The sequence below is a fragment of the Paroedura picta genome, chromosome 8 (genome assembly GCF_049243985.1).
Source record: "Paroedura picta isolate Pp20150507F chromosome 8, Ppicta_v3.0, whole genome shotgun sequence".
Classification (NCBI taxonomy): domain Eukaryota; kingdom Metazoa; phylum Chordata; class Lepidosauria; order Squamata; family Gekkonidae; genus Paroedura; species Paroedura picta.
Window position 1 is genome coordinate 16,610,405 of NC_135376.1, and position 287,917 is coordinate 16,898,321.

Genomic DNA, 287,917 nt, shown 5'->3' on the forward strand with positions numbered 1-287,917 from the left:
GGTTCTGGAGGCAAGCAAAGGGGAAGTAAGTTCAAAGGAGCAGGAAGTTTCCAAATGAGCCAACCAGGAGACAGGAGGAAACTATTTGGGGGAAAAATATCAGGAAGTTCCTAATCTAATTATGTATAACCCCATGCCCAATTAAAATAACTAGATAATAATATACACAGTAAAAATTCCATATTATACCATTCAGAGACATGGCTTCCCTTTGGGATGGGCACATGGTGCACCATTAATCCAACTGCCAATATAACCCAACTGACCATATGATGGTGTGTACAAAAGGAAATTGGTCTGCTCCACCAATGGCCAAGGTTGCAGAAACGTCTTTGAATATGTGTGTGATTGGAGGACTTAATGCACCGCCTCCCATCCGATTAAGAAATACTATCGTAACTTCCAAGGGAGAAAAAAGCTTAAGTCTTAAATTGGCTTCCTGCAGCCCAGCCCATTCCTGCTCAGTTTATTTATGCTTAAGGCCATTCATTTCCTTGTTCTTTGGATTAGACAGAATGGCAGAGGAGCTGTGGATCAGGGGTGTGATACAGTAGTTAACCCGGAGGTTAGGATAAGGAGCTTAAGCATGCTGGTATCATTCTTCACTCTTTTCTTCTACACTGTCGGACCTCTGAGAAATACCACTAGAGAAAGAAAGTGAAATATTGGGGGAGGGGGAATAACTGCCCAGTCAATATTACAGCTTCACAGTAACCCGCGACACTGTCACAGTGAATAATGCATTACATGACACTGCAGGAGACCGATAGGCAAGAAACGGGAATGCACAGTCAACAAGATGAGGGCCTAGATATGACCTTTCTTGAACACATAATACTCAGCAAAAGAGTTTTCCCCTGGACTCAGAAGTCTCAATTTATTTTATAATCTATCACCGTCAGTGAGACATTGTACTACAGCAACAGCTACCACTAGCTGCCTGACCCCGTCTACAGTATGTTTTATTTCTGCTCAGGCATACGTCCAGCTCACTGAAACTCACAAATATATATATGCCTTGCTTTTAAAGCTCTATTAACATCGGAGCATGTCCAGCCAAGAATGCAGGGTACTGCAGAAAACAGTACGGGCAGAATGGGACCAGAGACCTGGGGGAAATTTACTTGCAAGAAACATTTGTACTGTAGGTTTACCTTTCTCCCAGGCAACTCGTACTCAAGACGGCAGGAAGCAGATTTTTATTTTGTAGCATATAAATCACAGAGTATTTAAAAGATGATACCTGTTCTCTGTGTCCCTTTAAAGCTTGAATGGCCATCCGAAACAGCTGAATCGCACCGAATCACAATTCGGCAATTTTGTCCATGATTCAGCCATGATTCGGCCATGATTCGGCCAGAGAAATCTATGGTATTTACCTATTCTGACTGTTTTCAGCTGATCTGTGCCTGAATCAAGCCCGATTTGGGTACTTTTCAGCTGCAATGGTCTGAAATGGACACTCCTATATGATATTGTCAATACTGCTAACCGAAACCTTGCAAATGACAGCCGTAAAGTCATCCTGTCTCTAAGAACCAGACCGCAAAAGCCACCAAGAGACTCAAAAGGGGTTTTTGTAAGGTTTCTCTTACAGCCCTCATGAAATTACAGGAGATATGGGGATCTTTCTGTTTTGTGCTTGAAGGCTCTTCCACAGGGCTTAGAGTTGCTGCAGAGAGAAAGCCCACAAGCATACAGCACCAGAAGAAGCCCTCATGGGTATGGGAATAGCCAACTGGTACAGCTGTGTTGACATTCAGCTGCTTATGGGAGACCGCAGTGGTTTATAAGACTAATAAAAAGAAAATTGAGCCAATGGCCTTTTTCTTATGACACATTGACCCATTATGCATGGCAGCAGCCACACTGAGCTGCTGCCAGGCATTGCATTGGGGCAGCATGCCCTGGCACTTCCCACATAAGCACGCAGAAGGGAATCCCCCAGCATATGTGGACTGCCCCGGCGTAGCATGCACACACGCAAAACACCAGGGCTGGAAAGCCCGATATGCTGCCCAAAGGTGTCAGCAGCAGGGGGGAGGGGGACATAGGGCCACCACTGTATGATGGCATTGAGTGGCATGTCGCTCTCCCACCAAGGTTGGGGGTAGGGGGACTCTCTGGCCAGCTCCATGGCTCCACAGAGCTGACAGGGGTGTGTCAATTATGCACGGCGCCAGCCCGACCTAGCCCCTGCTGGCACCCGCAGCATCCCAGGGAACATGGAAGATTCTGCATTCCATTACTGTGGGCCTTTCAGGGCACTGTACTGGGCTAAGGCTGGGATGGCAGCAGCGTTGTGCACATTCGGGGCTGCTGTGCTGCCACCACCCCGGATTACCTTTCCCGTGCATAATCGGTCATTAAGAGCTTTCAGCATTAGAGGCCATGAAGTGAAATGATACAAACATAAACCATTAAATATATTTTCATTCTCCTTTTAAAGTTGGTTCTTTAAAAAAAAGTAGATAAATACAATAAATCATGAAAGGTGGAAAGAATTTGGAGGGCAAGGATTGGTTCCTGTTGGACGCAGAGGATAAGACCCACAATTATGGGTTTAAACTACATGTCGAATGGTATAAACTAGATATCGGGCGGGGGGGGGGAGAGATTTCAGAGACATTCAGCAGCGGAATCAGCTGCCTAAGAAAGTAGTAGAAGAAGAAGTTGGTTTTTATACCCCACTTTTCACTGCCCAAAGGAGATGCCTTCCCTATCTCTCCCCACAACAGAAGCCCTGTGAGGTAGGAGAGACTGAGAGAGCTTGTGTCAGGACTGCTCGGTCAGAACAACACTATCAGGACTATGACTAGCCCAAGGTCACTCAGTTGGCTGCATGTGGAGGAGCAGGTAATCAAACCTGGCTCACCAGATTAGAAGTCACCACTACTAAACACTATACCACGCTTCCCCTCAGTTGCAGTCTTTAAACAGTGTCTGGACAGATACTTAACATGGATGCTTTAAACTGATCTTGCATTGAGCAGAGGGTTGGACTGGATAGCTATGTGGCCTCTTCTAACTCTATGATTCCAGGATTATATTCTGTGATTCTTCAATTCTAAATGTCACTCCATCCTCAAAGAATAGTACCTCTCCAGAATTATTTAAGCTCCCTGGAGACTGAGCAGACTGATTCTTCTGTCCCCTTCCCTTTTTGTTCTAAAACTAACTGTTGCCCTCTGTATCATTCTTTTGTTTCTTCTTAAGTACATTTACTCCTATTTAAGTCATCTTGAAGGGGGTGAGGGCCTTTTAATTTGATTAATATACAAAATTATGCTTTTTTCTGTATGTCTCTCATGATGCAGGGATGCTAACCTGATGCTAGCCCAGCTTCTTTGGACCTGGTCCCCCAGAAGCAGCATTTTGTAGAGTTCAGGGGGCTGCAGTGAGAGGAAGCATCATGAATGCCCTGTTCTGCTTTTAGAAAGTTTAGCCTGGATCCAAGCGAAGGAATCCAACCTTTGCACCTTGGGCTACAATTCAGTCACCCTAACATACCAGATTTTTTTAGACAAAAATTCTTTATAACTGGAAAGGAGTCAACATCTATCCAGAAAACTTCTATAACATATGTCATATCTCTGGGTCTACAGACTACCAGCTTGAAGAATGGCTTTAGAACAGTGATTCTCAAGCTGGGGGTCAGGACCCCTTTGTAGGTCAAATGACCCTTTCACAGGGGTCACAGCAGGGCGAGTAGCTTGGCCGGTGTGGGCCCTGCCTTTGTTGACACTCCTCCTGAAGGCACTTGCCAATTTATAACCAATTTATAACCAATTTATAACCAATCATGAACAATGGATCTTCACGCCATTGGTCAGTTTCGGTGTAATTTCTGTGAAAGAACATTTGCATCATTTTTCGGTTGGGGGTCACCATAACATGAGGAACTGTCTTAAGGGGTCACGGCGTTAGGAAGGTTGAGAACCACTGCTTTAGAACAATCATAATACAAAGAGGAGCTAAAGTATCTTATACAGCATCCCCTAAGCTTTCTCCTAGAACAGACTAAAGCTGAGGGGTTCTTAAGGCTTGCCCGCAAAGTTCTGTAACACTGCCTAGCTGTATTTGCCAATTAATTTCATTGGGTTTAATCCTCAATCAATATGACCATTTAGGAAACACACTAGGGTGGTTGTGGGTTTTTTTGAGCACCTGGGCATTGATTAACTGCATGGAAGAACCCAAGCTTGCAATCGTAATGTAAATAAGTAGCGCATCTATTTTGCACTCTGAATCCAAGCATCCTCTTTGAACGGCGGTCCTCTTTCTCCCTCAGTAACAATGATAATCAACTCTCATTTCCATTTCCAAAATAAAAACCGGTGTGTGCAATAATGCATGGAGTTACAGTGGTGGGCAAAGAATGTGTGCATCTGTCTTCCTAGCCACTCGTCAACTCTATTTCTTCTTTACTGTACATCTGCTGCCCATGACAAAGTCCCATAAAAATTCCCAGTCATTGCCAAGTGTTTCAGGAAGGGTGGCCATCAGCACATCTGAAGCACATTTGCCATCTGCTCGTTCTTTGTGTACTGAAGAGCTACCCGAGGAAGTGATCCAGAAATTTACTACCCAGTACTTGATGTTAAGACTATCTAACACTCACTGGGTAAACTTTCGGCATGCCAAACAAAGGGAATGGACAATGAATGGTCTGAAGTTGAAAACAAATCACTTAGGTCACCGGACTCATCCACAAACTTCCAGCTGGCACCTGCTGTCTTGAATCCCTTCTAGCCATTTGATAGGGAATGAAATGGAAACTGTGAACGTTCATTGTGAAAACATTGTCAAATCAGGTCAATTTCAGCAGCACCATGACTTGAGCTTAGCTGAAACTATGGACCATTTTTACTGAAAGTTTTCTTGGATTTTTTTTTTGTCATTCCTTTGCAAAAATACTTTTAGATTTGCTAAATTCCCTGCATTTGTGGTTACTATTAATTGCCTTGAATTTCCTTGTTTGATACTAGACTGGATCCAATATTTGTCAATATAGTTGTGAGTTCCTGCATTGTGCAGGGGGTAGGACTAGATGACCCTGGCGGTCCCTTCCAACTCTATGATTCTATATTGTTGACATCTCCCAGTGGGAGATCCAAACAGATCAAAAGGAGGCATGCCTCAGCGAGGCCTCTAATTATTTCATTAATTTATTTCTTGCCCCACTTGTCTCAAGTCCCATTAATGTACTCTGGAATACAGTTGGAAAAATCACTTTTGAGACCAGACTAAAAAACTCCTCTTCTTCTACATTGGCAAGAAGAACACAAATGGGGTCATGTGAGGACAAATTCTCCTAAGTAGCAGATACTTCCAATACCTTATAGATATGTTCAAAACCCCAAGGTATCATTTATGATCTGATGCTTGAACATAAATATGCTGGCAATCAGTTAATAATGCATAAACCGTTCTGCTGAGACTACATATACTGTTAAGAAAGGCAGATGTTTGTTGTTCCTTTGCAAAAAAGAAATGTAATAGGAGAGCACTGCTTCTCCATCAAGACAAATTTATTCCCAAAACTGTGGATGGCTTCTTTTTGTTTAACCATCTTGTAACTGGATGACCCAAGCTAGCCTGGTGCCATCAGATCTTGGAAGCTAAGCAGGGCTGGCTCTGGTTAGTATTTCAATGGGAGACCATGAAGGCTCTCCAGGGTCTTTGCACAGAGGCAGACAACGCAAACCTTCTCAGTTGTTCTCCTGCCCTGAGAACCCTTCAGGTCCCCATCAGTCAGCTACACACACATACAAAGACTGAAATTGATGTAACCCACCTTCATCTTGTCTTGATGACCATTAAAAGGTGACCTGATGGGGTGTTGTCCACTTCAGGATTTCAAAGGCTAGCCCAATCTCATCAGATCTGGGAAGCTAAACAAGGTTGGTTCTAGTTAGTACTTGGATGGGAGACCAGGGCAGAGTCTGCACTTACTTTTTTTATTCCATTGTCAATCCTGTTGAATTCAGATCACTTTGAACTCAGGTCTTCCTCTTCCCCCCCTCCCCATTGAAACAGGAAAGTCTTCTGCACGTGGTTAGGGAGGCTCAGAAGATGGGGGGGAGGCAAATGGAGACTCTTTCTCTGTTTTCTTGAAGGGGGGAGAGGATCCAAGAAGTCAGAGGAGGGAGGAAAAAATCCTTTCTTTTCTTGAAGGGGGGGGGGGGGGAACGAAGAAGGCACAAAAAAAAATCCAAGGCTGACAGAAGTTGAGAGAAATTAGGGACTTCTCCTTTGAGGCAGGCTTGTCACATGACCACCTGTAGCCAATCACGGGTCCTCTACCACGGAGGAGAGCCCAGATTCAAAACAATGCGATTTTCTGAATACAGGATTTTCAGCACTCCAAGATAAAGCACAATAAAGGTAGGGTCACTCTGGATCAATCCTTCTTGCTGCAGAAGGAAAATTTAAATCGCCCCAAATCCAAACACAAATCGCATTCTGTGTAGAGCAGTGGTCCCCAACCTTTATTAGGCTGGGGACCGGAAGGGCATTGGGCCGCGCCCGCAGGGACCGCACAGGCCACGCCCACGCTTCCGGCCGCGCCTGCAAGCCGCGCCCGGCCGCGCCCGCGGGCCGCACCCGCGGATCGGGCCGCGCCCACGAGCCGCGCCCGGCCGCGCCCGTGGGCCGCACCCGTGGATCGGGCTGCACCTGCGGGCCGTGCGGGCGCGGCCCGGCCCTGATTCCCTCTCCCCGCCCTCCCACAGTAAGTAGCTTCCCGGGCTGCAAGCTTGCGGCCTGGGAAGTTTTTTACTGCGGGGGGAGGGGCGGGGAAGGGGAGCCGCGGCCCGGCGCCATGGCCTTTGCGGCCTGGCGCCGGGCCGCGGCCCGCAGGTTGGGGACCAGTGGTGTAGAGGGCAGGGACTGAATCAATCTGGGGTTGGAATAAAAGCTCCGTGCAGTTTTCACCCAGGATTGCTACACAGAGGCAGACAATGGCAAACTACCTTGATAGCACTAAACTGAGATGGGTCAGTGCTGCTCGTGTTGCTAGATTTCATGGGGGAGTGCAGAATTGAACCCGGATCGCCAGATTAGAATTCTGCACTCCTAACCACTACACCAAACTCGCTCTCATCTTTATGCTCCATCATCCCCAGTTAGTCTGGAGTTTTGGGCTTGGCTGCAACCTGTATGCTGATGACATCCAGCTCTATTTCCTGATGATTGTGCATGCCGTTCCAATCCCACATTCCAGCAGAACAAAACACCTCCTGCTGCCCCCCATGCAGCAGAATCTTCTGCCACAACTGTGTTTCCTGGGGGGACACCTTTCAGCGGGACACCTGGGTGTAAACTGCACGGAGCTTTTATTCCAACCCCAGATCGATTCAGTCCCTGCCCTCTACACACAATGCGATTTCCGATTAGATTTTGGGCGATTTAAATTTTCATTCTGCAGCAAGAAGGATTGATCCGGAGTGACCCTACCTTTATTGTGCGATATCTTAGAGTGCTTTGCAAACTTGCCTTAAAGGAGAAGCCCCTAATTTCTCTCAACTTCTGTCGGTCCTGGATTTTTCCTCCCTCCTCTGCCTTTTTCGATCCTCTCCCCCTCCCCTCCAAGAAAAGAAAGAGGCTCCCCGCCTGGCTCCTCTCCCCCCCCTTCAAGAAAAGAAAGAGGCTTGGCTCCCCCCTCCCCACCTTCTGAGCCTCCCTAACCACGTGCAGAAGACTTTCCTGTTTCAATGGGGAGGGGGGAGGGAGAGAGGAAGACCCAAGTTCAAAGCGATCTGAATTCGATTGACAATGGAATACAGAAAGTAAGTGCAGACTCTGCCCAGGTGTCCTGCTGTTAGGTGTCCCCCACAGGACACATTTCAGCACTGGAGACAATCCAGCACTGAAATGTGTCCCTCATGGGAGTTGTTCCTCCTTTAGGAAAGAGAAAAAAATGTTTCACCAGTGAGTAAAGTTGGTAAAGATCTGGATTTACATTTGCCATTGTCACTTGAAGCGACATAAACTGAATTTGGTATTCCCTAATTCTCTAAGTATTTCCTAATTCTCTAAGGAAGTTGGATATCATTCTCATCAAAATATTTCAGGACTGCTGACATCTCTTGCAGTGCATAAGAACTTTCCCAGAGTTGGTTCTTCAGGAGTTCCCATTAATGTCAACGTGTCTTGTTCTTGAGAACTTTGGGATGGATTGTGCCATATAAATGCACAAATCAAGAAAAAGGCATCTATGCGTGTTGTTTGTTCCAGTTGACGGATATAAACCGACTGCTGGTCTGATTTATGATGCGTAAAGCCAACTCAAATAAAACAAAAGTCCAGTGGCACCTTAAAAGACTAACCACATTTATTTCACTAGGAACTTTTATGAGTCACAGCTCACTTCCTCAGTTATGTGTGCAAATCAAACTGGGAGGCTGGAAACAGGAAGGATTCTCAGTCTGAGCTGAACACAGACTGAAGAAGTGAGCTGTTATGCAGTAAAGCTCATAGCAAAATAAGTGCTATTTTTTAAGATGTCACTGGAATTTTGTTCCATTTTGCAACAACAGACTAACACGGCTAACCCTTTACAATAAACCCTATTGCATTTCTTCAGCATTTGCTTTCTCGGCCATCTCTGCAGTTTTCTCTTCTTTGCTTGTATCATGAGCAAAACTAAACTCCTGGATTCTCCAGTCAGAGAAGATGACTATCAAAGTCAGAGAGATCAATATGATTCTCAGCCAGAGACATAAAGGCTGAATCTTACCACTGAAGCCGTCCATCGTGGCATCATGAAAAAGGTATCACGGTCTGAAGATTTTAGTAGACAGAGTTGGCAGAACCAAAACTGTCTTGTAAAGACCTCTTGGATCTACACTGGACTATCAATTAGAAGAAGAGGACGACAGAGAATGAAGTGGCTGGATGGAGTCATTGAAGCAATCGGTTCGAGCTTAAATGGACTAAGAAGAATGGTAGAGGACAGGAAGGCCTGGAGGATCATTGTCCATTGGGGTCGCGATGGGTCAGACATGACTTCGCAACTAACAACAACAACAACAAGTGGTCTACATCGGATGGCAACATAATTCATTTGCCGCAGGATGGGGAGAAGGAATAAGTACTACCACAAGTGAAAGAAGAAGCCTGCTGCATTGAAGGGCACCACCAAGAAGCCGATTTTAACCTGCTGATTTTAACAAAGACAAAGGCTGTACCCATGGATTGGGTATTCTAAATCCAAAAATTAGTAATCCTTTCCTGCTTGATTTCTGGTGTACTGGTCTGGAGAGCTATACCTCCATAAGGGTATTGACTCGGATGGACCTCATTTCCTTGTGGTCATGGGAGCCCCAAATGAAATGCATAGCACCCCTTTGCTTGAAAAGGGCATACGGAGTCTCTTCAGTGAAAGAGAACTCTGTATTTAAAAATAAATAAATACTTTAAGAACAGCTTGACAAGATAAATAAGGACTTTAATATCTGTATTTAATATGTTCCCAGTGACAACGGCATTAATCCCACAAATTCTAAGGTATTAGTAATGATTATAAGTGTTGGCATTTTTCAGCATGACAGCCTTTGAAAAAATATATATCCTATATCTGTAGTCTATGAAAAATATTCTGATGCCTAAAATAGTCACAAATGATATATAATATTTTAAGCCAGTTGATTAAAATGGAATATTCAGTAGATTCATGATGACAAAGATATAATTCTGCCAAAAATGTCATTAATTTTTTTTATCTCCCTTGGAAATCTTGACAGGTGCCAATTAAAGATTATTTTAAATTTATCTGTAAAAGCAAAGAATGGAAATAGCCAAGTAGGACTCCCCCATCCCCATTTCCAGAGGCTATAGGTACATTTTCCCATAAGGATTAGCCCTGGTTAAGCATTTTAAAGTCCCACATTGTTTTAATGTGGGGAAGTTAAAGAGAAGTTAAGAATTTTTCTTTTGGGGGATAGCATAAGAAGCACTTCTGAAAACTTGCCAGAGATTTAAACATTTTTCCTGTTCCTATTTGTGTGTGAGAGAGAGATTCTCTGTGTGTATTTCTTTCTGCTCAGGTCTGTATTTCACTTCTTCTTACTTTCAATTTAATTAGGAGATTCTAAAATTTGGAGTTGAAGCACTTGTAGCTTGCCTGTTTCAGCCTCCCTCATATGCACCTCCTTGACAGTTTTGCCCATCTGAGGCCTTCTGAAGATACCAACCTGCAAATGGGCAGTTTCAACCACATTGTGTGCCTTCTGGCTCTCCCTCTTTGTGGAACAGCCAGCCTGAGGAGGTCAAGAAGACTTCCACTTTTCTGGCTTTCCACAAACTCTTCAGGAGGGTTTTCCTATGTAGGCAAGAGAGCAACATTGTACAAATGATTCACAAAATTCCTTGAGGACATTGGTAAGGACTTGGGTCTGTACGACAAGGTTTAGTTTGCTGAAAACTAGGATCCTGCTATGTAATTTCCACATAATTTCATGCGCCATGTTAATACTTTAAAAATTTGCTTCAGTTTTGTTTTTAGATTTCTGAACCCTAATCCCGTTGTATCATTTCCGGAATGTCCCAAACCACTGATTGTATTGACTCCTGCTGGGTAATTCACCTTGAGTCCAAGTAAGAAAGGAAGACTATAGATAACATAAGTAAATAAAATAAATGTCGAGCCCTGTATCCTTCATCTTCTCCACCTGTATATTCTTGGGGTACATGCCAAGAACTGACCCAAAGTCTATGGCATTAAGTAAAAAGAGGCATTCATTTGTTTATAGCCTGCTTTTCTCAATGGGACTCAAAGGGGATTACATCATGTAAATCAGAATGATAAATCCGATTAGGAAGTACTGAACAAATATTGCGACAGTCCTAAGATAAACCGACACCTAAAACAAGCATAAGCAAGAAAAAGTATTACAGAAGTGGAAATATAATGCAGTGAGAGCAGGATGAGAACCAAGCTGAACCCTGTACATAATGAACAGCCGTGTGTGTGTGTGTGTTCTAAGCCACATGGCTTGATGAAACACAACTGATCTGGAAGATAAGGATGGATATTCAAGACCTGGAGGTTGCTATTTAAGAAAATATCCCTGAACATTGCAGAAGTGGGTTTCTGCATGACTGCGCAGTGACATTTGCAGAAGATGCAATTGCTTTCCATGAATGGGAACACTCAGTAATGAAAACAATATTGTCTTACACTTATAATGTTTTATGTGTTTAAACCCCTGTGCTTTGTGCACATAAACTAGTTAGCAGATGTACTGCATGCTAAACAAGCTCCAGAAATTAGCCGTGCCATGACTTGCAATTATGTATTCAATTTATTAGTCCATTTTGATCCCAGGAGAAGCTGGACTTTCTGTTGCTGTTAGGACTAAGCAGATCACTTTGGTTTGGTCCCTGAACTTTCCATTAATGCAAAAATTCAATGGCTATTTGGTACTTATGATGAAACCGGGTTGTGTAATCCCATCAAAAGTGTGCAGCATGTTATCTGAGCTTATCATTATCAAGTATTGAGATTTTTGCTCCAGCTAAGCAGTTAGATGTAATTGTATCCTATTTTAAAAATCGTTATCCAACATTTAGAAAGTAGTCACTAATTTTTAACATTCCTGGAACATGTTTTCTGTAGTCGAAAACGTGTGATGTTGACTCAACACTAGCAAGAGCCAACTTGGTGTAGTGATTTGGAGTGTGGACTTCTAATCTGGTGAGCCAGGTTTGATCCCCCGCTCCTCCTCCACAGGCAGCCAGCTGGGTGACCTTGGGCTCGCCCCAGCACTAATAAAGCTGTTCTGACCGGGCAGTAATATCAGGGCTTTCTCATCCTCAACTCCCTCACAGGGTGTCTGTTGTGGGGAAAGTAAAAGAAGGCGATTGTAAGCCGCTTTGAGCCTCCTTCGGGTAGAGAAAAGCAGCATATAAGAACCAACTCTTCTCCTTCTCCTTCTCCTTCTCCTTCTCCTTCTCCTTCTCCTTCTCCTTCTCCTTCTCCTTCTCCTTCTCCTTCTAATTCTAATTCTAATTCTAATTCTAATTCTAATTCTAATTCTAATTCTAATTCTAATTCTAATTCTAATTCTTCCTCAATGAAGCAAACAATTCTCTCTTTGTAACCAGATTTAATCACTGAATGTGAACAGTACCCAAGAATTCTTGAAAAGTAATCACTCTTTTTCCCAAATGCCCCAAATTCCTCTAAATAGTAATGCAGCTCTTTTAGACCTGCAAGTCTTTGAGTTGTTTTCCTGACCACTCCTGCCCATTCCTTTCCCCACTACTAGCTGTAATTTCCATGGTTGCTCAAACTTTGCTTGGATGCGGGGGTGTGAAGGGGGAAACCACTCTTTTGTGTTCCTTGGGGAGGAGTTGTAGTTCTGTGATAGGACAACTTCTCTGAATAGAGGAGGTCACAGGGCACTTTCCCGGCATCTCCAGTATTAAAAAGGAGCTGGTAGTAGCCCTGACCAGGATGGCCCAGGCCATCCTGTCATCTCAGGAACTAAGCAGGGTTAGCTCTTGGGTGGAAGATCACCAAGGAATTGTTATGCAGAGCAGGCAATGGCAAACCACCTCTGAACTTCTCTTGCTTCGAAAACCGATGAGGGGTTGCCGTAAGTTGGCTGAAACTTGACGACATTTTATACACTGAAAGAGTAGGTGAGATAGCTACGAAGGTATTTTCTCACTACATGGAAAAAATCCTCTATAAGCCTTTAAGAAATACTCAAAATCCAGGAAAAAAAAGAAATTAGGGAGTTGAGGGATCAAGAATGCATGCAGTGGAGCTGGAGAATTAGACAACTCAAGCAGTCAAAAGAATACAAAGGATTCGGCAATAATACCCAACCTGGCAAGGTTTACATTAAGAACCACATATTCCAAGAACACACAATCTCTACCAGACCCTGCAAAGTTGCTTCTTGAAGTGAGGCCTCCAGAACGGCACACAATACTCCATGTGTCTGGTTATAAAGACGTGCACTCTAGATATGTGCCAATGTAAATATGGGACACTTTCTAATTCAGCCCGCCTCCACAGTAAAGTTGTAAGTGCCATCTGCCACCACTAACTGCCATAGGAACTCTTCCCAGCCACAAAGCTGCAGGATTCCAATCCCAGGTTTAAAAATATATCCTCACACTGGACAATGGCGACACAAATGGCTAAAAGGTATTTTCTGACTCTATGAAAAAGATCCTCTCTAAGCCTGGAAGGAATACTGAAAATCCAGATAAAATGAAACTGGGAAGTTTCTTGAGGGATCAAGAATGCATGCAGCTGAGCTGGAGAATTAGCCAACTCAAGCATTCGCCAACAACTCAAGCATTCAGCAACAATATCCAACCTGAGAATGTTCATATAAAGAACCAAATATTCCAAGAACACACACACACACAGTGTACAGTATACTGTTTTGCATCCACAAGAAAAAAAGGCAGAGTACATGTCAGCATCTGGGCAGCCAGAATTCTAGAAGCAACCCAAAGGCAAGATCCACATGATGTGGCAGAAGAAGACATAGCAGGGATATAACCACGTGCCACTTTTGTGGGCTCCAGGGAACCAGGGTGCAGTAAAGGGTGGCCAGGTGTCTGTTGGTCTTCAGGCTGCATGGGTGGGCTGGAGGTGGGCTTTGATGTGAGCAATTGTATGTCTCCTCATTTCAGGCATGTGTCATGCTAGGTGGGCCAAGAGCATCTTTGCAGTCTGAGAAGGGGGAAAGAGAGTGGCTGCCAAACAGCTAACAATGACAGGTGCACCAAGCCCTTTAGAGTACTCCCCACTGGTTTGGCCCATTTAAATGCAAGGATGGGCCAGGTCTGGTATATCCATGTAGCACAAACAGCACATGCTATGGGCCCTGTGTTTCCAGGGGCCCCATGCAGTACCTCCCCACTCATAGATCTGGGCGGTAACCTCTCTCCTCCCCCCTTTTTAAGGACACTCGGAGTGACACCTCTTTTCACTGTGGGGGTCCCCTCCAACCACTGTCTGGCTGCTCCTACCACAATTGTACTCTCCTAGGGTCCCCTCAAACTGGCTCTGCTGCTATGGGTTCCATGAATCCTTAAACCATTCATGAGATGGTCAATTCAGCTTGGATTGGTCCAAAAAGTACCTTAATCAGCATTGATTCAAGAACTTTTCAGCTTATCTGAACCAAATCACCCATGCTCAATCCAGACTACTTCCCAGAGGAACTGCGGATCATTGGCAACACCTAATCTCTCAGGAAGTTTGGTGGTTCATTGTCACCTCTACTTGCTGTACTTATTGGCATGCAGCTTAAAAGTATTTATCAGGCCATGGTCTGTCTCAGAGGTTCTGGTCTTGCACTATTTAGGACATTTGAGAGAATGGGGCCTATCAATTAGAACCACAAGGATTTCCCACATCTTCTGGACAGAATTTACAAATTATTGCTTAAATATGAAACTGAGATGGAACAAGTAAAAACTTGTATGATAAGGTGAATGAAAAAAATTTGTGTGACTATTACAATAGAAGAATGGGAACATTTATGGTATAAAAATGCAAAATTGACAAAATGTCAAGCATTACATGAAAATTGCTATAAGATGTTTTATAGATGGTATTGGACACCTGAAGTTATTAGTAAAATCTCTAAGCAAACTGGTATAAATGTCGGAAACTGGTAGAAAATGTCGGAAATAGTGTCCTACTATTGGATCTTTCTTTCATAAGTGGTGGAATTGTAATCTGATTTTAAATGTTTCGTATTAAAGTGCATGATAAATGGGAGACTATGTTTAAATGTAATTTTGCATTGGACCCACAAAATATGTTGCTGAACATTCTACCTGTAGGCATACTTAAACAAGGTGCTGAACTTTGTTTTCGTGCAACAGCAGCAGCAAGATTTATCATCGCTTCAGGTTGGGAGCCACAATAGGCTCTTAATATGGACTCTTAAGAGCCTCTTGTGGTGCAGAGTGCAGTCTGAAAGCTCTGCCCATGAGGCTGGGAGTTCGATCCCAGCAGCTGGCTCAAGGTCGATTCAGCCTTCCATCCTTCCGAGGTCGGTAAAATGAGTACCCAGCTTGCTGGAGGGTAAAATGGTACTGACTGGGGAAGGCACTGGCAAACCACCCCGTATTGAGTCTGCCATGAAAACATTAGAGGGCATCACCCCATGGGTCAGACATGACCCAGTGCTTGCACAGGGGATACCTTTACCTTTATGGACTCATAGTGTACGAAATTCATTGAATGAGCAGTAACGGCCAAACTAACAGACTTGGTCAATCATAGAGGGCCAGACGAATTCCAAAAATATTGGGACGACTAACTGAAGTATCTGTGAAACCTGTCTTTGTAATTTTCTGTAACTTTCTGAAATATTATTAATTTTAATATATATATAAAATGTATATATTTAATTTCGTTAATTAATAGGGTCGCCAAGTGTTGGAAGCATCTTGACAGCACTTCTCATGGACACACATTAGTGTTATGTAAGGATGTAAATATTCCAAATAAATATGGTAAATATTCCAAATAAATATGGTCAAAGAAAGAAATGGGGTCATTAAGGCTACTGCCTTGCCCCTGGAACAAGGAGAACTGGAAATGCCACATGATGTCATCAAGAGAGAGAAATGCCACTTTATCCAATGTTGTGTCAGGGTGATAATTGGGTGCTTGGAGCTGAAGTTTGATGCTTTAAACCCTCCTCTGTATGACAGATGGATGCAGGCTGGGCTGTAATGATATTGAGAAATGTTGTGGGAAGTGCTGTGATGGAGGAATCCCTTGGGGACGATCAGAAACACATGCAAAACTGCACAATCTAAAATGTGGCTGGCCTGATCAAGCCTTTGTCCTGATCAAATGATTTTAACAGAATTAAAACAGAAGTTACAAGCATTTATCATCCCAGGGCCTTTACAAGCATTGATGTGATCTCTGGAAAGTGAAAATAAGTTTCCATGGTTTGCACCATTTTTTTTTACAGCTGCCAGCTCTAGGTTGGGAAATTTGTGGAGTTCTGGGGTAACGACTGGGAAGGGTGGGGTGTGGGAGGGGGCATCCATGGAAGACAATATCAATGGAGTCCATCTTCTAGAACAGCTATGTTTTCCAAAGGACATGATCTCTGTAGGCTGGAGATCATTTCTAAATCCAGATCTCCAAGCCCTGTCTGGTATGGTTTTCCTGATAGCTCTATGAAAGCAGTTATACTCTTCTAAACCTATTGATTTTAATGGGCATGGAAGGATGCAACTCTGCTTTAGTTAGCATTGTGAGCTTCTCAAATAAATCAAATAAGTATTACAGAGCTGAAAAAAATCAGGGAAAGGGCCAATATAGTCTAAAAATTTACTAATGATTTGGATTGGATTGGAAGAGGCAACAGAGGGTACATTGATCAAATTTGCAGATGATACTAAATTGGGTGGGGTGGCTAATACCCCAGAGGAAAGGACTACTATTCAAGGAGATCTGGATAGATTGGGAAATTGGGCCCTAGCCAACAAAATGAATTATAATGGGGAGAAGTGTAAAGTATTACATTTGGGTAATAATAATTAGGAATGGGCAATTCGGTTTGGATAAGCTGAAAATTATGTAAATCAATGCTGATGCAGGTACTTTTGGGCTGTATCTGAGCCAAATCACCCCTACCTGCAGTTTAAACTGGCCAAACCAGCTATTCGATTGGCAGTTCGCTGATTCGCTTGGGATTTGGCACAATTAAAACCTATGTGCCATTAAAGTCACACCATTAAAGTCAATGGGAGTTACTTTTGACTTTTCATCTATTCTGTGAATTTGTGGTGAGGGTTTCAATTAGACACATGAAACTGCAGTATGGCTACAGTATGCTCTCCTCAAAAAGAGAGGCACCCAAGATGGTGTCCCATCCAATCTCCATTGTTTCTTTTGATGAGAAATAAAGACAAGACCAGAGATTCTCTAGGAATTGCTCTATGGTTTAACTGTAGAATTAATAGAGCTATAGTGATTGATAGAGCTATAGTGATTAACTATAGCTATTCATAGAGCTATCCTATAGGACATCTTTTTTTTTTAAGTGACATGATGCCACAACTGGTGTCACGGTTTCTTTTGTAAGCTCCACCCATTTCTGCTCAAAGTAGTGGCAAGCAATGAGAGCAGGGGGTAGTCCCTACACTACCCAGGGCCCAGGTAGTCCTAGGATGAATGGATGATTACTAATCCTGCTTACAGACAGGGGGAGTAGTTCTGTAGAAGAACATCTGTTTTTCAGTGTTTGGATCCCTAGTATCTTCCATGAAAAGGCTTCAAGTATGCATTACTGGGAAAGCTCTTTCTCTGTCTGACACTCTGGAGAGGTCTTGCTACTGAGCCAGAATGACCAATAACACCTGATGTTTTTAATGATAGAAAAATAGCCTGCAAATGAATATCATTTTTCCTCACTGGTTTAAGAGTCTTCCCCCAATCCTGTATCGTTAAATGGCTGAGAATCCTGTCAGCGATCCACAGCCTCTTCCTGACAAAGAAAACTCTCAGGATTCACTGGAGGAAGTGTAGAACCATTCCACACATTTATGTGACTGGGTCCTGTGAGTGCCCTGTTGCAGATTCGCAGTGTTTGCTACACACGCAAACTAAAGCCAAGCTGTCAAAAATTACAATTTCCAGCTGGATGCGAGAAGGATAAAAATAGAAGAAGGGTGTCTGTATTAAAGGTTCTATTGATTCATAGACGCAGCAGCGGAATTACGGTCACACAGAGAGGAAGCCTGTTCATGTTATAATTGAGAAACTGGATAGATTTGAGCACTCTGGGTGATTGGGTCCCCCCCCCCCCGTTTTCTTTCCTGACCTATTAATAGTCTTCCTTTCATTCAAGGGTCACGTCTTCTCTTCATCGCACCAGCAGCCAGCCTGTAAAATGGCAGAGAGCTGATTGTTTCAAACGCTGAGCCGAGAGGGGATGGCAAGGACTTCTGCAAACCCCAGACCAGCTGCAAGCTGCACCAGGCGCGAGACATGAGTATTTCAAAACTTTTACTGAATGGATGGTTGCAACCCCATCCTGCCAGTTACGATCAAGGGAAATGGGGTTGTTCACTTTTGAAGGATCAGAATATGACCCTTTGTGCTACTGGCTTTTTGGGGGGGCAACTGTTTTGTTGTTGTTGTTGTTTATCGTCACCGCTGACTCACAGGAACCCCATAAGGTTTTCACTGCAAGAGATATTGAGAGGGGGTTGCAATTGTCTGTCTCTGTGTAGTAACCCTGGCAGTTCTTGGTGATTTCCCAGCCAGATACTGACCAAGGCTGACCCTGCTTAGTTCCTGAGATTTGATGACATCAGGCTAGCTTGGCCCAGCCAGGTCAGAGCTCAGTGACAACACCCATATTCAATTGATAGAGATAGATAAAGACAAATGCCTCGGGGAAGCCGGACTCACTCGGGGGCCATGACGCTGGGTGGCCTGAAGGTGGTCGTGGGCCAGAGTATACGAGAGGTATGATTGGGTGAGCATTCAGGAAGCGTTGGTCTAGGTCTACCATGAAGATGTTCGCTTATTGAGGTGCCACGTGGGTGCCCATGGCTGTGCCATTGATCTGAAGGAACAAGTCATCCCCAAATCTGAAGGGGTTACGGTTCATAGTCTGAGGAAGCGTGCTCGAAAGTTCACACCTGGAATAAACCTTTGTTGGTCTTAAAGGGGCTACTGGACTCTGATTTGATTGTGCCACTTCAGACCAACACGGCTACCCATTTGATTCTATAAAGTATGTTTAATTCAGGTTTTGTTTTTGTTTTTTTCCACAAAACTCTTATGTTCACTAATGTGGAAGAGAACTATGCCTTTCACCAAGACAGAGGAAATGGCCAGTGGCCAGACTACATGTGTCTTCCCAAGCATTAAATGCTTCCATTGATAACTTTGCCTTCTTCCTCCTACACCATGAAACTGTGGGTCTTTTGGGGGCATCAAATCTCTCTTTCTCTCTCTCTCAACCTGCCAGCTCTGCAAGCAAGAAATTTGACTATAAAACGGCTGTCTTTTGTCCCATCTCCTTAAAATTCAGCAGGAAAGTTCTGCTTGGGTGCAGGGTGCAATACTTCAAAAGGTTATCTCAATTGGGTTTGAAAACAAAGATGTTACAACCAGAAATATTTCACCTTTAGTTGCCAAATAAATCTATGGCTCTTTATCTTAGATGCCTTAAATTTGTCATAAAGAGCTGAAAATTGCACCCCAGTTGCGTAGTAAACAAAGATATTTCTTCTCTTTCCCACAGATTTTTGTTGGGGCAGGGACTGACGTCAAGTCACAGCCAAATTATGCCAACCTTGGCTTTCAAGTCAAGAGATAAACAGAGGTGATTTGCCATTGCCTTCCTCTGTGCAAAGATCCTGGTGTTCCTTGGTGGTCTCCCATCCAGCTACTAATCAGGGCTAACTCTGCTTAGCTTCTGAGATTTGATGAGATCAGTCTAAACTGGACTATCACCACTGATCTCTCTCTCATAAAAAAATGAATACAATGAATAAATTGATTTTTTAAACAACAGTGAAATTGGAACTTATTTTTAATGTGCAGTACACATTCCAGTTGGCTGAAACTCAGCTTTTCCTAATCCACTTTAATCTAAAATTGTTCTCCATCGGTTTATCTCTATATAAATAGTAATTTTCTTAATTTGAATGGCATAGTATCCCGTGCTATAATCCTGCACTCCGTTAAGCTTCTTAACCACATGCGATGGAATGGAATTTAAGCAAAGTGAAGTGTTTTGTAGGAACGAAACCAAAACACATTGTATGCCTTCCAGACCATTTGTTTAAAAAAGCATTTTTTGCTGCTTTTACATACACACAAAAACACACAGAGACACATGCACAAACGTTCATTTAATTTGAAACATGGCATGTATTTTCACTCTAACAGTATCAATATATGCTGATTTTGTTTTGGATTTGCTCACAATGTAGTCACTTCGTGTTAGCTTGAGGAACTCTTGAATTTTAAAACGACTGGGTATCTCCCTAAAGTCCTTAGAGCAAATGAAGCTCTAATGCTTGGAAATTCTTAAATATTTATGGATTGATTTATGAATGTGTAGGCATTTGCAAATTTCCCGTGAATGCATGCATTCCTATATTAAAACTCATTGGCTAACTGCAAGTGTCAAAATTGTTTCTCTTCTGCTGAATCAGCTTAAGCTTGGCATGCCCTCTCAGAGGGCTTTGAAATTGGAAATGTAAAAAAAATGAGACTCTACTTAAAGATAGATTTGAGAGGCAGGATGAGATCTCAAACTGAATCCTTCGAGTCATCTCCCAACTTCACAAAAATTATCCTCGAGTGCTCTTAGAATTGCCACCAAACTTTGCACAGGGAAAAATCAGATGTGACTTTGATGACTCCCACAGAGATGAAACAGCTGTAGAAATTTTAGTGGAAGCAATTTTGGGGAAAACAATAATTAATAAGAACATAAGAGAAGCCATGTTGAATTAATCCAATGGCCCATACAACCCAGCCTTCTGTGCCGCGAAGTAGTCAAAATCCAGATGCCATCAGGAGGTCCATCAGTCGGGTCAGAACTCCAGAAGCCCTCCCAGGTCCATTATGCACGGAGTGGAAGGTCCGCATTCAGGATGGAATGGTGGCGGCTAAAATCACCAATTATGCATGCTGCAGGCGACAGCCAGGCACAGAGTCAACGTATGCCGCCGAAAAAGCTGCATTAGCGAGATGCGGAAGAAAGTGGAGCTTCCTGGGACCAGGGCACAACCAGAAGTGGCTACGGAGTAGCTGCGTGCATAATCGGATACTCTGGGTTTTGCCGCCGTTGCGTTCCGTCCCGTGCGTAAGTGGATTGCTTCGCTTCCTCCTCCTCCGCGTTCTCCATGTTGCCGTTTCAGCGGCCATGCATAATAGGCCCCACTGTTGACCCCCAAATACCAAGATTACAGAGCATCACTATCTCTGACATACTATTCCATCTATGCTTTGTCACTGATGGTCCTTATTTTCATCCAGTCCCCTCTTCAAGCTGTCTATGCTTGTAGCCACCATGACGTCCTGCAGCAGAATTCAATGGATGAAGAAGTACGTCAGATGAGAAATACTTCCTTTTATCTGTTCTAAGCTTACTGCTTTTTAAATTCATTGTTTATGAGTCCTTGTATTGTGAGAAAGGGAGAGAACTGCTTCTTTCTCTAACTTCTCTATACTCTACGTAATTTTGTAAACTTCTAACTTGACATACTTCAGTCATCATTTCTCCAAGCTATAAAGTCCTAATCCCTTTAACCTTTCTTCTCAGGAAATGTTAAAAATGCTCCAGTCAGCTCTGTGCCACTGGAAAGCCAACTGGGGCATTTTTGTCCCCTCCAGGACACCATTGGCAGCGGAGGAGTCGGGCCTTGAAGGCCCAATTCTTCCCTATCCCACACTGAAATAAGCCCCGATGGTGCCCACAGCAGGGTAGCGAAGACCAGAAGAATCCATGTTCCCTTGACACAGGGAATGCAGGGCAAATGGGATTGATTTGGGCCAGGCTGGAGCCAATGTCATCTGAAAGCAGGGATTAGCCCCACTAACAAATGAATCCATTGAGATTCTAGGGAAATCTTAATAGCAACAAGGGTTGATGTGAAAAGAGAAGAATTATTCCCAAATCAATCAAGGAAGTCAATCTACAGTGCAATTTTAATCCAAGTTACACCTTTCTAAGCCTTAAGAGGGTCCAGGTGCACTAAGGATTGCATGGTGAGTCTTGCTTAAAATGTGTATTCAGGTTCATATTGTTGTGAGGCATGTTGTTCTTTGGGACTCAGTAAACACCATATCCTTGGGCCTCAGGCACTCATGAAAAGTGCCTCAAGATTGTCTTTCCAATAGCAGAGCAATAACATAAGTGAGGCAGACTCACTGAGACCGATTATTTATGGTGCAGGAAATCCAGGGGGCCAGCAGCAGGGCAGCCCTGATTCTGCATGATGCTGCCCCCATCCCAGCCCTAGCCTGGCACAGAGCCGCGGAAGGCCCACAGTAAGGGAACATGGAATCTTCCGCGTTCCCTGGAATACTGCGGGTGCCAGCGGGGGCTAGGTTTGACTGGCACTGTGCAAAATCTTCCCCTGACATAAGGTGTCCCTGTAGGGACACCACACATCCCTGTCAGCTCCGCAGAGCTGTGGAGCTGGCCAGGGAGTCCCCCACTCCCACTTGGTGGGAGAGTGGCATGCTGCTCCCCACCATCTGTTGGTGAGGCCCCATGCCCCGTGGTCCCCCCCCCCCATTGCTGCTGACTTCAGGCAGCATACCAGGCTTTCCAGCCCCAGCGTTTTGTGCGCATGGATGCGCTATGCTGGGGCAGCCTGCATATGCTGGGGGATTCCCTCCCACGTGCATATGCAGGGAAGCGGTGGGGCATGCTGCCCTGATGCAATGCCCGGCAGCAGCCCAGCATGGCTGCTGTCCTGCATAATGGGTCTGAGAGTGCAAAAAAGCCTGGGAAATTCCTTTCAATTAGCTAGTAATTGTGGGTGTTTCTGCTCTGTTCTTCAAATCCACAGTGGATGAAGAAAAAGATATTAATGCAAATTTCATTAATACATTCAGTCATTCAAAAAGTCAACCCCCTAAGAGTATGTTGAAGAGATCACAAACCTTGAAACAGGGTTTTGTTCTTTCTTTTTCTTCTTCTTTTTTTTGGTATGAAATATTCAATTATTTGTGATTGGATTTTAAAAAAGAAAGAAAAGAAAGCTGGGAATATTTCACCTTTCATAACATTTTCTACGTGCTTTTTCATCATATCAGTGGAAGTGTGCTTAAAAGATACCGGATTTTAAAGGTTGCTTTTAGAGTTAGGCCTCTTCCTGTCAACCTGTAATTTTAGGAAAGAGAGAAAAATGAACATTCTTAAGCATTAAATCCTATTTCATTGTGTCCTTTATCTCGTTCTTCCTTTTATTCCTGTCACAAGAAGAAATAACAGAGTAGAAGAAATGAAGGCTCTTGTTCTCTGAACTACCTTAATACTGACTGAAAAATTTACAACATATCCAGTTTACTTAAGACCCAACTAGAGTCCCCGCTCCCCATTGTGACTTACTTGTTAAGAACATGGCTACCCATTTGAATCTATCCTTGTGAAGAAGAAGAAGAAGAAGAAGAAGAAGAAGAAGAAGAAGAAGATTATATGTGCTGCTTTTCTCTGCCAGAAGGTATCTTAAAGCAGCTTATGAATGACTTTCCTATTGTCTTCCTTTTGCTTGGTTGTTATATGCTGCTTTGCTCTATCCGCAGGAGTCTCAGTGGCTTACAATCACCTTCCCTTTCCTCTCCCCACAACAGACACCCTGTGAGGTGGGTGAGGCTGAGAGAGCCCTGATATTACTGCTCGGTCAGAAGAGCTTTATCAGTGCTGTAGTGAGCCCAAGGTCACCCAGCCGGTTGCATGTGGGGGAGCATGGAATCAAACCCAGCTCACCAGATTAGAAGTCTGCACTCCTAACCACTACACCATACTACTTAGGGAGCAAGCCCAAAGTTCTACTCAGTAGTGAGCTCTTTATTATCCACTGGGGCCTGCTTCTAGGAAAATGTTCATAATATTGCAACTTTAGTTGTCAGCCACCCATTCCAAGTTTTGAACCTCTGACAGAAGGCTAAGGTTGTCTTTGATTTTAGACATTTTATTTATTTGGGTAGGTTACAAAATCATTTTCTCCACCTGGGTTTTCTCCTCAAATTCCATTGGGAAATCAGGACTTGATTAGGTAGGACTGGTTAACATTCAAATATGCATCAGGTGGGTGTAAGTAGGTTTTCATAAATGGGTACTTAATATGGACTAAATTCATAATGAGATTTTAAAAGCATTAAGTAAGTTATCCTAAATGGGACCGGTATATAGTTGATAGATGTAGACATCAGGCTATTTACTTCAATGTTTAAATAGAGATTGAGGGGATCTGACTGTTGGAATTCATTTATGATAATCTTGACATACAATAAATTGCCAGCGGGGACATAACATTTCCTAAGAATTCTTTTTCATGTATTTCTGTGCACCAATTTTAAGATCAATGTTGTGTATATAAGACTATGAAAAGGTCTGTTCAGAAAATCAGTATGGTGTGTTGTGGTTACCATGTCCCTCTGGGACCTGGATAGGGTCCAAATTTGTAATCTAGTATGCTGAGAGTTATTGAGCCTACTAGGGGTAAAGTCTGTTGTACACAGGAATACAGTGGGCACTAGCACACATGCCTGTCCTGACCCTTCTGCCGTGCATATTGAGATCCAGCATGCTGGAGGTAATTAAACAATTGGAGACTCTAATCTCAAGAGCCCAGCTTGATCCCCCACTCCTCCTCCATGTGCAGCCAGATGGTTTGCCAACTTCTAGGTGGGGGCTTGGAGATCCTCAGGAATAACAACTGATCTCCAGGCACCAGTTCTTCTGGAGAAGACATGTAAGAGGAAGGTAGTGAGAGCAGAGGTCACACTGGGTTCCATGGTTGGCAGCCTCTACTCTTTCTCCCACCCACCCCACCCAGACTCTTGAGTCCCCACCTCCAAACATTCCTAAACCAGGGATCACCAACTTCCAGGTGTGGACTGGAGACCAACTGGAATTGGAGTTCATCTGCAGACTATAGAAACCAGCTTCCAAAGGGAAAATGGCTGTTTTTGAGGGGGGATTTTGCTATGAAAGCTCATCTCCAGACAACAGTCCACCTGGAGAAAAGGACTGCTTGGAAGGGAGAACTATGGCCTTGTTCCCTACAGAGGTCCAGGGATGCTGGCCTCCATAGGGGACCTGGGAATCCCCCAGAATGGCAGTTCTTCATCAGACTGCAGATATCAGTTCCCGTGGAGAAAAGGGCTGCTTGGGAGGGAGGACTGCAGGCTTGTACCCCATGGATGCCATTCTCCAGGGCTGTTTGGGAGGGGCTTCCCCCAACCCCACCTCACTTCTACACCAGGGCATCTCACTGAGGCCAGCTCTCCTCTCCCTCCATGGCTGAACTATTCAGTGGGGCTAGCTCCATTTCCACCCAGCATGTTCCGAGTGCAGCAGGAAGTTGTGGTGGAGAGCTGACTCCTTATAAGCCTGTCTGAGGCCTCCCTCCCAATACGGTCTCAGCTTAAGGGGAGGGCTATCACTGGGAGAGGGTCAATCAGGTTGCAAGTGACCCATTGTTTCTGAAAATATATAGTTTACTGATTGCTATCTTGCAGCCTAACTAAACTTACAGGTTTATTGTGAGAAATAAAGGTTTGCAGATGACACAATGTAAGCCACCATTAGCTCCTTAAAGGGACTTTGGAAAGCCAAGTATGAAGGAATTCAAAGAGTAGGCAAAGCTAACTAGCATTCCAAAGTAAGTACCCAGGACAATGGATATATACAAATATCTAATGGCAAAAAGAGATCTTTACATAAGGAACCCAGTGTAGGTAGAACTTGATTTCTGCAAGATAATGGGAAACTTTTATGGGTTATTAGTTATTATTAGTTATACCGTCATCTTGTATTTGTATTTCTATTTTACATTGTTTTACTGTTCTATTAAAGGTAAAGGTATCCCCTGTGCAAGCACTGGGTCATGTCTGACCCTTGGGGTGACACCCTCTAGCGTTTTCATGGCAGACTCAATACGGGGTGGTTTGCCAGTGCCTTCCCCAGTCATTACCGTTTACCCCCCAGCAAGCTGGGTACTCATTTTACCAACCTCGGAAGGATGGAAGGCTGAGTCAACCTTGAGCCGGCTGCTGGGATTGAACTCCCAGCCTCATGGGCAGAGCTTCAGACTGCATGTCTGCTGCCTTACCATTCTGCGCCACAAAAGGCTCTATACTATTGGGAGTACTTTTAATTGATTCTGTTTTTTTGTTTTGTGAACCTCCGCGAGCCTGTTTCTGGGAGTGGCGGTATAGAAATACAATGATAAATAAACAAATAAACATGTTGTTTATGTTTATATTTTGAAATGTTAAAGACAGCCCAATAGATGGATGGACCATTTAAAATGCTTTCAAATACCCCAAATGGTTTAATGTTAAGTTTGACTATTTGGATCAGGGGTAGTCAAACTGCAGCCCTCCAGATGTCCATGGCATTCGCTGGCAGGGGCTCCTGGGAATTGTAATCCATGGACATCTGGAGGGCCGCAGTTTGACTACCCCTGTTTTGGATGGTTGGAAAGGTGGCATAGAAATGGTTCAAATAAACAAAGCAAAATATGCAGCCTCGATAGACTTTTCTTTGTTTGTGAAAACGAGTGTTAGATTTCTGTTATGGGATATAGTCCATGCTTTTTTTTAATATATTATTCTTTTCAAATCCCTCATGAGCTAATTAAAGCCATTACGAAGGCACCATGGCATGAACTATAACATGCTCAAGGGATGGTTTGAGGCAGACAGATGACTGTAGCAGAAGCAATTCGTATCCTTCTCATTTTAGGTCAAGAATCTGAGTTTATTCCAGAAGTGCCAGAATCTGTTCCAGGAATTATTTTTTTTAAATTTCATAGCCGAAGTAATCGTTATCAAATTCAGCCAAAACAACCATAGCATCGCAATTATTTGTCAATTAAGCCAAAGCTAGAGCCAGACTGGGTTTTTTTTAAAGTAAATTTAAAGGGAAAAAAACAAAGACAGACTATGTTCAAAATATGATTCATCCTCAGACAATTAGATGTTTTTTAAAAAAATAATAATAATCTAATTAGATTTCTAGGCTTCAGATGAGGTGCTAATAAAAATATTAATAATGTATGTTTACCTGCCAGCGAATAATAACGGCACTTGCGGGCTGCAGATCTTTCCTGCAGTTAAGTGGCGCGTTTGTTATTATGAAAACTGTTCATGAATTTCAGTTCAGCCCTTTGTAATCAGCAGATACTTCAGCTGTCTCTTGAGTCACACTCGACCAGAAGAAGATGAAGGGTTTGTTTTTACGCCCCGCTTTTCACTGCCTGAAGGAGTCTCAAAGTGGCTTACAATGGCCTTCCCTTCCTCTTCCCACAACAGACCCCCTGAGAGGTAGGTGAGGCTGAGAGAGCTCTGACAGGACTGCTCTGTGAGAACAGCACTATCAGGGCTGTGAGGAGCCCAGGGTCACCCAGCTGGTTGCAGTGGAGGAGTGGGGAATCAAACCTGGCTTGCCAGATGAGAAGCTGCTGCTATTCACCACTACAGCACACTGACACAACATGTCATACCATCCTTTTCAGACATCTCCAACATACTTGATTCTGTTTAGTCCACTCAACCTTTCAAGTTTCTCAACACACTCCCATCCTCTTCTAGGGTTGAAACTCTAGAGTTAAAGCAAAATAATGTTTCTGTTCACAAGTACAAAATGCTTAGGCAAGGCCGGTGCTCCTGCCCTTTGGATCTTAGCCTGAGAGATTGTAGCCTAGATCTGTCAAATCAGGTGTCCTGCTCTGGTGGGAGAAATCCCACCATGCTCCTTTCTGCCTGCCACCACTCAGCTGGACAGTGGGGAAAATCCATGGGGGGGAATGGGACAATCAACATCACCAGTGATGCAGTGCAACCCAGAAGTCATTTCACCATATTGGACTACAGTCAAGCATTTGCCAACAAATGGTATGTTCAGATCATACAGTTTATGGCCAATGCTAGATCATTGTCAGCATGTCACTTCCTGGTCATGCCCCCGGGTGAATGATGTCACTTCCTGGTCATGCCCCCGGGTGAACGTCAGAATGGCAGCTCTAGCTGTCAGGAAGGTATGCTTGCAGTGTGAGAAAGGAGAAGACCTCCCTGTATTTAGAAGCTTTCTGTTCTTCAGTTTTTGTTGTGTTTAGGCATGTTATTATTTTATTTTAAACCACTTTGGGTTCTTAGTGGGGAGTCAAGTAGAGCAGGTGTAGTCAACCTGTGGTCTTCCAGATGTCCATGAACTATAATTCCCACGAGCGTTAGCTGACAGGGGCTCGTGGGAATTGTAGTCCATGCACATCTGGAGGACCACAGGTTGACTACCCCTGGAGTAGAGTATAAGAATCAGAGGAGTGGAATAGGAAACGGTTAACTATTTCTGGCACCCCCTTCTTCATATAATCCTCCTCCAAGTGCTACTTTTGTGGGGGAGAAATGGTTTTTATTAGTTAATTACAGGCATTTACATGTAATATCTGGTAAGACCCTTACTATCTAATACTAAAACCACTTTCCTAGGATTAAGCTCACCTGAATAGAGCTGAATATGATTCTGAGTAGAGAGCCAGCTTGGTGTAGTAGTTAGGAGTGCGGACTTCTAATCTGGTATGTTGGGTTCGATTCTGCATTCCCCCACATGCAACCAGCTGGGTGACCTTGGGCTCGCCAGAGCACTGATAAAACTGCTCTGACCGGGCAGTAATATCAGGGCTCTCTCAGCCTCACCTCCCTCACAGGGTGTCTGTTGTGGGGAGAGGAAAGGGAAGGCGACTGTAAGCCACTTGGAGTCTCCTGCAGGTAGAGAAAAGCATCATATAAGAACCAACTCTTCTTCTTCTTCTTCTTCTTCTTCTTCTTCTTCTTCTTCTTCTTCTTCTTCTTCTTCTTCTTCTTCTTCTTCTTCTAGACTTGCTTAGGATTCCTATTTTATCCTCACAGTGAGTCTTGATGAACGGGGGGGGGGGGAGTTTGATCAAAAGTTTCTTTCGAGAGTTCATCAATGACAGAAATTCACTGAATTCACCTCAGCCCCTCTGCAAACTGTCCCTTGCTGTCTCTGCTGTTCTCCAAACGTGGTGTGCTTTCAAACCTTCTGTTTACAGATTGTCTGGGCTGTTCTGAGCTTTAAATACTCTATACATGTCTCGGTTTAATTTGATTAAATGCATGCAACTTTCCCGTACGAGCTGCCCTTTCGGTGCTGAGCAGACCGGGCTGCCCAAAGTCAACGGGGAGCAATCGCCGTGTTTGTGCATTATGTAGGGCAATAGATCATCAATCAAGTTCAGGAGGGTCTTGTTGGCTGTGAGGAAACTTTAATCAACGTTGAGAGCTGAACGTTTCACCTCCCCACAATTTCAGTGTCTTTGGGATCATCTGACTTCCACCTTTTGATTTAACTTGTTCTTGCCTTTGGTAGAATAGAATCCATATGATGGGTATGCCCTGTGTCAGGTGTGACTGTCAGACCAAAGTCAGATGTTCTTCTTCATTCTGGTGTATGTGCTTATGAATTTTTAGAAGCTGAAACACGGGTGCAACTTTATTAGTGAGGGGGGTACAAACATTGAGCAGCATGACGATTTGCCACTTAATAGCAGTGTGAGAGATCCTCAGGGAAATGGTGCCATGAAATCGTATTGCCAATCAGTTCACATTAAAAACAAACAAACAGAGGAGCCATACCTCCTCTAATGTCAGTGAGCTGGGAAGAGGGACAGAATCATGATCAGAACAGAGGCACATCTTGTTGGATGGGACAAGCCAGGCCATGTACCACTGCAGTTCTATTCCAGTAGCACTATATGAAGTGAATGCTGAATTGGTTTCTATACCCCACTTTTCATTACCCTTACAAACACATTTCCCTTCTGCGCCCCACAACAGACAACTTGTGAGGTAGGTGAGGCTTAGAGAGCTCTGGGAGAACTGCTCTGGGAGAACAGCTTTAACTGTGATTGGCCCAAGGTCACCCAGCTTTCTGCTTATGGAGGAGTGAGGGATCAAGCCCCCCACTGTGCCATGCTGGCTCTTGTTTACTCCTGTGCCATGAAAAGCTGGCTTATAATCACCTTCCCTTCCTCTCCCCACAACAGGCACCCTGAGAGGTAGGTGAGGCTGAGAGACCTTCTGTCAGGACTGCTCTGTGAGAATAGCACTATCATAGGCACAGGTTCTTTGGAAAATGCCTCAAAATCAGTAAAATGAATTTACATGACTATGGCCTCATATTTATATTCCATCCAATTTCCATCCTTTTGATCATAGAAGAAGAAGAAGAGTTGGTTCTTATATGCCGCTTTTCTCTACCCAAAGGAGTCTCCAAGCGGCTTACAATCTCCTTCCCTTTCTTCTCCCCACAACAGACATCCTGTGAGGTAGGTGAGGCTGAGATAGCCCCGATATTACTACTTGGTCAGAACAGCTTTATCAGTGCTGTGGTGAGCCCAAGGTCACCCAGCCGGCTGCATGTGGGGGAGTCCAGATTCAAACCCAGTTTACCAGATTAGAAGTCTGCACTCCTAACCACTACACCACCTGGAGGTGACTCCTGGTCTGGTATTGCTGTCTGCGTGTTACTTGTCCTTGTGTTATGCAAAGCAGAGAATCTACCTTTGTACCACAGCCATTTCCCTGCATGCATGTTTTCAGTATATTTTCAGTTTCGGAATCTCCAAATGCACACCCCTATTCAGAGGTAAGTCCAAAGGAGCTAGATAGTAGCAGAAATATGGGCTGAGTACTACTCTAATCTGGCTCTGACACAAAGCGAAAAAAGAAAAGTGTCACATTTATAACTTCAATTATTCCACACAGTGTATGAATATTGTGAGTAATGGCTCCAGGAACTGCTCTTAGGGTAGTAAATGTGATATAAGAACATTCTGAAAACTTTTTGCAGTGCCTTTCCGTCTCAGGCTTCCAAAACTTGAAAGGTCATAGACTGTAACGGCTTAAACGGGGAGTAGCCATTACAAGTGAGCCGCTGAGGTTACAGCTCAATTAAAAATGAGTAACTAGGTCTTAAAATGTCATCTGAAGGCACTAGCTGGTCCATTGTGCCATTGACAAAGGACAAGCCTTAGATGGCAGTGACTGTTTTATTGAACTCCAGAAACATTCTGAGAATCATTAGAACCAACAATGCTTTTTTGGGGTGGAGAATTTGGCGCAGAATCTCCCGCCTGATCATTCCATTAAGACTATATTTCAAGCTTCTTCTTCTCTTATTGGCTCATAAATGTGTGAGATATTCCTCAGGAAGAATTAAGACTGGTAAAATTAGAGAATCTTGCCAAATTGGTGAAGTTTAAGTAAAACAAAAACATCATCCTTTCACAGTTCCCAGTAAATTTGCCCTGAATAGTGGCTGATACAACATGTCCTACATAATGTGTTGTCATGCAGTATGCTTGTTTAATTGGCTACAAAACTTAAAACACAGGGATGCCTTGAGGCAAAGAAATTCCCAGTTTTACCGTGTGCCCTAATGTGAATCACTACTCCTACATCAACAAAGTGTTCAACACTGCTTTCCTCGGTACCAGCATTATAACCGAGTATATGCGGGGGAGGCTGTTTCCAGAGAAGAGTCAAAAGCAACATGAGTATTCACTACTGGCAATGAATTCCATCCAGTGCATGAAGTCTAAGAGAAACCAGCCTAAGGTTTGAAACAAAAAATGGATCCACACAGCACAGATATTGCATTGTGGACATATATCTCCTGGGCTCGTTACATAATACTCAACAGTGTTAGGATCCTGTCCAGGTATTCTCATGCCTTAAGTAGTAGATTTCTATCACTGGCAGTGCTATTAGAGCTCAAAAGGTAAAAGAGAAACAAGAGGAACGTTAAGTTATGGATCATGCCCTTGACTTGGTAGGTTTCATTATTATTATTATTATTATTATTATTATTATTATTATTATTATTATTATTATTATTATTATTATTATTCGATTTATTCCCCGCCACTCCCTTGTGGCTCGTGGCGGGTTACAACATCTTAAAACCCCATTAAAATCCATTAAAACAACAACTACAGTTTTAACATTGTTAGTTAACTAACTAGCATGGCAAGATCGGCTAATCAACTCCCCCCCCCTCCCACTACTGGCAGGTGGAGAGGGGATCCTGATGGTTCCTAGTCCCAGATCCCAATCCCAGATCCCGGGGGGGCATAGGTGTTAGCCTTGGCCTCAACCATAAACCTGGAGGAAGAGCTCCGTCTTGCAGGCCCTGCGGAACGATGGAAGATCCCGCAGGGCCCACAGCTCTCCCAGGAGCTCATTCCACCAGGCAGGGGCCAGGACCGAAAAGGCCCTGGCCCTGGTCGAGGCCAGGCGTGCTTCCCTAGGGCCGGGAATGACCAACAGATTTTCACCCGCAGAACGTAAGGGTCTGCGGGGTCTCTGCGGGGGGCATAAAACCATATCCTGAAAAATCTTGGAATTTCCTAAAAGATCACACTGGAAAGTTGAGGAGTAAAGTTGCTTTTTTAAATATCAGACAATTTATTCACCTAGCTCAGTTTCATTCACTTTGACTTCCAGCAGATGTCCGAAGCAAAAGAATGGGAAAGTATTTCTCTTTCAACCTTCCGATAGGGGGCCCCCGTCTACGAAACATGGGACTTTCTACAGGCAAAGTGTACATTTGATTATGGAAGTCCAGCCTCTCCTTCTAATGATGCAAAACCTTCTTGACAGTTTGCCTACCACAATCAATCTTCCTTGCGATGGATAATTAGGGATGTTCTAGGCCAGCAAGGATCATGGGCAAGGCCAGACACAGGTCTAGCTAGAGCATGTATGAATTGTGTATCCTAGGACGCATCTCAGTATCTTCTGCAATACACCACCATTCTAAGTCAGGTGTGAAGGCTTTCTTGGGAGGGGAATTGATGTAGAAAGGATTTTCCTGGAACAAAAGCCACTTTGCAGTTTGTTTGTTTGTTTTAAAATTAATTAGCACAGTAGAACATAATCTCCATGCTGAGTGTATGTGGCTACTTAACTTCATTCATGAATTCCAGTCATGATTTTCCCCAGACTAAATCAGCAACTATAAGCTCACTTAATCATTATATTTAGGACTTTCAACAACCAGTTTTATCCATGGATTTTTCATATCTTGTTATATAAATTACTCTAAATAACAAAGTGTATAGGAAGCTGGAGAGCAAATAAAATAATTTAAATGAGATTTTATCAATACTAACGCGTGCGCCGTAAATGCAGCTGTATTGGTGTCATTAGCATAAACTGGGTACAATATCTCGTTCTTACTGTAATTGCTTACCAGCTATTAGTTGTCCTAGTTTGTGCTTTCCTTTAAATACTGTTCAAAGTCACGGAGAACTGTGGATAGTTCAAAACACATGGAGGAGGTTATCAAGGGGAGAGACCCAAAGAATGGCTAGCAAGGTCTCCATGAGATGACTTGAAAAGCAACCCTGATATTTCTAAAGGAACCCATAACATTCATATTCATAACAAATCAATTTGCTTCAAGTGTTATTACAGCAATGAATATAAATTGTCCTCCTTTATAGGGTGCGTTAAAGCTATTAGAAGGAAAGGTAAGTACAGAGGGTAGTAAAATAATGGCAAGTTTGCTGCTTTGTAATAATGGTGGCTTTGTCATTAGTTAATAGCAGGGATTAAGGAAACCTGGGCCTAGTCTGCACACAAAGGATAATGCACTTTCAATGTGCTTTGGCAGCTGGATTTTCCAGTGCAGAACAGGAAAATCTACTTGTAAAGTGCATTGAAAGTGCATTATCTATTGTGTGCAGACTAGGCCCTGGAGGACACTTGACAATGAATGTGGATTCCACTGAAAACAGTTGATCTCAAAAACAAAATGGTCGCCTACCTCCGACTGAATTGAATAATGTGCTTCCATTCACAGGGGAAAATTTTGTGAACAAGAGTCTCCTTCTACAAGCCTTTGGATTTGACTAACATTACAAGTATAGATATATATATGAGAACAGTTTTTTTGTACATTATGGTGGCTGAAGAAAGGTAGGAGATTCGTCTGGCTTGGCTCTGTTCTCCTGCTAGAAGACTAGACACCTTGGCTGTACTATTTAGTTGACCTTCAGAGAGGGCACTAAGGTGGGACATTGTCCCTTTATGCACGGCGCCAGATTCCGCGCGCTGGCGCCATGCTGTTGCAGCGGGGCACAATGCCCTGCCATTTCCCGTGAATGCATGGGAGCGGGGCATGCTGGGTTGCCCCGGCGTAGCGTGCGCATGCACTTTACACCAGGGCTAGGAGGCCCGTCCGAGGTAAGTGCAGCAGTGTGGGTGGGGGAGGTGCGGAGGGGCTGGGGGAGTGGGGGGTGGCCGGGGGTCGCCCCTGCCAGCTCCGTGCCACTATGGAGCCTGCAGGGGCAAGCAGTGTCCCTTAAAGGACACCACAGGTCGAGGCTGGGCGGCCTGACAAGCTTACCCAGGAAGCTCCGGAAGATCCCGTGTTGGCTTAACACAGGTCTTCTGGAGCCTGGAGCTGGGAGGCACCCACACTCGTGGTGGCAGCATGCGTTCTCTGTGATTTTAACCGAAGCGCTGCTGCCGCGAGTGCGGGCCGTATGGCCCGTGCATAATGGGCCATTGTTGGAATAGGAAGCAAAACAAACCCATCCATATTTCATTGTATTATTGGACTCTAGACTTTTTGAAGCATTCATTAACCTTCCACCCCAGTGTCTGCCACCTTTAGCTCTCTAAGAAGGATGGACAGCAAAACTGTCCTTGTGATTATTTGTACCAGTAATGCACTTCTAAAAAACACAGCACGCAGCGTCAAAAGGAGCTGAATTACCAGAAGTGGTGTGATGGAATATGAAATGACACAGTTGCGTAAACAGAGTTACATACTTCTAAGCCTATTGACTTAAATACTTTGGTGCAATTCCGTTTAGGATGGGTACGGAAGTATGGAAACTTCTGCATAACTTTTTTTTTTCCTGTGGAGGCATTTCCATGACAGTGGAAACTATGGCCTATTATGCATGGGTGTTTTTCATTTTGCATTGTCCTTTGGGCTTACTATGCACATTCATCGGGTTTTCCTTTTCATTCTGCATTGATTCTCCTTCTTTCAGTGCTTAATTCCCTTTCGAGTCACCATTTTTCCAAGTGTTGCCTAATAAGATTATTGATAGATTCTGGTTGCTTTAAAAAAAAAGCAAAGATTTAAAAGACACAAAAAATGAGTTTCTCTGGCAGTTTTCTGAGAAGCCTCTTTACAAACTCTGAAAGGAGAAGGGAGGGAGGGGAAGGTACTCTGGAGGGTGGTGCATTTCTTGCAGTTTCCGATAATGCAGTAGAGAAACCCCTAGTGTCCATGGACATCTGGAGGGCCACAGTTGCCCACCCCTGCACTAGAGCTTGGCCATCAGGAAATGGGAACTTTGCAGTTGCTTTAGTCGGTTCCAAAAAGAAAAAAAGGCTTGTCAGTTTCAAGATGATTTTTTTTTGGGGGGGGGGGAGAAGTTCCTTTGTGTTCCTTTCTATTTAAGGAACTGAACCATGAGGATTAAAATGGAAGGTACTTACCTGACATTCCTACACAGCTACGATAGTGCAATTATATAATTTTTTTTAGAAGACCACAACTTTGGATGCCACTCCCCCCCACATGTCACTAGTCACATTCCCACCTGAATTAAGAAAACCACAGATTTTGATTGTAGCTGAAAAATAAATACATCGAAGGGAGAGGGGGGGGGGAGGACTTGTGCACAAAGGCAGGCAAAGAACCAGACGTCTAGCTTAAAGGCTTGACTGCTCAGAAAATGTGCAGTTAGCGGTGTGTACACAATAGGCCTATTCCTATTATATCACACTCCATGGTTTTCAAGCAAATGAGAAATTCCAAGGTGTGTGTGCTTACCTGGGATGGTTCCCTTTGACAGAAAAAAAAGAATCGTCATGCGAGGACTCCATTCGGAAACGTGCTGCTTTCATTAATTTAAATGCTATTCTTTCCGTGTCTCTGTTCTCTGCTTCGTTGGCCTTCATTTGAGTGTCTCGAATTCATGAATAAAATCATAGAACACTAGAACCCTTCACTCCTTCTGGCACAAATGAGAAATGAAGAAACGAGAGGGTATTTTGTCTTGCCAAAGACTCTCAAACCGCAAGGAGCAGGGGGAACCCCCCAGTCGTAGCGGCAACCCGGTTTGGAGAGAAATGCCTTAATCACATTATCTACATTTATTCATTGTAAACATGCCTGGAGTCTAGATGAGAAAACGGAGGATTTATTATTAAAAAAAAAAAAGATAAATAAACAAACAAAAAAGCGTTGGCAAATTTGTCACTGTAAACCAGAGAAGGAAAACACTGTTATATGAATCACAGTCCCTCTGTTAGTGCACGGACTAATTAAAATGGTACTAAAGGCTCATTACTTAGAGAAGCATCTTAAAACTCTGTGCTGGCTATGTAAAATAATGGCACCGAAAGAAATAATTTCCTGTTCCTCTGGTCAGAAAAGCCATCACGGATCCAATTTCATATATCTGGGCTGGTAATTGAAGGCTGCAGGAAGGTTTTCAGCACATTGCAGATTATGGCTTAGCAACTGTGCGCACGTCAGCATGTGACAGTATCTCCGCTCATCTCTTCTTAAATCCTGGGAAGGAAGTACATAATACAAGTCACGCAGACCTGGCTACTATGACCAGAATTCAGCCCAGGAAACCTACTTAAAAGAATCCAAACAAACAAAACGAAGCTAGAATATCCCTAAATATTGGCACAGGTTCTTTGGAAAACACTTCAAAATCAGTAAAATGAAGTTACTCTACCTGACTATGGCTCTGTATTTATTTCCCATCCAATTTTCATCATTTTCATCATGGAGGAGTCCTGGAAATATTTTTCCAGCTTTGATGAGGCCCAGAAAGGGCTGGAAGTGATGTCACCTGGCCACGCTTCCCAGCCATACCTGAGATGGGGAGAAAGGAGGTGATCTGAGGCAGGAGTAGGTATCTAGGCTTCACCCCCTTTCCCAGGTAGGGTAAATAGATCAACGGAAGCAGCCCATTCCCTGCTTTCATGGCAATGCCAGAAATAGCTTATGGCCAAGTCCGATCGTGATCATAGTTTAATTCTCTTTGATGTTGTGGAGCCCAGGAGGACATGACTGGTTTGGAGAAGAAACTCAACCAACTCTTCCACCTTTGACCTTCCAAGGTTGCCAACCTCCAGGTGGTACCTGGAGATGTCCCACTATTATAATTGATCTTTCCACAATCAAGATCAGCTCCCTGGAGAAAAATGGCTGCTTTGGAGGATGGACTCTATGTCATTGTACCCTTCCTTCACCAGGCTTCATTCCCAGGATCTCCAGATACTTCCCAACCAAGTCTGGTAGCCCTACCAATGGACTTTCTCCCTGTTATCCTTATTGTAGAATAAATTGTACTGAAGATACGGAACCAGAACTAGCTTCAGCCTGTGCTTGAACTGTGACACCTGTGATGATCATCCATGTAGTGGCTCTTGTCCTGTCTCTTGTTCCCCAGGCTGCCACCAGTGTAGGGGCTAGGCAAAAAGGTTAAAACTTTCCATTGACTTCTACCCATCTATGCATGCATTGCTCCATAGTAACAGTTGTGATCACACCATTACATCTCCAAGAGCCACTAGGATATTACCTGTGACTCAGAATCCATAAAATTCACTTGTGTGAAACAATGGGATTCTATGATCAGATGAGACAATGAGGCAAGCACATTTTGAAAGATGTGCCTGCCATAAGGAAACAAGTTATAGGAATTGGTCAACTTGGACCTTTCGGAACAGCTGTTAATACAGCTTCTAAAGCTGACCTATCCAAACTGTGGAAACATATTGGGGTAGAGAGAAGCTACATAAAATCTAAGCTTAATCCTCCCCAGTCTCTAACTGGAAGGCCTCTTATATTTTGCACTCAGCAAAATATAAAAGTTCTTTAGCTTTCCCCCCCCCCCTCTCTTCCCAATTTCATGTGCATAATTGGATGAACTCACTTCCCTTTTCTGAATACAAATTGTCTCCAAACAGGTGAAGAACGGAGAGCTGTTCAGAAAATCTCCCGGCGCCTTCTCACATTGCTAACCATTTCTAGATGTGCTCAACGGATCAGTGTCAATCCACCTCTTACCTATGCATTTCTCAGGTGTGTCACTGATAATTAAGACAAACACGCTCTGCATGTCAAGCCTGACTTGCCAGAAATAATCTGTGCTTTGCATTCTCGACACTCACAAATGGCGCTCGCTGGGTGACAATGCAGCACATCATTTACACATTGGTGTGGCGTTTGTACCAGTAGGTTACCACTGCGTCATGTGGCTGGTTTCTTTATTCAAAGTGTACAAATGTTCCCAATGTTGTTTCATCATCTATTCTTTTTTACTTTTGTTGATGGCTCCAATTCTCCTTTCTGTCCAGGGTGTAAACTGCACGGAGCTTTTATTCCAACCCCAGATCGATTCAGTCCCTGCCCTTTACACAGAATGCAATTTCCGTTTGGATTTGGGGTGATTTAAATTTTCCTTCTGCAGCAAGAAGGATTGATCCAGAGTGACCCTACCTTTATTATGCGATATCTCAGACTGCTGCTAATCCTGAATATATTCAGAAAATCGCATTGTTTTGAATCTGGGCTCTCCTCCGTGGTAGAGGACCCGTGATTGGCTACAGGTGGTCATGTGACAAGCCTGCCTCAAAGGAGAAGCCCCTAATTTCTCTCAACTTCTGTCGGCCTTGGATTTTTTTTTGTGCCTTCTTCGTTCCCCCCCCCCCTTCAAGAAAAGAAAGGATTTTTTCTCTCTCCTCTGACTTCTTGGATCCTCTCCCCCCTTCAAGAAAACAGAGAAAGAGTCTCCATTTGCCTCCCCCCCTCTTCTGAGCCTCCCTAACCACATGCAGAAGACTTTCCTGTTTCAATAGCGAGGGGGGGAAGAGGAAGACCCGAGTTCAAAGCGATCTGAATTCAACAGGATTGACAATGGAATAAAAAATGTAAGTGCAGACTCTGCCCAGGTTGGTTTTGAAGAAGAGTTGGTTTTTACACCCTGATTTTTACTACCCAGAGGAGTCTCAAAAGCTGCTTACAATTGCCTTCCCCATCTCTCCCCACAACAGACACCCTGTGAGGTAGGTCAGGCTGAGAAAGCTCTGAAATAACTGCTCTTTGAGAACAGCTCTAAGAGGACTGTGACTGGCCTCAGCTGGCTGCGCATGGAGGAGGGGGGAATCAAACCTGATTCTCTTAACAACTACACCAAGCTGATTTTTGTAGATTCATTTGAACTACAGGTATAAGTCATACAGGTCTTGTGCACAGTTCTATGGTAATAGTGGTATCATTTTGGAGGTAGACCACCAGGCCAGGCAGAGGACTTGGGGGAGGTGCTCCTAGATCAGATTACAAAGTTCTCAAAGTGGTGGGAGATAGTGTACTATTACCCCCAAGGTCTCTCTCCATCCCAGTCTCCACAAGTTTAGGACCCGTTAGCATCCACTTCTTCCGGTTGGAATATTTTGTTGCACTGTGTATCACCTTAAACATATCCATACTGAAATATATTCAATGAAGATAGGGACCCTGTCTCTTTTCCCTTCCGCAGCTTCCCTTTGTAGCTATTTGTCTCATCCAGTGGGGTTAGAACCCAGCTCTCTGCTGACCCCTGTGCTTCTCACCAACAGGCAGCTGCAGACTTGTTTAGACAGTACAGTGGGAAAGAAGACTATGCCCCACAATCTGGGTAGTGTAAGGGGGGGCCATCTCTTTGATGAGAAAGCCAACCGCAGTTCCTATTGAATCCGGGTCCAAGAGGATCAAATCAGCATAAGAACTCCAGCTCAGCAACTTCTCCATGCATCCTCCCTTTGGAATTCTTCTCCTAAGCTCTTACATAGGCGACTGAATCTCTGCAGGATTTGAAATTGCCATGAACCCCTTTTCCTGACCTATAGTTTTCATCCCTTTTGATGTTTGGCTTTTTCCTTTGTGCTCCTGGATCTCCCGTAAAGCTGTGCCACATTCCTTAGCCTGATTGAATGTGCCCCTCCCATCCCCCTGTTGCATTTCAAAGCATCCTCCCGGGTTCCCTCCCTTATCGCCTCTCACAAGGATGGCCTTGCTGGGAGCTCAGACTAAATACCAGATGGCTGGATGGGCTGTTTTTGACACCTAGTAGATCAGAAGAAACTATATTGCCTTTTCTAAGCTACGTAACCCCCAGTTTGGTGTAGTGGTTAGGAGTGCGGACTTCTAATCTGGAGATGCAGGTTTTATTCCGTGCTCCCCCACATTCAACCAGCTGGGTAACCTTGGGCTCACCACAGCACTGAGAAAAACTGCTCTGATTGAGCAGTAATATCAGGGCTCACTTACCTCACAGGGTGTCTGTTGTGGGGAGAGGAAAGGGAAGGTAATTGTAAGCCGCTTTGAGACTCCTTCAGATAGAGAAAAGCGCCATATAAGAACCAACTCTTCTTCTTCTTCTTCTTATTCTTCTTCTTCTTCTTCTTCTACCTCGACTTCTACTTCTTCTTCTTCTCTTCTTCTTCTTCCCTAACATCTCTGTCAAGCTTCCTGTCTGTGAGCTGTTTGTGAAGTGCTGACCTCTCCTGATTCTCCAAATAAAGCTTTAGCCGGAAGCCTGAGAATGATGTCTGTTGTGGGTATCTGCTGGGTCTCAAATGCTTGGTTCCTGACAGGAATGCCCACACACTCGTTTCTGAACTTTTCCATGCCAAGATTGAATTCATTTATTTGGGAGGGGGGGGCAACTGGGGGGGGGTGAACCTACAGTATACAGCAATAAATCTGTAGCAAAGAAACAAAGAAAAAGGAGCAAAAATGAGGCATCCGGTGTTTAATTCATGCTAGAGAGTAGCAGCCCTATTTATGGGATAGAAGTCTCTGGCTAAAAAATAAATAAATCTCAGCCCTGAGCTCAGATTGGCCTGGACGAGGATGGAGGGCAATGATTCTGAGCCCATTGTAAGGCAATAAATATTACGGTGTTGGTGTGTGACAGATGTGCATTTGTTTCCAAATAAATAAAAACGGTGTTGTTGTTTTTTTGCCAGATCTGAAAAATCAAAGGGGAAAGCCTTGCCTTTGAATGCCTCCTCCTCCTCCTCCTCTCCCTTCTCCTTGTCTTCTTTCCCATTGGTTGGACCGTGCCCCATTGGGAACACTAACCAAATGAAACAAATACACTTTCTGCTGCTTGTAACGCTGTGCCCAGAAAGGGGTTGGCCAGCTTGCTTGCCAGCTAATGGGCAGATGGGAGAATCTCCGCCCACCCCTGGTGTACATTTCCAACAATCCATCAAGTCACGACATCTCGGAAATGCTGGGATATTTGCGGAGCCAGAGAAGGCAGAGGAACAGGGAGAAAAATTCCTCTGCCCACCCATCGGCTGCGTGGCCAGCTGCCCCCCCCCCCCCGGAGACAGCCCCATAAGATGAAACAACAGCCCCAGCAGCTTCAGTTTGCATCACATGCAGTGGAGGTGGGAGATAAAAGGGATGGGGGAAGAAGGCATTGTCCTGAATGCATGCAAACCAAAATGAATTAATGAATTAATTGAAAAATGATGATGATCAAGTGTGAAAAGATCGTCAAACATTATTTTAAAAAACACCATAAAACACAAGGTTTGTGTGCTTCTGTGTGAAACAGCTATGGCTGCTTGTAGCATACATGATTTGCAATTAAAGGGCCTTTGAATCTTACAGAAGAAGATTTGAAAATCCATCTCCAAGGGCTTTGGAAAGTCACTGCCAGTTGGAGGTCATGTTATTAGGGTCGAGGGGCTACTAACATCACCTCCAGTGTAATGCATGGCAGATTTCCCAGTTCATCTGATGAAAATCCCAAATTTCGATAAATGCAAATATTGACGGAAAAGTGGGGGAAAGAAAACCTGAAAGATCTGGTGCATCTTTCATTTTGTTCGATGTACTTGTTGTGGATTGTTTTGAATAATGCATCTTAGAGAATCAGGGCTGACATTTTCTCTTGCCTGCAGGCTTAAAACTTGGGCAAGACCAGAACAGGGAGCCTCTGAGCATGAGCCAAAGGACAAGACCCAAAGGGATTTGGGATTTTGGATGAACGTATTGATCTGCCTTATATGGAATCAGACCAATGGTTCATCAAGGTCTGTATTATCTCCTCATACTGGCAGTGGCTCTCCAGGCAGAGGGCTTTCACCTTACCTTCTTCTTGTATCACAAATGGATCAGAGCAGTGGTCACAGTAGGGAAATTAAACGACAAATTGCTCTGGGTCATTCAACAATGATCAGCTTGAACCAAGCATGGAAGAACCAGGACATAATTCTGACTATCAAATGTAGATTACTTTGATCTACCATATTTCCAGCATGTTTTTATGGCTGTGAAAGTTGAATGATGAAGAAATCAGACAGGAGGAGAGTTGATTCGTATGAACTCTGGTGCTGGAGAAGGCCTCGGCAGATTCCATGGACAGCAAATGTCACAAACAAGGAAATATTATCCAGACATTTTAGGGATAGTGCCTCAGGGGGTCCTTTCCCCAAGCTTATCTGAGAAGAAGCCCCCAAACACAAACTATTTCTGCATGGATGACCAGCAATCCCCAGTGGACAAAAAGGGACAGATGGGCAAAAGATTGCCAACAGCAAGAAGCATGACCTGGGAGGGAGGGGTGGGCTTCAACAAAGTCATAAAACTACCAGGTTTATACCACAAAAGGCTCCCCATTCCAAGAAGACTGGATTTACAGCTAATCCCTGTACTTTTCCCCATGAAATTCTTCACTGTTAAGGAGTGTTCCAAGTATTTTTTTCCCCTCAAGTGCTGTCTCAATCTCCCTCCAAGTCTAAACCTAGAAGCCAAGTTGGAACATAAGATTCAACAATAGCTCCCTCCCCTCTCCAACACACACACAGACACAGGGGGATATTTATTAGACCCTGAATGTTTTAACATAATATTAAAACTGCTCTGATGTTTACCTGAGAAATATTTATTATGAAAGACATTTATGGTGAATTTTAATGTAACTAAATGTAACTTGCAAATTCCAAAGGTATCAATCTGCAAAGGCAGTCATTTATAAATTTCTTCTCCTGCATATTCATATGTTATATTTTACACTTTATGAATTACATAGCGATGCCTTTCATCATTTGGTGTGAAATGTCCTGCATATTCCCCATAATACCTTTCTTCGTAGGGTTTTTCCCCCTCAGGAATTTACATACACAACTTTACTGTAACAAGTTAGGCCAAGAATGTTATTTTGAAAGCAGTCCCGGGATCAAGGGACAATTTCAAATTCCTTAAAAGAGGCAATCCAAAGATTCCTGTTGCCATTTGACTTCTCCCTTGTGTGAACTGGACCTGCGATCCATTATTATTACCCTATTATATTTCCTCATAGAATGTACATATTTTGAACATTATTCATGGACCTTCAAAAACTGACTTCTATGGGCTTAGCTCTGCTTAAGACTGCAGTGTAAGTGTGGTCAAAATGGTGTGAGCACACATTAGCACATATGAAAACAGATATCTTTGGAATGCAAATATGTGCTCAAGTCACATTTACCAGACTCAAGAGTTCACACATGTTTTCACATCTAAAATCTGGAGCATAATAGATTATATAATGTATGTGTGTGTGTGTGTGTGTGTGTGTGTGTGTGTATTGGTCTTCTACTTCCATAAGGACAGTTCTGGATTTTAGTTTGTCAAAAAAAAAAACCCTTCTCCCCAAAACCCGTAAATATCTTCTTGTTGTTGCGTTTTAAATTACAGCAATCTTTTCATATTCTGGTAGTGAAACCCTTTTTATTTATTTTTCATCTTGCGTGGCTCTGGTTTACAGGATAAATTTTGCATTGAGCAATTGAGCAATGCCGCCTCGGTTTCATGAAGGACTGTGACAACATGTGCATGAAGTTCATGCAAACAAATATATATGCCTCAAATATAACTTTGTTGGACTGAAAGTTGCCTTGGAATTCAAACTTTTTAATGTCTTCTACAGTTCTTGTGGGAGAAACACACAAATAAATGCGAGGAACAGTTTCCTTGATTCATCTGAGCCTTGACAAGAATATGGACATTCCAAAACCTTCCCATTGTTGGAAACTAGATTTGGAGCTATAGTATTTATACCTGTTCTTATCTCCTTATGTCCTTCTAACTAGCTGCTGCCATATATTAAAATGGGGAGAAGTGCAATGCAAGGACAAGGACAATAGCAGTCCTGAAATGTTGAAGCTATAGACATGGTTCATGGAGCCAAGTAGGAAAAAAACGGTACAACTTCTCAAGTGTTGACAAAAGGTCATCTTGTGATGAGAAGGGCAAGTAACACTGATTAGTCACATTCACGTAGCATGATATGCAACACTTCTTGCCTCCCAGGCTTCTGAAGAAATTAAAAGATAAAAGCACGAGTGAATTTGGGTTTGTACGAAATGCACCGAAATGCAAGGAGCCACCGGGAAAGCAAATGAAGCCAAGGACAATATATTATCCATTAATGAAGAAACGGTCTCACAAGACAGCTACTGGAAATTACTTTCTCTTCTGCCATGTTTACATTTTTTTAAAATATGTCTTGGAAAAAAATGCGGAAAGGTAATCAAGAAGTTTAAAATAACCTTGTGTTTCCAGGGCAAACTGGCTCAAATGAAGTAGTAACTTTATTGGGTGAAAACAGAATGGTTTAGATAATGTTCCATGTTCATAAAACAGAAAACATGGCAGTGGTTGGGGGTTACTTTAAATAATCTCTCACAGCCTTTGTGGCATTTCTTCCTTGCCAGATACAGGAACTAAGACAGCCAAAGCTATGTGTATAGTGTATAATGTATAATGTATAATGGTACAAAAACTGAGCTTGGTTTATGGTCTTCTACTGGAAATTCCTTTCCCCCCAAGTTTTTGTATACCCGTTTCTGAGTTAAATTACAATGAGGTTTCATAAATGATCATAAGGAATACATTTGCTGTCTAGCTAATGTTAAAATGCCTTAACCTGGGGTGTTAGCCCATAAACATATGATGAGGGTTACATATTATGAGATTCCAGTTGTCTAGCTAAATGAAAAAAATAATGTCATTAACTATTTTGGATTTTGCTTCAATGAGGGCCAGTTGTAACAGTGTCTCTTTTTCAGGCTGTCAAGTATTCAGGGCATTTAGACTATGTTTGCAACATAGTTCATAGGAGTCAGTTTGGTGTAGTGGTTAAGAGCCGTGGCTTCTAACCTGGCTTGCCAGGTTTGATTCCTCACTCTTCCTCCACATGCAGCCAGGTGGGTGATCTTGGGCTCATCACAACCCTGATAGTGCTGCTCTCACAGAGCATACATATCAGGGCTCTCTCGGCCCCACCTACCTCATAGAGTGCCTGTTGTAGGGAGAGGAAGTGGCAATTGTAAGCCGCTTTGTAACTCCTTCTAGTAGAAAAAAGTGGGGTATAAAAACCAACTCTTCTTCTTCATGGCTTATAGCATTAGCTCGTAAGAAAGCACCCTAAGCATTTTGGTCCTCAAATCAAAAAAGTTCATGATTCAGTCTGTCCCCAAACACTTTGAATGGAATCTGAAGACTTTTGAATAGGATTGCGTATATAATATAGCTCTGTTCACGAGTCACACTGAATACACAAACAATCCATGTACAGAGTACTTGATTTTTTGTGGATTGCGCATTGAGTAGCAATCATGTTACAATCTGATGGAATCAGCTTGTTTATTTTTATTATTTATTAATTATATTTATCAGCCGCCACTCCTGGTCTGCCATCTCACAGCGGCTAACAACAACAGTATCCAGGTACTGGCGAATTCATATGAATGTATACTGGCCCTGGTCATGTGTCACAGTGAAAGGACGTATATGTATGTCCTGCATATTTGCTTGTATATATATCTAGGAAAACCAAGACTTATCTGCTTTTTGAATGCATCTGGGGATCTGCACCTGGAGAAATGTGGGGCTTGTATCGCATGCTCAGCTGTACATCTGTTGACTGCAGCATCAGAATTACTCAATCCACATACAAAGAACAATCAAGTGTACATTGTATAAGGATTGCACAGGCTTTCTAGTTTATGAAGAGGGCTATACATGCAGGATGCCAGAGTGTCATTGTCTTTGTCCTGCCCCTCCACTGGTTTGACTCCAGGTTGCCTTGGCCCTGCCCATGAGGTCTCAGAATAGGGATGTGTTCAGAGTCACAGTGTGCCTCCTCCTCTTCTCCTCTTACTGTGTTGTCACCAGTGAACACAAGCCAGACAAATGCCCAGCTTTCTTCCTGGGCCCTTTAGAGGTGGCATGACAAGCCATGTATGTACTCTTGCCATCACATCCTGAACTTTTGTTTTGGCAACTGGTCAGAAATAGCTCAATGAACAAATCCCGGTCCCCTCTTTCATGCAGGCTCCCCGGAAATCCACCAATCAATGCTTCATCCTCTCCTCCATGTAAGAATTAGGGACCAGGGGATCCCCCAGAATTACAGGTCATTTCCAGACTACAAAGAACAGTTCCCCCAGAGAAAATAGATTCTTGGAAGGGTGGACTCTGCCCCACTGAGGCAAATCTCCTCCCCAGCTTCCATCCCTAGATCTCCAGGGGTTTCCCAAACAGGATCTGGCAACCTTGTCGAGAGTAAGAAAATATGAGTCCAAAGGCACCTTTAAGACCAACCAAGTTTAATTCAAGGTATGAGCTTGAATAATAAAATTTGTTAATCATTTGTCAGGTGATATGACCATATATGGTAATGTTGACCTGCCCCCTCCCAATGACCAATTATGGGCCTGGAGGGGGTGGGGAGGGCAGGGGCCCCAGGTGGGCATATACACAGCTCTGGTTCCCAACCATATTCTTCATGATCACACCACTTCTGAGATTTCCCAAAGCCTGAAGACTGTTTCAGGGGTCTCTCAATGGTAAAACAAACAAAAAACTTACGAAGGGCTGTTTCAGAGGCATAACAGAAAGCTAATTCAAGCCTGGCATTCTTCATTCATTAGACCAGGGGTAGTCAAACTGCGGCCCTCCAGATGTCCATGGACTACAATTCCCAGGAGCCCCTGCCAGCAAATGCTGGCAGGGGCTCATGGGAACTGTAGACCATGGACATCTGGAGGGCCGCAGTTTGACTACCCCTGCATTAGACAATCGCCTCACTCTGCCATGTTGTCTGAGAGAGCCTCTTAGGCAGCACTAACAGCCAGCGTTATGTGCATATGGTTGCTGAACTCTTCTCTTGGGCAACTGAAGAGAACGAAACACCTTGTTACGTTATATGATATTTTGAAAAGAAAAGGGGTCTCTGTGTGTATGGGGGGGGGTCCCTTCTCTGTATGTAAACGGCATGTGTGTGAAAGGAAGCTAAGCCTTTTAGAGGTGGTTTTACATATATATGCTAGAGACCAGCTGCCTTGATCTGCTCAGCTTTGCAGATTGGATGACTGAGCCACACCTGCAAGATATAAATATCCTCTTATCCTCCTTTCTCCCAGCCTCTAGGGCAGCAGATTTGGTTGATGAACGATTTTGTTGAAGCAAGCACTGTTATAACTAGCGGAGTGGGAAAAGTCATTTGCAGGTAGGCACGGAAACCGCCTGCGTTATGTTTTCCCACTTGAAGAGGGATGAAGAAAATTGGTCTTTGGAGGCAAAACAGCCTTTCCCAGGGCTTCGATACAGATTACTGATGGGGAGCTGAACATTGCTTTATATATGTCTTAACCTATGCTGCCTACTTCGTGTATATAAATATGGGCCAAGCTGAAACCCTTCCTTAAGCTAAGGACCGCATCCAGGGATACTTGAGTCAGGATATTTACAGACGATGAGTAGGATTCTTAGAGCTTGAAAAAATTGATTTTTAAAGAATCTTTTGTTGTAGTTGTTATTTTTCATCTTGCGGGGGGGGGGTGCATGCCCGTTCTCCCATTATTCTCTCTATCCCTGACTCTCATTCATCATCTTTGATATTTGACTTTTTTAAAGATCTATTTTTAAAAGGAGGTTTTTCAGACTTTCTGCTGGGAACTTCCCTGGCAAATGAAAGGGCCAATTGGTTCCTTCTTTCAGAACAGCTAAGAAATCCTGGTTTGAGATCCAACATGGTGTACTGGATGGAGAGTTGGAATAGGATCTGGAAGACCCACATTCAGTTCCTAGCTCTGCCATCAGTTGCTTTGAGCCAGTCACTCTCTGCTGGCCTGTCCATCTTCACAACGTTATGAAGATAAAATAGATGTTTTATGTCACTTCAGGCCTAACTGGGAGGGGATAACTAATGAGCTAAACATGTGAAATACTTTTGCGTTCTCAAGTATCTGTTCTGACATTAGCTTTTTAGTTGCTATATGAGATGGGTATGCTAACAGAGATAAACCCATTTCCATCATATTTTGGTACCTTCTTGACTGGGTTATTGTCATGTTTTCTGTTGGGGCTTGCCCTGGAAGTCTGTTAAAAAAATTCACCTAGGGCTCATTCTGCACATGTAAGATAAAGCACTTTTAATGCACTTTAGATTTTCCTGTTCCGCACAGGAATATCCAGTTGTAAAAGTACCTTGAAAGTGCATTATCCAATGTGTGCAGAATGGGCCCAGTGGTCCTGGGTGGTAGGGATGATGTGGGACATTCTTACCTCATTAGTTCTGAAATCTTAGCTTCCAGAAGAAGACTCCCCTAGAAACACTGACTTTTCTGTTATTTTACCCAAAGTCATGGAATGTGCTTGCAGTTAAAATAAAGGGCCAGTCTGTTTCCGCCTCTAAGACAGCTCACACATACACTAGTTGGTTCAAACTTATTAGCTTAGCATTTTATATCCAGTTTTCTTTTAGAAGGCAACTAAAAATGTTAATCTTCCAGTATGTCTTTTGTTACTAGTTTTTTAATGTCCTGTTTTATTTTGTTGTTACTTTGTTATTCTCATTTGTTGCTATTTGATTGAGTTCTTTGCCTGGAATTTAAATTTTATAAACTGGTTTATTGTTTATGGAAAATATACTCCCTCTCTCATTTGTTGGCTCAGATCTCTTAGATTAGTGTTTTATATCCAGTTTTCTTTTTGAAGGCAAATATATCTGTGTGTATATATACATATAAAAGCCTCTTGTGGTGCAGAGTGGTAAGGCAGCAGACATGCAGTCTGAAAGCTCCGCCCATGAGGCTGGGAGTTCAATCCCAACAGCCGGCTCAAGGTTGACTCAGCCTTCCATCCTTCCAAGGTCGGTAAAATGAGTATGCAGCTTGCTGGGGGGTAAACGGTAATGACTGGGGAAGGCACTGGCAAACCACCCCATATTGAGTCTGCCATGAAAACGCTAGAGAGCATCACCCCAAGGGTCAGACATGACCCAGTGCTTGCACAGGGGATACCTTTATCTTTTTATATACATATACACATACAGAGAGAGAGAGAGAGAGAGAGAATTATACCAACCAAAATGAAGCTGCTTTATTCACAATATTAGACTGTCAAAGACAGTATAGTCCAGAGGTAGTCAACCTGTGGTCCTCCAGATGTCCATGGACTACAATTCCCATGAGCCCCTGCCAGCATTTGCTGTCAGGGGCTCATGGGAATTGTAGTCCATGGACATCTGGAGGACCACAGGTTGACTACCCCTGGTATAGTCTACTCCGATTGAAGATAGTTGTCCAGGGCCTCAGGCAGAGGTTTTTCGTATCACCTACTGCATGATCCTTTCAAGTGCAGATGCTGGGGATTGAACCTGGGACCTTCTACTATTCTGACCCTGAACATCGTAGGACCCAGAAGATGTCTGTCAGGGCTTAATGTGCTGTGATGGCAATCAACAGAGAAATTTGGGCTGCATATTTATGTGTCTGCTTCATTTTAAAATGCATTTGTTTTCATCATTCAACAGGAGTTTTCACCTATATCTGTGTTTGCATATACTCTGGTGAACAGCATATTATTATTAACCAACCTGGCCAGTCCAACTTAGTCTAGACTCATTTTGGAAAACTCTTAACTTTAAAACAGCCCTTTGGAACTCTTTGAGCAATGTTTCCTCAAAGTAAATGTTATAAGTATAGCTAAAACCTACCACCTGTTAGGTAGAATATGCACTATTTTTTGTTTAATCTCCACTGTCTGTTTTATAACCAGATGTAATTGCTGAGCTAGATTTTACTAGAACTGTTGTTAAAACTGTCCATTGATTTCAGAGCTGGAAAACATACAGACTGCCCTTGTAAAAACATCACTGTTTTCTGTCACAATAATCGGCACTTGGGCCAAGTTATAGCTTAATAGCGAAATTCCAAGGCAGATCCACTCTGTGTGGATGAGTAGAGAGATATTAAAGTGTGAGATTCTGAGAGCAGAAGATTCTAGAGGAAGGGCTACATTCTGGATTAAGGCTGCCCTAAATAAGAGCTCAGCTACCATAACTGATTTGAATGTTTGCATTCCAAACCCCTGAGTTATCCAAAGAATTCCAGGCCATATACAGAAGGGACGTCTCTGTTTTATCCTCACAACAATCCTCTAGGGCAGGGGTAGTCAACCTGTGGTCCTCCAGATGTTCATGGACTACAATTCCCATAAGCCCCTGCCAGCGTTTGTTGGCAGGGGCTTATGGGAACTGTAGTCCATGAACATCTGGAGGACCACAGGTTGACTACCCCTGCTCTAGGGCAGTGGTCCCCAACCTTTTTATCACCGGGGACCACTCAACGCTTGACAATTTTACTCAGGCCCAGTGTGTGTGTGGGGTAGTTTACTCCTCTACTCTCAACCACTGCCCTAACGCTCTCTGATCGCTATGGTAATGTTTAAACATCCCTTCAAAATAAGATACAGACACGCCACAACAATGAACACAAGGAACATTTTATTTTCATGGAAATTTTAACTCATGACAATGACAAATCAATGGGAACCCTGAGCTTGTTTCTCTCCAACGAGACAGTCCCATCTGGGAGTGATGGGAGACAATGACACCTGAAGTGTGTTGTAAAGGGCCGGGGGGGGGGGGGAGAAGGCGTCCTTCGCGGCCTACCTCCAGTTAGTCGACAGACCACATGTGGTCAGCGGCCCACAGGTTGGGGATCGCTACTCTAGGGTACACAATAACCTGATTTCAATGTGAGGCAAAGAACTTTCCTGTGTAATTCTGAAGGCCTCATTTAAACTGCACTGCAACTAGGGATGCCAGCCTGCAAGTGGGATCTGGGGATCCCTCGGAATTGCACCTCATCTCCACACTAGAGAGCAGTTCCCCTGGAGAAAATGGCTGCTTTGGAAGGGTGGAATCCATAGAATTTTACTCCACTGAGATTCCTCCCCGTTCCAAATCCTGCCAACTTCCTGCTCCCGCCCCAAAGTCTCCACGTATTTCCCAACCCAGAGCTGGCAACCCTAATTTTATCCCCATGGAGTGTTAGAATATCCAAGATATGTAGTGTGCATGACTGTTGGATGGTCCCCTTGACAGTCTTGGCTACCCTGACCTGGCAATGGGCAGTTTTATTCCTTCCCCATGGAGAATGGCACAGTTCCCTGCCATAACGTGCATGGAACTGAACTTGCATTTATCTAAGAATTTTGGCCCTTTCTTCCCCAGCTTAGCACGTTCTTCTGAGCTGCAAGTGGAAGAAGAAAGCCCTGGATGGAAACTGTTCCGTTCTTAGTCTGTGGCACACAAAGGGTCATTCTAAATGGCTGAATGAAGACCTGGTACACCTTTTTCTCGCTGCAGTTTCTGAAATCAGGGAGTGTGTGCACATTGCAAATAACCATCCATTCCAAACACTGTGTTGCCCAGTTAGGTAATTGACAATTTCAATGAAGGCAGAAAATAGCATTGTAAAGAGGAAAAGAATTTTCATCTGCCATGTCAAAAAAATATATATATATAATCCCAAAGGGGTTACATCCAGCTTTTACTGATTGTCAGAGAAGTAGGTCTCCGTAATAAATTAGCTGCCTGTTTCTCTGATCCCAAAATGTCGTCTTCTTTCACACTCGTATTTTCAGCTTGTTAGACTCGCAACATGACAGTACAAAGGGATGAGATCGAGCTGCTCATGCATACTGAGGAGATCATTTCTCAGGATCCTGAGTCGGGGTTTTGAAACCAAAGGGGAACATAAAGTAGGAAAGTCCTATTCTCTGTCGATCGAAACAAGGTTGTAGATTGATAGCCGATAGAGAGATGATCAATTGAAGTTGATAGATACTATCTAACAAACAATAGGTTGTGGCATGGAAGCAAATTTCAGAAGATAAATTATTTAAATCAGGGGAAATTAACCTGTGGTCCTCCAAATGTTCATGGACTACAATTCCCATGAGCCTTTGGGGAGGGCGGTATATAAATCTAAATAAATAAATAAATAGATAGATAGATAAATGAGCCCCTGCCAGCAAATGCTGGCAGGGGCTCATGGGAATTGTAGTCCATGAACATCTGGAGGACCACAGGTTGACTACCCCTGATTTAAAGAACATACTCATGGTGCCTGTAGCCATAACAGTGCCCGCTGACCCCTTTCCTGGTGACTACCAAGGGTTAGGGTCAAGTAGGGCTTTTGTCCAGCAAAGGACAAAATTGACTGCAATTGTTTTTTTGTTTTTTTTAATACTGCTTTGGCAGCACCTGCCACCACGGCACAGGGCCCTTCACTGCATGACTGAAGGTAACCAGCTGTCACCATTGTATGACTCACCCCACCTCCTGTGGTAGCCATCTTGTGGCTCAACAAAAAATTGCATGGACCGTATCAGTGCAAACTGATACCAAACCAATTCAGGTATTCCTTTTGAAAAAGAAGAAGAAGAGTTGGTTCTTATATGCCACTTTTCTCTACCCGAAGGAGGCTCAAAGTGGCTTACAGTCGCCTTCCCTTTCCTCTCCGCACAACAGACACCCAGTGAGGTAGGTGAGGCTGAGAGAGCCCTAATATCACTGCTCGGTCAGAACAGCTTTATCAACAATTATTGAATATCATGTTATCCAGGATCTGGCTGTACATGTAATCTCTTTGACTGCCTTGCTCAACAATATTGTTTGGATTTCATCCCACTTGAAATTGCCTCTGGGAATGGAGAGACGCTTCTGAAGAGGAGGTGGTGAAAGACTTCGAATGCATATTTGGTAGCTTTCCTTGCTGCATTGAAACTGTCACTAGACCAATGCTGCAGGTTGCATGGGATGAGGACTCTTAGAAAGCAATGAATATCTAATTGCGCTGAAACCTGGGTGGAGAGTGTCATAAATCAAATAAAGGAAACACATTATCTTCTGCTCTCTTCACAAACTGATCTTGCTCTGTCATGATTAATTCAATAAAATTCTGGAGAAACGATGTCTTTGCAAAGGGAATTGCTAAAAAGTGGAATAAATGCATTTACATAGATTATACTTTCCTAAGCTATTGAGTGTGATCTTCTTTGTGTATATGCAGTTTTGTTCTTTAAAAAGAAATCTAAGCATCTGGGCTCTTCAGAAGCACTTTTTAAAAAGCATGCAATTTAGCTTCTATCTTCATTACCAAGGCAGCATGCAATGCATTCAAATATAACAATAAACTGCGGCTTGTTTAAACCACAGTTTGTGGCACAATTCCTGGGCAGCCTACGTGATTGATGAGCGACAGTCTGTTAGGAAATTTCGGTAGTCTGACGTTATCGCCTCTTGCACCTCCAAGCATATTCTCCAGCTGATACTCTGGGAATGGGAAGACATCATCATCATCATCATCAGAAGAAGAAGAAGAAGAAGAAGAGTTGGATCTTATATGCCTTCCCTTTCCTCTCCACACAACAGACACCCTGTGAGGCGTGTGAGGTTGAGAGAGCCCTGATATCACTGCCTGGTCAGAACAGCTTTATCAGTGCTCTGGTGAGCTCAAGGTCACCCAGCTGGCTGCATGTGGGGAGTGCAGAATTGAACGTGGCTTGCCAGATTAGAAGTCCACACTCCAAACCACTACACTAAACTGGCTCTCTAGAACTACACCAAACTGGCTCTCTAGAACATGATGATGCTGTAGCAAAATCTCACAACTTCTGTTTTTTTTGTTTGTTTGTTTTAAAAGCAGACAACGAGGGCAGAAGAATGCAGAGAGAAAAACACACAGAACTGCTTCCCCTCTGCCATACCTTTGCAATAAGAGCTACACAGCTAAACATCCCCATGGGGAACCAGCTATAGGGCCGAAGCCAGTGCAATGCTACTGCTTTTGCTAGAGTTCTTGTGCAAGTGGAAACTCTAAAAAAAAAGACCACGATCATTGCTTGCACTGAGCCATGCTTATCGTTTTCCCACTTGCTTTCCCACTTGTGCAAGATCTTGTCCAACCAGATTATGGGCAGTGTGGTGTTTTGCTAAGACAATGTTTTGTGAGGGATTTTGTATGCGTGTGGCTTGCAGTCTGTTCATATCACTTATTGCCTGGTTATTTTTAACTGGAGATGGCAGGAATTGAACCTGTGACCTTCTGCATGTGAGGTAGATGCTCTACTACTGAGCCATAGCCCCTTCTCTCTTCTTCCCCAGCAATCTCTTCTTATGCCCTGAAAACCAATTTCTAGGTTACAGGATGTATAGTATAAAAATAATGTGGGTCAGTGGACTGCCATGTGTAGAGGGAAGGCAAAACTGCTGCATCCATCCTTCTACTCATTGTCATCTCAGGAGTGAAAAGAGGGGAAGAGGGCTTACTGTCAGCAACCTCTACTGAAGGACTGCTGGATCTGATCCAAGTTGTAACGTTTTCTCTGTCTCAAGTCCAGCTGCAATGAAAAAAGTTGGACAGTTGTGAAGCCTGGTTGACTCTCACAAGAATGAGCCAGGAGGAAGGATCCAGAATCTCTTGCCCTTCTTGTGCCCATCTGAATTAATTAATTAATTAATTAATTCACTCACTCACTCACTTACTCATTCATTCATTCACTCACTCACTCACTCCATTAATTCATTAATTCATCCATCCATCCATCCATCCATCCATCCATCCATCCATTCATTCATTCATTCATTCATTCATTCATTCATTCAAATATATAAAACCCTCGCAGCTCTGGGCAGTTTACATCTTGTTTTGAAACGCATAACAACATTTTTAAAAGTAATAACGTGCACAACTTTCATAATACAGTCATATAGAATGATTTGTTTCATCCCTCCAGTTTGATGTTCAACAATGGGACTTGGTTTCCCCGCATTGCTGATTCAGATTTGTTCTATGAGGGCAGCAGGTAGTGAAAGGGGCCTCTGGGCTCTGGTTGGTGGTGGCTCACTCACCTGGACTGAAAGCCGTGTGGAAGAGCTCCCATTTTCAGGCCCTGTTTTAGCTCTGATAGGGTTCTGATGTTGTCTGGGAGCTCATTCCATCAGGTGAGGTCTAGGACAGAGAAAGGCCTGACACTGGTCACGGTCAGGCAAGCTTCCCTGGGACCAAGGATCACTAGTTTGTTGATGTTGGTGGGGCATAATGCTCTCTGTGGGGCATAGATGGAAAGGCAGTTTCTCTGGTACTCAGGGCCCAGACCGCATTCGGCCTTGAAGGTGATTACCCAGAATCTTAAATGTGATCCAGTAGTCAACAAGTCAAATTTCAATTTCAGTTTTACTTCTCCTTTGCTTCTTTGAATCTGTGGGTTTAATGTCATTGATCTATTCTACTACTGCTGGTATTTTCCTATGGGGCAAGCCCAGCGATAAAAACCAGGGAACCCAGCCTAGTGAGAAAAATATAAATATATTTCTAAAATCATGTAACAGGGGAAACCAGCTCATCCATCCCAACTAGCCATGGAGTATTGTTCCCTGCATGAAATCGAGAGAGCTCATTCTCACTCGGTGGGTCTGAGAACATGTCACTTTTCCCCCTTCCTCTTCTTACACAGCAATGCATGTGCCTGGCTCCAAGCAAGATCTGTGAACTGCTTAACACTTCCTGGAATTCTGATATCCACTGATCTCTCTACGGGACCACGCATGTATTACTTATTTCTCTCCCCCACTCGCACATACACAAATCTACAATATTGGGCATTCAAACAAGACTTTTGTTCCTTCGAGGTACAGGAGTAGCTTGTAAGTCTACAGCTGTAATTCTTCCTGTTGGAGAACACTTGAGCATGAGGGAAATCAGCCCAGAGTGGTGTGAGTGCAATGCTATTGATATGCACCAGTCCTTATCCAAACTGATGTTCCATATGCTGTTGCACTGGGTGCTGCTAAGCTATTGCATGCTGTCTTATCAATCTTCCCCTTCATCTGTTTGTTATTTCTTGGGATGCCATGCTATTTTTCATCTCTCCCTCTCCCTCTCCCTCTCCCTCTCCCTCTCCCTCTCCCTCTCCCTCTCCCTCTCCCTCTCCCTTTCCCTCTCCCTCTCCCTCTGCCTTATTCAAATTATGACCAGTTTGAGCTTTTGTGATTCCTTCCCAGTTACACAACTCCTGTAGAATGCCTCGCAAAAGATGTCGCCACTGATTTCTCTTTACATAGATCGAACCGTTCCGAAATTTTATTTATTTATTTATGATTTGATTTCTTGACCTCTTCCTCCCCACACATGGGCTTAGGGTGGTTGACAACAATAATGCCTGCCTTATTTGGAGGCCATGTGCCCCTCCGTGCAGACATGTGATTTTCAGTGGTCTGTGCAAAGCATGTGCTCCAAATCAAACCAACTCTGCTTACAAAGTTCACTTTTGCAATGGACTACCCTGCTTTTGGCCTGGTGATGTTTGCAATTGAAAACACTCTGTGTCCATGAATGACTGTAACAAATAAATGAACAAACAGATTGAAAACGCTCAGTAGGTAAAGGGCTTCTTTTGCACCTGTACAGTTGACAGGATTCCTGCTAGGCAGTTGGTTAGTGACTGTTGTTGCTGTTGGAATATGCAAGATAAATATGAATGGATTATCCCCCATTGAGTATATCAGTGTGGACAGCTGCTCATAAGCAGCCTACCTTGTCTACCGGCAATTTGGTGCAAGCCTTCCCTGCTTCCAAACTTCGCCCATGTCAAAGGTAGCTTCATATATTCACACAAAACAGGGCCAAGAGATGTTAAGCCTCATCCATTGCATGCCATACTTAGCACCTCAGGGCTCAGTTAATGTTGTTCAACCACTAAAGGTACCCCTCTCTAGCACATCCAGCCATTTGTTAGTTATAGGCTAGCATGGAAATATCTCCCCCATCCCTAGATGCTGCAGGATATTCACCAATTAGGCCTACTTATGCTGTAGTAACTCTCACTGTTCATGACAAAACTAAGATTGCCCTGGTGAAAGACCTCTTCCCATTGCTCCCCTGTCCCCCCCCTGCCCCATTTACTTAAAAGAGTGGTAGACAGGAAATGGGTGGGAAGCCATGTCACAAGGCTCTAGAAGTCCCTGAAATTCTATGGTTTTACCATAGAGTTTTGAGGGATTTCTAGACCATCATGCTGTCACTTCCAGGAAAACCCCAGAAGTGGTTATCAGGAATTTGTTTGATGTTTCCTCTCCCCATGCCCCACCCCCCAAGGTTCCCAGAGGTTGAGTGCAGAGGCCTGGAGCAAAGAGGCTGGAAACAAAGTTATGGCTTATCCCAGCCTTTCTCAGCTTTTTTACTGTTGGGAAACCCCTGAAACATTCTTCAGGCTTCAAGCAACCCCAGAAGTAGCATGACTGTACAGAATATAGTTGGGAGGCAGAGCTGTGGACATGCCCACCTGGGGGGCCTCCCCTCCTCACCCCCTTCAGGCCCATCTTTGGACATTGGGGGATCATACCAACCAATATCAACCCAAAATGTTTAACAATGTTTTAAAAAATATTTTTAAAATAATTAACTCTCACCCATTTGGGAAACCCAGGGTCTTCAAGAAACCCTGGTTGAGAAAGCCTGGTCAAACCAGTAAAAAAAAAGAAAAAAAAAAAAAAAGCTCACCAAACCTCCCCATGCAGCCTAATCATAGAATACCTCCAATCTCAAAGATACTACGGAAGAGACAAAAAAGCTTCCCCTTCCAGACCAATTTGAAAAAGTGCCCAAAAATTCCTGCTTAGCCCCTCAAAAGACAACTCGCTACTCCCACATTACCCACAGGGGTGCTGGTTGGGACAACTCACAACAAAAGCTTGCTGCAGAGAGTAGCTCAGAGCATAATTTAATTTTAATTAATTTTTTTCATTTATATTCTGCTCCTCCCTTGTGGCTCAGAGAAGATTACATCACAGGGCTGACAGGTCTCCTGCTATAGCAGGAAACCTCCCCCTGCAGCTATGACCGGTGACAGGCAAAAAAGAAAAAAAAATACTGTTAGACCGACAATGTGACATCAAAACATAAGTGAAGCCATGTTGGATCACGTCATCTAGGCCAACAGTCTGTCACACAGTGGTCAAAACCCAGGTCTGATCAAGAGGTCCTACAAGAGTATAAGAAGGACGGTCTAATAATTAAACCAAACAGAGCGAAACAGACCTATCCACTGGCAATATGATAAATATATTCGTAAAAGAAAGAAAAATTCCCTATTTTTGTAGTTTTTCTTTTTTCTTTATTCTTTAGGACTTCTGTCAAAATGGAATCCAGGTAATCTCCGTTTTCAGTTCTTTCATCAGTGACAAGTCCTTATATATATTAATAGTATAATACTGGCCACAGGCTCACATAGGTATGGGGATACCAGTCTGTATTGACAAAGATCACTGCCTCTTTGTGTTCTATCCATACCATGTGACTTATAGCCATTGTTTGAGCTCTGCTCCATCTGTTGATCCACTCCAGTCTAGGAAGAAATGCTATGGTTTCACAGTAGAGTTTCTGGTAACTCCTAGGGAAGACTGATGCTACTTCTTGACATCATGCCATCACTGCCGCCATTTTCTCCTCAAGCCCCTCCACATTACTATTGGATACCAGGCTGTGTCTGGTGATGTTAGCAAAACCTAGTAGCTTCTCCAGCACCCTTCTGATTGACTTACTCTAAACAAAGCGGCCAATGGCTCATCAACAGCCAATACTACTTCCTTGCTGTATTTAAAATTGGGACTGTCACAAAGAAATATCCCAGCGATATAGGCTGGGAACTAAATTAGTGATAATTTTTACCTTGGGAAATAAAAATGGCCATTATTCATATATCACTAACATACACGTACTTTAACGCAGTGTTAAACGCTTGAAATCCTTAATGCCTGGGAAAGTTAAAGCTACTGTAAATAAGAGTGAAATCAATGTTTATCGAATGCATACCTAGAAGTTCCCACACTCTCAAACGTGCGTGTAATTTGAGACCGGAAAGGATGATCCATTTTAGCATCCACTGGGCAGATTTATTCCACGGAAAGTTTGTCACGATGCTGGCAGGTCAGCTCCTCTGGGACGACATCACTCTTCAAAGACGGTTCAAAATCGTCTTCTTTTATTTCCCAGGTGTACTACATTTTTTAAAAATGGGCCTAGGTGACTGCCTGTTGAACTGAATCTCAGAATCAAACAAAACGAGGAGGAGAAAATATTTCCTCTTCCATCCACGCATCCAAACTGTAGGCGCTCTCCTTTCAAATCAATGTCAGCTTTAGGTCAAAGATTCCCTAGATTTGCCCTGAAGCAATTAGTATTGTCTGCGTTGTTTTTTGTTGTTGTTATTGTTGTTGTTTTTCAGTATTTTTGCACATTCATTCAACTCAGGCTTGTTTGCCACATGCACTCGACAAATATTGTTTCCTCTTTATTGAAATATCTCTTTAAAAAATACTCAAGTGTTTCCCCAAACTTGCAGGGCTGGCTAGGAGATGGCGAGTCCATAAGCTGAACTGACATTGCCGCATGAACCCATGCCATTCCGCTAATGAGCAATATTCCAGCTCCAGGCAAAAACAACTCACCAGCTTGACAGGGGAGGGAGAGACAGTGATGAGCAATAGGGAGAGAATGATGACCCTTCTTTGGGAGGTCCAGTCATTATTTCTTTTAGCAGGAGAAAAATGCCTGGGGATCTTGGTTAAAGAAAGATTTTAGGTTGGGTTCCTTGTTAGGGAGGAACTGTTTCCTACAGTTTCATCCTGTTTAGGTTCAATCTCGTATCACTCCTGGGGATTTGATCCAAAGAGATCCTGTGAAAGTTTATAAATCTCAATTGTGTAGATGACCAGGAGGGAACGGTCTAGCCCAATGGTCCCCAACCCCCGGTCCAGGGACCGGTACTGGTTCGTGGATCAGTTGGTACCGGGCCACGGCTCCTCTTCGTCCTCCTCCCTGGCTGCTGCCTCGGGGACTGCCGTGCCACTCTGCCGCTGGCTCACCTTTGGTGCTCTCCAGGGGCCACCATGGCTAGGGCTCCCCCTCGGCTGGCAGCACCCCCAATGGGCAGGCGGAAGTCAGGGGTGCTGACGGGAAAGCAAGTGAAAGCCAGTTTGGTGTAGTGGTTAGGATTGTGGACTTCTAATCTGGCATGCCGGGTTCAATTCTGCACTCCCCCACATGAGGCCAGTTGGGTGACTTTAGGCTCGCCACGGCACTGATGAAATTGTTCTGACCGAGCAGTGATATATGGGCTCTCTCAGCCTCACCCACCTCACAGGTCGCCTGTTGTGGGGAGAGGAAAGGGAAGGAGGCTGTAAGACTCTTTAAGCATCCTTCGGGTAGAGAAAAGCGGCATATAAGAACCAACTCCTCCAAGTAGAGCAGGGGCTAAAGTGGTGGCGATGTCCCTCAGCAAAAGACTACCCTACTGGGCCTCAGTAAAATTGTCAAGCGTTGACTGGTCCCCGGTGATAAAAAGTTTGGGGACCACTGGTCTAGCCCATGGTTCCTCTTGACTCATCCCCACCAATGTCTGTGAGGACTGTGAAGACCAGAAAAGGAAATTTCCAATCTGTGCATTCAGCAATGACTCTTTGGTGCCAGTGTTGCTTTTGAGAGCTCAGAAATGTGGTCGCTTAGGCTCAGAGAGGCCATCTAGGCATCTACCAAACCAGCATCAGGTATGAGTTTCAGATCTGAACTCATATGGAATGCTCACTGGAAGTCTCTTAATATAGGACTCAGTACAATCCAAGAAAGGGAGGCAGATTCAGTTGCAAAACCTGATCTATTGTTGCTGTGAAGAGTGGAATTTATTTTTCCAAAATGTACTTTTTTACATTCAGTCCCTGATTCACCTGATTCCCTTTTTCTCTTCCAAAACAAGAAACTCTTTTTACTTCAATTTCTCTTTGTAGTTTTCTGTCACGCATTTTGTACCTGCAGCCATTGCAGGTTTCACTCATTCATTTGTTGTGGGTTGCTTTTTTTAAATGGTGCATTTAAATGGTGTCAATATCAGCTGCTTCATGCGCCATTTAAATGCTTCCCCTCACATTCCCTGGCAGCAGTCTCCGCTGCCTGAGAAAGTGAGGGTGGAGGCATTTAAAGGATAGGTGACAGCAGGGATAAGGTGGACTTGCCCACCCCACACTCGGTCTTCTTGATCCCCACTGACAGGGAAATGATCTAACTATGATCTGTTGTTACAGTCGGGTCAGATTTGTTTGATGTTGAACAATCTGAACTCCTGTTGAGCAGGTTTGCATTTTTTTCTCCAAAAATGTACACAGACAAAACTGCTTCTGATCTAAAAACATCGACGACTTGTAGGCACTGAATAAACCACAAGTCTAATGGTGCCTTAAAAACTCTCAATATTGGTTTTGATATGATATTCCATGAGACATATCAATAGATATGACAATAGGAGGGAACCTCTTATGTCCCAAAGACAGGATTTTTCATTTACCACTTTGATTTCCTAGGACACGACAAAAAATTGAGAAAATATGCATTCAAATTTCCTTGTATTTTTAACAGCTATTTTGGAACTTAAAAACAAATGTTAAATGTTCATTAAAGGGTGAACTTTCCTCTTACATAGCTTCTGTTCTGGGTAAAATATAGGTTGTGTGTTTCCCCTTTTAAATATTTAATAGAATGCTTTGTGATGTTTTGTGATGTTCTGGCACTGTGTCATGTTTTGTTTGCTCTTGCTAATGCATAACCTTTACACAGAGATGTAAGTGGAAGAGCTGAACACAAGAGAGGCGGGATGGTTCCTGATGAAGATATGCATGCTGTCAGAGAACACCTGTACCTTTCTGTTCTTGCTTGAGGAACAGCAAAGCATCCTCAGATTTGATCAGATAGTTTTGATTTCAATATAACCAGATGGTGCGTTGAGTGCACCAGCTAGTCATGCATGAGAAGTTGGTACCTCAAACTTAAAGGAGTTTCTCCTCAAGAATCAATGGAACTGTAGTTCTGGAGTGGGCCAGCAGGGGTGCTAGGTATTTCACTTAGAAAAACTATCAAGTTACAGTTCCTATGATACCTCAGTGGAAGCCATGACAGTAATATTCTTGGAATGTAGGGCTAAGCATCTCACCCAGCCCTCTCTTTTTCATCTTCCATGCTGATTCTAATTCACTAACTTCTGGCCATCTTGCAAAAGATACGAATTGCTTGTATTTAGGGTTGCCTGCTCTGAGTTGAGAAATACCTGGAGACTTTGGGGTTGGAACTGGAATTTGGGTCAGAGAGGGAATTTAGTGGAATATATTGCTATGGAGTCCACCCTTCAAATCAGTCTTTTTTTCCAGATAAGCTGATCTCTATTTATTGGAGGTGAGCTGCAAAACCAGCAGATCCCATCCCCACAAGGAATCTGCCCCTGGACAGGCTCTCATTGCTCACAGGTTCTAGTGCTGCTTCCACATGATGCTGGCAGCAACCCAACACTGTGCAGGAGCTGGCATGGGTTTTGGCCAGATTTGCCTTGTGATGAGAGAAATTGCCAAAACTTTTGCCACTTCTTAAAGTTCTTCACATCAGGGAGCAAACAAGGTCAAGCCTGTGTAGTGGGATAAATGCACGATAGTCCCTGCGGTTGCCCACCCTCACACCTGCCTTCCTCTTCTGCTCCGAGAATTTTTAAAAAATGGTGAGATCCATGTTGTTGTGGGACCACAAAGATACTTCCCCCAAATTAAAATAAAATCTTCAGTTCAGTGTCCTTGTCAATTTTGAGATTGGGCAGCCAAGACACATTCCTGTTTGTGTTTTCTGTCATTTGTTTTTTAACAGGGAAAGGGGGCCGTGTGATGATGAAGTCCTCTCCTGATCAGCTAGTTGTATGTGCTCTTTGTTTTTAAGCCTTACTGTTCACACATAATCACTCATCAGGGTCCAGTTACCAATTAGAGCATCTCACAAATTTACCCAAACATAAATAGAGACCAAAACATAAAGAATCCCAAGAGGGAGGGGGGATGCTTTATTGTTGTGGTGATTCTTCATAGAAACGTGGAAGTGTTAATTAAAAAACATGGAAATGCCTTTAAAAATATTTGGGAGCTCTGGTCTATGGACGTTTGAGGCTCTGTGCGGAACCGGTCCTTGAACTGAACCTGTTAGCTAATCAGAAACCAATACAGTGGTGGGGCACACACTGGTGTGAAATTTTGGTTACAAGGGTTTTTGCAACAGACAGGTTGCCATGTGCCACACCCTTTCATTTTCTAAAGCAGGGGTAGTCAACCTATGGTCCTCCAGATGACCATATACTACAATTCCCATAAGCCACAACACTGGCAGGGGCTCATGGGAATTGTAGTCTATAGACATCTGGAGGACCACAGGTTGACTACCCCTGTTCTAAATAACATGTTCAAATCAAACTCAGGCCTGGTGACCTTGGGCCAGTTACTTATTCCTGACCATGGGCCTATCCTACTCACAGGATTACTGTGAAGATGTAATGGAGAAACTAAGAGTCATGTACATCACCCAGAAGAAGGGGGAAATGCAGTAGACAGAGTTTGCTCTTACAAGAAACAAGAAATAGCCCTCAGACAACTCAGTGTGTGTTTTTATCATATATAATCTCCCCTCCTGACACTGGAGATCATTCTCACCATTTTGCCTTTATTGGGAAACAATTAACTTCTTGTGCCCCTGAAGTCTAAGAGATCTGGAAAGGCTCGAACCAGGGAAACGCGGACGTTGGCTGCCAAACTCAACAGAACGGACGACAGGGAGGCAACAATTTCCCATAGCCCAGAGGAAACCCATCTGATTCGTTTCTAGTTCCACACTGTGACTTAAATTCCTTAAGCAAGTGGAACAGATTTGGGGGATGGCCCCGTAGCCAGTCATCCACCAACCTCTCCGACTGCTTAAGCCAAGGAATGAAGTAGGTCAGCTGGAGAAAAAACAAGAATGCTTCTTAATTAGTGGCAGATTCAGAGTTTGGGAGCAGATGTTGCTTGGCCGGGAGCAAAAGAAGCCCTGACAATTGTGGTAATGATGAGACACATAACTAGAAGGCACTTTTGAGCAGCCACATTGTCCGTGAGTCCAATCTACAGATGGTGGTGTTCACCCCCAGGGTTTTATAGCCTACATGAGAGATGACTGGAAATCAAACAGCCCTGCTAGCTGTGTCATATAGAGAAAATATATCGGGTAAGTGACTGACAGGTCCGCAGAGTGAAACGGACAACAGAAACAGGCAAGACACGGGAAATTCAACCGAGGCACTGAAATGGGGCAAAAATAGCCTTCACTTTGGAGGAGGTCGTCGGGGTTTGTTATTTTTTGTGAAATCACCCCCTTAAACAAGTATCTCTGATTTGGCAGGAGAAGAACAAACTGTCATTTTAATCTCTGTGATCAAGGAGTCTGACAAGAACTGCACCTAGGGTCAAAGAACAATTTGGGGAAATTGTAACTCTTTCGGAGAAAAACCTTTGCTTTTCTGCCCCAAGGTCCATTTTTGCAATTCCTAATTGGTTCCTGTGTGGGTTGTGGGGGCTCTCGAAGAATACATTTGGATTTCTAGCAGGTATGTTAAAACATGGGTAAGAGCAGATCCCAGAGATAAAAGTAAAGGTATCCCCTGTGCAAGCACCGGATCATGTCTGACCCTTGGGGTGACGCCCTCCAGCGTTTTCATGGCAGACTCAATACGGGGTGGTTTGCCAGTGCCTTACCCAGTCAGTACCATTTACCCCCCAGGAAGCAGCTGGGTACTCATTTTACCGACCTCGGAAGGATGGAAGGCTGAGTCAACCTTGAGCCGGCTGCTGGGATCGAACTCCCAGCCTCATGGGCAAAGCTTTCAGACGGCTGCCTTACCACTCTGCGCCACAAGAGGCTCTAATCCCAGAGATACATGTTTCAAAATTCATAGGCAGAATTTGTAACAGCTCTTACACCCACTGCACTATTGCAGTTTCCTAAGCGCCTAACAAACCTTGCAACCTGTTTTATGAAAACCTGGTCTTCCACAGGTTTCTGACTCCTCCGTTCTTTTCCTTCTGAGATTCAGCCCCATCACAGCTGCCTCTCCAGCCATTTCCCCCACTCCTTCCCCCCCCCCATTTTTTTATATATATAAAAGTTTTGAAACAAAGTTTGATGTTGACATGAGTCCCAACTGCTATAGTCAAAGGCTGATGACTAAAAGTACCCTTTGTGAGAGGCTTTGTTCTGGGCACCAGAGCAACCAGAGTCTGTGAGACACCACAGAAAGTATATCATAAAGCCATTCATGCGGGAAGTAGACATCCATGATTCTACGGCATTGGTTCAACAACCATTGTGTGATCAAAATCCCAGGCAACCAAAACCATGGCCATATTTCTTTACCTGACTTTGTTTAAGCATACCAATAATCTATTGTCAATTTGAGTTTTAGCTTGGATGATTTTAGCTCATATTGTATTACATCTCACTACATATCTCTAGAGTCCAGGGGCACCATTAAGACCAAACAAGGTTTATTCAGGGTCTTATTTGGTTGGTCTTAAAGGTGCCACTGAATTCTAAATTTGTTCTGCTGCTTCAGACCAACACGGTGACCCATTTGAAACTGTTGGGTTGAGGCCAATAAAGGCTGATATGATATAATTTAAAAAAAAAATTTTTTTAAGCTACTGAAACATTGGGCACAAAGAGGGATCATTGAGAGAATGACCGACAACAATAAAAAGTCTTTACTTCCCAGTGAAAGATAGAAAGGAGGCAGACGAGATTCTCTGGGAAGAGAGTTCTATGTTTGGGTGCCACTTGAGAGAAGGTGATTGTACTGAAGCAGGGCCTCTGAAGATGACTGTAAATTTTGGCTAGATTCGTAGGACAGAAGGTCATCCTTCAGGTATGTTGGTCTCAAACCATAAAAAGAGCTTTAACAATCAATACCAGAATTTTGAATGGTTCCCAGAGTCAGGTTGAGAACCAGTATGGATGGGTCAAGATTCGACAACATGATCCATACAACCAACACTGGGCAACATCCTGGTTGTAGCATCCTGTACCAGTAGAGCATTTCTCAAGAGCAGCTCTTCTAGAATTTCACCTTTTGAAGTCAATATGCTGAGAAGAGCCTAACTCTACTTAGGATGTAAACAGTGACCCAACTGCTTGAACGTGTTAAGTCTACTTACCTTTCGTGGGGAGGTGGGCACGTCAGTAAGTATTCCTTCTAGAGACTTTGAATAAGCAGCTAGCATGAGATAACCTCTGTGCATGTACAGATAAGCAGCTCACTTGGGTTTTTCTAAATACCAACCAAGCATGCTCAGAGTCTTGTTTGAGACAAAAAAAGAACTGAACAATGCTCAGGTAATTGTACAATTAACCCACCCTTCCTGTAAAATGCTTATGGTTGTGTGCATCAGGGGTCGTCAACCTGTAGTCCTCCAGATGTCCATGGACTACAATTCCCATGAGCCCCTGCCAGCATTTGGGAATTGTAGTCCATGAACATTTGGAGGACCACAGGTTGACTAGCCCAGGTGTACATTGGTTCTCCCTTCCTCCATTTTATGCTCACAGCCACCCCAGGGAGCTGGTTAGGCTAAGAGAAGAAGGGCTTTATGGCCAGGTGTGCAGAATCAAACTTCAGCCTCCCTAAACCTTAGCCTGCTATGTGAATTACAACACCAAAATACCTGTACTGGCTGTGACTAGACTTATTCACAGGCCAAACTAGATTGTTACAGCTATTGGCAACGCCATGCGGGCTGCGTTCCCTTATACCGCAGGCTAGCTCAGGCACAACGAGACTTCTTTCAACAGGAAGTATCGACTCCTCTTTCAACTTCAACAGGCCGTTGCTACTGCCAAACCACCAGTGGCAACTTTGCAGAGGACAGGAAACAGTCCAGATATGCTTTGCCAGTAGCTTCAGGGCTTCTCATCAGAGGTACAGAGCCGGATTCCGATCTTTTCTGAGCGTGTGACTGTCTTTTCTAGGACACATCTAGTGTATTCTGTAAAACCAAACCAAAAAAATACAAATAGCTGTCCCTGTGGGGATGCCACTAAAAATCCCCACCCAAACTGGGCACCCCTGTATCCCCTGTGCAAGGACTTCTGTCTAGCCAATAGGATGTCTCCAAATATTCTAGCTCCATGGTCCCAGAGGCAATAGGCAAAGGGAGGATTAACTATGCACAAGCACCAATCTGTGTACTGAATACTTGCCTAAGGGAGGTCCTTTTGAATACCCATAATATGTTCTGGCTCAAAAACCACAGGATGGTGCCATGCTGAAGCGCCCTTAACTTACTCTGATTGCATTCTAGTTCACAGAAAGAATTTTTTTTTTATCTTGGTTTGTAATGATTCAGTTTCATTTGCATAACAGTACCGTTGTAGGGGATCAAGGTGAATAAGATAAAGAAAATAAGTTGAAGAGACTGCGAAAGACACCAACCAATAAATAAAACGGACACTGCGTGGTGTAACTCTGCATGGTTATACTTTTATTTGGGAATCTTGCTAGGAAATATCCCCTGCTTGATCAGATTCTCCCCCCCCACACACACACTCCTTATGCTAAGGAGATTTACCATTGTTTAGTGAACACAAGAGCAAGTGCCCTCCCGTCCCTGGGCAAAAAAAATATCACAAAAATGATATATAGCATTATTTCTATTGCACTTTGGAGACCTGTTCCTTGGTGTCCTATATGCAAGAAAACAAATCATGTGTCTTGTTTTATTTGCGAGTAAACAGGAAAGGAACCCAATGGTCTTTTGCCTCACATACGTTCAGCCCAGCCAAATAGGAGAGTCAATGGATCAGATATAAAAGAAGGCTCTACCTCTCCCCTCCAGGCAAATGACACCAGCAGGACTGCCCATGACATGAAGGGGGAATTATCTGGTTGCCTTTGCAGACTGAGCAGGGATGGGGGGAGGATTTATTCACCGTGGCACAGAAAAGGAACTTTTTTTGGCTGCTTCACATTGTTCTTGGACTCAAATTAAAGATGATATGTGTGTGTCTGAATAAGATCTTGGGGGTACTTGTGGACTGTAAGCTAAATATCAGCAGACAGTGGGATGTGGCGGTACAAAAGGTGAATGCAGTCTTGGGCTGTATCTGAGGCATCACATCAAAACTGCAAGATGTATACCACATTGGTCAGACCACACCTGGAGGACTGTGTGCAGTTCTGGAGATCTCACTTCAAAAAGGACATGGACAAAATTGAGAGGGTGCAGAGGAGAGTGACGAGGATGAGTCAGGCCTGGGGACCAAGTCCTACGAGGAAAGGCTGAGGGACATGGGAATGTTCAATCTGGAGAAGAGGAGGTTGAAAGGGTTCATGAGTGTTGTACTTAAATATTTGAGAGGTTATCACTTGTAGAAGGACAGGGAACGTTTTCTGTTAGCAGCAGAGGATAGGAACCGCAGTAATGGGTTTAAACTATGTGGTGAGCGATATCGGAGGGGGATCACAGAGTATTTCAGCAGGGTAATCAGCTGCCTAAGGAGGTGGTGAGCTCCCCCTTCCTGGCAGTCTTCAAGCAGGAGCTGGACAGATATTTATCATGGATGCTGTAGCTGATCCTACATTGAGCAGGGGGTGGGACTAGATTGCCCGTATGGTCCCCCTTCCAATTCTATAATTCTATAATGTGAGTGGTCAGGCAATGACTAGGGAAGAAAGAAATAAAGCAGGTCACTTGAAAGAGCTAACCCTGAGGCACGTAATGATGAACGGCTGTTCCGAAATCAGGTGGTATTTTGATACAAACTGACAGGTGGATTAGGGAAGCATCTCCCTTGGTGCTGAGCAGATGGCTGCCAATCTCCAGGTCTGTGGGCTGCATGGAAATTTCCTGAAATTATGACTTCTCTCCAAACTACAGAGACAATAATACTAAGCATTATAGGCATCAGGAAAAGAGGAAGGTTTGATGTGAGATGGAGAGACTGAGCAAAGGAAGCCATGACCCTCAGTTCACAAGATCTGAGCAAGGCTCAGAAAAGAGTGTTTTAGAGGTCATTATAGGATGGCCACATCAGGAGCAACCAGATGGCACTTAACACACACACACACACACGTGCACACACAGAGAGATTGGATCACGTAGGCCTATTATGCATGGCCACTGAAACAGTGGCATGGAGAACGAGGAGGAGGAAAAAAGAAGCAAACTGATTACGCACGGGATGGAACGCAACGGCGGCAAAACCCAGAGCATCCGATTATGCACGTGGATACTCCGGAGCAGCTTCTGGTTGCGCCCTGGTCCTGGGAAGCTCCACTTTCTTCCACATCTTGCTAACGCAGCTCTTTCAGTGGCAAACGTTGACTCTGTGCCCGGTTGCCACCTGCAGCATGCATAATTGATGATTTTAGCCACCGCCATTCCACCCCGAATGCGGACTTTCCACTCCGTGCATAATGGGCCGTAGAGACAATTGTGTTTTACCCCTCTTAAGGTACTTCCCTTCTTCCAAATCTACCTTCACCAGGGTTCAGCTCTAAATCTCCAGGAATTTTCCAACCTGGACTTTGCATTCACCAATGACCACCAGGTGGAGGGGAAAGAGAGACTTAACTACTCATTGCACTTAAAAAAAATTATTTAGTGATTTTTAGGCCACCCCTCCCCAAAGTGGTCTCAGGTCGTCTGACATCAGAAATATAAAACAGAGTTGATACAAATTCAAAGACAAAACATTAGGCTAAAAACAACTCCCCATAACACTTACGGTAATTGCTCCATCCTAAAAACACAACCTAATGAGGCAGGCATGTCAATTATGGTGTCCTACTATATGTCCTGGTGCAAGATGGGAGCTCACAATCCGGGTGGAGACCCCAGATGTGGGGTAGGCAGGGGGCCCACTGTCAAGGGCAGACAGATTAGCAACAATACTTCTGGATTAATAGAAAGTTTTATTGCTAGCAGATCAAGAGACATCAACGTTCATAGCCGATTCTGATCAATACACAGACAGCAAGCCCTTTTACTGATTCTCTTTCCCACCCAAAGCTGTGCAGTTTCCCAGATAGCAAAAGCCCCCCTCCCACAGGTGCCAGCCTGGGCTCACTTCTAAGCGATAACCGGGCTGTCTTGGCCTTGGGTGTTAAACAGTTCCTCTCCTCCAGATAACACAGTCTAGCGAAAAATATTTGCAAACCTAAATCACAGCGCAAAGCAGACCAGGGTTACACAGAGACTCTTATAATAACACACATTGATTCAAGATGGAGTCACTCTGGTCAAATACAAATCATGGCAGAGATCAGGGTGTCTGATCCTGTTACCCATATAGATCCTAGAGGTGAGACCCTGGAACTCAACTAGATGCCTGGTGAAAGAGCACTGCTTTGCAGGCTCTCCAGAACGTTTGGTGGACAGAACTGGATAAATGAGATCAGAGGTAACACTGGCCAAGTTTGGAGCCTGGGTAGGGATGAAGGTGCCCATTTGAGGGGTCCATTACGGTCTGCAAGAAGAAGTTAGTACAGTATCTTGCGTCTTCTTTCCGATGCTCAAGTTTAAACTGGGAACGTCATTCTTTCCTACATATTCCTTTAAATTAGTTTTTTAGCATCCACATTGCCACATTTGGAGTCGTGCAGAGAAACCGTCTGTGGCATTCCACCCAGTCCGGGGCTACATTTCCCTTTCGAACGACATTGTGACTACCTGGTAGTGCTAAGGAGGGGGGGGGGAATACAAAAGTGGGGCACAGGGAGGGGCAATGAATGGGAGAAAAGGGAGCTGTCAGTTCTACTCTGTTTCTTGAAATGCTGCTCTTGCTACTCAGGTTGTCAGGCAAAGTCGTAATCTCTTCCTCTGGACCCAGAAGTGGGAATCAGAAAAGTCATTTGGGAAATGTGTCCTTCTGTGCAACGTAGCAATTACGCAGACTGAACAAGCTGTCTGAATGGCCTGTATCGGTGGCCCTTTTTACTGAAGGAGATATTTATGTGTACACAACAGATAACGAGAGTGTATTGTGGGTGTGCAAGTTCGTGTGTGTCTGAGACACACACACACACACACACACAGAGAGAGAGAGAGACGATAGCAAAGTGACCCAGACCAAAATATCACTTGAAATCTTGATTCCTTTCCCCCCACCTCTTGCATGTCAAAACTTGATGAGAAGGGTTTGCCTATCCTGAGCTTATCCATTGTAATTAAGGCTATATTTAACTCAAGATGTCTGTCAAGATGTGCACAGGTGCCCACTCTGGTGAGTCATTTAAGGTGGCAGAGTGGAGGAAGAAGGAACAATATTGTCCTCCTGAATCAATGCATAGCTTTTCTTCCCTGCACAAAAGAAAGGCAGCAAAAGTTGTGACCTCTTGCCCTGATGCTAGATATGACCTTTCAAAGCACAACCCGAAAGTCTCAGCTTTCGAAGACCGCTCATGTCAATGGAGCTAGAAAGGTGTAATTCTATTTAAACATGGCTTTGGTAAATCAGATATAATGGGTTAGAAGACAACCAATGGTTCTTCCTTCCTATACACTCCTCAATCCTTATATGTTTTCTTCCTCCTCACCTAGGGATGCCAGTCCTGAGGGGGGTGCTGGGGTCCCCTGGAATTATAGCTCATCTCCAAGTGACAAAGTGACAAAGATTGGATATATGGTGTCCAAGTTACACCTCCTCCAAATAAGATGACCCCAGGAAAGTGTTTTCTAAGGAAATAACCATCCATAGAATGGATCTGGCGCAAGTTAGAGACATCAAAATCACAGGGGGGTTCTTCCAGATGCTCCTCTGGATGCCCTCCAAGTTGTTGCTTTGTAAACGGTTTCTAACCATTTTGATTGAGTGGTGACAGTCTGTCTGGAAATGTATCTGTTCATGAGTCTCCACAAACACCTTGCAAATCTGTGGGAAGTTGACACTGGGTGACCTGCCTCGAACTTGACTTCGCAAAGCTTGAACCAGCTAAATTTCATCAAGAACTTTAATTCGTCCACCTGTTTGTGCCTTTCCTGACTGCTGAAACTGATCCTGCAGTGGTGCTACTATTCCCTGGCATGGGCAAAGGATGCCCTAGTTGTTTTCATATTAAGGCTCTGCCGCTGTGTCCCATGAAGAGCTCAGTTTTCTTTGCCTTTTATTATCTGTTGTCTGTTCGCACTTGAGTTGTGCTTTGCTTTTGTTTCAAGGCAGCTGTTTTGGCAGGCTGGAGTTTCTTTTCTTTTCAGAATGTTTCCTCTGTGTTCATTCTGATAAAAAACTCTGTGTAGCCTCATTAGCTGTGGGTGTGAGCAGGGAATGGCTGGCATATCGACAGAGACTAAGCAAATTCCCCCCTACCCTCCACTTCTATACCTTTCCCCTTCTCACATTTTATTTTTTATATTCTGCTTAGTGCCTCTCTCTCTTACCAAAAAATAAATAAAAATAGTTGTCTATATACTTGCTTATTGCAGTACACTGATCTTCTGGAACAACAGATGGGAAGCACTTAGCTTTTCTCTTGAACCAGGATTTAAGTTTAATTCACTTGCAATATATGGAACAGATCCCAGGTCTGAGGGATTCAAATTACAGGAAAGGAGGTTCCACTTAAATATTGGAAAGCACTTTTTTGGACGGTGAGGGGTGTTTGAAGTTGGAATATGCTGCCTTGGAGGGTGGTGGGATCTCCTTCTTTGGAATTTTTTAGGAGGAGATTGGTCAGGCAGGTGTGATTTTTAAATCCACCCCAAACATGGTCTGATACAGGGAGAATTTGATATCATCTTAAAACTGCAGCTGCTGATACTGATCTTCAACCTGGATTGCTGTTTAATGAGTTTTTAATTTAATCTTAAAATGTAAAGGACCTGAAATGACATTTTGCTTGATGTATACAAATAGCATGCCCCTATTTCTGGCTGTGAACAATCCCCCCTCCCAACATCTAGCCAGTACCATTCTACATGTAGCTTAAGCCCATTATTGTGGGCCCTATCCTCTGCTGCTCAAAGGAACTGCTCCCTGCCCTCCTCCAAGAAACAACCTTTCAAATACTTAAAGAGAGCAATCAGGTCCCCTCTCAACCTCCTCTTCTCCAGTCCTTCTGCTTCCTAGTAAGCCTCCTGTATCTGGGCCAAGATTGGAAGGAGAAAAGTCTAGTGAAGAGTCTGTGCTCATTGATCTTGTTTTACCTTCTCAGCATGTGACTGATCCTTCCCCATTCTCTATTAATCATCAGATAAAGGCTCCAAAGGATGAAGCAACTAAGGAAGCTATGGGATTTACTTCAAACCAATGGAAACAAATCTGATTGCGTCTTTGGGGGTTTTACCTTCTGGCAAGCAAAACCATTAGAACAGTAGATTGAAAACTCTCCAGAGAACCTTGGAAAGAATCTCTTTTTGCTGGCGTAGAAGATAACCTGTCCGAATTAACCTAATGTCCTAGGAGTCAGCCATTAGTGTGCTGACAAAGCAGGAGTTTCTAGTTCATGAAGTTCAGAGTTACCAGGCTACTACAAATGTTCTTTCTGGATCTGGGGGTTCTAGGATGGATGTGGCCTTTTTTTTGTGCTAAACTAAATTCTTTCTCACTCAGGCCTAAGATAATTGTCAAACAACTGAGTCCTGTAACTGGACAAACCAGAGCTTGCCATGATTCTTTCCATCAAATTCATGTCAGACAATAACTGGACAATGGGTCAAATATACCCAAGGGTCAGTTTTGAAACAGCTCCCCTGGAACATTCCGCCAGGTTTATGGTTGAGGCCAGGGCTGATAATAGATCTATGCCCTCCCCGGGGACTCGGGTTCTGGACCCAAAGCAAAACATCATCAGGACCTCCTCTCCACCCGCTAGTAGTGGGAGGGAGGGGGGGGAGTTGAGCTGCCGTTCTTGCCATGCCGGTAATATTGGCAATGTTATTATTGTTTTTATGGGGTTTTAATGGGGATTTGTGATATTGTTACCCGCCACGAGCCGCAAGGGAGTGGCGGGATATAAATCTAATAATAATAATAATAAAATAATTATTGGATGGACACTAAAAACCTCCTCCCCATAAATTAAAAAAAAACTATTGGTGCAGAATGACCATGTTACTTCAAGAGACGCAGGCTCTAAACAAACCATTGTCCTCTGGATTTTAACCTTACTCTTTTGGTGCCAATTAATCTGGTGGTAAGGGAAGATGCCCAGGAGGTTTCCTTAGTTTGATATCATTGTCATTATATATATATTTTTTAAACCCACTTTTCATCCATTCATTCATTTCCAGACCGCCCTACTACCATCTTAGGGTGGTTTACAACATGGTTAAAATACAGATACATTTTAAATTATTAAAACAATTAAAATAAGTGACATAGGCAAAGCAGCTGTTGGATTGTGGTGGGTGAGGCGCACTATTATTTGCATGTATATTTGTCCGAGCTGGCCTCAATCGTAATCCCAGCAGAAGAGCTTGGTCTTACAGACTCTATGAAACTGTGTTAATTCTGTCAGGGTCCTGATGTTCTCTGGGAGCTCATTCCACAGTCAGACCTCCTTTGGGCAAGGGATTACCAGGTGATTAGTTGTTGCACAGTAAAGCACCCTCTTGGGGAAGTAATCAGATAAGTGGTCCCTTAGATACACATGTGGCCTTAGAGGTAAAAACCAAAACCCTGAAGCAAAGGTTTTCCCTCCTTGGGTATTAGCAGTTCTTATCCAGAGATGCTCCTTAATATTGGTCTTAATAAATGCATGTTTGCTTCTGCAGTGAGTGAAGAAGTCACCTGCGACTCTTTGGGGTCAGTTTGATAAATTCATACATTGTTTGACCTGCAAAGACCTAAAGTAACTTGTATTTTTGTAAGTGATTTTAATGTACACACTGGCACTGCCCTAGAAATTTTTCATTTTGTGTCTCCAAGAATATTAATGGAGAAAACGTTTTAACCACCCGTACAAGTTCTCTAAGGATAACAAGATCCATTTATCAGGTAAACTAACAGTCATGTTTCTAGCTTGGTGTAGCGGTTAAGAGCAGCAGCTTCTAATCTGGTGAGCTGTGTTTGATTCCCTGCTCCTCTACATGCAGCCAGCTGGGTGACCTTGGCTAGACTCAATCCTGATAGAGCAATTCTCACAAAGCAGTAATATCAGGGCTCTCTCAGCCCCACTTACCTCATGGGGTGCCTGTTGTAGGGAGAGGAAGTGGTGATTGTAAGCTGCTTTGTGACTCCTTCTAGCAGAGAAAAGGAGAGGTATAAAAATCAGCTTCTTCTTCTTCATAGCTCATAGTGTTAGCTCATAGAAAAGCACCCTAACCATCTTGGTCCTCAAATAACAAAGTTCATGAGTCTGTCTCCAAACCCTTTGTATTTATATGATCTTTGAATGCAACCATTTTTCTGCTTAGAAATCTTTTAATTTTTCCTGTGCTCCAAAATATAGACCACAAGGAGACCTTATCTCTTTTATTCGGAGAATAGCAAACCTATCACTCTTTTAACTGCAAAATTGTACGCGTCTGTGATAGATTTGTGCAGCCATTCACATGGGGGGGGGGTCTAGCTTTTTCTATATTTTGGTAATCTGCTTAAAACTCGTAAGTTAAGAAGCAGTGCAAGGTAGTAGTAGTACATTAATGCACCAAGTTCCCTGCTTAGCTTTCCCATTTCTTCTTATCCTATCTTCTATAGATCCAGCAAACCACTGCTTTCCAGCTTTCTTTAAGTCCCCTTCAAAAACACTGAAATATTTTCACCATGTCTACACCACCCTCCAGGGTCCATCACAGAGATATGCCTAAAATGTACTGTGTGAAGTGGCCTTACATGAGACTGAATCTCTGTCTATGACTTTGAAATCCAAATATAAGATCTGCATGGGACAGAGATCCTGTTCAAATTACAAATGTCAACTGCCCCTCTTCACTTTGTATTCTGCATTGCCAAGGACACATTCACAGGAATAGCATAGCACCCTCCATGGCATGACAACACCCTCAGTCTTGAAAATGAAATTTCCATTTAGTCACACTAAAATAGCACTGCAGTTATACAATCACCATCAGAAGCCATACTCCATCTTTGGAAGTGAGTGGGTAGCTGCAAGGAAAAGAGCCTTTTTAGTTGTGGCTCCCCGGCTTTGGAATGCCCACCCTTTTGATGTGCATCTAGAGCAGCCTTTTCCAAATCTTTGACCATAGAGGAGCCCCAAAATAATTTTTCAGGTTTCAAGGAGCCCTGGAAGTAGTGTCAGCTGACCACACCTCCCTGCCACACCCCCTGGAAGTGACATGTCACCAGAAGTGACATCACCACCAATCTTGAGGAGAACTGAGCAAATGCCAATCACTTGATCTTAATGCACTGTGTGGTCCTTGGGTGGGTGTGAATATAGTTCATTTACTAGGAGAATCTGTTCTTCAATGTCAGCAGAAATCAGCTATGGAAACTGAGGCAGAACTGTGACTTCATATGCATTATCAGAAGCCCTCGTTAGCTCATCATCAGGCCCTGCCTAGCAGGCCAGGTGACCCTCGTTAGCTCGTTAGAAGGCCCACCCTAGCAGGCCAGGAGGCCCTCGTTAGCTTGTCAGCAGGCCCTGCCTAACAAGCCAGGTGACCCTCGTTAGCTCGTTAGGAGGCCCAGCCTAGCAGGCCAGGAGGCCCTCGTTAGCTCGTCAGCAGGCCCTGCCTAGCAGGCCAGGTGACCCTCGTTATCTCGTTAGAAGGCCCAGCCTAGCAGGCCAGGAGGCCCTCGTTAGCTCGTTAGAAGGCCCTGCCTCACAGGCCAGGTGACCCTCGTTAGCTCATTAGCAGGCCCTGCCTAACAGGCCAGGAGGCCCTCATTAGCTCGTTAGCAAGCCCTGCCTAGCAGGCCAGGTGACCCTTGTTAGCTCGTTAGCAGGCCCTGCCTAGCAGGCCAGGTGACCCTCGTTAGCTCATTAGCAGGCCCTGCCTAGCAGGCCAGGTGACCCTCGTTAGCTCGTTAGCAGGCCCTGCCTAGCAGGCCAGGAGGCCCTCGTTAGCTCGTTAGCAGGCCCTGCCTAGCAGGCCAGGTGACACTCATTAGCTTGTTAGCAGGCCCTGCCTAGCAGGCCAGGAGGCCCTCGTTAGCACGTTAGAAGGCCCAGCCTAGCAGGCCAGGAGGCCCTCGTTAGCTCGTTAGAAGGACTAGCCTAGCAGGCCAGGTGACCCTTGTAAGCTCGTTAGCAGGCCCTGCCTAGCAGGCCAGGTGACCCTCGTTAGCTCGTTAGAAGGCCCAGCCTAGCAGGCCAGGTGACCCTCGTTAGCTCGTTAGCAGGCCCTGCCTAGCAGGCCAGGTGACCCTCGTTAGCTCGTTAGCAGGCCCTGCCTAGCAGGCCAGGTGACCCTCGTTAGCTCGTTAGAAGGCCTAGCCTAGCAGGCCAGGTGACCCTCATTAGCTCGTTAGCAGGCCCTGCCTAGCAGGCCAGGTGACCCTCGTTAGCTCGTTAGCAGGCCCTGCCTAGCAGGCCAGGTGACCCTCGTTAGCTCATTAGCAGGCCCTGCCTAGCAGGCCAGGTGACCCTCGTTAGCTCGTTAGCAGGCCCTGCCTAGCAGGCCAGGAGGCCCTCGTTAGCTCGTTAGCAGGCCCTGCCTAGCAGGCCAGGTGACCCTCATTAGCTTGTTAGCAGGCCCTGCCTAGCAGGCCAGGTGACCCTCATTAGCTCGTTAGCAGGCCCTGCCTAGCAGGCCAGGTGACCCTCATTAGCTCGTTAGAAGGCCCAGCCTGGGAAAGATATAAACTGCGGTCTTTAACTAGGGTTGCCATCCCTGGAGATGTGTGGGGTGAACCCTGGGGAGATGAGGGTTTGGGGAGAGGAGGGACATCAGTGAAGTCTAATGCCATAGAGTCCACTCTCCAAAGGAGCCATTTTCTCCAGGTGATCACCTCCAATTGTGATCAGTTATAACAGCAAGAGATCTGCAGGTGCGACCAGGAGGCTGGCAAGCCTAGATTTACTTGCCTTTCTGATCTCTTTACTTTTCAAAGTGACCCTTGGATTGTAGATGTGCTTTATAGGGAGACCAGTGTTTCGGTCCAACAGGATAAGAAAGAATTCCAGAAGGGATGTCCATTTCGATCAAACATCGGCTCTCCTCCTGCATCGAAACAAAATGACTATACTCTCACTTAGTGGCTCTGCTCTTCCCTTTTTTTAGGAGCTCAGGAAATATCTCATCGACAGCTTTACAAATTACCGCAATAACTTATGCTGCCACTCTCATTTATTCTCATTTGCCAATACAACCCTTTGACAGCCCTAGCGAGAGAGTGTAGGGGATTCCCAACCTCAAGATGGCAACATGCTGCTCAATCACACGCCCAAATGGGAATGATAGTGAGGACACACCTTTTAAAAAATTAGGGCATAGCAATACCGCTTTCCCTTAAAACCCATCCCTCGATTCGTAATGTTTTTCAGACACTTGGCTGCTGAACGTCTTTGGGAAATGTTCTTTCCACTCAATTCTGCAGTTCTTCTGCCTTTTACCATCTGGGCAAACTCCACAGAGGACAAAAACAATCTTGCAATGTCTAATTGATCCTGCGTTGAGCAGGGGGTTGGACTAGATGGCCTGTATGGCCCCTTCCAACTCTATGATTCTATGATTCTATGATTCTAATTGGGATATGTTTGGAGTTAAGGGGACATGTTGAGTATTATTTATATATATATATATATATTTGTCCAACAGGGCTTGGGGGGGTTGTTGACATTGAAATAGTATTGGAGGACAACCAGATATATTTTGAATTAACTGGTATTACACATTGACACAGTACCTGAGAATACTGTTGCAATGTAGGTTTTTAGTCTTCCAATAGCTTCCTTCAGAGATTTGGTCTCATTGTAGTGTTAGATAAAGAGACATTAATTAAGTAACCTTCATTACAGTTGTATTTTACAAAATGTCCAAGAAACTGAACCATTTTGTGAAGTACTAATAGTAAAACTTCTTTCTTTGGAAGTTTTAAAGCAGAGGCTAGACAGCTATCTGGCAGAAATGCTGGTTCTGTGAACTTAGGCAAATTGGACGTGGGTGGGCAGAAGAGATTGTGTTGGTTCTTGACTCTTGTGGCCCTTTTATACATGCTCAAGGAAATGCCAATCACCACTTAGGGAAATTTCTTCCAGGCCAGACTGGCCAGGGATTCTGGTATGGAGGGCAACATCATCTGGGCATAGAGTGGGCAGGTAATTATGAATTTCCTTCATTCTGCATAGGGTTGGACTGGATGACCCTGGAGATCCCTTCCAGATCTATGCTTCTTTGATTATCTTTTCATATTCTTATTGCGTGGGACGACACTGAATTACAGTTAGCACAAGCAAATGTGTGCAGTTGGACCCTACAACTTCTGGAATGATGGAACGATGGTGGAGGCATCTATAATTGCCCCCAGGCAATGAATGTTCATGTCCAACAAACATAGATGAAGTGAGGGCTACTACATCTGATGTGATTTTTAAAAGGTTTCAGAAGTTGTATACTTCTGCATGCTTTACAGTGACTCAGATTCAAAAGAATACAAGGTGAATATTCTGCAGGATTTCTTAAATACTATTTATTTCCACCTTCCTCTTGCCTGTAAGTTCCTTATAACCTTTGGTACATGTATGAATATGTAAAGCAACATCTGTGCTTTCATACCTGTGATCACAACCAGTGGTGACTGACCTCTTGTTCCAGGTGGCTGGAGAAAGGTTCAGTGAGCAGCAGTAGATACCTTCCCAATAGGAGAGATGGATGGGAAGCTCTCGAGGGCTGGGGGAGAGGACGCCATTATAAGACTGACAATGTGGTCCTCAGAATAGCTGTACCCTTCTAAGTCCATTAAAGGCAGTGGGTATAGAAGGCTGTAACTGTGTTGAGGATTGCATTGACACTCTGCTTTTACCAGATCAGGGACAGATCAGTTAGCTCAGGGGTAGTCAAACTGTGGCCCTCCAGATGTCCATGGACTACAATTCCCATGCGAATGCTGGCAGGGGCTCATGGGAATTGTAGTCCATGGACATTTGGAGGGCCGCAGTTTGACTACCCCTGAAGCTTCTACAGTAAGAATCGTCTTTATTTCTTTAGTTGCTGTCTACTGTATCAAACTAGTATAAACGGGCTATTAAGAATTCGGCCAGTTGCTATCACTTAGCTCATGACGTCTAACCAATCTTGGCTGTAAATTGGCTTCCAAATTTCCTGTAATTCATCTTTCTCTCCCCCAAACTCCAAATTTTTGGAATACTGAATTTCCTGGCCTTGTTTCTGCTGCACCTAACCTGTTCTCCATTGGTTCATTTCAGACATAATTCGGAATGGATGTCGTTATTTGTTTGTTTGTTTGTTTGTTTGTTTATTACTTTGATTTATAGCCTGCCACTCCCCTAAGGCTCGTGGCAGGTAACAACATATAAGGCCCATAAAACCCCTAATACATAAAAACATCCTACAAAAACAATTACACCGTCCAACCCAACCAACCCGACAGCAGTGGCATTCCCAGGTAGGGGACCAGGGAGCACTGCATAAATAGCCCTGACAGGGGAAGGGGGGCCCGATCTTACAAGGAGACCATAGGCCTGGTGGAAGAGCTCCCCGAACTTTCATTACAAGTTCCCCGAACTTTCAGTGGCACAGATCCTTGAGTCTTTCCCCCAAACCCACACACATTACAATTGCACCTATGATTAAGCACCACCAAATGTGACTGAAGACCAGTACGGTGTCACTCATGGAGAGTTCTGTTCAGACAGGCTGAAACCGCTCAGACAGACCTGCAGAGATAGAGAAGCGGAGAGCTGTGCACGAAATCTATAATCTAGCCCAGCTGTTCCTAGAAGTCAGAAAGTGACCAGGCACCATTGATTTCAAAGCAACATCCTTCCAGGGAAAGCCCCAAGGATCGTCTTCCTCCAACGGCTCATGTGTCGCTGCTTCTTGCCAGCCTTTAGGAAAGGTTGGGGAGAAACACACTGCTTTGCTGTGCAGGGGAATGCAACATCCACATCACACTACTGGCCTCTGCTGCCGGTCTGTGAGAGATGGCGGGCAGAGCAGGCTGGCTGAGGCTGGATGCTGTTGCCTAGGAGAACATCTGGTCGCTGAACTTCAGGCTGCATTGAAATGAACATTCAAGCCGAAAGACAGAACGCAAGAGCCTCTAGCAGCAGCGTACAGCCGTCGCTCTTCCGGCCCAAATCCTTGGACGTGCTTTCGGACTCGTGGCTGCCTATGAAGACTGCATTTCACAATCTGCATCCCTCCCCCCTGCCCAGAAAGATGGCTAATACTTTCAGGAATAAAACTAAACCTTTTTGATTTTTAAAAAATCTTCCTCAACAGGGGCTAGGAACATTTGAAGCTGCCTTGATACCAACGGGTGCCCACGGTTCCTTCTCATTTATACTTGATGGAATGTCTTTCTCTCCCCCCGCAAAAAAGCCAACGACAACTTTATGCATCACATCAGGGTCCTTCCCCCGCCTTCTGTTTCTTCAAACAGGCTGCTTCAGATGCCCATTGCTCATGTCGTATTGTCAACACAATGTATGTCCTTTGTAAGCTGCCCGGAGCCACGAGGGAGGGCGGTGGATTAATCTAAATGAAACAAAATAAAAGAAACTCCACGTTGGTTCCTGGAGGTTTGAGGATGAAGCCTGGGGTGGGCAGGGTCTGGGAAGGGGGGGGATCACAGCACATTTCCCACCCCACAAACAGCAGCTCCTCAACTATGCAATTTTCAGTTCCTAAAATTCCCTGAAATTTCCAAGAAGAGAACAAGAAAAGTTCTATAGAACCAGACCAAAAGTTCCCCCTTCCCCACAGTCGTTCTCCAAAGTCCTACAAGCAGGGCGCACAGGACAAAGCTTCTCCTTCTTGATGCTTTACCCAGCTTCTAGAAGTACACTGCGACTGAATAGAGAGGTTCCATTTACACATCATCGCTGGAAGAATCTAATAATCACAAATCCATCAAATTCCCCTTTGGTGCCCTGAGCCTGAGGAGAGAATGCAGGAGAGAAATGTCCTAAATAAATAACCATCATTTGAGCTAGCAACCACCTTTACCATCTTCTGGGCAATGATGGACAACCCAAGATAGGCAAATCCCTTTGAAATTTACTTCCCAGTGATTAAACTGGCAGCCACGTTTCCTTTTGCCGCTGACCATGCCAAGCATTAATAATTTTTCTAACTAGTTTGATCGCATGATGTGTCCAAAGTAAGTGAGCTTTAGCCGTAATATCTTGCCTTCTAATGACATAGTTGGTTTGCTCCTCTCTAAAACTATCTTGCTGGTAACTTTGGCTGTCCATGGTATTCGCAGCATTTGTCTCCAACACCATAATTTGAATAGGAGAATAGTATAAATGATAGGTCTCTGTTCAAAGTTGTTGTTGTTGCTGTTGTTGATGTTGTTCTAACTCACTTATGACTGGGCATTCCCTTCATTCCACTTCTTTTGAAACTGGAACAGCTTTTTAAAATCCCTTTTTAGTCCCCATGCCCCCGAAATGCCAATGAAACTGAGAAGCAAGTTGGGCAAAAAGCAAGGAAAATCTTGATTGTTGACCTAAGGGTAGGACTAGATGACCCTGGAGTCCCCTTCCAACTCTATGATTCTATGTCACTGATTGATTAGGCAAGTTGAGCAAAGCAGAGAAGGAATTCTGCTTTTAATTGAATCATCAGCGTAGTCTCTATGAAATACTGAATCTCCTATTAGCAGGGAAAAAATGCTTTAATCATAGATTCTTCTGGTTCCTTCCCTGAGAAGAACATATACCTTGGTTAGGGTAGGCTGGGTAAAATGTACTCCCACCTACAAACAGATAAGCTGCAAAGGATTTAGTCTTTCTTCATGTAGAACTTATCATGGGAATCACAACCCCAACAGAGTTTTTGATCGCTTATAACTTCCTGTTTATTTGGTGTTAAATTTCCCTAGCCTTGAATTCTTCTTGACCGCCGTTCCCATAAAGACAGTTTTCACACATGACATTAAGAACGGCTTTTTGCTTTCCCCATCTCTATAGTACTGACACACAAAAAAAGCTAGAATATAAATTTCAAAATGACATTTTCCTCCACTTTCCGTTCTGCATTAACCATATTCGCACATGCACTTAAATGATGTGAGAAAAAAAATATTCAAAGGCACTTTTGGTGTTACGTGTGAAAATGTGTCCTTCAGGGACTAGAATGCATTTTTTTCAGAAATCCATTTTACCCACCTGGACCTATTTCGGGAAGGTCCACTTCATCATTCAGAGGGAAATCACCGTGCCATTCTATCATATCTTTGTATTTTAATGGACGGAGAAAGAGGAGGCTGAATCCCATTCATTTCGATTGGAACACGTTTCAATTTCAACCATCATAAACTTGCACCTCTCTAATGGATGGCATTTGCTGATAATCAATTTATCCTTCCAGCAGTCGCCTATTGGGCACTGTAACCCTGTCAGAACTGTCCAGCAGATGCAGAAGGCAATTACAGCTGAATATTGAGATTTTAATTTATTACCAAGACATGAGCACAAGGAAATAATACTGCATGGGTCTTTACAAACATCTGGAACCTTGGAACCCAATCGACCAACAGTCATCGATTTTTCTGTGTTGCCCGGACTCCCCCCTCCTCAAATGATGATGATGATGAAAAAGAAGAGCTGGTTTTTAGACCCCACTTTTCACTGTCTGAAGGAGTCTCAATGTGGCTTGCAGTCGTCCTTCCTTCCTCTCCCCATAACAGTCCCTCTGTGAGGGAGGTGGGGCTGAGAGACCTCTGAGAGGATTGCTCTGTGGAAGAGCTCTCAGTGAACTAAGACTAGCCCAAGGTCATCCAGATGGCTGCATGTCGAGGAGTGGGGAACAGGGTTGTGAAGCAGCCGTTCAAGACTGAAGCAGCCAGCAGTGTGGCATGGGGGGAGGGGTGGCTCTGGGTCTGCACCTGCATTTGGGTGCTGCATTGCACGCCATCCTCCCCCCCTCACATACCATAGCACTGGCTGTTTCGGGCTCAAACGTGCGCTTCGACGGCTGAAGCGCACAACCCTAGAAGGGAATCAAACCTTGCTCTCTAGATTGGAAGCCACTCCTCTTCACCACGCCACCAAGCTGGATCTCAGAAAAATTGGGGGTGTAGAAGAGAGAGATCTGGGCTATCAAAGTGGGGGAACTGGTGTTTCTCTTAAAAGAATACAAGGTCCAGGAGAATTATTTTGTTCTCATAGTCTTACCCTGCACCACAAGTGGCCAAACTCTGCTGGCAGGAGCTTGGCCACCTCTGCCCTACACTGTGACCACAAAATGATGACATGAGCCTGTTCAGAAACAGCCTTGCTAATGAAAGGGAAGGGTAAAACTGGGAGACAGAGACTACTTAAGTCTATCTGGTGAATTAATGGCAAAGGTGGGAACCAAACCAAAAAATTCATTACACTATACCTGTGGACTGAAACTAGATGCAGTTGGTATGGGTGGGAATTAAAAATGCTGGTAAAAACTCTATTGACCGTCAGTTCATCAAACTATGCTTTGGCTGTCCAGAGTCTTCTTTGACAGGGCATGCTTATCAATCAAGAGCAAGGAGTAAGCAAATCTGATACGTTTGCTCCTCCCCTGTCATCTCTAGGTGGGGCTTGGGGCTCTCCAGGAATTACAGATGGTCTCTAGACTACAGAGATCAGTTCCCCTGGAGAAAAGACCTGCTTTAGAGAGATTCATCCCCTCTCCAAGCCCCACAGTAACTAAGGAAGCAGTCCTAAGGTGCCTCACTGTAAGAGGAACCGTAGGCTTGTGCTCATTCCATGTCCAAATGTAACATCTGGTAGAAATACTTGTAAACTGAGAACCTTAGCCATTCACCTCCATCTGCCAACTTCCCTTTTGACAGCATGCACTGATCCAAACAGATATCAAGGATCTAAGCCAACTAACCCAGTAGTCCTCCTTTCCCACCAATGTTGTCTGTCATATCCTGTTACTCTGCTTTGGTTTTTCTCACGGGGTGTTCCAACATGATGTTCCGTAACTTAACATGATGGGTCACGTGTGATTTAATGCAATGAGACAGGGAAGCATGGCTGCGCTTTCGGAATAAACACCTGCTCTTTAAAGGTATTCTAGCCCTTGCTGAGGGGGCTTATGTAAAACCTCGAACTTGGATACCTGCGGAGGATATTCCGAGCTGCCAGAGCTGTCGCTGTGTAACATATTACACAACCTATTGTCTTCTTGTTCTCTGCCATAACCACTCTCAAGCCTTCCTCTCTCCTGCTGCCTAGAAAAAATGGAAGGAAGGAGAATTCATCAAAATGACTAGTAGTTAGAGCAGGCTTCCTCAACCAGGGTTGCATGAAACCTTGGGGATACTGGATCACCCTGGAAGGGTTTCGCAAATAGGTGGGAGTTTGCTTGGTGTAGTGGTTAGGAGTGTGGACTTCTAATCTGGCATGCCGGGTTCAATTCTGCGCTCCCCCACATGCAGCCAGCTGGGTGACCTTGGGCTCGCCACGGCACTGATAAAGCTGTTCTCTCAGCCTTACCCACCTCACAGGGTGTCTGTTGTGGGGAGAGGAAAGGGAAGGCGACTGTAAGCCGCATTGAGACTCCTTTGGGTAGAGAAAAGCAGCATATAAGAACCAGTTCTTCTTTTTCAGTAATATCAGGGCTCTCTCAGCCTCACCCACCTCACAGGGTGTCTGTTGTGGGGAGAGGAAAGGGAAGGCGACTGTAAGCTGCTTTGAGACTCCTTCGGGTAGAGAAAAGCAGCATATAAGAACCAACTCTTCTTCTTTTTCTTCTAATTAATTTTTTATACATTATAAATATTTGTTAACCATTTATCGGTTGACACGACCATATACGGTCAGGCCAACTTCCTCTCCTCTCCCAAAATGTCCAATGACGGGCCTGGAGGGGTCGCAGGTAAGCCCAACTAATGCTACTGTTCAATTTGGCTTATTGGGTTTTCTTACATTTAATTTAATTCATTTCATTTTCAAAATTATAACCTGTCTGGTTCCAGGGCTCCTTGAAGTCTGAAAAATAATTCAAGGGCCCCTCCTTAGTCAAAAGGTTGAAAAAGGCTGCTCTGTAGTAAAACCAGAGTTGTCTATAGTTCCTAGAGAGGTGTGATGTCACTTCCAGTTTGTCCATGGAAGTGACATCACACACTAAACCCAATGGCATTTTTTTTTTACTTTACTTTTCTCTCACTGCCACTCTGACAGTCAGTGGTTAATGGAAGCTGGGAGCAGAGGATTTCCCACCCCCAACAGGGAACCAGCAATCCAACTAGTCCTTTTTAGGTGACCCTTAGCCAGTCATGCTTTCTTAGCCTAACCTATCCCCTAAGTTGTTAAGAGGAAAAGATGGAGGAGCCATGCATTCTTGGAGAACGTGTGTGATGAAATAAAGAACAAATAGCCACGTATGTATTCAAAAGAGAAATAGGACGAAGGAGTTGTTTTCCATTTTTGAACGGAGGAGCGAGTTGCCTATCTGTGAAGTCTGGGGAGGGTTGGGAAGGAGAGGGAAATTTCAGTCTGCCCCAGGCTAGTTGGGTCTGCAATAAGTAGGAAGACATCCTGATTTCCCAAGAGGTGGAAGCTATTTTTACCAGCGAGCTTTTCAGTCAGCAAGCAACGGCAGCTGGAACACAACACAACACCGAGCAGTACTGGAGCATACACAGTAAACATCCAACTGGCTTTTGCAAGCTGCCCCTGAGGGTGGGAGCACCTCCCCCTCCCGGCCCCGGCGCCAAAACAAAGCTGTTTGTACTGGCAACTTCGTTAGCCTGCCTGAACATGTCCTCCAGGTAACACAAGGAGAATTAATATTAATGTCAGAAGGTGCTTTGGTTCCAGAAAAGCATCAGTCAGATCATTTGTTGTCTGCGAAACCAACCTCTACAGCAGGTTGTGTTTTCAAAGCACATCCGGGCAGATCCTGCTGGCTCTAAGAGCGCTCAACTACTTTTGACCTTCACTACGAATTATTAACCGTGACACGGACATTTATTGTTATTCGATTAGAAGGGAGCAGGGGGTTAGGTCTTCTTTTTGGCAAAAGACCCACAGTTTTAAGGGGAAATCCGCATCGGCAGTGTAGGTGTTCTTCAAGAGATGGGCTGCATCATTTCGGAGATGTCGCAGTCTACAAAGACTGGACCGCAAAGTGGCAGCGGGGTGTAGTAGCTCAAGTGTTGAACTAGAATTAGGGAGATCTGGGTTCGAATCAGGGGTGCCAGCCTCCCCTTAGAGAACGCGTGCTATCACAATTGATTTCCAGATGTTCAAGATCTCTTCCCCTAAAGAAAATTTTCTTTTGCAGCTAGATTTTCCTTTGCAGATCAGGAAAATCTACTTCTAAAGTGCATTGAAAGTGCATTATCTAATATGTGCGGAATGGGCCCAGGATAAGAAATGTAAACAGATACCAATGAGCCTACGGATTGATTATAGGGAGAAGACACAGAGGGCTGGAGCAATGGCAACATGAGATGAATGTGATCAAATGTACTAAAACTTTGTTTCAGTTGAGAATCAAGATTGGGGGGAGGGTTTTTTTTTACTTTGGACTACTCTTTTTCTTCCATTCATCTATTCAGCAACTCCTTCGCAGGCTCATTCATTTCTCTCTCGTCCTCTATAAAGAAAGGAGATAAGCCCGCAGTGGCATCTTTTTTCATCTTTCGACTTCCACCTTCAATGACAGGACATAAGATGAATAGGAAACAAAGCTGTGGCGTTTATAAATAATCCATTAACACTTCGGTTATTGTACTAAGGATGAGCCAAAAGAAGGCTCTAAGCCTGCCCAGAGTAAGTGGGAATAAATGGCATGGATTTCAGGGGGGAAGGGAGCGAGCCTTGACCCAAAGACCTCATGCCAAAGGGGAAGTGATATGGTGTCCCCTTTACAAACATGAGCTGATGCTTGGCAGGGAAGCATCCCTGGCTTTTCAGGGCTCAGAGTCATGATGGGATTACCCTGTTAGTAGGGATGGATAGACACAAAAGGCTCAACTCATCAGCATCCCAGTAGTTGCCTACACCAGAGATAAGTATCAGCTGAGGAATTGGTCTGCCTGTTGCTCATTCTTGTTGAAATAAGCGATGTGTCTCTTTATTCTTCCAGTCGATCATACATTGTCTCTTTATTCCACACCTGCTTACAAAGGGAACTGAATAAAGTCAAAGCAGAAAGCTCCATAACGGCAACCAACTAAGTCAGCCTTTTCCAACCTTTTGACCCTGGAGTCCCTGAAATGATTTTTTCTGGCATCAAGGAGTCCCGGAAGTGATGTCAGCTGGCCACACCTTCCTGCCACCAGAAATGACATCATCACCTTCATTAACAGTCAGGCTCAAGGAGGAGAGATGGGTTGCAGCTTAAGGAGACAGTAGGCATGCAGGCTCCAACCTTTCCCATGCACAGAAACCATGAGAGGACCAAATCACACCCGGAAGGAGGAGCGATAGATACAGCTGGTTACCTAGCTTGTGGCTGAATTCATTAAGGCAGGATGGGAAATATCAAGGGCCCCCTCTGGAGCTCCCACACATACCAGAGGGTCAACAGACCCCTGGTTGGGAATCCCTGGATTTAGGATTGTCTACTGCTGCTTGGAGATATGGGGGGATGGAGCCTAGGGAGGGTGGGATTTCGAGAAGGAAGGGAGGGTATAATGCCATAGTCTCTACCCATTTTCTCCAGGGGAATTGATCTCTGTCCGTTGGAGAACAGGTGAAATCCTAGCTAAACTGGACCACCATGTTCATAGATGAATGATAGCCTTTGGGAGACAGCAGTTAGGGATGGTTCAGCTCCTGGGCCCCTACGGTGAGACTCTACTTAGCATATTCCTTATTCATTTTATTCTACTCTATTCTATATTTAAGAGCCTCTTGTGGTGCAGAGTGGTAAGGCAGCAGACATGCAGTCTGAAAGCTCTGCCCATGAGGCTGGGAGTTCAATCCCAGCAGCCGGCTCAAGGTTGACTCAGCCTTCCATCCTTCCGAGGTCGGTGAAATGAGTACCCAGCTTGCTGGGGGGTAAACGGTAATGACTGGGGAAGGCACTGGCAAACCACCCCGTATTGAGTCTGCCATGAAAACACTGGAGGGCGTCACCCCAAGGGTCAGACATGACCCAGTGCTTGCACAGCGGATACCTTTACCTTTTATTCTATATTTAGAAAATTGGAAGACTATGCTGAGTAAGACTGAAAATTCATTACACTAATTCTAAGGTGGGGTTTCACATAAAAATATTCCTAAGAAGATATTTGAAATATATAATTTTGAGGTTAGAAAAACATGAATGTATCTAATATTTGTATGCAATATGTTGGTGATTAGGTATACGCCACTGATGAAGCTGGGTGCAGAACACAGGAGATTGTGTACCTAGGACCCATTTTGGCTTTACTGAATATGCTACAAAAACAAACTACAAATATAGATAAGAGAATAAAATTGAATTTATTGGACACGAGACCCAGGGTCAATCTCCAGGTAGGATCTGGAGATCCCCTGGTAATGCAGCTCATCTCCTGACCACAGAGGTCAGTTCCTTTGGAGAAAACGGTTGCTTTGGAGAATGAGTCCTTAGAGGTTAAAGTGTGAAATCACAATATGGGAGATCCAAGTCGGAATCCTTGCTCTGCCATAGAAGAGCCTGTCATTCGCTCTCAGCCAAACCCACCCCTTCTTTCTATGAGGATAAAATGAAGGACAGGAAACCTGCTTTAAGGCGGGCATAAATGAACCAAATATATCAGTTAAGAAGTTACAGTTACTCATGCTTGGGATTTCCCCCAACGCTCAGGTTGCCAGACTGAAGTGAGAAAATACCTGGAGATTTTGGGAGGGGAAGGGTTTGAGGGTGGGGGAGTTCAGTGTGGCAAAACCCGTAGAGACCACCCTCCAAAGGGGCCATTCTGTCCCAGAGAACTGATCTCTGATCTCAATTTTCACAGGAGATCTCCAGCCACCATCTGGAGGTTGGAAACTCTGCTGCAAGCTGATTTGCCAAGGCAGAAGCTGAGACTCAGATCCCTTCTCTTCCCCCTTCCCTTGTGAATTGGCTGTTTGGAGGTTTGGAGAGTTTCTCTCTCTTTCTCTCCTTCTTTCCATCTGGCACTGATCTGAGGATTCTCCAATCACGAGGGCAGCCAGATATCAAATCGCCTTGGGATTATTTTGGTGGTTAAAGTGGGCAGGCTCAAAGCGTTTACTGCAAAACACAGCAACTTAATCGTCCGGACAATTTGCAAGCAAAATGTGTCCCTAAAGTATTAACCTCCCAAAAGTATTTGGCGACGTAATAACATCTTTGGTATCTGTCATCACAGGGAATAAAGGTGTTTGAAAACAGACTCCCTTTAACATTTTTGCCTCGCTGACCTCAAATTTTCGGAAACATTTTCGGTGCTCTCCCCTAAGACCAGAAAGGGAATGTTATAATATTATGGTTCAGATTCTTTCAGGAAATGATATCTAAGAGGATGGCACATGTTTGCAAGCAGGCGAGGTGTGTATTCCTGGTTCAAAACAAAATTTTTCTTTTTTGATGCATTTCTCATCTTAGTCTGGGGCCCGACTCAGCCGGTGTTTTCACCCAACAAACCCAATTCTCTTCTTCACCGCAGCCTCCGTCCCGTGTAGCTTTGTCTGGGTAAAGCCTCTGATACCAACTAAAAACTTCTTTTTCGTGGCTGAAGGTGATTCAGACCTTTGCGCCCCTCATTTTCAAACAAAATCAATTGCAATAAATCCATTGCAATAAATAAATGCAGAAGGGAAACATACCGTACGATGCAAACGCTCCATGCAAACACTGTCAATCAATACCCTGAAAAGGACTTGAATCTGTTAATGTTCACAGTATACCTATTCATAAAGCCAATAAACAGATGCCTTTCGATCCCTTCGTTTTAATATTTACATCAAATGTACTCAGGGCTCAAGTAAATAGTTCCTTGGAAAATCATTATGACGAAGCTGCCTTTGGCTCCAGCTACCTTTGGTGTGTTGGCAGAGTTGAAATATGCAAAGAGGGCAGAAGCACCAAGCTGCTTAAAAGAATAAAATAGTTTTATTTAGAAGAGAAGCAAACTTTATTTACAAAGAGGAGAGAGAGCTGTAAGCCACTTTGGGTTCATTTTTTGAGGAAACAAATGGCAAATAAATCTAGTGAGTGAGTGAGCCATTTGTACTGAGATATCGGAGTTGGAAACAGTAAAGGGTCCACTTTTCCGCCACATGTTAAGTGTAAAAAAGAGTATCCTTTGACATCCCCCAGTGCTTCTGCTGAGAAGCTGGTGACATCTTAGAATCATAGAATCATAGAATCATAGAGTTGGAAAGGGCCATACAGGCCATCTAGTCCAACCCCCTGCTCAATGCAGGATCAGCCCTAAGCATCCTGAAGCCCTAAGCATCCTAAAGCTCTGTCTTTTTAAATGCTCTGTAAATAAGGAAGCCCATAAAAAAATGAGTTTATGAAAATTCCCCCAATTGCAAGAACAATACATTATGGCAGCTATCACACCCATGTCCAGCAGAGTTTCATTTATATAAGGGGGGGGGGTGGTGACAAAGATCACATTACCTCTGTTCTCCTGTCCCTTAGAAACAGCAACTGTGGCATTCCATGTCCATCTCTCCTTTGACTGAAATTGAGTCGCTCTGCAGAACGGCCTGCCTGTTACAGTTCGAGGCAGTCTGGTAAAAGCTTGGGGGATTCGTTACCGCTGTGCTGAAATCACGTCCCTGGTTAGTATTCCACAGCATCGTGCTGTTTAGCAGACATTTCCTCCTCTCCAAAGTTTCAATAGGCTCCATTTATTGGCGTGGAGTAGCAATCAGCGAGGGTTTGCCCATGCGTTTATAGAACTCCGTTCCTCGCCATATCCAGCAGAAGCGGCGTGAGCTTTCCATTCCTTTAAAAAATATCGTTTTCTGTCGTTATCTGTGAGTGCGTGTACTTCTGGGCAGGGAGAGAGAATACATACCTATGGGGCATAAGAGAATCTAAATACTCTTGGGATGTGAGCCACCCTGTGCCCACTTGCAAGGAGGGGCAGCCTATGAAACCAATAATTCATTAATTAAAACATGGTATAACCAATAGAGAGATAGTGAGATTGGATTTGGCTGGGAGGAAAAACAGATTTGGGATTCTGATGTGGGCGGGGGAAATCCTTACATTCCACTGTCACTGGGCATTATTGGTTTCCCTTTTTGTAACTGAAAAAAAGCATTTGCATTGCACATCTCCAGCCAATCAGGAATCACACTGCAGAATCTTTAGTTATTTAATGATTTTACCAAGACAAAAAAAAGCCCTCCCAGGAATGTGCATCCTATTAAGGGTGAGACCAGTGCAGCAGGATAATATCTGCCTTTGGAAGCAAAGGAACAATGCAGGGAGATCCCCTCATCTGCTCCTGTTCAGAACCCTTTCCTTATCTCCTGTAAAGGAACCGTTGGGGGCTTTTTCTTTTTCTTTTGAAGTATAGAAGAATAGCTGGTGAAGAAAATATGAATAGATCAGTGTAAACCAAATTTGAAGAAAGAAAACGACCATTGCTAAAGTTACAAGAAGAAGCCTCCGTAAGCACACTGGGACTTGGGGGGACGGGGCTTCCCTTCCCCATGCCTACCCTTGAAGCCCCTCTTAAAGATTGGCAGGTTCTCCAGCCATTTTGGAAAGTGCCATCAAGTCATAGCTGGGTAATGGCGCCACGGTGGGATTTGCAAAGCAAGAGAAGTTCAGAGGTGGTTTGCCACTGTCTGCCTACAGGTTCTAACCTGCAGAAGAATCAGCCAATACTACAGTATTGCCTAAAGAAATATACAGTGCCATCCTAAGCAGAGTTACACCCTTAGGCCATTGACCTTAATGGACGTAGACAAATATGTCCCCTCAAAAAATAAAAAAAAATGGCTGCTTTTGAAGTTGGTCCCTGCTGATGACTCTCCCCATCCTAGGCTCCCCTCCACCCTAGACATGGCAATCCTAACCTTCCCACAGAACTGCTGATCTCTGCTCTACTGAAAAATAATGGCTGGGGTGTAATTGAAAATACAAAGAGGGCAGGGAGAGGATGCTGAATTCCCCCTTAGCTGTTGTTTTCCACTCACATTTCCTCTTCAGGTTTCCTATTCCCCTCCCCTCATCAGACCTTTGAGATGAGAGGAATCCCTAGCTCATTTCAGAAAGGTCTGGGGAGGGGGCAAAGGTATAGAAAGGAAAGAGGCAGGCTTTGTTTAATGGCAGAAAACCTTTATTTGCAGTTTTGAAAACACCAGTGATTTCCCCTCACGTAACATCGCATTGACCTTCAGGGATCCAGATAATAGATACATTGAATCAGTCGGCATATTGAGACTGGGCAAAACGCAGCGGGCTTACAATGGAGCATCCTTGTCTCAGTTTGCACTGTGAATATATCCTATGGGATTCGGGAGGTAAATTTTCTCCAGCCCACAGGCAGGATTTTGCAAATTCTTCCCAACCAAGTGAGCATACAAACAGTTCGACATTTGTTTGAAGTATCTCATGAGCTTATTGGCCATCCGGCATGCATGCAAGCTAAAAATGTCATCTTGCCTTCCGCTGGGACTGATTTGCCCCAAATATAATGCTTCACCAAAAGCAATTTGAAACACAAAGCCATTCAAAGAGAAGTTGTCATATGGGGGAAAAACTCAATGAGTTTTCTCAATTAGCTTTCGAAGACATGCATGCTACCCAATTCAGACTGTGTCCAGCACATGATGCTCGAGAAAAACATCTCTGCAATGAGACTTTTTATGCACTGCTGACCTGCTCTGCAATGGCTTTCTGCTCTATTTTATATTACCGGGCCTGAAGTTGCTTCTGTTTCTATTGTAGTGTCATTAATGATTATCAAATGTCCTTTTGAGAATACTAAATGGACAGAGCAGCATTAGGAATCAATACAAACACAATACCCAGGGGTCTTTTCACAATGGAGGTCAAAGTTTAATGATTTTACATTGATTGATATTGATGATTTTATTGGCTTTCTGTTGTTATTATTATGTATATTCTGAATGAGTATAATTTTAAATGGAAGCCACTCCAAGCTGGCTATGCCAGGAGGGGCAGTCAGAGAAACCTGATAAATAAAGAATAGGTGTTAGAAGAATGCTAGACAGTCACTTGAAAAAGAAGCCTTAAGTTATAAACCGCTCCCCCTACTCCAAGGTATGTGCTGCAGTTTCTCTTCTGTCATGGCATCATTCTGCTGCATGTTTGCTAGAGTGGCCAGGCAGGATCCTCTGGGCTACCAGCATGGGGCAGGGGGTAGGGTTGCCTGTTGGAGATTTAGGGGTGGAATCAGGGAAGGTTGGGGATTTCAAGTGGTTCAATATTATAGATCCCACCCTCCAAACCATCCGATGTCTCCAAGGGAGGTGAGCTGTATTTTCCAGGGCTTCTCAGGACTCACCTTGAGGCTGACATGCCCAGTTCCTCAGCCTTTTTCTCATCTGATTTTCTTTCAGATAGTTTAGCTACCATGTAGTTCTCCTTTATGTTGCTGTCTCGATGTTTCCTCCCTTCCCTCCCCGCCCGTATTTTTTGGCAAAGCTCCATGCAACTGGCATTCATAAAAAAATCCTTCCCAGTCACCCTGGATAAGATGTTCAGCAGAGAGAGACAGAGACAGAGACAGAGACAGAGACAGAGACAGAGACAGAGACAGAGACAGAGACAGAGACAGAGACAGAGACAGAGAGAGTTCGCCAATCTGCTGAGAAGATATGCCGAAAAGACTATATACAGCAGCAAGTAAACAAACATGGCTTCATTACACAGTTCAGTACACTACATAACCGATATGTGGTCACTCGTCTCTAGCCAGTTACGGCATCTCATTAGCACTGCAAGCCAATAAAATGTAAATGATAAGAACTGCTGAGACAAAGTTCTTAAGAGTTACAATTTTTGAATTTTCTATTAGGGATCAGGTTACATTTATGGAGGATATCCTGATTGAGAAATGTGCTTTGGCAGAAAGGTGGGGTTCACCCCCCCCCCTTCTTTTATTTCCTCCTCCCGCTTTAGGCTGGAATCAGAAAGCTCGGTGAAAAGAAGATTGTTAAAGGTTTGGCAGTGCATAAACTAAATCCAGCTTATACTTTCGGAGAGCCCTCTGGCTGTATAAAAAGATGATGACAGTGACAGTGGGTGAGAAAAAAAATTGCTTATATCTACAATTCTCCATTATTTTCTCATTAACTCGAGTTTTAAAGGGAATCATATTAGTGCCTTCAGGAGATGAACTGTATAAACAAGAGCTACAGATTTACCTGGGCATTAAAAGGGCCGCTATGGTAACAGGTCTGATCGCCTTTGGTGGTGTTTAAAATTCTGAAGGATGAATTATCCTGAGATAATCTCACCCTTGTAACCTTTTTTTGCATTGGATGACATGCTTCTAATCCTCTAAGGCAGGGGTAGTCAAACTGCGGCCCTCCAGATGTCCATGGACTACAATTCCCAAGAGCCCCTGCCAGCATTCGCTGGCAGGGGCTCCTGGGAATTGTAGTCCATGGACATCTGGAGGGCTGCAGTTTGACTACCCCTGCTCTAAGGCTATGACTACCTAGTAATACCCCTTCGGCCTGCCTTCTTGGTTGGGGGGCTGCAGCTGAAAGAAAGAGCGGCTGCAGGCTGGATGCACAAGCCGGTTGACACCACAAGGGGCCTGGCAACAGGAGGGAGGCACGAGGGGGCCGATGGGCCCAGAAGCATGTGCGCTCAGCTGTAGCACGCTCAGCAACAGCATGGGCGGGGTGAGGCAACTTTATAAGGCACCAAATGCGACGTTTGCACCTCTTTGCCTGTTGTCGCCTCCCCTACCTCCTACCCTACATTTGCGGTTATGTTGGTTGGATGTTCATTTTAATAACGTGTTAGTTATAGTTCATTTGTCACAGCTGAGGTGTAGGGGCACAGAAATTGTTTGGGCAGGGCCCAGTTTGCGTACTGCACACCTGCGGGTGAGGAGTCTCCTAAGAGACTGGCATAAAGTGAGCATGGCTGACCTGGCTGGGCAGACCAGGGCCTCTGAGTCAGGTTGCAGGCAAGGCCAAATGGGTGGGCACCCCATTGGATTTTATTTCTACTACCTTCTTAAGGTGAGGTCTCCAGAAGCAAGAGGTACTGCCTTCCTGGATGGGAAGAGGTGGAGCTTAATAGCATCTGGAGCTCAGGTGAGTTGCAACTGGGATAATCCATAATCAAATACCTCCCCTCTTGGGGAGGGGAAGCATAATAAAGCTGTGCCAAACAAAGAGGTGTCCCGTCTTCCTTTGCCGGTGCCCTCCTGCTAGTCAACCTACTTCTAATTGACCAAAACACATCAGGTCAGGTCAGTTCACTGTGATAGTGCCAAGTTACTGCCTGACATTTCCATCCGGAGGATTTTTGGAGATTAATTTTTCAGTATTAAGAGTGGGAAATGTCCCTCCAACCCCTTTAGATATGTCTGTGCTGTCCAGCTGCAGCCAACTTACGTCCTCCCCAGCAAGGGGCTTTCAAGACAAGTGAGAAGCAGAGGTGGGTTGCTTTCTTTTTTCTGCATAGCTTTTTTTTTGGTCGTGGTGACCCGACCAAGTACTAACCCTGCTTAGCTGCTGAGATCTGGCATGATTGGGTTGTAGCATGCTGTCTTCCCCCTACCAACCCTTTTAGTCAGAGGCATTCCCTAAAGCCGATGGATTCAGTGCACCACGTTTTTTGCTATGGGACATGATTTGACTATTGGCTTTCAGATTTAACCTCACATCAATAAATAGCTATGGAGTAGTGAAGCTTCTGGCTAACAGGCTGCTTCTCCCGTACCAAATAGCTTTTTGCAGGGCATTTGTCTTCTTATGGGAACAAATTCAAAAGACTTTTTAAAAAAACCACAATTTTAATCATTATGATTTAACCTTTTGTCACAGTAGTAGTATTCTTTATTACGGTCATAGACCAGCAAAATCAAAACAATTTCACAGTTACATAAATAATATGGCTAAAACACAGTTTTACTCATAAAATAGCATTATGTTAAACACTTAGACTATGAGTCTGCTAAAATATAAATTAAAATTAAATGGAAATATAGGAAATTGTTCTAAATGCTCTCAGGGTCTGTTAAGTTTTAGTCAACTTCCACCGCCTTTTCATGGCTGCAGCACAAAACCTGGCAACACTATATGTGATGGAACAATTTGTGTCTGTGAGCAGCAGGGAGATATAAAATTGTCCTGAGGACCCAGGGACTCTATGTAACCATGGTGTGATAAATATGGAACGTATGTCATCATAAAACTGACAATACAAAAGGATATGTTCCAATGTTTCTATCTGACCAGAGCCACAGGGGCACTTCCTTTCACCATAGGGAGTTTTCTTGTATCTCCCTTCAAGTACAGCTGAGGGAAGGGCATTGCAATGAGCTAAAGTGAAGGCCCTCCGGTGGCTAGGCACCTCAAGATTCTTTAAATAGGCCAAGGGAGCTGTGACATACCTGTAGCCTTCACTAACAATGAAGGCACAGGTATTCATTAGATCATGTTGGCGTTCTATATCCACTACTCGCTGTTTGATAACCTCTTTAGCTTGGTCATAGGCCATCCGAACCAGAAATTCTGGAGAAAATCCCAAAGCTGCGATTTTCCCCCTCACCGATTGTTTCCATGAAGACTGGAAGTCATCCTTCATTATCAAAGAAGCTAATCCACAGGGGAAAAAAGAGATTTTAAGCCAGTAATTGAGAATGTTTAACCATACTCTTGCCTCCACCTTCATAAGGCCAGTCTCAAGTCGCAAAGTGGCACTGGAGACACATCTCGGGACTTGCATGGCTGCTCTTAGGAATTTGGATTGTACAGATTCCAATAATGCAAAGTTGGAATAAGGACCTAGCTGCGCACCATATAGCAGTTGTGCCATTGACTTAGCTTCAAATAATTTTAGAGCTGCGGGGATATAATGACCTCCTTTCAGCCTAAGGAACCTGAGGATGGCATTTGCACTTTTTTGTGCCTTTCCAACGACATAAGCCCCATGGGCTATCCTGCGGCCAGTTGATTGCAAAACGACTCCCAAATATTTGAAACAGGAAACCTGTTCTATTTTAGTTCTGTCAATGTGCCAGGTATATTTTTTTGGCCTTTTGGCAAATGTCATGATTTTGGTTTTCTGATAATTAAGCTCTAATTGTTCCCCTTCACAATATAACGACAATGCATCCAGTGCTCTTTTAAGTCCAATAGGTTCTTGTCATGTAATGTACTGTTCTGTGGTCTTATTTATCTGTCAGTCTTAGTCCATTTCTTTGGTTCTGACATGTGTTAATCGTATACTCCTTTGCTCTGTCGAACCCAACTGTGTGGTGAATTCTCACAGAACTTTCTTCCATGATATCCCGCTGGTGGAAGGGTAGGGTCAATGATGATGCTTTTCTGCTTTGGGGACTCTGCCCACCTTTCTTTACACCAGGCTTGCAGTTGGTCTAGGAAGAAGAAGAAGAAGAAGAAGAAGAAGAAGAAGAAGAAGAAGAAGAAGAAGAAGAAGAAGAAGAAGAGCTGGTTCTTATATGCCGCTTTTCTCTACCCGAAGGAGGCTCAAAGCGGCTTACAGTCGCCTTCCCTTTCCTCTCCCCACAACAGACACCCTGTGGGGTGGGAGAGGCTGAGAGAGCCCTGATATCACTGCTTGGTCAGAACAGTTTTATCAGTGCTGTGGTGAGCCCAAGGTCACCCAGCTGGCTGCATGTGGGGGAATGCAGAATCGAACCCAGGTCTCCAGATTAGAAGTCCACACTCCTAACCACTACACCAAACTGCCATGCTTCTGTTGCCTGGCTCTTATTTGGGTAATAACTATGGCCAAAGAGGTTTCTTGCAATGCCTCTGCTGTTCTCATCCATTTCCTTGGTTTCTCCAGCTTCCTCTCAACCTCCTGCACCTTTGAGAATGTGACTATCAGGCTGGTTCCTTTTTGCTTTTCTGTGGGCCATGTTGGCTTGGCATAGTGGTTAAGGGTGGTTATCTCGGATCTGGAGACCTGGGTTCGATTCCCCGCTCCCAACTATGAAGCCCTGCTGAGTGACCATGGGTCAGTCATGCTCTTTCAGCCCCACCTACCTCACAGGTTGATTGATTGTGGGGAGAGGAAAGGGAAGGTGAATGTAAGCTGCTTTGAGACTCCTTCAGGTAGAGAAAAGTGGCATATAAGAACCAACTCTTCTTCTTCTTCTTCTAACTTGGAACCCACTGTTATGATTATTGGGAATAGCTATTCCCAACAACAGAGCCTCTTGTGGCGCAGAGTGGTAAGGCAGCAGTCTGAAAGCTCTGCCCATGAGGCTGGGAGTTCAATCCCAGCAGCCGGCTCAAGGTTGATTCAGCCTTCCATCCTTCCGAGGTCGGTAAAATGAGTACCCAGCTTGCTGGGGGGTAAACGGTAATGACTGGGGAAGGCACTGGCAAACCACCCCATATTGAGTCTGCCATGAAAATGCTAGAGCAGGGGTAGTCAAACTGCGGCCCTCCAGATGTCCATGGACTACAATTCCCAGGAGCTCCCTGCCAGCGTTCGCTGGCAGGGGGCTCCTGGGAATTGTAGTCCATGGACATCTGGAGGGCCGCAGTTTGACTACCTCTGTGCTAGAGGGTGTCACCCCAAGGGTCAGACATGACTCGGTGCTTGCACAGGGCATACCTTTACCTTTTACCTTTATTCCCAATAATCATAACAGTGGGTTCCAAGTTAGAAGAAGAAGAAGAAGAATAGTTGGAAGATAGTGCTTGCCTCTTTTTACAGATGCAAGCAGAGTTGCAATGGTCAACTATCTTTCTGTAGATTTGTCTTTTATTCCAAATTTTCCATTTCCCCCTGTCAGAATTTATAGCTACAGATCCAGGACAAGCTCTATTCTGCGGTTTCTAGAACTCATTTCACTATATAAACTCTATAGTTCAGGCATCAAGGGGTGCCTAGATGGATTATAAGTGGAAACACAGAAGCTCATTAAAGGAAAATGGCCTTGTTGTTGTGTGTTTAAGACAGATCCTTGGGGCCACAGAAGGCCTTTGAAGGCCTGCTACAGTCAGCAACTGATTTATTTTTGCCTGTCTTTTTTCTAGGCCTAAATTGTCTCTGAGCACACCTTTACCTGTCAGTAATGAGCAGCTATTTCCAGGTGTCACAAACTACTACCTCTTGAGGCCTGGCCTTGAAAGCCTCTCTGTAATTATCTCCACAAAGCCTGGAATACAACAATTGTTACTTATCAGCCACAAAGGAAGGCAATTGTGGGTAGGAGCAGGGATTTCCGACTGGTGCGTTGTGCATAAATGACCATTTTCATATGGAAATGATAGGTTCCATGCCGGTGCAAACAACAGCCACAGCACCGTGATTACAGAGACGATAGCAGGAGCCCTTTGCAGCTCTATTTCCAAATGTCTTTGCAAACTACTGTGCAGTGACGTTCTAGGCTGGTTTCCTGCAAATTGTGTGCACCTGAAATAGTCACCTAAGAGCCAAGCTATGCATTATATGAAACACCGGTTTGATGCTGAAAATACCCTCTCACTTAATTCCTCCTCCTTCCCGTAATAGATAGCCCTAGTTTCCCTATCTGAGGGCACTAAGCATTTTCTCCTGCTTGAGCCTCACAATTGGCCATCGCCGGCATCCGCAGGGACATGGTCAGTGTAAGGACGGCCTGAGTGAAATGGTACGACGCATCACAGGCAGTAAAAAATCAACATGAAGCTGCCATTTTGGAAGCCAACCCTGGCATGCAGTGCTGCCTTTAGGCACATCTCTCCGTACAAATGGGTGCAATTTAACATGGGAGAATCCGGCCTAGCGCCTTGGCTTGTGCAAAATGGCCTCATTACCATCTTCTTCGGCCCCGATGTCAGGTGGATGACCAGTTCTCACTGAAATGTGGATTTTATGAACTCAGGCAGATTGGGAGTGGGTGGGCAGGAAGGGATGTGCCAGGGTTTATCTCTTGTGTCCTTTCCTTGTATACTCAGGGAATTGCCCATCCATAGTCTAACCAGGGCTGACTGCTTAGCTTCCAAGATCTAACAAGATCAGGCTATGCCATGGTACCTTCTATCCCATAAGGAACACCAAAGTCTAAGAAGGAGGCCAATAACAGTTATAGGAGGTAAGCAAAGACAGAATAACAACAAAAAAACTTTACCTACTGGAGGAAGAAAACAATGGAAGGTGACAGATGAAACTCCCTGGGGAGGGAGTGCCTAAGTTTGGGGTTTGTTTCAACTGAAAGCTTTGCGGTCTTCAGGGGAAGAATGGGAACTATATGCTGAAGAATTCTCTCAGTCAATGATTTCTCAAAATGTCACTCTTTCCCTTTCATGAATAATCCACTTTTATACCATCATAGATGTCATACAGGTCTTCAGCTCAGATACTCAGCAGACATAGTCTATCTTGGCTATAATGTGGGTCTTCCAACTTGGCTGGAGAATGCTTGTGATTGCCAGGTCTTAGGCCAGTGGTTCTCAACCTTCCTAATGCCGCAACCCTTTAATACAGTTCCTCATATTATGGTGACCCCCAACCATTAAATTATGCAAGGGTTCTTTCACAGAAATTAAACTGAAACTGACCAATGGCGTGAAGATCCATTGTTCACAATTGAATATAAATTGTCCCCCCCCCCGGGGTTTTCAGTTCAGTTTTGCCTCTTGTCCCACCATGCAGATCTCACTCTTTTCTGCTGCTCCAGACAGACGAGTGCTCTATCTCATCTATCCTGCAAGGCTGTTGTACAGATGGTGCCCCCCCTGGCCAAGCTGCCCTGCTGCAATCCCTGTGAAAGGGTCATTTGACCCCCAAAGGGGTCCCAACCCCCAGGTTGAGAACCACTGTCTTAGGCGATCATGCCTCTAGGTTCTTAAGGGCACGGAATATACTATTCATCAAACTCGTCCTTGTCCCATTAAGTATAAGAAACATGATCTTTATGAAAATTTATTAATTTTTAATCCAATAAACATTATTTTTACTTGATACTAATTTGTGCTTATGAGGCTTGAGGAAGGGGAGTTCTTTGTAGCAGAATTGGTTTTCATACCCTGCTTTTCATTCCCTGAAGGAGTCTCAAAGCAGCTTACCATTGCCTTCCTTTCCTCTCCCGGTTCTCCAGATTAGAGTCCACCGCTCTTGACCCTGACACCAAGCTGGTATTGTGCATTAGTTGAGCTCATGCACTTATTTACATCTCCCTTTATCCAACTCTCAAGGCAGCACAAAAGAACGATCAGACAAAATCCATCCATGTTGCCTTCAGTGGGGAAAAGATGCAATGGGAAGAGACTCAATCAACAGGATTTGTTTTTTTTTCTTTTAAGGAAATGGGAGGGGGGGGAAACCAAAGCATCCCTGGTAAACTAGCTCTTTATTGCTCGTAGCTGAAACCCAGCTCTTGACTTGAAGTGTGCGCCTGTGTGTTTGCCCATATTGCAGATCTTCATTAAAGGCTGCCATTAAAGCATTATGAATGAGAGTTACCTTAATTAGAGGCTTCACAACAAATCAATGACTCTTTAAGCACTCAAAACAAGCTACTGACATTATCATATCATTGTTGCTACCCAGGAATTGTGAAACAAATATCAGAGGATGCAGGAGTTCTCTTTGACACAAGTTGGGCAATTAGTCTCCTCAGTGATACAAGGGGGCAGGGAGGTTGCCAACCTCCAGATAGGGGCCTGGAGATATCCTGGAATTACAACTGGTCTCCTGCCAAGGGGCTTATCTGCACTGGGCTTTTAATGCTGTTTGGGTTCAGATAAATAAAAGCCTTCTACACTTGATACTGATTTCCAGTCAGGATCTCCCCCCTCATCTGCACAGGTGAGCATGGGCCCTGGAGTCAAACTACTTATTCCCTGGGCTATCCAAGAGTGGATTCCCCCCACTTCATCAGAGAAATGTGAGCTCATGGCACTCTATTCTGGGCACAGATGGGCTGCTTCATTCGGCTTTTCCCTTCCCCACCCACTGCAACCACACCTCCAGCACTGATGCTGGGCTGAGTTTTCTCCTGATTGGTTGGTATGCGACAGGAGCTTCCCCTTTGTTCTGTTCCTCCAGCTTCAGCTGGATTGTGTCTAAACTGTGCTGTGGAAGTGTTTTTTCTGCTTTTCCTGGCCCCTTAAGTAATGCATTAATCACTCCTATCAGGAGGAGTTAAGCTATGGTCTTCAGCTATGGTCCCTTCTCTGAATCTCCTGCACATGCTTTTTGTAAGCATGTTTTTCCCCATCCGTCAAACACATGCAGCAGATTGGGATAAGGGATGAAATGCCTCCACACAATTGTTTTTTAAACAAAGTGTAAAACATCCCCTTCACTTAAAAAAAAAAAGGACCAGAAAAAGGCTGGGCTTGGGGAGCATTTCTATCCCCCACCCCCACCCCCCAAAGCCCATGAAGAATTAAACAGCTCGAGGTAAGGACAGCTCATCTTTAGTTCTGATATTAAAGCTTAGCAGTTCACTTAAGGGGGAAGCCCTGCAACAAAACCACCAGACATTAAAGGGGCTGCTCCTACTGGAAACCAGCCAGTTAGCCGAGACCAATCAAACCAAGGCAGGGGGGGAGAAAAAAGTCTCAGAGATCAGCACCTGTAAAAACTATTTTTTCTGGTTTCCAGGGAGAAGAGTCTATTTGGGTGCAGATTATAGCAGGTGGGTTAACACTCTTTCAGGTTGGAGAAATGATTGTTGTAGATCTCTGGCAAGATCCAAGTCTGAATCGAATAGAAATCAGCAGGACCAGGAACAGAAAAAACACATTTGAGTGCAAATTCAGCACTGGTCTCAGTTCCTCTGGCAAAAATGGTTGCATTGGAAGGTAAGCTCTGGTGCATTATAACCCCACTGAAGTTCCTCCCTTCCCTAAACTCTGCCCTCCCCAAACTCTACCTTAAAAATTTCCAAGAATTTCCTCATTCAGAGTTGGCAATCCTAGGGGGCAGGGAAGATTTCCCCACTAATATGACCCTAATAGGGTGTCTTTGTACGTGATCTTTCCCCAGCACAAAGAACATAGCTTTTCAGAGAGAAAAAATGAGTACTCTACCATTTCAGAAATATTCCATGAGGGGAAGAAGCACTGCTTCTTTTTATACCCTGCTTTTCTCCACCCTAAGGAGTCTCAAAGCGACTTAACAAGTGCCTTTGCTACCTTTCCCCACAGCAGTCACCTTGTGGGGCTGAGAGAGTTCTGAGAGAATAGTAATTGGCCCAAGGTCACCCAGCAGACTCCGTGTGAAAGAGAAGCAGGGAATCAAACCTGGTTCTCCAGATTAGAAACTGCCACTCTTAACCACTTCCACCATGCTGGCTCTCCAGTGTGGAGTATTCATTTTGCTGCTACTCAGAAAACATTTTTTTTAAGACTATTATTAAGTCTGCGGGTTCGGTAAACACAGACTCCAATTCTTCAAAACAGCTCTCTTTATTTGGCAACTCCAACCTCAACTTCCAAACACCGAACAGAGAAAAACAGGTATGCTCAGGCACTTTTATACATTTCAGACAGCCCACCGAAATACCTGATTGGTTCCAAGCGGAGCAGTCTGATTGGACCTTAACAGGTTTACTGGATTGGTTAGTTCCCAGGCTAGCAGAAGCCTTCATTTGCATCTGCATCAAATGTCTGCAGACATAACAGCTATTATCTCATTAGGTATTCTTTTTTCTGTCTTTTTTCTTCCTACCTCATAGATCCTATGCCTTCACTCCACATGTGTGTTTTTTCCTGTGCTTTCCAGAACAGCTCCTGTGTTGTTGGGTGGATTTCCCTTGTGCCCTACTTTGGGTCTCCTTGGTTTATTGCAAATGGAAGCACCTATTGCCAGGAACTCAACTTGACAGTGGAGGACCTCCTTCACAGAGTCTGGAGAAAAGTGTATAGGGAGCAAAGATACTGGATCCAGAACCCCAGTTTCATGTCTTAACTCAAATGATACTTGACTAATAAAACATTTGCTTTAGGGGTGCCAGCCTCCAGGTGGAACCTAGGGATCCCTCAGGATTACAGCTTGTCTCTAGACTACCAAGCTCAGTTGCCTTGGAGAAAATGGATGCCCAGGCTTCACCCCAAATCTCAAACAGTTTCCCAACCTGGATCTGGCCAATGTACCCCCCACATCCCCCAATGATGGCTGGGGGACCTGGGAACCCAAATTCATGTAAATAGACATTGTTTCACATACATTTAAATATTGATGCATGAATACAACAAACATGAGTACACATATAAATGGAATCACAAGAACACTGGAGACCCAGAGTTAGCAAGCAGATGTTCCAGGATATTGATGGGAGGGACATAGTGTAGCTATTCTGAAGCTGGGTCTGGTTAGCATATGAATGGGAGAACCAACTTTACCACAGAGTTTCCAGTGATTCCCAGAAAGGTATGATGTCACTTCCAGGTTTTGCCCGGAAATGACATCACACCATCCCTGATGGCTCCATGTCCATGCCCCGTCTGGTTTTCTACTGGTCCTCAGGCTTGGCATTCCTGCAGACGCTCAGCCTAAACTATCCCACAGCACTGTCATGAGGATAAAATGGAGAAACAACACCAGCTGCTTCAGGTCCCCACTGGGGAGCAAGGCAAGATATAAATCAAGTAAAGAAACAACATTTCCCCCATTTTTAATATAAGGAATCACATTTGTAATCTGGTTTATTTTGTTAGAGATGTCTTCAAATGGCATCCATGGCTGCACAGCTGTTTGGATACAAGGCTTCCCTTTCCAGGTCTCGCATTCATAGGTCTTCATAATATCTTTTACAATCACACATCTTTTACAAGGAAGGAAGCTGGAAAGAGCCTTCCAAGCAACGGCAGCTGGATACTACTTCAACTGAGTTTGTTTTCTCCTCCTTTTCTAGATATGTAGCTCGGGCAGGGCTGCACTAGTCAACAAACAGATCAAGGTCAGTCAAATCCACACTGATTGACAGCGGCTCTCCAGGATCTCAGATAAAAGTTTTCATATCACCAAAGACATTTTTTTTCCCAAGGTGAAGCTGCTGGGGATTGAATTTGGGTTATTCCGCGTGGCACTGGGGTGCTCCGTCACTGAACAATGGCTCCTCCTATCGCTCCGGGGTTGCATTTGGATTCCAGTTCGAATCTAGATTATCCGGGAGCAAAGGGTCAGGGTAAAAAAGAGGAGATCCATCTTGAAAAGGTCTGCCCCAGAAATAGAACAAAGCCCTTGACACTGATCTTAGACGAAAAGCACTGCTGGAGGACTTGGCATCCTTCAGACTTATGCAATAGCCGTGCCTCTCGGAGGCGCCCCGAGGGTTTTGTCAGTGAACAGGATGGCGGTGGGGGAGGGGAGCGCAGTGTTCATCCCGCCGTCCTCCATTGTGCCTGTGAAATAGCTTACAGAGAATGCTTTTAGCATTCTGATCCATTTTGAATATGTTTTACATGAATATATTTCCGAGCTATCTGCAGCTCGTCTCCCAAAGTTCCCCCTATGTAAAAAGCTCCTGGGATGTCATTCGCTTATGTTTCTCTCCCCCCCCCCCTTTTCTTTAAAATTTTTATTCGTTTCCATTTGGGGGGGAGGGTTGTTTTCTGCAAGACCAGAATGCTTCCCTCATGTCCCCAAGTTATTACTTCCCACCCCGTCTTGTCCTCTCTTTCTCTCATGCGCACCCGCAAACGTAAAAATAACTTCATTTGTATGCTGGCAATTGACAACCCAATTTTACCCTGACTTTCGAGTTCATTTAAAATCCCTAACTATGAAGCCCTAGAAGACAGCTGACTCCTTTAAAAGAGCATCTTTAAATGCAAGCTGACAAACCTTCCAGCGAACCAGCCGCGTGTACAAGCCTCTCTCTGCCCTTTCCTCCCGGTTCCTAGGCTCAGTCCTTGAGGAAAACGACTTTCCCCCCCCCCACACCCCTTTCTTTGACTTCAAGTCATCTTAATGAAAGGATCCTGGAAGAGCTAACGGACTGCAAATACATGCAGGATGGAATTGGAATGCTCCACACTAGTTTTAGCTTTCCTTCTGTGGTGGAATAAATGTGCAACAAGAAAACTGCAATGATGGCATGGGCGACTCCCCCATCTCAGAAACATGTGCCCATTAAGGGTTTCTCAAGGAGTGGTGGAGTACCTACTTTGCATACAGAAGGTCCCAAGTTCAATCCCTGGCATCGCCAATTAAAACTGTGTGGAGTTAGGTGGCATGAAAGACTGTGATTTGAAACTTGGATAAGGTGTTAAGAGTGGTTAAGCCTGGCCTTGATAGTCCAAAGGTCAAAGTCAGCCAAAGATAGCTTCATGTGTTTGTTTATTTATACTTAGATTTATATGACCATCCTCAGCCATGAGCTGGCTCAGTTAACAACATTATATAACAACATTTAAAACAACAGCTAGTTCAAAACAGATTAAAACAGTACAATTCAATTCTATTATAGCTGGTATATGTGAGCCATTGCTTTCTGATGCTCTCTCATCCCAGGGGAGGGCTTTTGCCGGACGAGGCCCACTCGATGATGTTTGCAGCCTGGATGAGTTTTTGAGCCATATATGTTGGTATGAATATTCACCCTAGCAACGACAATAAGATTACCCATTGGGACCAGTTGTCCTATTCATGGGTCTCCTCAACACATCCCCATGATCTCCACAATGGAGTCAACTTCCCCCAGTTGTGAATCCACTTATCTACGTCTCAGCAACTTTCCCCAGCCAGTGTGATTTCCTTTTCCCATCTCCCCTCCCCATAATGTAACTAGACAAGAATTGCAAATCTCTCATGTGTCCTTTAGCCCAGTAGTCCCCAACTTTTTCACTGGGGACTACTCAACGCTTGACAATTTTACTGAGGCCCACTGCCCTAACACTCTCTGACTCTGGTCGCTATGGTAATGTTTAAGCATCCCTTTAAAATATGATACAGACATGCCACAACAATGAACACAAGGAACATTTTATTTTCATGGAATTTTTAACTCATGACAATGACAAATCAATGGGAACCCTGAGCTTGTTTCTCTGCAACAAGATAGTTCCATCTGGGAGTGATGGGAGACAATGACACCCAAAGTGTGTTGTAAAGGGCCGGGGGGGGGGCTGAAGTAAAGGGCCTGGGGGGGAGGAGGTGTCCTTCGCAGCCCACCTCCAGTTAGTCAACGGACCACATGTGGTCTGCGGCCCACAGGTTGGGGATCGCTACTTTAGCCCAATTGGATCTGAAATATCTAAAACAGAGGTAGTCAAACTGCGGCTCTCCAGATGCCCATGGATTACAATTCCCATGAGTCCCTGCCAGTGTTCGTTGGCAGGGGCTCATGGGAATTGTACTTCATGGACATCTGGAGGGCCGCAGTTTGACTACCCCTGATCTAAAAGAAGTAATATTGCAAGGCCGAATGGCTAACTGGGATACTTAGAACTGACTGCAGAAGAACAATTCTGCCTTTTGATTCTCTCTGCTGCCTTCCAGGTACTTTTCCCACAAGTGAAAGGTCAAACAAGCGTCTCCAGCTGGGGGTGAGTTCTGTCAGGCAAAGGGCTTCAACAGATGGCTGACTGTGTTGACTCTTGACGCCAGCTCTCTCACTAACTTCTAATACACAGGCTATACTGTTGGAGGTCCTTGGCCCACGAGAGATTTGTCTAGCATTTTTGGTTCTGGCCCTGGCCTGGTGGAATGAGCTCCCAGGAGAGCTGAGTGCCCTGAAAGAAAGAAAGAAAGAAAGAAAGAAAGAAAGAAAGAAAGAAAGAAAGAAAGAAAGAAAGAAAGAAAGAAAGAGAAATTCCCACTCTTCATTCTAATAACTGGCTATTTCACCTTTCCCTCTTTTAGTCTGATTATGCAGCATATCATGAAGGAATTCACCATTATCCCCCTCCACCCCACCCCACAACTGAGCTGCAGTTACTGATCTGGAATCTTAAATTACTCTTCATAACTTATTGACAACTGAAAACCCATCATTTCTGGCCCTTGATAAATATAGGAATGGGAGAATTCATTTAAGTCCTAAACTAGGTGAGGAGAATATCTACGGTGATGAGCTGGTTTTGATTAATGCAAAGTTGCGTGCGTTGTTCTGTCTCCCTTCTCAGCAACTGTTTGGAAGGCCTCAGACGATAGACCACAGCCTTTGAAAAAAAAGAGTGTTACAATCAAACTTTCCCGCTGAGTTAGCTGTTTAGCGGCGGCCGATTTCTGGTTTGAAAGAAAAGACCTTTGATAACAGGGGACAAAATGAATTCAGATTGCCATTCCCCAGATACAGATTTTAAAAATGGCTGACAGAATATGGCTCAGATTGTAATAATAAGATTTCGTGGCTGGCTGTTGAGCTGCTTCATTAAAGACCAGGTGCCTTTATAAGGATATTTTGAAATGCAGCAGTCCGCTCTAAAGGACAGGCTCTTCCATGGTGATCCACAGACTTTCGTCTCTGTGGCAAGCCAGCTCTAGCCCCTTTTCCCATCTTGAATTTCCTGTGGTGTCATCTTAGCATTTGCTAAGCTATGATTAGAGAACGCCATAAGAAGCCTTCGATAGAAAATGAGTTCATACGTCTGCCTCTTGTAGAAAATACTCATGAATAAGGACACGTGGCCGGAGGAGTTGGTTTGAAAGGAGAGCTGCGCTACCCTGGTTCTATCTGCAGGGCACAAGGCCAGGAAACAGTCAGAAATAGGGTTTTCATTTAGGTTTTCATAATAGTGGCTTCCTTTGGGGTAGATTGGCCGAAAAGAAAATCATGCAGAGGATTTAAAGGAAAGGGGCATGCGGTGGGATAAGATCCTTCATTTTCTGTCTTATATGCACAAAGTTACCCCCGCACACACACACACCTACCGAAGGTTCCTAGAGGATAAGTCAACATGGTAGTCTCCCCTGGCCACACTCAAAATAGCTAACTCATTTTAAATATATCGATATATTGATATATCTGGAGTCTTATAGTTCAGGGTTGAGGTCAGAGCCAGGAATAACGGGGGACCCTCCTCAGGGGGGTGGGCGGCTGCAGGGATAGAGGGAAGAATTATACCACCAATTTTGTTTTATCCTCTTTTATCTAAGTTTTGTTGCTTTGTTATGGAATGGGGTTTTATCATGTTTTATGGGGGTTTTATATTGTACCCCACCACGAGTCCCCTAAAAATCTAAAGAATAAACAAACAAACAAATACATGTGTATACCAATCAGTGGGATCAGAGATGAGGACATGGCTTATGTGGGCCAGTGGGAAAGGGTTAAAGTTGAAGGGTGGTGTTTATGAATTTTATTATCTCCCCCCCCCCATTCCTCCATAATTCAAACACAAGAAAGAAGTGGGCTGAATATATATTCAGTAATGATACTGTCTTTCCTCTAAATTTTTCCATCTTCTTAGACCTTTATTGAAGGTTTGGCATTTCTTCTCTGCTTTTGAAAGAACAGAGGGGAGCATCTGCAATAATTTTCCTTGTAAGATTTCAGGTTATTCAGAAGAAGACGTGTTAAATATTTCATTTTCAGCCAGCCATGCTGAAAATTTCCCCCTTGACTGTCTTTTTTATAACAGTTTCTGGGACAAAATCAATAATTGATCATCCTTGTAATCTCTTTTAAAGTGTTGTTTTACCTGAAATTAAAACCAAGCAATTTCACAAGTTCTACTGAATGGTTTTTATCAATATCATATAAAACTTAAAAGTCCAACCAAATAATTTACTACTGTACCTTCTATATTATCTATTAGAACAATTATAGCTTCTTGTGCCTTTTGGTATTCTACGGAATTCTGCTGTATTACAATATGGTTTTGTACGAACATTCAGATTGCAGGTGGGAATATTCCCTAATGAGACAGAACCCTGGTATTCTTATTAATTCTTCATATCTCAAGCCTTGCTTCATAATTATGCTCGGTTCTTCCCAGATTTTCCACAGTGCTAAAAAGTTATTGTAATTTCTGGTGCTCTACATGAACAATATGAGTGTTCATTTCCTGTGACCTCACCTGCCTGCCCTCACTAAACCTAACTAGCCCTCACTTACCCTCAGTAAGACTACCCTGTAGCCTTATCTGATTCAATGATAAGACACCGTGCTTAGTTCACTACAACATCCTTCTCCATCCTGGTCCCCAGCGGTTGGAATGAGCTCCCTGAAGGAATCAGGGCTCTGCCCGAGCTATCACAGTTCCACAGGGCCTGCAAAACGAAGCTCTTCCACCAGGCATCTGCCTGAGGCCAACCAAATCAACATCATCTGCTCCCCCTCCCCCAGAAACCCCCTTCCCATAAATGGAATCCAATTTGACCAACCTACGGACCGTAGTCAGCGGGTTAACATTATCATAATTAATGTTGAAATTGTTATACGACGATGTTATTGGAACTGTTATGAAATCACTGTTACTACCGTATTGAATTGTATTGGCTTGATGTTATAATACTACGCTATACTTATCCCAATGTTCTACGTAAACCGGCCTGAGCTGCAAGGGAGGGTCATATATAAACAAACAAACATTCCTGGTTGAATTGTACAGGGCCCCTTATTGGGTGAATCCCCCAGGAAGGAAAAAGAGAGAGAACTCAAAGAGAAACCTCATATCAAAGCAGAAGCCTATGCAAACCATGTTGTTTAATATATTTGAAATGAGACGCTGTTTAAATAATCGGCTTAATTTTTTAAAAATGGCATCACTTTGAAATGGCTAGTGTCCATAACAGCAACAATAATACATTTTAATTTCTATCCCACCCTTCCCTGGTCAGCTAAGGGCAGGAAACAACTGACTTTAAAACAATCAAATAGATCAATGAAAGCCTTAAAAATCATGTTCAGCCTGAAGAAGAGGAAGTTGAGAAGGGACATGATGTCTCTCTTCAAGTATTTGAAAAGCTGTCAGTTGGAGGAGGCCAGGGAACTGTTCCTGTTGCAGCAGATAGAACCAGCAGTAAAGGAGTTTAAACTACGTGTTAAACAGTACCAGTTAGATATCAGGAAATTTTTTTCCTCATAGAGTAATTCAGCAGTGGAATTGGCTGCCTAAGGAGGTGGTGAACAACCCTTCACTGGTGGTCTTCAAGCAGCAGGTGGACAAATCCTTATCCTGGATGCTTTAGAACAGGGGTAGTCAACCTGTGGTCCTCCAGATGTCCATGGGCTACAATTCCCAGGAGCCCTTGCCAGTGTTTTCTGGCAGAAGCTCATGGGAATTGTAATCCATAAATATCTGGAGGACCACAGGTTGACTACCTCTGCTTTAGACTGATCCTGAATTGAGCAGAGGTGGACTAGCGGTCCCCAACCTTTCTCAGGTCAGGGACCGCCTCCGGAGTGAGGGAAGAGCCGATGGCCCGGGTGCTGCGAAAACGTGCACGCGCAATTGCCACGCATGCATGTTTTTGCCACTAGGGGGCGCTAACGCGCATGCGGGGGAACAGCGCACATGCGCGTTTGCGTCACCGCCATGCCGGCAGCTGCGACTGCCTCTTCCCTTCCTTCTTGCTGCCGGCGGGGGAAGGCAGGCGTGGCTGGCGGTGGCCCGGTACCGTGGCCTTTGCGGCCCGCCACCGGGCCGCAGACTGGGGGTTGATGACCCCTGGACTAGATGACCCTACCAAATCATATGAGGTTGGCCAGAGCTTGAAAGGGCCTTATGCGGGTGGATGGGTCCTCAGGCCAATATCCTGATATTTATACCATCCAAAAACTGAAAGTAAAGATTATTATTCTGTATAAATCTTATCTGTGCAGCCCAACTCAATTCTGTTCACGTTCTGATTAACACATCTATGTTCTCTCTTGCCCCAGAGGGACAGACCAGAACTAATGGGATGAAATTAATTCAAAAGAAATTCCATCTAAACATCCAGAAGACGTTCCTGACTGTTAGAGTGGTTTCCCAGTGGAACAGGCTTCCTCGGGAGGTGGTGGGTTCTCCATCTTTGGAAATTTTCAAACAGAGGCTGATTCGGTGAAGGCAAAGGGGTGGCAGGTTACAGTAGATGAGCGATTGGGATGTAAGTGTCCTTCATATTGTAGGGGGTTGGACTAGATGACCCATGAGGTACCTTCCAACTCTTTTATTCTATGGTTCTATGATTCTTGCAAGAAAAGGTGTGCATGAGCTCCAATGGAGCAGGAGCTCATCTCATCCCATGTACACATGAAGCTTTCCCTTCCCTTACAGGCAGCTGAAGAATCAGAAAGGTAGCTCCATCTGAAGCCAGAAGGCTGAGAAGGGCTACTTGGTCTGATTTTAAGTATACAGCATATTTATAAAACAGCAGAGTTGTACCAGATACAGACTGGCATGCATGCAACCTGAGATGTGGTTTGTAATGATTTATCACCCTTCTTTCTCAGATGATAATTACTGGTCACGTTCTACTTACTCCTGGTTAATGAGATGCTTGTTTGTCATCTCAAAGTAAGGCCAAGAAATATTAACCTCATTCCAAGCTACATTTTGGAAGGGGGAAGGGAAGAGAAAAAACAGCCCATGCAATGCTCAAATGAATTGGGTTTTTTTTTTTGGGGGGGAGGTCTCATTTTAGAAAACTACTTTAAGACATAAGAGCTTTTAACAAATACCTATGATCCGTTTTTGTAGAAAGCTGGTTGTGGGCTAATAATAAACAACCCAATTTGTGTTTCAAACAAACAATCAACTTATTATCATGCAAAGGTTCATGAAATTAGTGAGTGGCTGTCAAGAGCCACTCTGTTAGTGGCAAAAACATAGCTAGCCAGAGCGTGCAATTATATTCTGGAAATTAGCAACACAACAAAGCAACATATCCAAGGCTCTCTCCCTATTATACCAATCTGTGATGGCTTCCTGACCTTTCTCAAGTGATTTATTGAGTTGCAAAATCAACCCAGGGCTTCCAAATATTGTCTGGTTGTTTATTAGCTATCGTAAGACTGTAACATGGAATCCTGTAGAATGTGTTTTTCTCAGTGCCTGTTTTTTTGCTCGATAGATTATTTTTAAAAATCAAATAAAAATCATAAACATGAATAAGAGAAATTATTCCTCCCCCTGAAAAAAATAAACATATAGTCAGTCCCAACTTTTTGCATATAAAATTGCTTGGTGCAGTGGCGGCTTCTAACGTGGCAGAGCTGGGTTTGATTCCCTGCTCCTCTACATGCAGCCAGCTGGGTGACCTTGGTCTCATCACAGCCCTGAGTGCTGTTCTCACAGTTTGTAAACCACTGTGAGACTCCTTCTGGTAGAGAAAAGTGGGGTATAAAAACCAACTTTGCTATTGTTTTGATTTTTTTTTTAGTATAGGTAGCCAGGTTTTATTTATTTTTGAACCATCTTCCTTTTATTGAAACTGTCCGAGTTTGTGGATTTCTGTGGCTTCCCTGTGAAATTTGTCATAAGTAGTTGGAGTTGTCAGGTATTTCTGGGTCTTTGAATAAGATCCTGTGTCCGATTTGGGTACGCTCAGCTATTGTCGATTTCTCAGGTTGATATGGACTACAGTGTCTCCCATGTTGTTTTATTCTTATAAGAATGTTATGCTTTGTAGACCCTTTGTATACCTGTCTGCAGCTGCATGGTATGTGATGTGAGTAGGTTTCTTTTCTCGTTTGCTGACCATAGCATTTGTTGTATTTTCTGGTGGGTTTGTTGCGTTTTCCCATCAATTTCCCTGTCCCGTCAGTTATTCTGGGAAAATCCAAGTCTGAGTGACCACCTGTGCCATGGAACCTTGTTGGGTGACCTACCCTCACAGGATTGTTGTGGGGACAAAATAGAAAAGGGGAAAATAACAGAAGTCACTTTGTGTTCTCATTGGGTAGAAAGGCAGGATATAAATAAAGCAAATACTATGAAACTAAAAATGGATCAGGCACTGCTTAACAGCTATGATGAGTACCTTGGGGGGCGGGAATCAGGTACAAAAAAAATGGGATTCTGAACTGGTGAGGTAAAAAGGTAAAGGTATCCCATGGGCAAGCACCAAGTCAAGTCTGACCCTTGGGGTGACGCCCTCTAGCGTTTTCATGGCAGACTCAATTACGGGGTGGTTTGCCAGTGCCTTCCCCAGTCATTACCGTTGAAGACCACCCCAGAAAGTAGGGTTAACAAAGTAAATTCCCTACTGGGAATCCAGATCCAAAATTACTATATTGATTCTTTTTAAAGTACACACTCCTAGTTCCATCTACGCAAAATGAAACAGAAATGGGAACATGGGGGTTAAAGCAGCAGGGCAGACTAACCCAAAATCCTCCCTAAAACTAGGCCTCCTCATACGAACGAGCAATGCAGGATTTGACAGGTTGCTCTCTGGTATTCCTTGCTGGTCTTTAGTTGACATGTTGCCTGAATCATTGTATAAAGAAAGGGCCATCTGTGGGAATAGGCTTCCACTCTGAGAGGACGTCCGTGACATGAGGTAGTGTAAACAATAACACGCAGCAGCCCCCAAGTGGGATGTGTGTGCCCATGTTTTGTTTTGTGTAGTCTTCTTCTTTTTCTTTAAGTAACACCTTCTGCTGCTCACTGAGAGAAAACAGTTAGATCAACATGCCTTGCCTGGGGCTATCCATTTCTTTAACAGGTCTGCTCTGGAAGCTCAGCTGCAAGGATCATTTTCTTATCAGTTTGCAATTATTTAAGAGGCACTTAGCAACAGGGGGAGACCCAGGCTGGATGCCACGTCATAAATTACCACGTATCACGGGAAGGGAATTCGGCGCCGACTTTGTCACTTTGATAAAGCTTGGAAGCGGCCTAGAACAGTCCTGTGTGTACGGAAGCAGAATTCCTGCAGCAGACAGAGGGGAAAGGAGATATTTTGTTCAGGGTGCTGCTGTGGTTCTGTGCAGAAAGCAAGGAGTGAGGATCTGGTAGGCAAGAAGCCAAAGAATGTTCTTATCAGCAAGCAAGGGACGAGAGTGAGCAGATTAAATCAGAGTAGTTCAGCAGTGGAATTGGCTGCCTAAGGAGGTGGTGAGCTCTCCCTCACTGGCAGTCTTCAAGCAAAGGTTGGATACACACTTTTCTTGGATGCTTTAGGATGCTCTGGGCTGATCCTGCGTTGAGCAGGGGGTTGGACTAGATGGCCTGGATGGCCCCTTCCAAATCTATGATTGGATGACCTGAACTTGGTTGGCCTTGGAAGTGTCTTTGTTTTGTGCTATTATCTTTCATTGCATGCCATTATCCTTTTTGACATCAATTGGAGGTGAGGGGCAGACGTGCTGTCAAGCTATGGTCGGCTGACAGTGACCCCAAAAGGTTTGCAAGGCGAAGAGAGGGACAGAGCTGCAGTTCCCATTGCCTGCCTCGGGTGGAAGTGGCACGGAATATAAAAACCGAGATATAGATATTGTAAAAATAGCATTGCAACGGGCGTAAAAGGGGCAACAAAATGGAAGAGATGATGAACCCAAACCAAGACCAACAGGACACCTTTGTACATCTCTAGACTGAATTTTGGACCCTGAATATGCAGGGGCTGAGGTTTCTTACTGAGTCGTAGCTTCGCTCCCAAGTTTGGGGGGTGGAAACAGGCAGTGCTGAGTTCACAATAGAATGTTGCTTCCTCATTCACTGCAGAAGCTGCAAAAGCCCATGTCTTTATATTAAGAGGATTGCAGGGTAGTCAAACTGCGGCCCTCCAGATGTCCACGGACTACAATTCCCAGGAGCCCCCTGCCAGCGAATGCTGGCAGGGGGCTCCTGGGAATTGTAGTTCATGGACATCTGGAGGGCCGCAGTTTGACTACCCCTGGGGAATCAAGCAAATTTTTACAAAAGTCTGAAAAAATCTGGAATCCTTTTTTAGGCAGGATCATTTCGAGATTTCTGTCTCTGCAGTTTTGCACTTAAATCCGATCTTCAATAATGTCCCTGTCACAGGCCCATGTCAATCTCTGTTAGTTTTCGAGGGCCGGAGGTGGGATTCTCCACTCCACCCCTCCCTCCCAGGTTCTTTCCTGTTTAAGCTTTGCCTCACCACAAGAGGCAAGGGGTATTGCTATGTTCCTCTTTGAAATGCTGAACAACCCTTGTAGTGACCTGGAGTAGAAGGCCAGCTGGGGGAGATGGCTCAGCCCAGCAATCACCAGTATTTGCACCTCTGAGTTTCAAATGCTTATTCCTGAGAACCCAGTTTCCTGCCCAATCGTAGGGGCAGGACCCCAAACTTATATATATATAGTCCTGTAGGTCCTTTGTTCAAATTGTCTTTGTCCATTTTCTTGCTGTGATGAACCTCCACTGAAGCCTGTTTCAGTATGTTCCCTCTAACAAACCAACTTTGAACAAGTGCCTGATGTTCGTGGACTTTGTACTGTTGCATCAGTAGGTAAACTTCTGGGTGAGCTTTCCAGTTCCCCTGTGTATGTGTGTGTGTGTGTGTGTGTGTTTGCGTGTGTGTGCTTGTTTGGGGGGTGCAAAGCCATTCATATTGTGCAATTCTTCATTCCCACACTGTTCTGTTTCCACAAGCCATGTCACCCAATGTACTTCAGTCAGCATTATACTTACAAATTACTTGAACTGCGTGGATAACTACATCTATAGAGCTATTTCCCTACTACCGCCCCTATCTGTAGACATCTAAATCCAAAGATAGGGGACACATTTACCCAAACAGGCTTTTCTGCAAACTTGAGTTACCTCCTAAGTTTGCAGAAAAATTTGAAAAGTTAAAGGGGGAGGGGGGTTCAACCCCCCCCCCCCATGGCCTTTTCCATGCATGCACAGCCAACACAACTTATCTTGGAGGATCCAGCTGTTGCATCTGCTCCTGCAGAGTTGCTCCAGGCCCAGATGTGTCACTAAGGAACACTGGGAGCAGGGACAGATGCCATGAGTCACTCTGGGCCTGGATGCCACCTGGAGTTCCTCCCTGCTTGGAGCAGCTCCCAGGCACTGCCACCACTGGGCTTAAAAATAGGGAGAAGGGATGGGGAGAAAGAAAGGAGGATTGGCTGGGGGAGAGAATGAAATATGGAGGTACTGGCTGAGTGGGGAGAAAAAGGAGGACAGATTGGCTTGGGGGATAGAAAGGGAAATATGGAAGTAATTGATTGGGGGAGACAAAAGGGAGTTTGGCTCATGGAAGAGAAAGAAGGGAGACTGGCTGGGGGAGAGAAAGAAGATGCGATATGAGGATATTGGCATGGGGAAGAAAGAAGAGAGGATTAACTTGAAAGGGAGAGAGAGACTGACAGGAAGAGCAATTGTCTTGGGGAGAGAGAAGAAGGAGGGACTAGCTTGGGAGAAAGTGAAAGCCAAAGGGGAATTGGGACGGGGCAGAGAGGAAAGAAGCAGGTATTGGCTTGGTGAGGGGAGGAGAAGAGAAAGAAAGGGAAAATGGCTTGAGAAAAAAAAGGGGTTATTAGAAAGGAAGAAGAAACAAGCAAAGGTGGGGGAATGCCCCCTTCCCTGCAAGTTCATTGGGTCCCAGCTTGTTGTACACAAAACTGTTCAAAATGTAAACAACACTGGGACACATCTATGATCCCAATAATGAAAAGTAGAGAACTGCATCAGTAGTCAGAAGAAATATAAGCCATTGGAAAGAGAAACTGCAAAAATAAATAAATAGGGAACACTACCTGTGCCATTAGAGGAGGCAATATTTCCTACCCTTCTTTCCTGTGGGGGTCAGTGTTTCCCATTTTTGTTTTGTGTGCGCACAGTCTTCTTTTTGTTCCTTTGAAAATTGGTGTCAGTGATGCCAACTCTGGCGATTGTTGCATGAAGTAAAAGAAGGAGCTGAAGACTGTAGACCCGGACACATCAACAATGCAAGCGGACTTCGCGGATAATAGAGAACCGTACACACAAGACCAAGACAAAGGATACTTTGAACGCGCCATGATATCGACCATGACGATTGTGAGAAATCTGAAAAGCAACTGAATGACAAAAGAGCTGCTCATCAAAATCCTTCAAGTAAAACGAAATGGTTGACAGCTGTGCTGGTCCAAAATGGGTTTCCATGATCAAAAACACAAGCTGCTATGGCATTCTTGGCTCTGGATTTTGCTCTTGCACCAACACAGATATGAGGGTTCCTCAGTGGAACAGGCTTCCTCAGGAGGTGGTGGGTTCTCCTTCTTTGGAAGCTTTTAAGCAGAGGCTAGATAGTCATCTGACAGAAATGCTGATTTTATGAACTTAGGCAGATTGTGAGTGGGTGGGCAGGAGGGGATGTGCCAGTGTTTGTCTCTTGTGGCCCTTCCTTGCATAACCAGGGAATTGCTAGGCGCCACTGTGGGTTGGTAGGTGAATTCTCTCCAGGCCAGGTTGGATTCTGGAGATTTTTGTTGTGGGGGAATCACTTGAGCATGAAATTGGGGTCACCATGGGTGGGCAGGTAATTGTGGTGGTCCCTCCCAACTCTTTGATTATATGAAATTCTTCCTATTTTAGGAATGACTTGATTTCAGCTAAGTTCCTGCTGCTTGTACCAACTAAAGCCTCTGCTCCTATCTCTAGCACTGAGGGAATGCCGTAAATATTCTGAATTTGGGAGCCGGTATGTATGTAAAACAGTGCCTGCTTCTGAACCATCCCTTTTTTAGAAGAAGAAGAAGAGTTGGTTCTTATATGCTGCTTTTCTCTACCCAAAGGAGGCTCAAAGTTGCTTACAATTGCCTTCCCTTCCCTCTCCCCACAACAGACACACTGTGGGGTGGGTGAGGCTGAGAGAGCCCTGATATTCCTGCTCAGTCAGAACAGCTTTCTCAGTGCTGTGGCAAGCTGAAGGTCATCCAGCTGGCTGCCTGTGGGGGAGTGCAGAATTGAACCCGGCATGCCAGATTAGAAGTCCACATTCCTAAACACTACACCAAATTGGCTCTTAACAAATAGCCTCAACAAATACATGCAGGGAATGTACAAGTAAATCTATTCTCAGAAGAGCTGATGGAGACCCCCCCCCCCAACACACACACATACTTTCACCTGGCAGTATTTGCCTAAAATAAACCAATAACCCAGACTGGACCTTCCTATCTGGGTCATTGGTAACACTGTTTGCTAAAGTCAATTATGCATTCGTTGGCTAAGATCTGCCTTTAGTCAATAATCATCATACATATTTTAACACTCAGCTCTCTGTCGCTTTTTTTTTAAAGATGGTAAGCTCTTCCTCCACCCACCCACCCTAAAAAAGGTCTGAATTTAAGAATTAAATCCTGCTGCAGATTTTGAGAACAACCATCCCTTCTAGTTTACATTCTATCCTATTATATTATACATTTAGGAAGGACTGCAATCTATATTACTAGGTTTAGCTATCTGAAAGTCGGGTCCTGCCAGGTAATTTTTGCATCATTTGCTTTAGTTCTGTTTTTAGATTACTGGTTAGTTCTGCAACCTGCAAAAAGGAGCTCTCCCGCCAGGCATTTGGTTGAGGTTGACTGAAACGAACAACATCTACAAGTCCCCCCACACCCCTCCCCATGAAGCAAACACCCTGAAGTGACCAACCGTGGGACTGTTAAAATGCTGATGTTGTTAAACTTTGCTCTCTCTGTTCTCACTGTTACTACCGAGTCCTACTGTATTGTTCTTTGTTGTTCCATGTAAACCACCCTGAATCACAGGGGAGGGCATTCTATAAATATAACAAACAAACAAACAAATAATAATAAGAGTTGGTTCTTATATGTTGGTTCTCTACCAGAGGGAGTCTCAAAGCGGCTTATAATCGCCTGTGAGGGCATCACCCCAAGGGTCAGACATGACCCGGTGCTAGCACAGGGGATGCCTTTACCTTTACCTTTACAGCTGCCATGCTGTAGCAGTCAGCGTGTTGGACTGGGATCTCAGAAAGACACGCTCAACCCGCCCCCCCCCCCTCCATGGTGCCCTGACAGCTCACAGAGTGACCTTGGTCTAGTCCTGCTCTCTCACTCTAACCTACCTCCCAGAGGGTTGTTGCGGTAATAAAGCAAAGAGGGAGAAGGGTGTTTGCAAAGGGAACTTAGAGGTGACATAAACAATCCTACACAGTATTGTGCTTCCGGCAGTGAAGTCTCACGATCAACATCACAGGTGTCCTCCAGGGAGGAAAGAGAAGAGAAAGCGAGAGGTGGGTGAGAAACAGCATGAACGAGAGTGTGTGTGTGTGTGTGTGTGTGTGTGAGAGAGAGAGAGAGAGAGAGAGAGAGAGAGACGGGATGGGGAGGGGGAATGGATGTTGCTCTTGAAAGAGTCACATGGGAGAGAAATGAGGGAGGGGAAGACATGGGTGACATCAGGAGAGTGCAGCAGTAATTTGGAAAGGGGACAGCACAGGGGAGCAGAGAAATTTCCCTTCCATCTGCCGATCAGGCGGCTGGGGAGGGGAAGGTGGCATGTTACGGAATCGCCAGCCGGATTGTTGACAACGGTCCCCTGGCCTATTTTAACACATTTGCGATGACCAAGTAATCCCGGGCTGCCAGATGAAGCGAACACATGAATCAATTATGTGCGGCGATAAAGATGCGGGGCCGGTTTACTGCAGATCCTTTTGCATCGGTCGGCATCCCGTTTACATTGCATCGACGCCTCTCTGCATTTATATCGCGCGGCAGTAATTACGAATCGTGTTGAGAGATGCACAGGCATTAAAGCGCTTGGAAACTGGAGATGAAGCAGGCTCTGATCTGAAATGAACTGCTCAGGGAGCTGAGTGAGACGGCATATAAAGTCAAGGGGACTCAAGGGGATCCTCTTGGGCTACTTGCTATTCACAGATTAGCCATCCCTTATACATAGTGGGACCAGCAATGGTCAAAGGCAATCAGTTGGCTAACCTTGAACATTTCAGGCTTCTTTTTGCTGTTGCTGAGCAGTACCGAGAATATTTTCCTGATCTTCACAAGACACCAATATTTCAGTTCATAGAAGGCGATTTCTCTATACAGTGTCGAGGGAGAAAATTGTATTGGGGCTCTTCCACCCAGGTGCAGGTTTCCAAATACTTTCTGGTTTGGGGGTTGTTGGGTCTCTTGTTCTGCGCTCGATTCTGCGCTCCCCCACATGCAACCAGCTGGGTGACCTTGGGCTCACCACGGCACTGATAAAACTGTTCTGACCGGGCAGTGATATCAGGGCTCTCTCAGCCTCACCCACCCCACAGGGTGTCTGTTGTGGGGAGAGGAATGGGAAGGCGACTGTAAGCCGCTTTGAGCCTCCTTCGGGTAGGGAAAAGCGGCATATAAGAACCAACTCTTCTTCGTCCTCTTCTTCTTCTTGTTTTATTCTGGCCATCAAATCGCTGCTGACTTTCGGCAACCCCATAGGGGGGGTTCCCCAGCCCTTCTGAGCCAAGGGGCACATTTGGAATTCTGACAGCAACAGACTGGTTGCCATAAAATGCCCGCCGCAGGAGGTGGGGCTGGCCACAATATGACTGCCAGTTCAGTAACAAAATGCAGATCCTTGTGCTGTGGTGGTGGCTACCAGGAAAGCGTCATTAAAAAAAACAAAACCCAAAACTGCAGAGTTAGAGCCAGCTTGGTGCAGACTTCTAATCTGGCCAGCTGGGTTTGATTCTGCGCCCCTCCCCCACATGGGTGACCTTGGGCTGGCCATGGCGCTGATAAAGCTGTTCTGACAGAGCAGTGATATCAGGGCTCTCTCAGCCTCACCCACCGCACAGGGTGTCTGTTGTGGGGAGAGGAAAGGGAAGCCAACTGTAAGCCACTTTGAGACTCCTTCGGGTCTGCTTCTTCTTCTTCTTCTTCATCAAATGTCCAAATGCCAATCAGAAGCCATACTGGGCAAAAATCCTACCTGGTTCCATCCATTCCCTTAAAAAAAACCCCGGCGAGCACTAGAAAAGGGGTTGGCAGGTGCCCTCATGCCCATTGGTCGTAACCTGAAGACCTTTGCTGTTGGGTTTACAAGGTAAGAGATGCTCAGAGGTGATTTGCATAGCAAACCTGGACCTCTGGGGGGGGGGGGGGGTCTCGCATCAAAGTACCACCCAGGGATGACCCTGCTCAGCCTTTGCAATCTGACATGATCAGGCTAGCTTGGGCTATTCAGGTCAGGGCTGTTCATGTTACAACTTACCAGGGGAGGCTGAGAGAGCTGGGTCTGTGTCGCTTGGAGGAGGGAGGAGGGCAAGGGGTAACAGGATCCCTGTGCTGAACTGAGTGAAAGGGAGACATGTTGAAGAGGGGGCCAACTCATTTACTGCAGCTTTAGAGAGAAAAGGACGAGGAGCAACGGGTTCAAATTAGGGGAAAGGAGGTTCCGGTTAAATATTAGAAAGCATTTTCTGACAGAGGGCTGTTCGTAGATGGAATAGGCAGCCTAGGAGTCTCGTTCGTTGGAAGTTTTTAGGATGAGCACCTCTCAGGAGAATGTGATTTTTAAGTCCACAAGGTGAGGGGGTGGACTCGATGGCCCTTTGGGACCTCTTCCAGCTCTGTGTGATTCTGTCTGTTACCATACCCTAAATAGGGGTGTACAAATATGCCCGATTGCATGGATTTTCCTTTTCTTACGCTGTTGTTATGATCCCTTTCGTTCTCCTTTCAGTGTTTGTGCTCTGGAGTGTTCCCTGAAGGCCATTTGACCCCATTTGATGCCAATATACCACCACTTGCGTGTGATACACAGTTTTTATGCAATCAGTGCAAAGGGGGGGGGGGGGAAGGCTTGAAAATATTAATGGTGGGGGGAGGGAAATCAGAAAATAACCCTTACAAAGGCAGAGAGAAATCAAAATCTTGAGTTTTTGAGACAAATCAACAGCGGAGGGGCGGGTAGAATCAGCCCGGATTCTAATAGAGCTTTCCGCCTACTTAGAGAAGCAGATGGGAGAGTAGCTTAACAAGACAGTCTTGCAGAGGTTTTGGTTATTTGAGAGCCATCTTGGCATAGTGGTGAAGAGCTGCGGTGAGACGGGCTTGATTCCCCCACTCTTCCCCATGCAACCAGCTGGGTGACCTTGGGCCACTCACAGTCTTGTTAGATCTGTTCTCGCAGAGCAGTTCTGTCAGAGCTCTCTCAGCCCCACCTACTTCACAGGACGTCTGTTTTGAGGGAAGACGATTGTAAGCTGGTCTGAAACTCCTCCGGGTTGAAAAAAGTGGGGTATAAAAACTATTATTATTATTATTATTATTATTATTATTATTATTATTATTATTATTATTATTATTATTATTATATTTATTTATATCCCACCTACCTCCGGAGGCTCGAGACGGGATATAAATTATAACCTTCTATTATGACGGTTAATAATATTAATAGTGATTATTGGTCATTATTACTGTGCAGTTCTGATTTGAAGGGTATCTGCAGCGCCAGGGGAACCAGACGGGGATGAACCGAGCGAGGGAGGCAGAAGGGGGGAAGCCTGCACCAGTCGCCTGCTCTGCGTGGGATCCAAGCCGAATCCCGGCAGCAGCGCGGGGAGTAGCAGGACTAATGCCGAGAGGCCGCCGCCTGCGTGGGACGCCTCCGGCGAGCGGCAACCCTTCGCTGGCCGCCAGCCAAGCTCCGCGCCGGGAGAACAAACGGGACGCGAAAGCGCCATCGGGGGGCGCCCGCGGGCCCCCGCAGGAAAGCCGTGCCAAGACCGGAGATTTTCCGTGGGCGGGAAACCCGAACGCTCCAATTTGGATTATCAAAACAAAAGCCCCCCTTTGAGCAAATATAACGCAGACTTACGGATGTGCAGTGCGGCACCTTTGTACATTTGCTTGCTGTGTCCTTACAGACCGCTGCGGGGGTGGCGGGGTGGGAAGAAAGCGTTTCCTAAAAAGACATTTTTTTCATTTGCAGAATGAACTCCGAGATCGCTGCAAATAGGTAGGATCCGTTTATTAGCGGAGTTGCTACTGTGGCAACCGGTGTACGGACCGTTACGAAATCCCGCTTCGCCTCCCCCCCCCTTTGAATCTAGCCGATCTTCTGCAGAGACTCTCTACAATGCCGTCGCCGCTTCGCTTCACTCCCCGCGCCGCGCCGCCTTCTTCCCGACCAATTTATATGCATCTCCGGATTTGTTCGCAGCCATGCGCAAGGAAGCATGAAACGGAGGGTGGCCAGCCGGCAGGGAGGCTCTGGAGTTCTCCTGGAATTACAACCGATCTCTGGATTGCAGCGATCAAGTCTTCTGGAGCAAATGGTAGATTCGGAGAGCAAAGGCGAAGTAAGATCCCTGCCCAGATTCTCCCCTCCACAGACACAGCCCCACAAATCTCTGGGGATTTTCCAGGCTGGAGTTGGAACTGGATGTTCTTTGAAATTAAAAGGAGAGTGGGAGAGGGAAAAAATCATACTAGTTCTGAATCTGGTCCGATTTTATGAGGGGAATGCATGGAAATACCGCCCCACCTTGTACAGCTTTGCCCAGCCTAGTCTTAGTTAAGCTCTTTTGGTTTCCCCTTAGAATCATGGAGTTGGAAGGGATCTCCAGGGTCATCTGGTCCAACCCCCTGCACAATGCAGGAACTCACAACTACCTGCCCACCCACAGCGACCCCAATTTCATGTCCAGATGACCCCCCTCCCCTACCAACAGCATCAAAATACAGAATCCCTGGCCAGTCTGTCTTGGAGGAAATTCACTAAGTCACCTTTTTCTAGCTTTACAGAATGCTCTCTCACATCACTTCTGTTAAATCCGTGGGATACTGGGAGTTCAATCAACTCTTTATTGTGACCCCAGTTTGTGGTACAAGATTCAAGACTCCACCGAAGAATCCCACAACCAACCCCAACTTATAGACACACCCCACAATAGATCTTCCTGCCAGTATGCGCTATTGGTCAGTTTCACTTTAAAATGACTGGATCCCATAGACGGGATCTCACAGTGCATTGGTCAACTACCCTGCAGGCTTACAAGCTGGGTCCTTGGCAGGCCCACAGACCCAACAACTTCTACTTACACTTCAGGTGAACATGGAGTTGCCAACCTCCAGGTGGGGCCTAACGATCTCCTGAAATTCTAACTGATCTGGAGTGAATGGAGATTTTGGATTTCCAAGGCTCCCCCCACCACCCCATCTTCAGGAATTTCCCAACCCAAAATTGGCAACCCTGGGTGAAAGTAGCAATTTTGTAATGGTATTTCTTACCACTCAATATCTTACTCCAACCCAAGGTATTTGGGAGGTGGAACCAGGGTTGGAGGGTTGGGGAGGGATCTCAATGTCATAGAGTCTGCCCCCCAAAGCAGCCAATTGCTTCAGGGGAACTGATCTCTGTTATCTGGAGATCATTTGTAATAACAGGAGATCCCCAGGCTCCTTCTTCATCATGCAACTTTCTACATTTTCTGCATAAATTAGGCCTCCAGCAGTCCAGGCTCATCACCTTATTTCTTCTATTCAACAAAGTAATGAGCCATACTTTGAAAAATTGTTATTGGCCTGTTACCCATATGATATACACAATTGTTTATGCACCACCTTCACTTGTAATCTTTGCCATTAGGATGTTTATCCCCTAGATTGACAAGCATAGGATTAAATATTTCCCTTTTTTAAAGCAGAGGCCATTGGTTTGTTTCTGCAGGAACAGTAAACTTTCCCGGTATAATGTAGCTTCATATCTCTTTGGCCAAAAGCACCATTTTGGGCAGAATTTCAGACCATCAATGGGTCCATCAGGGGCTACTAGACCTTGGTGAATAAAGGGAATTTCTGTATTCACGGGAGTTAACCTCTGAATCATAGTGCTAGGAGGCAGTAACGGGAAGGCCTTGGGCTCTATTCCCTGTTTGTGGGTCTAAAGGCAACTGATTGGTCACTGTATGAAATAGGATGCTGGCCAAGATGGACCACTGGTCTGATCAAGTTGGAGTCTTCTTAGTGTGACACTGACCGCCAAGCGATACATGGCTATGTGTCATCATGCATGTCCATACCATCAGTTGGGACATAAGCAATATTAGCAGGCCAGTGCAGTTTTACTGGCCTCTGGCACATAAAAACTGTATGCCTAGGAGCTGAATAGTATGAACTCACTGTATGGTGTCTTCTGGGGCTATCACCTCAGGCCCCTTCTGCTTATGCCCCTTCCACTTCAGCCTCTGCCCCCCTTTCCCCTCCGTCCTCCCCCAGCTAAGCTTCTTTCTGGCCTTGCTTTCTCTCAGGCTCCTTTAAGCACAAGGTGGCAAGCTGTGTATGTCTTAGAGGGCTTCCCAAATGGTCAAGAGATTTCTTCTTCTTCTCCTGAGAGCTTGCCCGCTGGGGTGGTTGCTCTGGCAACAGGCAACCAGAAATGGTGGCTGAACTCTAGCAAGGGGAAGCAATCTCTCAAGGCTTCCAGAAACTCTACAGGGTGTACACAGCTTGCAACACTGTCTTTAAAAGGCCCTGAGAGGTGGCAGGATAGGAAGGAGACTTAGCTGCCCTGAAAAGAGGGACAGGATGAATCATCTCCCACCTGTCCCGCCCCTGCTCAACTTACCTGAATCTTCTCAGTGGGCCTCATTATAAATCTTGTCCTGACATGAAGATGGGGGCACATTCTTTATATTTGTGGTGGTGCAAAGAGGGACCTGGTTTGATTGACCTGTTTATGTGTAGTTTTATTGGTTATGAATGGAATCTCTTGAGGTAAAATACTACCGCTGCTTCTGCCAACTATAATAACAATAATCTGGACAGCAGAAAAGCCTTCCTCCTAGATGAGACATTTAGAGTGGCATCCTAAACTAAGGTTGCTAGCTCTGTGTTGGGAAATGTATGGAGAACTGGGGGTGAAATCTGGGAAGGGTGGAATTTGGGGGAGGGAGCGGACTCAGCCATATAGAGTTTACCCTTCAAATGCTATAGAGTTTACTCTTCAAAGCAGTCATCCCCCCCCCCCAAATCTCTTTTGTCTAGAGCAGGGGTAGTCAAACTGCGGCCCTCCAGATGTCCGTGGACTACAATTCCCAGGAGCCTGGGAATTGTAGTCCACGGACATCTGGAGGGCCGTAGTTTGACTACCCCTGGTCTAGAGTTCATTTGTAACCCTGGGAGTTCTCCATGTCCCATCTGTGCATTGGCAGCTGTAATCCTAAACAGAGTTCTGTGTTTTTTAAGTCAATTGAAGTCAAGAAACTGCGAAAAGTATAACTCTGTTAAGCATCACACTTAATCCAGGACATGCATTTAGGGCCATCCAGAAACATCTGGAACAAAGGAGAACAAAGGAGTCCATCCAGAACAAAGGAGTTTGGCAAGGCTGTATACTGTCGTCTTGCCTATTTAACTTGTATGCGGAGCACATCATGAGAAATGCGGGATTAGAGGAGTCACAAATTGGGATCAAGATTGCAGGGAGAAATATCAACAACCTCAGATATGCAGATGATACCACTCTAATGGCAGAAAGTGAAGAGGAACTAAAGAGCCTGTTGATGCGGGTGAAGGAGGAGAGTGCAAAAGTTGGCTTGAAACTCAACATCAAGAAAACAAAGATCATGGCATCCGGCCCTCTCAATTCCTGGCAAATAGATGGGGAAGAAATGGAGATAGTAACAGATTTTATTTTCCTGGGCTCCAAGATCACTGCAGATGGGGACTGCAGCAAAGAAATTAAAAGACGCTTGCTCCTGGGGAGGAAAGCTATGGCAAATCTAGACAGCATCCTAAAAAGCAGAGACATCACCTTGCCAACAAAAGTGCGTTTAGTCAAGGCTATGGTCTTCCCAGTTGCAATGTATGGCTGCGAAAGTTGGACCATAAGGAAGGCCGAGCGTCAAAGAATTGAGGCTTTTGAACTCTGGTGCTGGAGAAGACTCTTGCGAGTCCCTTGGACTGCAAGGCGAACAAACCGGTCAGTCCTAGAGGAGATCAGCCCTGACTGCTCTTTAGAAGGCCAGATCCTGAAGATGAAACTCAAATACTTTGGCCACCTCATGAGAAGGAAGGACTCCCTGGAGAAGAGCCTAATGCTGGGAGCAATTGAGGGCAAAAGAAGAAGGGGACGACAGAGAATGAGGTGGCTGGATGGAGTCACTGAAGCAGTGGGTATGAACTTAAATGGACTCCGGGGAATGGTAGAGGACAGGAGGGCCTGGAGGATCATTGTCCATGGGGTCGCGATGGGGTCGCAAATAACAACAACAACAAGAAACATCTGCTTCTGTTTATCTGGAAAAGGCTTTCTCTACCGGGGTTTCACAGAACCCTGAGCTTTCTTGATTTCCTTGAAGGGGGGGGGGAGTTGATAGATTTTTTAATGTTTTAAATCAGTTATGTAAATATTCATCGGGGGATATGACCATGTCAACATGGTCATGTTGACCCCCCTCCCAAAATATCCAGTGATGGGTCTGGAGGGGATGGAAGGGGGGGGGGCTCTGGGTGGGCGTGCCCATAGCCGTGCTTCCCAAGCGGATTCTGCACAATCACTCCATGTCTGGGGTTCCTTGAAGCCTGAAGATTGTTTCAGGGGTTTCCCAATGGTAAGAAAGTTGAGAAAGGCTGGTCTAGAAAGTTGAGATAGAACACAACATAGTTATTAGCACATTGAGGGAAAATACAGAGAAATAGAATACCGTTTTTAACATTTCTTCGTCGCAAGAAGATAGGTCAGAACTAGATTTATTGTATTGTATTGTTCTTACACTATTTTTTTCAGGCCTTAATATTAAACAGATCATTGACAGTGTCCTAAATACAGTGGCCATAAGGTTTCCCATTCAACAGGGAATGACCCTTTTTTCCATTTCTCATAAATAATAACAGGTATTTTCCCTCTGAAGCTTTGTTACATAAAAGTGTCTGATTTCTGCCCACTCCACTATGTTCAGATAACACAAAATGTTTCCTTTCAATTTCCCCATAATTCCCTGTCCACATAGTAAATGTTATTGAATGTGTTCGGTTGGCTGGCATTCTACAATTATTAGTCAGCTCTATTGTGAGATATCAAGCACTGTGGGAAAAAGTAAACAGTTATAGTTGGAGTATTAATACACAAACCTTCCTTAGGTGCAAGACAAGCGCTTGCACAGTAAATGAACAGCAGGTAGAGGACAATATTCATCAACGTGTAACAGAAGGAAGGTGGGAATTTTGTTATTGTTGGTGTGAGATCAGAGGTGTTACATGCACACAAGAGTATCTTTATTTCTAGTAGCAGCTGGTAAGGTGGTATAATGGCATAATTCTTGGTCAAGAGAGAGAGGGCTCCCATGTGCTTCATGGAAGGGACACTGCAACAAAAAAGTAGAGGCAAAATATTCAGATGTGCAGGTCCAAATGCTGTATTCTCCTTCAGAATCCTTAGCCAGATGCCTGGAAGCGGTAATGAGGTAGCTCAAACAGAGTCTTCTGAAGCTCAACCCTTCAAAGACGGAGGTCCTGTGGCTGGGTAGGAAGGGACTAAGCGAGGAAGCGCGCCTACCCAATCTGGATGGAGTGCAGCTGTTCCTCCAGAAACCTGAGTGTGATCCTTGATGCCTCCCTCTCCATGGAGGCACAGGTCATGGAGTAGTGTGTCAGGCCTTTTACCACCTATGCCAAGACAAGCTACTAGTGCCCTACTTGGCCCCAGAACACCTAGCCACAGAGATCCATGTGATGGTCCCCTCTAGACTAGACTTCTGCAACTCACTCTACGCAGGCCTTCCCTTAACCTTGATCCGGAAACTCTGGGGTTTCTTGACGACCCTGGAAAGGTTTCCTGAATGGGTGGGAGTTAATGAATTTTTAAAAATGTGTTAAATATCATGTTGACCTCTCCTCCCATAATGGCCACTGATGGGCCTGGAGGGGGTGGGACGGGGAGGGGCTCCAGGTGAGTGTGCACACATTTATGCTTCCCAAGCATATTCTGGACAATTGAGCCACTTCTGGGGTTTCACAAAGCCTGGAGAATGCTTCAGTGGTTTCTCAGCAATAAACATGTTGAGAAAGGCTGCCTTAGAATCTCAAGTCAATGACCTAGAGAGATAGAAAAGCAGCATGGTACAGCGGTTTTAGTGGCAGGCTAGAATCTGGTCAAGTCTGCACTTTGCTTTTTATCCTCTCCCAGGCTGAATAAGCCCCTCCCCTCCGTACTTCATTTAATCTCCATTTTGATTTTGACCAGCGTCTGTGATTGATCCACGGTGACACTACCTTTCCCCCGCAATATACAGGAGTGGATATAACTCACTGAATTTGAGAAAACAGCTCTGAAAGCCCCAGTATTTCAAGTGTAGATGTCTGTGTTTTGCTGCATTAACTTCCTCTGCATCTCCAACACCAATGTCGCAAAGCATTCTGTCGTTGATTGGTCTGGGCATCAACTGATTCCTGGTTGCCATTCCCTCACAAGACTTATTTTTAATCTGAATTCAGCAGGATCAACAGTGGGGGGGAAAGTTAGTGTAGAACCAGCCCAAGGTTCGAATCCCTGCTCTGTCACATACATTCTCAGTCTAACCTACCTCACAAGGTTGTTGTGAGGATAAAACAAGAGAGGGGGACAATGTAAGTTGCTCTGGGTCCCCACTGTGGGGAAAGGAGGGATATAATTATAATTATGGTAAATAAATGTAAGAGCTTTAGTTAGGCTGAGTGTCAAGCTCTGTGTGAGATATTGTTGACAACTGGAAACTACCAGGATTTATGACAAGACTTGTATATTCTAGGACTTGGGCCCTTGGCCAAGAGATAAGTATTAGAAGATTCAAGAAGACAGTGGTTGAAAGGGAATTTTGGAGGTCATGCCAACCAGGGTTTGGAGGAAATTTTGGGTACCACTGTTGAAGAGGGATGTAGACAAATTGGAGCATGTCCAGAGGAGGGCAACAAAGATGGTGAGAGGTTTGGAGACCAAGACATATGAAGAAAGGTTGCGGGAGCTTGGTCTGTTTAGCTTGGAGAGGAGACGACTGAGAGGGGATTTGATAACCATCTTCGTATTTAAAAGGGTGCCATATAGAGGATGGAGCAGAGTTGTTCTCGCTTGCCCTGGAGGAACGGATGAAATTAATTAAAAAGATATTCCATCTAAACATCCAGAAGAAGTTCCTGACAGTTAGAGTAGTTTCTCAGTGGAACAGGCTTCCTTGGGAGGTGGTGGGTTCTCCATCTTTGGAAATTTTCAAACAGAGGCTGGATAGACATCTGACGGAGAGGCTGATTCTGTGAAGGTTCAAGGGGGTGGCAAGTTACAGTGGATGAACGATAGGGTTGTAAGTGTCCTGCATAGTGCAGGGGGTTGGACTAGATGATCCAGGAGGTACCAACTCTATTATTCTATAATTCTATGAAATTATTAATCTTAATTTCACCTCAGTTGGCCCTGGGTATTATCTAAATCTAGAGTTCACCGTGTGTTGCAAGTAAATTAATCCAAAACAAATGCTTATCTGAATGAAGCCTTAGTAAAAACAAAATCCAGGGTTGCTATCATTGGCAGCCCCCCCCCCTGCCCCAACACCACACTCAAAAGAGAGGGTTGTCTTAGAAACCTTCATTTCTGTTTGGGGGCCAAATTGCCAAGAGATTGTTAACAATTCTGTTTTTGCGACTGCCAGTCCATCATGCCCCATGAACTCTGAAATTCTTCAAGTTGTGAGAGGCATGGGAACAGACCTGCTTTGATGAGGCTTGCCATGATCTGGTTTTGGGGCTTTATATCTTTCCGTGCAAGTCCTGTGGATTAGGGTGCCCTTGAAAATCTCAGTAAGCTGCTTTCTCTAAAATGTGCTTTATAAGGATAATTCATAAAACTACATGAGGTAAAGCATTAATTATGGCTACAAAAAAATAGCCTGCATTGTTTTTGTTCAGATCTATTCTGATCTGCTCTTCCACATTATTACACGCATACAAACCATTTGGGTGAAGTTAAAAGAAATTCAAAACATTGCATGTTTGATTTTTTGATCTTTGGTTGAGGCCAGGGCATGGGAGATCTGAGGGAGCCTTCCAAGTTAAATATATATTCCCCCCGTGTTCTGTTCTGTAATGGGGGTGGGTTGAGGGTTGAAAATGTTTTTTTAGCTTTTAAAACTTTTTATGTGGGGCTTTTATCTTTTATTTATGCACCCCGCCATGAGACTGTTCACTGGTGGCGGCAGGGAATCAATCCAACAAGCAAACAAGCAAATAAATAAACTGTGAATGGAAATCAGAAAATCAAATTGCTTTGTTGCTTTGTCTCAAGTACACCCCAGTTTGTTTCATTCTGGAGGCCTTGTCTCTTGCTCTGTAACGCAAGCTGCAGTTTCAAATGGGTAAGTTTTTAAAAACCCTTTTTCTGACCAGACATGCTAGCTCAGGGTGTGAGCTGGGAAAGCATTTGTCATGCACCTATTGCAGCGCACGCTGAGACAGGGAGTAGATCAAGGCAGATTTTCACCTTTGTACAACAGTATGCACATGAAAAATTGACACACCCCTCAACTCAAGGGTTTCCAGAAACAAACCAAAAAGGTAACCTTAGTTAGGTTTCTTGCTTTGGACCAGATTCAAAAAATGCAAAGTATTCCCCCCCTCCCCCCATTATTTTAAAAAAGGATAACATTGTATTTTGCTGAGATGTCCCTTCAGCTTCACCAGAACAATTAGCTGTCCCGGAGACTTGGAGATGGAGCCTTGGGAGGAACCTTGCGATGGTCCCCAATCTTTTTCAGGGGGGAGAGGGAGGCCCGGGAACCGGGAGGGGGGAGAGGGAGAGCGGCGCTCGCCAGCAGGCACAAATGCTCAGGTGCAGAGCTGCCACGCCTGCGTCTTTGCGCCCATGTCTTGAACAATTCAGCCGCCAAAGCGGCCGATTGCTCCGGGCGCAGCGAGCACCGCGCTGCGGGGGAGGGAGCTGCGCCCACTGGCATGCTCACTGGCGCGCTGGCGCCTCCCTTCCCCCTGCCCGGTACCGAGGGCTCCACAGCCCAATACTGAGGGCTCCACAGCCCGGTACTGGGCCACGGAACGGGGGTTGGGGAACACTGCTTAACATAATAGAATGACGTACGGTCCACTCCCCAAAGCAGGCATTGTCTCCGTGGGAACTGTTCTCTGTTGTTTGGACTTGTAATTTGGGAGACCCCTTGGCCCCACATGGAGCTTGTGAGTGTGGGTGTGTAAAGTGCTGACTTATGGCGACCCTTCATGGGGATTTCAAGGCTAGAGACTAACAGAAGCGATTTGCCACTGCTTGCCTCTGAATCATGACCCCAGACTTCCTTAGCAGGACTGACCTTGCTTAGCTTTCAAGATCTGTATTCAAACATACAATGGGCTTTAAATCTAGTATATATATATATATATATATAATTATATAATCAGCAGACATCACACGCTTTCAGAAGGGCTGATATCTGGTGCATCATAAGTCTGTGAAATGAAGGAAATCATTAAGTTCCATAATACAACATGCCGCCATTTTCACATATTAATATCCTGGAACTCATTTGCTATCTCTGTTGTTAAGAGAGTTGTTAAGATGCTTAATGTTAAGGGATATCGTTGGGCTGGCTCCCATTCATTTCAGAGATCATTATTGTTTGAATGGCACGGCGTGCTTACTGTAGGGCTGATTAATGCAAAGCTTTGACTGACCTCGGTGGAAATGCTCTCCTTGTAAAGAGAAATTAGGGAAGAGTGTTTGTTTCAGTCCCAAAAGTAGAAACCCAGATAATTGTTTAGAGTGAATAAACACAAAGCCCAATTGATCACCCAGACAGAAAGAAAGAAGGAAAACGGGGGGGGGGGGGGGGAGTAGAGCGAAGGAACAAAGAAATGGAACGGGAAACGCTTTCCCTTCAAGTGGAAGAACCTGCAGTGGCAATGGGGGAATTGGGAGGGGTGAAATAGCATACGTTGATGCTGTAATGTCCCTTTCCACTGTGGAAATGATGCCAGTGCATCAATGGATGCTCTAGGCCAGGCTTTCTCTAGCAGGGTTTCATGAAACCCTGGGATTGTTTGATGGCCCCAGGGTTTCTTGATGGTCCTGGAAGATCTTCCTGAGTGAGTGGGAGAATTAATTGTAATATATTTTAAAGTTTGTTAAACATTTATCAGTGATATGCCCATATAGGGTCATGTTGATCCACCAACCCCCTTTTCAAAATGGTCAGTGATGGGACTGGAGGGGGTGGGAACGGGAGGGGCCCCAAAAATGGCATGGACACAGCATGCTTCCAAACCCTATTCTGCATGATTGCACCACTTCTGGGGGTTCTGGAAGCCTGAAGAATGTTTCAAGAGTTACTCAGTGGTTAAAAAGTTGAGAAAGGCTGCTCTAGGCTCTACCACAGAGGGTGGGGGTAAATCCTAGAACATCCCACAACATGCTGACTTTTCAGTTATGCAGCCGGAAGTGACAATGTGTTGTTGTGGAATGCTATTTCAATGTGCCCTGTCCCCACAGACACCCAGTGTGGAGACAATAGAATAGAGATATTTTTTCCCCTCACTTTCCTATAATACTAGTGTTCAGGGGGCACCAAATGAAGTTTGGGCAATACATTTAGAATGAACAAAAGCAAATGCTGCTTTGCTCATTGAGTAATTCAACGGGGGACTTCATGACCAGTGGATGGCCACTAGGACAGATGGCCGCAAAAGACTATCAGACAACTTTATGGAGGGTAGGTCCATCAGTGATTGCTATCCATGCTAACAAAAGGGAAGCTTCATATAGAGGCAGCAAATGCTGAATACCAAGGCTTGGAGGCACCATGGAAGATGGGAAAGGCAATGACTTCTGTGCCCTGTTTGTTAATCCTCTAAGGCAGGGGTAGTCAACCTGTGGGAACTGTAGTCCATGAACATCTGGAGGACCACAGGTTGACTACCCCTGCTCTAAGGGCAACTGTTTGGCCATTGTATGGGAGAAGATGCTGGACTAGATGGACCTCTGGTCTGATTCAGCATGGCATCTTTTGTGTTCTTAAGGAATTCAGAACGGTTTGAAGAAAAACCAGAGTACGGTTTGATTAATGTATTGGGAATCATTCAGATCCAGGGAAGCAGGCCAGTTCTTTAAAAAAATAATGTCTAGTTTGACCCCAAGATCTTTAAGTGGGAGATAGTCACACTTTATTGTGAAGACTATAACTTCACATCCTGAGGATTTAGGGTTCTGAGAACTCCCACTCCCAAACTAAGTCAGAATTATAAAAGTAAATAAAAGCCTGAGGTTCTAACTAATAAAAGGAAGATTTCCAGCTGTAAAGGAATCCTGCAGATTGAAAGGAAGATCTGTAAAACTGGAAGTTAAATTGGACAGAGCCAGTTACTGGAAGGCACTCAAGATAGTATCTGGAAAAAGAGAACTTTGTGGACGAACTAGCCAAGTAACCAATCAGGGCTTCTGGGAAATTGAGAAACAGCTTATGAAAGTTCTCCAGAATTGACATTTCCTTTTGAAGCAACATGCAAAGGTACTCAGAAGGAGGCCAAACAGGGTGGTGAGGGATGGCCATCACAGGTGGTTGTAGCAGGGAGAATAGTGCCAATATGGGTGGACCTGGGAAGATGTGGACTTTCCCTTTCCACATGGGTGCCATCTTGGCCTTGCTGTGATCTTTCTAAGAACATCACAACAAAGCAACTTTCGAGACCAAGGAGATGGAAGATGGGGAAACCGTAGAGCAGGTACAGAAGCACTATGAGGCCATGGGACGTGGGGGATGGGAGGAGACATTGTTAAAAAAGTCCCCTTGTTTAAAAAGTCCCCTTGCCTTACAGAGGGGACTAGAGCACTGACAGAAGAAACTGCTGAAGGAGGATGGTGTCTTTTTTGACCTGCTCGTTTACTATAATGGGCTTGTTTTCCTTTAAATTTAGACCTTCTGGTCAACTGGAGCTCAGAGCAACTCAAAGAGGGAGACCCTCAGGTATTTATGTGGTTTTTCAGTTCTCACTGTGGCTGCTGATAAAGGGTTCTGTGATCAAGTTCTGTGTTTAAAGTACCTCCCAATGTGTGTATGGGATTCTCTGAATTCCCAGCTTTCATTTTCCCACCCTCCCCACACACCAAAACAAAACCACACACATCTAGCCCCTTTCGCCACAGAGATCTTCCTTTCCTCTTATATCTGTGCAACGAAAGGGTCTGTGATTCAAAGAACTCAATACAGGTTGTTAGGATGTTGTAACGGCTCCCTCTTGCCCCAGGCGCTAACAGCTCCTGCTGCTGCTTGGTGAAGCAGTAGGAATGAGAGCGAAAGAGAGAAGCAGACATGTGGCAGTGTCACTTCTGGTTATGTACTGGGAAAGGAAGTCAGGGCATCACACTCTAGGGATTTCCCAACGTTTTGACTGACTCTAAGGCAGTTTCATATGATGATGTGTGCATGGCTGAGGTCCACAACTAGAGGACAGGTGGTGGTACCTGCAGCCTGCTACTGCATGACCTCAGGTCAGTCTTCAAGCGAAGGTTGGATACACACTTTTCTCGGATGCTTTAGGATGCTTAGGGCTGATCCTGCGTTGAGCAGGGGGTTGGACTAGATGGCCTGTATGGCCCCTTCCAACTCTATGATTCTGTGATTCTGGTAGCAGGACCCCCAGGTCCATGCTGACCCCTGACACAAGCCCAGTTATTAAAAGACCCATAGGGCAATCCTGAATAGTTACACCACTGTGGTCCACTGAAGTCAGTGGATTCAGAAAGATGCAACTCTGTTGACTGTACTGCAGTTGCTTACATTTCTATGAAAGCAAGTCCCACCGAGTTCAATGAAAAATACATACGGTAAATTTCAATCATTCAAATTATTCTTTCTTTCGTCTTTTTTTTTTTTTAGCAACTTTCATTTTGAGGTCTGCCAGGCAATTAACTTTCACTGTTGGTGTAGGAAGAGGCTTAATTTTCCAGTCAGTAATTCAAGAAAAGGCACAGGAAAAGGGAGTCTGCTTCTGTAACGTTTCCAGCAATATATTCTGCGTGTCCTATCTGATTCTTTTTTTTTTTTAATGACTTTCCTGACATCATCTCAGGGGGAAGCAAAGTGTGAAATACCCCTGGAATGTTTGCAGAAACTACATATAGAGTAATGCATTATGGGTATGGGAAGGAAGGTTCACATGCTTCTGACTGTAACAGGGCAATTATGTTCAAGTCAAATATGGTCAATATAAATATAATTAAATGGATCCAACCATCTTCCAATGAGCCCTTCTCCAGCCTAAAGAGACTTTTTACAATATAGGTTGTAGGACGAGCCACTTACACTGAAGGCAGGCTTCAACCATTTGAGGGAGAACAGAGAGTAAAATCCAACCCAGTGTGTGGGGTGGGGGAAGTAGAATATAAAATAATTTGTTGTTGTTGTTAGGTGCGAAGTCGTGTCCGACCCATTGTGACCCCATGGACAATGATCCTCCAGGCCTTCCTGTCCTCTACCATTCCCTGGAGTCCATTTAAGCTTGCAAATCCATTTAAGTTTGCAATAAAATGATTAAAGAACATTAAAAGTCAACATGAACAAGTTTTGCAAGCTTCCTAATTCAATTGGAATATTCTCTCTCTTTTTTCCATTTCACACATCCCTTACCAGGATGTGTTTATCTTTGCACCAGTTCCTTTTCCTTTGCAGGCATCCCCTCTAATAAGTGTGTACACATTTTCAACATTTTTTGAGTGTCAGCTGCATACAAATAGTGCATAAATAATTTTTAAAATATCTTTTTAGGCATTCATTTAATTTAAATACTTGTAGCATTCTTCCCCCCCCCCCCGGGAGGATTTCCTCGTGCAGATCATAGCACAGATTAAAACAGTTCCAAAATTAATGCCGTGTGCATTGTGTTAAAATGGCATGAACATATAAATAGCATACAGTCCTATAAGAGAAACAAAAGAGTGATCAATGACAGATGCAACAGCCTGTAACCCTGGACACATACTGAATCAGAAACAAACTGAATGGTATTTCCCACTAATTAAACTAGTTTGATCAAGATGATTCTGGCAAAATGGGCCCGCTTACTCCAAGGGGTTCCCAATGCCTGGAAATGCCTCTGTCAAAAACATACATTTCTGCTTTTTAAAACTCCATTCCAAGCAATAATCTCTAGAATGACTCTGATATGTTAAAAGAGTTAACTATCGTCAGAGAATTCATGTAAGAGCCTTTGAAAAGGAAAAAAAAAGCATTTATACATGCTGTTGAGAGCCATACAACTTACCCCATTTAACACATTTTTATTGTTCATTGCAAGGTGAGTTAGTTACAGGCGCTTAACACAGAAAATGCAGCATATAGAAAGGAAAAGATATCAGTGATGGAAAAATGTCTTTTGTTTCTACGGCTGGATAAGATGTCCCTCCCACATGTCAGCAGGATGTGCCAATTCTTGTTCTATGTGATGTGGCAAAGTATCCTGAGTCAGCCCCGTTTTACAGAGCAAAATTACAATGTCTAATAGAACCGGAAGTCTCCACTTTATCTTTGAAACGTGACAAAAGATCGGGATGAAAGATCTTGGTTCAAGATCTCCACATTCTGCTTTCATAATCTGGATGTTTGAACCTACTTTAAAAGGTAATTGTAATTTGGATTTTTTTTTTAAACCTTATGTTTTGAAGAACTCAGAATGATGGAAGTCTTATGGGGTACCACAAAGTTTATTGTGAACTCTAATACAGGGAGCTACCAGGGTATGTGGTTCACACCTTGAGTGTAGAACTCTCAGTCCCTTGTATCAAGGATCTTTAGCAAGTGTTAAGAAAAAAACATTATGTGCTTTAGATCAGGGGTAGTCAACCAGATGTGCATGGACTACAATTCCCATGAGCCCCTGCCAGCGTTTGCTGGCAGGGACTCATGAGAATTGTAGTCCATGAACATCTAGAGCAGTGGTCCCCAACCTTGTTATCACCGGGGACCACTCAACACCGGGGACCACTCACCGGGGACCACTCAACGCCTTTTACTGAGGCCTGGTGGGGGGGGGTAGTTTACTCCTCTACTCTCAACCACTGCCCTAACGCTCTCTGATCGCTATGGTAATGTTTAAACATCCCTTCAAAATAAGATACAGACACGCCACAACAATGAAGTGTGTTGTAAAGAGCTGGGGGGGATGAAGTAAAGGGCCGGGGGGGGGGGGAGAAGGCGTCCTTCGGGGCCCACCTCCAATTAGTCAAAGGACCACATGTGGTCCGCGGCCCACAGGTTGGGGATCGCTAATCTAGAGGACCACAGGTTGACTACCCCTGCTTTAGATTACAGAGAACTGGAGCTAGCAAGGAGAGACAGAACTGAGCTTAACGGACCAACGGCTTTGTATAAGGAACCAATTTCAACATTTCCTCATTCTCAGGAATCCTGAGGAGAATGCATCTTTCAGAACCGGCGTACGCCCGGCAGTGACAATATTTGAAAAATCTCTTTTCCTTAAAAAAGAAAAAAAAAAAAACCATCAAAAGAGGCTATATTTTGGAAACCGTAACTGAATGCTGTAAACCAGTTCCCCTAATGTCTCTGAAGCATAACAGCATGGAGAAACTAAATTTCCGCACTGTAACAGAGGAAGTTGATAATTTCTACAGCTCTGATGGGAAGATGTCTGATAATTCCCCGAGGGAATTATTCTGCCTTTGATCCACACATGAAACTCTTTTCTCCATCAAAACGAGTTGTGCTTGCATAACCAGAGCAATACATCACCCTAATAAAGGTCAATTGAAAGCTCACACAGAAATTAAATGTAGGATTTACTTGAAGAAAAATATGGCATAGATTACCCAGTGTGGACGGAAATGTTATCATTTAGGACTTAAGTGTCCCACTGGAAAGGAATGACAATGTAGGCCAGTTGCCGGGGAGGTTAAAGAACAGCTCTACAATACCCATATTCTGTGCCCAAGAGTATCTCCTGCATTTTTTACTCCAAAACTAAATTTGAAAATGGTGGTTGTAGCAAGAAGAGCCTACGGGGGGGGGGGGGTACCGTTATGGAGGGTATCAGGAACAGCCCCCCCACCCCGATCTGCCCCACATCTGACTACATTTAACTATTTCTTCAGGAGCAAATGTCTCTCATTCAATCTATATGGAAGCTGGCAAGCCAGCTATTGCCCATTAGGCCTGAAGACTGCTGGTGGACCTCCTGATGGCACCTGGATTTTGGCACTGTGAGCCATGGAGTATTGTACTGGCTGGGCCACTGGCCTGATCCAGCATGGCTTCTCATGTTCGTAACACATGCCACCTTCATCTCTGAGCTGATGCCGATTGGCAGATCGCCATTCCTTGCTTTGCTTCTCTGTTCTTGCCCTGCTCTTTCTTTTGCTCTGCCAAGCCACCCTCTACCCATCACGTGCTACAGATCCTTGGCTCTGGGCCTACAGACTCTTTTCCCTGTCCTTCTCCTTGGTTGCTCTTGGAACCCATGTGCCTGAATTTTGATCTAACATGCCCTCGTTCTGAGTAAAACCAGTTCACTTATTTGTATATTTTTGAATGGTGACAATAAAGCCATCTCTGCTGGTTTCTGAGCTGGGGATTTTAAATTGGAACACAATGACTCAGACTCCAATAGAAACGTTTGCTCGTGGGATCGTTTTTGGATAAATTTAAAACGCTGCTCCGTGTGATAAATGAGCTAATGAAAACGGGGAGAAAAGAAACCCAGATTTATGTTTGTAACAGATTTTTCCTCGGGGCTGAGACAATGTGGCATGGGAGAACTCCGTAGGAGTGGAGTCCCTCTGAGCCATGGGCACAGATGAGTCCAAGTGATAAATGGGAGAATTTGGGAGAATTGGGAGAATTTAAGGGGTGAAAGGGAAAGGGAAATCAGGGACAAATGAATCATTGTGATAACTACGCAGTAGTTTAAGGCCCAAAATATATCGATCACTTCATTTCCACTCTAAGCCACTCCCCATCCTCAAGCAAGTAAACACTTCTGTATCAGACATGGAAGGGGCAATTTGAAACTCCTGATCATATTGGTCCTTTTTCATTCATGACGGCTGTGGGCTTGTACAAAGCAGCTTTGGCATTCATAGAATCAGAGACTCATAGAATTGGAAGGGGCCTCCAGGGTCATCGAGTCCCTGGCTTCCCGCCAGGATGTTTTCACATCCTCAGACTGCCTTTCCGAGCTGCTATTGGATGTGTTGCAAAAATGACATGTAGCCACATAAGAAACATGATTGAGCACTCCATAGGGAAGTCTGAGGATACACAAACAAATGGGGAAGAAGGCTGAGATCACGTGTCATGGCAGCCCTATTCATGGGACAATGAACAAACATGCATACTGAAGTTATGTGTGCACATTTAGTTGTACGAATGAGCATTCGTTTTGTAAAGGTCACAGAACTAGTCGCTGGATAGATCAGTCGAATGTTCAACTGTACATGTCTGGAATATTACATGAGAATGACTGAATTCATAGGGCTGCCAGCCTCAAGGTGGTACCTGGAAATGCCCAGCTATTCCAAGTGATCTCCAGGTGAGAAAAGGGCTGCTTTGGAAGGGGGACTCTATGGCATTATAGCCCAGAGAAGTTCCTCCTCCCCCCCAAACCCTGCCATCCTCAGAATCTACCCACAAAACCGTCAGGTGTTTCCCAAACTCAGAGCTGGCAACCTTATAAATGCATGTACCTGGTGGAATGAGCTGGTGGAATGAGCTCCCGGGTGAGCTGCGGGCCCTGCAGGATTTGTCAGCTTTCCACGGGGCCTGCAAAACGGAGCTCTTCCACCAGGTTTATGGTTGAGGCTGGGGCCAGAGAACTAGAGACATCACCCCCGCCCCCCCGGGAGTTAGGAAGTGTACATCGCACTCTTCCATAATCTCCGATATTAGTATGGGGAGGGATGGGGATTTTCTGCCGTCGTGTTAGTATCTTATAGTTTTAATGGGGGTTTGAATGGGTTTTAATGGGGTTGAGATTATTGTCACCCGCCTCGAGCCTGCAGGGAAATAAATCTGATGATGATGATGATAATAATAATAATAAGGAAAAATGACGCACATACTGTACATGGATTGTATGTGCGTACATGTGAACAGAGCTAGTTGCAAGGAGCATTCACATTCACAAGACACAAGTCTCCCATAATAGGTCTAAGGCAAATTGTTTTTGTTATCCACCAATGAACAGAGTTACCAGCTCTGGGTTGGGAAATACCTGGAGACTTTAGGGGAGGAGCCAGGAGTGGGTGGGATTTGGGGAGAGGAAGAATCGATGGCGTATAATGCTATGGAATCCATCCTCCAACGCAGCCATTTTCTCCAGGGGAACTGATGAGCTGTCAAAGCCAACCCAGAGCTGGCAACCCTAAGAGATGAGGATGGGCAAACAGTGGTGAAGAGTGGGGTGAGACTGCCTCTTTAAAAAGGGCTCTTGTAAGAGGGGGGGGGAGGAGAAAGGACACAGCTGGGGCCTTCAGAAAACTTGCTGCCCTGAGACAGCATACACACCCCTTCTCTTCCCATTCTGTGGTTTGAGACCCCCTGCCAGCGGGACCCAGCAGGACAGCCAACGGCTAGCTGACAGGGCCGGAGAGCCTCACAACTAAAGACCGTGCAGCTTCCAGAGCCTTTCCAGCATTATCTTGCTCCACGGAAGCCTATTTGTATATGCAAATTGTGCATGCATGCATGTTTGAAACATCTGGCTGCTGGAAGACAACCCAGGGAGCACAGGAGTGGAAAACAGCCAGCCTGCGACAAAGTACTTAATGCCATTTTACACATGCAACCAGCTAGATTTAAGCAATGATATTATTGGGGCACTAGTAACCTCTCTAGACAGCATTGCGCATAGGTAAAAATAAAATCTAATATTGGCACACCAAGGAATGGAATAAAAAATTTTTTTTTTGAATTTTGTTAAATACAAGACAGACATTTGAACAGTACAGAATTTCTAGGGAGACATAATCATAACTGGCCATATGCATTTTATTTTTCAAAACATAACACACTACCCCATACCTCTCGAGTTCCTGTCAAATAGGAATATTACAGCTCACATTCTAGATTTTCTTTGTAAAGAGTTTCTGGAAGCAAAAAGTATATATATTTATGTAGGGAAGTGGACAGTGTAAATATGATTGTGTCTCATGAGTTTTCTTTTAATATGAACCTACCAAGCTGCCTTTTATATGACTGGGTCATGGACTCTGGTATTGCCTATTCTGTTTGCTAGTGGCTCAGTAGAATCTTGAGCAAATGTTTCCCCATGCTTAGAAGAAGAAGAAGAGTTGGTTCTTATATGCTGCTTTTCTCTACCCGAAGGAGTCTCAAAGTGGCTTACAGTTGCCTTCCCTTTCCTCTCCACACACCAGACACCCTGTGAGGTGGGTGAGGCTGAGAGAACCCTGAAATCACTGCTTGGACAGAACAGCTTTATCAGTGCCATGGCAAGCCCAAGGTCACCCAACTGGCTGCATGTGGGGGAGTGCAGAATCGAACCTGGCATGCCAGATTAGAAATCCACACTCCTAACCACTACATGAAATTTAGTCAGCTGAGATCCTGTAACTGGACATACATTATTTGCCATGTTTGTATGGCTTCAGTATGTAAAACAAATTTGAAGAAAACTCAGATATTGGTTTGCCTGTACCCAAGCTGTATGTGAACCCAAAACATGTGTCTTTCCCCCTGTTCAAACAACAGGTTGACAATGTATATTGGTAGGATCCTCAAATAGCTGGTAGACTCCCAATACATATAGAATATTTGAAAAGGGCTATTGTAGTGTGGCCATCTCAAACCCCTTAAGACTCTTCTGTATGAGGCTCTCTTTTTTTAGTGATTTCATACCCTTCGACCAGACTTCTAAGCCTTACATTTGCAAGTATTACAGAACTCAGTGGTGTTCTTAAACATTTATCTGTACCATAAGTGAAGAGCACGGCAGGGCGATTGCAGAGTTGATTATTCCTGCTATCCAAGGTGCAACAGAGTTGGTCTTTTGACATTCTGCATCCATGTGAAGAAGCTTCCTCCCAGAATAAAAGGAGGAGACATGACCATGAGGAAGCACATTTATTTGCCAGCATGGCAGTTCGAAGGATCGGGCCATGAGGTACTGACCTGGACGAGAAGAAACGCCTAAAGGATAATGTCTAGGTGAGCCTTTGTGGAACATTAAGAAGATCACCTGTCAGGCAAAGGGATTGACCCAGATAGGGTAAAGAGCATGGAGGGGAATTTTAATGAATCCCTGCAGCGTTAAGGCTATGCTTAGTAGAAAAGAGCTCCGAGTTATGCATGGAGGCACAATAAAGCACACCTTAGGGAAGACTGGTACAAGGTCTTAGTGAGGTGAAGTTTGACAGAAGATGGGAGGTAAGGTGGAATGGAAGCTGGCAGGAAAAAAATCTCATTGTTATTGTGCCATTCAAATCAATGACTTGATTTAGGCCTGTTATGCACACACCTTTTACGTCCAATTGTCACAGAAGTCAAATTGGTATTCTTATTTTATTTTTATTTATTTAGATTTCTATACCGCCCATTTCTTTGCAGCTCTGGGCGGCTTACTCTGAACATTATATAACTTACATGGAACAGTATATGACTTTATTCGAATGCTGTGTGTGTACTATATACCTTTTATCCTCCAATTTTTCTCTTAGGAATCACAGAGTATACTGCATATCAACAGAAAAACTGGATATGTGCCACAGCGACAAAATTTCCTTTTTGGGGTGTATGGATGTTCTCTCTTTATTCATCAATTTCATGTGGATATGTTTTTTGAAACTGGAGATTCTTCAAGGTGTATTTACCCTTGGGTAGCCATTTTAGCAGAACGTCAGTGGTTCTCCCTCTTCATTGGTGTACAAACTCCTCTATTGCTTACTTTTCCCATCATGTAAAATTTGTTGTGTTTTTTTCTGCTTTAGGATGCTTAGGGCTGATCCTGCGTTGAGCAGGGGGTTGGACTAGATGGCCTGTATGGCCCCTTCCAACTCTATGATTCTAGGATTCTATGACAAGCGGGATGAGTCTATCAATCAGTTTATCGCTAAACTTATATCACTGGAGGGGAAACTGACAGGGAAAGGCTTAGGGTTTTTGTGTGTGTATGGGGGGGGGGGGATTAAAGAGTTCCAAAGTGGTGGTTTGTGTGTGTGTGCACCCAGAAGTTTCCCACAAAATGTGGCACTGAGATAGTGATGTAATTTTACTTCCCCATATTTACCTAAATTCAATTTGCACAATTGTTTCATATGACACTGTGTGTATAGAGGGAGGCGCTGTCAGGTAGAGAGGGCAGATACATGGGTAGACTGGGAAGTTAAAACTGCTCAGGAGCAAATCAGGCTGAATGGACCTTGTGACAGTAGCAGGTCATGCCTGCAGCACTGGTGAACTGGTGGGGCTGGCCTGTTTGCCATGGGTCTTCCAGGGGAAGTAGCCTTTCAGGAGCTTTCTCTGCAAGTAAAAGGGCCAATCCACCCCAGTGGGGTCCAATCTATGGTCTTCAAATACCATATTCAAGTCCAGTTGTGCCTTAGAGGCCAATTAAATTTTCAGGGGATAAGCTTCCAAGAGTCAAAGCTTCCTTTGTGAAGAGCATCTCTAAAATCATTAGCATCTCTGAAATCTCATCTTGAGAAGCTCATGAGGGGCTGCCATAAGTTGGCCATGCCTTGGTAGCACTTTATTGTTATTGTTATTATTATTATTATTATTATTATTATTATTATTATTATTATTATTATTATTATTATTATAGTTCCAAGGAGCTGAGGGCAGCATAAGTGGCTCAAAGCTCTCCATTTTTAAATCTTCACTGTAATCCTATGAGGTAGACGAGGCAGGAAAAGAATGAAGGGACCATGTCCCCCCAGTGAGCTTCACTGCAAACACAGACTAAGGACCTGAGTTAAGCTAACCCCAGTGTTCGACTCTGCAATGGAGGTAAAGAAGTTAATGGTGTAGGAGTACACAGCATCTTGCTTCAGCGGGTCTGGCTGAAGCAGATGACCCAAGTTGAAACAGCAGAGGAATACAGAGGAATACACTTTCAGTAGCAGCTCTTCTTTCCCAGTTTTACGAAACTCTCTTCTACAATTCCCTAAAGACAGAGCTAGAGCAAGAGTGAGGATAAGGGTTAAGCTGGTGCAGAGAGAGAAAGTCGGAGACATAATGACACTATAATCAAATTGTTTTAATGGGATTTTTATGCCTTCAAATTGTTGCCTGCCTCATGCTTTCAGGATGGGTCAAGCCATAAATCTAAATAAATTATAACAAACTGAATTAAGCATGTGCAATGCACAGGGCTATGCTAAGCAGAGGTACACCCTTCTAAGCCTATTGACTTCCATGGATTTAGAAGGACGTAACTCTGTTTAGGACTACAGTGTTACGCTTTTGGTAAGACAAAAAAAAAAAAGGAGCTGACTTTCTTATCTCAAATCACTTTAGTTCACTGATATCCAGCCTTTCCTCTCAGGAGTTGAATGTGCTACGTGTAGCAAGCCCAGGCAGTCTTTGATACAAGTTCCTAACACTCCTTGACTTCAACTACATAATAAGTCTTATACTATTCCTGGTAAGGTTCTGAACTTGGATAGTCACCAGTAAGGATACTTCTCCAGTGATTTTTTGTTTATAGCCCACCTATTAGTTACATCTCCAGTCCTGGAAACGACTATTGTATAAACAACATCTTGCCTAATTAGTTCTAATCTGTTACCTGGAAATCACAGGATTTATGGCTCCAACCCTCCCCCCCCCCCCCCCCCCCGGAACCGAGTCATAATTTGGCCCAGGATTTAAGGCTCAAAACTTACCAAATGAGTTGGGAAATGTTCTAGTTGTAAAGGAGACCTGCAGGCTGGTGTGAGGGGGGGGGCGGTAGGGTGTGTGTCTCTATATTGTCTGGAAATTTGGGTTACTATCAATAAGAGAGCCAGTGTGGTGCAGCTGTTTGAGAGCTGGAGTAGGATGTGAGAGTCCCATGATGGAATCCCCATTTTGCCATGGAAGCCAATCACACACTCTCTGCTGTGAGAATAAGATGAAGGGGAAGAAAACAATCTACTCTGCCTTGGGAAGGGAGGGAGGGGAGAGGAGGGAAGTGCTGAAATATCAACATACACATGGAGCTCTTCCGCCAGGCATTTGGTTGAGGCTGGAGTAGTAAGATTGGATCCCTCCTCCTATAGCCCTGTACCCCCCTAGGCCTGACATCGCCCGTGAAAATCTTCCAGGGCAATGGTGACTACTGTTGTTAGGTTGAGGAGATGGCACAGAGGGTGATGTAGATTGTGGATTACCTGCCACCAACATGAACTGGGGTTATCTGTTTTTTAACGTGTTTATGTAAACCGCCAGAAGCCGGCTGGGCTAAGAGTGGCAGTCAATAAATATAATAATAAAATTAAAATTAATGAATAACAGAAGGACATGTGCTGAAAAGTCATACTGGAACTAGATTAGATACCAACGCTTTTTGAAGCCTTTGATAACCATATATGATTTCTTGTTTTGAGTCACATTCATATGATCTTTTAAAATCACCAGTCAATCTGAAAACACTTAGGTATTTGTTAAGCTTCTAATGCAGTCCCTTTAAAGTTTAATCCTCAGGCTGTCTTTGGCAGCCCCTTTAGACTTTAAAGAGTCCAGAAGACGGCCCAAGAATCAGCTGTGCTAGGGGAGCAGATGATCCCCACTGGCTCAGCTTGGGGATGCCTTCTCGTGCAGCCCAGTTTTAACTGCAGGAGAATACAAGCCAGTCCAAGGATTGGGCTGGCTTAAAAAACAAAACAAAACAAAAAAATAACTGGCATATTTCTTTTTGTGTCTATTTGACCTGAAAGATCCTGGATTCCAATACCATAATGGTATTAGGATCTGGGATTTTCCAGAAATACTGATTTTTTTCCAGGTCCAACAGATCAGAACCAAAAAATAACAATAAAATAATTGGTACAGCCCTAGAAGAAGAAGAAGAGTTGGTTCTTATATGCCGCTTTTCCCTACCCGAAGGAGGCTCAAAGCGGCTTACAGTCGCCTTCCCATTCCTCTCCCCACAACAGACACCCTGTGGGGTGGGTGAGGCTGAGAGAGCCCTGATATCACTGCCCGGTCAGAACAATTTTGTCAGTGCCGTGGCGAGCCCAAGGTGACCCATCTGGTTGCATGTGGGGAGCGCAGAATCGAACCCGGCATGCCAGATTAGAAGTCCGCACTCCTAACCACTACACCAAACTGGCTCTATTGGGTACTCTTCTGGAGAGAGCCGTGATCCATAAAGTGCCATTGAACAGTCATTCACTTAAGACAGAGTGTGATAGCCTCTAGCAACTTTCAAGGACCCACATTGACCAATCCTTCTCAGATCCTAAGAGACCCATACAAAGTAGTGTTGGGTCTCTAGCAGAAAAGTGTAAAGATAAGTGTTTTGCAACATGAAGACTGAGAGACAACCGCTTGCAGGGGATCCTGGCCAGGTCATCAGACATCCTAACCTTGTGAAACTTCCTGAATGGAGAGGGCATAGAGTAGAACCCACAATGTCCTCATTCCACAACTGGGAGTTCTAAATCCTAAAAAAAAAAAAAAAATGCCTATTGTAAATGCAACACCAGGGAAATCAAACGAGGGGTTATACTTCCATTTTGTAACACCTTTAGAAATTCGGAAAGGAAAGGCTTAGAAGAATTGAGCCCTAATCAATGGCTTAAACAATCAACAGCACAAGCATCAGGGTCCCAACCCTGTTACAATCTCAGTAGGGACTCTTCCTCTTAAAGCAATGGTTCTCAACCTACCTAATGCTGCGTCCCTTTAATACAGTTCCTCATGTTGTGGTGACCCCCAACCATAAACCTTCCAAAATGTAACATTTATGAAATACACCTCTATGTACAACCAACAGTGAATGCATATACATTTTCAAAGGAAAGATTTGGCACGAGGCAAGTGAAAGTCGGAAAATGAAGCTGAGAGGTGCATTCGTAACAAAGGAGAAACAAGTTTGAAAGGGTGTTCAAATTGGAATTGCAAGCTTATGAAATCCAGTCTCCTTCCTCCGTTCCTGAATGAACCCGGAAGGGGGAGGGAAGCCTCTCTGTTAACCTGTCTGAGAAATGAAGTTCTCCTGGGAGCACAAGGTCATCTGTGTTGCCCCCCACAAATTGTCATCAGGTCTGGCAGGTCAACCGAGAGCTCAGGTCCCCAGAGAGGCTGCCTTAGGAAGCTTCCTCAAACACTGTTCGCTTCGCCAAATGAATCAGCTTCACGACTCCCTTGTCTGTGCTTCACCCTCCCACTCGGAATTGCCACGTTCCCCCTGCTCTGATGAATCTCATCTCGCCACCAAAGTGAACCCACTCTGTTCTTTCCACACAGAACGTGCCTGCAAAGCAACATATTCATGCTTGTACTGTGGGTATTATTAGAAATGCAAACAGAGCTCAAAATGTTGCAATGGGTGCATAAGGCTTGCCCCTTCCCAAACTCAGGGGTTTTCCCCCCCCAACACCCCATCCCCTTTCTAAGTGGAGGTTTTTGACTCGACGGAGAGGCCTAGCAACGCTCACCCTCTTTGCTTTGAGTCAAAGCTTCAGGAGTTGAATGCCAAAGATCGGTTTCGCAATGTGACACAGTAATACGCAGCAGTTCAGATCATGACTAGATCACCTGTGAACATGTACTAAAAAAAATCTCGCATCAATGAATAAGCAAAACCTGACCCTTAACATTTGATTGCAGAGAATAAAGCCCCAGGTCTTTATCCCTGTGGAAGCTTTCACAGTTCCACAGGGCCTGCAACATGGAGCTCTTTCACCAGGTCTTTGGTTGAGGCCAGAGTGCATGTGATCACAATGGGGGGGGGGGCGCTATACATATATGTGCTCATAACATCCATGCTCTATCTGATAAGACGGGCACCCCTAGTATTTCTCCCTGAGGTTCCAGGTGGGAGAAATTTGAGTGGGCAGGGAGGGGGTGAGGGTCTTTCCTGCCATGGGGTATATTTTAGTAACTGGAGTTATTAACAGTTTTAGTTTTTATTGGGGGCTTTTAATGATCTGATTGTAACCTGCCGGGAGATGATCTTGAGAGAGGCGGGATATAAATCGAATATAAAAATCAATCAGAGGACAGAGCTGGGATTTATACCAAGAACCAACTAGGCCTTTTTCTAAACCTGAAGCCTGTTCTAAACCATTAATTTGCCCCAGTTGAGATGCTTTGCCCCCTTCCTTCTCCACAGCACAATAGTTCTTCTGGGTTTTCCTTGATTCTTCTGTGATCTTTCCCCAGTCTGCTCTGCTGTGATATTTTGGGAAGGAGTGCTGCAAAACTTGGCTGCTGGCAAGGGGAAAGGAAAGTTGCCGCAGCCATTTCCCCGTTTCCTCGTGGCAGCCATTTCCTCATCCCCACCAAGATGACACCTGAAGATCTCCCAGTATTACAACTGATTGCCAGACTTCAGAAATAAGTTTCCCTGGAGAAAATGGCTGCTTCAGAGGATGGACTCTATGGCATTGTACCCTGCTGGGGTCCCTCCCTGAGCTCCATCCACAAATCCCCAGGTATTTTGCAGCCCTACCACTGGGAGCTTTTTGAGGTTATCCACCAAATAAAACAGCAATTGGATGACTAATGCAAGAGTGCACTGTCAAGTCAGTTCCTATTTTATTTTTTCAATCAGAAAAAGCCCCCATAGTGGCCACCATAGTGACTGGAGCAAGGAAAATGACCAAGCCCTATGAAGATAGGTTGAGGGACTTGGGAATGTTCAGCCTGGAGAAAAGGAGGTTGAGAGGGGACATGATAGCCCTCTTTAAGTACTTGAAAGGTTGTCATTTGGAGAAGGGCAGGATGCTGTTCCCATTGGCTGCAGAGGAAAGGACACACAGTAATGGGTTTAAACTACAAGTACAATGATATAGGCTAGATATCAGGAAAAAAATTTTCACAGTCAAGAGTAGTTCAGCAGTGGAATAGGCTGCCTCAGGAGGTGGTGAGCTCCCCCTCACTGGCAGTCTTCAAGTAAAAGTCGGATACACACCTTTCTTGGATGCTTTAGGATGCTTTGGACTGATCCTGCGTTGAGCAGGGGGTTGGACTAGATGGCCTGTATGGCCCCTTCCAACTCTATGATTCTATGATTCTATGAAACCCAACATGGGGAAGCCTCATTGGTAACCACAGCAATAAATGAGCTTCTGAAAGAAAGCATCGCCATGCGGAAAAGCACGAGACGAGATGACAACTTCATGCTTAGCTCAGACAATGGTAATTATAACCTAATCCTTCACTCCCCTCTCTACAGCATGCTAGAGCTTGACTAGAACTTCATGCCTCCCTAGGGCAATAATATCAACAGGGAATGGAGAACCATATGGTGTAGTGGTTAAGAGCGCCAGTTTCTAGCCTGGCGAGCTGGGTTTGATTCCCCACTCCTCCTTCACATGCTGCCAGCTGGGTGACCTTAGGCCAGTCACAGTCCGGTTAGAGCTGTTACCATAGTGTAGTCCTGTCAGAGCTCTCTCAGCTTTACCTAACTCACAGGGTGTCTGTTGTGGGGAGTGGGAGGGAAGGTGATTGTGAACCGCTTTGAGACTCCTTCTGGTAGTGAAAAGTGGGGTATAAAAGCCAACTCTTTTCTTCTTCATCATCCCAATCAGGGTGGTGTTCACAGTTTTCCCTTCCTCTGTTTATCCTCACAAAAGCCTGTGAGGTAATTTCACTTGAGAAAGGTATATTGACTCAAGGTTCCTTAGCTGCAGCAGTTCCTTAGATGAGGAGAGATTTGAACCCAGGTTTCCCAACTTTGTCCGGTGCTCTAACACTAGGCTGGCTACTCCAAGGGATGACATCATGTAAAAATCTATCACCTTCAGCTTGGCTCAGATGAAGTGGACTTCACACCACGTCTGCTACAAATTCATGGTATGATCTCTAGAGTTGTTGATGTGATGCAAACACTGCAGTAAATGAATGCCCAGAAATAAAAATTCAGAATGAATCAGGGGAAAAGGGCAACTGCAAACACGTGTTCCTCACTGTGATCCTTCCTAGACAGATCTTGAGAGACGGAATGTCAATCCAGCAGCGCAGGCATGGTATAGTAACTAGTGGGACAAGAATCCAGGAGATCTAGGATCAATGGCCACTCTGCCATGCTGGGTGACACACACTCAAATTAACCCACTGAACAGGACCATGTGGTAACTTGGATTTGGCCCCCATTAGAGGCAAAAAAAGTGGGATATAAATATCTAAATGAACAATAATAGCTTCCGATTTTTCAAACACATCATCCCTCCACAGTGATCTTTATCCTGAAGGAGATAATGAGGCAGGAGCCCTAAGAATTCTCGCCTGGCTGCTCTTCATGACCGGCAGCATTGCCAGGATAAGAGGCTGGACCACACGTGGCCCTGCTCCCCCAGAGCCAGCCCCACTGCAACCCTCTTCCCTCATTCGTTAGTTGGTTTTCTCGGTCACTTGTGGGAGCTCCCCCACTTGTCTCCTTCCCGCCCCTTGCTGTACCTCTCAAACTGAAGTGTCAGGGGAGGACCTGTTGGAAAAGGCAACCGAGTTGATTTTTACACAGCAGAATGAATGGAGCATTAAATGACTGCATTAAGGAGGACTGCAGTGAGGCTAATGGTGGCCTCTGGTGGAAATGCAATGCTCTAATAATGCTCTCAGAAAGGGGCACTTGCTGGGCAGGTTTCCTTGTCTTTTTCGTGGTAAAAGTGTGCCCACGGGTCTCGCGTTTACAAAGCTGGATGGGATGAGAACACCATCATAATTATCAGGCTGCACAAAGAGGACTCCCATGTTTCAGACACACGGCACAGGAATCCAGTAATAATTAAGGTTACCAGAACATGCAATTTTTACTTTAATTTCCTGAAAAGTCCACATATTCGCCTAGATTTACAGCCCGCCTTTCGCACTGAGTTTCAGCGCAACCCTTATGCATTTCTGTGTGTGCACAGAGAGAGAGAGAGAGAAAGAGAGAGAACTAGTGGTTTTAAGACATCAACGGCAGCCAGGCAGAAGGACAGCACTGCATACATATCACCAAGCAAGCACATAAAAGACACACGCTACGAAGCTAATAACGTGACTCTGAAGGACAGTGACACCAAAATGAAATATTTCAAGGTCAGCACTTTAGACGTCCTATCTAGAACACAACAAGCTTGTTATGGAAAATATGTTTGCTCCTCAGCTTCCCCACATAATCTAGAGTGACGATTACTTTAGCATGAATATTTTGATGACATCCTATCAAAACGCAGGGAGAAGAAATTAAACGTTCTGACTTGACCTCTACTAAGAATCATTTGCTTATGCTTACTGTTTAATTTTTGGTAACCAATGGGGACTCAGAGTGGCTGATGACATCACTGTCCCCGCCTCCTTTCTATCCTGACATCCACAACCCTGTAGGTAGGCTAGGCTCAGAGGGAACATTCAGCCCAGGCCAACCAGCAACCTTTTATGGCAAAGGAAGTTTCGATCCTCAGTAGCCATCTCACACCACCGGCTCGAGGATTCGCATGCCGTGTTAGATTCTTTTCATCCATTTAAGACACAAAATACTCAGAATGCCTACGGGGTGTCATGTACGCACGAGGCCACGGAAACATAATGCATAAAACACATTATTATTTTTTTAATTATAAAAGCCCCACCACACCACCAATAAAATGTCACTACTTATTAGTGATCAGCCATGAGGCCCATGCCACAACGTGCCGTGATATGAGCTACTAAACATAACTGATGTTGTCCTAGTTCAAGCCCAGCACTTCAAAAAGTTGCCCACAACCAGAACAACATAAATTCTGTGTTCATCATTCCACAGTCCTCCGGACTCATGCAGACACCTACTTTCCCCGTAAGCAATGCCCCAGCAAGGGTGAGAATACAGATCTGCCACATATATGTTCACTGAGGTTCTTCTACATACGGGGAAGGCAATGAAGCTGACCAGGGGACGGTCCAGTTGCAAAGACCTATTCCTCCTCACGCCACCCTGTACTTTCCAGTTCAGCCCTTGAGTGCTAACACCAGCTTCCACCACGCCCCTCCCAAAATCGACTCAAACCTGCGTTAAACGCGGACAGAGTAAAGGCAAGCACTATCGACGGACGCTGAATTTGCAGAACGCGGAGAACTGTGGAGTCCGGAAACTCGCTCTTGGAGAGCGCCTCAATATATTCCTGGGGTTTCCTAGGGAAGGACCTGACCGGCGCTCAGCCCGGTTCGGAATACCTTGCCTTAAAGAGTCAGGAGACCACATCTGGGCGATCTTGACCCGGCAGCCTGAGAATGATGCGCTTTGGGCTTGGAGTCCAATCCTCCCCTCCAGCCTGGCAGCTCACCAAGGCAAGCCTTGCCCAGATCAATTCTCTCTCTCTCTCCCCTCACGCCCCCCCCCCATCCCCAGCCTCAATCACCGCCCAGGCTTGGCAGTGGGGAGCAAGAGACCCAGCCCCCTGGAGGCTGCCCACAGCCCCTCACCCCAGACAGACATTGGCAGGAAAAAGGCGGGGTGCCAAAGGCAAGGCGGGAGGGCGTGTTTCTGAAGGGACACTCGCCCCCGCCCCTGCCATTCCTCCCCCCCCCAAAATCCCCCCCCCACCTGACAGCATCCCGCCACCGCTGCCGCTTCCTAGGAAACCTCACTTCTCCGCGCCATCGGACTGCAGCAGTTCTCTCAACCGCAGGCTCCCCCCCCCTCGCCGCCGCCGTGCCGCGGCGCCATCCCCAGCCAGTCTTGAAGCATCTGGAGACCCCCCCCCCCCCCGCTTCCCTCTTTCCCTCCCTCCCTCCCCCCCCCCCGCTCGCTCCTTCAAGCCATTTGCTGCCTGCCTGAGGCTGGGATGAGGCGCTGACCTGCTCGGGCATTTGCTCCCCCCGCCCCCTTCTCTCTTTCTCCCCCTCTCCCCGCCACAGATCCACCCACCGGCCGCACCAGCCGCCGCGCAGCAACAGCAGCAGCAGCAGCTCTCCCGAGGGAGGGACAGCCGGCCGGCGAGGAGGCGCGGAGGCGAGCGGCGGGGCAGGCGGCGGAGGCAGCGGGCGGGTCGATGTGCCGTCGCCGCCGCCGGGGGGCCCCGCCAGGCGCCGGCCAGCGCTTCGCCTCTGCTGCGGAGGAGGCTGGAGCCAGCCCCCCGCCCGGATGCAGCAGGCGAGCCGCCGGCGGAGCTGCAGCCCTGCCGGCCGCCGCCGCCGAGGGAGCCGCGCGGCCGGCGTCGCCGTCGTAAGGAGCCGGGGCGTCGTCGCTGTGGTCGGTGTCGTCGGGGGCCGCGGCGGCTGCGCCCAGGCGCCATGCGCTGCTCGGCGGCGGCCGCTCCCCCTGCCTTGAGGCGAGCCGCCCGCAGCCCTCGCCGCCGGCCCGCTTTTGCCCGGGCGCAGCCGGGCGGGGAGGCGCGGAGGAGCGCGCTCGCGGCGGCGCAGACCGGCAAGGAAGGCTGACGGCCACCGGCGCTTCCTCGTGGCCCGCCATGGAGCCTCCGCAGCAGCAGCAGCCGCCGCCGCCGCCTCGGGGAGGAGAGGAGCCCGGCAAGCGTTCCGCCCTCGTCCTGCCCAGCCACGCGGCCCGCGGAGAGCCGGCCGACGCCTCGCAGCGGCCCCGGCGCGGAGCGAGTTAGGTATTCCCTCGTCCTTCCCGCTCTCTTACCCCCCCCCCCCAAACCAAGAGGGATCGGCGCTGGATTGCGGGGCTTGGGCGCTCGCGTGGAAACTGCGCTCGCCGGGGGTGGGGTGGGTGGGGGTGGGGGGCTGGCGAAGGATGCCTCTCCCTCCTCCCCTCTCCGGATCTGGCGGGAAACCGGGCTGCTGGCGACCTTTTCTGCATGGCCGCCCCCCTCCCCTTCCTTTTGATGCCGAGGGGTCCCCGGGCTGATCTCCACCCCCCCCCCAGAAGCAGTCCGCTCATCCACACACACCCTCCCTCCAAAATCCCCGCTTCTTCCCTCCCCCTGGTTGCAATGCATGAGTCTCCTCGCCCAACTGTGCTTGCCTTGGCTGTTTTTCTTCTTCTTCTTTTTTTAATGATGCAGGATTTTTTTTTAATTAGCATCGCTTCCATATTGCAGCAGCAGGACTTGTTCGAAGGAGCGCCGCTGCCGTGGCGGGGTGGGGGGTGGGGGGTGGCTGGGATCCGGGGGATCCTCGGCTGGATTGGGGTGGACCCAGGGGATCCTCTGCCGTGTTTGGGAGGGGGGACCTACCCTGGGTCAACGCCCCCCCCACCCCCTGCCCTTCCCATCTCTCACTCACAGCCTTGGTGGTCCTGGACTTCTGGAAGGCCGGCTCCCACGGAGGGAGGGCTGGGGGTCTCCCAAGCAAACCTTGAGACTGGCTCTCCCAGGAATATCAAGATGCCACCTGTCAGCCCCCCACCCTGAGAGAGATGCGAAGGAAAACCTCACCTCGGATTAGGGAATTTGACTCTTCCCCGGCCTTACCTTGTTCGAAATAAAGTTGATTTGCTAGATCATACATATACACACACACACGCACCATTTGCTCGGTTGTGTGGGTATGTGTATTTAGATATGTATATGTGTGGTTGGGTGTATATACACACACACACACACATATATATACATAGACACACAAAATGCACAAATTCCTTTTAAAAAGACACCTGGTGCCTGAAAGGGAAACATGAGGGGTGGGGTGAGGGGAGGCATAGGGAGATTTTGAACGCCTCAGATAAACAGACCATCTGCTTCAAATGAACCCCAGCCAGTAACTCCAGCCAAGTTAATCTTGCGAAAACTGGGGAGAGTCTGAACCTCCCTGCTGCTTGAGCTGCCGGGTGGGAATTTCTCTGCTTGTTAGAGAGCCTTCCCTGTGCCCAGGGACCCTGAGTTTTCCTGCCTCCTTATTTTACCCACCCACCTCTGTGCACTGACCTTTCTTTGCCTCCAGACAGCATTGGGACGTAGAACCCCCCCCCTCCCCTTCCCCTTGTGCCAAAGAGGGTGTCCATGCCAGCGGGGTGGGCGGGAGGGGAAGGAGACCGTGGCCATGGAGGGGTTAAAACACCCTCTTGGACTCTATGGGGAAGGGAGGGAGGGGGGCTGCAAAATGTTCCATGGTTACCCTAGTCGCTTCAACACTTTGCCTAGGAGATTCTCTTCCTTAAAAAAAAAAACCCTGGAAGAAAAGGGGAGCCTGTTGGATGTACCTGGAATGTTCAGGAGCCTTTTCATCTGCAGGTGGGGAGGAGTAGAAAAAGGTGGAGAAAGGCTGAGAAGGAGCAAGACACAGAGAGGGGGGGGGCTTCTCCAAGCCCCCCACCCCAGCCTTTCGTTTCCCTCTGGTGGGACGGGTTTAGGGACTGATGAAGAGCTGCAGGCATTGCCTGGGAAGATCTAACTCAGCCTAGGAGTTCAGAAGCTGGAGAGTTTCTTGGCACCGGAGGGGAGGGGTGCCCTCTCCCCTTGGCGATTGCAGCTCTCAAGGATTTGCCCACCAGGCAGTGCGGGGGACTCCCCCTCCCGGCCCTGGGCTGTTTCTAACAGGGAAGGGACCAGTCCCCCCTAGCTGTTCCTCCTTTGGTCCTTCCTTCACCCTACTCCCCCAGATAACCCGTCCTCCCCCTCTTTCTTCCTCCAAAGAGTAAAGAGGGGGGGGGGAGGGAATCAAACACCCAAGCCCTTGTACCGCCAGGGCTTCCCAGACGCGCGCCCCCGACCCGTGCCAAGCGCGCCCGCCTTCATTTGTTCCCCTTTCTTGAAGCCGGGGATTCATGACGTGGGAAAGCCTGATCCGGGGTAACGGCGGCGACACACGCTCCCACACATGCCCACGGAGAGGGAGGAGGAGTGCGAGGGAGAAGCCCCGGTGCCTGCCGTAGACCTTCCCTCCCTCCTTTCCCAAAAAGGAGCTGGTGGTACCCAGAGAAAGGAAGGAAGGAAGGAAGGACGGTGGCGGCAGGCAAGCCGGGAGCCTGCAGCAACCCCTTCGCCTCCCTCCTCCGTTGACTGTGCCAACCAGCATCTCTGCATCCTAAAGAAGCTCATTGCATTCCCGGCACGTCTCATCTTTGCTTGTCCCCCCCCCCTTTTTTTTTTTTCTTTTGCTTCAGCCCTCAGCGGGAGTATAGAAAGAGAGAGAGAGAGAGAGAGAAAGCAATCTTTTTTTAAAAAAAAAATCTTGAAAAAATATATTTATATATATATATATATTTAATATATAAATATATATATATTCCCCCGTGTATTTGGCTATTTTGTCTCCTCCTCCCAAATGTGCTAAAATAGCTCCTTCGACCTGGTAAGTACAAGCTCTTTCTAGATCTCTACCCCCTTCTCCCTTTTCTGCCGGGGAAGAGCATCTCTCTTTTTTTGTAATGCAGAAGAGAAAAGAACTTAAAGGGGCTAGTGGATCTCCCACCCCAAACAGACAGGCCAAAAGGGAGGGGTGGGGGGGGGGAGGACGCTGAAATTATATTTCGCCTCTTTCAAATTATAGCTGGTATATTTCCCTTCCAGTCTGTTTGATTTGTAAATGGATCCTTTTGGTTTTTATTCCTGATTGTACCCTCTCCTTGTCGTCCTGTCCCTCCCCCCCTTCCTTTCTGAAGATGTCTTTTCGCTTTTGGGGTCTTTTCGGCTTTTTTCTTGTTTGCTTGCGAATGGGTAGGGAGGAATTCCCTGCCCCCTGTGTGTGTGTGTGTGTTTGTGGGGAGGGGAAGAGTGCAAAGATAATCCATGTATGTAGAGCTCTTTGGCTGTGAAGAGAACAGAACTAAAGACCAAGAGCCTAGCAAACCCTTTTGAATGGGCAGCAGAAAGGAGAGCTTGCAAAGCCCCTGTTGTTAGGATTCATAGCCTTTTAGCAGTGATTTATTCTCTTGTGTTGGAATGAAAGGGGGAGAAAGGAGTCAAGAAGGGAAAGGACCCCCCTTCCCCATAGGGGAAGCTATAGGTCGGAGCATTTTACTCCTCATATGGTAAAGGCTGGTGAGTTCTTTTGTGAGCTTCGACTATTAAAGTGAGAGTTATTGCCCCTGTGGTTACTGTCAAGGTATCCCACCCCCACCCCTTCACTTTCAGCCTCTCTCTCCAGCTAGATCACCTCTGGATGGACCTGTGGGGACCATCTCTTTCTTCAAAGCCCTCCTTTTGCCCTCCAAAAGCCTTCAGCTGTCTCCTCCCCCCCTCCCTCCCCCCCCCCCGGCCGCCGGATCTGCGGATGGCTCAGGCATGTGCTTCCCCCCAAGATTAATCATCTCTAAATGCTTTAATCAGCTGAAATGACTAATATGGAGTGTGTATTTATCTGATACTATACCAGTTGCATTAATCCATTTTGTGTGCTCGGAAGAGAAGGGAGCTATTTGGAGAGGGGTGTTGCTAACCATGTACAGTGATTAAATCTTGGCTACGGACATTTCCACAAGGGATCAGAGGACGGACGTTGGTAACTTGAGTCCCCGTTCTCCCCCCCCCACCCCCGTTTTCCTTAAACAGTGGCGAAAACTGTGTTAGTCGAACCGGATATCCCAGCATTGTAACTGAATAACTGTGGATGTGAAATGCATGTATATCTGAGCTGGAATACACGCTGGATAGAAATATCTGCTATCAATCCAATTCTTTATCTTGTGCAGGTGCCAAGGTAATACCAAGACGACATACCATATGCTTCATGAGCATTGGCTGTCTCTCGTTTAAAAAAAAATAAATTAAAAAAAACGTTTCTCTGCCTCTCAAAAAACATAGGCCCTAATATGTTCGTTTGTTGCTCGCTGTCTGTTCATTACCGTGTGTGATTTGCTAAACGGTCTAGAAGGCTGGAATGGGCAAGGGAAAGAAGGCCATTGCGTGATTAAATGTTTTAATATCACTTATGTCGCGAGAGGGAGGTCCTGACACAGAAAGGCCAGGGACTGTTTTGCATGTGGAGCTGCTGAACTTGGGCCATCCTAAGAAAACCTTGTGGGATGGGACTTATTTTGTCTTTCGCATAGCCCCGAGAAAACAACTGATGGGCTATAATGCGTTTCTGTTTTGGTTTCTGTTGCAGTTTTGTAATCCGTCACCGCCATGAAGTCTCCCACGGTGAATCCACCCCGTAAAAGGAGGATGCTGTGGATTATTCTTCTAAGCACAATTGCCGTAGCATGGACTACTCCCATCCCCTTGATTGAGGACTCGGAAGAGATTGAGGAACCTTGCTTTGAGCCTTGTTACTGTGAAGTCAAGGAAAGTCTTTTTCATATACACTGCGACAACAAGGGATTTATAAATATCAGTCAGATCACGGAGTCCTGGTCGAGACCTTTCAAACTTTACCTGCAGAGAAACTCCATGAGGAGATTATACACCAACAGTTTTCTCCACTTGAACAACGCTGTTTCTATTAACCTTGGGAACAACGCCCTGCAAGACATTCAGACGGGAGCTTTTAACGGGCTGAAAATCCTAAAGAGGTTGTACCTGCACGAGAATAAATTAGACATTTTCAGGAACGATACTTTCCTGGGCTTGGAAAGTCTGGAATATCTGCAGGCAGATTACAACGTCATTAAGCGGATCGAAAGCGGAGCGTTTCGCAATCTGAGCAAACTCCGGGTCCTGATCCTAAATGACAACCTCATCCCCATGCTTCCCACCAATTTATTTAAGTCCGTCTCCTTAACTCACTTGGACTTGCGCGGGAACAGATTGAAAGTGCTGAGCTACCGAGGGATGCTAGACCATATTGGCCGGAGCTTGATGGAAATCCAGTTGGAAGAGAACCCTTGGAACTGTACTTGTGAGATCGTGCAGCTCAAGAGCTGGCTGGAGCGCATACCTTACACGGCCCTGGTGGGAGACATAACCTGTGAGACCCCTTTCCATTTCCATGGGAAGGACTTGAGAGAAATCAAAAGAAATAAACTCTGCCCTATGCTCTCTGACTCCGAGCTGGTCAGCATTGGCGTCCCGCAGTTGCCCTCCAGCAAGGAGAACGCATGGCCTACCAAGCCTTCCTCCATGCTGTCCTCCTTCCATTTCACCGCTTCCTCTGTCGAGTACAAAACCTCTGTTAAGCAGCCCAGACCCACAAAACAGCCCAGGGCGCACAAACCGCCCCCTACACCGCGAGGCCTATACCCTGCGCCCAACCAGCCGCCCATTGCAGCTTACCAGACGAGGCCTCCCATCCCTATCATATGCCCTACCGGCTGCTCTTGCAGTTTGCACATCAACGACTTGGGCCTGACGGTCAATTGCAAGGAAAGGGGGTTCCACAACATTTCCGAGCTCCTGCCCAGGCCCGTCAATGCCAAGAAGTTGTACCTGAGTGGGAATTTGATACAGAAGATTTACCGTTCCGATTTCTGGAATTTTTCTTCCTTGGATCTCCTGCATCTTGGGAACAATCGGATCTCCTACGTGCAGGACGGGGCGTTTATTAACCTGCCCAATCTGAACAGGCTCTATCTGAACGGCAATGACATTGAGCGGCTGACCCCGGGCATGTTCAGGGGCTTGCAGAGCTTGCATTACTTGTACTTTGAGTACAACCAGATCAGGGAGATCCAGCCTGCCGCCTTCAGTCTCATGCCTAACTTGAATCTGCTCTTCCTCAACGACAACCTCCTGAGGACCCTGCCGACGGATGCCTTTGCGGGCACCTCCCTGTCCAGGCTCAACCTGAGGAACAACAAGTTCCAGTACTTGCCCGTCGCTGGTGTGCTGGAGCACCTCAATGCCATTGTACAGATCGATCTGAAGCTCAACCCCTGGGATTGCACGTGCGACTTGGTGCCCCTCAAGCAGTGGATTGACACTATCAGCTCCGTCATTGTGGTGGGAGATGTTCTTTGCGCCACCCCGGAGAACCTCACCAACAGAGATATCCGCTCTGTGGAGTTGGAGGTGCTGTGCCCAGAGCTGTTGCATGCCGCCGCTGCCTCACCAGCCCCACCAGCCTGGGACCACCCTAGTCCCACCAGTCCCGCACCCTACGAACTGCTCCCAACAGGAGGAGGCTCCGTACCACTCTCTGTGCTCATCCTCACTCTACTGTTACTGTTTTTCTCTGCGGTCTTCGTTGCTGCAGGCCTTTTTGCCTTTGTCCTACGCCGGCGGCGCAAGAAGCTACCCTTCCGGAACAAGCAGCGGCAAGAGGCGCTTGATCTGACGGGCATCCAAATGCAGTGTCACCACCTGTTCGAGGAAGCAGGCGTTGGAGGAGGCGGAGGAATCAGCGCCTCCCCGGAGAAGGCGCCCCCAGTGGGCCATGTGTACGACTACATCCCGCATCCGGTGACCCAGATGTGCAACAACCCCATCTACAAGCCTCGAGAGGAGGACGAAGTGGTGGTGGGGGAGCCCGGGCAACCTGGGGACATGTTGCTGGGAGGAGGAGGAGGAGGAGGTGGCGGCGGTGGCAACTGTGCAGGGGAACAGTTCTCTGACCCCACGAAGGAGACTGGGAGCAGCAGTTGCTACAGGACCTTGCTGGAGAAGGAGAAGGAGTGGAGCTTGGCCGTGTCCAGCGCTCAGCTCAACACCATAGTGACCACCAATCATCACCCGCATCCTCCTGGAGTGGGAATTGGCGGGGGGCTGCCTCTAATGGGGGAGCTAGCGCTGGTGCCGCCTGTCTTCCATCACGAGAAGAACGGTGGGGTGGTGCTGTTCCCCCCTAGTGGTGCCGTTCTAGACAGCAGGGAGAGGCCGCCCTTAGCCCCTCCATGCACGGTGGGCTTTGTGGACTGCCTCTATGGCACGGTGCCCAAATTAAAGGAACTGCACGTGCACCCCCCTGGCATGCAATACCCAGACCTGCAGCAGGACGCCAGGCTGAAAGAAACCCTTCTCTTCTCGGCTGGTAAGGGCTTCCCAGACCATCACCAAACCCCCCAAAGTGAATACCTCGAGTTAAGGGCCAAACTCCAAACCAAGCCGGATTACCTCGAAGTCCTGGAGAAGACCACTTATAGGTTTTGAAAAAAAAAATGTCTAGCTTTTACAGCCAAATCCCTCCCTTCACAGCACACCCTGCCCTCTCCTCCCTGTCCCTCCCCCCCTTCCTCCCCCGAAACACCGCATGCTGATACTAGTGGATACAGCTCTGCGCTTTCCCCCTGCCAGATGTTGGTTTGGAGGAAGGGCCCAACTCAGATGATCGTTAATCGATAAAGTGCCTTTGCAGACTTTTGCCAGCAGATGTTAATCAATCATTATTTTTTTATACTGAGGGGAAAAACAAAAACAAAACACAACCTGAGACTTTGACTGTGCCATGTTGTCTAAGGTATAAGAATATTATTATAATTATTATTATTCTGGGGGATCTTTGTCTCGATCCTGACAAAGTAAATTCTGTGTGCGTTGCTCTCTCTTTATCATTCACTCTCTTTTTCTATTTTCTCTTTTCTGTTGTAGCTTAAAATTCCTTTCCATTCTGTCTTCTTTCTTTTCTTTTCTTTTTTTGACGTTGAGGAGGAGGGAGGTGGACTTGAAGACAACACGTTTTGTGGCTTTCTTTCTTCTTTCCTGCACCATGGCACAGATTATGTACATTTATTTAAAACAAGGGATGGGGGCAACCCCCACCACCCCAAACAAAAACGCAGTTTGCTGCATGTCTGGAAACTGCAGGAAGGGAGGGGAGGGGGAGGGTCTTGTTCAAGCGTTCTCTCTCTTTCCTTCTCTTTCATGTACATGCACACGATACACGTTCTTCAGCACCCCCCCTCCCGTTCGCCCCCCCTGTTAGCTTCCCGGCCATCTCCAGCCCATCCCAATTAGCTTCCTAGCCAGTACCAATTTCACCCTCCTAGCCCCCTTCCTATTCCCTATGAAGGGGGAAGCCACGAATATTTTCCTTCCTACCGTAGAAGGGGGCCAGAAATGTATTGCTAGAGCACTCCCCCCCCCCTCCCTGGTCACCATATCAAGTGAGAAAGCCTTGCCTTCGTCCCTTCGTGTGGCTCTCCTCCATGTAAGGAAAGGTCATTGCCATTTCATGGTTTGTTTTCGAAGGACAGCCGCACTTCTAATTAAAGAGAGTCCAACACGAATAAATATCCAGGGGGAAAGAAAAGAAATGCCACATCTTCGCAGAAGCACTTTCTGTGTTCTTTCTCTCTTCCGCGCTCTCTCACACATGACACAAACACACAAATACCAATGTGCATATATTTATTCTGTACTTTCAAGTGAATATAAAATTGTAAAGGTAATGTTTAATCATTGTACAGTGATGCGTCTGGTATAGCTTTCCTAATAAAAAGTTTTGGAAAAAAAATAAGAAAAAGAGAGCTATATTAGAGGATACAAGAGCTTGAATCTTAAAACTTCAGCTATGCCCCTTCCCTCCTGAGTCTTCTTTTTTTTTCCCCTCCCTTTCCTTTTAAGCCCCGGCAAGGGTGCAGCCCACCAAGACGTTCACAAAACAAGCAACAGAAATAACCATTGGTGCATTTTTGCTGTCAAAACACTTTGTAGACTTCAGAATTTGATTTCTCTCTCTCTCTATCTCTATCTCTTTCTCTCCCTCCCCCTCCATTTCAATTCCTACTGCTTCTATCTTAGTGGGTTTCCCCAATTGGAAATATGCAATGGGATTCTTTTAAACAGAATATTCCCATGGGTATTTATGTCCCATTTGGAAGTTGTGAGCAAAACAAAAAGTGAGATTTTCAGTCTGAGGTTGGATGTCTTTTTAAATGTACATAAGAGGAAATATATAGATGGGGAATGTGCAGGAAGGCGGGGTCCTTTTTCCTTTTTTTTTTGAAATAGCAGCAGTTTGGTACATCTTTTTCCATTTGGGTAAAAACTGAAACAATTGAGCCCACTAGGTCTCACAGCAGGAATTCAGTCTTTGCCTCTTTCAGTCTTTGCTGAAATCATAGCTGGGAACGAGATAATGAAATGATTTTTTTTTCCTGTGTGGATTTCCTTTCTTTTACTTTGCAACTGACCCTATGCTGCCAAATTGATTTGTTAGAGCATAATTACCCTTTAAAAACAAAAAAAACCCCAACTTTCTCTTAGAGTGAAGCCAAAGCAAAGATGGGAGGGTTGTTTGTGTGTGTTCCGTTGCTTTCCAAGGTATCTAGCTGGTATCTTGTTTCTTGTAGAACTGGGTTGACACAGGAATAAAGCCGAAGGAAAAGCTTTGTTTGGTGGAGGACAAAAAATCCATCTGATACGGCCAGTAGATGGCGGCCGAGCTCCAGCGATTGACGCCCAGAGACCAGAGGTTACGCACAGCCTATCTCTCCGGTGCTTTCCGCTTGGACTCGCGAATCTGTCCTTAATAGAAAATCATCACGTTGAATGTAATTCACCAGACGTCACTAATGCCTTACATCAAGTTAGAGATCAAATTAAAGGGGAAATGTGGAGATTGGCTACTTTGTACAGATACACACCTGCCCTGAAGATATCAAGCAATGATTTTTATATTTCTATACATACATATATATATATCTACGTGCAGAAAGAGAGGGAAATGTATTTAAAATAAAATAAATCCCCAAATCTATTTATTTGTCTTACTAAAAAAAAAAAAGGCTAATGAGGGGGAAAAATACGCTTCTACTGCAAAGAGAAAACCATTCCAGCAGCCTCTCAATCTCTTGTAACATATCACACCTGTTATGTTTTTGTTTCAAAATTATTGCATAAACGGCAACTTTTTGGGAGGATGTTAAGAGCAAAGTCAGATTTCATCTGTGCCATAATGTCATATGTTGTTCTAATCAATTTTATTGTCCCCTTTTGTTATAACCTTAGCCTGATCCAGTCAAAAACCCACAAACAAACAAAAACAAGGCACATTTTAATGTAAGCCTCCTTCACCTTACCGAAGTTACTGGACTTAATACAGTTTTTAGCTAAATATCATCTTCATTGGTTGGTGGATTATAAACAGTGCATTCCTGTTATTGCAGCAGAATGAAAATGGTTGTGTGCTTAGTTTCTCAATGTCTCTTGGACTATGGATTTGAGAATGGCATGTTTTGACCATTTAAGTTCACCTTTAGCGTGGTCTTATTTGTAGGAAGAATAAGTCCAATGGTTTCCCTAGCAGCAGACATGCTATAGACCGCCCAAAGAAGAGTACCTAATGCTTGCCTTATGCAACCTGACTTTCATATGGGATGCACTGAACCCAGTCTGGGTACGTGGTCCTTTGGGACAAATTTGTGGCCAGTGACTGGACTGTTAGGTGAAATAAGTCCCAGAATTGCACCCTAGGCATTCCTATGTTGGAAATAAGTCTGGGAATTATGGAGAACGGGCCTGCTTTTGAAGCTGTCTAGTACTGAGCCAATTTGCCCATATAAACTGATACTGAGTATTCTTATTTCCTAAGGCAGCAGTTCTCAACCTTAATGCTGCGACCCTTTAATACAGTTCCTCATGTTGTGGTGACCCCCAACCATAAAATTATGCAAGAGTTCTTTCACAGAAATTAAACCAAAACTGACCAATGGCATGAAGATAATATAAATTGGTCTTTTTCTGGGGTTTCTCAGTTCAGTTCTGCCTCTTGTCCCACCATGCCGATCTCGCTCTTTTCCGCTCCTCCAGACAGATGAATGCTCTATCTCGGTCTACCCCGCAAGGCTGTTGTATGGATGGCAGCCCCCCCAGCTAAGCTGCTCACTCTGCCGTGACCCTGGTGAAAGGGGTGTTTGACCCCGAAAGGGGTCCTGATCCCCAGGTTGAGAACCACTGTCCTAAGGGGTTTTCCCAGCCCTGATATCTGAGTTCCTTTAACTGTTGATGTCATGGATTGAATCTGGGACCTTATGCATTAAAAAATGAAAGAAAAAATAATAACCCACCACTTTATCAATGGGCTATGCCCCCCTCTGTAAAGCCAGCCCATGCAGTATTGAACAAGGGATCTTTTGCACATGAGGCATTTCTGGTAACCTCTCTTATGTAAGAAGGTGTTTGAATCTCTCATTGATTTGGCAGCTCCAGATGTAGTGGCTGTTCTTTAATCCGGCAGAAGGGAGTGAGAATGTTAGCCTGTAGAGCAGAGGGGGTCAAATGGTGGCTCTTCATATGTCTATGGACTACAATTACCATGAGCCCCTGCCAGCCCCTGTTATAGAGGTGTTGGCTGGCACGATGACTAGAAGAGCAATGCCTAAGTTCAAGGCACATCAAGAGCTCAGCAAGATGTTATAGATAGGAATAACTGAGGTCAGGCATGTGAAGGGTTGGATTTGGACTCTCTGCTAAGGTTCGTAGATGAAAGATGCACAAAATTTGGTGCAAGATCTGGCGAACTATGTTCTCATTTTAATCCACCCCCGAATGTGACCCTGGATGGCCTGAAACAATTCCTGAAAATCAGGACTCATTCTGCGAATCTTAGAAGACTGAAAACTCTTCACAGACAAAGAAAAACCTTTCTCTCTTTCTTATCAGCAATGCACAATTAATTTTTCCCCAGTATATACTTCTGATGTTTTCTTATTATTGCATTAAGTCCAAGGATTTTTAACGATTCGTAGATAAGCATGTACATCACTGTTTTTAAAAGGCAAGATATTTCGAATGACAGCCATTATGCTCTTACTGATAATGCTGCATGCCTGATCGATATTCCTTATTGTACAGAGCAGGTTAAAAGTCCATAACTGACCATGAAAAGGTGCTGAATACATTTGGGGGGGGGAGGGGGGAAACAGTCTCGCAGGTCAAAGTAGAGTGGAAGCAAATGGTTATAAATGATGTTTATGTTTTATTTATACTGTCAACTGCAAGAGCATCTCAAAATGTAGGGAGCAATTTTCACCCGAGAAATGGTGCCGCCATCTTATTTATTCACTGGAAATTACTTTATGAGAATGGAATTTTGTATTAAAAGAGAGAGCTTTTTTTTGTCTAAGAAAAATTGAGTTACATTTCTTCCCTTGCACAGTAACTTCATTTTTTAAAAAACTCCCTGTTATAAAATCTACCCAAAACAGTTGCAGGGGCGGATTCCAAGTATATCCCTGTGATATTTCTCTGTATAATAATGTGTTGTGGGGGGAGAGGAGTTCGCGATACTAGATGCATTTCTAACGGGCAGAAGTGTTGATGCTCATTTCTGAAAAGTGGGTCATCCTACTGGTGACTGTTTGCCTCCGTTAATCCGAACAGTGGCTAATTAGCGGAGGGAGGCTGATCACTATTAGCAGCCTTATTAGAAGGCGTAATAATGCTTGATGGGATAAAAGGAGACTGGTGGCATCCACGGGAGAGATGTCTGCTGGAGAACTGATTTGCCGTAATGTTAACACAGTCGCTAGACAAACAGTGGTTATTTCTGCCCATTGGTGTTTGTGCTAGACTTCATATTGTATAACTCGGATGCCTTAAAGTGATGCGTTGAGCCCTTTGGGACGTGTGATAATCCTTACTGGGGGAGGCGAACGAGGTACAGCTTGATGAGCAGATGGGGGCAGTGGAGCAAAGTCAGCTGCCTAGCAACCCTGGCATTCCAGCATCCTCCTTCAGCATCACTATGGAAGAGCCAGGCTCAGAAATCAAAGAAAACGAAGGGCGAGGAAATCTCATATCGCCCGAAAGAATGCTTTTAAATTAAACGCTGTGAAATGCAAGCATTGTGGCAGGGCTGGTGTTTTCAAGTATCCTGGCTAGCTTGTATTACACATGAGCACTTTCCTCTGACACCGATAAGACAGAGATGGGGTGGATCCAGCGATGTGTAAGCAGAAGCTTGTTGAAAACCCAGGGCTTTCCCCCCTATATCTTATAATGCCCAGAAATTTGGTTGTGTGAGCAGAAACACAAGTCAGAGATATAGGGTTTGACTCAGTGGAAGCACCAGCCAGAATCCTTTTGGGTGCAGAGTTTTTGCACTGAACCCATATCTGGAACTGCATCTTCCAATGGCGTATCTTTCTCTAGACCCGGGGAGCAGAGGGAAAGCAAGTCAACTTTCCACTCGGAAAGGGGAAACATGGCAATGTAAAAAGAGGGGTGTGTGTATCGGCATATCCTATAATTCAATTTGTTTTTTGCAGGTACGAACATGTTTTCATTCAGTGAGTTAAATAATGGATACTTCGGATTATAACAAAACAGGCCAGGGCAGTGCAGTGGCCATTCGCTGATTGCAAACCCAGTCTTGAAGGATTATATCATATGATGATGAAGGATACATCTCTTCAGCTTCCAGAAGCTAACTAGTGGAATCATAAACTGAGCTACCCTCTTCTACACCCACTGAAAACTTAAAACTGTTTGGGATTGTGTTCTGTTTGAATGGAACCAAAAGTATATATGTCCAGTTGTGTGAATTCTAGTTAACTGGAGTTGCGTTTGGGTTCTCTCTATGCCATATTGCTGTCACAAAAGTATTCTTAATGACCGTGGTGATGGTGCTAATGGGATCAAGGGAGAAAGTAGGAGACCTTTTGCAGGAGTAGTAAATGTTGACTTAAAGTGGAACTGGAAACACACAATTACTGCAGAGTATTCTGATGGGCCCTTCCAATTCATTGGAACACTAAGCACCCCATATTGTCGGCTTCAGGTCCCCTTTTGCTTGTCTTGAAGTGGAGTCAGGAAGTTGTTTTTTTTTCTTTGTTCAAAAAATGGGGAAGATGAATTATGAGAGGCTACTTTGCACTTTTCTTGGTATCTGTAATCAGAAAACCAGACCTTACCAGTTCCTTACTTGACAGGAGTCCAGTTGGATTGTCAAGACCAACAAAAATTTCATGATATGTGCTTTATGTTTCCCAGTAGCACCTTCAAGACCCACAAGATTTTTAAGGCATGAGCTTTCGAGAGTCACCGTGAGAAAGCTCACACCCGAAAAACTTGCAGGTCCAAAGATGTTACTGGATTAATGTTCTACTGCAGACCAATATAGCTACCTTCTGAAATTTGTTTGACTGAGTCCCCACTAGATTGAAAGGATTTTGGAGTCATCTTTCCAGGATTGCTTTGAACACACTTAACAGGTTTCTTTTATGTGTCCCAAAAGGTTGATTGTCAAATATATCTTGGTAGTGTTGTTGGTGAGCTCTCAAAAGTGTTGTCTCACACCTCTGCACAAAGACCCCCCAAGAGCCTTGTTGTTCATTAGTGTAACAACGTGCGTATCCAAGTGACACAACTCTGTAGGAATCTGGATACACGTTTTTTTTTTTTTTTTTTGCTACATATAAGATGTTCATAAATGCTGGTTATTAAAGCATGAATATGCAACTCAGGGATTTTATGAATCAGTGTAATATAATTGATTTATTTAAAAGAAGCCATTCACCTGAATAAAGTGATCAACCTCAGGTGTACAAAGGTGCTAGCGATCTGAGGTTCATCGAAGAGAAATCTCAAAATCAGTGTTCAGCTACTTGACAAATGTTTGTTATGTGATCTTGGTTGCACTTAATGACTGTTTACACAAAAAAGGGCTGTGTTTAACGTCAACTCTTCCATGTTCTGGGCACAAGACATGATCTGGGGCTTGGTAATTATGCCACAATATTATTTTGGATAATAGTCTTGCTTTCATGTGTTACATTTGGTAAAGGGATATGACATTTTCTTTCCTGTAAACAGGATTTATTTCATTTTTTCCATTTGATCTGACCTACATTTATGCTCATTTTTTTAGATCCACAGTGGCAGAAATCTTTGTATATCTGAACACCGCCCGTGGCGCCACGGGCGCCACGGACTAAATAAAAGAGTAAGGCGTTCTGGGGCGGGATGTGTCCGGGATGAGGAAGGGTCCGGATTGGACCCTTCCTCATGACAGACAATCGGAGGGAACAATCGGCAGGCGCGAAGCGCCTGCCGATTGCTCCCTCTGATTCCCAGCCCCAGCAACTGCGAGCCGCGCGCAGCGCGGCTTGCAGTTGCTCCTGGCCTGACGCCCAAGGGAACCCACGCAGGCCGCAGCCCCCGCGCACCACCCCCTCGCCCCCAACTTACAATGGTCTCCGCCGTCCTCGCAGCCGCTCCCGGCTCGCTTCCTGCCCCGGCTTCTGCAGCGCCGCCTCTCGCGTTATCGTGCAGCCAACAAGGTTCCAGGAAGAAACAGTCCACCAGCGGCCCTGCCAGCAAGCGGCCCGATGTGCGGGTGCGGCTCGCGGGCGCGGCCCGGGCGCGGCTCGCGGGCGCGGCCCGGGCGCGGCTCGCGGGCGCGGCCCGGGCGCGGCTCGCGGGCGCGGCCCGGGCGCGGCTCGCGGGCGCGGCCCGGGCGCGGCGCGCGGGCGCGGCCCGGGCGCGGCGCGCGGGCGCGGCCCGGGCGCGGCGCGCGGGCGCGGCCCGGGCGCGGCGCGCGGGCGCGGCCCGGGCGCGGCGCGCGGGCGCGGCCCGGCCGCGGCTCGCGGGCGCGGCCCGGCCGCGGCTCGCGGGCGCAGCCCGCGGGCGCGGCCCGGGCGCGGCCCGAGCCGGTCCCCAGCAGACTGACGGCGGTCCCCAGCAGACTGACGGCGGTCCCCAAGGTCAGTTTCTAGCGCCCGCTGTATTCGGCATACAGCGGGCTTAATTACTAGTTAAACTATAAAGCAGCCTTCTGTTTTCTGGAAAATGGAGGCATAAATGTCTATTTTCTCCATCCCCCCCCTCCAAAAAAAAAACAAAAAAAACAGTGGCACCAACATTGATGATTGTGGGCACAGAGGGTTTAAAAGGGTTTAGACAGCCTTGTGGAAGCCACTATGCATGGTGATTAAAGGAACATCCATGTTTCGAGGTGGCCAACCTCTGAATCTCAGAGCCAAGAGGCAACATCAGGACAAGTCCTTGACCTCTATTGCCCTGTTTTTGGTCCTCTGGAGAAATTGCTTGGCCACTGCATGAAACCAAATGTTGGTCCAGGTGGACGACTGGTATGATTCACCAGAGCTCTTCTTAGGCTTAGGAAAAGAAGTTCCTGTTGCCAGTCAAAAGAAGATGGATGCCAGAAAGTTGGTGTGACAGTCCTGATTTATATGGCTCAGTCCTGTTTATATGGCCCAGGATGCTGACTTGGTCTAAACCAAGTTAAGAAGCCTCATGAGGCATGTCCTCTTCCTTGACTGTACCACAGGCCCTGCCCTGTGTATCTCCAAAAAATTCTATTCAGAGTTAGAATGTCAGGGATAAGACTGTGGCTTCTTTCCTTAGCCCACCATTTTCTATCTTTAGGATTTTATTATTTTTAAACAGGCTATTCAAATACGTGTTCTTCCTTTGGCAGTGTGATGTAACATGGTTCTAGGGAGGCTGTATTATGTATTTTTCTAGGTATATACTTTGGCTTTCATGGTTGCGGGGCTATCATTCGCTTATTCAGTTTATATAAGGCCGGTTTATATGTTAATGTCAGTCTGAGTGAAACAAACGGGTATTTTTCTGCGTTGGCTGCAAGGACCGAGTGCCAGAAAAGCTCAATAGAGGCTGTAAATCGATTATTTCTGGAGATGAGCCAGAAATATCTCTTTGGAGGGAGGAGAGTTCTCGAAGAGTGCCTTATGAAAGCTATATGCGGGAGTTATTCTGCTGAAAGTTTCAAGGCCAAGATTATGTTGTTGTGTTCAAGAAGTTGTCGCTGGCAGGGAAGTGCTTTGGTGTGAGAGACTAAATGCATTACTTTTTACAAAAAGTGCTCTTTTCCATACAGTTCATGGTGAAGCCCATACTATTGATAGGATGTTTTGAACTGGTATAATATTGTCTTTGCCCAGGCTAGTGGAATCTCAGCAGGGATAACCCTGTTTAGTCCTTAGGTGGTAGACCCCCAAGGAGGTCCGCAGTTGCTACATAGAGGCCGGCAATGGCAGATCACCCCGGATACCTCTTTCCTTAAAAACCCCATGAAGCCATTGCAAGTTGCCTACCCTTTCCACCTAAATATTTTTAATTAAGAGCTGGAGGGGAGAATTCATTTGGGGGGGGGGATATCTCTTATAGCCAAATCTATTCTCCAGTTTCAGAGAGTCCTTGTAGAACTAGGTCAGTCTGAGGATCATAGCATCCTAGAGTTGGAAGGGTCACTACAGGCCATCTAGTCCACCTAGTCCACCCCCTGCTCAATGCAGGGTCAGCCGAAAGCAACCAGGATGAGTATCTGTCCAGCCGCTGCTTGAAGAGTGCCATGAGCTCAGCACCTCCTTTGGCAGACCGCTCCACCTAAAGAAGAATGCAGACTGGGATTCATTTCCATTTGTTTGATGCTGTGATTTTTGGGTTGGTTCTTAGGACTGTTCCCTTGGCAGTGGCATTGGGGAAGCATTTTGCGGTGGGAGGGTGGCCTGCAAGGCAGCTGCAATCCATGAACAAAAATGCTTCGAAATCTGAGTCTAGATGCTTCTTTAGGCAGAGGTGGGCACAAAATACTTGGCAATTCTTTCACAGCTGTTCACTCAATTATGAAAAAAAAATCTGTGTAATCTCTGTTGTTCCGTGGGAAACCACCATTAGCTGTTTCCTATGAATACAGAGCTGTGTCTCTTCATACTGGGAACCAGTGTGGTGTAGTGGTTAAAGAACAGTGCCTTCTAATCTAGAGAGCCAGCTTTGATTTTTCACTCCACTTGCAGCCAGCTGGTTGACCTTGGACTAGCCACAGTTCTCTCAGAGCTGTTCTCACAGAGCAGTCCTGTCAGAGCTTTCTCGGCCCAATCTACCTCACCGGGTATCTGTCGTGGGGAAAGGTTTTTGAAAGCAGCTTTGGGACTCCTTTGGGCAGTGAAAAAGTGGGGTATAAAAATCCTAGTTTTTCTTCTGTGGTGGAATCCTTTGCACTGGAAAATATAGTGAAAGCCAGTTTTATGCCTTAAATAACTACAGATTAGGGCTATACCTCTGTGGTCCCCGTCAAACAATTAGAATTCTTGTGTCTGAGTTACTGATTTCCATCAGTCCATCTGGCAACTTTTCCGGCAAATGCTCTGAGGTGACCTGAAGCCGAGAGAATTGCAGTTCCACAAGCTCTTAAGCTTTCAAAGAGTTCCTTTTTCTGTTCCTTGCAAACAGAAAGGTCTCTGTTTTCACATTTAGCTGGATGGGCTTGAGAGGAGCTCACCCTCTGTCCGCAAAAGAACCAATCCTGTAGTCCTTCAATTTAATAACACTTATCTTGTATTCTTAAATTTATATCCCACCCCTCCCGTGTGTCTTGAGGTGGCTGAGTTATATAATGTTCAATGTAAACCGCCCAGAGCTGCAAAGAAATGGGCGGTATAGAAATCCAAATAAACAAACAAATAAACAAATAAATAAATAACAGCATTGTTAAAAATGCAATGCAATACAAATAACAATAAAACCAATTACCATTAAAATAGTAGCAGCAAGCAAACTAAATTAAAACTAACAGGCTTCCAACTTTATTGGTGAGAGAGGTTTGATTCCGCACTCATGCAACCAGCTGGGTGAGCTTGGGCTTGCCATAGCACTGATAAATCTCCTCTTCTTCTTCTTCTTCTTCTTCTTCTTCTTCTTCTTCTTCTTCTTCTTCTTCTTCTTCTTCTTCTTGAAGGTGCATCCAACTGATCTGAGAGCAATTGACGGTGTCATGATGGAGGTGTGTCGGGAGGCATAGACAGGGAGGCCCATCAAAATCTGCTATAGCACTATATATGCTTCTATAGCTTGCAGTGGTCGTGCTGGCCTCAACCAAAGGCTTGTCGGAAGACCCCCGTATTACAGGCCTTGCAGAACTGGAGTTCTGACAGGGTCCTCATCTCACTTGAGAGCTCATTCCGCCAAGCCGGAATCATGGCCAAAAAGGCCGAGACCAGACACACTTTGGGGCCGGGGTTGGAGCTGGCCAAGTGTAAAGTCCTTTTGGGAGGGGGGGGGGGTGTACTCAAATAGGTGGTCCCTTAGTAGACCATCTCTTTGCTTTCATTGTTCAGAACAAGTGAAGTCAGATAAAAGGTCATTGTCTGTAATAACTGATGGAATAAGCTGTCTCCAATCATTTCATATGCTCTATGATAAAACCACAGGGAGAGAGGAATGTACTGACCTAGTGCCTGCCTGACAGTATATGCAGCCTATGGCTCCAGTCCAAGCTTTACCACTGTTTGCATGGCTGTGCCATAGCCCATTTAGAAGTGGTAATCAAGCAATGTCCTGCCCCTCTCCACGCATGCCACTCCATGCTCACCGCCATTGCAATGTAATGAGAAGACAGGTATCGCTGTAGTTCTGACTCAGACGTAGGGTTGGGGGGAATCTAAATAGCCAGCCTGATAGCTATTTAAAAGGGGTGGCTTCTAATCTGGAGATACAAGTTTGATTCCCCACTCCTCCACATGCAGCCAGCTGGGCGACTTTGGGCTAGTCACAGAATCGCAGAATCATAGAGTTGGAAGGGGCCATACAGGCCATCTAGTCCAACCAACTGCTCAACGCAGGATCAACCCAAAGCATCCTAAAGCATCCAAGATAAGTCCTGTTAGAGCTGTTCTTACTGAGCAGTTCTGTCAGAGCTCTCTCAGCCCCTCCCACCTCACAGGGTGTCTGTTGTGGGGAGGAGGCACTTGTAACCTGCTTTGAAACTACAGGTAGTGAAAAGCAGGGTCCAAAACCCAATTCCTCTCCTAAAGTATGCCTTCCTCAAAGTTAGACCCACCCTCAGTGGTTTCCTTGGTTTAGGCCCCTAAATCCAAACCTATTGGTGGTCCCTGTTGTATGGATTGGCCTATCTGCATGGGTAATAGTTTTTCAGATTAGAATCTTCTGTTTTTATCATGCTTTGTCACTGGAAAGGAAATTGATCTCAAAAGTGGCTTATCACTTTAGGTTCTTGTATACTTAATATCTCCTGAGGACAGAGTCAAGTTTCATTTTTTTTCTTCCCTACACACACAAATCCGGTACATAAAGAATTCTTCCAAACCATTTGAATTCCAATTACAAAACTATAGTGGATTTGTGTCAAAAAATGTGGCTAAATTTACCTACAGGATTGTGGATGTTTAGAGGTGAAATTAAATTTAGGATATTGTTAAAATTGGGAAGTTTTCCAAGTTTCATGCTTAGGAATGGCGGTGCAGAGTTCTCCCATGAAAACATAAAGCATCATTAGACACAAATCAGGGTTAAGTAAATTGTGTATACTTTTTAACAAAAGGACCTGTGCTAAGCACAATATTTTCTTCTTAGCCATGTAGAGAACATTGCAGCAGAATGCTCACTAGGTAAACATACTTTGTTTGAACTTCCTAGATTACCTGCAATTTGAGCTCCTGACTGGGCTATCTCAATGTTCAATGGGTGAAGTTCATCTTTAGCACAGTGTCACGCCGAACAATTTTTCACTTGCTCTGCTGTAACCTGGTTGTTGCAGGAAATCCCATTTACTACCGGAGACCTGGGGTCATTGTCATTCAGGAACTGGTATAAAGCTTTATCTCCTTTTTTGCACCTGAGCAGTTGGATTCATTCATCAAATGGCCAACGTTAGGTAGAACTCATGGCCAGCTTTTGCTTCTGTTCCTTTTGTGCCACTCAGCAGTATATATTCAGAGAATGAAACAGGTGGGCAGTAGGTTCAGGATGGACAAAAGGAAATACTACTTTACGCAGAGAGTGCTTCAAATGTGGAATTTGCTGCCGGGGATGCCTTAGCAAAGAGTGATCCGTCCTCTATACTGAACTTCCATAACTTGCTCTATGCTGGCCTTCCCTTATCCCTGACCAGAAAACTGCAGTTAGTCCAGAACACAGCTTCCTGGGTCCTCATAGGAACACCTTGGACTGCACTGGCTTTTGATTGAATTCCAGATCAGTTTTAAGGTCTTGGTACCTGGCCCAGCATACCTGAAGGACTGCCTCTCTGCCTATGTCCCTCAAAGAGTGCTCTGCTCTGCAAATTCCAACCCGTTTGTGGTCCTTGGACCCAAGGAAGTACGTCTGGCCTCAACCAGGACCAGAACGTTTTCAGTCCTGGCCCCTACTTGGTGGAATGAGCTCCCAGAGGAGATCCAGAGGTATGGTACTGCAGGACCTACAAGATGGAACACTTCCACCAAGCCTTTGGTTGGGACCAATGACCCCATAACATTTACAGGCCCTCCCTGACAAAACATCTTACAGAGACATCCAGCCTGGAAAGATCTATGGGTAGTGACCGATAAGCTGATGTTGCTATGTTCTACATGTTGCTAATTTGTTTTGTTTTATATTATCTAATATTATATTGGTGAACGTTAATTTGTATTATGTCGATTTTAACTACTGTTATTATTAATTGCTTTGTGTGAGCTGGGTTCAGGAGGATGGTATAGAAGTTCAATAAGTACTACCAATAAAGGAGACTGGATAGATTCATAGAGGATGTCTATCAATGACTACTAGCCATGGTGGCTGAGGAGAACCTCCACACTCCGGGGATTTAAGCCTCTGAATCCCAGAGCCTGGAGGCAATGTCAGGGGAAGACCATGGCCTCTATACTCCTTTGGCCACTATTTGAGACAGGATCCTGGTCTAGATGAACTATCGGTCTGATCCTGCAGGGCTGTTCTGGTGCTCTTATGTAGTGATCACAAGAACTGATCCCAGGATAAGCTCAGTTTATTTGTAGACACTTAAGGCATGCTGAGGCAACTAAATAGTATACATCAATGACGACCCTATTGGAACTGGACTCAAGGGTTGGAGACAATGAAACATTAGCACTAATCCTGGTGAGCTTCAGCCCTTGAAGCAGCATGTGGCTATCAAACAGCAGTTTATAGTTACAGTTTAGGAGTTACAGTACCTGAGGGACCACCTAACTCCCTATGCCCCATACAGAGCTCTTCACCTTGTGACTGCTAACAGATTGAAGGTCTTTTGGCCCATATGATGTTCACCTGGCCTTCAACAGGGCCAGGGCTTTCTCAATCCTGGTCCTCTCCTGGAGAAATGAGCTCCTGGAAGAGCTGAGGTAACATGTTTCTGCAGGGCCTGTAAGACAGAGCCCTTCCGCCAGTCATTTGGTCAAGCCCAGGTGGTGGGAAGATTTTAGCCCCTCCCCCTGGTGTCCTGGGTATGTGGTAGCTGGGGAGGTGGGGTGGGTTAAGGGATGACTGGCACAGCGTGGTGGGTGGGGATTTTATGTAATTTTTATCACTCACTGGCTGGGAGCAGTGTTCTGGAAATTGATTGATAGATTAACTTATTAAATTTCAAGGACTGATGTTTGTATAAGTTCAGTTGCCCAAATAGCAATTCCCCAGTCTTAATTTCAAGTATCACTGTATATTTGTGAAATCAAAGTGATTCTAAGAGGAAGGGCTGTTTTCCAATGTGAAACACTATACAAAGCAAAAACAGTTCATAAGCTATAATGAGGGTAGTATCTTCACTGAATAGTTAACTTTGGTCTCTTAAGATGTTATGGATTTAATTTAATGAGGTTAAAAGTCATGTTGACACATTAATTGTATTTTGGACGGCTGATATGTTACAATGTATAGAGAATACTGTTGCATGGGCCACTTACGTTTGCATAGGATTATAACCTTAGTCACATGGGGTAATCCAGCCCAGTGAGGAATCGTAGAGCAAGCAGTGTGATTTGGCCACACAGTGAGATGACTGAGGGGAAGTTCAAACAGTTGATAATTGAATAACTAAATGAAAGAAATCACCGATAAGTGGGGGCCCTATATCTTATAAAAAACCTGAATGGTTTCAGTTCAGTTCTAGCTAAATTCCAATGCCGTTGAAAACACAACACAATTCCGGTAACTACTGTTGTTGTCAATTGGTTTCTTTTGAATTTGCCTCCAACTTCCAGTTGTCTGCACCTCAGACATTTCAGCTAAGAAGAAGAAAAAGAGGTGGTTCTTATATGCTGCTTTTCTCTTCCCAAAAGAGTCTCAAAGCAATTTACATTTGCCTTCCCTTTTCTCTCCCCACAACCGACACCCTGTGAGGTGGGTGAGGCTGAGAGAGCCCTGATATCACTGCTTGGTCAGAACAGCTTTATCAGTGCTATGGTGAGCCCAAGGTCACCCAGCTGGCTGCATGTGGGGGAGCACAGAATCAAACCCGGCTCACCAGATTAAAGTCTGCATTCCTAACCACTACACCAAGCTGGCTTTAATTTACCAGTTTGCCTACAGAAGGGGGGAAATGCCTATGTAGGTCAAATGACAAATTTCATTTAAAGTAATTCCTTTGTCTACTTACTCTAAAGGGTACTGGCTGTTTCCTGAATGAGTATAAAGTAGACTTTCACCAATGTGAACGTGCACAGCAGCTATTACTAAAGTAGGGGCAGAGCACATGCTCTGCATGAACAAGATCTCAAGTTCAGTCTGCAGCACTCCTAAAAATGATTCCTTAGGCCAGCCTATCTCAACCATTGATACGCCTCTGAAACATTCTTTGGACTTCAAGAAGCCCCAGAAGTGGTACCATTGTGTAGAATATGGTGGGGAAGCTCAGCTGTGTATTGTTCACCCGAGACCCCTCCCTTCCAGGCCCACGATTGGCCATTGCTTTGGGTACGGGTTGACATGACCATAAATGGTTATGTCATGATAAATGTTGGAACAAATTAAAGAGTATATTAAAAATGAATTAACTCCCACCCGTTTGGGAAACCTTTCCAGGGCCATCCAGAAACCCCAGGGTTTCACGAAACCTTGGTTGAGAAAGCCTGCCTTAGACTTATAGCCAAGTGTGAGCTCTGCCAGTGACTTCAAGAAGTCACTGCTGGTCAGAGTGGACAGTTCTGGGCTAGATGGACCATTGGCTGACTTAATATAAGGTAGATTTAGAAGTAAAGAAACAGCTGTCTTCTACTGCCACCTGTTTTCTGAGGGATCTTACATATGTTAGAATACTTGTCAAGTACTTCTAATTTGCAAAGGGTACAGAACTTGTCTTGCTGGGTAGAAGAGAAACAAACCAATTTAGCCTTTTTAGGAGTAAATGATATGTTCAGGGTGGAGGCATTTGTTCAGGTCAGATTCAAAATGCTCTGTTTGCAGTGACTAAAACCAGGGCAGGTTCATATTAGTCCAAGAGGGAATGAAAAAAACGTAGGATATTTTGTCAGATAACCAGTGTACTATAATGCTTTGCAAATGTCAAATGCGAGAAGGCTTGGTGTAATCTGGGGCTTTCTTGCGCTAGGGAAGGAGTGGTCATTTAAAATGAAATGCCTTTTCCATTCGGGTCCTCTTTGCTTCTATGCTATCAAACCAGATATGGATTTTCTGCATCTCTCTGGGATAATCGCCAGTCAGGGGACCATCGTCCAGCTAGTAAACATCATGAATGCTGTTCACTTACCTCAGCAGTAGGATGGTTTACTCAAAGGCAAGGTGAATATTGAGGTGGAGGCAGAGTGCAGTCACCAGAACTGGGGAAGAAAAATACCTTGCTGGACCAGACCAAAGGTCTGTCAAATCCAGCACTGTGTCAACAGGTATGCAGGTTTACCAACACAGAAATTCGGTCCTGGCCCCAATCTGGTGGAATGAATTCCTGAGAGAGATTAAGGCCTGACGGAGCTGTCATAGTTTTGCAGGGCCTGCAAAATGGAGCTCTTCCACTGAGTCTTTGCTTGAGGCTAGTGCTAAGGACAACATGGCCTCTCTTCAGGCTTGGTTTGCTATTACATCTACAACCGCACCTCTACAGAGGTCTGCTCGGGACACTAAGGAATTTTGGCCACCAATTATGTGGCTTGTAGGGGGTCTTACGGCCTCAGGGCTAAATGGGGTTTTATATAAGGATTTTATGTTTGTAAGCCACTATGAGTCTTTGGAAAGTGATGGGATATAAGTTCAATTAATAATAATAATAATAATAACAACAACAACAATAACAATAACAATAATAATAAAACAGTAAGCTATTAGATGGCCATTAACAGGGCTGTCTTCCATGATAACAGTTACCATAAGACCGGACTATGTCAGTGTAATGGGTTAAAGTGGCGGGGAACTAAAATATTTTTTGTGTGTGTGGGAACCCTCCCTCAGCCCATTGCCACAGTCCTCATGATGGTAAGGTGTACTAATTTTGGGTTTAACTCAGAATTGCCGTCCATATCACACAACTCTATTAGCGTCACCAAGCCCAACTGTGGAAGAGACCCCAAACAAATGATTATTCACTGGTCTGCCAGAGCTTGGGACTATTTACCGTCAGCTGCCTTTGAGGTAATTTAGAACTTGTCTTCTGAGGTACCTTCTACCCGACTTTGGTAAAACCAGAGGTCACTTTGCCCATCTATAATACCAAGAATGAGATCAGAGATTTAACACAACACTGAAAAGGTTTATTTTGCAGTGAATGGAAAAGAAATAGGGAATGTTTAGGACCAACTGTATATGTATCTTATTGATAGAGAGCAATGGAAATATAGTTGTTGTTTTTTTCTTATTTCAAAATTGTTTGTCAGAGGTGAAAGAACGCCAGCAACTGCCAGGCTACTTGGGCTCCAAAAGCTGTTAGTTTCTTCTTAGAGTTCACCTAACATTTTAGATTATATGAGAGCCTTTTTCAACTGCAGATTGCCTTCCCCATAGCTTCCAGATAACCCTGAAAGAGTGCATCTGAGAACCATCAACCAGTGTAGTCTGCACTAGACCCCCACACTAAACAGCCCCCTTCCACCTGCCCAAGGAATCTCTGAATCCTACTTGACTCAAACAGCAACTAAATGACCCATTTTTCTCTGTCTCTTCCCTTTTCCTTCTTATGATTCCAAGGACTGGCCATTGCTGGCTTTCTCTCCACACACCTCAGAGTAAAAAATGCGTTGACAGATATCAAAAAGGGCTCCATTTGTTAGCTAGGTTAAAATGTCCATACCCCGCTTTTAACTACCTGAAGAAGTCTCAAAGCAGCTTACAAACACCTTCCCCTTCCCCTTCCCATAACCCTGTGAGGTAAGTGGGGCTGAAGGAGCTGTAAGAGAACTGCTCTGTGAGAATAGCTCTAGGGAGAACTGTGTCTAGCCCATGTTTACCCAGTTGGCTCATGTGGAGGAGTGGGGAATCAAATCCAGCATTCCAGATTAGAGGCCACTGTCTTTAACCATTATATAATGCTAGCTCTCTAAATGCACATACAGGATTCCATCCTTCCCAAAAGTTGGAAAGTCCTGTACAAATTGATTGCTTGAGACAGAAGCCCGCATATTGTTTTGAAAATGCCTTTCTCGTTTTTCAAGGTTCAGTTAAATGCCCTAACTCGTCAAACACAGACCATCACAACAGCTGCTTTTTTTGAGCTCCTGTTTTGTGCTATCCAGGCTGAACAAGGGCAAACTTGTTCCTGATGTCTGCATCTCCACCAGATGTAGCCATCCTCAGGAACTGGAATGTATTGGCACACTGCCTCTGATCGTGGAGATTCTTTTTAGCTGTCATTGCCAATACCCATGCCTAAGAGCCAGTTTGGTGTAGTGGTTAAGAGTGTGGACTTCTAATCTGGCATGCCAGGTTCGATTCTGCGCTCCCCCACATGCAGCCAGCTGGGTGACCTTGGGCTCGCCACAGCACTGATAAAACTGTTCTGACCGAGCAGTGATATCAGGGCTCTCTCAGCCTCACCCACCTCACAGGGTGTCTGTTGTGGGGAGAGGAATGGGAAGGCGACTGTAAGCCGCTTTGAGCCTCCTTCGGGTAGGGAAAAGCAACATATAAGAACCAACTCTTCTTCTAAGAGAGATACAACGAAGATAATTCCTTAACGAGGGCCCTTTCTGCACACACGATAATGTGTTTTCTATGCACTTTCAAAATAGATTTTCCTGTTCTGCACAGGAAAAACCAGCTGCAAAAGCACACTGAAAGTGCATTATCCAGTGTGCAGAATCGGCCTAGAAATAAGAAAGGCTTAATTCACACATTCAAGTAATCATTTGCTTTCTCTCATTTCCTGGAGGTGACCATCAGCAGCCGCACACTCAGATGCAGTCCGCTGCAAAGCACTGAGAGTTCAGTCTGTGATGGGCCCTCCGTGCATGAATATTCGTGAGTGAGCCAGGCCAAAGCAGCGGTGTTGTTCGACACCAGGGAGCATTTTACACTTGACCTAAATGGGAGCCAACAATAGGCTTAGATTTCTAGAGCGTCCAAGGCACAGAGCAGTGGCAGGAGACTGAGGAGCAGCTTGCCGATCGTTTTGATCTGGCAGTCACCTAAAAGAGCCATGAAAGTATTTGAAGAGAGGTATGTGGGGATTGCAGGAGGGAAGAACCTTAGCGGTGTGACACAGAGCAAAGCAGGAATGAGGATTTCAGAAGAAGCAGCGGTTCAAAGGAAAGGGCTGCAGACTTCTGTAAGCCGCTGTCAGTGCCGCACACTTGAAATGATTCCCGATTGCTGAATTTCCATACGCTTTATGTCAGATTAAAAGTAGGTCATTGCAATGTGGATTAGCTATTCAAGCTCCACTCCCCCGAAATGGAGAGTTCATGTCACACTCTGACCACATGCTGTGGCTCACAAAAACTATTTCTGCCGGAAGGTGCCACCAGGAAGGAAGAAGCTTCTCGGAGCTGGAGAAGCAGGTTTCGGTTTCATGGTTGCCGGAGCATTGCGAAATTTTCATGCTGCCACCAATGTATCATACTTTGCAAATGATAATGCTATTATGGGGAGGTGGTGGGGAGGCAAAGGGGCAGTGGATTGTTTTCGCCAGAAGTCCTTTTCCAGGTGGAAAGAAAACAGGTTGGTTGAAATCTGTCTGTCCTAGAGAGATGTGTCTAAATTTATCTGGAAAACACACCTCTTATGAAGAAGCAGGTCACTTTTAAATTATTATTTCTGAGCCAGATCAGAATGTAACTCTCCAAACAGATGGGCATTATATACCATAGATCTGCCTTTCTCGGCCTTTTTTACTGCTGAGAACCCCCTGAAACATTATTCAGGCTTCGAGAAACCCCAGAAGTGGCACAATCGTGCAGAATATGGGTGGGAAGTGTAGCTGTGTACTCAGCCACCCTGGGCCACTCCCCTTCCCACCCCCTCCAGGCCCATCATTGGACATTTTGGGAGGGGGGTGGGTGAGTCAACATGACCATATCACCCAATAATTAACTCCACCCATTTGGAAAACTTTTCTATGGCCAGCAAAAAACCTCAGGGTTTCATGATTCCCTAGTTGAGAAAGCATGCCATAGATCTACATTGCAGTTAGAGCAAAACCAAGATGGGATTAAGATCCCTAGACTGTTCCACTTAATATTTCTGGTAAGGACTTGGAGGAGGAGCATGTGTCATAGTTTAAGTGCCACTCAGCGCTTAACACCCACTCAGAGCAGCTGTCCCGCCCCTGAGTGTCTCCTCCTCCAACTAGGGGTGGGGGGAATTCAGTCAGAATAATTCAGAAGTGAAATCACCTGCCTAAGGAAGTGGTCAGCTCCCCCTCACTGGCAGTCTTCAAGCAACGGCTGGACAAATCCTTATCATGGATGCTGCACTGAGCAGAGGGTTGGACTAGATGACCTAGATGGGCCTTTCAGCTCTCGGATTCTACATCTAGAAATGATATGATTGAGAGGGATATGTACTTCTTTGTGTGTTTGTTTCAGCCAAGGCTATGTCCTGTGTTGATTTTTTTTTCTTTACCAGCCTTTGAATTGGACCTTTGTTGCCATTTGCTAGTCATTTGCTGTATAAAATCCAGCGAGTGAAATTTCAGCGGAAGATCTTCCAAGGCTTTGCATTTACTTAACTGAGCGAATTCTTCCTTTTTGTGTGAACAGCAATGGCAAATGTCATGCCAATATCAAACTGTGACAGGGGATGAGGATGGAATGAGCAAACGGTCCGGAATAGTCTTCTGCTAGGAGCTGGTTTCTCTGCCTGCACAATTTCCTCCCTCTCCCTCTCCCTCCTCGTTCTTGCATAAATGTGATATTTAGCAGACTTGTTCTTTTAAAAATAGGTCATTTTCCTAGAAATGTCATATTTTTTCCTGGTAGAGAATGTGCTGAAACTAGACACCATATGCAACACCAAGGACATTTATTTTCAGCAGTTTTTAAAGAGGAATTACTATGAACACGTTGCGTTTACTAACCGTGCGCATGATGTCTCCAATTTCGCATGTTATTAGGAAGTCTAAAGAAGGATGGATAACAATTGCTGATGGAAGAACATGGAAACACATTTGAAGGGAAAAAAAACACCCTGCAAATATAGTGTTTCTTTAACATTTCAGCTGTGGTGGATTGGACCCAATGGCATTCTTCTGCAGAAGAAAGGAACTGTGCTACTGTTCTAGAAAGAGCCTTTATCTGCAGAAGGAAGGCATGCACTGCAATCCTAAACCAAGGACTTCAGTAAACCTGAAGACTTTAAATGGGGATTAGACAGATTCATGGAGGATAGTTCTCTCAGAAGCTATTAACCATGATGACTAAAGGAAATCTCCATGTTCACAGGCCATCAACCCCCAAGTCCCATTATTGGGAGGTAACATCAGCCTCTACGTTCTGTTGGACTTCCTGGGGAACTGGTTGGCTAGTCTGCAAAATAGGATGTTGGAATGGATGGACCAGACGTCTGATCCCTTAGGGCTCTTCTTATGTGAATAGGATTGCCATCTGTCTGTAAAAGGTTTTCTCATCCTGAAAAAGGCTCCTCACTTAGCAGGAGGAACATGTTGGATTCAAGATTCATTAAAAGAATATCCACATTTAAAGTCAATATAAAGATAATACCCTGTCCTGGATGATGCAGACTAGCCTGATCTCAGAATCATCAGATTTCAGAAGGTAAGTAGGATGGGAGGCCACGAGGGAATTCTAGAGTCACTCCACAGAGGAAGGCACTAGCAAACAGCCTTGGCTATGGAATCAGCTGCTTAAGGAGGTGGAGAGCTCCCCCTCACTAGCAGACTTCAAGCAGCAGCTGGACAGATACTTATCAAGGATGTTTTAGGCTGATCCTGCATTGAGCAGCGGGTGGGACTAGATCAGGGGTAGTCAACCAGTGGTCCTCCAGATGTCCATGGACTACAATTCCCATGAGCCATTGTAGTCCATGAACATCTGGAGGACCACAGGCTGACTACCCCTGGCCTAGATGTCCCATACGGCCCCTTCCAACTCTATGTTTCTACGGTTAGTCTCCTGGTTTGAATAACTCATGATGTTGACATGAGTCGGCTGTGACTTGACAGCACTCTACACGTACACACATCATGATAATAATGTGCACACACATTTATGCCACACATTTGAATTGTCTAAGACTTATATTGCGATCCTAAACAGAGTTACATACCATTGACTTGATTTATGTGGGAAAACATGAAACCACCTTAAAATGCAATGGCAGAGCAAATAGAAACAGAAAATTAATCCAACAGTTTGAATCATTTATATGCTATTTCAAAAGAGAAAACTATATTTGATAATACCGGCTATCATGCCTTTTCAAACATTTGTATATAAACTGAGTTATGATTCGCAGCAAGACTGGCTATAGCCCATATTTGCACTTAGAATACTGGATGTTAGATTGATGATATTCCCATTTTACAGCTGGAGAATTGAGACTGACAGCTATCAACCTGTCCGAGTTCACGTTGTTTGTTGACAATGAGATTCGATTTGGACTGAGGTCTCTTGATGTTCATAACAAGGCCATCACGTACACCAGCAGATCATCTCTCCACTCACTTCCATTGTGTTACAGATCAACTATCTCTGTGCCTTACTTCCTTTGGGTCTCTTTGAGTGCTCCTGTCCATAATGACTGGAGTTCCATGTCTGGAGAAATGTCCATGTGTAGAAATGGATATTGGCTCAACACATTAAATCAAGAAGGCCATTCTGGGTAACAACAGTGCAAAAAGATCATGTGGACCCATCCAAAAGCATGACATCATGAAGATACCACTTCACTTTAACTGCTAGTGGAACCTTTGTGCAGAAAGGTCTGGTTGTACAAAATGCATAAGAGGACATCGATTAGAGGAACGGCAATTTGCAAATCACTGTTATTTTTGGCTAACTCGCGGGTCTAAGAATGAAGTAGTGAAGTCTGACATTGTTAATGTACCTATTTACTCCGTTGAATTCTAGAACACTCTGACAGATTTTGAGAGTTCAGGTGTCAAGTCTGCAGAAGCATGGATGAGACTCTAGAATGCTAGACTCTTTTGGGGAAATTAACAGGATCATTTACCGTAGGGTTGTTTTGTTATCCTCCAGGTGATAGCTGGCCATCTCCTGGGATTACTACAGATTTCCAGGTGACAGATCAGTTTTCCTGGAGTAAATGGTTGGACTCTATAACACGATACCCTTTTGAAGTCTCTCCCCTCCCTAAAACCCACACTCCATCCTCATAAATCTCCAGGTATTTACGAACTTGGATCTGGTAACCCTATTTACCATGGTCTGCTTCCTTCTTCTTGTAGGAACTTATTCCATGGTTCATTGAAGACCTTTAAAAACTAAAGTGGGCTACAACACAGATGGGGGAAATATCTCTACATTGTAGATCACATTAGAAAGCCTATGTGGTAGCAGTGATGATGGCAAAGGAGCAATATTTTTCTTTCACCATGTTGACTTGCAGGAGGGCAATTTGGGCTCAATGATGACGTGCACACATATGTTCATTGGCTTAACCAAGGCCACAGTTTATAAATTCCAGCAGGCATGGCACAGGAGAGGGAAGTGTCCACTTGGATTCCCAAGAGGAAGTGCACACCTCACTTTGGTCCCACCCCAGGTCACCTGGCACTGTGAGCCCCATGCTTCCCCTTCCCGGGTTGGTGCCCGCTTGGAGATGTGCTGCCTCTTATGGAGGCCCTGACTAGGGAAGTCTGATGCACAGACCAAACTTCCCCCAAACAGGCTCCATTCCATGCCAAACCACCAGCTGTGATGAAATCACAATACAAATGCCTTCAACTGAGGCTAAACGAACCACAAAACTGCATTAGCCAATGTAACAGGGTGGAAGGGCAGGAAGCTACTCCCATGGCAGCTCCAGGAGAAACAGGCCAGGCCACACAAGTGCCACCCTTTAAAGTACAGGGGCCCACACAATGCAACCTCGCTCTGTGCCCGCCATGTGTACCCTGGTGTGCATCCCTGCCAGGTTCGTCCTTATTCCGGCCAATCCTCCGCCTCGTCAACTAGCAGCTAAGGTAAGTTTATGTTGCATATGTCAACTGAAGATTGGAGTCCCTCAGTGACAAATTCCATTTACTTGGAGGTTTTTATCCAGTTCTTTACAGGAGGATGCCAGACCCCAGGTGGGAGCTGGGGATCCCCTGGAATCATAGCTCATCTCCAGTCAACGAAGATCAGTTTCCCTGGAGAAAATGGTTGCTTTGACTGAGGTCCCTCCCTGCCCAAAATTCTGCCTATTCCCAACTCCACCCCCAAAGTCCCAACCCAGTGCTATTGATGACATTTCTTAGATCCACTCTGACTTGAAAGCCAGTTTGGGAAAGGGTCATGGAGTAGAGATTCTTCGGTCCTATATTTTCCTCCTCTCAGGATGAAGAAGAAGAAGAAGAGTTGGTTCTTATATGCCGCTTTTCCCTACCCGAAGGAGGCTCAAAGTGGCTTACAGTTGCCTTCCCTTTCCTCTCCCCACAACAGACACCCTGTGGGGTGGGTGAGGCTGAGAGAGCCCTGATATCACTGCTCGGTCAGAACAGTTTTATCAGTGCCGTGGCGAGCCCAAGGTCACCCAGCTGGCTGCATGTGGGGGAGCGCAGAATCGAACCTGGCATTCCGGATAGATGTCCGCACTCCTAACCACTACATCAAACTGGCTCTCAGTTTGGTGTACTGTCATACTGTCAGCACAGTGTCTTTGATGAATGGCATTGTGCAGGGATATTTGAAACAGCCTCTATCAGCCACTCAAGGACCTCATTCCCCATTCAACTTCTCATTTCGCTGCTGGTCAGCTTGCTTTAAAAAAATCCTTCCTTATTCTGCACTGTTGGTTTACTACTGTTACAGGAAGAGCCACTTATGTTGGAGAAAAGCTCTTTAGGTTGAAGGGAGGGTTTACCTTTCACTGAGCTGAAAGCTAGAAGACCGGGAAGCCAAAATGCCTCCTTTTTTTGTAGCTACACAATTGATCGGTAACCTATGGTACCTATTCAGAACACAACCTATTCAGAACACTTAACCATAGGGACAATTGTACCATTTTCACTCCCAGTCATGAAAATCATAGGTATTATTCATTGCATACCTAGCATCCAATGTAGTTTCCTGCAGATCTCCCCCCACCCCCATTCTGCACATAAAAAGCCTCCCTGTTTGTTTAAGAAAATGTAGCGTAGCTCTAGTCAAGGCTATGGATTTCCCAGTTGCAATGTATGGCTGTGAAAGTTGGACCATAAGGAAGGCTGAGCGTCAAAGAATTTAGGCTTTTGAACTCTGGTGCTGGAGAAGACTCTTGAGAGTTCCTTGGATTGCAAGGCAAACAAACTGGTCAGTCCTAGAGGAGATCAGCCCTGACTGCTCCTTAGAAGGCCAGATCCTGAAGATGAAACTCAAATACTTTGGCTACCTCATGAGGAGGACGGACTTTCTGGAGAAGAACCTAATGCTGGGAGCGATCGAGGGCAAAAGAAGAAGGGGATGACAGAGAATGAGGTGGCTGGATGGAGTCACTGAAGCAGTCGGTGCAAACTTAAATGGACTCCGGGGAATGGTGGAGGACAGGAAGGCCTGGAGGATCATTGTCCATTGGATCGTGATGGGTCGGACACGACTTTGCACCTAACAACAACAACAACATAGTTCCATGTCTATGTATTTATTTAACATTATTAAGGTTATATCCATTTCCCCACACAATATGGCCATTTAAACACTCAGAGCAATGTAGCATCTATTCTTTGATATATTGTATTTGTATGTATATATTGGGCTGTTTGTTTGTTTTTTTTATGAGAGGGAAAATTTCACACAGGTACCCCAAGCTTTGACCTGAATGGCCCAAGCAAGTCTCATCTCATCAGATCTCAGAAGCTATACATGGAAGATAGGTCTATCAGTGGCTACCAGTCATGGTGACTAAAGAGAACCTCTGTAATCCCCTAAATACCAGTTCACGCAACTTCAAGGTAAGGCTTTGGCCTATGTACCCTGTGGTTGGCTCTCCAGCGTACTGGGCTGGCCATTGTATGGAACAGGACTAGATGGACCACTGGTCTGATTCAGAAATATTTATTATTTTATTATTATATTTATATACCGCCCTCCCCGAAGGCTCAGGGCAGTTTACAGGGAACAGGAAAAGATACAAATAACATGTGATAACAGGTGATAACAGTAATAACATTATAACAACAATAACGTAACATGATCACAACAACGACATTAGAAAATGGTGGAATTGCAAGAGCCTCAGCTCAACTCTTACTGGGACTTAGTGGGGTAGGCAGATTAGTGTCAGTCGTAGTAGGGGGGGCTTGGGGGCCAACTGGAAACGGTGGTTTGGGTCGACCTCAACCAAATGCCTGGCGGAGGAGCTCCCTTTTGCAGGCCCTGTGGAACTGTTTAGGTTCTGTCAGGGCCCTGATCTCCTCTGGGAGCTTGTTCCACCAGGTGGGGGCCAGAATGGAGAAAGCTGTGGCCCTGGTTGAGGTCAATTGGGCTTCCTTGGGGCCAGGGACCACCAGGAGGTTGGAAGTAGTAGTATGTTCTAAGCTAGTAGTATGTTCTAAGCTAACCAAGGTTAGCCTTGGCTAGCACGTGGATGGGATACCACCAACTAAGTCCAGGTTAACTCCACAGAGGCAGGCAGTAGCATACTGAACATCTCTTGCCTTGGAAACCCTATGAGGGGTCTCTGATGGAACCTGACAAACAGAGACACCCCCCTACTTTCTAATTAGAATATTGCTTTATCAGTGTCAACACTGTATACTTTGAAGGGCAGCATTTCTCCACAGTCTCAGGTCAAGGTCTTTCCTAGGGTTGCCAGCTCTGTATTAGGAAATATCTCAGGACTTTGGAGCCATATGTGGACAGGATTTGAGATGGGGAGCAACCTCAACGGACTATAGGCTATGGAGCCCTCCTTCTGAAGCAGCCATTTTCTCCAGATGAACTGGAAATGAGCTATAATTCCAGGGGATCCCCAGGTCCCACTAGGTGATTGGCATCCTTTCCTTCCCCCTCATCTACTACCTGATTCTTTTAACAGGAGATGCTGGGGATTGAGCCTTGGGTATTCCGCATGCAAGGCAGATGCTGCATTTCTGAGCCACAGCCCCTCCCTGAAAGTTCACACACAGAAATGAAAATTATGGCTATTATTTTTTGCACTCTTAGTAGCCATTGGTTTCAATCTTCAGATCAAAAGATTGGTGTTTTAATTAATGGGCTTTCCCCGTAATGGATTTTTGTCAACTGTAGAGCAAAGAATGAATGATACCCTGGCTTTGAGACTAGTAAATCATAGTAAAGTAAATTTCCTGTTTAGCAATTAATACTTTGACACATGAAGCAATTCTGCCAAGAAATGCATAACAATGCTCTGCTATTTTAACATCTCAAAGAAAAAAAGGGGGGGGGGACAGAAGCAAGTGGATATATTTTTTTACTGTGCTAATAGTACCGCTTTTCAATCAATTGCATGCATAACAAAGCACCAACGGAATTGTATTCGTTCGCAAGTTCAAACACGAAAAAGTTGCACCTTGACAATACCAATACACATCCCCTACTTTCCGACTGAGCGGCTTCATTCCAGCTTTGGAATATCTGCAAGGAGTGAGGCTGAAGAGCAGAAGGGATCTGGCTGGTTGGTTCTCTTCTTAGAGTTTTGCTAAGCCTTCAGCCATGCAGAAATCCTCAAGACACTCCGAATCAATCAGCTGCACAATCACGGGATTAGCCCCTGTGAGGGATTGCCCACTTCCTGGTGGTGACTGGAGATCTCCCACTTTTATAACTGATCTCCAGGTGACAGAGATTAGTTCTCCTGGAGAAAAGGGCAATCTTGGAAGGTGGACTCTATGGTATCGTACCCCATTGAAGAAGAAGAGTTGGCTTTTATACCCTGATTTTCACTGCTTGAAGGAGTCTCAAAGTGGCTTACAATCACCTTCCCGTCATCTCCCCACAACAGACACCCTGTGAGGGAGGTGAGGCTGAGAGAGCTCTGACAGGACTGCTGAGTCAGAACTGCATCTTGAGTAAACATACAAAGTGTACACGAGAAGCTGAATACATAAACCCAAAATTTCGACAAGGGCTGAGAGTCAAAACCTATCATTGCACAAAGTACATTTGCAACCTTGGACCATCAGACATGGTTCTTCTCACTAAGCAGGAATTTGATTATTTGTACTTCATTTACGCAAAGCAGCTGTAGTTTGACTACAAGTTCCTGAATCGGAGTACGCTGACTAGAGAGGACCGTACAGAGCAAAATAATGTGCAGGAGGGTGTCAGGGACACCACAACCATGCAGGCAAAGTTCCTCTGTTATTATAATATTGCCAAAACCATCCTAATGCCGCGACTCTTTAATACAGTTCCTCATGTTATGGTGACCCCCAACCATAAAATTATGCAAGTGTTCTTTCAGTCATCAAACAAATGTTGGATACACACTTTTCTTGGATGCTTTAGGATGCTTTGGGCTGATCCTGCGTTGAGCAGGGGTTGGACTAGATGGCCTGTATGGCCCCTTCCAACTCTATGATTCTATGATTCTATGATTCTGTCATCTCTAGAATAAAATCACAAATGCAAAACTGAAACGAAATACATCATATCTGTTTATGATAAGAAACCATTTTGGTTTACCTGTATCCTGAAATTAAATGTGTTCACATTGGAAAAAACATATTAAATGCAAATATTTGCTATGTTTTTCTTTCAACTTTTCATTCAAATAGCCCTCAAACAACTCCATTATTATAAAATCCAGTGGTAAGATCCATTAACTTTTCTTACATTAAAAACAATGGGGGAGGGAGTTTTGATTAGCTTGGATTCTAAAGATCTGTTTTGTTAATGATGGCACTTTCCTTAACTCAAAAGATAGCCGGAGCAATGAAAGGCAATTCATAAGTAAATAACCCTTGCCTTGTTCTGGATTAAGGACTCTTGATTTGTGTGTTATGCTGCTTTTCTCTCCGAAGACTCAGTATCTGCTTGTTTGTGTCATTAATTATACTATGCCGATATGCTTACAGAAGTGTTTTCTATGGCCATCAATTTTTATTTATGGAGGCAATTGCAAAATGAGTTAAGTAGCCTCTTGTGTAATGACTTTGAAATCTCAGTATTAAGTGGAGTCTCTTAAAGAAGTATAAAATAGCAAAAACTTAGTAATGATATACTGCCCTAACTGGGATAGCCCAGACTAGTCTAATTTTGTCGGACCTCAGAAGCTAAGTAAGTGCAGCCCTGCTTAGTAGTTGGTTGGGAGACCCCCAAGGGTTGGTTGACCCTGGCCCCAGGGAAGTATGTTCAGCCTCAACCAGGGAGGTATGTTTGGCCTTCCACCAATCTGTACTTGGTGGCATGAGCTCCCAGAGCAGATTAGGGTCCTGTCAGAGCTTACACAGCTTCACAGGCCCTGTAAAATGGAGCTTTTTATTGGGGCCAATGGTCCAGTAACATCTACCCCCCTTCTCGGACAAAAAAAACACCCCTTTCATAATATCCGGCCTGGGATAAACCTTTGGGAGGGATGAACCTACTGACAAACAATGACACCACTGCTTATTGATGCTTTTATGTATTAACTAGCAAGAAAGCCCATTGCAATCAGAAATACAATGGGTGCTAGGAGCCATAGGAGGTAATTTGGGCTGTTTGTAGCAGGGAATGAGGTCTTGTTTGGGCAGCTCTCTCTGTCTCTCTCTCCCTTGCAGCAGGAGCCATAGCAGGTAATCAGGGCTAGTTTGTTGTTTGGCAGGGCTTTCTGTCTCTCTGTGTCTCTCTCTCTCACACACACACTGGCTCCTGCAGCATCTGAGAGCAAAGTGGCTAACGTCCAGGGAGGGAGGGCAGGTGGGAGCTGTAGTTGCCGGGCCAATCAGGGTGCAGCCAGCTTTTCTGGGTTCACCCTGATTGGCCCTATTCCAACTCGGACAGCCAGGACACTCTCCACCCTCTCCACCCCCAGGCCTGTTTCACAAATATTAAGATGAACAATGGACAAGGATTCGTTTAATTGTTAATATTTGATGATATTTAATATTTTAAAGTTTTATTGTTTTAACTCTGTGTTATTGTGTATACATACCACCCAGTGTAGGAACAGTCATAGTTAGCCATAACCCCATATCACATTTTGCTCTCTCAACCCTCTGCTTCAGTACATGTTTCAATATTTGGATTAGTGTACATGCTTAGAACTACTCCAGGTTTTCTTCACACCACTGCAAACAAAACATGATGGGAGGATTTGGGAAGCTCTTTTTTGTTGTTTTTAATTGTATCACGAAAAACTTATTTTTATGACTAAACCCTTCCATAGTATGGATCATTGTTGGGAGTGCTGATAGAGGACTGATGATATAAATTCCCATGACATCGAGTTAAAATATTACTGGCCTCTAGCTACATCAAGAATCTTATTTCAGTTTGGTGTAGTGGTTAGGAGTGCGGACTTCTAATCTGGAATGCCAGGTTCGATTCTGCGCTCCCCCACATGCAGCCAGCTGGGTGACCTTGGGCTCACCACTGCTCTGATAAAGCTGTTCTGACCGAGCAGTGATATCAGGGCTCTCTCAGCCTCACCTACCTCACAGGGTGTCTGTTGTGGGGGGAGGAAAGGGAAGGTGAATGTAAGCCGCTTTGAGCCTCCTTCGGGTAGGGAAAAGCGGCATATAAGAACCAACTCTTCTTCTTCTTCTATTCTGAATTCCCAAAAGGAATCTTTGAAAGGACATGGTGACTCTTGGTAGCCTTGGGTTCCAAGGTGCCTGACAGGAAAATACAGTGCCTATTGAACCCTGCTAGGCTGAGAAATTAGAAATACATAGTGACAGTCAAGATGATTTAGAACAGAGCAGATCGGTGTACCAGTTCACTGTAGAGCATTGGAAAACAACTATAAACGAGTAATAAAACACATAGAAGACATCTAATAATAGTGGGAAGATGGTATCACTTCCCTGGCAGAAATCCTTTTGAACATTTCCAGTATTAAAATTACATTTGTTTATTTCAGAACTGAAGCGTCTTCATTTTAATGAATACTAAATATCTGTAAGATACACATGTGAGAATCATTGGTATGTGCCAAACTGAGAAAGAAGAAACCAGAGTTCCTGTTCACACTTTGTTATAAATTTCTCCAGGTGAACAAGTGTCTGTTAACCTCAATGTTCTGTAAATGTAAATGTTCTGAAATGTTTTCTGGAAACCACCCAGAGCCGTAGGGAAGGGGGGTATAAAAATCTAAATAAATAAATAATGAAATAATGAAATAAATAAAATGTGAGTATAAACTGAGAGGGATTGAGCAGTGTATGCCATTCTGAATGTCTTGAAGGATAAATGGGCTACAAAATTACACGAAACTCCACAAAGCTTCAAGAAGGACATAGATAAAATTGAAAGGGTACAGAGGAGAGCGACGAAGATGATCTGGGGCCAAGGGACCAAGCCCTATGAAGATAGGTTGAGGGACTTGGGAATGTTCAGCCTGGAGAAAAGGAGGTTGAGAGGGGACATGATAGCCCTCTTTGAGTATTTGAAAGGTTGTCACTTGGAGGAGGGCAGGATGCTGTTTCCGTTGGCTGCAGAGGAGAGGACACACAGTAATGGGTTTAAACTACAAGTACAACGATATAGGCTAGATATCAGGAAAACATTTTTCACAGTCAGAGTAGTTCAGCAGTGGAATAGGCTGCCTAAGGAGGTGGTGAGCTCCCCCTCACTGGCAGTCTTCAAGCAAAGGTTGGATACACACTTTTCTTGGATGCTTTAGGATGCTTTGGGCTGATCCTGCGTTGAGCAGGGGGTTGGACTAGATGGCCTGTATGGCCCAACTCTATGATTCTATGATTCTATGAAACACTGAATTTGAGGGAGGCCCCAAATAATCTTGGCCTCATGTTTGTTCTTGGCAGTTTTCCTTTTGTACAATCATGATAGTGTTCTCTGAGAAGGTACAGGAAGGGCAGGATTTCGGGGGAACCCTAGGAGCAAGTTAAAAGCATAGAGCAGCAGCCATTTTGCCAAGGTTGAAGCAACAATCATTACACACACAGCCTAACTTCTTTGGTCTGGTTTTCTGGAAAGAGGTGTTGGGCCCTCCCCACTGAGTGTCATGTCCATCCTATACCCTTGCATTTATTAATTAAAAAAAAACATGTATGATTCTGTTACAACACAATTCCAAAGTAATGAAAAAGCAGCCCCGACTACCAAGTTTCATTGGCACCTTTCCTTCTTTCTGTTTTTACTTCATTTTACTGAGATTGGGGACAGTCTACTTGTGTGGGGGGGGGGGGAGGGGGAATGGCACAATGAGACAGTCCACTTTTTATCCCCTTGTTTGTGTTGTAATGATTTTGTGTTACAACGCAATCGTGATAATTAAAAATATTTATTTTGGACTTGGGCGGGGCACTCATATGGTGCTGGAAGGCGATTGGGGAATTTTCGCCACGTGACAATGATTGACGAGTTAAACACATGGCCGGAAGTTTTGACTTCCTGTCCCTTGGCGATCTCATGCATATGCATATCCTGGGGGCAAACAGGGGGAAAGAGTAGGCCAAAGGTTCCTCATGCAGTCGTGGGAAAAAACTGAGGCAATGATCTCCGGGTCAAAAATCAGGGGGCGTGGCATAGAGTCCTCTGTGTGGTAGATACCATGGTAAACTATTTAATCCATACTAGATTTTCAGATGGAATTATACAATTTTCTAAATGAGAGCTCATCATAACCTAGCAGTATGGACTTTCTTGGCACTAGATGAAACTGTAACAATTTTTAAGGGCTTACCTGATCACACATTGTGAAGTATAAATCTTTATCCCTTTCTTTAATTCATCTTCCATTCTCTATATGCGTTTACATGTGGATTTATGAGCCCGAGGGCAAACCTGATTATAAGCTAGAAGGATGTCAGCCATTCTTAGATAAATGGTTGTCTGAAAGATTTGGAGAAGGAAATAATCATGGAAAGCTGTCATCAGTAAGTGCCGCTTGGATTATTTTCTGCCAATTATTCAACGTAGAAATAATCCAAAACAATTAGTTTAAAATAGGACTGTATTGATGAACTTCTGTTTTTCTTTAGTACTCTCTCTAGCACAATAGACTAAACAGCTCCTGAACAAACTCTTCTCCCCCACCCCTTTCAACTTCTACAAGATTTGTGGTCTAAATGACACTATAATTACACTAAAAATGCACCAGTCACTTACATTGCCACAGTAATTAAACTAGACTAATGCATGGCAATTATTTCCCGCAAGATAAATAATAAGTTTTCCAGGATCCTTTATTGTGAGTTTAGCCATACTGGATGCCATTAAAGGGTTTTTGTATTGTATTGTATTGTAGTTTAGCCATATCAAAAACTTTGCTTCCTTGCATGTGTATAACCAATTTGTGGTATAACACATCCCCTGTATGACTCCATTCATGCATATATGGGGGCATAATTATAGGGCCAATCCAAGGTTCCCCCCCCCCATCTGACACATGCATATGATGTCAATACACCAGAAAATCAGCTCCGTTTATCCATCCAGCCTATGGCTCTGGCATGGAATTTATGCAATTCAAGTTGATATTGTTCGTTTCTCCCGAACGGCACGAGAAGCAACTTATCAATGATTAAAATGCGGGGGCCCTTCATTCGCTGTTGGTTGTGCCTGGTCTCAACCAAATGCCTGGTGGAGGAGCTCCTTTTTGCAGGCCCTGCCGAACTGTTTAAGAAGAAGAAGAGTTGGTTCTTATATGCCGCTTTTCCCTACCCGAAGGAGGCTCAAAGTGGCTTACAGTCACCTTCCCATTCCTCTTCCCACAACAGACACCCTGTGGGGTGGGTGAGGCTGAGGGAGCCCTGATATCACTGCCCGATCAGAACAGTTTTATCAGTGCTGTGGGGAGCCCAAGGACACCCAGCTGGTTGCATGTGGGGGAGCACAGAATCGAACCCGGCATGCCAGATTAGAAGTCCGCACTCCTAACCACTACACCAAACTGGCTGGGTCCAGGAGTGGTGGTGAATGAATGAATGAATGAATGAATGAATGAATGAATGCTGACAACTAATAGAAGACTGATTGGCAGGGAGTGATGCTGATTTTTACCAAGATGTGCAATTCTTAGAATGTTGTGACATTTTTTCTGCCTACAAACTGGAAGTGGCCCTCACTTCCCACCCATGTTCCTTGTTCCTGCTGGAGCAAAAAAGCCCAGTGAGGCCTGGAGCTTGAGGTCTCGGCAGGAGCTTACCTGTCATCCCCCAAGAGGATAGCAACCTGATGAGCCACAGGCTAAGAGCAGAAGGTTACATGCTTCCTGACCATGCCCAGGATATACTTAAGAATAAAACAAATGCTCCATGAAAATGCCCTGCCAGCAGTACTCCTCTCCTTATTCCTTGAAGTGAATTCCCAGAAAGAATCTAGGGAAGAACACCTGAAGCTGCATTATACTGGTCTAAGTTAATGTGACCATTCTTCTAGAAAACAGTGGGACAATCCCGGGTTTCCCCCCAATGTCCCGCGTCCCAGGCCTGTTTAAAAGCTGGCAACCCTACATGAATTGACCTAACATGCAGAAATCTAGCATCACAAGGGTAATTTTTTCCTCTTGCACTACCATTTCACATGCAAGAATTTTTTCAAGGAAGCAAAACTGGAACAACAGTAGCTACATCTAATTTTGGAGGTCGTGTGTATCTGATGGAATGTACCATATCCTTATTTTGACTATTTCACCTCCTTATTTGTTAAGAACTATTTGTACCGGACTATTGCAAATGAAGGGAATTCCACTGAGTTTTTGCAGCTGCTACATGTCATATTACACCAATTCTTGAATATTATAGTTTACCATTACATGCTATAAGTGTGGGCCTGAGATATGTTTCCCTTTAAATCATGATGATTTGAACAGATCTCCCAAACTCTTTCATATGTAAAAGGCATATTCAAAAATTGCAATGCTGATCTTAGTAATTTTCTCTCCACAGAAGTGTATTTGGGAAAGAGGGACGATTTCCCTTGTTTTGTTTTACTCTCAGATCTCAGCATCAAACATTAACATTCACATCCTGCTAAATTATTGTCTGCTGACAATATTGAAATCATACTTTGATTAGGATGACAATATAAGAATCTTGTCCCATGTGCAGTTTTGTGAATGACTTGACTGACAGGGAAAGTCTGGAAGGCTGCCATATATAAAAGACACTTGGTTGAGCAGGGGGTTGGACTAGATGGCCTGTATGGCCCCTTCCAACTCTATGATTCTATGGTGTAAGGGGGGAGAGGGGGAATCAACCTGCCTTGATTTGTTCTTCCTTCACAGTAATGGCCAACTTTCTAAGGGCTTCAAGGTCATTACAGACCAATGGGGGGAAATGTTCATTCTTTGCTCATTGACTTGGAAATGGAACAACCTTGATATATTATCATTAGATCAGACATTATCTATAATAAGACATAACTCAAGGAGGAACTTTGCTTTGATACTAAAGAAATAAGAGGAAACCTTGACCATTTTCCTGTCTCTCTTTAACGTTTCCCCCTTTTTGAATTGCTAAGGTTATTAATTCAAGAATGAGCATACAAAATACCTAATTTAAAACAATCGTTCTACATATTCTACATGGGATCCCAGCCAAACAATGGAAGCTTTTTAAATTAAAGTTGTCCATCACAGACCGAGCTTGGAGCAAGAGGCTATTTTCGTCCTGAATTTCTGGAGTGTTGTTACACACTTAATAGCCTATCAAAACACAGAAAACACTCTGTGTCATCAATGAATGACAGAGCATTCTCCGTTACATTTGGTGCAATAATTTCCAATATAGAGTCCATCTCAAGATAGCCTTGGTAGATGTCTCGTTAGAGGACTATTCTTTGTAAACACAACACGTTGTGTCTGAATATACTGGAACACCAAATCATTTGGTAGGGATATAATTAAATACCCATATTAGAATTATTTTCAAAAGAACAAAAAACAAAACTAGCCAATTTGTTTCACATAGCAGGTCATCAATTAAGCTTACACAACATAAGAATTCATGGATAAGATCATTTAAATATGAATACAAAATAGCACTCTCAGCAAGGTGAAACATTAATGGCCAAATTTCACATTACATGGGATTGTATGTTTCTGGTATTGCCAGGGGTGGGTGGGAGGAGAGGATTAAGTTCTGTTTCCAAAGCAACCAGACGGATGCTTCTTCACATCTGGCATCACAATTAAAATAATCCAGCAATGAGATCCACATTTGGACCTATCATTCAGTCTCTTGCACATTATTTCTCATCTTTTTTTTTTTTTTTGCCAGAGGTCAGATATAACTGGGCCTTTTCACAGAATCTCATGTTGATGTCATCCCAGTCGATTACCAAAGACAAGGGGAATTGCTGTGAATTGCTTTATAACGATATGACCTTGGCTAATTCACCATATCCCAGGGTATCCTTCTTCACAAACAGCTTGGCAGGGCAATGAGAACATTGAGCTCTGTAAACACCTGCTCCTATGCTAATAACAACCCATGTGATGAAAACTGATGAACTTGCATCAGGGAGCTAGAAATAACAAGAAACCAGATTTGTTGATCAGATCTGGCTTTGTTTGTGAACCACCCTATTGTGAACATCTATGCTCTTTCCTTTAATTGTTCATTTGTGCTTGGTTTTCTGTCTAGAAAATTCAGATTTATTCAAGTTGGCCATTCGTTCTTCTTTGTTGCAGAACTCCACAAGCACTATCAATATTCACCTTAAATGTACGGAAGTTAAGGATAATAATACTAATTTGTCTGCATAAAGGAGAGTTGTGAACAGACGTAATGCCATTTTTTTTGGCATTATATTACATTTTTTGGCATTAACTATCAAGTTAATATAAAATTTAAACAAAGTGGGAGGAAGAATACATCCTTGGAGACCTCTGGAGACACCATCTCTGTTACAAACAACCTTTATCCCATGGTCTATGTAAAGTAATTTTCAATGGATATTTAAAAAAAAATTGTCTGCAATCAATCTCTCAATATAGAGTCAAGGGCTGGCTTAAAATCGATAAAGGCTGTATATAAAGCAGCATTTTAAAAAGATTGTATTTATCTATAAAATGATCAGTTTAGTAATAAATTCCTGTAAATGTATTCAGCCAGTTGGTGTAGTGGTTAGTAGTATGGACTTCTGGCAAGCTGGGTTTGATTCTACACTCCCCCACATGCAGCCAGCTGGGTGACCTTGGGTTCACCAGGGCACTGATAAAGCTGTTCTGACTGAGCAGTGATATCAGGGCTCTCTCAGCCTCACCCACCTCACAGGGTGTCTGTTGAGGGAAGAAGAAGGGAAGGCAAATGTAAGCCACTTTGAGACTCATTTGGGTAAAGTAAAGCGGCATATAAGAACCAACTCTTCTTCTTCTTCTTCTTCTTCTTCTTCTTCTTCTTCTCTTCTTCTTCTTCTTCTTCTTCTTCTTCTTCTTCTTCTTCTTCTTCTTCTTCTTCTTCTTCTTCTTCTTCTTCTTCTTCTTCTTCTTCTTCTTCTTCTTCTTCTTCTTCTTCTTCTTCTTCTTCTTCTTCTTCTTCTTCTTCTTCTTCTTCTTCTTCTTCTTCTTCTTCTTCTTCTTCTTCTTCTTCTTCTTCTTCTTCTTCTTCTTCTTCTTCTTCTCTTCTTCTTCTTCTTCTTCTTCTTTCTTCTTCTTCTTCTTCTTCTTCTTCTTCTTCTTCTTCTTCTTCTTCTTCTTCTTCTTCTTCTTCTTCTTCTTCTTCTTCTTCTTTTCTTCTTCTTCTTCTTCCCAAACCACCCATGAATCAATAGGGCAAGTCCTTTTAGACTGTCCTCTTTACAAAGATATGTGTTAGTGATCTTTTATCTCCATTATTACAAAAAATTCCCAGCAAGAGATGCAAAAAAATTACCTTACTGTTCTGCTTATAGATAAATCACATCAGGCTAAGGTGAAAGTATTGTACTCAAGCAAGATCTTTCGAAGCATCGAGAAACAAAATGGACATTGCACTTTTAAAATGTTAACTCTGTAACAAGGACTCTTCGTATTTAGATCTGTAGCATTGCACTGGCAGCGGGCCCGGTCGGGCCTCCTGGACTCACCTGGACCCAGACAGGCCACTCTGAGAGTGCAAGGGGCTTTGCCCCTAGTACTTTCATAAAATTGAGTCAGAACTATCATGTCATACCACTTGGATTATTGCCAGAAGGTAGAAATTGCATAGTAATGGGTAACTGGGAAAAGGTCACTAGAACCACAAGAGACAAAGTAGTAAATCTCTGGATTTATAGCACAGGTGACCCAGATGTCCAGGTCCTGCCCCCATGCTGGCAGGAGCTCCTGGTAGTTGTAATCCATGGACATCTGGAGAGCCACAGTTTGGCCACCCCTGCTCTATAGAATAAGGAATTGCTGAAGTGGACCGACCCTGTTGATGTCATCTTCTACAATGGCCACTGACACAATGCAACCAGGAGCTCACTTTCCACTGGTGTGAGAGACTGTGTTTCAGGTTACAGCATTTCTAATATGAATGAAAAAGTTGGACTTCCTTCACTTGCAACCCTGAAGCAGAATAGCACTGTCTAGGCGGAATTGCAGAACTGCTCCTGATAGCTGTGGGTGAGCAGGAAGCACACGATGTACCTGGGTTGACCTGTAATCTTTCCCCATCCCCATTCCAACTAGGAAGATTTAAGGAGAGTTGGTTTTTGGACAGCAACATTTTATTGCACTGATGCTCCCTCGTGACATCTTGTTTAGGAAACAGAACTGATGGTGAAATTGGGTGAGCTCTGATTCTTGCTTTCTAGATTGCTTTCTAGATTGCTTTGTAATTTATTTGGCATCATGTTCTGTGATCTGGACAAGTTAGCAAAAAAGGATGGGGGTGGGGGGAAGAGATGCCCTTGGTTTTCATGAAGAGAGTAAAATAGTGTGCGCGCCATGGATTTCCAGGAAACCTTATTTTCTTTATGGTGGCAACATCAATTTATATAAAATCTAGGCTGAGAAGATCAGTGCTTAATACAGAAGAACACTATCTCCTTTGGAGAGAGCAGTCTTTTTTTCTCCTGTATTACTAGGCACATGAGCCTCTTGTGGCGCAGAGTGGTAAGGCAGCCGTCTGAAAGCTTTGCCCATAAGGCTGGGAGTTCGATCCCAGCAGCCGGCTCAAGGTTGACTCAGCCTTCCATCCTTCCGAGGTCAGTAAAATGAGTACCCAGCTTGCTGCTGGGGGGTAAAACGGTAATGACTGGGGAAGGCACTGGCAAACCACCCCATATTGAGTCTGCCATGAAAACGCTAGAGGGCGTCACCCCAAGGGTCAGACATGACTCGGTGCTTGCACAGGGGGTACCTTTACCTTTATTACTAGGCACAGGATTTTGGCCTCATTTGTGACTGATTATTTAGAACTTAGCAGTTTCCTCTGCCAGTGTGTAGAATGTTTGCATCAACATGACTGTTTACACACTGGGAACTTCACTGCCCCAGCTCCCATGCAGGAGCACAAATGGGAGACGGATGAGGCGCACGGGGCCAAATGCTCCCCCATGTGGGTGCAGGAAGAGGTGGGGCAAACCGCCACGACTAAAACTCTAGCCTGCAGCCCAGCAGGAAACCTACAATGCATAAATGGTCCATGTTTGTCATTGATCCATCTCATCAAAAATGGAAATGCTCAAGACATAGACTTGTGTCCAGTGTAGAACTTGACTGCAAATCTGTGTGCTGACAGTGGTGGGTGAGGTTTCTGGCAAGAGGTAAGTTTAATAGAATCAGACAATCATAGAAATGGAAAGGACCTTATAAGCTCTTGAATTCAACCCCTTCTCAGTGCAGTAAACCAACGATTCGAAGAGATGCCTGTCTAGCCTCTGTTGCAAAGTATTGCATTGAGGACTCTGTTGGCAATTCCACCAAGGAAGAGTCTCTCACTCCCAACAAGGTGAGGTGTGCAACTGAATGGACCATTGTTAAATTGAAACTCAATACAATGTAAAATGGATGACTGTAAAAAGCATTAAACATATAAAATGTGACCTCTTCCAGGACAGGTTATCAGAGTTCCTCTAGATTGGACATGAAGAACTATATGTAGGAGTGACCAAGATTCATCTTCAAAATCTAACCCAAGATGACTTCACAGTTATCTCTGACTAAGAAACAACCCCAAGGAAAACCTCTGAAGGATGAAACTGGTCCTTCAACAAGAGTGAAAACTCACCCAGAACAGATTTTTCTAGGTAGCCAGTCAAACAAGTTCTCAACTGTTATTGTGTTGTTGTTGTTTTTAATTAACCTTAAGTAGAAACACCTTTATCTAGGAAGTCACTGATTCCTAAACCCTATGGTGAAACAGGCCTGCTCCTGTCTTCAAGCCTGTTCAATCCTGCCTCCAAGGTCTTCCCAATACCTGGAGAGGCTTTCCTTTGTCTCCCGGGTAACCACTGCTACCAGCTGACCTTTTTAAGGAATTGTCCAGTGGGAGGATGCCATCAAGTCACAGCTGACTTATGGTGACCCTAGCAGTGGTCCCCAACCCCCAGTGCGGGGACTGGAACTGAGACCGTGGATCAGTCGGTACCAGGCCCTGGCTCCTCCTCCTCCCCAGCTGTTGCCTTGGTGGCTGCCCTGCCATTCTGCCACCGGCTCACCTTTGGTGCTCTCTGGTGGCCGCCATGGCTGGGGCTCCCCCTCGGTGTAGCACTGCTCAGCTGCTGCGGGCAGTGCCCCCCAGCAGGCAGCGGGAAGTCAGGGGTGCCGGCAGGAAAGCAAGTGGAGCAGGGGCTCAGGAGGCAGCAATGTACCTTGGCAAAAGATTACTCCCCCAGGCCTCAGTAAAATCGTCATGCGTTGACCAGTCCCTAGTGATAAAAAGGTTGATAAAAAAGTTCACTGGTTTGTTTCACTTACTTGCTTCGAAGTGTGTAGTGGGGAGACCAAACCGGTTGGGTTAAATGATTCACAATCATTCAGATCTAACAGCAAGTGGATGGACTACCCTGCTGAGTTCTTGGCTTAAATGGTCCAAATAATGGTACATATTTGGGGAAGGCACCTTCCTTGAACTTTAGCTCAGGGGCTCTGAACTGGGTCCAGTTCATGCTGAATTTTGGCTTATGATCTGGTTCATGCCCATCTCCAGTTTTTAAGGCTAGAGATGAACAGAGACAGCTTGGACTTCCTTGGTAGTCTCCTAACCAAGGGCAACCCTGCTTAGCTTCTGAGATCTGACATGATCAGGTGAGCCTAGGCCATCCAGATCAGGGCTAAGGGCCATTTCAGAAGCAACAAGGTCAAAGACTTGAACCGGGCGTTGGACTAGATGACCCATGAGGTCACAGAGCAATTCTATCAGAGCTCTCTCAGGCCCACCTGCCTTACAGGTTGCCTGTTGTGGGGAGAGGAAGGGAAGGCGACTGTAAGCTGCTTTGAGACTCCATCAGGTAGTGAAAAGTGGGGTATAAGAAACAACTCTTTTTCTTCTTCAGGTAGATCTGTATGCTTGAGTACATTGGTATGTGTTACTCATCCCAACAAGGTAAGTGTGAAAACTCTGGAAATCTCTCCTGTATTTTGGAAGCAGTTCTCATCTTTTACTGGGAGATGATCATCTATGTATCACCCTGAATCCCTTCATCTCTTGTTTCATTCAGTTTGAAGTTATAATTAGGAAACCATAACTAACTGTGACCTCCATAGCAAAAGCAATACGCATTCCAGAAAACTTATCTCTTTCAAACCTTCCCTCAAGTGTGCCAGTCCATCTACAACTGGAATTTGACTGAGCTGTCTGATAACATCTGTATGCAGCTGGTGAGAGCCAAACAATAGAAAACCGTACATGCCAATGGAAGTGAAACCAGATGATTCAAGCTGTAGAAGGATTGAAGAAGAAGAGTTGGTTCTTATATGCCGCTTTTCCCTACCCAAAGGAGGCTCAAAGCGGCTTACAGTCGCCTTCCCTTTCCTCTCCCCACAACAGACACCCTGTGGGGTGGGTGAGGCTGAGAGAGCCCTGATATCACTGCTCAGTCAGAACAGTTTTATCAGTGCCGTGGCAAGCCCAAGGTCACCCAGCTGGTTGCATGTGGGGGACCACAGAATCGAACCTGGCATGCCAGTTTAGAAGTCTGCACTCCTAACCACTACACCAAACTGGCCAGTTATCATTTTAGGGGAGAGGAACCCCACTCCCCAAAAAAACAGCAAGAAAATAATATTTATAGATGAGTATACTGAGAAACTGGGGTGAAGAAAAAGGCATTTATATTGCTGCTAATACAATCTTTCTTTCTCTTAATATTATGTTTTTTTTTAAAAAAAATGGGACTATAGAAGTGTACATTAATCACCAGAGTTATATAGACTGTACTCTGTAATGAAGCACCAAGGAGCTTATAGCAACAAAACTTCAGTAGCATGCAACAGGGATTAAGGCCATCCTGGACAGAACAGAAGTTATTTGTAGTACTGTGAGGATTTCTCCCGACAATATTTTTAAGAGCAAGCAGCAGCAAGGGCTGTAGTTTTATGGAGCATACCTGCACGATGGGGAAAGGATCGTTTGCTTCCTGTTGTTCCATTGTTCCAAGGCTCAGGAGCAGAGCACGTGCTTTATGTGCAGAAGGTCCCAGGATCAATTCCCAGTATCTCCAGTTAAAAGTTCCAGGAAGGAAGTGATGTGAAAGACCATAGCCTGAAGCCCAGAAGAATGGTTGCCAATCAGAACGGACCTTGATAATCTAGTGGCTTGACTAAAGATCAGAAAGTCTATTGTGTTTTCACTCCAAATTGCCATTATCTTTCATGGGTGTGCATCTTGGATTGTTCTGAGAACAAGATTAAGGGCCTACTGCTTCCCCCCACCAGATGAGATACCAAGCCATTGATCTGTTTCCCTAACTTCTTGCTTTCTTATCTGGCCATCCTTACAAAGGACAGGAAAGTGATGAGAAAACAATCTGAAAGATTCCTTAGGCCAACGTGAGTTTTTAGAGAAGGAGAAAAGGGAGGAAAGAGGATTGGTTGAAGGGTCTACAGCAAAATGGGAAGAGGGGGACAGTTGATGGAGGGGGGAGATAATTCAGTCAGGAATGCAGAAGAACTAGGTTCAAAGGAAAACTAATGAAGAAGATAAACTGGTTTATGCTGTTGCTGACCTTCCCTGATCTATCTCCCTGTTTTATCTCAGGTGGCCAAAGACCTAAAATAGCTAAGAGCAAAATGCACCTTCTTGCTGTTGATCCTTGATGAAGAACTGAAGCTCCCTTTTCAAAACCTACAGTGCAGTCCTATGCAGAATCATTCCAGTCTAAGCCGATTGATATCAGTAGATTTAGACGGCAGCATAGCATTGCACTACTAACGAGTAGTTGAATTCAGGCTTGTTAATGTTTATTTTATTACCTTTGCTTCATTTATACCCTGCCATTCTCCCCACCCAGGACCCAAGGAGGTTGATTTTCTTCTCTCCTCCATTTTATTGTAACAACAACCCAGATAGTAGGGAGGACTGAGAATGTGTGACTGGCCTAAGGTCCCCCAGCAAGTTTCTAAGAAGAATGGGTCTTCCGGCTTCCGGTCTTACTTGCTAACCACTGATCTTCTGTGTTGCCAGGCAACAGTAGTTTCTTTGCGCTGGGCACACTGGACATCAAGCTGCTTACCCGCTTGTATATGAGTACATATATGAGACTGCTGCCTTCTATACGCCCCCCCCCCAAAAAAAAAACCTTCACATTGAGTCAGTATAATCTGATCAAGATCCCCAGACCCAAGGATAGCAGACTGTCCTTGGCCTGGCTCCAGGCTTTCCCTGGAGCAGGGGTAGTCAAACTGTGGCCCTCCAGATGTCCATGGACTACAATTCCCATGAGACCCTGCTGCAGTTTGACTACCCCTGCCCTGGAGAGACCAGGGACCTGGGGGACTTGGAAGATTTCCTTAGAGCCTATTAAAAAAGAGCTGATTCACCAGGCCTGCCATGGAGGCCAGAAATGACAGCGAAATTCTGGCCTCCCTGCCGGAAACATCAGGCAAGTTTTCACCGTATTTTACATCAATTTGGCCTCCCATTGGGTGGGTGGGATGACATGACTATATATAGTCAATATACCCAATACATGTTTAAAAATATATGAAAAATTAATTCACTCCCACCCATTTGGGAAACGATTCCAAGGCTGTCAAGAAACCCCAGGGTTTCACAAAACCCTGGTTGAGAAAACCTGTCCTAAGGCTACCGCACTGGGGGAGGGGTCTTCCTTTTATCCTATTTTTGGTGGGAGAAGAGCAAGTCACCTGTATTCAGTTTTAAAAATGGCGATAAAAAGGTCTCTGGAAGTCTTGGATGCTTTAGGATGCTTTGGGCTGATCCTGCGTTGAGCAGGGGGTTGGACTAGATGGCATGTAAGGCCCCTTCCAACTCTATGATTCTATGATTCTACGATTCTATGAAGACCGCTATCCAGATAAAGCATTGTAAGGCTAAAACTTTTAAGTGATCCAGCTAAGCATTACCTGGGAGATCTGTGATAACGATTCTCTATAGGGTTTTTTTTTTTTAAGTTTACTAAAAAATAATACACACCCAACATTTGGTTTAGCAACAACCTGTCCTTCTTGTACAACGATCTTTTTGACTTTTATGTACATAGAGCTTTAAGAAATAGCTATGTAGATCTGGCAACACCTGATTAACAGATATGCTCTGCCCCCCTCACCCCTCCCCACACACAAGTATCTGTTAAAACACTTCCTACCCAAACAGACTGGCCTCCATTAATTAAAGACTACTTAAATGAACATCAAATGGCAGGACCTTGGAATTTAAAATGGAGTCCTTAAGCCGTTATTTTCTCTGCAGTTTTGCTTTTTGAGGATCTTTAAAATAATCATCCATTTACAGACTCTTAGGATCCAATAGTCAAATCCCATCTTTGTACATCCTCCTTCTACATTATACACAGGAATATATAGGGCGATATTTCATTTTCACATTAACAGTCACGGTAGAAAGGATTTCCCGTAATGACAGTAATTCTGCCATCACGTGTAAACCAGATGATTTTTAAACAATCCGTACTCCGAGGAGATAAGTGATACACACAATAATCCCCGAGGAAGTAAATCTAATTTTTTTTTTTAATGCAAGAATGAGTGTGGCATTTTGCTGTGGAAAATAAATCATGTTCAAAGTGCAGATGAATTCCTAGGGCGGTATCCAAGTAGGTTCCCTTCAGGTGATACAGATAGCCCTTCTGCAATAGCTAGTCTCAGGGAAACTCAGTGAGTTAATTAATTTAACTCTTATTTCCTGAAAGCTATTTTTTTGTCAGTCCAAGGTGCAATGTTTCTGTCATGTTCCATGGGAAATCTCCCACAAGAAGGCAACCTCAAAGTTCAGGCTAGAAGCTTAGGAGTTTATGCTCCTACTTAGTATAAATGGCATCACAAGACTTCTGTGTTGCCAAAGACAAAGGCAAAGGCAAACAACTGTAGAACAATTATAGACATGTCACTGTATGAATGTTTGGCCTCCCTGCTGCTCCTGGTAAGTTCCCCTCTGCCCCTTACTATTTATCAGGAGGGACCTGGCAACCCTGTTTGCCAGGAGGTCCTCTCTCTATGTTCTTAATTCCCAATATGGAGTTTATGGAAGTTAAGATCATGAAGAGAACACCTTCCAATCGGTCCATCAGACAGTGTAGCTTGTTTGGTGTGTATATGAGAAAGGGCCTTTTCAGTGGTAGCCCCATGGTTATGTTTGAACATCAATGGAACAGTTTGGCAGACATTCACTTGTATTGTCAGAATAAAGTATCCGTAAAATCTCAACAGCACCATCCTAAGTAGACTTATACCCTTCTAAATCTTTTGAAGTCTGAGGATTTAGAACTGCTTAACTCTGCTTAGAAAAGCACTGAAAGATACCTCCTGAAGACCACTGAACATGACCTAGCTGCCATTCAAAATCATTTCCTTAACACTGTTCTTTCCTTGCTATTAATATGAACCCCTTAGATACAAGGAGATTTCTCCGTCTATCTGGTTCCTGCTTTTAACTGCTGTTAACGGGGGCAGATCAGATAGAACGTTTCCAATCCACCACAGAGTGGGTATACAAAAAGGTACATCCTGACCCAGTTTGATTCTTTTATCATGCTGAAAACTTTTTTTTGTCTAACACAATATCCCTCACTTGTGTTTCCTGCACGATTAGAGCATTTCAACTTGTTTTCAAAAGAGCTGAATAGAAATCTAGCAGGTTTGAAGGCAGCAGGGAGACGTTGCCACTGCATCTCTGCCCACGTGGAGAATGTGCGGATGATGGATTGCATTTTTTAAAGTGCAGAGCCAATTGACAAAATATCATACTACGACAGGGTTGGACAGCCAGAGTTCTTCAGCAAAGGGTTAAAAGGGTGGCTCAGTCAGTAAAGGGAAAGAAAAATTGAGGGAACATCTTGCTTCTGAGGGAGGGGCTATGATCATCAGTGAATTCCATTGGTTTTCAGTGAGCTGGCCCCTCTGTGTGTCTGAGTTTTCTTTTTCTTTATCACTATCACTTCACTAAACATTCTAAAGTTGAAGTCGCATGCAGCCAACTCACTCCCTACCTAATTGGTCCTGGGGGTGTGCTGCCAATAGGGAGATACCAATCTGCCAGTGGGGGCCAATCACTTCAAATTGCACTCTACCAATTAGGGCCAATCAGTGCAAATTGCACTCTGTCAATGAGGGCCAATCAGTTCAAATCGCATACAGACAACTCAATCCCTACCTGATTGGCCCTCCCTGGGGGTGTGCAGCCAATAGGAAGAGAAAACTCTGCCAGTGAGAGCCAATCATGACTATTACCTGTCCTCTTCCTGCTGCTGGATGTAAGAGGTGCTGGTCTCTCTGAAAGGCCCTGCTGGTGGTAAGTTGTTCCTTTCTCAGCCTCTTTCCACCCTCTCTCTCCCCCTCACAAGGGAGGGAGAAATTCAGATTTCTCCTGGAAGGAAGCACAGATGAGCTGGCAGGGAGAATCAGTATTTCAAAAACAGAAAGCCAAGGGACAGACAGAATGCAATGAATGTCTTAACTCAGTCCAATGAGTCAAGGATTCCTTCAGGCAGTCCAAGAGCATAAGGAGCAGGTCACAGGTTGTGTCCACAACCCAGGCCTCCCAGCCTCAAGTTGATATAGTCTGTCAGCAGTCTCTCAGTCCTCACTCTGTGATAACTCACAGTCTATTGCAGTCAGCAACTGTCTTGCTAACATGGTGTGGTGCCTTTTAGACTGGAGCTCACTTCTAGCACATAGCTGGCATTGCTTAATTGGCTCACATGAGCCAGGTGGGCTGACAAGGCAAGGACCTGCAGCTGGAGGATGGACAGAGGAACCAGGAACTCCTATAACAACTTTGGAATCTAGGCAGTGGCTTGTCTGTAGCTCCATTCCCTCCTGCTGGGCTGAGCTCTCTGCCTGTTGAACATCTGGCTAGGCTAAGCTCTCATCCAGCTGAGTCTTGGTGAAGCTAGGAACTCCCGGCAAGGCTTTTCCTCTGAGGAGCTTCAGATACTGCAATGGCAAGGGGATTCATTTGCATCCAGTTCCTTCTCCAGGTACTCTTCTGAGACCTCTGGGCTTTTCCCTTGTTTTTCCTTCCTGACCTGCTTCAGGGCTTCTGTTTAAATCTCCCCCTCCTGAGTGGAGCCTCACCCAGACTCATCAATTCTACCCTCCTCCAGGTGAGACTTGTGAGACTGACAGCCCCCCCTTCAGGCAAATACTGGAATGACTCTGTCACCTTCAGACAATGCCATAAGCTGCCTCACCAACATTAATGTAGAACTCATGTAACACAAATATTTTATTTGTTTTTAATTATATTTATATACTGCCTTCCCTTCCGGCTCAGGCCAGTATATTTATATGCTGCCCTCCCTTCTGGCTCATAGGGTATACGATAAATATTTAGTATTTATGTTTTATTTATTTATTATATTTCTATACCACCCTCCCCTGAGTGTCGGGGTGGTTTACATGGAACTGGAGAAAAAACAGTACAGATAACATGATAAATTGAACAAAGTGATACAGTCATAACAGGAGAACAATAAAATAATGGAACAAAGTATAGAACAGTAAACAACTTGTGTAAAACAGCGTAATAAACAACAGTATTCAATAACAGCAGTAACAAACAGTGTGATACAACAGTTTGATCTGTCTGCACCGTGCGTGGTCTGGTTTTCAGTTAATGCAGATCATGGGGCTTCTGGTTGGTGGTTAATGGCTTGTCTTGGCTGAATGCCTGGTGGAAGAGCTCCTTTTAGCAGGTCCTGTGGAATTGTTTTCCCTCTGACAAGGCCCTGACGTTCTCTGGGAGCTCATTCTACCAGGTGGGGGCCAAGACTGAGAAACCCCTGGCTCTGGTCATTGCCAGATGAGCTTCCCTGGGGCGAGGGACCACCAATTTATTGGTGTTACATGAGTGTAAACCTCTATGGGGAGTGTAGGTAGAGAGGCGGTTTCTTAGATAGGGCCCAGACCATGTATGGCCTTGAAGGTAATTACCAGAACCTTAAGCCTGATCCGGTAGTCAACTGGTAGCAGGACCAAGTATGGGTCCTCCAAGATGTCCCCGTAAGAACCCTGGCTGCCGCATTCTGCACTCATGGAAGTTTCTAGGTCAGAGATAAGGGTAGGCTTGCGTAGAGCGAATTACAGGAATCCAGCCTAGAGGTGACCGTCGTCTGGATCACTGTGGCTAGGTATTGTTCTGGGGCAGGTAGGGTGTGAGTAGCTTGACATGGTGTAGGTGGAAGAACTACAACCGGGCTACTTTTGCGATCTGTTCCTCCATTTCAAAGATCATACCCAGGCTCCTGACAGACCGTGCAACTGACAGTTGCACCCCGTCCAGGTTGGGCAATCAGGCTTCCACACCTGGACCTCCATCTTTGCAGGATTAAGCTTCAGACGGTTTTGCTTGAGCCAGCTCATCACTGCTTCCAGACATCTGGCTAATGAGTCTGGGGGTGAGTCAGGATGGCCGTCCATCATGAGGAAGAGCTGAGTGTCATTGATGTATTGATGACAACCCAGCCCGAACTGCCTTATCAGCTGGACTAGAGGGTGTATAAAGATATTAAGCAAAAGAAAACCACAAAGACCAGTCATTTTACTGTTTGTAACCCAAAATCTTTTGAATGGACTGCCAAGGTAAATCTCAGTTCATTCAGTGCCTAGGAAATTCCCCTCCATTCCCCCCTCTCGCTACCAGAACATGAACAGTTCCGCAGGGCCTGCAAAAGGGATCTCCTCCACCAGGCATTTGGTTGAGGTCAACCTGTACCACCACTTCCCAAGGGCCCTCCTCCTGAGCCCCCCCCTCCTATGGCACCCACTGCAGTTCTGCCCAACCCACTGGGCTATCAGTATGAGTTACTTTACTGTTTAATTTTTCTACTGTTCCATGTTGCTTGTTGTTTCATTTCATCCATCATTGTTAATCTAAGCTATCTGTACTGTTTCTGTTCTGTTTCATGTAGACCACCCTGAGCCTTTAGGGAGGGCGGTATATAAATATAATAAATAAATAAATAAACATGAAGGAAAGAACCGGGAGAGCAGGATTTAAGAATTGTATCCCCATTATGGTACCACAAGCACCATTATACCACAACTTTTGAGTTAGTTGGATCATCCGAGCATGTCATGCAAGCTCAGTGCTGCTTAAAATATAAGGAGGTAAAACCCCTGCTGGATCAGATCAGTGGGCCATCTAGGCCAGGGGTAGTCAACCTGTGGTCCTTCAGCATTTTCTGGCAGGGGCTCATGGGAATTGTAGTTCATGAACATCTGGAGGACCACAGGTTGACTACCCCTGATCTAGGCCATCACCCTGACTTGTATACCAGTCGAACAGTTCCTCCGGAGGCCCAACAATAAGGCATAGAGGCTGAAGCCTTCCTACATGACATTGCCCCCTGGCACTGGTATGCAGAAGTTTATTGCCTTTGAATGGGGAGGTTCACTTTAGTCACCATGGCTAGTTGGCACTGTTAGACCTGTCCTCCATGACAGATACCTTTTTAAAGCTGTCTGTGCTACGGGCATACAAGAGTGATCCCATCTTCAGCTAGACTTTGTCCTTGTGAACAATATTGTATAGCAGCAACCACACATAGTTGTTGTGGTTAGTTCATTGTCCATTTTATCTTATCATCTGAGCTAAATTTCTCAACCGTGGGTCTGCCAGATTGTTCACTTTGTTAGAATGTTATTTTCTGTTTATTGCTATTATTGCTGTTACCTTTCATTCATTATAATCCCTGAGCTTGATGTATTGTTCCGTTTGCATTCTATCCGAGCCACCCTGAGCCTTAGGGGAGGGCGGTATACAAATATATAATAAATAAATAAACAAATAAAAATAAATAAAATAAACCTGCTGCTTGGCAAAAGAGAACGGCATTCTACGGAATTTAAGATTCAGTTTCTTTGGAATTCCAGAATCCTGTTATAATTGAATCAGTTGCCAGGTTTTTACAACATGCAAATGAAAAATTGCTTGGCCAGCTAAACTGTTAAACATTAAAACAACAGTTAGATACAGCAAAGTCAATCGTCTTTAGTTGGCCGAATAGGAAAAAACAGGTGGACAAATCACCTTGAATCTTCAGAGCTCCGGGCATTTCAAACCCATCTTATATACAATTTTCTTACACAGAGAACACATTCCACCTTTGTTCCCAGACACAGGTGGGATTACATTATTTATAACTTTCAGATGTTCCAGCCTCCTTCATATTCAAGCAGTTCCATTCTTTGAACCTACAATCATTCTTTGCTTCATTCTGTGATTATTTAAACATCATGTACACCCTCATGCATATTCAATCCAATACTGATAACTGCATAACTTCCACTCCAATCTAAGGTTTAGATCTAACGTTTATTTGCAGATATCGATCGTTAATTGTAGCTCTACCTCTGTCTATCAATAGATTCCTAATTATAACATATTAAGCGTAAAGTTAACTATCAATGGATTTTTAATTATATATTCACCAAACTATGTCTGCATTTTTCTTATTTATTAAAATGCATCAGTTCTGGGGCCCATCACAATGAGACGTTGTGAATGTACGCTCTCACTCTAAACTTTGATATCTGCTTTTATCCACCTTGTTTGTATTGCAGTGGACCCTGTCTATTGCTTACTTATATTGTACTTTTATATATGCCGATAAAGGCTGTGTTATTATTGGCATATATGTGTGAGAAACTCCTTCCTCCCCTCCCCTCCCGTCATAAATAAATAAATTTCTGGTCTCACGCCCCACTAAGATCCTGCTTGACTCAAATCCTGCCTCCCCAGGCTCCATCCCATCCCATCAAGCTCCAGGAATGCCTCAACCTAGATTCAGTATCTCTACTGCAGGAGCTTGTATCCATGAAGCCTAGCTAGCTACAGAGATAGCCTCATTGCTGCTTTATCCAGGCATGTCCTGGCTCAAATTCAGGGGTTGCTGCAGCAGCTGTAAAACCCCTGAAGACAGTTTGTGTTTATATGTGTTTATATTTTGGGATCAGGGCAGGTTTCATTCATTTAGGTTCTCAGGAGAGCTTTGGATTTCAAAAGCTATCATTCCCTCTGCCCCTCCCTGGGTTCCCTAGCAATCAACTAACGGCTATAGGAAAATGTCATCCGTTACCTTGTGGCTCTCAGATAAAATGCTGCCATTATATGACAGCAAATGTTAGTGCTCTGGGGTGAAATCTAGCGCTTGTACTCTCACATATAAATTCATTACACCATAAGCTATTATTAACTAATAGATAGAAGTTCAAAAGAATTATGCTCCCCTTTAAGGTGTCAGCTTCACGGCCAGGTCTGGTTTAAATCCTTTCTTTTTCTCCTGCAGGGAGATCCTCTGGGAGGTCTGCTACCACCAGGGTATTATTGGGGCTAAATTTAGCCATTCCCCTGGCTGCCTCTGGCCATCTTGCTTCTATTGTATTGCAACTGTGTTTGTGTGCATGTGTGAGACAGAACAAGGTTCAGCTTCACCATTTTCCTTCCCTCCCTTTCTCAATGCTGGAGATCGCTTGACACCCCCAGGAATACCCTTTTCTAAAATCCCTGTAGATGTGCACAGTGTAGGCAGAAGAATGAAAGATGGAGCCTTCATCCAACTGATGTCAAAACGACAGTGAGTTCTCCTGGAATTACAGCTCATCTCCAGATTATAGAGATCTGTTACCTTGTAAGGAATGGCTGCTCTTGAAGATGAGCTCTGTGGTTTTATCCCTTGTTGAGGCCCCACCTATCCCTAAACCCCACCCTTTTCAGGCTCCTCCCCCAAATCTCCAGACAGTTTTTGTCCTAGAGTTCTGCCCCAACTTCTTGGTAAGTGTGTGGGTGAGGGCCAATCCTGACAGTTATGAGAATATGCAAGAACTGGATTGATTCCGCAGGGAGCCGTAAAACTCGTGCCGCCTCCTGCTTGCAACATGCAGTTGTAAGCCGTGTGTTTGCAAGCTTCCTGACAGGAGACCCCTCCTGCATTTTCCCACCACATGGCTTTTTGCCTCCCAATCAGGCAGCAAGGGAAAACAACACAAACTTCTTTCCCAACTCCTTGGCTTGTCAATCACCCCAAGCCACCAATCCCATCACAGTGGTTGTTTCAGGGACTCAAACTTCCTTCCCCCACAAGCCCCCAATTTTTTTTTAAGTACACTTCTGTGTTGCTATGGAGAATTGCCCCAAGACCCGAACATATTTTTTAAACTAACACTTCCACGTTGCTGTGGGATCGTGCCACAACAATAAAACATTCCCTCCTATTTTGGGGATATTTGGTGTAATGGTCTTTATTTATGTTTGGGTAGATTTGTGATAGGCTGGCCATGGTAACTGGACCTGATGAGAGATTGTTTGTTCACAGTAAGGTGTTAAAACAAACAAACAAACAAAAAATGTGTTTTGGCTGCACAATCAGATGAAGAGGGGAGGGCTGGTGCAAGGGTGGACAAATGCTGGTGAGATTGTCACTTGTTCCTCCCCCCCACACACACACACAGTCTTGCCCCTGTTTGTTCCCCGGATTTCTGTGTGGCAAGAAGTGTCAAATCAGGTTTTGCCGATTTCCCTCATTGTGGAGCAAATCTGCTGAAAACTCACGCCAACTCCTGTACAGCCTCAGGTTGCTGCTCATGCCATGTGGAAGCAGAACTAAAATCTGAGAGGAGAGGCTGTCCTGGGGGCAAATTCTTCATGTGGAATCAGTCCAGTAGTGTGCATGATTCTAAAGGATATGAAGGATATCCTTCAAGGGGCCATAAAGGAGATATATATTTATCATAGTTAGATTAGGAACTTCCAGGTCTTTTCCATGTCATGATTGGCTCATCTGGAGACTTCCTGCACCTTTCAGCACACTTCCTGCTTGCCTCCTGAGCAGACAGAATGAACAGAACAGACAAACTGTTCTTTCTCTCTCTCCTTTTTCTATACAAATCTCTTTTCCTTTAAGTAGCCTGGTGTTTCTCGCTGCTTTACAAATTTAAACTCTGACAATGAGATTAACACCCCCGCCCTCAGCTTTATCAACTGTTCATATTTCCAGAAACCACAGATCTGGAGGACTATCTACCAGCCTGTAGACTGAAAGAAAAATGCTTACAAAGCATACACAGCCTTGTAAGAAAGACCAAAAGACAGGAAGGCAAGCAGGCAGGCAGGATGGAAGGAAGAGATTTCCATTACAGAGGTGTACTCAAAGATCCTATTGATGCTGCTGTAGAGAGAAGGGGGTATCTTTCTACAAAATGCTCTGCCTGTTTAGAGAAATGAAACATGCAGATAAGAAAGAACCCCTATTCCTTTGTCAGTAACATTAGCAGTGGATTATCCAATGCTACCCAATGGTTGCCAACAGCTTCATGCTGTGTTTCCCTCATCAAATGCAAGAGTAACAAGATAGCGAAGTGCCTAGAGGAAAGAAAAAATAATGTTCAGAACAAGAAGCATCAGATTAGAACCGAGAATACACTAGAAACCACCAAGGGTTCATACCCATGTACAGAAGGCTCCTTTTCTTTTGTAGCTAATTAGCTTCTAAGGGTTTGGTGAATAAAACTCTATTCTTTAGTCTGATTGACATGGTTTGCTGAAGCTTTTCTTGTTGAACAAGAGAAAAGGCTCAAGCATAGCTAAGGCATATGTGCCATTTCTTTTAAAAAAAAATAAAATCAGTGCATTTATGTTCCCATATGTCTCAGGTATGTTACTGAAGCAGTAGGTGCAAACTTAAATGGACTCTGGGGAATGGTAGAGGACAGGAAGGCCTGGAGGATCATTGTCCATGGGGTCGCGATGGGTCGGACATGACTTCGCACCTAACAACAACAAAGTCTCAGGTTAGGGATGGCAGTTCCCAGGTGAGACCTGAGATCCCTTGGAGTTATAGCTCATCTTCAGGTGACAGGGATCAGTCCTCCTGGAGAAAATGGCTGCTCTGGAGGGTGGATTCCATAGCTTCATGCCCCATCCTAAATCCCACTCTCCCCAGGCTCCACCCCCAAAGTCTCCAGGTATTTCCCAACCCAGAGTTGGCAACCTTATTTCATCATGTATTTCTTCCTCACCTTTGCTAGAGCAGTCAACCTCCAAGTGTAGGCTGGTGACCTTTTGGGATTACAAATGATCTCTGGCCAATGGAGATCAGACCACCTGGAGCAAATGTTTGCTTTGGAAAGTAAGCTGTACAGCATAATGCCCTGCTGAGATCCACCCCCTTCCCACATCCCATTCTCTGCGGGTTCCACCTCCCAAATTTCCGGGCATTTCCGACCCTAGAGCTGGCATCCGGCTTTGCACCGTAACTTTTCAACTGATGAGTGCATGGATTAGACTGCTGGATCGGATTTAAGGGACCCAGGTAGGAAACCCTAATCTGCTGTGGAAATTAGCTGTTGACTTTGGGCCAGTCACACACTCTCAGCCTAACCCAATTCTCCAGGTGGCTGTGAGGATAAAATGAAAGAGAGGCCTATGTGAGCAACATTTGGTCCCTTTGGAGAGGACGGGAATAATTAGATACAAGTCGATCATTCTCTAGAAGTTGAGGGCAGGTCTTGTCCCTGAGGTGTCAGAAATGGCTCCACATCCTTTTGCTGTGGTTAGTGTCAGACTAATCCTGCCTATGGCTGCTGACAGGGCCCTCGAAAGTGTGAGGGACACACTTGTGTTCTGGAACCATGCCCATCATGGCTTCTAAAACCTTGTGGGGAAAAGATGTTGGAGCAGTTAGTGATAACCAGCAACTCCTCCCTGAGTGAAGGGGTTCTCCCTAGGCCTTTGAAGGAGGCAGTGATCAGACCTCTGCTGGAAAAACAAATAAACGCCTAAGTTGGCTAGGAATGAGGCAGCCCATTACAGGCTCCAATCTACCTTTTCTAGGGAAGGTGACAGAGTGTGTTGGCAGAGCAGCTCCAGGGCTCCCTGAATGATGCATCTGCCCTTGACCCATTTCAGTCTGTCTTCAGGTCTCGGTTTGGGACCAAACTGGCTTTAATTACAGCAATCCACAATCTTTGTTTAAAGTTGCATGGGGACCATCTTCCCTGTTGATACTGTTGGACCTCTCAGTGGCCTTTCATTCAGTTGACCACCCCACTGCTATCCACCAGCTTGAATATGGAGTTGATATTAAGGTCACAGCCCTTCGTTAGTGTCACTTTTATGTCTGAGTCCCTAATGGAAGCACAGAATCCGCTGGGTAGAACTTGTTATGTGCAGGGCCAATGAAGCGGCTACCAGCCTGGCTGGTGAGGGAGCGGTCTGGCAACTGAGCAAATGGGTGGCTAGGAAAGAAAGGTGACATTGCAGGGAGAGCAGGAGAAGGAAGATGAGGCAGGGTGCAGGGAAAGGGCAGAAACAGTGGGGGTGAAAAGGGGAGGGAGTACGCTTTTGAGGTGTGTCAGGGGGCTGCCCCCTGTCCTCTTACTTCCATGGAGGAGTGTGGAAATGAGCAGGCAGTTTTATCTGGGAGCTCTGGACCTGCTTACCAAAGGTGTCTTGCAAAGACTCTTTCTGAGTCTTGCAAAGAAGGAAGAAGGCGGGGTGAGCTGCAGCCTGCTGAGACAACTCTAAGACCACCAGACGCCCCAAGAAGGTGGAGGCTGAGCTATGAGGCAACAGGAGCAGGGAGAGGCAAGCCCTCAGATGAAGGCAGGGGACAGGCAGCCTCCTGACCTAGAGAAGCAACACCACCTAGCCAGGGGCAGCAGATGGAGAAAGGCAATGCTCAAAGGGCAGGGAAGGAAGCAAGGAATAGCTGAAGGGGCTGAAAGGCAGAGCTTGGCTTATGGAGTGGAGGCTGGAGTGAAGGAAGATTGTGGTTGACAGGCTTTAAGCTGGGGGTAGGGGAACCAGGAGAGGACTGAAAGGGAGGCTCTAATGAGAGGTCAGGGTGCCTATGAACAGAGAGCGGCAGAGAGAGACAGAGACAGAAGGAAAGAACAAAGGGGTCAGAATTGAAGGCTGGTTGAACTGAAGGTAACAAGTAGAGACTCAGTTGTTATGCCTTTTCTGAGCCTTCCACAGAACCCTGTGGTGTTGGGGTCCAGCAGACAAAGGACGCACCCATTCACAGACACCCAAGACCCAGCAAGGTGATGCTGAGCTCCAGAACAAACTTAGGGAAGCTATTTCTGTCCTCAGTGAATTTTTTATATTAATCTGCATTTTAGATGCCATTGTGCGGAACATCCTAAAAGCACATTAAGGTCAAAGCATAAAACACTGGCAAAGAGATGATGTAGTCTCTCTTACATGTGCTATACAGGGTGACGATCCTCACTGCAATTCTCTCCTTCCAGCATGTGTTTTGAAACACAAAGTATCCTGTGTTGTTCCTTGAGCTGTCTTTCTATAATGCAAAATTTCTTTGTGAAAGAGAAATGCCCCCGTCCAACAATCACAAAGGCTTCCGTGCAAGCCAGAGTCAATTTGCAGCTCTGACAGCTGATTAAAAGTGAGCACGCTGGTCATGCTGATCAATTTGAAATCTTTGGAGCCTGTCTGGATAGTAAAGGTCACCCAAGATGTTGCTAACAAATGCTTCAAAGCTGCTGTGAAATGCTGGGGGAAGGAAGGAAGGAAGGAAGGAAGGAAGGAAGGAAGGAAGGAAGGAAGGAAGGAAGGAAGGAAGGAAGGAATCCAGAAGGGGAAAGCTGGGGTTGGTAAATGCCATCTTTACTGCAAGCCAGTAAATTTCCAGACTTGGAATGAATCAACTCCAAAGAAGTTAAAGGGAATCATTTTATTCCAACCCGTTTGACTTCCTGGCCAAGCCATGAAGTTGTGCAGCTTTGAGTGAATTTTTACTCCTTTTTAGTTTAAAAATTTCAGCATTCCTGACTATTGGCGAATCCCAATACCATCCTGATATTGGGATTTGGGAATATCAGGAAATATTGATATTTTCTACCCCTAAAATACCTTTTGAAATCTTACTGTGACTCAGTAGCCCATGTTTACAGTTTTATGTATGTTATACTGGAGAAATATTGTTTTATTTGCAGTTGGATTCTACTGTTCTAATTGTGCTTTGTAATGGCCTTTGGCTACATACAACAAATGTTATCATATATCGTAATAGTGAAAAAGGAACACATTTTAGTCAACTGAAAACCAGAGAGCCACAAAAGGAGAAAGAAAAAGTGCAAAGAAAGTGTCATAAAGGTAAAGCTAAAGGTATCCCCTGTGCAAGCACCAGGTCATGTCTGACCCTTGGGGTGACGCCCTCCAGAGTTTTCATGGCAGACTCAATACGGGGTGGTTTGCCAGTGAATTCCCCAGTTATTACCATTTACCCCCCAACAAGCAAGCTGGGCACTCATTTTACCGACCTCAGAAGGATGGAAGGCTGAGTCAACCTTGAGCCGGCTGCTGGGATCAAACTCCCAGCCTCATGGGCAGATCTTTCAGACTGCATGTCTGCTGCCTTACTACTCTGCACCACAAGAGGTTCTTAAAAGTGTCATACTCATCAATTATAACAAAATAATTTGAATTTCCAAAAATGTGAATGATGAAAAGCAGAACCTTGTACTCTGAAGAGTCCCTCCAATACTTAAACATTTGTTGTTCCTGATAACAGCCATCCCATGCCAGTACCTGCATCTATGACTGTCAATGTTTTGCAAGGTCATTTTTTTCTCCAGAAAATGATTTGTTACAATTATTTAATGAAAAGTTTTACTCATTTAATCGATGCTGGTAAATTCACAAACCGAAATGCTTTCCAACTATGTATTTTCATGCATGTAGAGTCTGAATAAAAAGCATTTATTATGTGTTGTATAATTCATTTCCTCTCTTCTGTTGTCATAGTAACCTGCTGTGTGGCTATATTTCATGTAATTTCCACCATAATGTATAAAAAAGTAAAGTAGATTGATGGAAAGTGAACTTCAAGAAGCAAAAAATATCATCACCGGCATTCTCCTAGGCTAAGGTTACATATAGAACAGGGTTTCCCCCAAATTCTGCACCTATAATGGAGCAAGAAAACACCTTTTCACTTTCTGATGAAAATGACTTTTTTTTTTGTATCAGCAGCCATTCTTTGCAATAACTAAAGTCTCCCAGGTGTGAGAAAATTTAGCACCTGTTCTCATTTTGAGTCCTTCAGCCCCCAGACAAGATTTCCTTTCTGCTTGGCTCCCAGTGGGATAACGCCTGCAAAAAATGACATTCTGCATATTGACAACCCTACATCTTTTTTAAATGAATTGTTTGACCTACAAGGCACTGTTGAAATCCTATCTGAACCCTGTTCCTTTGCCAGATGAACAATCTTCTTTAATTGGATGAGAATTACCTCAGAGGTACAAAGCTGTTTTATTCTGAACAGGGCCACTGGTCATCATGGACCCTGGTTTATTGAAGGGGAAGCTTAGACTGTAGCTTCTTTCTCTAGCGAAATTTCCTCTCCCTCATGGACTCAGTGATGGTCTTAGAGGGAATAATATTTTCTCAAAGACAGTTCCCCCCTAACTATTGAACAAGAGTAACAGTGACTATCCACTCTTATAGACTTTGGAATGATGTCCATCAACACCTTCCCTATTAGGAACTATTTTTTTCTATTAGACTAGAGGCAAAGCCCACTGCACCAGGGAAGGCAATGAGTGCTAGTACACACACCTGTGCTGTGGCCTTCCAGGGTGCAGGCCCTTGTGCCATTCATGGGTGGGTGGGAGGACTGCAAAGCAGCCCTGCCAGCCAGCAAGCAGGGCCACCAGAGCTGGTGGTCCAGGCATGATGCCTTTAAGGTTGCCTAGTCTTCTTCCCATCTGCTCCTGGGCAGCGGGTAGACCACGAAGTAGCCCTGCTGGTGAGAGGGCTGCTGGGACCAGCACTCCAGGTGCAGTGCTTGCAAGGGCAGTTGGTCCTCTTCCCTCCACTCTCTGGCAGGCAAAAGGGAATAGAACAGCCTTGTCAATGAGCAAGGCTGCCAGGGCCGATGCTCCAGGTATGGCACCTGCAAGGGTGGCTGGCCCTCCTCCTGGTCCCCAGACCAGTCATGACAATGAGCAGGGTTGCCAAGGCTAACAGTTTGGCTACAGTGCCTTCAAAGGCAGCTGGTCCTCCTCCTCCTCTCCTTTCTTCCTAGCTTACTGTCTTGCCAGGGAGCAGGGCCAGCTCTTCCCTGTGTCTGGAAGCAGTACACAGGAAGAAGAGGAGTGGAGGAAGGGGAGGACCCATGTTTGTCCTTCAGTAGGGGAATGTGTGGGGTAAACGGTAATGACTGGGGAAGGCACTGGCAAACCACCCCGTACTGAGTCTGCCATGAAAACGCTAGAGGGCGTCACCCCAAGGGTCAGACATGACTCAGTGCTTGCACAGGGGATACCTTTACCTTTAGGGGAATGTCCTTTCCCTATTGGGGGAATATCCCTCATTGAGGGCCAATCAGGTGAGATTTACTCTGTGTGTCATCACGAATGCAAATTGAAAATTATTAGGGGAAAATAATTAGAGTATAAGTCCATTTAGTTCATAAAATTAACTGGGCATGCCAAGAACTGAAAATATCTAAGCACTTATGAATAAAAGATGTTTTGAAGAGAACTGACAGAAAGAAATGAAGAGATCTTGTGAGTCTTACCTTACAAGGGGAGTTTCATAGCCTGGAGATGGTGGCTTAAAAAGACTATACGTGGAATACCCATTAACCCAACTTCAGATAGTACAAGCTCCCAGAAAAAATTCCCAGCTATCAATTTCAAAACTCAGGCAGGTTAACAAGAATTGAGACAGTCCTTCAGCAGTTTGGTACTTTAAAAATTGGATCAGGAATAGAATTATTGGCACATCAGCCAGATCTGTCTTCCTTGATCCCTTTCACCCTTGAAGATGGGCATTTGATTTTAAAATAAAGTCAAAACAAATCACAGTTGAAGGTGACACTTAAGAAGACAAGGGTTTAAGAAAACTGAACATGTACAGAAGTTAATAAGTAAAAAATTTACTGTTTTAGAATCTTTGATTCCTTTTATATTCTGAAAGGGCTCAAATGGATTGGAGCAAAACAATTCTGGCTCAAAGAAAGCCCCAAGATATTTGCAGAGTAACATTAACAGGTTGTTGATGTTAATGGGATTTTTACCATGGCTGTCGAACATATAAGCTGAACCTGATAAAACCACAGTTGGATCTTTTTGTCCCATAACTGGTGCTCTCATATTTTTCCCAAGATAATACTTATATAAAAAAAACCTCATTGTACAATCTAAATATTTTGAAGCTCTGGATAGGTTTACCAGTCAGATAGTTATCTGGTTTGATGTTACCTCAGGATTTCCTTGGAGCACAGGCGGTCTTGCACCTAATATTTTTCAGCAGGCTCCATGTTTTTCTACTGGAGTGCATGGAATCCAAATTTATAGTTGCTTTGGTCCATTTTTGTCTGCTAGCAGCACCAAGTTCATGGAGTAATTCATTTGCTACTTCTGGATCTTTGCTGTCGAGGAAATTTTGATATAGCCTCTAGCTCTGATCACTCTTTCTGATATTCTCGAGGAATGTGCTTTTTGGCTGTAGATGTAATAGTTCCAGTGAATCGGCTATAGTTATTAAGCGTTGGATGAACTCATCCAAGACACTTATCCAGATCTTCACTGAAACCTGTCCATTTTGCCTCTTAAAGTTCTATTGCCATCTTGGAAAAGAACTGGTATTTGAATTCCTAGCTTGAGAATTACAGTTTTATGCTGACTGTGTAGGAAAGCTTCAAGACACATCTGGATATAGACAAGGGCTGACTTCCCTGGTCAGATGAAACAAATGTTAAATCTGGATTGGACACCCTATTCCAGTCCTCTAATCTGAAGGTACCTCTGCCTTTAATGTAAAAAAAGAGATGGAAGCTGTGTTCTTCAGCCGAGTTGATAAGTACCTCACAGTTCTTATCATTAAACTAGGGGCAAAGCCCATTGCATCCACAAATTCAATGGGCACTAGAACGAAGGCCTTCATTGTGTCCTTCCTGGGTGCTAGCCCTCCTCCCCCTGCTTGATTTTGATATCCAGGTTGGTGAGATGGTTAAAGCGTGGCAGACTCTAATCTCAAGGGCCATGTTTGATCCCCCACTCCTCCTCCATGTGTAGGCAGCTGGGTCGCCAACCCTTAGTTGGGGGCCTGGAGATCTTCAGGAATAACAACTGATCACCAGGCACCAGTTTGTCTGGAGAAAACGACTGGAAGGAAGAAGGAAAAAAACAAAGAGGGAAGAAAGAAGAAGGAAGGAAATAAAGAAAAATAAAAAGAGAGGGTGGGAGAGGGGAAGGAAGGAAGGAAGGAAGGAAGGAAGGAAGGAAGGAAGGAAGGAAGGAAGGAAGGAAGGAAGGAAGGAAGGAAGGAAGGAAGGGACAGACGTGACTGATTCAAGTCTATCCAAATTAATGGGATTGTTTAATCCATTGCCTCAGCTTGGTTACATATTTTATATTATTATTTTCTTCCTTTAGTTAATCCTGCCGTATGATAAATAAATATAACAAGGGAAGGGTAACTAGGGTGACAACAAAGCTAATGATTGATGTCTGTTTGTACTTCTGGGATCTTGAAACATGGACAAACAATAGAAAGCACTTTCACATTGGTCATTTTCCAACTCAAAGTCCACCATAGCTGCTTTATAATTGTCCTGCTGTGGCTTGTCCCTTTGTTGTTGATTAATGCTTTGCCTTCTGAATCACCCTTCCTTCGGCTGCATTCCAAGTGCCTCATTGTCCCTCGCGATGTTCTCAGCACCCAGCAATAAGATCTGCACAAATCCTGCAATCATAAAATGTCGATCTAAGGAATGAATGATGGTGAACATAGATGCAGTCAGTTCCACCTGTCGTACATAAGCCGATAAACACAGTCAAAAGGCCCCCACAGGATTTGGCTTGCCACATAAAACAAGGAAGATGGCTAACAGAATACTAACAGGCTTTGGCAAATGCACTGACCTGTTCTTTAACTGGAGCAAAATAGAAGGACTCAGATGTGATGGTGATCTCTAGGCCACCAAACTATTTTTAATCGGCCATAGGAACTTGAGCATTGCGCTTCCCAGGGAGATGTGGCAGAGCTTTTTCAGCTGTGACTGAGTAGCCTGAAAAATTAGATGGTAGTATTTAGAGAGATTATTCAATGTTATGCACAATATTTAGGAACAGTAGAAGAAGAAGAAGAAGAAGAAGAAGAAGAAGAAGAAGAAGAAGAGATAGTTCTTATATGCCGCTTTTCCCTACCCAAAGGAGGCTCAAAGCGGCTTACAGTCGCCTTCCCATTCCTCTCCCCACAACAGACACCCTGTGGGGTGGGTGAGGCTGAGAGAGCCCTGATATCACTGCTCGGTCAGAACAGTTTTATCAGTGCCGTGGCGAGCCCAAGGTCACCCAGCTGGTTGCATGTGGGGGAGCGCAGAATCGAACCTGGCATGCCGGATTAGAAGTTCGCACTCCTAACCACTACGCCAAACTAGATCCATACGATGTAATTTAATAAGGAAATGTAATATTTTGTTTAAGCCCATTTTGACAAATCTCTTTGTTTTAGATTCTCATTCTGACCTATTAATTTGCAGCCATCATTTATGGACGTGTTTACATGTCTTAGCAAAATGTTTCTTTTGTTCAAAGGGGAAATATGCATGAATCCAGCAAGAAGATATGATTACCAACATTCCCAACAGAATAGAAAGGGTCACGCGTGAAAGCAGAAGGTCAGCCCCAGTTACAAATGGAGAATGAATGTTGAATTGTTTTTAATCCGCAGTTCATGATTGGCATAAATGACTGTTGATTCTCTGTAGACTCTCATGTAGCAAGTCATCGTGGTCAGAAAAGTTCAATATGGTCTTTTTTCTTCCTTTGTGCAAACTAGAATAAAAGTTGGAGCAGATTCTAGGCAGATTTCAAGAGATTAATGGGGAACATGAAGACAAGTAAAAGAGCTGCTTAAGCATCCAGTTGGCTAGATTAGGAACCAATGTCTGTACAGACATTTCCAGACATTTTTGCCCTTTTTAATGAATGCTTAAAGTGGTGTGTGTGAACATAGAATCATAGAACCATAGAGTTGGAAGGGGCCAAACAGGCCATCTAGTCCAACCCCCTGCTCAATGCAGGATCAACCCAAAGCATCCTAAAGCAACATAATCCTCTCTGTTCCATCTCTGGAGTAGACTTCATGATAACTATTTCAGGTGAATAGAATCTGTGTTATGGATTTTCCATGCAGGGAGAGACAGTAAGGTGCATGGAAAATTAATGCATTTACCTATTCAAAGGAAATAGACACCACACATAGAATATTTCTGGTAGCTAACAGTCCTATTGGTTGGCTCCCAGCAAGCATAGCTGCAATCCTGAAAAAGGCCTTCTAAGGCTAAATCTTCTTCACTTCTACTAGTATTCTCCTTCCTAAAGATACCCTAGTATTTCAGAACTCCCAGTTTCAATTACCTGTGAGGAGGAAGTGGAAAGTATTCAACCATACATGCTAGTCAGATTCTTCTGGATCCAAATGAAGCTAAACCCATGGGCTAAGTTCTCCCACCTCCTTCTTCCAAGATACAGGAAAAAAATGCTTAAAGTTGTTACTTTGAAATCTTCCAAGCAGGAGGGCATTTCACCACAAGACTTACAAAAAGGTTTAAATTATCACCGTGTGTTTATGTTGTTTTCAAATATAAGAGACTTGGTACTACAAGCCTTTCCAGAATACAGTTTCCAAAGGTTATAAATAATTTAGTACAGGCTGGAGAAGAACAAAAGCTTTTAAGAATTCTAAATGTGACATGTGATAGATTTTGTTCACAATCTTGCAGCGATATATTTCTCTTGGTCCAATGACAACTCCGGTCAAATAGATTTTGCAAATTTTTGTAGTAATACTGAAACCTGTTGGACCTTTTTAACTCGTACATTGAGTGACAATTTCCCCTTTATTATTTATTTGTTGATGTTCCTTCCTCCCCAAGCCTTACTTCCTTCAAGTTCTGCCCCCCAAATCACCAGGAATTTCTTTTCTGGGGTTGGCAGACCCAGATCTAGGTCAACTTTCATTTTTAGGCACAGGCCAGGGAACCACAACTTGTTCAGACTCATAACCAGGCCTGAAACCAGATTGGAAAAAAGCCAAACTGCTTGATCAAAGGACATTGGAAATTGTCTAGATATCACCCATTCAGCCACCTTGAACAAGAACAGAACATTTTAGACTCACCAATCCTTATTGAAATCTATGGCTGCAGAGTAGTCTTCTTTAGTAGGGGAAGCACTACAACCCTTTTGAAGGTTGGGGAGATCATTCCCTCTTTCTAGGAGGCAAAGTTCATACTAGCAAGTGTTGGGCTTCAAGGAACCCATTCACATCCTCAGACTGGACACATTGAAAATTATCCCAATTGGTCGGAGAAGCTGGACAAAGCCCCCCGGAATCCACCTGACCTCAGTATGTACAACGTTCTCAACAGAGAAGCAAGGAAAAGAAAAGAAAACCTATAATCAGCTTCCAGCCACACTGCTTCCCTGTATTTGCATTAGACATAAGGTGGCAATAAAGGAGAGAATGACTGTTAAAGCTCGGAAAACCCAAAGTAAAAATCTAACAGGGAGATCTCTCTTAAAGACAGTTCTGCTGCTATTTACTTTCATGATAATAAAAAAACAGGGTTTATTTGCAACAGTTAACTGTTCTTCTCATGAATTCTTAATTAGACCATGTCGCCTGTTTCTTGTTTTTGCGAGCTGCGCAAAGCAGGTGTCGGCATGCAGAGGTGCTGCCGAAAAAACAGCGGCTGTCAATTTGAAATCTGCAGCTCTTGAGGCTGTGGTTCTTGTCTCTGAAAATGGCCCAGCCTAAGCCAGCTCCAAAGAGGGGAGTAATTAATCATCTTTGCTTTGACATTTCAATGGCGACTCCAAATAGGAACAGGGTGCGTCCCCTTCCCTTTCTTTTGCTTTGGTGGAAAGGTGAGCTTTCTTTTTCTTTCCTCCAGTTATCACTTGGGGCCATTTCAGTCTATTGTTTTATTGGACGACAAATCAACAATTGTTTCCAAATGATTGCAGGGGTTCCACGCGCCTGTACTTTCAGCTAGGACACTACATATGAGGAAACAGCATTTCCCTTTCATACTTTTTGTACCTGGATAGGTGTAGGTTTGATCCCAGATGGCACATGAGTGAATGCCATGAGAGACCCTAGATGCCTTTTGGTTGATGCCATTGGCCCCCTTTGTGCACTTTCAGCATGCTTCAGACTATCACTGAGTTTTGAATTGGTGCTCAAGGAATTTGAGTCCTGTGCCTACACTCTGCACCTTTTTTTAAAAATCCAATTTTCTCTTGGAAATCACAGAGTATGTGCTCTGCTCCCCAGTGAGAAAAAGCCAATGCCAAAGGACTGATTTTCTTATTATTTATGCTGCATAGCGGATTTCTCCATATTGGTCAGATTTGCACTGGGCATATTTTCTGAAATTGTGAGGAAAGAAGAATAAGAGTTGGTTTCATATCCCACTTTCCTCTACCAGGAGTCTCAAAGTGGCTTACAATCACCTTCCCTTCCTCACCCCACAACAGATACTCTGCGAGGTTGGTGAGTGAGAGAGCCCTGATATCAGTCAGAAAAGCACCATCAGGAACAGTCACCCAGCTTGCTGCATGTGGAGGCATGGGGAATCAAACTCGGCTCACCAGATTAGAAGCCACTGCTCTTAATTACTGTGCCAAGCTGGCTCTTTCAGCCTCCTTCACTGTTGTAGCCATCTTGCTGAAGGTTTAGTGCTTCTCTAACCTTCATTACAACAAGGCATTTAAAGTGTCCTTTTGTTTATAGAAGCTCAGGTGAAGTCTATGGACCTAGCATAGCATTGTTAATGTCCCCACCCCATTAGTGCAGGAGAGAGTCAGGAGCAGCTGAGCTCTGCAGGAAGATCTTACAGACTTCTCCTTTGTTCCCACCTGGGCACATTTTAAACCAAGGGACATTTTAAGAGTTGGAGGCTCACCATACCATTCCTCAGGCCCCCTGCCTGAAGTCTCTGGAGAGGTGGCGCCCACCATGATGATGATGATGGGCTGGTGGAGGAGCCCATGTGGCATCGCTGGCCTTCCTGACAGAGGTCCAGAATGGTTGGCCTGGTGCTTGGAGCCATGAGTGCTGGAAAGAGATGTCAGTGGCAGAGTCCTGGTGAGAGGAGGCTCCCACCTGAATGTTGAACTGCCGCAACCCTGCTGGTGATGGCGCATCTGCCCAAGGAGAATGTGCAGCCCCACCACTTCTCCTAGCTGTTTCCTGGCAAGTGCCTTTTGCCAAGCAGGGAAGGCTCCTCATGTCCACCTGGCAGTAGTCATCAGAGCCCCTTTACAGAAGCCCCTGGTTGACTGGGCTTCCACAGGCTACTGCCAGGCAGGCATGGAAAGGCTGCCCTGTTTGGTGGCTCAGCATGTCCACACCCAGTGCTGCCACCGAGCAGGGCAGGCTCCCTGTGCCTGCCATGTAGTAACCTGTGAAACCCCAGGCAAGGGAGAGAGGGCTGCTAGTGTGGATGGTGTAGTAGGGTGCAGCGGAATTCTGGATTCTCTGGTCTCACTTCCTCTTTTCCTTGGTTTGCTCATGATGGTGGGAACTCCCTCAGGAACCTCTAGATAAAAAAAACTGTCTAGACCTCAAACATTCAGCAGACTTGACAAATTCCATCAAAACCCAATTTTCTATGTTGCCTATTTGACTAACTTTGTCTCTGGTTTGTTTTGGATGCTTAGCTACCGGTAAGCATAAGCTTCCTCATATAGGTTTATATCAGCTTATATAAAGTATAAGCTTTTGAAAGCAGAAACATACATGCACACACTGCTGCTAATCCTCAGTGGCCATTGTGTTCAGTTTTAGGCATGATCATAGAAATGCAAATTTAGTTATTTGCTAAACGGGCCAAAGTTACGTAGCAAAGTTTTTTCATTGACTTTTCATTGACCGATATATTGTTACCATCACTCCGTTTTTCTTTTTCTGCTTGTATAGCATAGCCAGGGGATCATACAATTGTAGGCATGTCTGACTGCCAGGCAAGAAACATTTGGAGGTGCTTTTCCATTGCCTGCATCATGATCCCAGTTTTCATTGGAGGTCTGCTCTCCAAATACTAACCAAGGGTGACCCTGCTCAGCTTCCAAGAACTGACATCATTCGGTGTGCCCTGAAGACTGCTGCTCCATAAAGGAGTTCCCATCAAGCTCAGTTTCCCATTTGAAACAGATTGCTTCAGAGCCATTTATCTTTTTTACGTGGGACTTCACATTTCATATTTTCAGAAACTATCACCTGCAAAAACAAATATATTAAAGTTAGGTTAATAGGGATCCCAAAGCTAACTTCTGCTTATCTAATAGCACGTTTCCCCTCTTCATGATGTAGTTCCAGATCAATAGTATACATGCCACATGTTTAATGAATATAATTAATTATGCTAGTCTGCTGTGGAGTTAAACGCCGTATTCATTAGCCAACCCTCTGCAGCTGTAGCTAATGAATCTGTGCAAATTTTCTGAGTCTAAACATGTTCACCGAGAGCATATTTTTATCAATTCAATTCTATTACTGTAAATTGAAAATATTTTTTTTCTTTTGACCAAGGTCTTTCTAAAGTATGTTTTAATATGTCCATGGTAAAACTCAATAAATGTTAGGATCCTTGCTCTTCTTATACCATCCTTAACTTTAGTTACTCAGCTGAGAAACTCAAAGTTTTATTTTTATTTTGAAGACTGGGGCACAACCGACAATGAAGCCCCGAGGGAAACACTAGATAGTCTTTGAGATAATGGACTCCAGTTAACCCACTCACCTGCATTCATTCCTGGCTAAGTTTTTATCTGGGATTCTCTGGGCGAGGGGCAAGAATGTAAGGAAGTCAACCCATATCAGATTATAGTGGCATCTGAATGAAGCTGGAATGTAGCAACATCCTAAATGTACAAAAAATTCCTTATTCCGTCTAGATCATAGAAACACAGAATCATGGAGTTGGAAGGGGCCATACAGGCCATCTAGTCCAACCCCCTGCTCAATGCAGGATCAGCCCTAAGCATCCTAAAACATCCAAGAAAAGTGTGTATCCAACCTTTGCTTGAAGACTGCCAGTGAGGGGGAGCTCACCACCTCCTTAGGCAGCCTATTCCACAGCTGAACTAAGCATTTTTGCAATAGCCAAGAACATTTATTGTGGTTGCATGTTGTGTTCATGATTCAAGTGCATACAGGTCCAGGTACACATTTTCCTGTCCCAATCAATTCTCCTTTATTTTTAATTAAACATCTCTCACCAAAGGAGAAGATCATTCCTCTTTTTGCAAGCACTGTAATGGAGATAAGGTTGTTTGCTAATTGTGGTACATGGAGGCCATTTTGAATTAGCACATCTTTGGTTTGTCCATTTGGCAGTTTGCATCTTTGGTTTGTCCATTTGGCAGTTTGCATCTTACTGTGCCTGAACCAACCCCTTCTGCTATTATAGATCTGTCACACTTAATCTTCGCCTCTTTTCTTCATTTAAGGTTTCAAAGAATTCTGTGTGCACAAATGAGCACTGTGCACACACTATCCAAATGCTAGATATCACTTTTGGTATCTCTTTGAGTTCGTTTGAAGCATTTTTTCAAAAGTGGTTGTTTGTCATTTTCCCTCTTTATTTCCTTCTGAAAGCCAGCTTTCTGCTTAATATATACTGGCTTTCCACTTTGCTTGCAGATTATTTTACTTTTGTTGTTTGTATGCAAGGCCACCTGATCAACATTTGATTCAGTCCTTTTGCTGGGCTCTTCAAATTGTTTATTCTTAAATGTCTCATCAAGATGATTTATTACCTATGTGCAACACATATTGCCTTTAGCTTCAATTTGAGCTACTGTATTTTCATAAGATTCCGGCATGCTGATTAACAATAAAACAATTAAGTTCTGGATTGCAATTTCTTTTCTGGGACTTCTTAATTGTTAGGTCAGCATAAGTTGTTCTAGCAAATTACCCTCTTCTACCACCTTAGTGCTAAGCAACTTTGATTGTTAAATTGATGTATATTCTACTCTCCCACTAGATAGGGAATGACAGCTCTTTGAATGATCTGATATTAAACTAGAATATTAATGTATTCATTTGTTATTTTAATACTTATGATTATTAAAGAATTATATCGAATAATTTTATAGTATCCATGGTTGTATCTATATTTTATATAATAATTTATATATTTGTTATTACACTACACTGAGCATTTGGGGGAAGGGTTGGTTATAAATAAATTATTATTGCTATTATTACTGCTATTGTTATTTTTATTATTATCATTAAAGATTTATACACCTTTGAGACCAGTGACTAGAAGTTCAGTCAGAATATGGATTCATACCATCATTTAAAGGAAGAGAGCAATCAGGTTGTTTTTTAACCCAGTGGATTCCTTTCCAACCCAGGAAGCTATGTACAACATTAAAAACACAATATTTCAGAAAAGGTTTAATCCGTCAAATATTTGTTGTTCCTGTTTTTAAAATCCTGTGTCAGTTGACAAAGGCTATGCAGTTTTCAGATCCTCAGAAGTGTATATCTTATGTTCTTTTGCATCAAGAAAGATAGACTGATAAAGCTGTCCTTAGACTTTTTGACATCCCAGGTGAATCTTGCAAATCCTTGAGAAGATCAAAAGACCTTGGCTCATGAGATATGTATATCTGCCTCTTGGATGGATGACAGAGCATCCATGAGAATCAAACACACAATACTTTGTTCATGCCTTTGTAGATAAAATAACTATCCCCATCAAAGTTCTTGAAAAATATGCATGCCTGATTGGTGATGTTTATTGGGAAAGGAAAACCAACAAGATTCTGGATTAAAATACAGTATAAGGTCGATCTCTTTGCTTGCGATTTGCAAGGAATAAATATAGCAGCTGCTCATCTTGGCTCCAGTCCCCTGGGAGACAGCATGCTCAGGCAAGTTAGGATCAGTGCCCATCTTTGACAAACACTCACTGTTGAAGTGGTCGGGCTCCACAGCCAATTGCTCAGTCTTATGTTAAGAACAACATGGTGCCATTAATGTTTAACTGTACGCTAGCAATAAAACTCATTAGAACTTATCTCTAGCATTCAGATCAATAAGTCAGCAGCAAGGGCTGCATTTGTCACGCTGCTAAAAGCATTTTATCTGATTGTATAACCTAAAATGTCTTTTTTCATGTTTGTTTGAAAGGAATATAATGGAGTTATGTATTTCTGTTGATTAAAAAAGGTAGTCATGATCATTAACATTGACTTTTTTTAATCATTAAAAGTCTTCAGACACCAATTCAACATAAATATTGAGAATCATATCAATTAAAATGGATATTTCAGTTTTCTATGCAATGATATTTTCCATCCCGACAGCTTGTCTATATCTGTAGATTTTAGGGATGTGCAGTTGGCACCTAACTGTTCAAGATCTGACCTATGCTCCAATGTTCCAAATCTAAACAAGAGAGTTTCTGACATTCATGAACTATCAGAAAACATATGATAACTGTTATTCTTTCTAGTTGCCTTGTCACGGTATTTCAGTGTCAATGGTAGTGGGGGAAACAACAAAGAGAGTGTATGACTTAGCAGACCTATAAATGATAAGGCCATTGTCCAGCCAAAACAGGTTGCTGATATTCCCTTCAAACAGGTTCATCCCAGTTAATTCCCACTGTCTACCAATTATAGGTACTATTTCTGTTGGGCTTATTTGTTTTACAATGTAAAAGAAAGGTGAGAAATATGCCTCGTGGAAGAATGGGCTAAGAAAGACTGGGTCTTTCTTGCAGCATTGAGAAATGAGGGCACATGTTTATGTTTCCAGCCATGGGCTACAGAAACTCAGTTGATACAATTACAGCCCTTCTAGCTTGAGATATGGTATCTGTAGTGCAAAGGTATGGAAGATATCCTACTCCGTGTACCTCCTTGTCTTATTTATAAAAGTGGAGTAGTTTTCGTATCACCTTCTTGAAGGAACATGACCATTCGTCATAACAAAAATGAGAATTTCTGCTTGTTAACTGATTCCCATTCAAGAACAAGACAATCTGGCACAATTAGTCAGTATAGCCAAAAGTCAAGGTTAGGGAGACAGAGCACAAAATTGTCAACGCATGCTGGGTTGAAGGGGTACCATACCTAGCAACTGATGGGAGTGTTTGGGGTGAGGTCATGGAATGGGCAACATCGGCTGCACTGCATCACTTCTGTTGTGGTCAATGAGGCTGGACAACTAAGAACGGGAGTGTAAGGCTGTTGTACATGAAGCAAAAGCCAGTCTAGAGAAATGTTATATGAAAACTGATGTTGCTGATAACCTCCCTGCCCTAGGCTTCTTGGTATACCTAATGGGTTCCTGACTGCAACAAGGTGCACATTACGACCCTATGCACAGTTCTAAGTCCGTTGAAGTCAATGGGCTCAGAGTTCAACTCCTTCATCGTGGGTAGGACTGTGAACTGGAATTTCCCAGTTTTCTACATGTGTTTGCAATTTTATGTGCAACGTAGGAAATAGTAGTACACTATGAGCTTTTGTTCGTGCCAAAATACATATTGTGCATGACATGTCAGGTCTTTTATTTATTGATTGATAGAAGATTTACACCCTGCCTGTCCCCAGGGGGCTCAGGGTAGCTGGAGATGTCCCACTGTTACAATTGATTGCAAGACAACCAAGATCAGCTCCCCTGGGGAAAATGACTTCTCTGGAGGTTGGACTCTACGGCATTATACCCTACTGACACCCCCCCCCCTCAAATGTTACCCTCCCCAGGCTCTGACCCCCAATCTCCATCTTGTGGTGCCCGACCTGACTCTTGATCATACATTCACGTGGGAACTAACTTTTTTTCAAAATACAAACAAACAGCTCTTTGTCACTCTGCCCAGCCCCAAATGCTACAAGTGGGAAGGAGGGGTTTCTGGTTGCTCAGTTGCACTATTTCCACCTGTGGAAATGACTGAAGGGGGACTGCTTGCCCCCTTCTTCTAGAGCCCGAGGAAGGGGCAAACAGCCTCTTGTGGCCATTTCTGCTGGTGAAAACAGCCCAGGAGGGAAGTTCTGGTCCGTCCCTCCGGGGCAAGAGAGAACAATTCTGCTCTGCTGCTTAGAACAGGAAGAAGGACACTCCAGGCAGTCTGATGCATGTGCTTTAAGGAAGGAATTCTTTCACTCTTCAGCCTTCATGCTAAGAGTGCCCTTGACTGGCATTTTTTTAGGACAGTTTTAAATGTGCAGGCAAGGACAAGGAAAGAGTGGCTATGTTTATGAGCATAGAGCCAGGGTGGGTTTGCACAAATAGCGGGTAATTTCTTAGAGTGAATTTATATACCGCCTTCCCAAACATCTTAAGGCGCTTTACATCAAGCAATTCACAATACAAATATATGTTGTTGTTGTTGTTATGTGCGAAGTCGTGTCCGACCCATCGCGACCCCATGGACAATGATCCTCCAGGCCTTCCTGTCCTCTACCATTCCCCGGAGTCCATTTAAGTTTGCACCTACTGCTTCAGTGACTCCATCCATCCACCTCATTCTCTGTCGTCCCCTTCTTCTTTTGCCCCCGATCTCTCCCAGCATTAGGCTCTTCTCCAGGGAGTCCTTCCTTCTCATGAGGTGGCCAAAATATTTGAGTTTCATCTTCAGGATCTGGCCTTCTAAAGAGCAGTCAGGGCTGATCTCCTCTAGGACTGACTGGTTTGTTCGCCTTGCAGTCCAAGGGACTCGCAAGAGTCTTCTCCAGCACCAGAGTTCAAAAGCCTCAATTCTTTGACGCTCGGCCTTCCTTATGGTCCAACTTTCGCAGCCATACATTGCAACTGGGAAGACCATAGCCTTGACTAAACGCACTTTTGTTGGCAGGGTGATGTCTCTGCTTTTTAGGATGCTGTCTAGATTTGTCATAGCTTTCCTCCCCAGGAGCAAGCGTCTTTTAATTTCTTTGCTGCAGTCCCCATCTGCAGTGATCTTGGAGCCCAGGAAAATAAAATCTGTCACTATCTCCATTTCTTCCCCTTCTATTTGCCAGGAATTGAGAGGGCCGGATGCCATGATCTTTGTTTTCTTGATGTTGAGTTTCAAGCCAACTTTGGCACTCTCCTCCTTCACCCGCATCAACAGGCTCTTTAGTTCCTCTTCACTTTCTGCCATTAGAGTGGTATCATCTGCATATCTGAGGTTGTTGATATTTCTCCCTGCAATCTTGATCCCAATTTGTGACTCCTCTAATCCCGCATTTCTCATGATGTGCTCTGCATACAAGTTAAATAGGCAAGGCGACAGTATACAGCCTTGCCGAACTCCTTTCTCAATTTTGAACCAGTCAGTGATTCCATGTTCAGTTCTCACTGTTGCTTCTTGACCTGCATATAAATTTCTCAGGAGACAAATAAGATGCTCTGGTATTCCCATCTCTTTAAGAACTTGCCACAATTTGTTGTGCTCCACACAATCAAAGGCTTTAGCATAGTCAATGAAGCAGAAGTAGACGTTCTTCTGGTACTCCCTAGCTTTCTCCATGATCCAGCGTATGTTGGCAATTTGATCTCTAGTTCCTCTGCCTCTTCGAAATCCTGCCTGTACTTCTGGAAGTTCTCGGTCCACATATTGCTGGAGCCTAGCTTGTAGGATTTTGAGCATAACTTTGCTAGCATGAGAAATTAGTGCGATGGTGCGGTAGTTTGAACATTCTTTGGCATTGCCCTTCTTTGGGATTGGAATGTAAACTGACCTTTTCCAATCCTGTGGCCATTGTTGAGTTTTCCAAATTTGCTGGCATATTGAGTGTAGCACTTTTACTGCATCGTCCTTTAAGATTTTGAATAGTTCAACTGGAATGCTGTCACTACCACTAGCTTTATTGTTGCTCAGACTTCCTAAGGCCCATCTGACTTCACATTCCAGGATGTCTGGCTCCAGGTCAGTAACTACCCCATTGTGGTCATCAGGGATGTTAAGCTCGCTCTTGTATAGTTCTTCTGTATAATTTTGCCACCTTTGTTTGATCTCTTCTGCTTCTGTGAGGTCCCTACCATTTTGGTCCCTTATCATACCCATCTTTGCATGAAACGTTCTCTTCATATCTCCAATTTTCTTGAAAAGATCTCTGGTCCTCCCCATTCTATTGTTTTCTTCTATTTGTTTGCACTGTTCATTTAAGAAGGCATTCTTATCTCTTCTAGCTTTTCTCTGGAATTCTGCATTCAGTTGGGTGTATCTTTCTCTTTCTCCCTTGCCTTTCACTTCCCTTCTCTCCTTAGCTATTTGTAAAGCTTCCTCAGACAGCCATTTTGATTTCTTGCATTTCTTTTTCTTTGGGATGGTTTTAGTTGCTACCTCTTGTACAATGTTGCGAACCTCCGTCCATAGTTCTTCAGGCACTCTGTCTATCAGATCTAATTCCTTAAATCTATTTGTCACCTCCACTGTGTATTCGTCAGGGATATGATTTAGTTCATACCTGAGTGGCCTAGTGCTTTTCCCTACTTTCTTCAATTTAAGCCTAAATTTTGCAACAAGAAGCTCATGATCTGAACCACAATCAGCTCCTGGTCTTGTTTTTATTGACTGGATAGAACTTTTCCATCTTTGGCTGCAGAGCACATAGTCAATCTGATTTCTGTGTTGACCGTCTGGTGATGTCCATGTGTAGAGTCGTCTCTTGGGTTGCTGGAAAAGAGTGTTTGCTATGACCATTGTATTCTCTTGACAAAATTCTACCAGCCTGTGCCCTGCTTCATTTTGTACTCCAAGGCCAAACTTGCCTGTTATCCCGGTTATCTTTTGGCTTCCTACTTTAGCATTCCAATCCCCCATGATGATAAGCACATCATTTTTGGGCGTTGCTTCTAGAAGGTGTTGTAGGGCTTCATAGAACTGATCAACTTCATCCTCTTCAGCAGCAGTGGTTGGGGCGTAGACCTGGATCACTGTGATGTTGAATGGTTTGCCTTGGATTCGAACTGAGATCATTCTGTCATTTTGGGGATTGTATCCCAAGACTGCTTTTCCTACTCTCTTATTGATTATGAATGCTACTCCATTTCTTCTGCGAGATTCTTGTCCACAGTAGTATACCTGATGGTCATCTGAATTAAATTCACCCATTCCTGTCCATTTTAGTTCACTGATTCCTAAAATGTCGATGTTCAGTCTTCTCATTTCTTGTTTAACCACGTCCAGCTTGCCTTGATTCATGGATCTGACGTTCCAGGTTCCTATGGAATAAAAATCTTTACAGCATCGGACTGTCTTTTCGCCACCAGTTACTTCCACAACTGAGCGTCCTTTCGGCTTTGGCCCAGCCGCTTCATTCATTCTGGCGCTACTCGTACTAGCCGTCTGCTCATCCCCAGTAGCATATTGGACACCTTCCGACCTGAGGGGCTCATCTTCCAGCGTCATATCGTTATGCCTATTGGAACTGTCCATAGAGTTTTCATGGCAAAGATACTGGAGTGGTTTGCCATTGCCTTCTCCAGTGGATCACCTTTTGTCAGAGCTCTCAGCTATGACCTGTCCGTCTTGGGTGGCCCTGCACGGCATAGCTCATAGCTTCACTGAACTACGCAAGCCCCCTTGCCACAACAAGGCAGCGATCCTTGAAGGGGGTACAAATATATAATTGATACTAAAAATAATCATGTTTGAATACAATAAAATATAAAACCATAATTAACAGTTGTCTGGTCCTTGATAATGACTCGTTTCAGATGTTCCCAATTGGGCAGCTTTGATGGAGGGGTTCTGGAGTGCCCAATAGTTGTTACCTGCTGTAGCTTGATTTTAAAGTAATTAATAATGTCTTGGTTTCATCTAACCCTGGTATCTGGTTTTATGATGGGGTTGGGGACCAAACCAAAATTTGGGAAGCATCCAAGGTGGCTGGAATTTTTGGGTTCATGCTTATCCCAACAAGTTATGCCTCAGAATAGCTGTTCATATATCCCAGCTATGTTTAGAGAATTCTCTGTCTATGAACATTTTCTTTCTAATTATCATGCATTTCCACAATTTTCTGTCAGGGCCTTTTGGTGCTCTGTAGTTCATCTGTTTCTGTTACTTAATTCTTGCTCATAATCACTTCTCTTGGCTAGAAACACCATAACCATCTCCCAGGAATCAGCTGGGATGAAAAGAAACAGAAATTATGCCCCATACTGGGGCAGCCAAAGTATATTCCGAGATCTCATGATGAAGAAAGGCAGGATATAAATCTTTTAAAGGAACTTGTAAAACAACAACCTGGTTCTGTCTTCTATTTTAAACTGGTGAGTACATCTTTCTTCCGGGGTTTGCAAATCCCTATTTTATCCACATGTTCTGCTGCAAATCTACTGTTCTTAAAGGGCTGATAGAACTAATGACTACCATCCATGAAGACTAAGGGATCACAGGATCAGACTGTCGTGTCTGTGGATCTGCCAAGGACCGAGCTTGAGATCTGAGGCAGGATCCACGCAGACATGGAACTGACCGATGCACAGCAAGGTCAGACGTGAAACTGACCAATGCACAGCAATCCCGTCTGCTGGATCCAATCAGTTTAAATCAATCACGTTCAGTCTGGCCAATCGTACACATCCGTGCTGGTTGTTGGGATGAGAAAATGACAGAGGGGAGAACAGTGTTGGAACTTCCCCTGGGTCCTCCCGGAAAGAAACACGGGTCCCCAAAATATCTAAATAAATATCTCTGTTGCTGTTGTTGGTTTTTTAATTACACTTTTGAAACATTTGAAACGAAGGTAACAGAGCTGCATAATTTACATAGCCAGACTGAGAGTTGAATAGGAATGCCAGGAGGGAATAAAACTCTTGTGTTCCCTGCATCAATCATTTGCACTGCCTGCACACACTTGGGCACTTGCGTTAGCAAGGGAGCAGGGGAAATGGAGCTCTATTGAGCCTGGTGGGACTCCTCCACTGTGGAAAGCTGTACTCACAAGACTGCTAATTGCAGTTGCAGAGATGTTACATCATTTTTCTTTGGTTATGTGGGCATTTACACTCACTGTTTTCATTGTTGTTATTTTTCTCCGTTTTTGGAAAAGGATTTTGTAACTGAACATTAAGCCACTAACTTTAATGATACAGAAATGTGTATCACCTTAGTGGAGTGGGTGAGACTGGTGACCTCTCCTCTGGGGAGCCGAGTTTGATTCCTGATCTCTGGTCAAAATTTGGGCCTGGTTTCTTTCACGGCAACGCTAAGGGTCTTGTACTTTGTTACTGGTCCTATCTATCAAGCAGGATGCACCCTGGCAGTGATATTTGGCTTGGGTTTGGATGTTGATCTTTTGGCAGTCATGGTCAGAACACTTTGCCCCAAAGGCTGGGCTTTGCATGCCGGGAGGCAGCCACGCCCTGTATAGAAATGGGGCAGATTCTTGTCCCCACACAGACACTTTTGGATCTTACTGGTTTCCTGAACACTCTGCTAGACCTGGTGCCTTCCTCCAAATCAACCATTGAGATGGTTGATGACTAAACTTTCTGAACTGGAATAAAATTTGCATACTGGCCAGGAGGAACTGTCAGAGGTGGTGTCAATAGAATCTTGATGTACCAGTTCTTGTGAGAACGGAAAGACTTCCAGGAATAATGCTCCATCATAGTTCAAACACTACAGGGTTGTTTAAGAGATCAGCCACCAGCCAAGTGTTGTTGGAGTCCTTTGTCCTTGTCCTACTCAGGTGCAGGAAGAAATTATACTGGCTCTCCCTTTTGGTAGATTGATTGATAGAACATGCCTGTGACACAGAGAAAATCTCTTTGCTTGAGATTTTGACTTACCACAGATAATATGCTCTGCTTGTGTTTGATGCACAGAGCATTCTGGGTGCCTTGGACACACTGAGCTTATAGCGCAACAGAAATAAGATGGAGGTGTGCGGCGGTGCTTTCCCCTTGCACAGTGTAGGCATATCTGGCCTTATATCACTGCAGATCAGTTACAAGCATTCTTAGAGGAAGCATCAGTTGTGGCCTCATTCCAGTCTGGCTTCTGACCTGAGCTTGGAGGTGGAAATGGCCCTGGTTGCCCTCAGCAATGACCTCTGGAGGCAGCTAGATTGAGGCGTATCAGCCCTACTGATTTGATTAGATTTTACAACATATAGTAAATCATGAGCTTATGGCTCACTACCTCACCAAAGTGGAGATGCAGGGCTTAGCTTTGCAGGGGCTTACCTCCTTTCTCCAAGGTCAGGGACAGAGAATAACCATTAGGGAAGAGAAATTCCACCACTGGTCACTTCCATCTGGGGTGCCCTGGGTGCAATTCTCTCTATGATGTTATTTAACAACTTTATGTGGCCTCTTGCTCAGCTGGTCCGGAGGTGTGGGCTGATGGGTGGCTGACTGGACACCCCCCCCCCGAATGCCTGGAAGCCATGACTTGGTGGCTCTTAGAAAAGGACTGGTTGATGAAGCATGTATTCTTAGCCTTGGTGGTGTAGAGATAACAACTTTGCATTCTTGAGTGTGACTTTTGATGCCTCCCTCTCTATGGAGGCTGAAGGCATTACTGTAGCTTTCCATACATTTTACCATCTTCACCAAAGGAAGCTGCTAGCACCCTGCCTGGCCTCAGAACACCTAGCCACAGTTATCCAAGCAATGGTTACCTCCAGGCTGGACTACCATAATTTACTCTACGTGGAGCTGCCCATGTCCCTGATCTGAATAGCTGGTTCAGACCGCATCTGCGTGGGTTTTCATGGAGCCCCCATAGAGGCCCATATTTGACTTGCCTTCCAGCAGCTGTACTGGTTTCCAGTTAAGTTCCAGATCAGGTTCAAGGTCCTGGTACTGACCTTTAATGCCCTACATGGTGTGGGCCTTGTGTCTCCCAATCTGTTCCTTGGAGGGAATTAAGTACAGCAAACACCAAAATGTCAGGGACCCCTGGCCCTAGAGATGTCTGCCATGGCCCTGGCTCCAGCCTAGTGGACTGAGTTGCCAGTGGAGATCAGAGTCTCGACAGAGCTGTCATAATACTGCAGGAGCTACAAAATAGCACTCTTCCACCAGGTCTATAGTTGAGGACATAGTGGCCAGGATCAGATAGCCCCTCCCTTTATTTTCCTTTCTCTCCCCTTTCTCCTTTTTTTCTTCCATCTTGTGCTCCCTCACAACTAGAATCTTCCCCAACAAACTAATAACTCTGAATGGTGAATGGAGGCAGCTGGGAGGTGGGTTATTTATTGTTATTATCTTTATCATTTGTTTTACTGGTTTTATTTATCTTTTATTGATTGTTTCTTTTTCTATTTTAAAATGCCCTGTGCCCTTCTAGGGAAGTAGTGGTATAGAAACCTAAACAACAACAACAACAACAACAATAACAATAACAAGGTATTTTGGAGGTATATTTTTACTCTAGAAATGCATGGGTGCACATCCCTACCAGTAATGTAAATTTTGGCTCAAATCTAGGGGACAAAAAGAGATTAGTGCTATGGTATAATGGAGTAAGAATTTAACAGAGCAACAGGTTCAGAGAGGGAAGGGGAAATGATATTCTTCCCCCCCTCCCCCGCTGGACATTAACCTAGTGATTCACATCCTGTGAATTAGTAAAAATGTCAAAGTAGCCCTCAGAGACTTGAAGGGTCTATCCCTGCTGTAGATCATTGTTGCATTGTACCTTGTATTTCTTCCCTTTTGGTGCAAACACAGCATGTCTCTTTTTTAATAAAGGGGAAGATACTTGACCTCGACAAGCAATAACTGCTTCCCCACTGATGAAAGCAGAGAATCAAATTGCTAATATTCGGTCAGGGTACATTTCGATAACACCAATCAATGATAACAAGGGCTAATTTTGAACAACTGCATACTGTGTTCATAGACCAGGTCATAAAATGATTCAGAGGTAATAGGATATGATGGTAGAGCCCAGTAGTCTTATCAGAGTGCTGGCCACAGTGTGATCTGCATGGCCAATCAAATTGTCAAGGACCAATTGGAAACTTTGCTGGTCAAAAGCCCCACTTGGCCCGGACCACTGCAAAAAATAAACAACATTGATAGTGCTGTAGTGGGGAGCGAACCCCTGCTCTAGTAGACCTGGTACCCATGTAGACACTTCCATTCTGCATGTGATTTCTATGTCCTTTGGAAATACTTTGAATGCATTAGCTTTGTGTTCACTTAGCTCCACTAGATCCACACTGCAGAATTCTTGACCTTTCTGTACATGTTTTGTTAAAGAAAGCCAGCTTGGTACTGTGGTTAAGAGTGATGGCTTCTAATCTGGAGAGCCGGATTTGACTCCCTGCTCCCACACATGCAGCCATGGGGGTGACCTTGGGCTCGTCACAGCCCTGATAGTGCTGTTTTCACAGAGCAGTAATATCAGGGTTCTCTCAGCCCCACCTACCTCACAGGTTGCCTGTTGTAGGGAGAGGAAAGGAAGGCGGCTTTGTAAGCTGCTTTGAGACTCCTTCCGGTAGAGAAAAGTAGCCTATAAGAACCAACACAACCAAATGCTCCTTTTAATACATGGCAATAAAGTACAGCTGCTGAGCTGAGTAATTAACAGTTCTGTCCAGCCAGAATAATCACTGATGTTCCAAGCCACTTGAATGTCAGGTAGGAACTGATCAAGCATATAGCCAGCCTTCCAAGAGGAGAATGGCTGCCAGCCATTTCAGCATTCCATTTCCCTTCCATTCACTTTGAAGCAGGAAGAGGGGGGGGGGGTGATAAGGATAATTTAAATGGCTGCTGACTATTTCAACCTAACGTCTGATGGGCAGACTCACCAAGCTGTTAAATTTAAATGACCGGCAGCCATTTCACCAATCCGCTTCTCTCCTCCAGCTTCAAAGTGGAGGGAAGCAAAACCAATCGGTGAAATGGCTGGCAGTAACCGGTTCACAATATTTATTTATTTATTTATTTATTTATTTATTTATTTATTTATTTATTTATTTATTTATTTATTTATTTATTTATATTTATATACCGCCCTCCCCCGAAGGCTCAGGGCGGTTTACAGGGAACAAGAAACAGGTACAGATAATAGGAAGAAGCCTGTAGCCCAGAAAATATTCCAGTAGTTCACCAGAATGTTGTCCCATTAGAATCATAGAAATCGGAAGAGACAAAACTCCTACAGAAAAGCTAATGGTGATCAATTGATCACAATGATGATAATTTGATAATATGTTGATCCATTGCACTTCTTTGGGGTTCGGGATTACCAGCAAGTTGGAATTTAGGGAACACAACACTCTTGTGCCAGGTTTGTAGGATTCCTTTAATGATCCCTTTAAAGATCATGACTGTCTTTTAACTTTGCTGTATCATTGTATCATAAATTAATTACACATTGCATATTTTCATTGTAATGAAAAGAGAAAAAAGCTACTAGAGCTAGTCTCAACAAGCAAGCAATGGCACTCCAAAAATAGCCATCTATTGTTGTTTCTTTTTTTTTTGTTGTTTTGACCTTTTATTGTCCTACTATGACACACAACCTGAAGTGTACACTAAAGACAAAGAGGATGGTTTCACTGGAGCCGGATAAACACACTCCACTCTCACATGAGTCATGCAAGAGCAAGGCGAGTCGAAGGCTTTGAAAATGGGACGGCGGGAGAGACAAAGGCTATATAGTTGAAAAAGAGCCTGTCATTTAGGTGCTTGTCATTTAGCACAATGTTTAGCTGGGCAGTCTTGGGGAAGAGAGAAAGAGAGCAAAAGAAAAGTTGGTGGCGGATGTAGAACTTGGGGAACTGCAGTGTCAAGGGTGGGAAATTATATGTGATTCTAAAGTGGACATTCTAGTCTTTTGTTTTGTAACAACTGAAGACATAGCAGGACCAGACCACACAACAGAGTTGCGAACGCTATTCCTTCCAGGTATGACTCTTTTTCCGATCTAATGTGGAAGGGAAATGATTGTTTCAAAATGTTCTTACTTCCTCCTTTTGGCTGCTTCTTTCTACGCCGGCATGCTCTTGCTCTTGTTCTTAAGCTTGAAGCCACTATAAAAGAGACTTATGTCCTACTGATAACAGTTGATGGTCGACAATAGTGAGGATTCTCCTGGCTAGAGAAAAACAATCCTTGTTATTGACTCAAAGGGACTCGGAGCGCAGTCTGTTTTGTTTAACCCGCATGGATCTGAGCAAAGATTAACAGGCGGCATTGAGGAGCATGCTGTCATGCAATCAGCACAGGGATACTAGTGGCTTCTTCCATGCGTCAAGTCTACTGGGAAAGCTGGTAGATGTGTGTGTTCGTGCATTGGCCAGCCTTTTCTTCTAGCTGAAGGTTACTGAGACTGAACTTGATCAAATACAAAAGTACTATTGAAATTCACCTAATGCATTCTAATGGAGGAACTTGACTGGAAAATGTGTGATCCTTTAAAGCCAATGGGTTCAGCCAAGCTGGGTTTTAAGATCTTTGGGGTCTACAACACCAGAGCCTGTTTAAGGATTTGCAGGGCCTGAGCAGAGCACTGCTGGCACTTTTCATTGTGCTGTAAGAGATTGACATTATTATTATTATTATTATTATTATTATTATTATTATTATTATTATTATTATTATTATTATTATTATTATTATTATTTACCCGCCACTCCCAAATGGCAAGTGACGGGTTACAATTGTCTGAATAAAATCCCAGTAAAAACCCCCATTAAACTCCCTAGACAAAAACAGAACACAAAACCCAACCAATCACAATAACAAAAAGATATGGTGGAAAAACTCTAACTCAGCTTCAACTATCATTCCCCCAATAAAAATCTCCAAGAAGGGAGTGGGAAGAGGGGCTCAAATGGAACCTGCAAGCCTCCACCGCTGTCCTGGGAGGGGGGCCATACAGATCTTCCTTGCCATGCTGGCTTCAACCATAGACCTGGTGGAAGAGCTCCGTTTTGCAGGCCCTGCGAAATATCGAAAGCTCCCACAGGGATAGTCAGAAATCTGGAAGCAACTCCCCCCCCCCATTCTTGCAGTCCCCAAGCTGCATAAGTATGAAGACCCTCTAACAATCAACCGATTTCCTCTTATATCTGAATTGACTTCCAATATGAAAGAATTCCAGAGCTTTTTTTGACATAATACAAATTTCTCTCTCTCTTCCCCTCTCTTTTTTGTGCAGTCCTAATTGTGTGTGTGTCTGTGAGAGAGAGAGAGAGAGAGAGAAAGAGAGAGATTTCAGAAGGAAGTAGTGATGGACAGAAATGGACAGGCTATATATTCAGACATCTTCATTATAAAGAAAACAGCCCCAACACTTTACGCCAATTAAAGACTGACTGACTGACAACCCCACCATACTTTAAGGTCATGTGTTCTTGTTGCTTTTGAACCAAAAAAAGGCATTAGATAATGTTAGGTAGAGGTAATCCAGGGCAGAGTCTGCACTTACTTTATTTATTCCATTGTCAATCCTGTTGAATTCAGATCGCTTTGAACTCGGATCTTCCTCTCCCCCCCCTCCCCATTGAAACAGGACAGTGTTCTGCATGTGGTTAGGATAGTTCAGAAAGGGGGGGGGGGGAATGTGCCAAGCCTCTTTCTTTCTTTTCTTGAAGGGGGGGGGAGAGGAGCCAAGCAGGGAGCCTCTTTCTTTTCATGGAGGGGAGGGGGAGAAGATCGAAAAAGGCAGAGGAGGAGGGGGGAAATCCTGGACCGACAGAAGTTGAGAGAAATTAGGGGCTTCTCCTTTAAGGCAGATTCATCACATGACCACCTGTGGCCAATCACGGGTCCTCTACCACAGAGGAGAGCCCCGATTCAAAACAATGCGATTTTATAATATATTCAGGATTTAAAGCACTCTAAGATATCGCACAATAAAGGTAGGGTCACTCCGGATCAATCCTTCTTGCTGCAGAAGGAAAATTTAAATCACCCAAAATCCAAACGGAAATCGCATTCTGTGTAGAGGGCAGGGACTGAATCGATCTGGGGTTGGAATAAAAGCTCCGTGCAGTTTACACCCTGGAGTTAGACTTTGTGCAGCATGAGCGGAAGTGGCTGACAGTTATCCACACCTTCCCCCTTCCCTACCAGCTGCTTTGAGAAGGAGATGAAAAGGATTGGCTGACCATGATGGATGAAAAGCTGTACAATGGGGACAGAGGCCGTGAGGAAGGGAAAGCAGACCCAATTGCCTCTCCTGACAGTTACACCATTGTGTTTCCACAAGTGAAGCACAAAGGACAAACGTATTTATTTATTTATTTATTTATTTATTTATTTATTTATTTATTTATTTATTTATTTATTTATTTATTTATTTATTTATTTGTATGACCGCCGCTCTCGGAAACCGGCTCGCGGCGGTTCACAATGTTTTAATACAAATACAATATATTAACCATTAAAATTCCCCATTAAAACCCCATTAAAATAATGACTGATTTGTTTTCCTCTTCTCAGAGCAACCAACTGTGTAGCATTACTGTGTATGTCTTAAATGCCTTTAGGTTGCTTCTGTCTTCTGGCGATCTTATGAATGGATGACCTCCAAAATGTTCTATCATTAACAGCTTTGCTCAGGTCTTGCAAACGGAGGGCCGTGGCTTCCATGATTGAGTCAATCTCTCTCATGTTGGATCTTCCTCTTATGCTGCTGCGTTCAACTTTTCCTAGTATTATTGTCTTTTCCCAGTGTGTGCGCGCATGTGGGGTGGGAGTCCTGGATGGTTCTGTGTGATACCGATTCTCTCATGTGACTTATTACCAAGCTAATGCTGTGGCTTGTTTGACCTGGAAATGAGACTCAAACCATGAGAACATACAATATCAGCAGTCCCATTTTAGGAAGTGACCCAGGTCCTATTAACCTGCCTTGTTCCAGGCTGAGTGACAGCACCGTGTCTTCTTCTCTTGTGCTGCTGGCAAAGGGCCTGCAGAGCAACACTAAGGAAGAGAAGAAATATGGCTTCTCTCTTGGCACCAACGGGATTGGAGTCTAATCAACAGATGGCTTCGGAGTGCCTAATCCAGCTGGAATAACGTCAACGCCTCCATTGCCTTTGCCTCTAGCTCTAGTGGATTCTTCTCCACGTCAACTCCAGGCTGAGCTTATTATCTGTATGAGATGTCATCCAGCTCCAAGTTGAATAATGCATATGGGCAAATAAAATTAAAGCATTGTGGCTGAGAGCAGAGCCTGCGTAATGGCTTGTAAGAAGCTCTTAAAAGTTATCAGCAAATGTAAAGGCAAAAATCCGACCAGCATTAGAAATGTTTACTGGGTCCCCTTAATAATTCAGGTGAAAGTAGAACTGGTAACATTAACAGACTCGCTCCTTAGTTCTTAGCGCTGTGCATTAGCCAAAACTGACAGTATTGCAAATGCCTCCTCTTTTCACGGAGTGCTGCTATGTGTTCTGTTTAGTCTGAACTTTTGGAGCAAATAAGGACTCTTCCATCATTGAGTTCCTCAGAATGTCATGGTGTTGCACAGGGGTGTGTGTGAAGCTCTTGTAGTTTTCTGTCCTTATGCAGAGTTCATGATTTAATCAGTTTGGTGTAGTGGTTAGGAGTGCGGACTTCTAATCTGGCATGCTGGGTTCGATTCTGTGTTCCCCCACATGCAGCCAACTGGGTGACCTTGGGCTCACCATGGCACTGATAAAACTGTTCTGACCGAGCAGTGATATCAGCGCTCTCTCAGCCTCACCCACCCCACAGGGTGTCTGTTGTGGGGAGAGGAATGGGAAGGCGACTGTAAGCCGCTTTGATCCTCCTTCAGGTAGGGAAAAGCGGCATATAAGAACCAACTCTTCTTGTTCTTCTTCTAATGGGAAAGAACGGAGGCTCATCCAGTTACGGCAACTGAAAATGAAGCAATCTCTAACCCAGTGGAAACAAAAGAAGAGCTGGCATGAAAATGCATGTGTTGAGCTTGATGAGGACATCCAAGACTTGGTACCAAACCTCTAATTAGCTTTGATTAAGGGATGGCCACAGATAGTTCTGTCTCACCACTTGTCAGCTTTAATTTCTTTTCTGTCAAATAGAAGTATGAGCTCCTAGCTGATCATTGTGTTTGGAACATGCAAGTCCCTTAGGAATACTTAATAAAAAAACAAAGTATTACAAAAAGTTTATATGCATGTACAAAAAAATCTTTCTAACGTGTTTTAATTGCCGTTCAGAAAGGAGTTGTCACTTTTGGGCTTCATTTTAGATCTAGATATCAGGGAAGGAAAATTACTTTCTATATTTCTTGGACCATTATTATGATTTCAGGATTGGAGGGGAGTTTTTTCAAGGTCCTGAAAGTTCAACACCATTTTTCTAAAACCCTCCCCCCCCTCACGCACACACAGCCCATTCCCTCCCCACTTGGAGCAACAGGAGGGAGAGAGGAAGCTGACTCTGCCAAAGAGCTATTGGCCAGCATTTTCCATCCCATTAAATTTTATAGTGTGTGTGTGTGGGGGGGGGGGGGGAAGGTGCTAGAACCCCCACCTAAGATTTGACACTGACTTAATGGCCGATAGTCAGGGGTACTGAGGGCAGGTCGACCAAACACTGGCCTAATGGGGCCATTTTTTAATGTGGGCTGTAGGCCCCATTATTTCCTACAGGTAGACCTGGCTTCTCAACCACTCAACACAAATTATTGCCAACTGTCAGTGGTCAGAGGAAGGGAGGAACTTGCACTGGAAAATACCAAGAGGCCAGCTTGGCTGGTGAGCAGGCTTCTGCAGGAGACTCTAAGGTGGGGCTCCTAATCCTTTTAAAATGTAAAAGGACAGGAGATGCCAATTGCCAACAGCACCAGCTTCCTCTCTTTGCATCCCTTCAAACATAAACAGTGCTAAAATTCCTGGAGGGAATGTTTTGGGTCATTTCAGATAGCCTTCAGTATATCTGAAACAGATAATTTTGAGTTTTATTTTAGCTTGGGCATTATGTCCCCACCTATTTCTCAATGAAATGGTATTTCTTATTGAAACAGATTTGTTAGGCACATACAGGACTTTCTATATCTCTCTGTATCAATTGTCCCACCCCCCAATGATACCCACAAACATCTCTCTGTATCAATTGTCCCACCCCCCAATGATACCCACAAACATTGCAGCATGCAAAAGGTGGGCTCACTACATCCCCAGGAGAACAAATGGCCCAGCTGGTGCAACTTCCAGTGCCTTGATCAAGGCTGCGCTGGTAGATGACACTGTAGCTTCCTCCGTCTCCCAGCGCCATCCCGTCAACAGAACTCTTGCAAGTAGTCTATAGGAAGATCAAAGGCACAGCAGAATGTGAAAGCAACACCGAAGAGCAAAATGTATCCTTCCCTAGAGCACGCCAGAACCCCCCCCCCCCCAGCTACAATAATGGCAGGCTGCTGCTGTACCAACAGATCCTGGTGTGAGATTTATTGAATCTATATTCACACTCCTAATTTAAACTGTGTTATGTGCCTCTGATGGAGACGCTGCAGTACTAATGATTAAAATAGCTAGCTGGATAGATCAATAACGGACTTCTAAGTGTTTTTTTTTCCAAAGTGAAGCAAGCTGTCATGGGTCAGCCAGCTGATGGAGGAAATGGGAGAGTTGGATCCCACACTGGTGGAATACCTGCCTGGGCAGCTGGGTTGAGAAGCAGACCCAGCAAGAGAAGCATCAAGAAACTAGAGTGCTTTCCATCCACAACCAGGCTGCTCGTTCTGGCTGGAGAAGAAAGAAATGGCACAGAGGTCAGAAGATCAGGCTCCGCTGGTTTTTCTTGAACCAGCCGAGCACAGAAGGAGAGAGCATGAGACAGCTCTGCCCATCTGATTCCTGCAGTTGAGTCTTTGCAGGAGCAGGAATAACAAGCGGATAGAGATGCAAAGGACTTGCACCTGGAGGATGATGAAGAAGCAACACCTGAATTTTTTTTAGAGGGGGGGGTGAGTTTGCTAATGAGGTAGATAAAAGGAACACACTGAGCAAGGCTCAGTGTGGCAATAACTTTTATGCTACATACTTCTATGAAGTGGTCTGGTCTCCTGTGACTTGCCTCATTTGTATTCTTTTCTTCCTAATCATTGCTTGTGTTTACAGCTGGAGATCCAGACCTTACAGTAGTTCCAAGCCCCAGAAACTCTTTTCTTCTAACCCATGCTTCCCTGTCTTTGGACTGATATGTAGACTTGTTGGTTGTCATTGTATTTGTGCAACCTGGAAACCCTAGGTAGAGCAACTGTTGGAGTTGTAATCAGCAATAATTTGGTGAAGTCAGCCTTGAAAGACTGTTGTTAAGCTGTCTAAGCAGCTGAGTAGTACCTATGTGCTCACTAGTGGCATCAAGTGGTCACTGGTGAGGTTGTAGTGGAAAAAAGCACATGTTCTGTGGATTCCCTTGTTAATGGTAGGCTCCTGACCACTTCCTGCTTCTTCAGGAAGAGAAGCTCTGTGTGCTTTGCTGAAGCGAGGAGCAGCCCCCTCACTTTCTCCTGTATCTCCTCCCAACACATTTCCCTCTTTTCTCTTTTACTAGAAGTCCCCATAACCTCACCTTTCCCTGCTTTCATTCCATTCCCTCCTTCCAGCCCACATTCTTTATATTTGTGATACCCCCCCCCACCCCGGTCTTTCTTCACCAGCAGAAAACTTGGTTAGGTTCAAACCCATTGAATTGCCCCCCCCCCATTTTTGCCATTGCTGAAAGAGAAAGATACAAACTTTCATAGGCCTGCTCTTTGATCAATATGAGACGGAGCTGCCTAAGTAACATCAGAGTTTCAGATATTTTGCTATTTTATGTTCCTGAACAATAATCCAGTTGTTACTGTGATGGAAGAGGTAGTGGTGGGGGGAACATCCAAAATACACATAATAGGCTGATCATAAGGGAGGTCACCTCTCACACATAGGAGCAAGTGGCCTTGTAGTCAAGCTATGAGGGAGTTAATTATGATAAACAGAACTCTTGTGGCAATTTAAAGACTAACTATATTTTATTTTAGCATAAGCTTTTATAGACTAGACACCACTTCCTCAGGTGCGATGAAGGGATATTCACTTGGCAAAACTTTTCTGAAGTATGGGGGGGGGGGCGGGGAAGTAAAATAATAGCTGGTTTATTATACCCAATTTTTACTACCTGAAGGAGTTTCAAGGCAATGTACAACTGCCTACCCTTCCTCTCACTTCAACAGATACCCTGTGGGGTAGATGGGGCTCAGAACATTAGCCCAAGATCACCTAGCTGGCTGAATATGGAATCTGCTTCTCCAGATTAGAGGCTGCCACTCTTAACCACTACACTAAGTAACAGCATCAAGGGTTCATGCGCTGCCAGAAATGTAGATGAAAATGTATTTCTATGAACTTCCAACCCAATCATGAAAAATGCAGAGATCATTCAGGAGTTATGCCACGCTAGTTAACACCTCTAATGAGCGGGGAGTCCCACGTTATTCTAAAATAGTTATGATCTATTAATCGTAAGATATCCCAAGTCAAATTTCTAGACAGACCTCTGTGTGTGTGCATTGTATGCAAAGTAGACATGCCACTAAGACTTTACAGGGTAATCTTAAATGGAGTTGTTCCCATCTATGTGCAGTAACTTCAACAAATTCAGAAAGACGTAACTCTGCTTAAGACTGCACTGATTTTGATGTTTGCTACTATATTATAGTATGTGACATTATTACAACTAGTAATAACAATTAGAGTTTTTTTTTTTAAAAAAAGAGGTTTTTGTTTGCAGATGTGTATATCAAATGCCTCCCCTCAGAGGGACCTTAATATACTCATTTCTCATGATGTGCAGATAATTTGTGCTGTCATTAATTGTGAACAAGATTTTCCGTCCTCACTGAAAACCCAGGAGACCTAATGGAAAGGTTTCTTAGTTTATTACCACGGTTAGATATCAGCGTATGTGTGTGTTTTCTTTTTTGGGGGGGGGGGGGGGTTGCAGATTCACATTTCATGTATTACAATGACGAACGAACGCTGCACCATTTCTGTAAATAAAATTTGTTATACAACATCAGCTTTTAATGCAATGTGTGGGGAGGGGAAGGGGGAAGATTCTCATGAGCCTTCGAAATGAGAAGTCTGCCTTTGAATCATAATGTTATGAAACTGAGTCCCATTTCTCCCCAAAGAATACAAAAGATAAGTTTAACGGCTCATCACATTAATTTTTTTTTTAAAGATTTTAACCGTTCTCTGTAAACAGCTTTCCTAAAGCATTATGTTTTCTGGCAGTTATGAAATCCATACTTGGTTTTCGTTTATGAATACTTCCTATCATAACCTGATACACCCTGGCCTCTCTACCCTGTTTTTGGCTCTCTAGTACAACTGTTTGGCCACGGTGTGAAACAGGATACTGGATCAGATGGACTACTTATCTGATCTATATGTCTGTTTCTCAAGGAGCAACTGGTCTGCGGATACCTAAATCTGCAGATCCGGCCCAAACTGAGAGAAAAGATCTTTCTGCAAGTGTAGTGGATTTCCCACGTTTGCAGAAAAATCTGAAAAGTGTACAAAAATAATTGTGTAGGGCAGTGGTTCTCAACCTTCCTAATGCCACAAACTTTTAGTACAGTTCCTTATGCTGTGGTGACCCCCAACCATATTTATTTATTTATTTATTTATTTATTTATTTATTTATTTATTTATTTATTTATTTATTTATTTATTTATTTATTTATTTATTTATCATACTTCTATACCGCCCTCCCCGGAGGCTCAGGGCGGTTTACATTATAACAGAGAACCATACATAAAACAGTCCGTAGAACATGTACATCAATAACCAACAATTGCAACCAAACACAACACAGTAGAACAATAAACAATCATAATACAAACAGGTCCAAGGCTTGTTGATGGGATTCTGAGGGGGGTGGCTTATTGATTTAATTCTGAGGGGTGGTGGGGGGGAGCAGGGGCCCTTGGTCGCTGTAGATTACATCTGGTCTCGGCCAAATGCCTGGTGGAGGAGCTCCTTTTGATGCAAGTGTTCTTTCACAGAAATTACACCGAAACTGACCCATGGCATGAAGATCCATGGTTCAGGATTGTATATAAATTGTTTTTTTCCCCAGGGTTTCTCAGTTCAGTTCTGCCTCTTGTCCCACCATGCTGATCTCGCTCTTTTCCGCTGCTCCAGACAGACGAACGCTCTATCTCGATCTACCACGCAAGGCTGTTGTATGGATGGCACCCCCCCTGGCCAAGCTGCTTGCCCTGCCGTGACCCCTGTGAAAGGGTCATTCGACCCCCAAAGGGGTCCCAACCCCCAGATTGAGAACCACGGGTGTAAGGGTTTAAATCCACCTCCCTCAAAACAAGACTTTTGTCAGTGCACAAGCAGACAGTGCATCTATCTTTTGTGGTGGTGAAGGACATTGAAGGGCTACAGGGCAGCGATAATTGCAGTAATGTTGGGGGGGGGAGGTGGGCTAGCAGCTAGGAGGCTGCTAGGCACAGTGGGCCCGTAGCCACAGAGGGCCACTTGTCTTTAGTGGCGGCAGTAGCTCAGAGATCTTGTGGAGACAAGCAGGATCACTGGAGAGGAAGCGGAAGCTGACAGCAGAAGAAGAAGAAGAAGAAGAAGAAGAAGAAGAAGAAGAAGAAGAAGAAGAAGAAGAAGAAGAAGAAGAAGAATTGGTTCTTCTATGCCGCTTTTCTCTACCCGAAGAAGGCTCAAAGTGGCTTACAGTCGCCTTCCCATTCCTCTCCCCACAACAGACACCCTGTGGGGTGGGTGAGGCTGAGAGAGCCCTGATATTCCTGCTGGGTCAGAACAGTTTTATCAGTGCTGTGGTGAGCCCAAGGTCACCCAGCTGGTTGCATGTGGGGGAGCGCAGAATCGAACCCGGCTCACCAGATTAGAAGTCCGCACTCCTAACCACTACACCAAACTGGCTCTCTGTGGCGGAAGTCAATCTCCAATAATGGGAAGAGAGGCTGGCTCTCTAGGTGGACCTTAGGGACTGCTCTCTCTCTCTCTCTCTCTCTCTCTCTCTCTCTCTCTCTCTCTGAGTTGATCAGATCTCCAGCAACTCACATTAAATGGTTTCTTCCCAACTGTATGAGCATCCCCTGGCAACAAAATCTTTCCTGCTTGGCTTACCTTGTTATGACAACTATATTCAGTGGAATACACTCTATCATGGTTCTTACTGGCGACATCTCACTTTCCCGGTATTTTATATAAGGCACAGTGTGGCAGTTGCTAGCAGCTCTAAATCTCCTACTTTTCTGGCTTTCCCTCTGCCCATTTTGTTTGTTTTGTCTTGCATTTTCTTGGCTCCACCTTGTTGCAGCCATGCCCTGGCCCTGTTTTGACTTGCTAAACATAAATCTGTTGTTCCTGAACTGACTGGGATGTCTTGTTTCACTCTTGATTGCTTGATTGCTAACTTGGCTCCAGTTTCTGATTTAGTTTCCAAATCCTCTTTATTTTTTGTAAGATCACATCTTTGGAGCCTTTATGACTGTTGCCATCAGACTGTCTCTGATATCATTCTATATGCATACTTGCTCATCCCCTGGTCCTGCCTGAACCCAACGGACAGACTTATAGATATAAAATCCCTATTGGATCTGACCTGGTTTTCATCTAGTAAAAATCTTCATCAATAAAGTTGGAATCCAGAGGCACCTTTAAGACCAACAAAGTTTTATTAAAGGTATCATTGTAACTGAGGAAGTGTGCATGCACACAACAGCTTATAAGTTGAATAAAACTTCACTGGTCTTAAAAGTGCCACTGGCCTCAAACTTTGTTTTGCTGCTTCAGACCAACATGGAGGCCCATTTGAATCAATCTTCATCATTAAAATCAGAGACCAGTAGGACCTTTAAGATCAACAAAGATATATTCAGGGCGTGAATAAATCTCTGTTGGTATTAAAGGTGCTACTAGACTCTGATTTTATTGTGCTACTTCAGACCAACACGGTTACCCATTTGAATCTCACCTTCATCATTGTTCATCTTGTTGCTGTTAGACTTGATCTGATAGAATGATGTCACTTCCAGAGAAAATATGGAAGCTATGACAGACCTCTCTAGGACTGCCGATAACTCTGTGGTTTTACGATAGAGTTCACAACTATTCCTAAAGGGCTCTGATGTCGCTTCTGTGGTTTTACGATAGAGTTCACAAGTATTCCTAAAGGGCTCTGATGTCGCATGTGGGGGAGTGTAGCCAGCTGGGTGTGAGGAGAAGCTGCCATTCTTAACCACTGCAACAAGCAGGTGCAAATCACTTTTCCCTTGGAGTGTAGAGTCTAGGCAGTGGAGAGACCTTGGTAGGATTTAATGGCATGCAGTCCACCTTTCAAAGCAACCATTTTCTCTGGGGGAAGTAGAATAAATATTTTAAACAAAGAAGTTATTTATGTACTCCAGATCTCATTTGTAATTCTGGGAGCTCTCAGGCCCTCACCTGAAGGTTCAGAAACAAGAAGGCCCAATGTTGTGGGTTGAAAAATAGACCAACAAGTTTGAGGCTTGAGTAGGAAATCAAAATACTGTTTAATGTGGTCACTAATGTGAATCTTAATCCAAAGGCTGTGCTCTTTGCCAAAAGACACTCCCTAAATTTAGGGAAGTACAAAAATTTGTAACAGGTCCAGCTGCAGCTAATTGCTAGCATCTTTCAAGGGCATTTAAATCTCATCTGTGATTTTTTTTCTGCATGTCTTCCCCAATATGAAAGATCACTTTGAAGAGGCTCTGATGCAGTAAAAATGGCTAATATTGTATTATATCTTTATTTTGTGTTTTATTCATTATTATTGTTATAGGAAAAACATCATTTACTTTGTCTTTGTAGAATATTCCTGAAGAAGACTTTAATAAGTTGAAACTGATCATTATTGGGGATTGCTTAGAATCATAGAATCATGGAGTTGGAAGGGACCTCCTGGGTCAGCCAGTCCAACCCCCTGCACTATGCAGGACACTCACAACCCTATCGTACATCCGCTATAACCTGCCACTCCCTTGAGCCTTCACAGAATCAGCCTCTCCATCAGATGGCTACCCAGCCTCTGTTTAAAAGTTTCCAAGGATGTTCCACTGAGGAACCACTGTAACTGTCAGGAACTTCTTCCGGATGTTTAGACGGAATTTCTTTTGAATTAATTTCATCCCATTGGTTCTGGTCCGTCCCTCTGGGGCAAGAGAGAACAACTCTGCTCCATCCTCTATATGGCAGCCTTTTAAATACTCGAAGATGGTTATCAGATCCCCTCTCAGTCGTCTCCTCTCCAGGCTAAACAGACCAAGCTCCCCCAACCTTTCTTCATAAGTCTTGGTCTCCAACCCCCCCCCCCCTCCATCTTTGTTGCCCTCCTCTGGACACACTCCAGTTTGTCTACATCCCTCTTGACTACTATGTTTTTTGTACTTCTATGTTTTACATTGAGTTGTTTGTTCAGACTGTTACCAATATTTGTTAGGGAGTTTCTATTGGCAAAGAGCACAGGCTTTTCATTTTCATCAGTGGCCACATGAAACAGTATTTGGATTTTCTACTAGCCTCAATTCATTTCCCCCCCCCCCAATTTTTCAACCCATCTGGAGATCAGCAACCTTAATTGAACTTAATTGAACTTCCAGAACATGCAGTGATGTGATCGCTTAAGACACAAAGGCATTTGACTTTCAGCTGATAGGCAGGATTCTAAAAGCAAACAGCCAAATCGGATTTTATCTAACCATTTTTATCCTTTGCTCTGATTGTCACTTTTATTGGGATGAGCCTATTGATAAAAGAAACCAGGTAGAGACCAGTACACACGAGAGTCCTTCTTGAGAAAGCATCTCGTGTTTCCTTGGATTCTGAACATTCTGTGGAGCAGTTCAAGGTCGCAGACAGAAGTAGCCAGGCATTTCTGATTGAAAAATCAGTCACACTCCACTCAGCGGTCAAAAGGCAAGTCTCTCGAAATTTCTAACTAGGCTGCAGTTTAGTTAGAGAAGATTTTTCTTTGTGTGAGAGCTGGATTGTAGCCGGATCACAGAAAATGCAGGAGGGAGAATAACTGCCCATCTCAAAAACGTTCATGCTTTCCTCTCTTCTTGGGATGCCTCCTTTGCGTGCTTTGTTCACAAACACACACTCCAGTAGTAGGCCATGTATATGTGCTTGTGAGTTCTCTCCTGGGGACTCAATCCCCAAGTGGGTGGGGCCTGATTTAGATGGGAGGCCCATGAGACAAAAAGGATATTCAGACTTCCCTCCCATGTTGTTTTATTGTAAACTGCAGCATCATTTTTATTTCTCCTTTTAGAAGCTTCACCTGTACTGATGGGGTATGCAATGGTTTCTCCAAAAGAGCAAATAACGTTCCTCTGTGGCTGTTTTGAGTCAGAAAAAATGTTGCATGGGGAGGCGTAAATGCCATGAAAACGCTAGAGGGCATCACCCCAAGGGTCAGACATGACCCAGTGCTTGCACAGGGGATACTTTTACCTTTACCTTTAGGCCACCAATTTATGCATGCTTCAGGGAATAGCCCCAGTTTTCTACCCCCAAGGAACCTTCACATCATGGCACTCTAGGAATCTTCCCTAGTACCTATGTTAAAGACCACAGAGACTATGGGAGGCAACCTAAATTGTTCCCTAGATATGGCATCCTGTCCTGCCTGAATTCTGACCTCTTCACACACTTATTGAGTGTGTTGAAAAACCTATTATAGATATCATTGCCCCTATCCAAATAGGGCCACACACAGATGGGAACTGATTCTTACTGGGGAACTCACATGTGTTATGTCTGACTGACACGCCTTGTGTTGGACCTGGACTTAATTCAAGGACAGTTTATTGTGTAGTACAAACTAGCAGGAGGACCTCTAGGGAGTGAAAAGGACAGTTCCTCCTGCTTGTTGTCTCAAAATTCTATTTGACATACTTGTTAAATCTAAGGTTTTGGTTGGTATATTGGAATTTTTTTGTATTCATAAGATACGCTAGACAAAAGACCAAGAGACTGCTTATAAGTACCAGATTCTAATGTATGCTATATCATATTCCTGCAGGGCTTCAAATGATGTTTTCCTAGGCATGCTTACTGTGCAGGCAACTGAAGACACTATCTGACCATCTGGTCCAACCCCAGACAGACTGATAGCCACCCAAACACAGCCATCCAGTTGCACATACATACTCCGGGGCGCATGTCATTTGAGCTGTCCTCTATGAGAAATGGAGACGGGCAAAGATCACGTTGAGCTTTTTTATTAATTCAGGATAGAAAGATGGATAGATCACAAAACTCAGCCCTGGACGCGGGTAATCAATTATCAGCCTTGGAGATTATTTTTCTTTCGGTAGCAGTACGTTCCATGCACTCAGATTCCTGGCTTGATGTAATCAAGTATAGGAGAGAGACATTTATCATGTGAAATACACCTTCCTTTGCCATCCTCATAATCACTTCTGGGCACGGTGGTCCCCGTGGCACGTGAGAGAGGAAGATGTCACTGGTGAGTGAGGGCATGCTGAGACTTGGTCTTTAATCTGAGACGGAAAGTTCCATTTGGGGTGACGGCAAAGGGGGACCCTTGTAGAATGTACGAAATGAAGGAGCTGCAGTGGCAAACGAGGCTCTGAGAAATTAGCATCGGAGGGTATTTGTTATTTATTGATCCAGCGGCAGGCATCAAGGGAGCATCATGCCGAACAACTGGATCTGTGTCTTCCTGCAAGAAACAGAAAAGGGAAGCTCATTTGAAGGCTCAGGTTAAGAAAGATCGCATTGACGTTTTAGTAAAAGGAGCCGATGAAAGAGCAGATTTTGCTGATCCGAGTGGGGATGCTGACAGGTGCACCCTAGGATACTTGTCTTGACATGCAGGAGGCTGCATTCCTGGAATGCAGGTGGCTTAGTGAGTCACTGTAAAAAACATTGTTGCTTGTGGTTTAGCCTAGCCTGGTTTCCCCCATGGTGATTTAGAAGCATTCTAGAGAACAAACTGGTACTGGCAAAGAGCTGGAAGCAGTCATCACAGGACTCCATAGCAAAAATGCCACAGAACCTGAGTAGGAATGGTTTGCCATTGCCTGCCTCTGTGTAGCTACCCTGGACGTTCTTGTTGGACTTCCTTCTAAATGGGAATCAGGGCCAACCCTGCTTAGGTCTGGTGAGATAGGACTAGCCTGGCCCATCTACTTCAGGGCAGCCTCCAGCTACACCTTATAAAAACAGCAAACCAGGCAGGAAACTGGTAAAGTGTAGTGTTCCCCTTTGGCCACCCAGACATCTTCTCCAGAAGGGTATGATGGTTAGTGGTATTGAAAGTCACTGAGAGGTACAGGAGAACAAACAGGGACGGATGCCTCCTCCAATACTCCCAGCCAAGGCTGTCAGTCACAGAGGCCAAGGGTGGTGTTGAGTCTGTGTTGAAGATGGTAGGGTGGGCTAGCAAAGGAAAAGGCTCTCAAAAAGCTGGGACTGAGGTGGGTTGCATTCCTCTTCCTCCTCCTCCTCACAAAGTTACATAACAGGTCCAGATTCTGCACAAAAACAACCTTCCCCACAAAGGGACTTTTCCTGCTGTCTCTCCTGTGCAACATGTTTTGGGGGAAGTTTGGTCAGGGCATCAAACTCCCCATGGTCAGGGGCCTGTATAAGGTGGCTGGCTGCGAGAAGGGCCAACCCAGCGAGAGAAGGCAAATGGCTTGCAGGGTCAAAGGTCCTGGGGTGGGGTCCAAAAGAGGTCTGCACTTCTCTTTGGCACCTTAGGTTGTTACATCTCCCTTGGTTATACCCACCTGATAGTGTTTTTGAGTACCGCAAATGCTTTACAACCATTGCCTTTTGTTAACTTAAGAATGTCACTTTCTTCATCTGTGAAATGATAGTAGGCACGGCTAAGTATTCAGAAGCTGGCTGGAGACTGCATGTGCATGTATGTATCTGTGCAAGGATCATAGAATCATAGAGATGGAAGGGAGCCCCTGCACTATGCAGGACACTCACAACCCTATCGCTCATCCACTGTAACCCGCCACCCCCTTAAGCCTGCACAGAATCAGCCTCTCCGCCAGATGGCTATCCAGACTCTGTTTAAAAATCTCCAAAGATGGAGAACCCACCACCTCCCAAGGAAGCCTGTTCCACTGAGAAACTGCTCTGACTGTCAGGAACTTCTTCCGGATGTTTAGACAGAACAGAATCAGACACGAGTATGGACCACGTAGCCCATAATATTCTGTACTTTAATGAATGTGTCACAGTCTGCTTCTAAACATGCAATGATTGCTTTCTTATGCTCTCTTTTCATCTATGAGGGACATTGTGCTTCAAGAAAATACAGATGGGTACACTGGAGGGCATTTCCCATCATGCTTAAGGAGAACTGAGTTGCTTTACAACGAGCTCTCCCTTATTTCTTACAGGCTCTTTCGAAGATAATCAGGTTTTCAAGGGTTTTTGTTTTTTTTTTAAATCAGGTCGGGTTTAACTCTGGTTTGTTTTGTGGCAAGAGAGAATACCAAGGGGGGAAAGAAATTGTAGCAGCATTTCTTGACATTGTTAAAGTGCTTGGGATTTTTTTAAAAAGAGAGTAAATGAGTTGTCTGTATTGAATGATACGTTTACGACTCCAGTGGCACTTAAGAGAAAAATCAGATGAATTACTCCAGCAGAAAGTTCATTCAAGGAGCTATAAAACCTGACACCCACACCCACACCCCGGCCCGCGCTAATAGTGTGATTTCAAGCATGGATTCATTCCTCATTTTTTGATGTTGCCAAAAAAAAAATAATAATGTTGGTTTTGATCAATTCTGTGACTTCCTTGAGATAAAACAGCAGTGTTCGGCAGGCCTGACTATATATTCACAAAGACAAATCTGCTTTGTCTTGCGTGTTCAGGTAGATCCACTAAAGAGCAATTGGAATGACTAGGGGGAAAGAAAACAAAGAAGAATAGACTCTCTGCAGGTCTCACTTAGCCAGAAAAAACTATTAATATCTGTCATTAGTGCAAGGAAGAATCGGAAATGTCAAGGGAAAGCAGTTGCATAAATGTTCTACTTGTACCCCTGAAAATAAAATAAAAAGTTATTTCAAGACAGAATGGAGGTACTAAAAACCAATAACCAAAATGTATCTCTTATTCTGAAACCATCTGTATTAGGATGTATGAGTCTCATCCAAATTGTTAGCTCCTGGTAGAGAGGTTTTCTGTGTCTTGCACCTGCTGGGCAGAAATGGAAGACAGTAACACACACACACACACAAAACCAAGATTCTCAATTGTTGACCTACATCGGGATGGGATTGTTGCTCAGCATGAGGGCATGTACTTGGCCACAGAAAATTCTATATCCACTCCCCCCAGCATCTCTAGCTTAAAGGGTTAGGTAGAAAATGCTGTGAAAGACCTCTGTCTGAGACACTGACCATAGCCGGATTCCATGCAAGGCAAGTGTGTGTGTGCTTATGATTTTTCTAGTGAGTTTGATCGTGTGATGTGTCCAAAGTAAGTGAACTTTAGCCATAATATCTTCCCTTCCAATGACATAGATGGTTTTCTCCTCTCTAAAACTATCTTGGGGGGGGGGGGGCTCCCCATAAAAGACAGTAAACTTCACTGGTCTGCATTTGACACCCTTTCTTGTCTGTCTGTCTGTCATCTATCTGTATGTCTGTCTGTCTGTCTGTCTGTCTGTCTCTATGGACTTCTATATTGCCCTCTCATGACTAGTCACCATGCCACAGTTTAAAACAATTTTAATAACAATACATCTAAACCAAATAAGTTATCAATAGAAAATAATTAAAATTTAATTACTACTTAAAACCACTAGCCCCATGGAGTCAAGAAAGGGGGAGAGGGGGGAGGGAGGTTTGAATGAGATGTCCAGTCAGTTGGACTCAACCATAAACATGGCAGAGGAGCTCCATCCTGCAGGCCCTGCAGAACTCAATGAGTTCAACATGGCCCTTATTGCTCCTGGAAACTCTTACCACCAAGCAGGAACCAGGTCCAAGATGAGGCCAAGCTGTCTCTGATGCTGTCTCTGGATGAGGCCAAGCATGCCTCTTTGGGGCTGAGAACCTCCAAATGGTTAGAATTAGCTGATCAGAGAATTGTCTGAGGGACGTATTGATATAGGCAATCCCTCAGATGTGCTAGTGAGCATGGTGTTGACACATGTAGGAAGATTGTGCTCATAGGTGTTGTCCCATGCTTTTTTGAACATTCCCCATAACATGAATGGAGCAAACACTCCCTATGCATGCAAACTCCATGTCCATAAGCCAGCAATCATGTGTAGGTGCATGCGCGGCTAGTGCATCCTTGCCTGTTCTTCACTTATATGCATTGATTTCAAAACAACAAACAACAGAGGAACACAAAATTGATCACATTTTTCTTGGCTCCAGAGTCAAACAATATCTCAAAGGACACATGAACAGATGAAGCAGCTTTACACTGAATTAAACCATTGGTCCATCAAAATCAGTATTGCCTACACAGACTGGCAGCAACTCTCGATTATCTCAGGCTAAAGGCTTTCATATCAGCTACTACCTGGTCCTTTTTTAACTGGAGATACTGGGGATTGAGGCTGGGACCTTATGCATGCCTAGCAGTTGATCTACCACTGAGCTATGGCACCTGCACAAGTAATCCTTTGCTGCTCAATTCTCAGATCAAGGTGGTCCCAAATAAATGTTCTACCTCATACTGTGAAAGAGGAGACAGTTGTCTTTATAAAATTTCTTCACCAAGAGCCAGGGCAAACATGGGGAGGGGGAAGGGTTGCCTCTTCATGTCAACTGTATACAAGCTTTGAGTATAAGAACAAAGTCTATTGGTTTATATGCAATGCCTTCCTCTAGGAATCATGGGACTTATGGTTTGGGAAGCTACTGAAAGTTTCCATCATTCCCTGAGGAGATGGAAGGCTTGTCAAAGCAGCTGAAGTAGAATGTCAACAGGCTTTTGACAAATAGAATTTGTGCCAGAATGAAAAGACAGTTTGGGGGACTTATGATGAATTTGAGCCAACAAAATCGCACAGCAAATGATATTTGGTTTCTAATTTTTTTTAAAGAAAAAATCTGGTGGTTGTAAGGTGCCGAGCTGTTGATAGTGTCGACCAAATCGACTGTATCATCTTTAACACCGAGCTCCTTGAAAACAAGCCCTGTACCAAGATGGACTCACAATAACCACTTCCTCCCCTCGGGAGTCCCTGGGATGCAATCGATAGCTGGCAGACTGCGTGGGGAGATAGGAAGACAGCCTTGGCACACTGCAATACCGGGAAATGGACAGCTCAAAGAGAATACGACACAGGCCAAGTTATTGCTGATTTTTGTGTACAGATGCTGTTGTTTCTTTTTAATTACATATAACAGCTCACTGGGAAAACCACACATTCCCCAAGATTGGGGGTATAAAGCCAAGAAATGAAAGACTAACCACTGAGGTTGGTACTAAACATGCAACTGAGTCTTTTCTGAAACACGGTACTTATTTCCTTATGCTTTTATATTGTCTTTCCCAATAATTTCCCTAGGGCGGCGCACAAACTGACCATATAAACTTAGAATCAATACAGTTCCAAATTTAATAACAGCAGCGTCAAACCTTATAAAGTATATAAAAATAGCAGCAGATTGAAAACGACGGGCATTAGGCTGCGATACTTACAGTAGATGCCTAAACAGAGTTAAATACTTCTAACTCCACTGAAGACAGCGAGATTCTGTTCGGGATTGTTCTGTTCACCCTGAATGGACAACGTAGGGTGTTTTATCCCCCTAGGATGAAACACTATCAGCCTATGGCGGACTGGGAGTCATCGAACCTTCTATTTCTCCCTCTAGGGGATAAATACATTTGAACTAATTTAATGATTCTGCCATCTTTTTGGGATAGATTTGAGAACTTAATGGCTGCCGCATCTTGTGCTTTCACTGTTGTATCGGTCTCTGTGGTTTTTAACGGGTATTTTATTGGGGTTTTAAACAGACTTTTGTAACCCGCCACGAGCCGTATGGGAGTGGCGGGTAAGAAATCAGATAGATAGATAGATAGATAGATAGATAGATAGATAGATATAGATCCCCAGATATCAGTTCCCCTGGAGAAAATGGCTGCTTTCAAAAGTGGACATAGTGTTATACTTCGCTGAGGTCCCTACCCACCCCAAATCCTGCCCACTTCTGGTGCCATCCTCAAATTCTCCAGGAATGTCCCAACATGGAGCTGGCAACCCTATAGTGAGTAGAGAGGCGGCAGGACTAGCACCCTTGAAAAAACTCCCTCTCTCTTTACAATGAGTATGACATGTGTGATGCAGTCTCTATTAAAGGGCCTCTGTGTTTCCATGTCATTTCTGTTATCCTTGACACTTCAAGTTCACTGCAAAGATGAAGCAAGCAAGCAAAAAAAAAAAAACAATGTCCCTTGCTCACAAATCTCCAGTCTTCAATTCGCTTCTGCTTTATACGTTGGTTTGTAATGGTATTGGCATTTGCTGAAATAAAACACAAAATCAAATCACCCGCACTTTGGGGCTTTGCCTAATATCCTGGTTCAGGAACCTTGAGAAACAATCAATTATTGTTTGGTTTGCATTTGAAGGTGAAAAGAGTAATGAGCCTCCGTAGGGGAAACTGGGGATAATAGCCTTATAGAAATGAAAGAGAGGAACAGTTCCCTAATGTCCAGAGATATGAGTGTGTTTCATAAACAACAAGGGGGGTATTCATATCTGCAATTGTTCAGGACATACATTGATAAATAATGCATGCGTGCTTTCTTTATGAACATTAAGGCCATTTCACAGTTTTACCTGATAAAGTACCTGTTGCTAGCCCATAAAGGTAAAAGTAAAGGTATCCCCTGTGCAAGCACCGAGTCATGTCTGACCCTTGGGGTGACGCCCTCTAGCGTTTTCATGGCAGAGTCAATACAGGGTGGTTTGCCAGTGCCTTCCCAAGTCATTACCATCTACCCCCCAGCAAGCTGGGTACTCATTTTACAGACCTCAGAAGGATGGAAGGCTGAGTCAACCTTGAGGCGGCTGCTGGGATTGAACTCCCAGCCTCATGGGCAAAGCTTTCAGACGGCTGCCTTACCACACTGCGCCACAAGAGGCTCTAGCTAGCCCATAGAACCTCCAAATAACAGATTACATCTGATTTGCTCAAGAGATCTACTCACTATTAGGGAATTATTAGGAAGGGGCTGAAAACAGCTGCCAATGTTGTAATACCCTTAGGCAGATTTATAGTGTTGACCCCTTTGGAATCCTATGCACAGTTCGGGTTCACTGTACCTCAAACAAGGTATTGCCAAGCTGAACAATGTATAAAAGAGAGCAACCAAAAGGGTTGAGGGATTGAAGCAGCTTTTCTACGAGGAAAGGCTAAACCCCTTCTTTCTCATCCAGGGTTTCTTGACGGCCCTGGAAGGATTTCATGAATAGTTGGGAGTTAATTCATAAAATATTGAGAAAGGTTGGCTTAAACAGGAGGCTTTTCTGATTAGAGGAGAAATGATCTGTTTATCATATGGCATGTGTAGTATAGCTAGTCTAAGTCAGCATTGTGTAGCTTTCAAGATCTGATAGGACTGGGTTTCCCTGGACTATCCAGGTCAGGACTGGAGAAAAAACGAGGAAAGGGTTTATGATAGAGGCAGGTTGTTGGGGTGGGGAGAGGCCTTGGGGTTATGGTACTCACTGGTATTGAATACAGGTACCTTTCTGCAGGAATCTCTCAAATCCTGAGGGGAAAATTGGTAGAAATTGGCACAACCTTATATATGAATACATGGACTTTATTTTTAAAAGGGTTTTTAAAAAATAAGATTATGTATGGAACAGAAAAAGTGGGTCCAAAGAAGGTTTTTTGTCCTCTCCTATATTTATTTATATTTTTTATTTCTTCGATTCTTATGCCACCCCTCTCAAACAAGTCATCTCAGGTCACCCAATGAAGCTGATGGATAATAGGAAATACTTCTTTAGTCAATGAGCCATGGAATTCTGGAATGCATTGCCGGTGAACATAGCGATGGCCTAGGTAGATTCCCAGAGAACTGGTTTATCAATGGTTGCTGGCCATGATGACAAAAGGGAAGCTTTATGGCCTGGAACAACAATCTTCTGCATACCACCTGCTGGCAGGCAATGTTGGAGGAGGACTTGGCCTCTGTGCTCCGTTTGCTGGCCCTCTAGGTCAGCTGTGTGAGACAAATCTGCTCAAGAAAGGCAATTATGTTTCCAGGTGTAGATCAAAGCAACGTGTTAGATGCTGAAAGGTTTTCAGGCACTGAGTCTAGAATGCTTCTGGAAAGAGTTCATCTCACGTGAGCTTTATGAGATACAAGATTTTATTGATGCCTGTGGCCCTCAACAGAAAGCTTGCCTGGGGCTTCTCGGATCACTGAAATTACAGAAGTGTCTTCAAGATCTTTTTCAGGAAATGTTGAAACAAAGGAATATCACCGGGTTTCAATGTAAAACATAATAGGAAAGGTCTTCAGCCTCAGGTTCTTCACAAATGTATAAGTGAAGAGCTAAAGGTACACAGGGGTAACAGCCAGAAAGTAAAGCCAATGGCATGGTTTGAAAATGTAAATGGGTAAAAGCCATTTGGAGATTTTGTAATGAGATGGTAACGAAATAATCAGAGGTGAAATGAACTTTAAAAAAAATAGCTTGAAGATATTTCAAACCATCCCACTGTGTTCCAGATCTGCTGAAATCTAGAACCAGAGAACAGAAAACTTCAGCTTTACAAGATGTTTAAACCATATTCCATAAGCAGCACTCATTCTGTATCATGAAAAACACCATCAATTCACTTCTGTGAGGAAATCCAATACGTTATAAAAATAAGCTTCTATATTTTGTGTTTGCATGATAGAATCACTATAGTATAAATAGTAAGCTTTCCAATCTCTGAAGAGGAATGCATGCCTACTACAATTTAAAAATCTAAAAAGAATTCAGAACGGCCACACCAAGATCAACATAATTCTTCCATCTGTATAAATTAATGAAAATTCATCTCATTGGCAACTCTTTTCTGATGTTGCTTGTGGCACGACTTACTCTTTAAGGGTGCACCATTATTCTCCACTAAGTACATCATTTGGATCAGGGGTAGCCAAACTGCGGCCCTCCAGATGTCCATGGACTACAATTCCCATGAGCCCCTGCCAGCGAATTGTAGTCCATGGACATCTGGAGGGCCGCAGTTTGGCTACCCCTGATTTGGATATTTCTAGCCCAGCATGTCTTGTCCGCAGTCCTATTTATCAGCTCCTCTGTATTTGCAGAAAATCTTCATTTTAATCGGGGTATGCAGTTCCTGCCTGACCTTTATTCCTTTATTTATTGCACCATTTATTCTGATAATAGAAAGTTCATGAGAAGTGTTAATATTACCTGAGATGCAGTTAAGATGAGGTGAAATGTTAATATCATGTTCGTCAGAAGTGGGGAAAGATATAGGTGTTTTCCATTCAATGCTAAGGGATATGATGGTGAACGAAACTAGCGAATCAGTCCACTTGTTTTGGTTCTTCCAAGAATTTTGGAAACGGCATATTTCTAAACCTGCTTTCCTACATTGGACGTGATACAAGAGACCAGTGATGAGACATTTCCACAAATCTTTTTAAAAATACGGCTGCAACACATGTTTACTTTGCAGATCAGAGATGAAGATGAGATGACACGTCACCCCAGGCACCTGGGTAAGAATTTACCACTTTGTAATGTTAATGTTAATGTTGGATTAAATAACTTTCCCAGGTACTCCAAAGGTTGAAGAATCACCTCCCTTGTAAAGCCTTTCCAAATTCCACTCTGCAATGGTAATGGAATGTCAATTCATGAGTTAACAGATGTCACTCTGACATTAAAAAAAAAAAAATTTGCTTTTGGGACCTGTTGCCAGCAATGTGAGGAATGTGCTTGTGTGTCAGAATCTACTTTGGTTATTTTTGCTTTAGCTGGTAATCATAGAATCATAGAATCATAGAGTTGGAAGGGGCCATACAGGCCATCTAGTCCAACCCCCTGCTCAACGCAGGATCAGCCCAAAGCATCCTAAAGCAGTCATTTCCCACTAGATTCAAAGGGTTGGCCTCATTTTTTTTTTTTAGAGAGAATCTTTGCCTTTTGGGGAGTAGCTCAGAGATCCACAGAGATATTTGGGAGGGAGAAAGATGGGATGAGATGAGAGAACATGGTCATAGAGGAGGGAGGTTAATGTAGGGTTGCGAGCTCTGGGTTGGGAATTACCTGGAGGCTTTATGGGAGGAGCTGGGAGTGGGCAAGATATGAAGCAGGAAGAAATCTTAGTGGAGTATAATGGAATGGAGTCCACTACCAACTCTAATGGCATGTGCCCAAATATGAAGCGACTACGTTGAACAGAATACTGTCACTCCTGGTTTTATATCTCAGCAACTATCTGAGCCAGTTTGGTGTAGTGGTTATGAGTGCAGACTTCTAATCTGGCATGCCGGGTTCGACCTTGGGCTCACCACAGCACTGATAAAATTGTTCTGACCGGGCAGTGATATCAGGGCTCTCTCAGCCTCACCCACCCCACAGCGTGTCTGTTGTGGAGAGAGGAAAGGGAAGGCGACTGTAAGCCGCTTTGAGCCTCCTTCGGGTAGGGAAAAGTGGCATATAAGAACCAACTCTTCTTCTTCTTCTTCTTCTTCTTCTTCTTCTTCTTCTTCTTCTTCTTCATCATCATCATCTCACATGGATGATAAGTATTTGTTCACTAGAAAAGTGGCATGTTATGTTACCACTTGTTCATTAAGCGTTTTTAACTAATGACCATTTTTTTTCCCTTGTTGGTAATGTCTGGTATCTTGTTCTAACCTCATCCTTAATAAATGGCATCCCGTCCCAATATTTTGAAAGTGTGAGTATAATCCTCTCTCTGGAGACACAGATTCAAATTCATATCATCCTACTGCCTTTTTCAGCAGTTTGCTTTATGGCAGTCTCGCAGCACTGTGATTTAGCAAGAGAGAACAGGGTTTTTCACACCGCAGTCTGTTGCTTTTGTCTTCTCACAGCGCACAGGAGGAGAGATATCTTAAAATAAGCATATTTACAATATTTACAAATCAGAATGCAGGTATTCAGTTAGATTAAGAAACCATGACCCATTCTGCACACATTGGATAATGTGCTTTCTTTCTGTCTTTTTTTCCCCCAGCCGGCCAGCCCCTTTATTGAAAGGACGTGGTGGAGCAGGGGGAGGGTCTCGCCATCTCTGGCCATCGTCATTGTTGCTGGTCCATCCTGGCGCTCCAGGTGGCTGGCCGTGGGTGGGCTCAGCTCAGTCCCGCTCAACTAAGCCGATGTCCTTGGCGTACTGGCAAAAGCACTGGCGGCACATGTTGAGGCTGTACCATGGCAGTTCGAGCACACCCGGCAGGAGAGCGAGCCCTGCCCAAACTTCTGTGGGAGGCTCCAGTAGAGCTGCTGCTGGCCCATTGTGGTGGTGTCGTGCTCTCGGATAATGTGCTTTCGATGCCCTTTAGAAGCAGATTTCCCTGTTCTGCACAGGAAAATCCAGCTGCGAAAGTATACTGAAAGTGCATTACCCAACGTGTGCAGATTGGGCCCAGGATATAACCAAGGTCCTCGGGCACATGGTCTTTAGCAAACAGCGATGTTCTAAAAGTTATAAATCAATCAAACAAACAAACAAACATATGTTTTCTCAAGGGAAACAATAAAAAGTCCAGGGCTATTGCCTTTTCGGTTTCCCCTCAACCTTTCTCATAGTTTCATTCACAGGACTGGTGATTTTCAACGTTTCCCCCGCCTCCTCCGCATACACACACTGGAATCCTCAGCAATAATATTGGCAGACATCATAATGTATTTAGGTGCCCCCTTGCTTCAGGGCAATAGAAGTGGGAAAGTGTCACCAGAGAACATTTTAAAAAATGAGATCAGAACGCTTTCTGACTGTTCCTTATCATTTCAATTCTTTGCTTGGCTCAGAGAGTTTCTCTCTTTCTCTCTCGGTTTTTTTTTTAAAAACCAAAATAGAAGTCTGTGTGGGTGAAGGGGAAAGATAAAAGAGGAGCAGTTGAGAAGAAGAGAAAAGAGGGGAGGAAGGCAGGTGAACTCTATGGCAAACAGGAAGCTTCTCACAGAATGGCTGCCGGGGGGGAGCAAAGCAAAAAAGGCAAGGTACTGAGGAAACAAACCCTCTTGAAATTGCTCCTGACATCTGGATAAAAACCTGCTAACTAATGAAAAAGCAAGAAGTTTAAAAAACAAAGACCGCCAGTCTGAAAGAACTGAGGAGTACTGTTGGTAATGAAAGCTTTTTTTTCCCCAGGAGAAACGGTTCAGTGTCGAAAGAAAGAAAGAAAGAAAGAAAGAAAGAAAGAAAGAAAGAAAGAAAGAAAGAAAGAAAGAAAGAAAGAAAGAAAGAAAGAAAGAAAGAAAGAAAGAAAGAGAACAGTGCATGTCCAGGAATATTACAGAATATCAGATGTCACATTTATCTTAGAGCGTATCTGAGGTAAAAAGTATTGTGACATTTCCAACAGGGATATCACAAATTAGGCTGCAAATGTGTCCAGTTATTGACTTTACCATGAACAACCTTGACTGTCAGGCACAAGCCAATCCCTGGTTTCTGTTCAGGTTTGCACTTAAAGACCTGAACACCAATCAAACAGATTTTTTTTCTCAACTGCACGTGTGAGGAAATGCTGTTAAACAGAAATGATCAGCAGCCTTTATTGTCATCAAGGCCCAGTTTCTCAATCAATGAATGGTAGATTTAAAAAAATACAATGTTTATAACTGACTAGGGGCAAAATCTGTTGTAAAGGTAAAGGTATCCCCTGTGCAAGCACCGAGTCATGTCTGACCCTTGTGGTGACGCCCTCTAGCGTTTTCATGGCAGACTCAATACGGGGTGGTTTGCCAGTGCCTTCCCCAGTCATTACCATTTACCCCCCAGCAAGCTGGGTACTCATTTTACCGACCTCGGAAGGATGGAAGGCTGAGTCGACCTTGAGCCGGCTGCTGGGATTGAACTCCCAACCTCATGGGCAGACAGCTTCAGACAGCATATCGCTGCCTTACCACTCTGCGCCACAAGAGGCTCTTTTAAAATCTGTTGTACCCAGGAGTAAAATGGGCACTAGCAAACATGCCTGCCCTGTGTCTTTCCGGGGTGCTGACACTCCCTGTCCCCATTCCCTGCTGGATCTTGAGATCCAGCGTATTGGAGGTGATTAAGCAGTAGGAGATGCTAATCTCAAGAGCCCAGCTTGATGCCCCACTCCTCCTCCATGAGCAACCAGCTGAGTCGCCAACCTCTAGGTAGGAGCTTGGAGATCTTCAGGAATAAGAACTGATCTCCAAGCACCAGTTCTTCTGGAGAAGGCAGCTAGGAGGGAGGGAGGGAGAGAGAGAGAGGGAGAGCAGAGGCCATGTTGGTGGACAGCTGGTATGGTGTAGTAGTTAAGAGTGAATCATAGAATCACAGAATCATAGTGGCAGATTCTCTTCAGATGTCCAGCAGTATTCATAGAGGTCAGGGGCAGCAACAGGGGTGTGAACTTGGTCCAGTCTTAGAATCATAGAATCATAGAGCTGGAAGGTACCTCCAGAGTCATCTAGTCGAACCCCCTGCACAGTGCAATTATCTACATGCATTCTGTGTTTGAATGATGTATTATTCAAAGAGAGCCAGCAAGGTCCCTGATCATGCATACTACAGAACTGTTGTGCATACATTTCAATACACAATATGCGCTCAGCAGACATTCTGCTGGATGCATGTAGTTCTTTGTATGATCTCCAGATCTGTTCTTTTCTGCATGTACTAAATGTAAGCATGCTGCAGTGCCTGAGGCAGGCTGTGTTCCACGTGAAACTAAGATATTCAGATCATATTCCATGCAACCTTGAACACAAGTTACTATTGACTTCATGAGCTTAGAAGATGTCACTCTTGAGCTGTAAATTTCATATTGGCTGGTATATCCCAATGTAATTTTCACTTGAAATACAATCTTAATGTGAACTTGAATCATTTGGAATTTGAAAGATGAAGGTAGTGCACCTCTGAATAACTTTTGCTAAGATGTTTTTTAAAAAGAGAATTGTAACTTTGTTTCCTGCATTTAGGTTTTATAGGAGCACCTGGTTGGGCACTGGGAGAAACAGGGTATGAGACTAGGCGGGCTTTTGATTGGATCATCCTATATTGTTTAGAATCTATGGCTCAGGGGCGGAGCTGGAATTTCCCGCTAAAATCAGGTGACAGGTGATGATGAAGAAGAAGAGTTGGTTCTTATATGCCACTTTTCTGTACCCAAAGGAGTCTCAAAGTGGCTTACATTCACCTTCCCTTTCCTCTCCCCACAACAGAGTCCCTGTGAGGTAGGTGAGGCTGAGAGAGCCTAATGTTGCCGCTCGGTCAGAACAGCTTTATCAGTGCCGTGGCGCGCCCAAGGTCACCCAGCTGGCTGCATGTGGCAGAGCGCAGATTCAAACCTGGCATGCCAGATTAGAAGTCCACACTCCCAAGCACTACACCAAGCTGATAGGAAAGAACTCCACCTAAGACCCTGCAGGCAATATTGACCATGATAGGCCAGTGATCCGAGTGTACAATGACATCATGTATTCTAAAGTCACACAATATAGCCTCTTTTGTGCAACTAAATACAGCCAGCTTGGTACTGTGGTTAAGAGCAGTGGCTTCTAAACTGGCGAGCTGGGTTTGATTCCCCGTTCCCCACATGCAGCCAGCTGGGTGACCTTGGGATTGGCATACACTGATAGATGTGTTCTGATGGAGTAGTAATATCAGGGCTCTCTCAGGCTTACCTTCCTCACAGGGTGTCTGTTGTGAAGATAGGGGAAAGTGATTGTAAGCCACTTTGAGACTCCTGGTAGAGAAAAATGGCATATAAAAACAATTCTTCTACATTGGATCTTCTCAGTGGCTAGATGGGAGACTGCCAAGCCTATGCTGTTTTTACATGAATAAGCCTACTGCTTTGTAAGGACTACAAAGGGCTATACTCATAGGATGAAGAATAGATGAAGAATATTAAGTGACACATCCAGCCATATTAATGCTCAGCCCAAATGTGAAAAAGTCAGACCAAGTTTCCCTGAGCCCTTAGCATCATTTATCTCAACTACCCATTGGCCACAAAGCCTGCCATATCATAGCGCCAAGCTTCAACGCTGACCTTTCCATCGAAACAGGATTAATCTCTTAGCAACCACAATTGCTTGGTGGAAGGAAGGAAGCTTATTAGAACCTTATTATTACACATCCAGGCTACAGGGATATGGCCAAAGCCACAGCTTCTGGGCTTATGCCCAATGCTAAATTGTCCTTTTGTCTGCTTGATGCCAAATATGGTCCATGTGAGGACAACTCCAGAACATCAGAGCTAATGAGAGTCTCAGAAAGCTGTGCTTCCTGCAATGGTCTATGTTTAGACAGGCAATCAATTGCCAATGATCAACTCAAGTTGCCTTCAAGGTGGACCAATGGCAATAGTTTTTAAATTAATGGCACCATCCAAGATAAGTTTACTAGTTCATAAGCCATATTGATGTCATTGGAGGTGACTTCTGGCTAAACTTGGTCTGGGTAGATCAACGGTTATGCATTCTCAGACATTGCAGACAAATAAGCATGAAAGGATACTCAAACACCTGGTGGATTGGTGGATCAGATACAAGTAAGCCTCCCCCCGACACACACACACTGCACATCTCCTTCACCAGCCAGCCCACCAACCAGTCTACTTGACAGAGTCCTCCTGAATCCCCCTCAATCAGTGTTTAGGACATGTTGCCATGTCTTTGGATACCAGTTGCTATATCTTGCATACACTACTGTCTTGGACCTGGGGAAGAGTTGATTTCACATACTACATGGATGCAAAACCAGCTGCAGGGCAGAATTCCACAGTAAGAGATATTGCTTATTGCAATTATATTCCATAGCAAGATCCAACAACCAGTTTAGAATGCCATTGCCTATCAGATTGACTTCCAGATGGACAATTAGATAGAATTAGTATTGGCAAAATACATTTTTTCCAAATACATCTCATAGCATTTGTTATGAGAGCTTTTCCTGGTCAAATGATTTGATCCTGCAACTCTTAGGAAGAGGAACAGCACACTAGATTCTGTTTAGTCTGAACATTCATAGCTCTCTGTGCGGAGGTAAAGCAAAACAATGGTCACTCCCTACATCTTCAGTTGGAAGTAAACCCATGAAGCTGCCTTAGATCAACTGAGACCCTTGGTTCATCAAGCTAATTAGCCTCTACTCAGACTGGCAACAACTTTCCAAAGTGTTAGGTCTTTCACATCACCTACTCCCTATTAACTGGAGATGATGGGAATTGAACCTGAGACCTCCTACCTACAAAACGGATGCTCTACCACTGAGTCACAGAAACTCCCTGTTGCAATGACAGATGCACTTTGTTGATCATGGCCTCTCGCCATCATCCCAAGGGAATATGCGGAGAGGAAAAAGCCATGTGAAAGGTCTTACATGTTAACTACAAGCCTAAACACCATTTGTGAAGCCGATTGAGTTCAACAGACATAAAAGGGGAACACATAAGACCTTGGGTCCACCAAAGCCTGTATTGGATTGGCAGCAGCTCTCTGGGAGTCTCCTCTGGAAGATCTTTCCTACCACCCATGATTTGATCTTTTAAAACTGTAAATGCTGGGGATTGTACTTGAGATTTGGTGGGGATTTGCATTGAAAACAGATGTTCTACCACTTAGCCATAGCCTGTCTCTGCTTAGGAATGCATGATAGGAAACAGATATTTGAATCTGTCATACCACATATAAAAATCCATGCAGGACATTCATCTTTAGCATGTTGCTTTCCCCCTTCCCCAAGCTGAGTTTATTCAGTATCACTTGGGCTGGACAGGTTCCATATATGTTCTTTTCTTGAGGGGCTTTTGCACGTTCAAAAACATTCCCAAACCATTCCCAAGCCTTGAGCCAGTTTACCTTCATTATACATTCTGCAAACATATGGGACCAGGGTGACTCAAATGATGAATGGCTATGAAAATTTTTATTGATTTTGGGACAGCAATTTGCAAGCAGAACTTCCACTGCTTGCCACACAATTTCCAGAAGACTTAGAAAATTAAAACAACCATGGGTCCAACCCTGCAGTTGGTGTCTAGGTGGGCAGAAGGATTCTTGTGGCCAGGGATAACACAGAGACACTTCAATTAGTTGGTCTATGGAGCACCCAGTTCTGATGTTGACAAATAGTTTGTACTTCTGGACATCCTGAATCTAACAATACTCGAATTAAAAAAGGTCCCCATTGAAGTTCTGCAGGTTTGCAGAGCATCTCAAATGGTTATCATGTTTCATATTTTTCATTCTTTTTTATAGTCTTACCTTCTGTTCTGCTGCTTTACAGATAGCAAGATTTTATATTTGCTCCCACTTCTGAATAGAAAACTAAAAAGGGGGGTTGAGATAAGCTTGGGAGTCATCAAAATGTGCACAACCATACTACAACTAATTAACTTATTATCATTGACGGTTGCTGACTCCAGGAAGGGCCTGGAGAGTCCCTGGAATTTCGGTTATCTTCAGATTTGTTCAGCCATGAAGCAGCTGACCAATGTCCCAGTGCCATGTGAAAGGGAGGGCAGGATGGAAACTGAGTTTAGCTACCAAGTGGCCGTCCAAGCTATGCAATAAGCTGGTACCTTTCTTTTTATATCAGTGACACATTCATAGCCAATCACTGACTACTCTTTTAGTTGGCTTTTTGAGATGAGATAGGTCTTTGGTATCTGGACTTTCTGCTTCAACCCTGTGCCCTCTCCATTATCCATCTGTTTAGGGACTGAGCCAGCAGTAGTATGGGGGAAGTGAGAAAGAGGAGGCATGGAGTAGGGGAAGGGAAATGGAGAATGCACAAGAGATTAGGAAGGAAGAGATTAGGAAGGTTGTGTGGGTGGGAAGGGACTGAAATGAGGTCTCAGAATTGGCTGGAAAAGGACAGAATGAAGGAGTTGTGGGGCGGTGGGAAGTAGCATTGCCAACTTGCTCATGGCCCCTGTATCTTCTGTTCCAGTCCCTGCCCTTGTTCAGTTGAACAATAGGAACAAAATGGAGGAGGGGAGATGGCCTTGCATGATGCTCTAGGTATTGCCCACATTTCTGGGGTTCTTACCTAAGATTGCAAGGCCCCCCTCCTCAACAACAAACAGGAGACCCCTCACCAGGATATAGTGGCATCCCCTGGTGATGCACTCATATCACTTCCAGGTATGCAGGAAGTGAATTCAGCAAATCACCAGTGATATCACTGTGCTTCCAGAATGTGCTTGGTAAGCCCATTTTTTTTTAACCTTAGATATCAAGGAAGTTCCCAGAGTTCTGCGTGATGCTGTTTGTCCATCTCCAACCCCTACAATTCTTCTGCCTCTCCATCCGTTCCAGGTTGGAATCCTAATCCAACGTTCAGCATCCAGCATCTCCACTTAAATGGGCCAGTTAGTTGGTGATGAGAGGGACCCCTGCCTGAGACTCTGGAGCACTCAGATGCCAGAGCAGACAGTGTGGATGCTGATAGACCAGTGCTCCAAATTACTGCATGCACCATCAGCTACTCTGAGCTATTTGAAGATGTGGGTTTAAAATAAAGTCAAGTAACAAACTACTGGTGTAAAATCACAAGGCACACTAACCCAGTTGACTTGTGCAGTGGTAACATAGCCACATAAGGGTTTTTGGTGTGCAAGGAGGAAAGGTGGTTATGGTTTTCCATGAGTCGCTTATTTGGCCAGGATTCGAGAAGAGCACCATAGCCTTTCACTTCTGTTTCCTATTTGTTGGATATATCAAAATCTCTCCATTCCATTTACCAAGCTCCAGAATTTGGTTAAACTGTGTAAGATGTAGCTGTTGTTGCTTCAGGACCTTTGGAAATGCTTATAGTGCATACACCAGGGAGTGTAAAAACACCGATTCTACAATTGTATATCTAAAAATGTATATCAGGCCAGATATGGTGCCTTAGGGGAAAATTTGGGTGTACACAGAAGATAGACTTTCCAGCAAATCTTAGTGCAAATTGGATTTTTTGGTTGTTGCTTTGAGTTGTCGTATCCATTTGGGCAGTCAGTCACAACCCATTTTGTAGCTTTATCAACCTATTTCAGTCACTTGTTGCTTTTAAGTGAATGCACCAAAGGAGTAAGCAGAGATATCACCCTGCCAACAAAAGTGTATGGCTGTGAAAGTTGGACCACAAGGAAGACCGAGCATCAAAGAATTGAGGCTTTTGAACTCTGGTGCTGGAGAAGACTCTTGCGAGTCCCTTGGACTGCAAGGCGAAAAAACCAGTCAGTCCTAGATGAGATCAGCCCTGCCTGCTCCTTAGAAGGCCAGATCCTGAAGATGAAACTCAAATACTTTGGCCACCTCATGAGAAGGAAGGACTCCCTGGAGAAGAGCCTAATGCTGGGAGCGATTGAGGGCAAAAGAAGAAGGGGATGACAGAGAATGAGGTGGCTGGATGGAGTCACTGAAGCAGTCGGTGCAAACTTAAAAGGACTCCAGGGAATGGTAGAGGACAGGAAGGCCTGGAGGATCATTGTTCATGGGGTTGCGATGGGTCAGACACGACTTCTCACCTAACAACAACAACAACAACCCATTTCCATCACTTGTTGCCTTTAAGTGAATGCACCAAAGGAGTAAGATTGCCCAAATCAAGACCTCACCCCAATCTGGTTTCATTGAGAGTAGAATTTCTAGAAAAAGTGAATTAAAACGGAGCCTCTGGAAGATTGATTTTGGCAGCCCCACCTATTTGAGGCACAAAATGACATAAATAGGCCCATAAATGCACATTTATCTAGAGATGAGCAGGACCTGAAGGATTCTGATCTTGCAGTGGTTGTTCTAACACAGACTAGGCCTTCCCTGGTGCCTCTCTTCCAGATCATTCTAGAACAGGCTTTCTCAACCAGCGTTCTGGGAAACTCTGGGGTTTCTTGATGGGCCTGGGAAGGTTTCCCGAATGGGTAGGAGTCAATTTTTTAAATATTTAAAAAAAATGTTCAACATTTATCAAGTGTTGTGACCATCCTCCCCAAATGGGCAATGCTAGTCTTGGAAGGGGTTGGAAGGGGAGGGGCCCCTGGGTGGGCATGTCCACAGCCATGCTTCCCAACCATATTCTGCATGGCTGCTTCACTTCTGGGGTTTCTCAAAGCCAGAAGAATGTCTCAGGGGTTTCTCAATGGTAAAAAAAGTTGGTAAAGTCTTGTTCCAGAAGGTAGGAAGGAAGGCTTGGTGCATGCTGACAGGTACATGTTAGGCTTGTAAACTCTGGGCCTCCCATGAACCACTGATGGTAGTAACGGTGGCAGAAAGGTTTAGGAGACTGTCAGATTTCTGAGGCAAGAGATGCTTTAGGATGCTTTGGGCTGATCCTGCGTTGAGCAGGGGGTTGGACTAGATGGCCTGTAAGGCCCCTTCCAACTCTATGATTCTATGAACAGGGCTGGCCGGCCACTGCCTGCCTCTGTGTAGCCACCCAAGACTTCCTTGGTGGTTTCACATCCAAGTTCTCACCAGAGCTGACTCTGCTGAACATCTCAGATCTGATGAGATCAGGTTGGCCTGGACCACTTAGGCCAGGATGATCATGGCCACAGGCGACATTGATCTGCATTGATCGCCTTTTGAGAAGTCCCGACTTTTGACAAACTGTGTATTCGTCACCATGTCTACAACTGCTGAAACAGGGACAGACGCTGGTTCTGTGACTCCCCTGCTGCGTAATGAAACAAGCTGTATTCAACATTTTAAAGAGAAGAGCGAGTGAGAGAAACAGCTCCGCAGAATTACATTCATTTCCAAGCAAGTGCTTTGTCTGTCCTCATTTGGAGCCATAATTCCATGTTTCTGTCATCACAGTCGGTTCCTGGGAGATGGTTATGATGTTTCCAGCCAAGGAAAGTGATTAAAGTGAGAATTAAGCAACAGGAACAGATGAACTGCTAAGCAACAAAGGCCCTGTTTCCATGCAAATATCTTTCATGATAAGAAACCGTGAAAATACCTGGTAAGGAGTGAGATAATATTCATAAATGAAACAAGTTACAAGCAGCTCCAGGAAATATGAGCAGCTATTATTAGGCACAACATGGTCAATTTCCCCTTAAAAGTTAAAGTAGGGCACATGGCAAACACGTCCAATGGCTGCATGATCATAATTGCCACACCAGCGTTTTCATTGGCAGACACAGAAGTTTGATCCAGTGAACTCTGAGTGGAAAGAGGGCCCAGAACAGACCTCTCTCCTTTCCTCTTGCATCCTCCTATTCTCCCACCCCAGTGCTATCCCAAAGGTGGGGAAAGAGTGGGGGTGTAGGATGGGGGGATACAGCAAAAATATTTATCCAGGTCTCACAAGGAGGGGGTTTGCTGCATTTACCATTGAACACCCCCACCATGACTGGAGGAGGGGCAGTGTCTCAGTGGCCAGTCATCTCCTTGGCATGTAGAAGAAGAAGAAGAAGAGTTGGTTCTTATATCGCCTTCCCTTTCCTCTCCCCACAACAGACACCCTGTGAGGTGGGTGAGGCTGAGAGAGCCCTGATATTACTGAAGAAGAAGAAGAATTGGTTCTTATATGCTGCTTTTCTCTACCTGAAGGAGGCTCAAAGAAGCTTACATTCACCTTCCCTTTCCTCTCCCCACAATAGACACCCTGTGAGGTAGGTGAGGCTGAGAGACCCCTGATATCACAGTCACCCAGCTGGCTGCATGTGAGGGAGCGCAGAATCAAAACCATCTCATCAGATTAGAAATCCACGCTCCTAACCACTACACCAAGCTGGAAGATTCATTCCCTGGCACCTCCAGTTAAGAACCAGGGAGTAGGCAATGGAAAAAAAAACTCCCCCTGAGACACTGGAGAGCCATGGCCAGTTTGAATATGCAATACTGACTTTGAAGGACAAAAGGTCGGATTCAGTATAACGCCACTTTATGGGTATGTGTGCCGTTGACAGGTAACAAGCTAAAAAATGGGGGGAAAGGGTGGGGGAATAACATTTGCTCTCACTGAAAGCAAGTTCTTCAAGCCCCTTTCTTATAGAGATTCGGTATTGCCTGCTGCCCATATGAACTTCAGCTTTGTTAGTGGAGGAGCTCACAGGAAAGGTGTGATTTCTGCACATTTACTGTCGAGCTGCAGTTTACGCTACACTTTTGCAGAGTCAGAAATAGGTGCCAAGGGAAGGGGGAAATGGTGAAGGCTGTTGACCATCAGTACTGTCTGCAAATAGATCCTGGAATCAAACCCATTACCTTCTTAGTTCTACCCCAGAGACTCTTACAAAGTTAAATTAATTTGACATGATATATCATAGATTATTGAAATAAACATTTGCAGCCATATTAGATTAGTCTTTGCCAACCTGCAAGGCCTCTAGCTCGCTTGAAATTATACCATTTCCTGGCTATAGAAATCAGTTGCCTTGGAGAATATGTCTGTTTTGGAGGCCTTACACCCCATTGAGGTCCCTTCTCCCTAAAGCACCATGCCTCAAATTTGTAGGACATGCTCAGTTTACAGTTGCCAGTCCTACCTCATTGTCCCTGTGTTGTATTGGCAGCTATAGCAGCACTGGGGCTCCTAAAGGAAAGCATTGCTGTGTGGAGAAGGCCAAAAATAATTTGGGGCAAAATTTAGACTGTAACAACCAAATGACAAATGCCTGTTGTATTCTAGCTTGTCATCATTTGAGCCTAGTGCCTCCTAGAGTCAGTGAGGTGTAGTAATTATGAGAGGCAGAATTTAATCCGGAGAACTGGATTTGATTATCTTCTTCTACTGGGGATGTCTACAGGGTGACCTTGGGCTCGTCACAATTCATTCATAACTCTCTGTCCCATCTCCCTCACATGGTGCCTGTTGGATATAGGGGAAGTGAAGGCCACTTTGAGATTCCTTAAAGTAGAGAAAAGAAGTTTAAAAAAAAATTTCCCTCTTCCTCTTGCATCTTTTGGCACACAGCCTAGGGGCCTTCCGCACAAGGACCAATTTTGCTGAATGTTTTCAGTATGCAGAAACGCTATATTTAATAGTGAAATTTTGTCATTCCTCATACCTTTAATCCTAGTGGAATATTGAAGTCCCAGTAGCATTGTATTCATTTCCCACATGTTTCCGGTCTTGCTGGAATCGCAACAAAGGATTCCACTAAATATTCCACTAAAATTAAAGGTATACGGAATGATGAAATTCCACTATTTAATATAACGTTTCTGCATACTGAAAACATTCAGCAAAATTGGTCCTTGTGCAGAAATCCCCCTAATATCCCCCTATAATATACCCCTATAAGCCTCCCCTCGCAGCAGCAATCCCACCTCCTCCCTGCTCAACAGACCTTTTCACTAAACAGTGTTCCGGGGGCAGGATGGGGGTGCTGATGGATTAACTAGCCAGCAGGGAACATAGATCTTCCTAGCCCTGGCCTCAACCAAAAACCTGGCAGAAGAACTCCATCCTACAGGCCCTGCAGAACTGAGACAGTTCCATCAGGGCCCTTATCTCTCATGGGAGCTCATTCCACCAGATAGGGTCCACGACTGAGAAGGCCCTAGCCCTGGTCATGGGTAGGCAAACCTCCCTCAGGCCAGGGAACTCCATCAGATTCAAACCTGCAGAATGCAGTGCCCTGTGGGGGCCATAAGGAGGTAGATGGTCCCACAGATATGAGGGGCCCAGACTGCAAATGGCCTTAAAGGTTAGCACCAGAACTTTGAACCTGATTTGGGCTACAACTGGTAAGCAATGTAGCTGCCCTAGCACAGGATGGATATGGGCCCCCCAAGATGTTCCTCTGAGGACCCTAGGAACTGCATTTTGCATCAGCCGCAATGTCTGGGTCAGGGGCAAGGGTAGTCCTGCATAGAGTGAGTTACAGAAGTCTAGTCTGGAGGTGACTATTGCATGGATAATTGTGATCAAACAATCTGACAAAAGTTAGGGAACTAGTAGCTTCATTTGGTACAGATGGAAGAATGTTGAGCATGCCACTCCTGTGAACTCCATAGAAAGGGAGGCACCCAGGATCACCCCCAGATTCCTGGTGAAGGGGTGAGATTGTACCCCTGGCAATGTGGGCAGCTGTGCTTCCTGATTTGATGCTTTCCTGCCCAGCCATAGGTCCTCCCCCTTGGAGGGGTTGAGTTTCAGGCAACTCTGCACTAACCACCCAGCTACTGCTTCCAAACATCTGGCGAAAGTATCTGGGGGTGAGTCCAGGTGGTCGTCTATCAGGAGATAGAGCTGGGTATCATCCACTTATTGGTGTCACCCCAAGCCATAACGCCAGACCAGCTGGGACAGAGGGCGTATAAAGATATTAGCAAAGATGCAAAAAGTTCTTTGCAAAAGTCTAAAGTTTGATTTTTACCGAAGAGGTTGTTTGTCTCATTTTACAGCAAAACTTTGTTGCTGTTAATCTGGTCTAAATCATTTTCCTGGAAGTCTTGTTTTCAGATGGGCTTCAGGGCTACACACCATAAGGCTTATTGTATTCTGCCATTGTATTCTGCCAAGGAAACTATGCTGTGCCCTAAATTAGGGAGTGATATTTCAGTTTTCCCCTTACAACAGGTTTTCCAGTAAACATTGAAGAACTCTGCCCTCTGCCCACCATAGAGAAGAAAAATACAATTATCCCTACCTTTGCCCAACTGCTTAAAAATTATTGGGATTTTCTATGTGGGGAAAATATCAGAAGAGAAAGCTTTAAAATCCTTTGTGTGGTCAAGGTATTTGGAGGATGAAGGCTGAAAGTTCATTGCTTTTTAGAAATGTCTAGGAGATGGGTGTTTCCCTGTTTCCAGCTGACTGACTCCAAAGACAGCCACTAAAGAGCCATGCAGGCTACTTTCACACAAGCTAAATAATACAGTTTCAATCCACTTCCGCAGCCGTTTGCAAGTGGATTTCGCCATTTCACACAGTAAAATCCAGTTTCAAAGTGCATTGAAAGAGGATGGAAAGTGCTTTCTTTGTTTAGCTGTCCTGGGAAAATAGTGACCTGAATGGGAGTATTTATAATCGCTCCAGACTTATCTCACTGAAGGTGTATAACCACCAGGATAGAGGAATTTATTGCTCTATCCCTACAGCTCCCCTACAGGGGAATTCCAACTGATAGCTGAATCCATGCGAGGTTGGAATTATTTGGACTCCACTGGGTTCTGATAACATCAAGTCAATTGAGAATAAGACAGCAATCTGCTGAGCAAAGTCCATCTTCCCATTATTTATACGTACCTTCCTTCCTTCCTTCCTTCCTTCCTTCCTTCCTTCCTTCCTTCCTTCCCCTTCCTTCCTTCCTTCCTTCCTTCCTTCCTTCCTTCCTCTCTCTGTTTGCATATTTCCTTCTCCCCTTTTATAATTCTGCAAGCTGTTGGCCCATCTCTAAAGATTCATTATGGAATTACAATTTACTGTGGAGGGGTTGTCTGAGGTCACAAGGACAACAAGAGAGAAGAGAAGTTACAGCCCCGAGGGTGCATGGCCTGTAGTGCGAGAGACTTAAATGAGTCAGCACTCTTTAACTGCTAGACTTTTGTCCTGTTATCTATTATCTGTTTTATAGTAACATTACTGGGCTTCTTTGTGAAGGGGAAAAATGGATAAAATGATTTGAACAAATACAAAGTAAATAAAAACATATGCTACCATCTCATAACCCCCTGCCTGTACAATAGTAGACAGGTAGACGGATAAAACGAAGGAACTCTTCTGTTGTGTTATAAAACAACAGAGAATTCTTGGCTACTTTTCTTCTATTTTTTTCCCAAGTATCCATGAGTGCATATACAGAATATGCTACAAATCAGGGGCATGCATTTACGTTCTGTCAATATTTTATTGATCTATAGCTTATTCTTTATGTTGTCCAATAAAATAAGAGTCCAGTCGCACCTTTAAGACCAACAAAGATGTATTCAAGGAGTGAGCTTTCGAGTGCAAGCACTCACGCCTCGAATACATCTTTGTTGGTCTTAAAGGTGCGACTGGACTCTGATTTTATTGTGCTATTTCAGACCAACACGGCTGCTCATTTGAATCTATAGTTATGTTGTG

General features: G+C 44.5%; 1 protein-coding gene, 1 long non-coding RNA gene and 1 pseudogene across 4 annotated transcripts; 1 reads left to right on the forward strand and 2 right to left on the reverse strand.

Moving 5' to 3' along the window:
* Positions 1 to 20,852: 20,852 nt before the first annotated feature.
* Positions 20,853 to 155,393, reverse strand: LOC143842580 (uncharacterized). The gene is made up of 5 exons (XR_013233193.1): positions 155,259 to 155,393; positions 36,511 to 36,650; positions 35,592 to 36,335; positions 22,646 to 22,865; positions 20,853 to 21,052 (listed from the first exon to the last, which is right to left on the reverse strand). It is a non-coding gene; the product is annotated as an uncharacterized LOC143842580 (long non-coding RNA).
* Positions 155,394 to 155,938: 545 nt separating this feature from the next.
* On the forward strand, positions 155,939 to 166,789 carry SLITRK3 (SLIT and NTRK like family member 3). 3 transcript variants are annotated; one of them, XM_077348508.1, is made up of 3 exons: positions 155,939 to 156,635; positions 161,029 to 163,827; positions 166,088 to 166,789. In XM_077348508.1, exons 2-3 carry the CDS (start codon positions 161,049 to 161,051, stop codon positions 166,096 to 166,098), a joined length of 2,790 nt encoding a protein of 929 aa, XP_077204623.1. In that variant the 5' UTR covers positions 155,939 to 156,635; positions 161,029 to 161,048; the 3' UTR covers positions 166,099 to 166,789. The 3 variants fall into 3 exon arrangements, with proteins under 3 accessions (XP_077204623.1, XP_077204621.1, XP_077204622.1); XM_077348506.1 differs by having other exon boundaries at positions 155,941 to 156,635; positions 161,029 to 166,789; XM_077348507.1 differs by lacking the exon at positions 155,939 to 156,635 and adding an exon at positions 158,256 to 159,273 and having other exon boundaries at positions 161,029 to 166,789.
* Positions 166,790 to 273,052: 106,263 nt separating this feature from the next.
* On the reverse strand, positions 273,053 to 273,210 carry LOC143842581 (small ribosomal subunit protein uS14 pseudogene; annotated as a pseudogene).
* Between the last annotated feature and the right edge of the window lie 14,707 nt (positions 273,211 to 287,917).

Excerpts from the sequence above, each read along its gene's own strand:
- SLITRK3 (XM_077348506.1), top strand. The coding sequence starts at position 161,049 with ATGAAGTCTCCCACGGTGAATCCACCCCGTAAAAGGAGGATGCTGTGG.